Source organism: Bos taurus, chromosome 25 (genome assembly GCF_002263795.3).
Source record: "Bos taurus isolate L1 Dominette 01449 registration number 42190680 breed Hereford chromosome 25, ARS-UCD2.0, whole genome shotgun sequence".
Lineage (NCBI taxonomy): Eukaryota > Metazoa > Chordata > Mammalia > Artiodactyla > Bovidae > Bos > Bos taurus.
This window is the reverse complement of record NC_037352.1, coordinates 33,504,060-33,771,464: the sequence shown is the minus strand read 5'-3', so window position 1 is coordinate 33,771,464 and position 267,405 is coordinate 33,504,060. Positions and strand designations below refer to the sequence as shown.

At 50.1% G+C, this 267,405-nt stretch overlaps 11 protein-coding genes, 3 long non-coding RNA genes, 2 other non-coding genes and 1 pseudogene across 32 annotated transcripts; 9 read left to right on the top strand and 8 right to left on the bottom strand.

Annotated features, from left to right (window-relative positions):
* Positions 1–35,857: 35,857 nt before the first annotated feature.
* On the top strand, positions 35,858–38,187 carry FZD9 (frizzled class receptor 9). The gene is given in 2 exon segments (XM_002698189.6): positions 35,858–36,575; positions 36,577–38,187. Coding segments are annotated over 2 exon segments (1,770 nt in total). The 5' UTR covers positions 35,858–36,092; the 3' UTR covers positions 37,864–38,187.
* A 3,798-nt stretch (positions 38,188–41,985) lies between these two features.
* On the bottom strand, positions 41,986–97,853 carry BAZ1B (bromodomain adjacent to zinc finger domain 1B). Its single transcript, NM_001192183.3, has 19 exons — positions 97,747–97,853; positions 87,078–87,194; positions 84,578–84,722; positions 80,902–81,103; positions 77,582–77,703; positions 75,396–75,593; positions 65,654–67,355; positions 63,630–63,768; positions 63,006–63,139; positions 61,278–61,383; positions 60,459–60,557; positions 59,320–59,497; positions 57,275–57,457; positions 51,083–51,230; positions 49,901–50,048; positions 47,992–48,104; positions 45,611–45,756; positions 44,372–44,475; positions 41,986–44,117 (listed from the first exon to the last, which is right to left on the bottom strand). The coding sequence occupies exons 1-19, from the start codon at positions 97,851–97,853 to the stop codon at positions 43,760–43,762; spliced, it is 4,449 nt and encodes a 1,482-aa protein (NP_001179112.3). The 3' UTR covers positions 41,986–43,759.
* LOC132343870 (uncharacterized) lies at positions 51,226–62,158 on the top strand. Its single transcript, XR_009492872.1, has 2 exons — positions 51,226–51,336; positions 61,962–62,158. It is a non-coding gene; the product is annotated as an uncharacterized lncRNA (long non-coding RNA).
* Positions 70,032–72,547, top strand: LOC112444327 (large ribosomal subunit protein eL42-like; annotated as a pseudogene).
* Positions 97,854–102,093: 4,240 nt separating the features above from the next.
* On the bottom strand, positions 102,094–119,963 carry BCL7B (BAF chromatin remodeling complex subunit BCL7B). 4 transcript variants are annotated; one of them, XM_024985030.2, is made up of 7 exons: positions 119,735–119,963; positions 116,571–116,646; positions 106,925–107,020; positions 106,609–106,705; positions 104,260–104,430; positions 103,406–103,485; positions 102,094–103,160 (listed from the first exon to the last, which is right to left on the bottom strand). In XM_024985030.2, exons 1-7 carry the CDS (start codon positions 119,824–119,826, stop codon positions 103,068–103,070), a joined length of 705 nt encoding a protein of 234 aa, XP_024840798.1. In that variant the 5' UTR covers positions 119,827–119,963; the 3' UTR covers positions 102,094–103,067.
* A 4,275-nt stretch (positions 119,964–124,238) lies between these two features.
* Positions 124,239–131,876, bottom strand: TBL2 (transducin beta like 2). Of its 4 annotated transcripts, none has more exons than XM_059881267.1 (7): positions 131,242–131,687; positions 130,071–130,201; positions 129,628–129,850; positions 128,851–129,002; positions 128,405–128,531; positions 127,906–128,058; positions 124,239–127,669 (listed from the first exon to the last, which is right to left on the bottom strand). In XM_059881267.1, exons 3-7 carry the CDS (start codon positions 129,786–129,788, stop codon positions 127,207–127,209), a joined length of 1,056 nt encoding a protein of 351 aa, XP_059737250.1. In that variant the 5' UTR covers positions 129,789–129,850; positions 130,071–130,201; positions 131,242–131,687; the 3' UTR covers positions 124,239–127,206. The 4 variants fall into 4 exon arrangements, with proteins under 4 accessions (XP_059737250.1, XP_059737249.1, XP_059737251.1 ...); XM_059881266.1 differs by having other exon boundaries at positions 129,628–129,812; NM_001075535.2 differs by lacking the exon at positions 131,242–131,687 and adding an exon at positions 131,717–131,876 and having other exon boundaries at positions 126,603–127,669; positions 129,628–129,812.
* Positions 131,877–139,029: 7,153 nt separating this feature from the next.
* Positions 139,030–157,519, bottom strand: MLXIPL (MLX interacting protein like). Of its 3 annotated transcripts, none has more exons than XM_005225242.5 (17): positions 157,196–157,519; positions 153,354–153,460; positions 148,990–149,072; positions 148,734–148,823; positions 148,381–148,425; positions 147,620–147,821; positions 147,419–147,499; positions 144,416–144,585; positions 142,403–142,943; positions 142,133–142,200; positions 141,907–142,054; positions 141,629–141,741; positions 141,406–141,525; positions 141,123–141,250; positions 140,916–141,039; positions 140,095–140,224; positions 139,030–139,809 (listed from the first exon to the last, which is right to left on the bottom strand). In XM_005225242.5, the coding sequence occupies exons 1-17, from the start codon at positions 157,492–157,494 to the stop codon at positions 139,691–139,693; spliced, it is 2,568 nt and encodes an 855-aa protein (XP_005225299.2). In that variant the 5' UTR covers positions 157,495–157,519; the 3' UTR covers positions 139,030–139,690.
* Positions 157,520–157,567: 48 nt separating this feature from the next.
* On the top strand, positions 157,568–165,592 carry LOC101907369 (uncharacterized). Of its 2 annotated transcripts, XR_003032658.2 has the most exons (3): positions 157,568–157,904; positions 161,131–161,447; positions 165,070–165,592. It is a non-coding gene; the product is annotated as an uncharacterized lncRNA (long non-coding RNA). The 2 variants fall into 2 exon arrangements; XR_815513.4 differs by lacking the exon at positions 165,070–165,592 and having other exon boundaries at positions 157,607–157,904; positions 161,131–162,359.
* Positions 165,593–185,641: 20,049 nt separating this feature from the next.
* On the top strand, positions 185,642–189,896 carry VPS37D (VPS37D subunit of ESCRT-I). 2 transcript variants are annotated; one of them, NM_001205718.2, is made up of 4 exons: positions 185,893–186,147; positions 187,468–187,639; positions 188,117–188,199; positions 188,807–189,169. In NM_001205718.2, the coding sequence occupies exons 1-4, from the start codon at positions 186,010–186,012 to the stop codon at positions 189,167–189,169; spliced, it is 756 nt and encodes a 251-aa protein (NP_001192647.2). In that variant the 5' UTR covers positions 185,893–186,009. The 2 variants fall into 2 exon arrangements, with proteins under 2 accessions (XP_024840779.1, NP_001192647.2); XM_024985011.2 differs by lacking the exon at positions 188,117–188,199 and having other exon boundaries at positions 185,642–186,147; positions 188,807–189,896.
* A 4,830-nt stretch (positions 189,897–194,726) lies between these two features.
* DNAJC30 (DnaJ heat shock protein family (Hsp40) member C30) lies at positions 194,727–197,848 on the bottom strand. 3 transcript variants are annotated; one of them, XM_059881427.1, is made up of 2 exons: positions 196,648–197,848; positions 194,727–196,023 (listed from the first exon to the last, which is right to left on the bottom strand). In XM_059881427.1, the coding sequence occupies exon 1, from the start codon at positions 197,833–197,835 to the stop codon at positions 197,155–197,157; it is 681 nt and encodes a 226-aa protein (XP_059737410.1). In that variant the 5' UTR covers positions 197,836–197,848; the 3' UTR covers positions 194,727–196,023; positions 196,648–197,154.
* Positions 197,849–198,019: 171 nt separating this feature from the next.
* BUD23 (BUD23 rRNA methyltransferase and ribosome maturation factor) lies at positions 198,020–209,371 on the top strand. Its single transcript, NM_001034457.2, is given in 12 exon segments — positions 198,020–198,093; positions 198,194–198,231; positions 199,145–199,240; positions 199,326–199,408; positions 199,509–199,605; positions 202,108–202,204; positions 203,444–203,494; positions 204,210–204,295; positions 204,510–204,555; positions 204,726–204,784; positions 208,834–208,923; positions 209,072–209,371. Coding segments are annotated over 12 exon segments (846 nt in total). The 5' UTR covers positions 198,020–198,045; the 3' UTR covers positions 209,127–209,371.
* LOC112444390 (small Cajal body-specific RNA 20) lies at positions 207,973–208,101 on the top strand. The gene has a single exon (XR_003032717.1). It is a non-coding gene; the product is annotated as a small Cajal body-specific RNA 20 (non-coding RNA).
* A 1,060-nt stretch (positions 209,372–210,431) lies between the features above and the next one.
* On the bottom strand, positions 210,432–228,242 carry STX1A (syntaxin 1A). Of its 3 annotated transcripts, none has more exons than XM_005225244.4 (10): positions 228,127–228,242; positions 219,812–219,889; positions 219,344–219,443; positions 216,558–216,632; positions 215,743–215,816; positions 215,536–215,644; positions 215,373–215,446; positions 214,178–214,315; positions 212,295–212,405; positions 210,432–211,831 (listed from the first exon to the last, which is right to left on the bottom strand). In XM_005225244.4, exons 1-10 carry the CDS (start codon positions 228,154–228,156, stop codon positions 211,754–211,756), a joined length of 867 nt encoding a protein of 288 aa, XP_005225301.1. In that variant the 5' UTR covers positions 228,157–228,242; the 3' UTR covers positions 210,432–211,753.
* A 6,937-nt stretch (positions 228,243–235,179) lies between these two features.
* On the top strand, positions 235,180–235,259 carry TRNAQ-UUG (transfer RNA glutamine (anticodon UUG)). The gene is given in 2 exon segments: positions 235,180–235,216; positions 235,225–235,259. It is a non-coding gene; the product is annotated as a tRNA-Gln (tRNA).
* Positions 235,260–236,884: 1,625 nt separating this feature from the next.
* Positions 236,885–238,146, top strand: LOC101907276 (uncharacterized). The gene is made up of 4 exons (XR_240066.5): positions 236,885–237,101; positions 237,408–237,502; positions 237,735–237,855; positions 237,941–238,146. It is a non-coding gene; the product is annotated as an uncharacterized lncRNA (long non-coding RNA).
* ABHD11 (abhydrolase domain containing 11) lies at positions 238,107–240,543 on the bottom strand. 3 transcript variants are annotated; one of them, NM_001034372.1, is made up of 6 exons: positions 240,385–240,504; positions 240,075–240,210; positions 239,224–239,397; positions 238,906–239,076; positions 238,625–238,806; positions 238,107–238,396 (listed from the first exon to the last, which is right to left on the bottom strand). In NM_001034372.1, the coding sequence occupies exons 1-6, from the start codon at positions 240,498–240,500 to the stop codon at positions 238,264–238,266; spliced, it is 912 nt and encodes a 303-aa protein (NP_001029544.1). In that variant the 5' UTR covers positions 240,501–240,504; the 3' UTR covers positions 238,107–238,263. The 3 variants fall into 3 exon arrangements, with proteins under 3 accessions (NP_001029544.1, XP_059737218.1, XP_010817818.1); XM_059881235.1 differs by having other exon boundaries at positions 240,075–240,543; XM_010819516.4 differs by lacking the exon at positions 239,224–239,397 and having other exon boundaries at positions 240,385–240,543.
* Positions 240,544–262,282: 21,739 nt separating this feature from the next.
* On the bottom strand, positions 262,283–263,497 carry CLDN3 (claudin 3). Its single transcript, NM_205801.2, has one exon. The coding sequence runs from the start codon at positions 263,311–263,313 to the stop codon at positions 262,654–262,656; it is 660 nt and encodes a 219-aa protein (NP_991370.1). The 5' UTR covers positions 263,314–263,497; the 3' UTR covers positions 262,283–262,653.
* Between the last annotated feature and the right edge of the window lie 3,908 nt (positions 263,498–267,405).

The following is a 267,405-nucleotide window of genomic DNA, read 5'->3' as shown; positions in this document are numbered from 1 at the left end:
AACAAACCTCGGGGTCACCATGTTTGACTGTCCCCTCTTGCCCTCACTTCCCAAATCTCACCCATCATCACATCCTTTGCTTTCTGCCCCCTCAGTATTCTAAAGGCACATCTAGAGCCGCATAGAGCAGACTCCTGCCTTCAGCCTTGACTCCGTGCCTGAGGGAGCAGAGTGGGAATGCAGCCACCTACCCACAGCATCGGAAGCAGGAATGCCACATGGCGGATGCAGGCTGCAGGCTCAGAGGAGGGGGAAGGGAGGCGGGCGCACACTGAGCTGTGACAGATGGAGGTCAGCAGAGGAGGAGGGAAGACCACGCCCGAGTGTGGGGTTCAGGAGCAAGTCAGTCCTAGGTGAGGAAGGAGGGAGGGCGCAGGAGGGCAGAGGGAGGCTGGCCAGTGTGGCTGGGGGGCTGGCTGTGGTCAGACACAGCGAGGCTGTAATTCATCCTTATTATGCCCCTGTGACTCTGGATGCTGCACTCAGCTTCTTTACCCGACACCTGGGGTATGGTGAGGATCACCCCCGATCACGCTTGTGCAAATCCTCCATAAACAGTAAGGAGGCCAGACAGGCATAAGGCAGCCCAAGGCCAGAAAGGGAAGCAGTGAAGGTCACAAGGACCAGGTGCAAGGGCTCAGGCTTCACTGTTGAGGTGTGGTGAGGATATTAGGTGGGGCTCTCAATTCCAGCAGACAGAAGCCAAAAGAGAAGAGATTGGTTGTTGTCATGGGTGGCTCTGTCTGCAGCAGAGCTGGGCCCTGTGGGGACCCAGGAGGATGCCTGTCTCTCTGGGTTTTCCTGTTTCTCTCTCCCCATCCCCCACCCACTGCATCTCTCACCTCCACTTCCCTCTTGGCACTGGGGAGCCTGTGGCCACCACAGCCTCACTTCTCTCAGGCCCCAAGACCCAGAGCCTCCCTGCTGGCTTTCACAGCAAAGCTTTGACTTCGGTCAGATGGGTCACTGGGCATCCAAGAACCAATCAGGCAGGTGGGTGGCGTTCTTTGATTGGCCAACAGCAGCCTGCCCTCCTCCTGTGTTGGGGTGGGAGCCAAGTGGTGGGGTGGGTTTGGGAGGGAAGGTTCACAGGAGCCAGGCTGTAGGCCAACATAACCTCTCCCCCTGCAGGGTGTCTTGGGGCTTCTGAATAGAGTTGATTAATCCTCCTGTGAAGGTCCGGGAGGGATGAGGAGGGCAGACCTGGGCAGTGGCCAAGGGGGCCTGTCTCATAGAGGAAGGCCCAGGCACCCCGCAGTTCTCAAGCTGTTCTTGCCTCTCCACAGAGCCTCTGTCTTCAAGCTCACAGGAGTCCTGAGAAGTAGGGAGGGCTGACGTGGCTGTGACCGAGGTCAGGGTGAGCAGCTTTCCCAGCATCCAGGGGAGTAACGGTCCTGGACTCGCAAACCATTAGGCTGTCCTCCAGGGAGAGACCTGTGTGGGAAGCACACAGCAGCAGCCCTGGGGCCAGTAGCAGGCATGGACCCTCTCTCCGCACGCCAGAAAGAGATGGGATGGGAGAAGCTCACACTGGGTGAGGGGCTGCAGGAGCAACACGCAGAGTCTGCTCGGGCCCAAGAGGGGCGTCGAGGAAGGACCAGGTACCAGTCGTGGGAGGCTGGCGCAGGGATGATCCCAGCGGGCTTCACGGAGGCGGCTGCCTGGAGTCCACTGAGCGCCCAGGATGCGCTGGGGGCTGGGATGAAGACGCGCAGCCCGGGAACCAGAGGGGCGGCCCCAGCGAGGGCGGCGGGCCGTGGTGTGGACCAGAGCGCTCGGACGGGAATCCCCGGGCCCCACCTGGGGTCTCCGGGCGCGCAGGTGAGGTTCCGGCCAGCAAGCGCGCCGCCTGCCCGGCCCGGCCCGGCCTCCTCCGGCGCTCTCCCTGCGCGCGGCCCCGGGATCCCCGCCGCCGCCGGGCGATTTGGGCGCGTCAGCAGAGCGGAAACGGGGAGCGGCGCCAGCCCGGGGCGGCGGGGACGCGGCCTGGCAGCGGCCGGCGGCCCCGCAGGTTCTGTTCCGCCCGCGTTTGTGTTGGCAGCTGCCCGCGGCGCGCGGCCGGGCCGATGAAAGGGCCCTCTGTCTGCGCCCCAGCGGCCCCGCTCGCCTTTCATTCTTAATATAATCTTCACTTCATTTTTAACCGAGCAGAGGTTCTCTTGGAATTCTTCCCCTTCTTCCAAAAATACATGTGCGTGTGCCTGTGCATGTGCGTGTGTGTGTGTGTGTGTGTGTGTGTGTGTGTGAAGTTCCTTCACGGTGAAGGTCGGGATTGTCCCGGGGAAGGGAAGTGCGAAACCCGAGGCGGATTCAGAGCGAGACACAGAAATGCCTTTCTTCCCGAGCAGGGGCCTCTCGGGATCGCCGCCTCCGCTGGGGTGTCCCCCGTCCCGGCCCTGGGGTCTGGAGCGAGAGGATGCTGTTCCTTCTCCCACGACTGTCCACACCCCAGCCCGAAAGAAAATGGGCTGTTTGGAGGCAAGGACAGTGGGCAGGGGGTGGGGTGCTTCTCCAGGGGTCCCTGCCCAGAGCTGGCCGGAAATCACCGTGGTCAGGGGTAGCCAGCACGGACTATCCTCCCAGAAATGGGTTCAAAGGAGACAGGGCCCCAGGGTTCGGGGTTCTGGTTGGGCAGACTTTACTCTGCACTGAGGTCTGTGGAGAAACCGAACAATGACTGGAAAACTGTCTCTAGCCAGCCCTCCATTCACCTGGCTGGGCAGATGGGGATCATTCTAGATTTTTCCTAAGGGAACATTCTAGACTTCACCAAGGACTGCCATTTGGAGAGGCTCCCACTTGAAGCAGCACAGGGCCAGGGCTGTTGATGCATGTGTCCAGGTTCTGGGCATTAGGGATGGTCATCCATACAGAAGAGAGACTGAAGGCTTAGAGAAGCCAGGTGACTTACCCTAGGGCCAGGAGCGTGAGCCTGCAACGGCCAGAACTGTGGGAGCAGGTGGCAAGGATCCTGGGTTCGCCCTTCTGTGTCAGTGTTTTGAGGGCCAGGAAATTTTTATTCCAATTCTTAAAAAAAAATTAATTTGTGCTTATATTTGGACTTGTGATTTGAGCAGTATAGCAGATTATATAACCTGAAAACTAGCCTGCCTTAAACATCTAGGAAATCTCAAACAAAAACAGAAAAAAAAAAAAAAAACCCACCACCAGTATCCTTTTAAGTCCAAGAAATTAAGAACCAAAAGGAAATCTCCAAGAGCTAGAAATGAAGAGGGTGACAAAGGTAAATTGAGCAGAGCTACCCTAACGGAGGGATACAGGAGCAGGGAGGGCACAGGCAGAACGCGGGCGGGCGGGCGTTCAGAGAAGGTGATGCTGGGGGTCTCCCCAAAGTGGGCTTTGAAACAGAGACCTCAACTAAAGCTGGGCCTGCCTGGGGCTATGCCTGCAGTGAAACAATGTGCTGGGCCAAAAAGGAAAGGGAAAACAAGACCTTTAGGCACAAAAGGACCAGAGGAAGTTGGTCTGTGTCATCGTGGCTGGTAGAATATTTTTAAATCAGCCTCCTGAGAGTTTGTCACCAAAAGCCAGTGCTCTCGCACGTTTTAGATTCGGAGTGACTCGCCTGTTAGCCTAAAACTAAGAGACTAACTTAGGTTACATGTAACCAGTGTTTATGCATTGGCCCGAGGCTTAGTAACATCTGTGGGGTACTTAACAGAAACAAATACAAAACCTGCTCTAAAAGAGCAGGTCCTCAAATGAGGTCTGCAGGACTCTCACAGATAAAGCCCTGATGAAGATGAGTGCATAGTGCATAGGAGAAAACTCAACCCCAGTTACAAGTCTGGAGATGCAAAAACAGCAAGATTAAACATCCAAAACCAATCTGATAGACACTTTAAGCATATTTTGTTTGTTTTTTTGACCATGCCATGTGGCATGTGGGATCTTAGTTCCCTGACCAGGGATCAAACTGGTGCCTCCTGCAGTGGAAGCATGGAGTCTTAACCACTGGAGCTCCAGGGAAGTACAAAATAAACATGTTTAAAATGATAAAAGAGTAAAAAACATGAGCAAAAATTATACAAACATAGAAGTATAATATTACTTACTTCTTGTTTAGTTGCTCAGTTGTATCTGACTCTTTGCAACTCCATGGGCTGTAGCACACCAGGCTTCCTTGTCTTTCAGTATTTCCCAGAGTTTGCTCAAACTCATGTCCATTGAGTTGATAATGCCATCCAGCCATCTCATCCTCTGTCACCCCTTCTCCTCCTGCCCTCAATCTTTCCCAGCATCAGGGTCTTTTCCAGTGAGTTGGCTCTTCACATCAGGTGGCCAAAGTTTTGCAGCTTCAGTCCTTACAATGAATATTCAGGACTGATTTCCATTAGGATTGACTGGTTTGCTCTCCTTGCCATCCAAGGGACGCTCAAGAGTCTTCTCCAGCACCACAATTCGAAAGCATCCATTCTTCGGCGCCCAGCCTTCTTTATCACTTTCTTACTTTTATTATAAAATTCCGTTTTCCTCCACGTGGTCTTGCCGCTGCATCTCCCATCATCAACAAGTAGAGTCTTTTCCTCCACCCCTTTAATCTAGGCTTCCTTTGCAACTTCATTTGACCAATAAAATGTGGCAAAGTGATGTTGGTTCTGAGCTTTGACCCCAAGAGGCCTCGGGCACTTCCATTCACTCTTTTGAAAACCTTTGTGAATAAGCCCAGAGTAGTCTGCTGGAGGACGAGGGGCAATGTGAAGCAAAGAAGTGCAATCCTAACTGAAGCCATCCCAGACCAGCGAGTCCCTAGCTGACAACATATGCATGAGTGAGCTCGGCCAAGACCAGAAGAACCACCCAACTGAGCATGGCCCAAACTGGTGACACAAAGAATCATGAGCTAAATAAATGGTTGTTATTTTAAACTCATATATTTGGGGGTGATTTGTTATTTACACAACAGAAACTTACTGATACCGAGAGTGTAAGAGACATGAATAGAATGAAAGGCTCTGTCCCACATCTGAAAGGAGTTTCACAGTGGAGGAGAATAGGCAGATGGTGGAGAGGATGTACTCAAAGAGATAATGTCTACAAAATTCCGTTTGTGAAAAATATAAATCCTCAGTTTCAGAAAGCACTGGTTCCAGTAAGATGAATAAATTCAGAATTGCATACATCACTATGACACTGCCACACAATAAAGAAGATCTTAAAGACAATCAGAGAGAAAGACAGATTTCCTTCAAAGGAATGACAGGGACACTGCCAGGAGATGTGTTAATGGCAGCATTAGAAGTCTGAAGACTGTTTCAAAGAGTATCTTCAAACTACTGAGAGAAAATAAGAGTGTATCTAGAAATTCTCTAGCTAAATCATTATTGAAGAGCAAGGATAAAAATAAGATATTTTTTTACAGAGACCAAAAGAGTTTACTATTAACAAACTTTTTACAGACTGACTATATATCTATATAAAAATCTGTGTCCTATATATCCTGTGTAGCATATACATATCTCCTGTATACGGTGTATAACCCAGGATGAAATGGTAATAAGAAAGAAGCAATGATAAACAAAAACACAAATAAAACTTAGTGTGAGTAAATTTATTGATAACAGTAACCAATCTGAGGGTATAAAAAGATGTGATTGAAGTATTAAACACCATTTAGGTGACTAAATATTCAAACACTTGGAAATAAACCAGCTTGAATAATTTATGGGCCTGAAATGCCCACTTCATTCTGTGAGGCCAGTATTACCCTGATATCAAAGTCAAACAAAGGCATACAAAAAGGAAAACTGCAAACTAATATCCTTTATGAATGTAAATGAAAAAAATTCTCAGTAAAATGCAAGCAAACAATGTAGCATCATATAAAAAAGATTATACACCATGACCAAGTGGGATTTATCCTAGAAATACAAGAGGGGTTCAACAAACAAAAATCGGTCAAAATAACTCAAATGTATAAAAATATATGAACTAAATTGATAAAACTCTTATAAGAAAACAGGTAATTTTTTTGACAATGGTTTCTAAGAATGACACCAAAATCATGAGCAACAAAAGAAAAGAAAAATAGATGAATCGGACTTTATCAAAAGTAAAACCTTGTGCTGCAAAGGATACCATCAAAGTGAAAAGATAACCAACAGCATGGAGAAAACATTTACAAATCATATCTCTGATAAAGGATCCATATGCAGAATATATGAAGACCTCTAAGGAATACCCTGCCGGTGCAGTGATCAAGACTCTGCATTTTCACTGCCGTGGCCCCAGGTTCAATCCCTCACTGGGGAACTAAGAGCCCACGAGCCACATGGTGCAGCAAAAAAAAAAAAACAACAATGAATAAATCAACAACCCAGTTTAAAACAGGCAAAGGATCTAAATGGATATTTCTCCAAAGCAGACATACAGATGGCCAGTAAGCACATGAAAAGATGCTCAACATCATTAGTCGCTAGGGAAATGCAAACCAAAACCACAAAAACCGCTTCACACCCACCAGAATGGCTATGATTTTTTTAAAAAAGAAAAAAACAGTAAAAGGATACGGAGAAATTGGACCGTCATACATGACTGTATGGGAATGTAACACGGGGCAGCTTCTGTGGTTACAGTGACCTGTTACCTATGATCTAGAAATCCCACTTTTAAGTGTGTTACCAAGAGAACCGAAAACGTGTTCACACAAAAGTACATACATAAATATTCATAGCAACATTACTCATGATAGCCAAAACTCAGAGGCAAAACTGATGCCTGAAGAAATAGAAAGGCTCAATAGACCTAGAGTCATGAAATAAATTGAGCTGGTAGTTTCACATCTTCAGAAATAAAATGCTAGGTCTAGGTGGCTCTAGGCGATTTCTTACAGGTATTCAAGGAACGTAAAGTACAAGTCATGAACAAAATACTCTGGAGAAGAGAAGAAGATGGGGTGCTCAACTGACTCTTTTTACAAGGCTGTTATAGTATTGAACCCAACATCAAACAAAAACTGTAGGAAAAAAAGGAAATTATAAATCAGCCTGTCTTAATAACATAGATGCAAAAATCCTGAGCAACTTTAGCAAATTAAATCCAAGTAAAGACATTATGACCAAGTTGGAAATTATACCAGATATACAAAGGTTGTTCAGCATTCAGTTCAGTTCAATTCAGTTCAGTCGCTCAGTCGTGTCCGACTCTTTGCGACCCCATGAATCGCAGCACGCCAGGCCTCCCTGTCCATCACCAACTCCCGGAGTTCACCCAGACTCACGTCCATCGAGTCAGTGATGCCATCCAGCCATCTCATCCTCTGTTGTCCCCTTCTCCTCCTGCCCCCAATCCCTCTCAGCATCAGAGTCTTTTCCAATGAGTCTACTCTTCGCATGAGGTGGCCAAAGTACTGGAGTTTCAGCTTTAGCATCATTCCTTCCAAAGAAATCCCAGGGCTGATCTCCTTCAGAATGGACTGGTTGGATCTCCTTGCAGTCCAAGGGACTCTCAAGAGTCTTCTCCAACACCACAGTTCAAAAGCATCAATTCTTCAGCGTTCAGCCTTCTTGACAGTCCAACTCTCACATCCATACATGACCACTGGAAAAACCATGGCCTTGACTAGACGGACCTTTGTTGGCAAAGTAATGTCTCTGCTTTTCAATACGCTGTCTAGGTTGGTCATAACTTCCCTTCCAAGGAATAAGCGTCTTTTAATTTCATGGCTGCAGTCACCATCTGCAGTGATTTTGGAGCCCCAAAAAATAAAGTCTGACACTGTTTCCACTGTTTCCCCATCTATTTCCCATGAAGTGATGGGACCAGATGCCATTAGAAAGATCTATTAATATAATTCACCATGTAAGCAGATTATAGGAGAAAAACCAAATGAATGTGATAAATGCAGAGACAGCGACTGATAAAATAACACCCACTTATGTTTAAGAAACAAAACCAAAAAGAACCCTCTCAATAAACCACAAACACAAGAGCATTTCCTTAATCTGAATCCCTGTTTTTGGTGAAAATGTGGAATCAACCTAAGCATCCATAAATAAGTCAGTGAGTAAAGAAATTCAAGTATTTTCCCCGTGTGACAAAATTTTACATCACAGTTAACATGACAGAGTAGAGCTACATGTGCCAACATGGATAAATGTAAAATACACTACTGGTTTTTTTAAAAGTGTCTTTATCTTTTAAAGATACACATTGCAGTTTCTACAGATGAAATTGCACGATTTCTGTTTTGCTTTAAAATAATTGAGGGGAGTAACAGAAAGTGATAGGGGTTTTTATGAAGTACATGTAGCCATAACTGATCGTGTGGAAGCCAGGGTATTGTGTCCATGGGGGTTTTTCTATTTTCATGGGGGTTCTTTAGCATACATTTGCAAAAAAGTGTGAAAAGAAAGCAAGTTGGAAAAATGATATATTCAAAATTACAGTATTTATACAGTTTAAAAGCAAGCAAAACCATACTTTATAGTGATACATATTTATCTAGTTAGAAAGAAATTCATGGGAGTAACACAAAATTCAGGAGGAGAAGAGGGAAAATGAGATGGAGAGATTTATACAGAGAACTTCAACTGGTTTTGTTTTATTTCTGTAGCAAATAATACAAAATGTGCAGATTTAACAAAGCTGGATTGTATTAACTGTTGGTTATATAATTTTTTTCTGAATCCTTTTCTGAATGCCTAACACATTAGTTAAAAAAAAATTTGGCTATTTACAAAGAGCAACATGAATACTCAGATGTACTTTATTACTAATGTTTGCACAAAGCAAAACTTATTCCTAAAGGTTAAGTCAATAAATGATTGTTATTGTAATTAAATAAATTTGACACTGTAAAAAGTATACTAATAAAGTACCACTTCCATCTGTTCTGCGTATTGAGAAACTCACACAAACTTTAAAAAAATCTTAACTAAGGGGAGTTCCCTGGTGGTCCAGTTTTTAGGACTTGGCACTTTTCACTGGTGGGGCCCAGGTTCAATCCTTGGTGGGGGAACTAGTATCCTGCAAGCCATGCAAAAAAAGAAATCTTACTAGGGAGTATATCATAAAACAGCTGAGATATAATTGACAAAATATACAATTTAGAGTATTCAACTTGGTAATTTTTAGTATATTCATTGTATTTGTGTATGTCAAATATGTACAATCATCACAGTCAACTTTAAAACATTTTGAACACCACACAAAAACCCAAAACAACCTTTTAACCTTTAGCTGCTGCTGCTGCTAAGTCGCTTCAGTCGTGTCTGACTCTGTGTGACCCCATAGACAGCAGCCCACCAGGCTCCCGTCCCTGGGATTCTCCAGGCAAGAACACTTGAGTGGGTTGCCATTTCCTCCTCCAGTGCATGAAAGTGAAAAGTGAAAGTGAAGTCGCTCAGTCGTGTCCGACTCCTAGTGACCCCATGGACTGCAGCCTACCAGGCTCCTCGAGGCATCCATGGGATTTTCCAGGCAAGAGTACTGGAGTGGGTTGCCATTGCCTTTTCCTAACCTTTAGCTATCTCTCCGTTAACCCACATCTCTCCCAAACTTAAGTAAAAATTAATCTACTTTGTGTTTCCTATACATTTGTCTGTATTAGACATTTTATATAATGGTATCACACCTCATGCATCTTTTTTGTAACTGGCTTCTTTCACTGAGCATGTTTTCAAGATTCATCCATGCTGTAGCATGTATTAGTACTTCTTTCCTTTTTATGTGTGTGCAAGCACTCGGTCGTGTCTGATACTTGGCGACTCCATGGACTGTAACCCACCAGGCTCCTCTACTAGAGTGGATTGCCATTTCCTTCTCCAGTGGATCTTCCTGATCCAGGAACTGAACTGTCTCCTATGTCTTCTGCATCAGCAGGTGGGTTCTTTACCAGCTGAGCCATCGGGGAAGCCTTTTTATAGCTGAACGGTAATATCCTTATGTATGAATCGCTCATATTTTGTTCATCCATTCATCATTTGATCTGTTTCCATCTTTTGCTTACTATATAAGGCTGCTATAAACATTCATATACAGATATTTCTGTGGACATATTTTTTCATTTCTCTTGGTTCCATACCTAGAAATGGAATTGCTGGATCATACGGTAACTGAATGTTTTAACTGTTTGAAGAACTACCAGGTTGCTTTCCAAAGTGACTGTACCATTTTATATTCCCTCCAACAGTACCTGAGGGTTCTGATTCCTGTAGAGCCTCATTCAGACTTACCTGATTTTTTGGTTATAGCCATGCTGGTGGTGTGAAGCGGTACCTTGTTGTGTTTTGGGTTTGCATTTCCTGATGACTAATGATGTTGACCGTCTTTTCATGTGCTTCTTGCCATTTGTATATCTTTTGAGAAATGTCATTTCAGAGTCTTTGCCCATTTTAAGATTGGGCTATTTGTCTTTTTATTGTTGACTTGTAAGAGTTCTTTATAATTGTACATACAACTCCCTTTTCAGATATGTGCTTTGCAGAAACTCTCCCATTCTGTCATTTATTTGCTAGTGAAGCACAGACTTTTAAAAATTTTGATAAAGAACAATTTTCTTTGTTGTTGTTCATGCTTTAATTGTTATATCTAAGAAACTGTTGCCTAATCAAAGTCATGAGGGTATATCCCTATGTCTTCTTCAATTCTGAAAGAGGTGGGAATACCAGACCACCTGACCTGCCTCTTGAGAAACCTGTATGCAGATCAGGAAGCAACAGTTAGAACTGGACATGGAACAACAGACTGGTTCCAAATAGGAAAAGGAGTACGTCAAGGCTATATACTGTCACCCTGCTTATTTAACTTCTATGCAGAGTACATCATGAGAAATGCTGGGCTGGAAGAAGCACAAGCTAGAATCAAGATTGCCGGGAGAAATATCAATAACCTCAGATATGCAGATGACACCACCCTTATGGCAGAAACTGAAGAGGAACTGAAAAGCCTCTTGATGAAAATGAAAGAGGAGAGTGAAAAAGTTGGCTTAAAGCTCAACATTCAGAAAACTAAGGTCATGGCATCTGGTCCCATCACATCATGGCAAATAGATGGGGAAACAGTGGAAACAGTGTCAGACTTTATTTTTTGGGGGCTCCAAAATCACTGCAGATGGTGACTGCAGCCATGAAATTAAAAGACGCTTACTCCTTGGAAGGAAAGTTATGACCAACCTAGATAGCATATTGAAAAGCAGAGACATTACTTTGCCAACAAAGGTCCGTCTAGTCAAGGCTATGGTTTTTCCAGTGGTCATGTATGCATGTGAGAGTTGGACTGTGAAGAAAGCTGAGCACCAAAGAATTGATGCTTTTGAACTGTGGTGTTGGAGAAGACTCTTGAGAGTCCCTTGACAGCAAGGAGATCCAACCAGTCCATTCTAAAGGAGATCAATCCTGAATGTTCATTGGAGGGACTGATGGTAAAGCTGAAACTCCAATACTTTGGCTGCCTCATGCAAAGAGTTGACTCACTGGAAAAGATTCTGATGCTGGGAGGGATTGGGGGCAGGAGGAGAAGGGGACGACAGAGGATGAGATGGCTGGATGGCATCACCGATTCGATGGACATGAGTTTGAGTGAACTCCAGGAGTTGGTGATGGACAGGGAGGCCTGGCATGCTGCGATTCATGGGGTCGCAAAGAGTTGGACACGACTGAGCTACTGAACTGAACTGAACTGAAGAGATTTATCCTTTAGCTCTCATATTTTGACCCATTTTGAGTTAAGTTTTATATATGGTGTGAGGTAAGGCTCCCCCTTCAATCTTTTGCATGTGGCTCTCCAGTTGTCCCAATACAAGTTGTTCAAAGTCCATACTTTCCCTGTTGCATTGTCTTGGCGTTCTTGTTAACAGTTGACCATGGATACATGGGTTTGTTTCCAGACTCTCAATTATGTTTTGCTAACCTACATAATTATTCTTGATTACTTTGCTTTGTAGGAATTTTCATAATCAGGAAGGAAGGAAGTTCCCCAACTTTGTTCTTTTTGAAGATTATTTTGGCTATTCTGAGTCCCTTGTACTTCCATATAATTTTAGGATCAGCTTGTTCATTTCTGAAAAGGCAGTTAAAATTTTTATAAGGATTGCATTGCATTTTTACAGTATTTTAACAATATTGTCTTCCAATCTATGACTTAACACTGTTATTCTGAATATCTTCATTTGCTCTGTGGATATAAGTTTCTATTCTGAGTCATTTCCTCAGCCCAATACAGTTTTGCTCCCACCCATCTCCTATATGCTGTTATTGGCAAAAATATTGCATTTCTGTATAGCCCCAACAATGTATTATATACGTATTATTTTATATTATTGCTTTTTAAGTCAACTCAGAGGAGGCACGTTCCCTTACACTTCCATAGTTTCGTAATTGCCTTTACTCGTGTGCTTTTTCATGTGAGCTACTGCCACTTGTTTCGGTGTCACTTGCTTTCAGCCTTAAGAACTTCCTTTAGTACTGCTCATAAGGCCGTCTGCTAGCAACAAATTATCTCAATTTTTATTTATTATGAAATGTCTCTATTTTGCCTTGAATTTTGAAAGAAAGTTTTGCTGAGCGTTTTGAATGTTGTTCCAGCACCTTCTGACCCTCATCATTTCTGATGCGAGTCAGCTGTTGATCTTGTTGCCGGTCCCTTGAGTGAAGAGCTGTTTCATCTTGCAGTTTTCAAGATTTTCCTCTTGTATTTGGCTTTCAGCACTTACACTATCACGTGTCTGTTTGTGAATCTACTTATGTTTGTCCTACTTGGAGTTTGTTGAGATTTCCTGAATCTATAGATTAATGTTTTCAATATAGTTGTAAACATTTCAGCCATTATTTCTTTGAAAAAAATTTCCTGCTCCTTTTTCTCTCTCTTTTCCTTCTGACATTCCCGTTACACGTATGTTGGTGTATTTAATGATGCCCTACATTCCTCTGAGGTTCTGTTCACTTTTCTTCATTCTTTTTTACCTCTGTTCTTCAGACTGTGGAATCTCGATCATCCAAGTTTACTAATTCTTCTTACAGCACAAATCTACTGTGGTGCCTCTCTTCTGAATTTTTTCCTTCTAGTTTCTGTACTTTTCAGCTCCAGAATTTCCAGTTGGTTCTTTTTATAATTTCTGTCTCTTCATTGATATTCTTTATGTGATGGCTCATCATAGCTGCTTTACTTCTTTTATTGTGGTTTCTTTTAGTTCTTTGAACATATTTATAATGGCCACTTTGAAGTTTTGTCTGTCAAATTCAACATCTGGTCGTTCTCATAGGCAGTTTCTGTTACTTGTCTTTTTCCTGGCGTATGAATCATACTTTCCCATTTCTTTGTATGTCTCATATTTTTTGTTGGAAACTGGGCATTTTAGATAATATTGATATATTGTAGCAATTATGATCCCCCTCCCCTGGGTTTCATTCCTGTTATTTGCTTGTTTATTTCTTTAGCGACTGGACGGATTATTTAGCAAAGTCCATTCTACTCTCTGCCATTAATGTGGAGGCGCTGATATTGTTCCTCAGGGAGTGCAGCCTTGGGCGTGCCCACAGTCACCCTGGAATGACAGTGGTTTGGGCAGGGCTCTCCTTAACTCTCTCTTTCCCTGACCAAGCCCATCTGCTGAGCACCACTAATTGCCACTTAATTGCACCATTGTTTTCAACAGTGCCCTGTGGCATAAATTGGTCCTAGACCAATCCAATCAAATGTGGACTCCTTTGCAGGGATCCTTCCTGAGGTCAGGGTTTGAGATTTTGCTTTGAACCCAGAAAGGCTCCTTACAGTTCTCTGTCTCTCTGGTTCTCTCTGACAAACTAACTAGCCTACATCTCCAATGAATCTACCAATACCCTCCCAGTTGCCTTCCACCACCACCTCCACAGGTCGGGAAGCAAGAGTTAGAACTGGACATGGAACAACAGACTGGTTCCAAATAGGAAAAGGAGTCCATCAAGGCTGTATATTGTCACCCTGCTTATTTAACTTATATGCAGAGTACATCATGAGAAACGCTGGACTGGAGGAAGCACAAGCTGGAATCAAGATTGCCAGGAGAAATATCAATAACCTCAGATATGCAGATGACACCACCCTTATGGCAGAAGGTGAAGGAGAACTAAAGAGCCTCTTGATGAAAGTGAAAGAGGAGAGTGAAAAAGTTGGCTTAAAGCTCAACATTCAGAAAACTAAGATCATGGCATCTGGTCCTTTCACTTTATGGCAAATAGATGGGAAAACAATGGAAACAGTGACAGACTTTATTTTCTTGGACTCCAAAATCACTGCAGATGGTGATTGCAGCCATGAAATTAAAAGACACTTGCTCCTTGGAAGGAAAGTTATGACCAACCTAGATAGCATATTGAAAAGCAGAGACATTACTTTGCCAACAAAGGTCTGTCTAGTCCAAGCTATGGTCTTTCCAGTAGTCAAGAAAGCTGAGCACTGAAGAACTGATGCTTTTGAACTGTGGTGTTGGAGAAGACCCTTGAGAGTCCCTTGACAGCAAGGAGATCCAACCAGTCCATCTTAAAGGAAATCAGTCCTGAATGTTCATTGGAAGGACTGGTGTTGAAGCTGAAATTCAATACTTTGGCCACCTGATGCAAAGAACTGACTCATTTGAAAAGACCCTGATGCTGGGAAAGATTTAAGGCAGGAGGAGAAGGGGATGACAGAGGATCAGATGGTTGGATGGCATCACTGACTCAAAGGACATGAGTTTGAGTAAACTCCAGGTGTTGGTGATGGACAGGGAGGCCTGGCTGCCGTCCACTGGGTGGCAAAGAGTCAGCTACGACTGAATGACTGAACTGAACCACCTCCACTACTGTTGAAGGCACCTCTAGGCTCGAACTTCTCCACACTTTGTTGTAAATGAGGTCAGTTCCTTTGGGAAGACATTGGGAGCTCTCCATTCTGTAGCCTGCATCTTACCAGCAGAATCTCTTTGCCATAAACTCTGAAGCTGGGACTAGGGACAAGGGTGTGCTCCTCTCTGAATGACACCCATGCTTTAGGGGCTGAGTGCCCAGTGGAGGAGGGAAGGCAATAACCTCAGGCTTTCTGGGCTTGCCTTTCCCGGGTTGGAACCTCTGCCTAGCCAGGGCAAGGGGACTGGGGCCTAGTATTCTCAGTGGTGCCCTGCCCCTGGTAGAGTAGGGGCTGAGAAGAAGGGAGCTCCCATTTCTCAGCAACATTTGCCCAGAACAAAGCCTCAAAAACAAGTAACTGGGGACAGGCTGAGAAATGCTGATTTTTCAGCCTCTTCTGGGAAGATGACCTCTGACTTGGAGCTGAAGGGAAAGGACCTCTGTGTGCTATGTTGCATCAGCCTGGAGTAGAATTTCCATCCTGCTGAGCTGGGGGGTGGGGGTAGGGGGAGATCGTATTCAAATACCACAGACTCTGTTCTTAGCAAGTTTTAGTAGAGTTTCTTGAATAAATGTTTATTCATTTGTTATAGGCCTTTAGGGCCATTTCCAAAGGGTGCCTGAGTGTTGTGATAAGCAAAGGCCTCCTCCTACCAGCAGTGGATAGGTAGCATTAGGGAGACATATTCCTTTACTCTCTGAAGCCTCTGAGTTTTTGTTAGGGAGTTTTTGTTACTGCAGCAGACCTAGCTTAATGGTTTTCAAGTTTGGGCGTGCGTTAGACTCCCCCCAGAGGGCTTGTTAAAGTACAGAGTGCTGGGCCTCATGCCCCGAGTTTCTGATTCAGCATATCTGGGTTGGTGCCAGAGAATTCACATGTCTAGTAAGTTCCCAGGTAAAGGCGAGGCTGCCGGTTCAGGCACCACACTTTAAGAACTGCTGTTCCAGCTATCCTTCCTGATGAACAGGGATAAATAGTAGCACGATACAGCAGTATTTACCCCACTGCGGAGTTGTCAGGAGCATTGCGTTAACATCTGTGAAGCACTGAGAATAGTGTCTGGCTTCCAAACAGCCTTAGTCTTATGATTAATATGTCCCAAGGTTTTTCTCAATATAAGGATATTCTCAGGTGTTAAAATTTTAATACCGTTTGCCCTTTCACTGGAATAACCCAGATGACTAGATTTTCTAGCATTTTCAGCTGTCTCTTTTTATTGCTTCTTGGTCCACTTGTAGCTCAGGCCAATTGCTGAGGAAAGACGAAGTCATCCAGACAGGGTTGTTAACTAGGCCCCACCATCTTGTCTGCTTTTCCAAATTGGTGCGCCAGCCCCTGCCGATCCGAAGGCCACTCTGGTCCTCTCTGGGAACAAAGGTGCTCGGCTTTGTGGCCGCAGGGCCCCTCTGTTCCCAGAGGGCTGGACGAGGGAGGGCCAGTAGCACCCGGGACAAGACACCAAGCTAAACCAGGTCAGGAAGGAGGCGGGGTGCATGTTTCTGCTGCTTTTTCCAAGCCCTTTTCCAGCTGCATAAAGAATCCAGAGGGTATCCGTTGTCTAGGAGGCTGTGACCCAAGAGGAAAAGGCAAGGGCAGGTCCCGCTGAACTCACGAGAGGGAACGTGCTGGGGCTGCCACAGGACTAATGATGATACTTCCCACTTTGATGCCTAATGTCTTGTCATCCTCCCAGTGTTCCCGGGAGGACCCTGGGTCAGGCACCGACAGGGGCTGCAGCCAGCACTCGACGCCACGCGCTGTTAGTTCACTGAATCCTCCCCACAGCAGAGCAGGTACCATCACTGCCCTCGCTCTATAGATGAGGGAGCTGCGGCCCAGAGCGGTTAGTATTTTGTCCAAGGTCACACAGCTAGGTGAGGGTCAGAGCCAGAATCTGAACCTGGATGGTTCTAGAGTTTTCGCCCTTACCCCTGTCACTGTGGCACTGTGACATTCCCTGGGACATAAGTGCTGTTTGGACAGGATCTTGGCCTCCCATACCCCAGCTGTCCCCCAAGTCTGGAAGGGCGCCTTCCCCGTAAGCAGTACTCCATCAACACTTGTAGAATGAGTGAAAGAGTCCCCAGTTTGGAGCCGGTCCGCGGAGGCTGTTCAGTGGACATGTGCTCACCAAGTGTCTGCTGTACAAAGGAGGCTCAGAGAGGAGGAACTCCTCTGAGGTCTCTCCGGGCGTGGTGCGGCTGGAGCCACGGCCCTGGGCTAATGAGGTGGACTAAGTGCCTGCAGTCTCTGCCAGGGTGCCTCGGCACCCAGGGCATGGCCAAGTCCCACCAGGCAGAGGCCGCTGCCCAGGAAGATGGGCAGGGCTCCCAGGAGGCAGAGCCCAGTGAGGAGGAGGGGAGGGCACCCAGCCATGCCCCTGGTCTGGACCAGACCAGTCACCCATGTCTTGGACATCACAAGACAGAGATGCTGAAGGCAGCTCTGTGACAGTGCTGAGCTTGGACACAGGAACCTGGACCCCGGGTTGTGAGAGAGAGCCCAGTTCAGACCCCGGTGATGATCACCTGCGGGGAAAGTTGGCTGTGCGGACTGATGAACTATGCACACAGGCAGCTCTTCGCAGGCAGGTTCTTCCCGCCCTGGGCTCCTCCCAGACCCGAGCCTGGTCTCATCCCTGAGAAGGTGGCCTCTCGCTACCCCCAGCCCAGTGGAGTGGATTTCCCAGAGAGAGGTTGGGATGCTGGTTGGGTGCGATCATCCACCGAAGGGTCACTTCTGCTGACCCGGAGACAGCTGGAGAGCTGGCCTGCCAGCGCAGGAGTGGTGGAAGGAGGCCCGCCCCCGAGTCCTGCCTCTCACCCCCGGGGCGCCAGTCTAAAATGGTGGGGTGCATCAGAGCGGGGAGTCCTGGGCTTAGGGCAGGGGCAGTGGGCCTCAGAGCCACGGGGTCTGGTTTAAAAGGCAGCCCCCCTCCCCAGCCGAGAGTCCATGCCCGGGAATCTCCATCGTAAGGAGCACCACAAGGTGCTCTGATGCAGACTCCAGACTGCCCTTTGGGGCGCACTGGCTGGCGGGGCTCCCCGCAGCTGCAGGCCTGGTTCAGGGCCGAGCCCCTCCTTTCCGTTCCGTTCCATCAGCAGGCAGATAGTGGAAGCCCTTGTGCTGATCTCAGGTGCTGACTTGGGGTCTTCAGCCTAAGTCCCCTGCCACTGACCCTTATTCCTCCTCACCCTCTGCCGGGCTCTGACCCTGTCCCTGTCTTGACCTGGCCGAGGACGTGTGCCGTCCCCTCTGTGGCTGGCCTGAGCCAGCCCCAGAAGCAGCAGCCTTGGTCTGGTGGGCAGGGCTTTGGGGGGCCCACCGAGGAAACCTCCACCTGGGGCATCCCCTCCGTGGAGACGAGGGGCAGACGGCGAGCCTGGAGCCCAGCGGGGAGGAGGAGTGGAAACTTCGTCCCGATGACCAGAGGGTGGGGCCGGGGGCCGAGGGCTTGGCTGGGCCGGCGCTGTTCCATGCACAAGCATGTGCAGGATGCCACAGGGCTATTTTTATGCCTGTCAAGGAAACAGTGTGATTTATGGGAGGCCTGGCCCCCTTCAGGGCTGTGTTATAAATACACCTGGCCCCGAGCTCTTGTTCCGTTGGAGGGGACGCTCAGCCCCTGTCCTCTCTCCGGCCTCCCTCCCCGCCTCCCTGGGCCCTGTCCACACGTGGCCTTCCTGGGGACGTCCTTCCCCATGCAGCTGTCCCCTGTGGTGGCCCAGCTCTTCTTGGTCACCAGGGCCTCCATGTAAGCAGGTTTTTCAGATGCTTTTCAGGAGTGACAGTTATCTGCAAGCTCCTTTGATGAGGGGACGAGAAGGAGAGAGGCTTCAAACTTGGGGTTCACGCTGAAAGGTCTGGGTCTGGGTAACAGGAATGGGCAAGGGGCACAGGTAGGAGGGAGCTAGGCTCAAGAACTCTGCCTCTCTCCCAGCATGCAACCATTTGCCCAGTGTCCCCTCCTGGAATGCAGCGGGCCAGATGGAGCGGGGCCTCTCTGGCCCAGGACTGGTCCCTGCCCACCTCCTTCCTTCTGCTGGAGATAGGCAGACAGTGCCCTGACATGGTCCACTTGGTCTTGGGCAAGTCCCTCAACTTCTCTGACCTTCAAGTTTTCCTTCTTGAAGGAAATGGACACAAAGATGCCTGCCTGCTGGATTGATGCGTGTGAAATTCAGGCCAGCCGGGGCGGACAAGGGAGTGAATATTCAAGCAGGTGGCCCGCGTCTGGCGTCATGCCCTTCCTCTCAGGAGCCCTGGTCCCTCATCTGCAAGGGCACCAAAGAATCAAGTGATGAGAGAAAGCCCACCCCCACCCCCGTTCTGCCCAGGGGAAGCGGGGGTGGAGACAGGGCTGCTTCTCCACGAGCCTCTGGGCCTCAGTTCCTTCGCTCTTGACAAGCAGGACTCATTCAGTGCAGCATCCAGTCCAGACCAAACTTGGCCAGGCCTGGTCCCCTGGCAGAGGCTGAGAGCTATCAGGGGCTCAGAGTTCATCTAAAAGTACCGGTCAGACACTGCCCCAGTAACGCCGTGTAACAAACCACTCAAGTGTTTATTTCTTGTTTGTGTTTCTACCGGACATCTGGGCTTGGCTCTAAGCCCAGCTGGGTTCCAGATTCTCCATGGATCTCTCAACCTCCTAGGACCAGTGGGCTGGCCAGGGCATGTGCTTCCTATAGCTAAGGCAGGAAGCCCAGTGGGGCAAGCGCTTTCCAAACCTCCGCTTGTGTCTGCTTACGTCCCATTGGCCCAATCAAGTCCCATGGCCAAGCCTAACCTTGATGGGGTGGGGGTGCACCACCATCTCCCAGGGAGGAGAGTTGGAGGGGAGGGAGTAACTGTTGCTGACTGATAATCTAGGGAACTGACTTCCCACCCCTGCGCTGCATGGTTTTTGTGGATGTAATTTGGGGCAGGGAGAGAGAGAAGGCGCTGACTGAGCGCGACACCTCCCAACTCAGCTCCACCCAGAGCCGTGAGGATTCTTGCAGGTGGGCAGAGTGGCGGGGAGACGCTTATTCACGGGCTTCACCCTTGTGCGTTTCTGAGTCACATCTTTTGGTCAGCCTGGGGGAGACCAGGATTTATTATGGAGGCAAAGAAAAAGGGGACACAGGGGCACCTCTGACGTTCAAACAGACAATTCTGCCCTCTTGAAAACAGAGTGAACTTAACACCAATATCTTCTGCTGTAAGTGACCAGGGTCCAGGCTTGGCAAACAAGTTTTCCATAGAGATTATTATGAGGAAGAGGATCCCATCAAGAAGAAGGGGCGAAGTCTTCCTGGGAATCGTGGGAGAGGAAGTGTCTGGATTGGGCGTCCTGGTTTGGGGTCCCCCACCCTGGCTTCCGCCTGGAGGGCAGCTGTGAGGGATGAGTGGAAAGGGGCCCCCACGGGAACTCGGCTATGTTGGGGCAGACACAGGTGGCCAGCCTGGTCAGGCCGGGGACGCCCTGGATGCGGAGTTCTCCAGGTCCCTCCCTGGGTCCTGCGGGAGGAGCCCTGGGGTAACAGCCAGAGGGGTCAGCCTTGGGGACAGCTCACAGACACGGGCAGGCACCAGCATCAGCCCTGGGCAAGCAGGAGGCTGGACCCTTCACCGCCCGTCCCTTCCTGCATCCAGGTCACCCTCTGACAGAGAAGAGACGTGTGCAAAGTGCGGTTCTCAGAGAGGCGGGCTTTGTTCTAGTACACGCGATGCCTGCCCGCCGCACCCCAGCCTCCAGCCCCCTGCCCCACCTTCACGCTGCCCTGCAGAGTAACTGCGCTGGCATCATCATCCTCCCCCAGAAGACGTCTGAGAGCCCCCTCTCTGTCGTTTGACGCGTGCGCCCGTCCCCTTGCCCCTGGGGCTGAGGCCCCTCCAGGCAGGAGCCCCTCCCACCCCCAGCCCTGGCTGCAGCTGGCAGTACACTTCCTTCCCCCTGGTCACAGCCCTCCGAGGTGGCGCAGCTGGGACGGGAGCCCGGGGAACTGCCGCCCCCACCAAAGCCCTTTCCGCCGTCAGCTGCCGTCTCCCCTGCCTGGGAATCCCTGCCGGGGGTCCCTGGCTCCTGGGCTTCCTCTCTGGGGCAGCCCCTGGCTGAGGGTGGGGACTTGGGGGTGCAGAGCGGCCCAAACCCTCTCCTGAGTCCTGCTCCCCCAGGGGTCAGCAATGCTCAGGGGGTGCAGACCAGGCCTCCCCATCCCAGCCCTGCGGCCACAGACCAACTGGCTGTGGGGTTGGGGTGAGGGGGGCAAAACCCCCAACACCCCGCTTTCCACCCCAGGCCTCAACTTCTCCGTATTTGTTTATTTACCTTGGAAAGAGCCCCGCGGCCCAGGCAGGAAACGGGCCAATTCCAGGAGGCTGGGCTGGGCTGGGGAACAAGGAGCCACATTGTGCTCCGTGCCCGGCCGCTCCCCACCCTGGGCCTGCGAGGAGCCCAGAGAGGGGGACCAGCGTGGGGGCCCGGCAGGAAGGGGGCGTGGGGCCGAGGGGCTGCCAGTGCTCCGAGCCAGCCCGCCCATGAAAGGGCTTCTGTGCAGGGGTGGGACAGGGGCTGCTGGGTCCCCACCCCACCAGTGAGAGGATGAGGCGGGGATGCTGCTGGGGGGATGGCCCCTCAGTACCGCCTAGAGCCCACCAGGCCCCGACCTGCCAGCCCCGGGTGGAGGGAAGAGACCCAGGAGCTGCCTGGCCCTGGTGCCCCCAGCTTCTCATGGGCAGACGTCACTCCTCAGTTGAGGGACGGCCTGCCCTCGGCCTCCCCCTCCCCTGCCCAGCTCCTGCCAGGCAGCTGGCCCAAACTCAGGTCTCCCTGCCAGGCGGGAGCCAGAGGCTAGAGAGTCCTGTGGTCAGAGCCCGGCTGGGTCTGATGAGACCCAGGCTGGCAGGTGGCTTGATGTCGTCATGGGGGAAGGTGGGGGGCAGGGGGCTGACCCTTCCCCATCCCTAGGCTCTTCCCCATCAGCAGGCTGGTGTCCCTACAGGCCGATCTTCCATTCATTCATTCATTCAATACATGGCTCCCTTCCGCTCTCCTCCTGTTGCCCTAATTTGCAGAGACAGCCTACTCCAAGCACCCCCCCAGGCCCCCCCAACCCCCCATCCCAGGATGCTGGTGAGAAATGCAGATCTGATTATGTCACTCCCGCCTCAAGGTCTTCAGAGACTTCCTGCTCCTTCCTGGATAGAGGTTCACAGGCCCTTTGAGCTCAGCCTCACCTGCCCCTCAGGCCCGTGACCACCAGTGACCAGGCTAGTGGGAGGAACGGAGAAGTGAGGGGGTCAGAAGCGAGATGGATCTTTCCCACCTGGCACTGGGGGAGAGGGGCTCTGGGTGGGCCTGTCCTTCCAGCCGGAAGGGAGTCCGAGGGACCTCAGAACGGGGATGAAGACCTGAGACCAGAAACGCGCTCAGCTGTCACTTGGCCAGCGCCTCCACGTCCTTCCAGAACCGCCCCTCCCAGCTGAACTGCCAGCCCCCACCCCACCGAGGGCATCGCTGTCCCTCCCGCCCTGCTGCCCTCTCGGCCGACGCCACTCGTGTGTCTTCATCTGCAGGTGGGCAGGCTCGATGTTGTAGAGGTATCACTTCCCCCCAAAGTCATCTGTAAACTTCAGTGAGTTAATCTCTAAATCCAGTAGGATTTTTTCTGGGACTGAATGACAGAGTTCATCTAGAAGAGAAAATGAGGGAGGGGAGCCCAGACAGCCATCAAAATAAGAACAGAGACAGGGAACCTGCCCCCCTAGTAGAAAAGCAGACCGCACGTTTACAGCAGTGCGGTCGAGTGGTCCCTGCACGTTTATTTCCTGCTCTCGCCGCTAATGCTGTGGTGCCCTTACCTATGCCAGACATTGTCAGGAGCTGCTTTTCCTCCTTGACCCCTTGACCCTCGAATTAGTCACAGGGGACAGCTAAGGAAACTGGCTCCAGGCCAGCCTGGTCTGCCCCAGGCCCTGTTCTAAGCACTTTGCCTCCAGTATCTCATTTAATCCTCACATCAGCCCCCTGCCGTAAGTAGTGTTACTAATTCAGTCCAGCGATTCTATGTGTGTGTGTGTGTGTGTGTGTGTGTATATAAAATCGGACTGCATGCATGCTTAGTCATGTCCGACTCTCTGCAACCCCATGGACTGTAACCCATCAGGCTCCTCTGTCCATGGAATTTTCCAGGAAAGAATACTGGAGTGGGTTGCCATTTCCTACTCCAGGGGATCTTCCTGACCCAGGGATCAAACCCACTTCTCTTGTGTCTCCTTGAGTCAATCTGGCAGGCAGATTCTTTACCACTGTGCCGCCTGGGAAGCCATATATATATGATTTTTTCCTTTTGCTGTGCTGGGTCTTCGTTGCTGTGTGTGGGCTTTCTCTAGTTCTGGCAAGCGGTGGCTATTCTTTGTTGCGGCACTGGGGCTTCTCATTGCCGTGGCTTCTGTTGTGGAGCACAGGCTCTAGGCGCCTGCAGCACTTGGGCCCTAGAGCTCAGGCTCAGTAGTTGTGGCGCACAGGCTTATTTGCTCTGTGGCATGTGGGATCTTCCCAAACCAGGGATGAAACCTGTGTCCTCTGCATTGGCCGGCAGATTCTTGATCACTGTACCACCAAGGAAACCTGCGACGATATATTACTGCTATAGAGAAGATGGCCCACTGAGCTTCCAATGGGAGCAAGACCCATCAAGTGAAAAAACGGTATAGAATGACACCTGCATCTTTTAAAGGAAACACAGGAAAACTCCTAACCCATGTACACATGTGATTAGGGATGTACGAGCACAGAAAATTGTCTGGAAGGAAAGGAAATGAGACCCACGTCGTTAACCTCCGCAAAAGGGAGAAGGATGGTGTCTCTCTGTTCACTGAACCAGGGGAGGCAAGGCGCGAGCTAGGAAGAAGCTGGAAGATGTGAGGAGCCATAGGAACTACAGACATTCTTTATTCACAACAGCAAGGCAGATATGCTTTACTCTCCAGGGCCTGAGGCAGCAGCAAGGAAGACAACGTTAGGGCTTCTCGGGTGGTGCTTACATGGGACAGTCAAGTAAGCACACCACGATGGGCGTGCACAGTGCCACAAACGCTCAGCTGTAGGACGTGCGAGGAGTGGGGTGAGAGAGCCTGACCCCCGCCACCTGGCCGATTGCTCATTCCCTGCAGATGGGACTTTCCCTCTTCGCCTCATATATTTCATGGCCCTTTTCCTTCTTAAATAGTAAAATACGACACACAGAAAAGTACACAAGACGTCAGTGTTCACATTAAAACTTGTCATCAAATGAACACCTGGGTGACCCTACCCACTGAGGAACTAGAACGCTGTCAGCCCCTAGGAGCTGCCACCTGCCCTTCCCAAACCTGCCACCCCTGCCCCGACCCCACCTCCACACCCTGCCTGATGCTTACGATGGTCGCCTCTTTGCATTTTCTTAACACCTAACCATAACTATCAATCTTGTTTAATTTTGCCCATTTCCAAACTTTGTATAAACAAATCATGCTTTCTGTTTGGCTCAGCATCCTTCACTCAGGAGTATGATTGAAAGGCTTGCTGTGTTGGTGCCCGTCGCTGCATTTCATTGCTGTGTAGATTCTTTCTTGATGTACTCTAAAGAAAATTTATAATGAAACAACAACAGGATGATGTAAGAGAAAAAAGTGGAGAACAAGAAAGGGCTGTTGCAAATTAGAAATATGATAGTTAAAAGTGAAAAGGAGAAGGAGAAATAAATAGTAACACAAGCTAGAAAGATAAAGATGACGAAACTTCCCAGGAACCCACTAAAAAGATCAAGGGGTAGATGTTAGATGGAAAAGACGATTCGAGATGAGCCCAGGAGCTCCAGCATCTACCTCAGAGGCCTGTGCACTGGGCCCCGTGGGCACCACGCCGGCCTGCAGCATTTCTGGGGGCCCACCAAAAGACTCTCTCTTAAAACTGAGAAAAAGGTAAATCAATTTTACGTCAGAAAGTGTTTTTATAAATAATATATTCATCTTTGTACTAGCGTGGTCATAAAATACAATTTTTAAAAATTTACTTTTATTGGAGGAAGGGACCCGGGAAAGCACAAGTGCCTGAAGCCCGTGAAAATCACAATGCGGCCGCGACGACCGCCCGGCTTCAAGCGGCAGCCTGAGTCGGTAGCTCAGCCCGGGTCCTGGAGAGCAGAGTGGAGGAGCGTGCGTGCGGGGACGGGGTGAGGGCACGCCGGGGCGAGGGCCGGCCTGACGGAGCGTGCGTGCGGGGAGGGGTGAGAGCACGCCGGGGCGTGGGCCGGCCTGACTGCGGCACCGCTCGCCTGCAGAGCCCGGGGCAGCGCTGGGCAATCTACCCAACCCTCCCGGCAGTCCTGAGATGTGGGCATGGCCAGAGTGTTCCCTCAACTGCCGGGAAAAGTACAGCCCAGAGAGGTTGGGCAGAGTAGCTGAGGTGACAGCTGCTAGGCCGCGGCGTCCAGAAACTGTGTCATTGCCTCCCATGGCCTGCACACCTCCAAGATACACTCGAGGTGTACCCTGTGTGGGCGCCTGCAGAAATGGTAATAGCAGCAACAGAAAAAGACCTGTGGGCAGGGGGCTGGCAGAGGGGGGATTCTGTCCTTCACTGGAAAAAATCTCCCCCCTTGCCTCTCCCCACTGCACACCTAGGGAAAGCCTGGACTGGGGCAAAGGCCAGGAGAAGCCGAGATAGTTAGGGACCCATCTGCCCGTGTGAGCTCCTGCTGCATCCCTCAGCGGAGAGACCCGCGAGGTCTCAGACACACTGCCCGGGCCGGGGAGCAGCGGACCCATCTGGCGGGCTGACCTCAGAAAGAAGCAAGGCGGGCCACAGGCCCAGGGTCAGGAGGCCAGGGAAGCAGCTCCACCTGACAGCCTCCCAGGGCTCAGTCTCCTCCTCTGTAAAATGGGGGCAAACGAGGTCATGGGGGTGAAAGGGCCTCCCTCACCAGGCACAGGGACTGTGCAACGAAAGGAAGAGGAGGCCGACTGTGCCCTGGAGAGCTGGGCTGCATGAGGGGGACCCTGAGGGCAATATCCACACCTTTCCCTCCCCACATCCACCCTTCTTAGGGATGACAGGGTCTGGGGAGGGTTAAAGGTCACCCTCCGCATCCGACAGGTCTCACTGGGCTCTGCCCTCGCCCCTTGAGTGGCCTGGAGCCAGCGCCTGTGTCAGCTGCAGGTTTGGGGGGAGAGGAAAGGAAGGGAAGCATTCCAGAATATGCTAGGGACAGCTCCCCTGGAGCCTCCCCCAGCAGTGTCAGGGCAGGGTGATAAGCTGAGGCCACGGTCAGGGCTCAGGTATCCTGGAGGCAGGTGACCTCCCCTGGGAGGAACCACGGGGGCTCCCACCCAGCCAGCAGCCTCAGATAGGGTGGGGGTCCCAGACCCTCCAGGCATCCCCCCTCCACACACACACACATACACACACACACCTCTGGGAGCAGAGTGAGGCCCCCAGTTCCCAGGAGAGCCTAGGCTCCGTCTGGGGCCCCAGGCTGGGCTGGGCGCAGGGGTGGGGGGTGCCGGGCACAGGGGTGGGGCCGGCAGAAGCCAGGCTGGGCCTCTTTCCTCCCAGCTCGGCAGCTGAGGTTATTTTTTTCCCCTCGGCTGCTGCTGAATTTCTCTTCGAGTTGGATAAATAAGAAGCAGGATCCAAGGTCAACGAAACAGGAGCCCGAGCAGCCGCACAAAAGCAGCTTTCAGAAGTGGCAGGCCTGTCCCAGCCGCAGGGTGGCCACAGCGCCCCTTCAGGGCCGGGGGGCATGCAGGATGGGGCTCCCCGGAGGTGGGGGTGAGGCCCTGGCTCACAGACGCCACACTCCTTCCCAGCAGCTCCCCTGGAGCCCCGGCCTCACACGCCTGCCGCGTCTCCAGGACCCACACGCTTGTCCCTTCTTCTGTCCCAGTCCGCCCCCAGCAGAGCCCATGCGTGTCCTTTGCCCCTGACAACTCGCTGCGCAGGCCGTGTAAAGCCCTCCCTCCCTTAAACCTTCCTCCCAAGGCCGGAGGGTCAATCCTGGCTTTCCGGCCCCTCGGCTGTGGGCCCCAGGAGGCTGCTTTGTTTTCTCTCCGAAGCTTTTGCAAAGGCTGTTCCCTCTGTCTGGAACACCCCCGTCTCCTGCCAGCCTCCCCCCCGGGCTACGTGATGCCCACCCTGGCTTCTCTGCAGCCACAGACACCAGCTGACCCCAGAGTGATGACCACTCATCACCTGACCGTGAGCACACAGAGGGCAGGTTCACCTCGGGTGCCCAGAGCCCAGCCCAGTCTGTGCTGTGAGAGCACAAAGGAGGTGCCCAATTAACGTTTCCTGTTCCAGATTCCCATAGCGTCACACTAGCCTTCCACTTACAGAAACTAAATGCAGACTAATCTGTAGTGACAGCAGTTTGTGGCCACCTGGAGAGGTGAGGGAGGGGACAAAAAACTTTCAGAGGGGAAGAATGTGATTTTTTTTTAATCCAGTGCTGTCACTTGCCTGAAGCGAGTTTCTTCCACCCTTTCTAAGCCTGTTTCCTCATCTGACATTTAGGATAGTAACCACTTCATGAGGTGTTATGAGGATTAAATTGAGATGTAAATGAATAATAAATGGTAGTTTTCTTAAGCTCATGTCATACTATACTGGCCATATATTAATACATATACAAGTTATTAACATTTTATTAGGGACTTCCCTGTAGCTCAGATGATAAAGAATCTACCTGCAATGCAAGAGACCTGGGTTTAATCCCTGGTTGGGAAGATCCCTTGGAGAAGGAAATAGCAACCCACTCCAGTATTCTTGCCTGGAGAGTCCCATGGATAGAGGAGCCTGGTGGGCTACAATCGAGGGGGTGGCAAAGAGACAGACGTGACTGAGCAACTAACACATACACACACAACGTTTCATTAATAATGTACAACTTCACAGTAGGAGAGTTGCATTTTAACTAGAAGATATTGATTATCTGGATCAATTGTGATGATTTCCCAAGGATATCCTTATGTCAAAACTCATCAAATTGGGAAAAAAAAACACCTCATCCAGTTGTGCACTTTAAATACATGCAAGCTAATTGCACACGTTAAATGTGTGCAAGCTAATAAAGAGTGTTAGTCGCCAGTCATGTCCAACTCTCTACGGCCCCATGGACTGTAGCCCACCAGGCTCCTCCTGTCCATGGAATTCTCCAAGCAAATATACTGAGTGGGTTACCATTTCCTTCTCCAGGGATCTTCCCGACCCAGGATTGAACCTGGGTCTCCTGCAGTGTAGGCAGATTCTTTACCATCTGAGCCACCAGGAAAAGTGCACCTCAGTAATGTTGTAAAACAATTCAAAGACCCATTGAGCCATCAAGTTCTCAGACTCTACGCTGTGCAAATAAAAGCACAGGTACACTCAGGTCAGGGGGTTGTTTTCTGTAAAGGGCCAAATAATAAATGTTTTGGGCTTTGGGGCCATTAGGTCTCTTATCATAACTCCTCAGTTCTGCAGGTATAACTGGAAATCAACTATAGAGTCTACATAAACCAATGAGCATGGCTGTATTCCAATAAAACTTTATTTATAAAAACAAACAGCAGTCCAGATTTAGACTATGGGCCACAGTTTGCAGATCCTGACTCTAGATACATCTACCCATGTTGAGATCATAACAGCAACAACCTAATTATCTATTCATGGGGGACTGGCTGAATCCTTCATAATAAACCCCCACTGTGGAAATCAAAATAACTATTAAAAATGATGGGGTGGATCTTGTGTGTTGACCTGGGAAGACATTCATGAGAAATTATTTTTCAAGTATTTTATTGCAAAAAATGTAAAAATATACAGAAAATTTAAACAAAGTTCATAGTGACCACCTGAATGCCCACCATGAGATTCTACCATTATTTTACTACACTTACCTTTTATCGTCTCCCCCATGTCTCCATGATAGATTCTTAGGTGAGAAAAATAAGACGTAAAATGTACAATATTAATTCATTTTCAATAAAAGAAAAGATCAGAAAAAGACTGCACTATGTATATTTATGTTTGTAAAGTCTAGAAAAAACTATTAGAAGAGATGCCTGACCTTTTTTTTTAATTGAAATATAGTTGATTTACAATGTTGTGTTAGTTTCAGGTGTGAAACACAGTGATTCAATTACACAGATAACTATATATCTATAGTTATAGCTAGTTATATAGCTATAGTATAGCTAGTGGAGGTGATGGAATTCCAGTTGAGCTATTTCAAATCCTAAAAGATGATGCTGTGAAAGTGCTGCACTCAATATGCCAGCAAATTTGGAAAACTTAGCAGTGGCCACAGGACTAGAACAGGTCAGTTTTCATTCCAATCTCAAAGAAAGGCAATGCCAAAGAATGCTCAAACTACCACACAATTGCACTCATCTCACATGCTAGTAAAGTAATGCTCAAAATTCTCCAACCCAGGTTTCAACAATAAATGAACCATGAACTTTCAGATGTTCAAGCTGGTTTTAGAAAAGGCAGAGGAACCAGAGATCAAATTGCCAACATCCGCTGGATCATTGAAAATGCAAGAGAGTTCCAAAAAAACATTTATTTCTGCTTTATTGACTATGCCAAAGCCTTTGACTGTGTGGATCACAGTAAACTGTGGAAAATTCTGAAAGAGATGGGAATACCAGACCACCTGACCTGCCTCTTGAGAAATCTGTATGCAGGTCAGGAAGCAACAGTTAGAACTGGACATGGAACAACAAACTGGTTCCAAATAGGAAAAGGAGTACGTCAAGGCTGTACATTGTCACCCTGCTTATTTAACTTATATGCAGAATACATCATGAGAAACGCTGCGCTGGATGAACCACAAGCTGGAATCAAGATTGCCGAGAGAAATATCAATAACATCCGATATGCAAATGACACCACCCTTATGGCAGAAGGTGAAGAACTAAAGAGCCTGTTGATGAAAGTAAAAGAGGAAAGTGAAGAATTTGGCTTAAAGCTCAACATTTAGAAAACTAAGATCATGGCATCCGGTCCCATCACTTCATGGCAAATAGATGGGGAAACAGTGGCAGAGTTTATTTTTGGGGGCTCCAAAATCACTGCAGATGGTGACTGCAGCCATGAAATTTTTAAAAGACACTTACTCCTTGGAAGGAAAGTTATGACCAACCTAGACAGCATATTAAAAAGTAGAGACATTACTTTGCCAAAAGGTCTGTCTAGTCAAGGCTATGGTTTTTCCAATAGTCATGTACAGATGTGAGAGTTGGACTATAAAGAAAGCTGAGCGCCAAAGAATTGATGCTTTTGAACTGTGGTGTTGGAGATGACTCTTGAGAGTCCCTTGGACTGTAAGGAGATCCAACCAGTCCATCCTAAAGGAGATCAGTCCTGAATATTTATTGGAAGGACTGGTGTTGAAGCTGAAACTCCAATACTCTGGCCACCTGATGCGAAGAGCTGACTCATTTGAAAAGACCCTGGTGCTGGGAAAGATTGAAGGCAGGAGAAGGGGACGAGAGAGAATGATATGGTTGGATGGCATCACTGACTCAATGGACATGAGTTTGCATAAACTCCAGGAGCTGGTGATGGACAGGGAGGCCTGGCATGCTGCAGTCCATGCGGTCGCAAAGAATTGGACATGACTGAGTGACTGAACTATATAGATATAGATATTCTTTTTCAGATTCTTTTCTATTATAGGTTTTTATAAAATACTGAATATAGTTCCCTGTGCTATATAGTAGGTCCTTGTTATTTATCTATTTTATACATAGTAGTATGTCTTTGTTAATCCCCAGACCTAATTTATCCCACCCTCTCCCTTTTCCCCTTTGGTAATCATAAGTTTGTTTTCTATGTCTGTGAGTCTACTTCTGTTTTGTAAATAAGTTCATTTGTATAATTTTTCCTCCATTCCACATATAAGTAATATCAGATATTTGTCTTCCTCTATCTGACTTACTTCACCTAGTATGATAATCTCTAGGTCCATCCCTGTTGTGGCAAATGGCAATATTTCATCCTTTTTATGACTGAGTAATATTCCATCATGTATATAATATTCCATCATGAATATAATATTTCATTGTGTATATAAAGAATATATATCTCCATTCCTCTGTGGATGGACATTTAATTTGCTTCCATGTCTTGCTATATTATAGGTAGTGCTACTATGAACATTGGGGTGCGTGTATCTTTTCAAATTAGAGTTTTCATCTTTTCCATATACACGCTCAGAAGTGGGATTACTGGGCCGTATGGTTATTGTTAGTTTTTTAAGGGACTCCGTGCTGTTCTCTAAAGCCGCTGCACCGATTTACAGTCCCAACAGCGCAGTAGGCTTTCCTTCTCTCTACACTCTCTCTAGCGTTTATTATTTATGGACTTTTTGATGATGGTCATTTTTAAAAATTAATTAATTAGTCTATTGATTTTTGGCTGCACTGGGTCTTTGTTGCAGCGCACAGGCCTCTCCTCGTGGCGGCTTCTCTGGTCGCCGAGCACAGGCTCTAGGGCGAGGGCACAGTAGTTGTGTTGCACGGGCTGCATGTGGAATCTTCTCAGACTAGAGATCCAACCCGTGTCCCCTGCATTAGGAGGCTGATTCTTAACCAGCGGACCACCAGGGAAGTCCCTGACGGCCATTCTGACCAGCATGAGGTGATACCTCCTTGCAGTTTGATTTGTGTTTCTCTCATAATTCAGGATGTTGAACATCTTTTCATATGCCTGTTCGCCATCTGTATGTCTTCTTTGGAGAAACGTTTATTTAGATCTGCCCATTTTTTGGTTGATCTGTTGCTTTTTAAAATAATTTTACCTATTTATTTTTGGCTGTACTTTGTTGCTGTGCGGGCTTTTCTCTAGGTACAGAGAGAGGGGGCTGTTCTCTACCTGAGGTACCCAGGCTTCTCACTGCGGCGGCTTCTCTTGCTGCGGAGCACGGACCTGCGGGCATCCGGGCTTCGGCAGCTGCAGCACATGGTTCAGGCTTCTCACTGCGACGGCTTCTCTTGCTGCGGAGCATGGACACGTGGGCATCTGGGCTTCGGCAGCTGCAGCACACGGTTCAGCAGTTGCTGTTCCCGGGCTCTAGAGCACAGTCTCAGTAGTTATGGCGCACGGGCTTAGTCGCTCTGCAGCACGTGGGATCTTCCTGGACCAGACATCAAACTTGTGTCTCCTGCACTGGCAGGTGGATTCTTTACCTCTCAGCTACCAGGGAAGCCCTCTGTTTGTTTCTTTTGGAAATTCAGCAAGAGGTACTTCAACCCCTGATACTGATTACCTGAAGGCAAGGGTTCAGGGGAATTAGTTATGGAAATTTTTTAAATGCTTCTTTAGTGAGAATGGAACAGTCTAATCCAGCCCTTGACCTCCCAATAAAGGGACCCTGAGTCGGATCCAGGGCTGGAGCTTGCCCTGGCCTGGGTGAGTGTGTGCACACACAGTTAACTTGCGCCCAGACCCACATGCTCTGCACACACACGCTGGCGCCCACTGCTGTCTGCCCGGGCCATGGTGCCCCCCGCCCGCCGCGAGCAGGCTTGTCAGTGTTGCACCCGCTGGGCCCCTCATCACTGTCAGCAGCCCCTCTAGGGGTGTCCTGGGCACTGGAGGAGGTGCGGGATGGCCCTCCTCCTGGTTCCTGCTTCCTCACACAGACAACTCTGTCCCCCAAGGCCCTATCCTTCCCCAACTTCAAGCCCCACTTGCATGCAGCCTCTTCCAGAAGGATCTCCGGTCACCTCCTCCTCATGACATCCTTTTGATTCAACAAACATTTACGGGCGCCTCCTCTAGGCTAGGCACCAAGACACCCAGGAGCAGGGCCCAGCCCCCTGACCTCCAGAAACTCTCAGGTTTGTGGGGAGACAGGCATGGCTATGGTGGAGGCAGGCACCAGGGCCGTAGGGCAGGAGGAGGCATATCAGAGTCAAGCTGGGGAAGGGCCAGGGTGTGCCCAGTGGAGGTGAGTGATGGCTATGATCAGGGAAGGGTGGTAGCAAGGGCCTCCGGGAGCGTGGGAAGACTAGAGGGGTGGGGGTGGGGGACACAGGTCAGGAGGGTGTTCCCTCCCACTTGGGCAGGGCAGCTCACTGGCGCATAGCCAAGGGCCCCCAGGAAGGGAGTGTTCTCCCGCAGGAGGAGGAGTGAGGAGGGGTCTGTTCCCACCTCACCGACTCTGGCCCCTCTGCCCAGGGAGCGGGTGTGGGGGTGGGCACTGATGGCAATCACCCTCCTCCTGGTCCCCTCCAGTCCTCTCATAGTCTCCTTTTCAGTGAGTGCTTGGTGTATTGTTCCGCCTTTGTAAAGAGGGGGATCGGGTGACAAAGCAGGGTGGGTGGGCAGGCGGCCCAAGAGGCCTCTTCTCTCCAAGGCAGCATCTGCATGGGGGAGGGGCTTTTCCACAGCCCCCCACCTCTGACTTCCCAGGAGCAGCTGTTGTCATGGTGACAAGCCTGGCATCCCATGGCTCCTGGGGCGTCCTCCCCACTATGGCTGCCAGAGGAAGGGCCCCCGGCCTCTTCTTCACCCTGGCTGGGGGCAGAGGCACACAAAAAAACCTGGATCCCAGACCAGTCGTAGCAGGGGGAAGCCTCCAGCCTTCTCCGCCTCTCAACCCGGCTGCCCGCAGCGGGGCAGCTCCAAAACCCCAGCTTCCTACAGACCCTGTGAGGTGGGGGCTTAGCCCATGCACCACTCTCATCCGTGCATCTGTGCCTCCTTGGGGCAAGACACAGAGAGAAATAAAATGTCCCTAGGGTCCTTGAGCAGCTGCTGGCATTGGGGCAGAGTGGGGGATGAACGGAAGGCTAACAGCATGTGAGTGTACAAGTGGCAACGGTGAGTGGGCCAGGACTCTGGGCCCACAGAACAGAGCCTCCAGCCCTGTCCCCGAGAGCTGGGGTCCGCCCCTAGGAAGCTGGTGTGCCCAACAGCAGAAAAGGGCCTTTGGGCCAGGGAGATTGAAGGTATGGCGTGGCACAGGTTCCAAGGAGTTAGGCATGGCAGGAAGGGAAGAGGTTGGTGGGGGCTATACCTGGAAGGGCTCTTGCTGCCCATCCCCAGGGGCATGGCCTTCACCCTGGGCCATGGGAAGCTGTCACTGGCATTTTGGGAACCTCCTTGACCAGAGCATCAAAATCAGGTCCTTGTTTCAAAGTTACCTATTTCTGTGCTGCCTCTTTGGGACGATCAGGAGCTTGCCACTTCAGCTGTCACAGCCCAGGTGGGCTGAGGACGTGTCTCATGCTGAGAACAGGGCTGGCTGCATCTCCACAGAGTCCCAACCTCTCGGGTCCTCCTCCTCCCTTCCCTGCTCCAGCGCTGCTCCAGGGGAGGTGAGCACCAATTACAACCACTGCCCCGGCTCCATGCTGCACACCGCCCCCGCTATGTACCAGGCTATCAAGCAGGGCCAGTCGGGCAGGTGCCCTTGCGCTGGTGGCAACAGGCAGCCTTATGCAGTGGAAGAGCCTGAATGCCAACCCTGACCCTTGTGAACTGTGTATTCCCAGGCAAATGTCTTGAGTTTTCTGAACCTCAATTTCTCATCTGTAAAATGGGCACAGAATTCCTTGCCTGGCTGTTGTGAGAGTTTAAAAGTTCACTGTGTAAAGCCCCTGGCCCGGGGCCCACCTGGCTCACTTTAGGTCTTCGACCAGTTTCCTAGGCCCCCTGCAGCGCAGGTCTCTCCCTCAGCCCTTCATCCACTGAGCACCCCTGAGCAGCTGCTGGGGCTGGACCAATGCCAAGAGCTCACGTGGAATCTGAGTCTTCCAGGTACATCTAGGCCAAGCGGGTGAGGGCAGATGGGGTGGGCTGGGGAGGAGGGAGGCAGTTTCTAAGGGAACTCCAGACCAGAACAGGGCCCCTTGGGTGGCCTCCTGGATGGCACTTGGGTTTCACCCACAAAGCTACCTGGGAACCGTGGTGGAACCCTGTCTGGGCAGAGGTGGGAGGGCAGAGGGCCTTTGAGGCCCCAGGAAGCCCCCGGCAATCCCAGCCTCTCAGAAACACCTTCCCGACCTGAGTGGGGATGAGGGGTGTTATGTGGGCAGCTCAGGGGTCACAGTCTCAGACCCCACTCACTGGCTGTCACCTGTTACCAGCAGGCTGAGCCTAGGACTGCCTTGATGGTTCCATCTGTGCAAAGGGAAGAACTGGCCTCTCTCCTCCCCCTATTCAGGTCCCGCCATGGAAGCAGGCTGAGCAATAGTCTGGTGGCATCCTGACAGCTGTCAGGTTTAGGTGAGGCGGGTGTGAGCTGAACTGAAATGTTCCTCGGCTGTCACTGTACTGGCCCCTACTCTGCAGGCGCAGGAGGGAGCAGGGGGCTCAGGGGAGGGGGATGGCGGAAAGCCGCAGGCTTCCTGGGCAGAGAGGAGTTCTTAGGGGAGACCCTGTACCAAGGGAGTGCAGAGGAGGGGAGGGGGCAGAAGGAGACTGGGTTTTCAAGCAGTCCCGAGGTGTCAAGGGGGCAGGTGGATTGCGAAGAGACCATGAGTTCAAGTGCGCAGTGTGACGGGTAAGCAGCCCGCGCGAGCCACAGGTGAATTCATTTTGACGGGATTATCTGCCTGTTTTACAGAAACGAAAACAGGCTCAGAGCGAAGGGCCCAGAGCCACATGCTACTAGTGAAGAGGCGGAGAGGCTGCGCTCGAACTGCCCCAGAGTCCACGGTCGAGGCGTCCCAGGAGTAGAAGCCTTAGAAATGGTCCCGCCTGGGGAAAAACGTAGGTGACGCGGTACGGGGTGGACAGGGAAATCCTCCGGCTGACTGTGCTGTCCCGGAGAGAAGTTGGGCAGCAACTCCTCAGAAAGGGTAGAACAGACTGTGAGCGGGCAGACGAGGTCACTACTCGTACACCCCGCCCCGCCAGACTGCGCCCGGGTTGGTCCTGTCGTACAGCGCAGCTGCGAGGCGCGGCGCCTTTAAAGCCCGGTCGGGGGGCGTGTCGGGCGCGCAAAGGCCCCGCCCTTGGGCGTGTCCAGCAGGCGCCCCGCCCCAAGGCTTGTACCCGCGGCCCCGGGAGGCGGCGCCTGCTCCGGCTCGGCGGCGGTTCGAGTAGCGGCGGCGGCGGCGGCGGCTTGGCGTCTCCTTTCCCTCGGGCGACTTCTCCGCGCGCTGCCCAGGGCGCCCGGCCGCGCAGGGACACACGCGGCCGGCTCCGCTATGGCCCGCACCCGGCGACGTGGCGGGCGGGCACGGGGGCGCCGGACGGCGCGGCCCGAGTGAGGCGGGGCCGCCCTCCCCGCCCTCGGCCGGGACCGCCCGGGATGGCCGTGCCGCCGCTCCGCCGGGCGCTGCTGCTGTGGCAGCTGCTGGCTGCGGGCGGCGCGGCGCTGGAGATCGGCCGCTTCGACCCGGAGCGCGGGCGCGGGCCGGCGCCGTGCCAGGTGGTGGAGATCCCCATGTGCCGCGGCATCGGCTACAACCTGACCCGTATGCCCAACCTGCTGGGCCACACGTCGCAGGGCGAGGCGGCCGCCGAGCTGGCCGAGTTCGCGCCGCTCGTGCAGTACGGCTGTCACAGCCACCTGCGCTTCTTCCTGTGCTCGCTCTACGCGCCCATGTGCACCGACCAGGTCTCGACGCCCATCCCCGCCTGCCGGCCCATGTGCGAGCAGGCGCGCCTCCGCTGCGCGCCCATCATGGAGCAGTTCAACTTCGGCTGGCCGGACTCGCTGGACTGCGCCCGGCTGCCCACGCGCAACGACCCGCACGCGCTCTGCATGGAGGCGCCCGGAAAACGCCACGGCTGGCCCCACCGAGCCCCACAAGGGCCTGGGCATGCTGCCCGTGGCGCCGCGGCCCGCGCGGCCCGCCGAGGACGCCCTCCAGGGCGCCGGCGGCACCTGCGAGAACCCAGAGAAGTTCCAGTACGTAGAGAAGAGCCGCTCGTGCGCGCCGCGCTGCGGGCCAGGCGTCGAGGTGTTCTGGTCGCGGCGCGACAAGGACTTCGCGCTCGTCTGGATGGCCGTGTGGTCGGCGCTGTGCTTCTTCTCCACCGCCTTCACCGTGCTCACCTTCCTGCTGGAGCCGCACCGCTTCCAGTACCCGGAGCGTCCCATCATCTTCCTCTCCATGTGCTACAACGTCTACTCGCTGGCCTTCCTCATCCGGGCCGTGGCCGGGGCCCAGAGCGTGGCCTGCGACCAGGAGGCGGGTGCGCTCTACGTGATCCAGGAGGGCCTGGAGAACACGGGCTGCACCCTCGTCTTCCTGCTGCTCTACTACTTCGGTATGGCCAGCTCGCTCTGGTGGGTGGTGCTGACCCTCACCTGGTTCCTGGCCGCCGGCAAGAAATGGGGCCACGAGGCCATCGAGGCCCACGGCAGCTACTTCCACATGGCAGCCTGGGGCCTGCCAGCCCTCAAGACCATTGTTATCCTGACGCTGCGCAAGGTGGCGGGGGATGAGCTGACCGGGCTCTGTTATGTGGCCAATATGGACGCGGCGGCGCTCACCGGTTTCGTGCTGGTGCCCCTCTCCTGCTACCTGGTGCTGGGCACGAGTTTCCTCCTGACTGGCTTCGTGGCCCTCTTCCACATCCGCAAGATCATGAAGACCGGGGGCACCAACACGGAGAAGCTGGAGAAGCTCATGGTCAAGATTGGGGTCTTCTCCATCCTTTACACCGTGCCTGCCACCTGCGTCATTGTGTGCTACGTCTACGAACGCCTCAACATGGACTTCTGGCGCTTGCGGGCCACGGAACAGGCCTGCTCCGCGGCCACCACGCCCGGCGGCCGGAGGGACTGCTCGCTGCAAGGGGGCTCGGTGCCCACCGTGGCTGTTTTTATGCTCAAAATCTTCATGTCGTTGGTGGTGGGCATCACCAGCGGCGTCTGGGTGTGGAGCTCCAAGACTTTCCAGACCTGGCAGAGCCTGTGCCACCGCAAGATGGCAGCTGGCCGGGCCCGGGCAAAGGCCTGCCGGGCCCCTGGGGGCTATGGCCGGGGCACCCACGGCCACTATAAGGCCCCCACTGTGGTCTTGCACATGACTAAGACAGATCCTTCTCTGGAGAACCCTACACACCTCTAGGGACACAGGCCTGCGTGGGGCGGCTGTGGCCCCCTCCTCGGCACTCCCTCCGGAGGAGACAGCTGACTAGCAGCTGCCCAGCTGTCAAGGTCAGGCAAGTGAGTGCGAGGGGCCGAGGAGCAGGGCGGGGACCCACTGAGGCTACTCCCCTGTCGCATAGTGCAAGGGGGTGGGCCTGGCTGCGTCCCCACCGGGACCTGAGGGAGCACGTGGAGAGCAGGAGGGGCAGAAGGGGGTGTGGTCCAGCAGAGTTTATTTAATGATGTAATTTATTGTTGAGTTTCTCTGGAAGCTGTGACTGGAATAAACCCCCGTGTGGCAGCGCTTCGTCTTCTGTGGACTGGAAAGGGGACGGTAGGACGGTGAGGGCTCTGGGGGAGCCTTCCCCTGCGAGCAGAGCTGGGAGTGGGTAGTCTGGCTTTCCGTCAATCAGGAGAACATCCTGCCGGGGAAACAGCTGTGTTTTGCAGGAGCCCCAGATTCTGTGGGTGGGTGTGTTCTCTCGGCTCCTTTCAGTGGCCTGCTTGCCTGTCTGAGCCCTGGGTTCCTGCTTCCCAGAGTGAGACTGGGATGTCTGCTGGGAGAAGTCAGGGAATCCCCTGGGATGACATGCCCCACTCTGGCCCCAGTGAGTCTGGCCTGTTTGGGAGCTGTGGGTAACACTGCTCTCCTCAATTTGCGTAAAAAAATGAGGGCGTCAGCCTTTCTCGAAGGCTCCCTCGGAGGCTTAGTGTCTGCTCCCACTGGGTGGCTGGCCCCTCCTGTTCTTCCTTGCGCCTGAGGGTCGGGGCCCAAGACAGTCCTCACTGCTGTTGATGTGGCCACTCACTCCTTGGGGCCCCAGTCAGGGCATCCCCTAACCCCCGTCCTTCTGGGTGGAGATGGGGCTGGAGTGTTACACGGGCATCTTGGGAGCAGGCACGGGCAGACAGCCCTGGAGGAGGGTGGGGATTGGGTCCCCAGCTCCTAAAGGGCTGTGGAGAGACTGGAGGTGCTGAGCACAGCAGTGACAAAGGGGGCAGGTGCGTGTGCATGGCTCCCTCCACAAGCAGCTCCCACGACCGCAAAAGGAGAGAGGAAAAGGTGCTGTGCTGACCTACATGCTGGGGTGGCCCTGGGGCTGCCGGGACCTGCGCCACCTCCTAGTGTGGCCATCCCGGAAACCCTGGCACTATCTTAGGCTGGGCTGTGGCCGCTGTGACTCCAGCCAGGGGAGAGCCTTGGTTCCTGTCCCTGGTTCAGCCGCACTGACAGGAGGCCCCGGGGTCCAGCCTGCTGCCAGCCAAGGGGAGCCCAAGGCCAACTGCTTCATACAGTAGGACTGAGCCCCCAAACCCAGGGCCTCTCTGGCCAGAGCCCTTCCTGCCCCAACCACCAATCACAGGAACAAACGGACATCCAGTGGAGATCAAACAGATGGTGTCAGCTCCCTCAAGAGATGATGGAGAGAGGGTGGTACCTCCCCGCAAGAACAGCACTGACCCCCCGAAGGGGATTTGCAACCCTTACACTACGCTTCATGCAGGTGGAATCCTTCCCGCCCCCCTCAGTCCTTCCATTCTCATAGAGCACAGACAGCTAAGTCCTCATGTCCTCATGCCTGCTTTGACCAGCAAAGTCAAGTGACCCAAATGTTGCACCTTTTCCGGGGAAGGTCCATGACTGAGAAACAGAAGGAGCTTATTGCAGGTGAGGGGGCCCAAGCTGGGAGCGAGAGGGGCCGTGGCTGCACTGGGCTGGGCTCACAGGCCTGCAGTCGGGCGGGGGCAGCAGAAGCCACAGGAGGATTCTGAAATGGGAGGAGAAAGGCAAGTGATGTGTATGGGCCAAGGGTGGATGGCAGGGCGAGCATCAGGAGTGGCGCCGGATCACCCAATCCCTTGCCAGTCAGGGCACAAGGCGGGTGGAGGGCACTTGGCTGTGTCCTGCTCAGTGGAAACAAGACTGACTTCCAGGACAACTGGGACCGGAAGGGGAGGCAGTGTAACCAGAACGGACCCCAAGGGAGCTTTGCTTTGAGGCTAAGATGATTCACAGAGGCCAGGACCCAGGAAGGAGAGGAGGGCAGGCCTTGGCAGCTAGGGCTTCTCAGCCTGGGAGCTTGGGATGACACTAATGAAAACTCCCAGACCCTGAAGGACAGATACAAAGGAAACATTTGACTCAAGACCTTTTACAGAAGCCCTCCATCTCATCCTCCCCTGTCCATTTTCAGACAAGGGCAGTGCCTGAAGGCCTTGGCTGGCTCAGGAGCACACAGCCAGGGAGACTGGCCTCCAGAGGTGCTGTGACCTCACACCACGGATTCCACTGGGGCGTTGGGTGAGATGGACACGGTGGGTGTTACAATCTAGGGCAAATTCATCCAGAGGAACCTGCCCCGTGGGGGGACCTCTCCCCATTCCCAAAAAGAGACTCTAGAGCCCGAGAGAAGTTCCTCAGAAGCCGTCACCCTCCAGCCTGCACACTGCGTGTCCCTGCCACTTCCCTCAGGGGCCTGGCAGCCCCACACAGGGCCCCTCAGAGCAGCATATCTGTGCGTGTGTCCACACCAGCCGAGCCTGAGCTTGTTCGTGACGGAACTTGTGAGCTCAGATCGCAGTCAGCAGAAGTTCCTGGGAAACAACGCCAAGTTCCCTAGAGTCAGCAGGGGGAATCTTGACTGAGGTCAGACTGAGCGGTCCTGGGGGTCAGCAGCTGCCCTCACTCCCTGCTCAGCGCCCCGGGAGGAGGATGCTCCCAACAGTCCTGGTGTGAAAAGGCCTGGGCATCCTGGGCAGGGGGAGCAATGAGGAGTGACCTCCTCCTGCCCGGTTTGAGCGTCTGCCTCAGGATCCTGCTGAGGGGACCCTGGCTCTCAGGGAAGTGGGGGCCTGCTTCCCTAGTGAAGCACTGCCTGGAGTAGCTGCACTGGAATCCAGTCACCACCTGACTGCTCCCTGCCCCGGGGACAGGGTGTGAGGAGAAAGACAAGCAGGCAGGACAAGGGAGAGGTCTCCCTTGATCGCCAGTGTAATGGTCAGACCGGTCTTCAGGAACAAAGTTGTCTTGTCTCCATTTGCAGTAGTCAAGCCAAATCAGGCGTCTCCCCCAAGGTCATAGCCTGCTAGGGACGGATGGGCTGGGCTGGTGGACTAGGATCAGGACACAGACCCCAGATGAGGTGACGGGGCCCCAGAGGCGCTGTCCTCGTGTGGCCTAAGAAACCACCCCAGAAACAGGACTTCACAGATGCGGGTGAGCTGGGGCTGCAGGGACCACTCAGAGGTAGCACAGCTCCTCCAGAGCCTGAGGGCTGCTCAAATCCAGCCTGACCTGGGGGCAAACCACTTCCTCCCTGTGGAACTGAGACTCCCACAGCACTCAGGCCTGGCTCACTGCCCACGTTCACCATGGCCACAGAGGCAGGCAGTGGCAGAGCCCACACCCAGCGCTTAGGTCTCTCCTCAGATCTCGTCCTGTTTTTACCTTCTGCGATCCCTGGTGCAGCTGGTCAGGAACTGGTGGTCTCGCTGCTCTGTCACTGGGATCACGCCGTGGCCTTCAAACCCTGGGATTCCACGGGCAGGTTGCCAGCAGTGACCTACTCGAATCAATCAGTCTGACCAAAGACAGACTCCCAGCATAAAATATAAATGAAGGCATGAGTAAAACAAGACTGGCTACACAGTAAAACTGCTGAAGCTGAGTAGGTCGGAATTTGTCATAGTTCCGCTGTGCATGTTTCAAGTTTTCCTTGAAAACTACTGTAAAATACCCAAAGCTTCCCCAAAATTAAGTCCTGAAGGACCACAAATTCCCACAGTGAAGCCTTAAAAAATTAGTTTCTTCTAATTCCTAGAAGTTTCCAATAGAATTGGGTAGGGTGGGGTGTGGGTTTGAGATGGAGACAAAGCCAGGAGAGGCTTGAAGGCCATGGCTTCGATTACCCAGGGCACCAGAACGCTGTCCTGGAAGCAAAGAAATCCAGTAGATGGATCTGACCTGTGGTTAAAAGACCGTAAGCCAGAGGCCCTCTCCTGAAGAACAGCCTCCAAGAGCCCAAGGGAAAGCGCGCTCGGGACGTACTGCTGTCCACTAAGACCTCCAAGAGCACAAAGAAAAATTCACCAGAGTTGTCACTTCTTTATAAACACAAGTACATAATGTTTATTTGAAAGTCCAATTTATTACAAGTTTACCCTTTAATAGGGCCCTTCCTCCTTAAAGACAGTTTAAAAAACAACAAGTAACTGAGGTGTCACTGAAGTGGGAACACAGAATTCTCACTGTTAACAGAAACAGACTGGCTCTAGGGCAGGAGGCAGGGACGCAGGGACGGTGTCGGCGCGGGGCTGTGATGCTGGAACGCCAGCGCTGGCTCCAAGCCCAGGGGAGCCCAGCCGGCAGCCCCCGGGCAAACCCCGAGGCGGCCGGGGCACGGGGCCCACACCCTGACATTTCACTTTAACAGGCTTTAGTTCTGCGAGCTGCAGTCCCCTTGGTGGACTTCTTTTCCCTTCATTTGAATCGGTCCGGAAGCGCTTAGATGCTCACGTTTTCCAAATTCAAAGTTGACAGAAAAGAAAATTAAACCCTGTTCTGCGTTTTTTATCAAAATCTGCCATAAAAGGGAAAGAAGACACAAAGGTTGGCCTAAACGTGACTAGTGCTAGACTTGCTGCGCGAAGGGCCACAGAGCCCCCCCCCCGCCCCCGACACTGAGCGCTGCGACTTGGGTTCTTGGGGTCCGAGTCTGAGGCCAGAGGAGCGCGGCAGGGGCGCTGCACACGGAGGTGGCCGAAGCGGCCGCCAGGGCGGCAGAGGGACCGCCCACGAGCAGGTGGTCCCCACCGCCGGCCCCGCCAAGCCCCAGCCCACCTGCTCTAGAGAGAGGACGGGCTGAGGGAAGCGACCGGCAAAGGAAAGCAAACACGTTATCATAGAAATCGTACTGTACATGTGCCAAAGCGAGATGACAGAGATCTTTTTACAAGATGTTCTTTATACAATATCACTGCTGAAACAAGCAACCTTTAATAACTAGAAAAGTCAATTTAAAAAAAATTAAACATTTAAATTCTTCCTGCTTTTTCTTCTGCTCCCCTAAGAGCTTGTCTGGTGTGTGGGTGGGCTGGGCTCCAACACCCCTCTGCCAGACCCATCAAAGGAAAGGTTATACGCATGGTTACAAGCAGGGCTCCAGGCTCTGAGTGAAGTGCCTTAGGTTTTGTTTGAGGGGGCCAGGGGCGGGGAGAGAGCTGTCACAAAGAAGGGGAGGGGTACTCAGGAATGGCTGTAGGACATGTCCCTTTACTCTGCCAAGATCAACTCAACAGACCACAACTGTCTCCTGATGCTGGTGAACACAGAACTCTGTGGCACTCACTGATACTGCCACCTGAGAGGCAGGGCGGGCAGGCTTAAAGAAACAGGACTGTGTATAAATATAGATTTAAAAAACCGACACTACCTCCCCAGCTGGCCTGATTACCCTTCATCCTTCTACGTAATGTAGTAACCCCTCCCCTGGAGACCAGAGGGCTTGGCACTGCTGTGGTGGCCAAAGTGGGAGGGACCTTAGCAAAGAAGAAAGAAAAGGAATTGGGTTCACGAGAAAAACCTTGGACTCCTCCTGGAAACCCTCACGAAGGGGGATTAAGGCCACCTCTCCCCACAGGATTTCTGGGCGAAGACCACCGACCCAGCAAGAGGCTCTCCAAAGTGCGCTGCTTGATTAAGGCCCATGGAGAGTTCTGGAGATGCGTGTGAGCTCGGGTGACAGGCATTCCCGGGCTCCCCCTGACCTCCTCCCGTCCACGTTTTCTCCAGCTTCCTCTCTCGCCTCCCTCCCCCCTCCCTCGCTCTCTCCCTCAAGTCCCCCCGACCTCAGCTCCCTTACCAGGGCCCTGCCTCTCTACTTCTTCTGTCTTCGTCCCCTGGACTGTCCAACGGGCTCTGGCTCACTGTCCCCCTCATCTTCAGCAAGCCGGTCGGGAAACTTCTTGCGTTTCCTACGAACATACGGGTGGCCAGGAAGGTGTTTATGCAACAGAGCCACCAGACACTGTTCCGTCTTCACCATGCAGCTCAGCACGTGGCTGCCCCGGCAGTTGTAAAGCTCAGCATTGGTAAACACTTGCTTCAAGTCAGCAAGAAACTCCTGCACAGAGCGGTAGCCCCCACAGGAACATTTGCTCTGCATTGTCTGGAAGTCCATGGGGTGGGTGATGATGTCATAGTAGTCCTCAGCCTCATCTCTGGTCACGGGCTCCCTGGGAGAAGAACCAAATGGAGAGGTCAGCGCAGCCTTGAACCAGACAGAAACCTGGTTATCAAACCACGGACATCATCAAACGTCTCACCAGAATGCCGAGCCCAGCCCACCAGCAGGCAGGCAGAGCGGGGGTGTTCACTTGTGCTCAGAGTGGACTCTGCCAGTCTGGAAGGTCACTTCCCCGCCTGCCACTAAGATATGTCCCAGGGGCTCAGCTGCAAGGCTGGCCCACTCCCCTGAGCCCAAGCGCACCTGAAGGGCCAGCTGAAGCGGTATTTCACTATCTTGTGGAGGATCTCTTCACACTTCTGCAGTTCCAGGCTTTGCCTCCGGGAGCTCCGTTTGGTCTGAAGTACCTGGAGCCAAAGAAAGAAGACACTTTATTGCAGGTCTGAGAGCAGAGTAGACAGGACAGAAGACACTTTAAAAAGTGTTTTTATATCTGCTTAAAAAAGCAAAGAGCAAAGTTTAGTTGTCTTCTTGGAACAGAGAAGATGGTCAAGATCATCTGACTCCATCCAGAGAGCGCTCTAAGCGGTGGGCATCAGCCCACCCGCCGCCTCCCTGGTGGACAGTGATCAAAACAGAGAACAGGCAGCAGTGGCCGGGTCCCAGCAGCCCTGACGGGGCCAGTTAGAGAGGGTCACTGTCCCCAGGAAGCTAGCCGTCTGACAGCAGGTGGACCTGGGATTACGGTCACGCCGTGGATGAGTTTATACAAGCAACTGCAGAATGCCAGGTGGGTTATGGGGACCACCTGAAGTCAATTTTGTGGGGGTGGGGGTGTCTGAGGGAAGAAAAGTAAGAGTTCTCGTCCTGGCTCTCCTGAGAAGCCGCTAAGAGGCTACAAAGAAAGGGGTAGGCTGCCCCTCCACGTGGCAGGAATAGGTGTGCGCACTCAGCCAGAAGCACAGTTGAAGGGATCAGGGCCGGGCCTACAGGAAGGGCACCCAGGGTGCCCGCTGAGCGTCCTGATGGCTTGCTTTAATGCCCCCAGCCCACCTCCAACTCCAATTTGATCTGTCAAGCTTTTTGTTCTTTAAAACTCAAGTGAAATCCAAAGCAAGACTGCTAAGATCACACTGGCTGGGGAGCAGAGGGGAGGGTGCGTCCCTCCCGTGACAACTGTCGGCAAAAGCCCCGAGTGAGCGAGGCTCCGACATTGCTGACATTCCCACCACAGAGACCCAGCCCCGCTGAGCCCCGGGAGACACATGGATACTATTTTAAAGTCCTTAACGAGTCGCAGGCTGCCCGTTAACTAGAGGAGATGTTTGCAGGCTGCAGTAGCGGAATGCCGGGCATAGCTGCTCCCGGGGGCCTGCTGCCCCGTCTGCCTACAAGCCCATCCATCTGCCTTATCAGTCTCCAAAGTGGGGGGCGGGGGAGGGAGCAAAGGGGCGGCTCCACCTGTTGCCTGGTGAATTCCTGATGCTGGAGTGGGGGTTACGAACCTGAGATGCTAGAGCGCGGAGGAAGAATGATTCTTACCAGCTCATCCACCTCCATGTCATCTGCAGGTGGAGCTTTCGGCCGAGCCCTCCTGGCAGGATGCGGCTTCTTGCCTGGCCGTCGGCCGGGCCGTGCTGTAGGGGGGATGACACCCTGCTTGCCCCGGACAGTTTTGCGCGGTCTCACTGAAATTAAACACATGCATTCAGAGAAGAACTGAAGATGAAGGGAGCATGCCCACGGAAAGGGTGATGTTCTGGATGAGCAGAGCGGTGACACCCTCACGTTGGCGGGGGGTGGGGCTCATGCCATCCGTTTCCTGTTCTCTGACCTCACAGGGCACATCAAGGGCAGCGGCAGCAGATGACGAATGGATGGATATCTTTCATTAACTGCCCAAGACCTTTGAAGAGTCTCTTTAGAAAGCCAGTTCCTTCGGTACATGCACCCTCTATCCCCACCCCATCCACAGGGAATGAGGGCTGGAAGGAGTCAACTGTAAACTGACTCACTCGGGAGACAAGGCCATTTGCTGATGGGTCTGCCTGGAATTTCTTCAGCCCAAGCTCAGCCTGAGAACGCATGTATTTACATGAGAGATGGAATCTGAGTGTGGAACAGATCCTGTTTCCTAATTCCCAGAGTTATCCTATACTCACCACCACAGTCTGCTCAGTGAAAAGCTGATACTTATGTGAAGTCTTCCTCAATGAATCCAACTTAAGGCTTTGGTTTCTAAAAAGCACAGACAGTAGTAGGCCAGGCCACTTCCACCAGAGCCCCGCCCAGGACCCCCCGAGAGAGAAGAGCAACTACAAAGGCACAGGACTGCCCACTTCTCAGTTTACAACAGGCGCTCACCGTCAGAGCGGCCAGCGCCTCTCAACACGTCCCCGAGAAACAAAGCCCCGTCAGCGTTAGCTCGAGGCTGCTCATCTAAGCAAACACTTCCCTGGAAAATGGGGAGGGGCCCTGGACCAGAATTAAGGGCACACAGAGGCGGCGTTTGATGTTCTACTTCTAGACCAAGAGGACGCTTCACCAATCATCTTAGGTTTTCTAAGTTCTGAGACTAGGTGAGGGAGAGAGGAAGAAGCTAATGCCAAGGATGAAACACAGGATGCACGGAAGAGCCAGCAGCCCAGGGCCTTGAACTGCACTAGGGAACCACATCTTTGTGCCCTAAAAGGCAGAGCAGACAAGAGGCTCTGAACCACCAAAAACTTCCTGGATCCTTTCAGTAGATGAGGTCCTAGAAACCTGGAGAGGGAACAAGTCCTTGGAAAAAGCAGTAACTTCAAAGTGGAAGGAAACCATTACTTGGAAAATAAACAAAATCAGTACATGGTTACATCCAGAATCCATTTACAGACAAGGAAGTATCCAGATCAGGACCTGGGCAGTCCTCGGCCATCTCTGTGTAACGCAGGCTCAGAGACCCCTAGTCTCCTTCCCTCAGATACCTGAAAAGTCATGCCTTGTGAACAAGAGGAGCCCTAGAGGAACGAGAGGAACACAGGTGTCCCAAACCAACCCTCTGCAGTGTTGGGGAGATGGAGATCAGGGGCACAAGCCCAGAGCCCTCGGGTTTCGGCAGCACCGATACAGTAAGGACCGGGCCTGGCACGCAAGCCTTCTCTCCCAGCGCCAAGTATGATCATGGAGGAGCTTTTTCCTCCTTCAAAAGCTCATCAGAATCTTGTAGCTGTATTAACCTACAAAGAAAGGTATATTTTGCAGGAAAGGCTGCCTGTTAAAAGGCTAGACTATAGGACTTAATGGTTTAACGAATAAAAATGACCAACTCTCAAAGCCTCATGAAAAATGAACATGAGAGAATGAGTCAACAAGGTGAGGGTAAGTGACGAGACCTTTTCCCTGCTGACATCTAGTGAGAAACAGATCTGAACCTCCTAATAACTATGCCCAAACCATGGGGGGACGTCTCCTCTTTTCAGACTAGCAACTCTGCAGCCCTGCACACTACTGGGAGGAGAAAATCACTGTCACCAGAGGACAAATGCCTTCTCTCAAAGGAACACCGCACCAGAGGCCAGAGAAGGCAAGGGACAGCAGCGGCCTGGACTCCCATTGCCGCAGCCCCGCAGGAGGGGCTCAGAGCCAGCAGACCTGTCACAAACACACCTGGGCCCAGAATGCCAAGAAATCATGGACCAAGTGGCTTGGCCACAGTCTGATGTTCTGAGACCAAGCCACCCAACCTCCTACTAGGCAGGCAGTTAACTGGCATCTTGAAAACCCATTTGAGCTACGGCAGCAGAGCCAGCCCACTGCCACAACACGGAAAATAGCATGCTGGTGGTGTTGGTCATCTCTCGCCAACCCAGGTCAGCTGAGAAGACAATGAGGTTAACTAAGAAAGGAAACCAGATACTCACGTCAGGAAACCAGATACTCACGTCGCAAACCAGCCACCTCATAATCCTCTTCCTCCTCCTCCTCCTCTTCTTCTTCCTCCTCATTGCTCTCGTCATCTTCGCTATCCTCAGAGGCAGACTCTTCAGTGTAATTCCTGTGGGAGAAAATACTTGTAGAGACCATGGATCCAGGCCAAAGGGGTCCAAAGACAGGTAAAGTCCCACATAAATCATGGCAACCTTCCCCCTCTTCACAGACGAGACAGATTTCATAAGGGGAGGGAACCTGAATTGAGGCCAGGACACGAAGCAGAATGAAAACCTAAGCTTTAACCGTGTGTCTCCTCTGCCAGGCCCCAAACATGGTGGCTGAAACATGAATGGCAACAAAAAACCAAGACCCAAATGCAACCCCACCCCTGGACACACAAAACCGTTCCTTCTGTCTCACAAAAACAGCCAGATAATGTAACATTTCAGGTATAAAAGCTGTCCCCAGTGCTGGGACGGACTGAAAGGATAAACAGCCCAGACAGGTGTTACTCCACCTGGATGCCCCCTTCCAGGAGCTGCAACAGCTTGCAGATGACCGAAACATCAAAGCACTGGTAATCCCAGCTCAGAACAGCTGGTCCAAAGCCCCACCGACTCCAAGCGGCGGCCTCCCCTCTCTAAGTGTAGCTGGAATGGAGTGAGAAATAACCGAGTAATGCTGTTAGGCAGGGCTGGGATCAAACAGCTCTGTCCTTTCAAAGAGACACCAAGCCAGAGTGCCTACATGCTGCTCTTTTACAACTTCAAATTTCAACGTGCAAAACAACGGTATTAACTTTGGCAAGTGTCAGGCGTCTCCTTATGAGGCCCTGTGGCCGGCCTCACTTGGTGAGGGTGAAGGGCACAGCTCCACCTCTCCTCTCAGGGCAGGAACAATCCCAAGGAAGACAGCGAGCTGGGGAGAAACTGACAAAAAAGGCGAGATGCACCAGTATTCCACTTTATAGACATCAGAAGCCAAGCTGTTACACAGAGGAGAAATAATCCTAAGGATGTAATAAGCATGCTTCCAGAAAGCAGTGCAACTTTAGGTAGGCGGAAGGCAGTTTAGCCAGGCAGGAGTTCTGGGGCCAGGGAATAGGCCCTCTGGGAAGAAAACACCAGAGGCAAGGATGCCCAATAAACAGCCTGTAACAAGCACACAAGAAGGGAACAAGAGTTCATAAAATCGTAAGCTAGTGCTGTGTAAGAACAGTCTCAAAAGTTAGTCCAGGGACTTCATTCTAGAGGCAGTGGGAAGACCACGGTGTTTCAAGAGGATAGTGATGTAAGCAAATCTCTGTCCTTTGTAAACCATTCTGGTATCACCACAAAGCTGGAAAGAGAAGAGGGAGGAAGATATGAGGTCGAGTTGAGAAGCCACTGGAGGAAGCCGGATGAGCGATGCAGGAGGGCCTTATGACAGCAGGAGGCTGACTTGCAGACATCTAGACACTGAATGGATAACATTTGGCAATACAGAGACAGGGGAGGGGAAGATGTCCAAGCTGACACCCAAATTCTAACCACGCCAAGGAAGGAAGAGAGTAGGTACAGGTAAGGAAAGTAATAAGTTTCATGACTTTTAGCAGCAGGTGGCTGCAGAAGTCATCAGAAATTAAGAAGTGGGCAAAGTGGAAATAAAAGACAGAGGGAGTTATGTTATTTGAAAAGAAGGGATGACCAAGAAAATATAAAACATGGCTGGTAATGAAAACTAGAAATGTCCACAATGAGAAAATTAAATCAGAGCCCTTTGAGCACCACTCCCCGACCCACTGCAGTTCCTTAAATAAGGGGGTCGGCACACAAAAGATGAACTTAAAGCTCCCCAGCTCATTCGGTTTAAATAACTGAAGCTCAAGCACAACAGCTACTTATCAATTTATTTGTTTTTAAAAGAAGAAGAAATTCTCACCTGCCACGGGAGTTGCGCCTGGCAGTAGCAGGCTGGCAAGCTGGGCACTGCCACTCACCATCTGGTACTTCATAGAGGGCCGGCCTCAGACAGAACAGGTGGAAGGCTTTATTACACTCGTCACATAAGATCAGCTTGTCATCCTCACCTGCAAGGAGATAACATGTACAGCACATCGGGAGCACGGCCACAGTCAGTGACTTGTTAAGAAGGAGCTGCCAGCCTCAGTCAACCCGACAGAAGACAAAACGTTCCAGTGCAGTGCGACCCCGTTTTAAAGAGCACAGTCATCTTCTGAAAGCAAATGCAGTATTAACTAGACCACAGGTGATTTAGGGTTTGGGGCTTCTAACTTACATCCCCAAATCGACTCAGGGCTAGAATAGATGGTTAACATTCACTAGGGGGCAGCAGAAACTCAAGCACCAGCAGGAGATTTCACTGCCCCCTCTCCCACTGAAAAATGAACCCCCAACAAAGTACACCTTTCTGCCCTCCTTCCTCTGCCCCGACCAGACAAATGCGTCCCGATTCATATCTATTATGGTTTGGTTCCCTTACATTTGAAAATACACCAAACCAATTTAAATGATCGTTTCCCCCTCCAACCTTCAGTTTTTAGAGCAACTAAATGATTTTAGAGAGGTCTTTTCATCCTTGGAAAGTATATCCTAACCTGTCACACCACAACTTTAGACACTGAGAAGTCAATCACTGAGGGGCTTTTAGAACATAACGGGGCTCCTAAAAGCTCCAGCATTAAACAGTCCCACATGCTTCGCTCTGCAGGATTCCAAAATATAAAGTCCAAACTTCCTTCTTCATAGCGTCCAAATACTGCCCTCTACTGGCAGCACCACAGAAGAGTAAAATTCAGATTTTAAATTTGGGTTAAACTAATTTTGCTCCTTAGAGAAAACTTAAAGCTTGGCAAGATCAACTGTTCTTATTTTATACTCAAAACTGAGGCACAAAGGGGCTGCTCTGATTTGTGGGCATTCGACTTTAAAGACCAGCATTTTATGGACTCTCAGAAGGTGAAATCTGTCTCCCCACATCTAAAAGCTGTGTGCACAGAACTCTCTAGGGAGAAAAGAACTTGGAAATGGAAGCCCAAGTGCCTAATACACTCAGATAAGCCACTCTGACTTAAATATACCTTTCTTTCTGATTTAAATATACCTTTCTTTCGACAAACTTTGCATCGAGCATTTTCAGCTGACATATCCCATTTGATACAGGCATCAAGCATCCCAAGTAGAACATGCATTCTGGAAAAAGTCTGAGCCTCGCGGATAGCTGTCTTCCATTTTTCCAGAGCAGATGCGACCTAAACAGAGACCAAAGCAGGCCAGCATTACTACAGTGACCGCAAAGGCACAGGATATGGGCCTTTCACAGCACACTGACAGAGCACACGCTGAGAGAGGGATCAGGTAAAGATACGGGAGAATCCCGAGTGTACTCACCTTCTAGGGCCCCTCCGGTCTAACCCATTTCTCTTACAGAAGAAACCAAGGCCTTAAAGGGTGCAAAAAAGTTCCAAAGGGCACACAAAGAATTTGGTGGCGGGGGGCGGGTGACTAGAGACGAGTCTCTTCTAGTGAAATCCACTTAAAAGACTCAGTGTCATTTAAAAGCAGAAACACTGTGTAAATAACGCTAGTACGCAGCAATGTCATGGAGCTAACAAAACTGTGGTCAACAAGAGTATCACTTTCTGCACCAGTATGTGCCCCGATCCCAGATACAGGGCCTAGAAATACCAGTGATATGAGTCGTTCTACAGTCCTTAAAAGTATGAAGCACAGATATGTGACATTTCTCTTGACTTGATCACCAACTTCTAACTGAAGTGACAACTGTAAAGCGCTGGAGGTTGGTCTGATTTCATTCTGGGCAGTTACTCAGCATAACCCACTGTCTCCTGACATCATCAAAAAATGGAAATTAATGTAGTATTAGCAAAAGAGTTGTGATGGAGAAAAATACAATTAAGAACTTTCAACCCTCTCAATAAAACACACATTCTGAGGTGGAACAAAAACACCATTTTAGAATAACTCATGTATTTGTACTGCTGTTTTATTAATTGAAAGGCGATTTTTTGCAGACACTTTCAAAGCACTTAGAAAGCCTAAATGATTAAATGGCATGATAGACGGCATCATTCTCAACAGTCAGACAACACAAGAACTGGACAAGGTGACGCTCAGGCAGTCCACCAGGAGCCGAGAGCCTTGTGGAGTTCATTCTGCTGTCAGTCATGACTGAACTGAAGTCAGACATGCTGGCTACTTTCACAGCCTGGCTAGCTCCAGCTGACTGACACCACCCCTGCTGGGTTTTACTGCCCTGTCCTAAGCAAAAAGGCCTATTTCAAGTAATAGTCTCCCTCCTGTAAGAAAGCTGCCGAGGGAAAACAACAGTTGAGCTCCACACTGCCCTGGTGTGCAGGAGGAGGGAGGGGAACAAAGGCTGTCTTCTTCTCACAGAAACCAGGAGCCTTGGGTGTAAGTTTATGAACAACAACGGTAAGTAACACAAACACACCACAAACATCTATTTAAGAGGCTGCTCAAGTTCTAGTGAAAACTGACTCATTCCTTACTCCAACTTGCAGTGCAGATATTTCAACATCTGCCTCTGAAATACAATTTCCTTCCTTCCCTTTTCAGAGTGCCTCAGCAGGATGTAAGATACACAATCACGGCTGCCTCGCTGGTCTTCAACCCTAATGTAATGAGAGCTGACGTGTGGTACCAGAGAGTCTCCTACTGTAGTGAAACTGAAATCTTCTTCATTCGATGGAATATACATTTAAGAATTTTAGGTTCAGTTCCTAAGAGTGTTATTAAGAACAGCCAGGGAACAGCTAAAATGGGCTTTGGTGTCCTCTAGTGGTCAGATGGACACAAGTTATCAACATTTAAAAAACATTTCCTATAAATTATAAAATCTGAGCACCTAGCACATGTGGCCTCATTAAAACAAACACACCAAAACACTGGAAGAGACCTTGAGAATAAGCTTATTTAAACCTCATTTTAAAAACGGACTGCTACTGCTAAGTCACTTCAGTCGTGTCCGACTCTGTGCGACCCCATAGACAGCAGCCCATCAGGTTCCCCCATCCCTGGGATTCTCCAGGCAAGAACACTGGAGTGGGTTGCCATTTCCTTCTCCAATGCATGAAAGTGAAAAGTGAAAGTGAAGTCGCTCAGTCGTGTCCGACTCTTCGCAACCCCATGGACTGCAGCCTACCAGGCTCCTCCGCCCATGGGATTTTCCAGGCAAGAGTACTGGAGTGGGGTGCCATTGCCTTCTCCGAAAATAGACTAGAGATATATATTAATAAGTTCTCCCTATTAAACGTATAGTCAATGGCTCTTCACATATCTACAGAGGTTTACAACTATCAACATAATCTTAATTTTAGAACATTTTTACCACCCAAGAAAGACTTGCCATTTCCTATCGCTACCCTAACCCACAATTCCCTACCCTATCCCACCACTTCCTCAGCCCGAGGCAACCACAATCTTCCTCTGCTTTATAGATTTAACTATTCTGACGTTTCACACAGCATGTGGCCTTTTGTGACTGGCTTCTTTAATTGAGCATGTTTTCTAGCTTCATCCATATCCCAGCATGTAACAGTACTTCATTCCACTTAAACTGCGGAGTAATACATCCATGTTGTTTATCCATTCATCAGCTGGCAAACACTTGGATTGCTTCCGCTTTTTGATTATTCTGAGTAAGACTGCTATGAATGTTTGTGCACATCTGTATGAATGTTCATTGTTTATTTTTCGTGAAAAGAAAGTTTGCCCAAGATCTCAGCAATCTGGGCCAGGTCTCCTGATCCCCCATCCGGCGCTGCTGGCATTTAAACATTAGGTCCTGTTTTATGCACTGTGTTATTCATCCAGACCAGCCTTGTCTTGAGTTTAGTTCAGTTCAGCCGCTCAGTCATATCTGACTCTTTGCGACCCCAGGGACTGCAGCATGCCAGGCTTCCATGTCCATCACCAACTCCTGGAGCTTGCTCAAACTCATGTCCAACGAGTCAGTGATGCCATCCAACCATCTCATCCTCTCTTGTCCCCTTTGCCTCCTGCCTTCAATCTTTCCTAGCATCAGGGTCTTTTCCAATGACTCAGTTCTTTGCTTCAGGAGGCCAAATTATTGGAGTTTCAGCTTCAGCATCAGTCCTTCCAATGAACATTCAGGACTGATCTCCTTTAGGACTGACTGGTTGGATCTCCTTGCAGTCCAAGGGACTCTCAAGAGTCTTCTCCAACACCACAGTTTAAAAGCATCAATTCTTTGGCGCTCAGTTTTCTTTACAGTCCAACTCTCACATCCATTCATGACTACTGGAAAGTGCATAGCTTTGACCTAGATGGACCTTTGCTGGCATCAAAGGCCTTGTCTTCAACCAGCCTCTAATTTCAAAAACAAAAACAACTGGCACTCAACATTTTAAAGAACATCTTAGTCTCCTCCCACTGCACAAAATTCCAGTCTAGAACATTAAATAAAAACAAAAACCACATTATCCAAGACTTAAAAACAGATCAACAGCAGCTAGATAAAGGTTTTACAGTCAACACAGCGCCATCATGTCAATGCTCTGTCTTGCAGTATTGCTGGGAAGCCAGACACATTATTCTGATGAAAAAGTCAAATTCTCCAACATATTTAAGCCAAGTTGGGCCCTAGTTAGAAACAGCAGAAGTGTATATAACAAAATTAAGGGGAAGCCAGCTTATGGGCAAGCCACCATTAATTCCCTTTACCTAACACTAAAAAGACAACATCATAGTTTGACAAGAATATAATGAGGCGTCAGACCATATTCTTCCATAAAAGAATGTTCATAATGGAAAAACAGATAACCAGCTTGTCAAGACAAACGCATCCAAAGTAAACAGAGAGCCTAACAGAACCCAGGATTTCGCCCAACTATAAAACATCTTTCCCACTGAACGCCAGAAAATGAAATAAACATTAAATAACTGAAATAATTGACTACCACATGAAGGGATTTAAGAGATAATCTACTTTCACAAAAAAGGAAACTGAAGCACAGATTAGAAACTGACATTAGCTCAATGCAGCAGCCTAGTGCCAGCTGAAAAACCCTGGCCCGTGCTAAGTGGAAACCTTCAAAGCAAAGGACAGTGGAAAATTTCAGAGCTGTGGCAAGGCTGACCTTCGGTGGGGAACTGCAGGGCATAATGCCATTTTAATGGAGAACATTGTTGAACTACTTAGTCGGCAACCTAATTGATTTTCCAAGAAACTCCTCCATGTTTTCCATTTGTGTGCTATGTGTCTGGGCCCCAAGGTTAAAAAAAGTGCTCATATTTTCCTCCCCAACCAAGCTAAGAATCGTCTCATATGACAAACTGAAAAGATGTTACTTCACTATGGGGTTGAATACTAAAAAGGAACTTAATGAGAACGCTATATAGCTACTAGTTCCCAATGAGAAGAAAATAAATAATATGAGTAAAGGAATGGCAAGGAAAGATCACATCAAGGAGGAGACTGTTCTGAATAGAACTGGGTTAAAAACGAAACCCATGAAGCATTCAGCAAGGCTGAAAGTATGCCTAATGAGAAGAGATTCAGCAAAGGAGAGTATGAGCTGTCTGATGTCTTATTTCACCTAGAGGTTACCTGGATGCTGTATTCCTGTAAGACAATGACATGTGTGTGAAAGCTGAGTCTGTGTCATGAATTAAGTTTAAAGTTTATCTAACTTAGTTCACTTTATCTAATCTTAGTTCTCTGCTCACCTCTCACCTAAAATGTTTCTTGTATCGTATATCACTCTCAGTCTTAGGAAGAAACTTGGGGGCAACATGACAACTGTGTACAACTCCCAGAGGAGCTTCAGAGAGTAAACTCCTTCCATGTCAACTCAGAGGACGAAACAAGGACCAGTGGTCAGTGATGAGCAGCAACTCCAGCTCAGACTAACACTGCGCCCACCCCTCTCCACAGCCTGATTAATTTCTACTTGTTCTTTAAAATCCAGCTAACAGGTTCTCTCCTCTGGCAAGTGTTAAGTGGCCCTTGGATCCCTCACAGGCGAGCCATGGACTGGTCTTCCTCCATATTCGTCACACTACTCTAAGCATCTCTCATACAGGTCTTGAGGGCAAGGACTTCTGGCTTCTACTTATCACCAAAACCCCCAGACTATTCAAAGTGACCAGCAGAGGCAAGCCAGTCCCAGCCATTATGCAGTGGAATACTTTCCCTTGTTTGCACTTTTCTCCCTCCCCTCCTCTCTCCTTGCCACTTGCTTCAAGCTTGGTCAAAGAAGACAACCTTCCCTGACAGAGGAGGGCCTTTCTTTGCCCAACGTGCACAAGTAGTTGTGTTCCCTGAACAGAACCTCCAGACAAGCTCTACAGGCCCACAGCAGCATTAATCACAATAGTCAAAAGGTGGCAGTGACTCAAGTGTTTGTTGATGGACCGATAAGCACAATGCGGTCTATACATACAATGAAATATTACTCAGTCTTACAAAAGAAGGAAATTCTGGCACATGCTACAACGCAGATTAACTTTGAAGAAGTTAAACCAGTCACAAAAGGACAAATGTTGTATGATTCCACTTACATGAGATACCTAGAATACTCAAATCCATAAACACAAAAAGAAAACGATAGCTGCCAGGGACTTGGGGAAGGATGAAGTGGGCAGCTTAGTGTGCAATGGGCAGTTTCAGTTTGGGAAGATAAAAAAAATTCTGGGGACAGATGGTGGTAATAGTTGCAGAACAATGTGAACGTACTTAATGACACAGATTACACGTAAAAATGGCAAAGTTGTTCATTATGTATATTTTACAATTAAAAAAACATTAAAAACCACCACCTTTCAAAAAAGGGCTTCCCAAATGGCTCGGTGGTAAAGAGTCCACTTGCCAATGCAGGAGACACAGAAGATATGAATTTGATCTCTGGGTCAGGAAGGTCCCCTGGAGGAGGAAACTGCTTGGGAAATCCCACGGACAGAGGAGCCTGGAAGGCTGCAGGCAATGAGGTCGCAAAGAGTCAGACATGACTGAACACACACCCAAACCCCTTTTAAAAACGGAATTTGCTTTGGTAAAGGTAAAAGGTGTGTGTGTTGGGGGTTTGGGGGTGTCTAACACAGTATCCAGCACTGTAGGCAGGGCTGTGCTCCACAGACCAGTTTGAAAACAACATTTGGAGAAAGGGATAAAGATCAGACACTGGCTCAGGGAACAGTGTTTATGCAGCTACAAGGCACAGGGTTAGATAATTTTAACAGCAGATTACATACTTCTACAGTCATAAAATGACATCTTCATTAGCTAAAATACCTTTGCTTCCTCTGCCATTTTTTTCTCTTCATCCACCTCTTCAGTCTTGGCTGAATCTTCGCTTTGGAGTTTTCTTCTCTTCTGCTTGGGAGCCATGAAGCCTTGGAGAAACTTCTTTATGACACTGGCTTGAAGGGCAATCACACATTCACCAAAATCCTTCAGTTTCTCTAGTGAAATCACCTACAGAAAACGATTTCAAGACTAGACTGAGTGAAAGGCCAAGAGAAAGATGAAAGCAGACTATCCTCAATTAAATTCAAATCAACCTAAACTGAAACTGGTCACGTAACATTAATTTAACTGGGTGCCTCAGTTAAATGGAAGGCTTATACATTTGAAAGTAGCCAGACTACTTGGATATCCCTGATGAAGGGACCCATGAGATGCTGAAACTTGCTCTACTTAAGGAAGTTACTGAGCTCATTCATTCACTCAGCAACCGAGTGCCTACTAAGTACAAATGAGTCTCAAGGCAAAGAAGAACAGAAGGAAAGTAAAAATTTACCAACCCACTAGCTTACAAACTCTAAGCCATTAATACGTTTTAGATGACGATCTCATCGAAGCCTCACATTGATTTTATGAATGGAGAAATATAAGCTAGATCACTTTGATCCAAATTATGCTCTACCTTCTCAGTCACACGACACATGCCGATTTAAAAGTACCCTTTTATAACTACGAAGAGAATCAAAATTTGGTCCATTGGAGAAGGGACTGGCAAACCACTCCAGTCTTCTTGCCTTGAGAACCCCATGAACAGTATGAAAAGAGAAGAATGATGATAATCCAATGCTAGCAAGGTATGGGTCTGGGTTTGGCACAAAGTAGGCAACTGATAAATACTTGCTAAATAAAAAAGCAATTACAATATTTGAAACTGGCAGAATCCTTTTGGTTGAATAATTCCTATTAAAAACCAAAACAAATTTGAACAATAAATATGTTTCAATCCTATTCCCAGGGAATGTACCAAGAACTCATAACAGAGCTAATGAAAAAAAAAGTTATATATATAAGATGATATTATGATTTGCTGATTCAAATAGCAAAGAAAAAAACAGAAGCCTGACAATAAAAGATTTACCATATCAACTCCATGGCTTATTATGTACACCAAAGTGATACAAAGACTAGAAGAAATGGAAAGTTCCTATAAAGGAGGGAAAACTGGGGGGGCGGGGGGATCCCCAACTGCTCATAAAAATCATATAACTATTAACACATATAATGCATATTTAAAAATTTGAAAAGACTCACCAATATTGATGTTTGGAATTATGTGGATTTCATTATTTAAAATTAACACAAAATTAGCCTCTCAGGCTCCTCTGTCCACGAAATTCTCCAGGCAAGAATACTGGAGTGGGTAGCCATGCCCTTCTCCTTCTCCAGGAGATCTTCCCAATCCAGGGATGGAACCTGGGTCTCCTGCATTCCAGGCAGATTCTTTACCATCTGAGCCACCAGGGAAGCCCCATAGTAATAACTGATGGACAGTGTTTTCCAATCTTTTCTCCAGCTTTGATACCTAAACTTATCTAATGTGGGACACAGTGTCTCTTGAACTGGGTCACCTGTAACACTTTAGGGTCCTTCTGAGCAGTAAGTATACCTTCACTGAAATTACCTATTTAGCAGCATGAGTGTTGCCCAACACAAGATTTACTCCACTGAGGTGATGAGGTTAGAGAATGGACAAAAGCGGGATACACAAACGTTTCCTACCCTAAAGCACAGGCATCACGTGGGAATGGACAGGTTAAACAATGTTATGACTATGACTTCAGGACTAGTCTTCTTTCAACTTAACAGAAAAGCTCTTTTTTAACAAAGGTTCTGAGCCAACTATTAGATTTTTCTGGAAACCAGCAAATGATGAAAAGGGAAAAAATACTATATGTACACAGAGAACTTAGGATTCCACATGTGTCTTTCAAAATAAACATATGATCCCCAGGGTCATCTAGGGAAGCCAAGAAGAGTATCAGGGAACAATTCCAAATTAACAGACTTCAAGGGTATTTTCCTGATGGTCTTACCCGAGCTTCGAATTCTGAGGTTTCTTCCACATAACCAAGTCCTCCCTTCTGTAACCTTGTTGCAACTTCAATGAGATCACTCCGAAGAAAGTTTAAAAGCTCCTGGTTGCCATCACAGGATTTTAGACCTAAATTTGGCTTCCGGGCCAGATGAATAGAATGAATAATGTCCTGGTACCTAGAAAAGTTGAGAGAAAGGGGAGGAGGAATAAAGGAACTTAAAAAATGATCTACAGATTCCAATGACTTGAATGACATGTTTTATTTCTACAAGACTGATTTAGATCTTTTTAGCTCTGCTTTTTAACAATCTGTTTCTTACACAAATCTCAAATTTATTTTTCTTGACTCTTTAGAAACACACTGATTGTATTCTGCACATGGTAATTCCAGTATCTTGTGTGTTTCTTTACCTCTCATTTATGATACCTTATTTGTGTGGATTTTTTTAAACTTTTTTTTTTTTTACCATGAGTTTCTTAGAATTGTATCTGTGGAAATTCTTTGAGGCCTGGTTTGAAGCTGTGCTCCTCCAGAGAGAATGTTCATTTGTACACTCAATTCCCCCCACCCGTCATCCCCTGGCAACTACTAATCTATTTTCTGACTATAAATTTGCCTACTGTGCATGTCTCACATAAGTGAAATCACACACTACATGCCCTTCTATGTCTGGCTTCTTTGACTAAGCATGATGTTCATCTATGTGGCAGCATATTTCAGCACTTTGCTCCTTTTAATGGTTGAATTTATGCATACACCACATTTTGTTTATTCATCCATCAGTTGATAAAATTGAGGTTGTTTTCATTTTATGGCTATTTTGGATACTGGCAGAATACTTCTGAATACCGACCGATGCGGAACGGTGTTTACAAGGCTACCTAACTCCAGTGAAGCTCTCGGCCTGGTATGTGGCACGTTAGTGAAAAACCCTGCTACCCTGTATCCACATGCTTTAATAGCCTAATTTTCCAAATAATTATGAGGTGTCAAGAAAATACCAAACAACATAAGAGGGTTACAGGCTTTTAAAATTTTACTTAAGCTTTTATGGCTAAACAACGACCCCCCCACCAAAGTATGTATAATATCTAATGCAGAAAAGAAGATGTGAAGAGCAAGATGAAAACCCTTACCTCTTCTCTAGTCTTTCTTTAAGCTGACTTTCTCTTATTCCCTGAGGGTGAAGGCAATTTAGCAACTCATCCAGTTCCTTCTGACTATCACATAAAAACCTGCAGGGGCCAAAAAAAAGCTTGTTAACTCTGTGTGTGTGGGGGGGGGAGGGGGGAGGGTGGAATCAAACACTATGGTGGTGGGAGTGGGAAAGCAGAATTCCAACCTTGCTCAGAAGTAGAAAAATTTACTGTTGCCATAAGACCTAATGTTAACTTTATCCCAGGACACTGGAGCCAATGTTTCTGCTAAAATGTAATGAGACAAGCGTACAAATTCACGAAGTTCACTCTTGTCCCTACCCCTTTAAAGAGTAAACTTATATCCAAAACCAAAGGTGAGCACAACCAAAGCAGCTGATGCGATCACAAAGTAGAAGGGACCCTCTCCAAAACCTAGTTCCCAGCTTAAAGCAGAACAGGCACACACGAAGATTAATGGCTGTATTTATAATTATTTACTCTTTAATAGAGATGAAAATCCTGCTCTATTCCCAAGCAGACTAAAAGGCATTTTCAATGCTATATAAGATCTGTCCTATAATATAGTTACATTACAACAGAAAAATAAATTCTAAACCTTAAAGCAAACAAATATATTCTTATAAAAAAAAAAAATCAAGTCTGCTTTTAAAGCAATGAGCTTACATATCCAAGAAATCAGAGTCACACAAAACGCTCTCAATAGTGAATAACTAACTCACTGCTGTCACTGTATCAAATATTTCCTTAACACTGAAAACGAAGAAGAAAGAGCAGCCAGATGAATGCTCACATTACCATAGATTCTGTCCTTGTTTGGGTACAGTGGTCTCGACGGCAATCTCTGCTGCTGGGCCGTGGTGCATGTTCGTGCTTACATTTTTGCCTAGGTTTGCTTTCTTACCTAAAAAAAATGTACACGTTAGGCTGAACACAGCAAGTAACTCCACTCCTAGTTTTAAATCTAAGCGGTACACAGACACTGCCTATTGAATATATCCACATGTACAACAGATGCTAATTTCTCTTAAACATCTTACAGACAGCACAGTATCTGAGATAGTTGCTCTCTAGACAGCTGAACAGTTGTACAGGTCAAGGTTTAAGAGTATCACAAGTTAGAAGGGAGAGAGACGACTAAATATCTCAGAGCACATACATAATCTGCTCCTGGTACATGACGCTGTTTGGCACAAAGGTATCTGTGGTGAAGTAGACACAATTGAAATATATCAACTACTACTAGTTTAGCCCTGGAAGTGGCTGCAAATGTCAAACAGGATGAACTTTTTTGTAATCCAGCTTCTGTATCCGAATATATGACATTACTAGACAGACCTAAAGCCAGTACTTGAGGCTTTACCTAATCCTACAATTGGTTCTCCTACAATTGGTTCTCCCCGCTGCTCCCCTTCTCCCACTTTAACCTGCACATCTTCCCTGCAACATTAACACGTAACCTTGTTGTGTCTTTTCCATCAGGGAGTTCTGAAGAAACCCTGCCATGCTGGAACTAGACAACAGGAAGGAACAACATCCACCAGGATGCTCTAGAAGTGAAGAAATACGGATGACAACCTCCTCTCGGGAGAAACTGTAACTGTGGGACTGAATTTCTAAAAATAGCCATTAATTTTCTGAGACACATAATAAAACCACAGTCCTTCATCCCCCTGGAATCACTCTCAAGTCTGAAGATTCTCACTTCACAGTTGCTGCTCTCACCTGGATATTTACAAAGTCTGCCCAAACTAGATTTTTCTACTAAGAGCCACATTTGGACACACAACGTAATTCAACATGAAAAATGCCTTGAATTCGAAGTTTAGGGATATACATTAATTTCATTATTTAACAATTTTGTGAGTTTAAAATCTGGATTATGAGTTTCTCTAAAATGAAAGAAAACACTTTTTAAGGAGCAATTTTCATTAGGTTATTATAAAGTACAACTGGAAAGAAGCTTATGGATCATCTAATGCAATGGTTCTCAACAGAAAGCCAGGCTGCCTCTTAGGGGACATCTGGCAGTATCTTGTGGCATGTGGTTGTCACTAACAGCATCCCATGGGCAGAAGTCAGGGATGCGGCTAAACAACCTACAACGCATAAGACAACCTCCTGCTACCAAGAATTATCTGGCCCCAAACGTTAGCAACAGTGACGCTGAGAAAATCTGATCTAACCATCTGGTATTTTTAAATTAAAAAAATTTTTTCTTTTAATTTATTTCTTAGGGAAAAAAAAAGAATTACCTTAATTCCAGCCTTTGACGTACCTACAAAGAGACTCCCAAGGAACAAAGTTTGAAAACTACTTGTATAAATATAATACCCAAATATCCTAATACTCAAGTTTTACAAAGCTGGTAATCAAGTTTTCTTCCTTTTTCTAGGCATTTCACATCTTCCCACCTCACTCAAATAATTCTACCTAAGAAGATGATAAAAGAAATTTACCAAGTGAAAAAAAGTGACAAAGGAAAGACGGTCTTGAGCAGGATAAATAACTAATAGATATACATACTCCGGGGACAGTAGTCCTCATCAGGAGAGTCTGCGTGGTCTTTCCGGTGATGGCTGAATCGGTAGTCAATGCTGTCATGGACCCAGCCTTTCTCAATGAACAAACCTGGAACTTCATCTGAGAAGAGCCAGTATCTATAAATCACAACCAAATGTTAATATAATAATAAAACACCGTGAGCACAGGATAACTTCCTTGTTGAACAAGATGATTACAGAATGTCATTGAACACTGAGCAGATACAAACTCTAAAGCACAGCATACGAAAATTTGAGGAATTTGAGATTCACTTCCTATCTATAATTTTTATAACTACTAATATTTCTCTGCTTTAGGTTCCACACAATGTACACAGTTAAAATATCTTACTATTTTTAAAGGATTATTAGGATTACATTTCTCCTACCACAATTTAAGCTTCCTATCTGTTGAGTCTTCAAGGATAAGGTCATGTCTTATCTAGATTCATAACCCTAGCAGTTGGCCCAGTAATATACAAATAAATGAGCGATGAGCAAATCTGTGTCCAATATCCACAAAAGGGGAAGCCTGTCTAATCTCAATACTAACTAGCAACACTATAACAGCCCTAAGAGATGATAAAAATTGAATCGAATAACTTACCTGTTATGGTTTCGATCTGTGCCAATTGGAGTCCTCCGCATGACTAGCTTTGCCTTGGCGATCCCTTCCTGGAACGCCTTCTCGGCAGCTGCTTTGTGCTTTCGTATTCGTTCTTCTTCAGCTTCGCGCTCTAGTTTCACTGTTGAAGGTAAAAAGAAGCAATGATTAAATTTTTTTTCTAGCGAATCTTACAAATTTAAACAAGGAGTGAAAAGTGCCTGGTATAAAGCAGATATTCATCAAACCTTCATTTCCTTCTCTTTATTCTGACCTGTTGTTAAGAAATAACATGTAAGGCAGCAATTTCTATCTGGTCCTTCTATGGTCTTTGAATTTTGGTGACGTCTCAGCCATCAACTCAGTGCAAAATCTGTTTTCTCCAAAACTTAATGTCTTATTAATTTTATAATAAATTCATTTTACTTTATTGACAACTTTAAATGTAACCTTAAAACAGTCCTCAAGTGGAATTAATTGAAACATTTTCTGACAAGACTAGCCACAGGATCCTCAAAATGATCAGGATGAATAAGACCAGAATAGTTTTTTCAAAACACAAAACAGCACAGTATATCAGTGCTGAGGAATTTAGAAAAAAAGAACTGAGAAAGCAAGAGCAGGGAAGCATTGGCAGATAATAGCAATTACTGCCTACTTAATACAATTTATCAAGTTATTCATCAAGTTAACACTGTCAATGATGAAAAAATTTTTTAATCCATTTACTTGTGGTCATTCCTAAGTTTATTCTATCTAGATAGAAATCTCCCTCAACAAAGAAAGAAGCCCAGGAATTTTGCCTTTTAAGTTTTTCCACAACTGTCACAAACTTTGATACTATAAATAAGGTATTGCTATTTACAATGCCAGAAACCTTACTGCTCTACTGACTGTAACACCTACAATGTAGCAAGAAACTGGAAAATGCATCAGTCTAGAGATGTTACTTTAAAAAATTAAGACAAATTTCATCTATTTAAAACCAATACAGGGAAATTCCTAGGAGGTGCAGCAGTTAGGACTTGGCCCTTTCACTGCCGTGGGCCCTAGGTATATACACCCATGAAAAATGAAAACATATGTTCCCACAAAAACTTGTACAGCAATGCCTATAGCCAGAAGAGTAAAACGAAACAAATGTCCATCAACTGATAAACGGAGAAACAAAATGTGGCATATCCGAATAGTGGAACAATATTTAACCATAAAAAGGAATTAAGCGTTGAAACACGCTACAACCTGAACCTTGAAACCACAGTTAAGTGAAAGAAGCCAGTCACAAGAGACCACATATCAACTCCACTGGTATGATGTAACAGAGCAGGCAAATACAGAGACACAGCCATGCGAGCGGACTGCTTAGGACTGGGCGGGATGGGATCACGGGAACTAAAGGGCATGAGGTATTTTTTTGAGGTGATGAAAGTCTTCTAAAATTGACTGTGATAAAGACTACACATATCTGTGAATATATTAAAACAATGAACTGTACAATAAACACGGATGAGATGTATAGTGTGTGAATTATTTTTTAATAAAGCTGTTTTTTTTTTAAGTTCAGACTTAACGGTGCTAGGAAGCCCCCGGGTTTTATTTCCTTACATCTTAATAAAGGAAAGATTAATATCTGAGGTGCCGACCAAACTGAGGGCTTCAAATACCTTGTCATTCAATTGGTAGAGCAATCTTGAGCATATGAGGATAAGCAACTTGCTCAAAGAACCATATAGCTAAGTCAGAGGTGGGGTGTAAACCCAGGATGGCCCATTCCCAAGTCGTACGTTGTTTCCAGCACGTCTCCTTGTGGATCTGGTCCTTCACTAGAGCCGGAAAAGATGCCACCATCACACCAATCCAAGTCAAGCTGTGCCTGTCAACCAGAATGCCTGGTTGAACACTCCAGCAAGACTCTTACTCACGGAGGAGGATCTGGGTTATCACACACAAAAATAACTGAACAGTTGTGACACATGAAGACACTACCATGACACCTTAGTGACTTCCGTCTTTCCACAAGATTTTACCTTTCATTTCTCTCTCCTGAATCTCCCGCTCCTTCTTAGCCTGAATGGCAAGCAGTCGTCTGCTCTTCACAGCACTAATCATGTCTTCAGCTTCCGTATCTACTTGGGGCTCAAACTTGACGACTTCTTTTTTCCTGTCAGCCTTGCCCAGCCCATTCTCCTCTTTTCCATTTTCTTTGTTCCGGGCTTCCATTTCTTTCCGCTTCTGCTTCTCTGCTCTCTTCTTATCATTCTCTTCCTTCAGCACAGCGAGCCTCTCCTTCCATAGCTCTGCAGACATCTGCTGCCTGGTCTCCATGTGGTCCTGCACGGAATACGTCATGAGAATCCGGTGGCAGAGGGCTGTCAAGATCTGCAGTTTCTCTTCTGATGTGAGTTCAAAAAATTCAGAGGTCTCCAGCTTTTCTAGGAACTCATCTTGGACCTCATTGTCCTCGAATGACGCAGAGTCTTTATTGTCGTCCGCGTCTGAGCCCTCGCTCTCTTCCTGAACGTCAGATTTGCGCAAGCAGAGCCGAACCAGCTCTGACACAGAATGCAGGGTCAGAGGGATTTCCGACAGCTTCATTCCCAACTCACCATAGTCTTCTGCTATTTCGTCTTGTAACAAGGTCTGCAGGAGGATGACCAACACTCTATTCAAGTATAAAAAGCCACCCTTCTCTGCGCTCAAGGCTTCCATGAGGGACACGGCAGTGATGGGATACTGGGCATCTGGTAGGAGTAACCCGGAGTAACAGCTCAAGAACTCCACCACCATGGCCACGTCTCCAAAGAGTGTGTTGGGCAGCCCCTCGGGGGTATCTACCAATTTAAATGTTGGAAGGGTTTTGCCAGTTAACTCTTGGTCCTCGTACCGCTTCTGTTTCTCTAGTCTCTCGAGCATTTCTTTCTCCCTCCGCTCCTTGGCTTTCTCCTTCAACTTCTCTTTCAGCTCCTCTCGTTTCTTTTTCAGATATTCTTTGCGCTGCTCCTCAGACATAGAAGCCCACCTCTTTTTGTGCTCTAGAAGCTCGAAGCGTTTTTGAACAATACTCCGCAGTTCTTCCGGGAGACGCGCTCTGTCTTCGCTGGAGAGGAGACGAGCTGTCTTGGAGATCACGCACGACAGAGCACTCTTCTTGTCCTCCCTGTCTTTGTTTTCTTTGTAGTACGCAATGAGGTGCAGGGCGGCGGGAGGCAGGTGTTTATGAGGCTTGCTAGAGGACCTGGGGGTGCCCCCGGAATTCCGCGGGGCTCGAGTCACCTTCTGAGTGCCTTTGGCCATGTCCAACAAAGTCATCTGCTTCATTTTGGTTTTAGGGGTCTTCAGGCCCTTCTTGGGAGATTTCGAATTCCCTGTGGATTTCTGTCCGTTCAAGATGCCTTTGCCTCTGCCCTTGGCTTTCAAAGGTTTGTCACTATGCTTCCCAGACTTCTTGCCAGGTGGGCCTTTCTTAGGAATGTGAAAGTTAGCATGTAGCTTGTTGGGCGACATCATCTTCATCACTTCCTCCAGATGCTCCTCTGGAGATTTGGAATTCTTTGAGTTCTTCACTTTGAGTGGCGAGCCGTTCAAGGATTTCTTCAGGTGTACGTGACACCATAACTTAGGATTTAGTGGTGAACTGAGAGAAGAGTTGTCTGTCTTGGATTTCTTTGAGGGCTTCCTGTCTGGAGATCCAGTATTCTTCCTCTTAGTAGATGGGTTGAGAGTCATATACTAGAATTTAAGAACAGAAGCAAAATTAATTGTAAAACCTATTTTAAAGAAATACTATTTAAGCATACTAAAGGCCCTCTTCCCATCCACTCAGGTAAAGCTATACATTCATTCTCTTAATGGACACTCCATCCCTGAGAAAACAAAGCCATCAATGTTAGCTAATATTTTATTTAGCCTTCTCCACACAAAATTCTCCACACCGAGACTTAAGAATCTATACTCCAGGATGTCCCTGGAGGTCCAGTGGTTAAGACTCCATGCTTCCACGGCAGGGACACAGGTGGGATCCCTGGTCAGGGAACTAAGATCCCACATGCCATGCCGCATGGCCAAAAAAAAAACCCTATAATATTAGGCATTTCTGGTATGAGACTACTTTCTTACATACAGATTTTGAGCCTTTCAATACTTTAAAGAAATCTGTGAACTCTTTTCCTGGAAACATAGAAAAATTATGTACACAATTTCAGAGTCCATGGGACCTAGATTAAGGACATCTGATCTGGATAATGGCAACATCTGAGAAATTTTAATATTTACTGCTCGAGACAGATTTGGATTTTTATCCTTTAAACTTCTGTTACAACTGGTGGTATTCTGTGCTTAGGATGAGAGAAAGTATACCATTTAAGTATTTTTGTTTAAATTCAGAAGCATATTTCCTTATTAAGAGTATCAGTAAGTATATTAACAACAAAACACTGTTCATAAATAGGAATCCCTCCCGATCCCTGGCTTTCGGGCTCCCCACACCTCAAGAACCCACTCCCATGAATACATTATTAACTACAAGTCTGATAAATTTTCAACCTCATACAATTCTCTCCTTGATTATCCTCTCACATCTTTCAAATTCACTCCCTTTAGCACCCAACGCCACAATCCTTCAATCCCAGCAGAACCATTAATTCATTAATCCATTAATTCTATAACATTTTTACCAATCTCACTTCTTCATCCTTTACCTAGATTAAATTCCAGTCAGCCATTCCAATCAACCCTGCATAAATCTACAGTTCCCTTGCTCTATCGTATCTAGTTGGTCCTAGCCTGCATATGTTGAGCTTAAACGTAACTAGAATAAAAGACACAAGGACAGTGTGTGGACCTACTTTAGATCTCCAACTCATTCCAATCGTAGAGAATGACTTAACAGGTTAGAACCCAGTCAACCTGTCATGATACCACTGTTTCTACTTAAGTGTTTATTAAAACAAAAACACTGTTGATTTTGATGCTTTGAAAGGATATAATTACAAAGAGAAAAGCCTGGCAGTTAAAATAAACTACATGAAATAATAACCAAGCAATGAAAAAGTACCATCAATTCAAAAAAATTTTACTGTTTTAAGTGATTAGGAGAAAGACTAGATAACCCCTAGAATCCTTGATTTCTATTACCAAAAGCAGTTAAGCACACAGAAGGCACTGAGACACAGAAGAGTGTAACTTCAAGTTTCTGCCTTTAACAGACTAACTTGTAAAGAACCAGGCTGGAGGCAGGGGAGCAGACAGACTCGGGGGAGATGAGACCACAGGCAAGGAAGCCACTGGAGCCCATCAAGTATGAAATCAGGACCCTTGAAAAGCCAACAGCGAAACGGCTATGGTGAAGCAAGTCTCAGTGATCATACAGAACACTTATGCTCTTGTTAGAAGTAAACAAAACAGGTACAGTAAAATTTAATAAGCTGTACTATAATGCCAAATAAGATTTAAACATCAAGGATTTACGATCATCAGAGAAACAAACTCACAGACCCTAAGTCACAGAAGAGGTAGAGATACAGTCTGTAATGAACGAGTGGGCTATACTTAAGCAATCCTTCTGGCTAAGTTCTCTAACTTTAAAGGCCAATCTGCCCTTTAAGAACTATAAGCAATTACAGGTTACCATCCCCCAGCAGGCTGTTTTCATTCCTTGACCAAAACTAGATGTTCTGTTCCCCAATTATCCTCAGTATGGGCTGATAAAAAGGTTTCATAGTTTATAGAATATATACATTATCTGTGACTCAGGGCACATTTTCCCCAGAGGCAAGAATTTCCCACTTCTAGTTCCCCATAACTCTTATTTCAAAATGTTAAAAACAATAAGCAAAGGTAACATGTAAGTTGTGGGCGGAATAGCAACAAAACTTCAAAAAAAAACAATATTTCAGAGACCACCCTACAAATCACAGACTAAGGCCCAAAATTACCCTGGCAGGGATTAAAGATAAATACGTGCTTTCCAAAAGCACATATCCTACTTCAGCTAGACTTGGAAAATCTTTAGAGTATAGACATAACAAACTGATGCTTTGTCTAATGTGCAGGATAACAGATTATCTCTAAAGTCATTCCAAAAATTTATCACTAAAAAGGAGATGAGTACGAGACTTCATTTTTACTGTTTTTAATAGATATCTTTTAATAGGATCTATGATAATTGGGCCACTTTTTAATTTACTGCTTACATGCTTATTCAAAAAGCCACTCAAGCATAAATTTCTTCTACTTAGAAGCACTGTATTCCGCAGAAATGATTATGCAAGAAAGAGCTGGGAGGATGGCTTAGCCATGAGATGGTCCAGCAGCCCATTTTTATTTATAAGGTGTGTTTCTTTGCCAAGCCACACCATGTGTGTGTGTGTGTGTGTGTGTATATATATATATGTTGTTTTTTTTTTTCTTAAAAACGAAAGAAATTAACTCACCCAACCCCCTCCCAAAAGGCCGGCTCCCCGCGTGAGCAGTCCTTCAGTAACTGGATCATCTCAGCATAGGGCATGCTGGGCAGCCACAGCCAGTGGGAGCCGGCATGGCTGGGCTCAGGGGGAATCTGAAAAAGTATAAAACCACGTATGTGCTAAGGGTCTACCCTGTCCCCCATTCAGCAAAAGTAATCTACTAGAACAGTGCAAAGAGAGGGAGAAAAGAATGGGCACCTGGATTGGCAGTATTATAGCTTTTCTGGCAAAGGCCCTTCTTAACTGATAAACAGGAAAAAATTATTTATGTCTCAGGAACATAAGAGGCTATACAATTCCATAATTGTGTCTATAATTCCACACTTGTTCCCTGTCACCTGGAACAAACCACCACCATAAATAAGGAAATCTAATAAGATAAAAATGAATAAACATATTTATAGCAGCTCATTCAGATTCTAAATTTAACTTAATAGTTAGCAGTAAGAACCCTGAATTAGAACACTTTGGCAATCTACATTCTGATTCTTATTTCACTCTTCTCATTTGCCCAAGGAACCTGTTCGGAGCTTCAAGATAACATTCACAGAGTGGGTTCCTCTTGATTTCCAGATGCTTTTACTGGCAAACGTGTGAAATGTGTTACTATAAAATAGTTTTAAGTGCTCTGAAAATCACTTTATTTTTTTAAAGTACTTCAGCTCTAGTCTCTAATTCATAACCAAACTTTATACACCAAAATTTATTCAAAGAAAAATTTTAGGACTATAAACACTTGAAATTTCAGTTATTAGAGATAAGAAATATCTTCTAAAACGTACAATAATTAAGTTTCACTAGTAATGAGACAAAATTACACCACATGCCTTCTGATATGATTCACTGAGAAGAATACAACAACAATTCTGTGGTATTTCTAAGCATGAGGATATAAACTCAAACTGAGGAGCATTATGCAAAATAATTGACTTGAATTCTTTAGAATGTCAAGGTTTTTAAAAGACAAAGGAACTGAGATTAGGGAAGACTACAGAGACAGTTAGCAAAATCGGAGTTAAAGCTGTGGCTCACTTCTTCCCACACTGACAGCACTCTCGCAGACATGGTGACCATTCCTAAAACCAGTTGGACTTTCTGTGGTCAGTGCCAGAAGCACCAGCCCACAAAGAGACACAGTCCAAGAAGCGCAAGGAGTCTCTCTATTCTCCAGGGAAAGAAGAGTTACAACAGGAAGCAGAGTGGCTATGGTGGACAGACTAAGCCGGTTTTCCAGAGAAAGGCTAAAACCGTAAAGAAGATTTTGCAGAGGCTTGAATGCACTGAGCCCAACTGCAGATCTAAGAGAATGCTGGCTATTAAGATACATGCATGTTGAGCTGGGAGGACGTAAGAAGAGAAAGATCCAAAGTGATTCAGTTCTAAGCTTCTTATTTTGTTTTATTATGAAGATAATAAAATCTTGAGATTATGGCCATTTAAAAGAAAAAACTCTAGATCAGATAACAGTATTGCTTTGATGCTAATTTCTTGATTTTGGTAATTGTACTATAGTTATTAATAGAAAATATACTTGTCTTTAAGGAAACACATATCCAAGTATTTTGCAAAATGGCGTCCCATCTTATAACCTACTACAAACGGCTCAGAAAAAAATGTGTGTGAAGACAAAAAAAAAAATGTGGTAAATATTAACATTCAAGGAATCTACTTGAGGAATACACAGAAATTCTTTGTAGTATATGTCAGTTTTTCTTCATGAAATTATTTCAAAATAAAATACTTTGTAAATGTATTAAGAATCATATTAAACCAGGCTTCCCTGTCCATCACCAACTCCCGGAATTCACTCATACACACGTCCATCGAATTGGTGATGCCATCCAGCCATCTCATCCTCTGTCTCCCTTCTCCTCCTGCCCCCAATCCCTCCCAGCATCAGAGTCTTTTCCAATGAGTCAACTCTTCGCATGAGGTGGCCAAAGTACTGGAGTTTCAGCTTCAGCATCATTCCTTCCAAAGAACACCCAGGGCTGATCTCCTTCAGAATGGACTGGTTGGATCTCCTTGCAGTCCAAGGGACTCTCAAGAGTCTTCTCCAACACCACAGTTCAAAAGCATCAATTCTTCAGCGCTCAGCTTTCTTCACAGTCCAACTCTCACATCCATACATGACCACTGGAAAAACCACAGCCTTGACTAGACGGACCTTTGTTGGCAAAGTAATGTCTCTGCTTTTCAATATGCTATCTAGGTTGGTCATAACTTTCCTTCCAAGGAGTAAGTGTCTTTTAATTTCATGGCTGCAGTCACCATTTGCAGTGATTTTGGAGCCCAAAAAAATAAAGTCTGACACTGTTTCCACTGTTTCCCCATCTATTTCCCATGAAGTGATGGGACCGGATGCCATGGTCTTCGTTTTCTGAATGTTGAGCTTTAAGCCAACTTTTTCACTCTCCTCTTTCACTTTCATCAAGAGGCTTTTTAGTTCCTCTTCACTTTCTGCTATAAGGGTGGTGTCATCTGCATATCTGAGGTTATTGACATTTCTCCCGGCAATCTTGATTCCAGCTTGTGCTTCTTCCAGCCCAGCGTTTCTCATGATGTACTCTGCATTGAAGTTAAACAAGCAGGGTAACAATATACAGCCTTGACGTACTCCTTTTCCTATTTGGAACCAGTCTGTTGTTCCACGTCCAGTTCTAACTGTTGCTTCCTGACCTGCATACAAACTTCTCAAGAGGCAAGTCAGGTGGTCTCATATTCCCATCTCTTTCAGAATTTTCCACAGTTAATTGTGATCCACACAGTCAAAGGCTTTGGCATAGTCAACAAAGCAGAAATAGATGTTTTTCTGGAACTCTCTTGCTTTTTCCATGATCCAGCGGATGTTGGCAATTTGATCTCTGGTTCTTCTGCCTTTTCTAAACCAGCTTGAACATCAGGAAGTTCACGGTTCACATATTGCTGAAGCCTGGCTTGGAGAATTTTGAGCATTACTTTACTAGCGTGCGAGATGAGTGCAATTGTGCGGTAGTTTGAGCATTCTTTGGCATTGCCTTTCTTTGGGATTGGAATGAAAACTGACCTTTTGCAGTCCTGTGGCCACTGCTGAGTGTTCCAAATTTGCTGGCATATTGAGTGCAGCACTTTCACAGCTTCATCTTTCAGGATTTGAAATAGCTCAACTGGAATTCCATCACCTCCACTAGCTTTGTTCGTAGTGATGCTTTCTAAGGCCCACTTGACTGCACATTCCAGGATGTCTGGCTCTAGGTGAGTGATCACACCATCGTGATTATCTTGGTCGTGAAGACCTTTTTTGTACAGTTCTAAGGTTTACAAGACCACAAACACACGCCTATCACCATATCAGGCTCTGCTCAGATAACACTAAAAAATTCTACTTTTCTAAATAATTTTTCTCTCTCCCACTTAAGCTCTCCCCGCCAGTCCTTTCCTAACACTATTACGCACAACTTGCTTCCTCTCTCCAGACCTCATCTCTCTCTCCAGTAGTTGTATTCAGCAGCCTCCCAAAACACTAAATTCTACTAAACCAAAGAGAAAAAAATTTTTAACCTATTGCTTTTGGTTCTGATTTTAATGTGTTACTGAAGCAAGCACAAACCCATTGCCTTTGGGACAGGCAGATCACAAGTGATCAACTTTAATTCTCCATGAATTATTTTAAATTTCCTTTGTATCAGGAAAGAATCCAAAGTACTCTTTCATGGTCTACTTATCTGTGCCTTAAGTATATTCTGTCTTGGCTGTGATGCCAAAAAGTTTTTTAAGACAGCTGATTTTATAAAAAGGAAAAAGAAACATACATAAACTCAAAAAAGAAGGATCAGTGAAATATCAAATAATATTGGGGAATAAGAAATTACTCTTTAGAGATGCAAAATACATAATAAGATAAGTATACGCTCTTAATTTGTAGACTGGTTATCTTACATGACTCCCCATTTCTCTAAGTAGAATCACTGTCTTCTTACGGCAGTTGTCTTAACAAGCTTGTACTCCCTAGTCTCCATCTGAATTACAGCCAAATTTCATTAAGTTAATATTTTAAGCCCTCATTAGAAAATTTCAGAATAGCCAGTTTCTTCAGAAATTGCTTTTCAACAGATAAATTCCTGGAATTCTAAGTCTCTGGCTCCTACAATAAGTGTGGATCAGTTTTTTTGTTCTAATAAAACCCAGAGACCTTTTATGTTATTCATATTATTTGAATCACTAAGCTAAAATACATAAAATACAACTGTAAAATTTTAAAAGGAAAATATTTAAGGACTTAAAAGATTCAAGAATCTTAAAACTCATTTACAGATGATTTTATATAGAATTCTTTATCTTTGCTTGATCATGCTGGCCTAGAATAAGAAAACATGGTAATGCTAAACCATGGTTGGAGGTCTTTTCCAAGGTTTGAAAAAATATATATATTTCTCAATATACTTTTGCTAGCGATATCAACATAAGATGATTGACATAATTTAGTTCATGACTCACTTGTAAGATATCCTTAGTTTTTCATAATTGTAAGGAAGATATAAAAAGAGAAATCCTGAATTCTGACTTAGTTTTAATGCACCAGCAGCCCTCTCCTGATCACTTTCTGGCCCAGAGATCAAGATGAAATATCAGTATGTAAATAAGTAATTTTTATCAACAAAAAGGAAATAAATACCCTCAAAACCCACATTTAAAAAATATTACTGAAGAAACCCTGAGATGGAAAAGGCAATAAGAAATCCAAGGCCAATGTCTTAGCTTCTGTTGTTTACTTTCTGCTGGTTCTAATTAGACTAGTCTCAGTTTTCCCATCTGGAAAGTAAGATTAATACAGATATACCATATAACTTCATCAGAATATTGTGAAAACCCAGTGAGATAAATAAAGGGAAAAAAAAAACCAGAGGGGAATGTTAGATTTTCTACTAATTCTTTTCAAAGATGTTAGTATATTTGACCTTATCTGACAATACAAATATCAGCTTTCATTTTTAGCAATCAATTTTCAAAATATTTTCAACACCATACCTCATTCCAAGAAAGATCTGAGACAAAAAAGCACATGCATGTAATGTTTCTTTGTTTTAATTATGCAATCACAGTAAAAATAAGTCACATTAGAAGAGGAGATATTCAATGCAACCTCTCTCCTACCAACCCCATTATCACCACCTATATGAAACAGATACATGTGAAAAAATTTTGAATTCATTATTTAAAATTAGAGTTTAAAATCTACTGTAAATCTAATCCTATTGGAGCCATCAGAAAAAATAAATTCATTTAATAGTGTCCTATCCTTCTGTCCAAAATTAAGGTGCCTTACCTTGTATGGATCAAGCAGAAAGTCACTGAATTTGCTAGGCAGGGAGTATTTCTTCACTAATTCATCTTCTACCACCCAAGGCGCATTTTCACCAGTACCAGCCCGTAACGCATTGTGCCGTATAAAGTATCGAAGTATCTCCTTATTTGGTGGGCGTTCTGTACGAATCAAGCTGTCTGCTGGCACATTACTGATGATCTAGATTAACAAAGAAAAATAACTCATTACTGGGGTCAAAAGCAATTTACCAATGAGAACAAAGATCTATACTTTCTCCAGAGAACTCCTAATTCCACCTATACAATAGGGTTATCACCTTTTTCAGAGACAGAAGGTTAATATATCTCAATTTGTCAACATGTATCAAAGTCTGAAAAATGCGTCTATCCATTGCCCACAGTTCCTCTTATTAAGAACTTAGAAATAAATGGAGAGTCATCATCAACTGCTTACAAAAGGCAGGGGGTGGGGAGGAAGGGAAAATACATAAAGGTATATCCATAAAGGACTCATGTTTCAAATTAAAATATCCACATAGACACTATGCAGACAACGGGGCAAAGAGTTTCTCAACCAGGACAGTTATAGAATCATCCAGGGTGCTATTACAATGCAAATGCTTGGGCCTCATCCCAAAGCTACTGAATCAGAAGAATTTGTGGTGGTGAAGTCTGGAAATCTGCATTTTTAATAAACTCCCTTGGTGACTATCATACGTACTTAACAACCTGAGAATACTGTTTTGGAAGAAAATTTAATGATACTCATACAGTAAATGAAAAAAGCAAGTTACAAAATATTATATACAGAATAGTCCCATTTTTGAGAGTCATTTAAAGACTAACCACCCATTAACCACATCTATATTCACCAATGATCATCTCTAAGTATGGGATCAGAGATATCTTTTTTCTTATTTGTATTTTCTATTTTTCTATAAAACCATATTTCACAGTAAACCATACTTACTACATGTAAACCAAACTATTTACAATCATTAATCAGAAAACAAACGTTAATTAGGGAAGTGATTGAGACTTGCTAGCAATGTTTTAACAACCCACCTTGCTGAATGGGACATAAAACATTTAGTAAAATAAATTGTATTTAACACCCAATTTTAAAATATAAAGAAATCCTGATAATGCAATTAAGTCTTCAGATCACTATCTATAAAACAAACGATTCAAAATGAAATAAGACTTGTCAACTTTTTGACGTGGGGAAAAGAAACAACACTCTAAAAGAGGCTTTCTCAGGCCTCAGCTCCTTCTTCTATTAAAAAAACCAGTGTACAGCTGCCTTCCACACCTAGCTGCCCCAAAACTTTCTAATAAGATTTTATATGTACAGAAATACCAGTACCTGAAAGCCACATGCCATGTTTCATGAAATCTAAGATGTTATTAATGAAAGAAAGACACATTATGCACCACAAAGAAAAAAATTATTGCCAACTGATATTAAGATACATCCTGATTCCAAAAGATACAAACGGCTATATATAAAATAGGTAAAGTCCTAATGTATAGCACAGGAAATTGTATTAAGTATCTTTTAATAAACTACAATGAAAAAGAATATACATATATATATATGTAACTGAATCACTCTGCTGTACACCAGAAACTAACACAACACTGTAAATCAACTATACTTCCATTAAAAAAAAAAGGATACATCCTGAATCTGGGCATGTAAAAATATGGAAATTGAACATCTCAGCATCAGTACTACATAGTACTAAGTTACTTAAACGGTATTTACCATTTTAGATGATTAGCTCCACAGATTCCTTGTAAAAGCACTGGTTAGAGTTAACTCAGTTTTTGAGCTTATTTTATTACAAATAGCTCTACTTTTAATTGGGAAGAGCTATTTCCTCAGGAAGTCCAAAACCACTGGAAACAGATTATTATTTTTTTCAGACAACTGACTTTGAAGCTCAAACGCAAATTACTCTTACACTCTAATAATTCCTATTAGAAAGGAAAAAGCATGTGCTCTCCTAGGAAAGAAAATTCAATTTAACTTAAAGTCATAATTACGAAGACCAGAAAACCACTCAGAATTTGTTGTAGAAACAAATTCATTCACACAGCACATCTATGAGCAAACTAGCTCTTGGGCCCTTCCTCACACAGCATTCATTCTGTGTAAGAGGCTCAATACAAAGCGCCACTAACCTTGTCCTCATCCTGCAGCTTCACATCGTACTTGTGGGGCAGAAACTTTGGAGGAGCCCATTTCCTCTCTCCTTTTTTTAATGAAGTAGGAAGTTTTCGTGGAGATCTGCGTGCTCTGTCATCTAGTCAAATAAACAGAAAATTAGTGGAAAAAAAAAGTAATTCTTTTAATTCTGCCCATTCATTCATTAACAATAACTTTACCAAACACGTACTCTGCAACCAGGCACCGAGTGATGGGACCCAAACATAAACTGTAAAGCCTTTACCTCAAGTAGCTAAAGTCTATGGGAGAAGTCAGTAATAACTACAAGGAGGAAAATACTATAATAGAGGTTGGTATAGGAAATTACTACAGGGAGAAAAATACTCAAAAAGAGAGAAGTATGAATTTAGCCTGGAAGATAGGCAGAGAAGACCTAGAAAGAACATGACCTGTTCAGAGACTACAAATAATGAGATACGAGTGAATATGATCTACATTATAATTTTTTTTAAACAAATCAGATTACAGGACTTCCCTGGTGGTCCAGTGGTTAAGATTCCAGGGGGCACAGGTTCAATCCCTGGTCAGGAAGCTAAGATCCCACATGCCACCTAGTATGGCCAAAAAAAAAGAAATTAGCCTAAAGAGGTAAGTAGAGGTTTATAAATTATAATGAACCTTGCACAACACTTAAATAGATTGGAATTTGTCTTACGGGCATAGGGAAACAAAGGATTTTTGATCTAACTAACCAGATGTACATTTTGGAAAGAGAACTAATGTGAAAAATTAAGAAGAGGAAAAAGACACTTTCAGCAGTCAGAAAATGAATAAAATGGGAAGGTGAGACTGAAGACAGGAAATCAGAAGATATAATCGTAAACATCTGAATTTATGTATCAGGAATGGTGAAGCGATCAGCTGAGACGACAGACCTGGAAACCAACTAGATGTGGGAGATGCTAAAGGCTTCCCAGTGTTCTGCCTTAGAAACCAAGCAGATGTGTTGAAAAATGAAAAGGAGACAGAACAAAATCATATGACAACAAACAAAATCTAAAGGACAGCAGTGGGGAGAGGAAGCAAACAGAAAAATAGTGGGAGAAAAAGGAGACCCTGATATTAAATAAACTAAAAATGAGAGTGACCAGCAGTGTAAAATATGAAAGTAAATAAAGCACACTAAGAAGCAAGCAGTGGATCTGGCCGTCAGGGGTCACCTAAAACCCGACTAGGGACAGTTTCAGGAGTAAAGAAGCACGAGTTAACATGTGAGGACAAACTCATGGTCCAAAAGCGGCGACAACACTCGCAAGAACTTTGGCTTGAGTGAGTCAGTCAGAAAGAGAACAGGGTCCAGGAAAAGGACGTTTTGCTTTTGGGAAATGGGACTTCATTTATAAGTTGAGAATAACCATTCAAGAGCACTGCAGTGCAGAATAATAAAGTTAACCCAATCCTGAGAAAGCAGGAAGGAATGGAATTCAGAGCAGGTATTGTGACCAAGAGGAAGGACAGTTCTTTTCTGATAGAGGAACACAGAAATTCATAACAGTGAGGTTAAGAATACAAAGCTGAAAAGTTCCTGCCTAATACATTTCCCCCCATAAAGTAGAAGGAAGACTACCTTGTAAGAAAACATTTTGAATACTGGAATTTGTCTATCATATTTCTGTGGAAATGCAAAACATTCAGAGTACATTGTAACATTCTTTGGCCCGCCTACTTAGGCCACCTGATGTGAAGAACTGACTCATCTGAAAAGACCCTGATGCTGCGAAAGATTGAGGGCAGGAGGAGAAGGGGACGACAGGATGAGATGGCTGGATGGCATCACCGACTCAATGGACATGAGTTTGGGTAAACTCCGGGAGTTGGCGATGGACAGGGAGGCCTGGCATGCTGCAGTCCATGGGGTCGCAAAGAGTTAGACACGACCAAGCGACTGAACTGAACTGAGCCCGCCTACCATTCTTTCCAAAGACTAGCAATAACATTATATCCCAAAACTGAAACCTAAACTAAGGCATGTAACATCCTAAAAAAGAAGCCAAAGTCTAAAACTAGGGGTTCCTAAGTACACAATGCTTAAGGAATAAAGCTAACAGCTGTAACACATTAGTGGTATTCTGATGATCTGATTCTGTGATCTTTTATTTTTGGCCTAGCTTGGAGGGATCTCAGTTCCCCCGATCAGGGATCAAACCACTGCCTCCTGTGGTGGAAGCACAGAGTCCTAACCATTGGACCATCAGGGAAGTCCCTTTCAATGATCTGATTCTAGTAGTGTTAGAGGACGTATCATCAGTCAACACTTAACCAAAACACTTTTCAACCTCAAGTCTTGGGTATGTAAGTAAAACTTCAGTATCAAAAAGAAGGAAAAGAGAAACTGAAAAACACTGATATCAGCATTAATAATACAGAGTGAAAAAATTGAAGCATCAACAACTGAGGTGGACGCATTACAACAGTCTCAGAAGTTTCCTTGGGACAAGAAAAGGACATCCCTTTAAAACCATCTGCACACGCCCAAAACATAAGGAGACACAAAACAGAATGGAAGCATACAGCATATGCTCTAATAAAATGCTCTAATTCAAACTTCATAAGTTACATAATGAGGTAAAATGTGATCCTCTGACAGTCAAGAGGAAGAAGCTCAACATACTCAAACCCTGTCAGTACTCATATCTTCAGAGATAGAAGAAATCTATTCCAGTTAAATTCCTAACTGACACAGATTTTTTTAAAAGGGGGGAGGAAAACCTCAGAGGATAAATAATTTTCCCAATGTGTAATGTCTCAATTCTTCAACTTTCAAAACATTATGTTAGGTCTCCAGGTCCCTACTTTTAGACACCATAGTGCTTCAGAATTCTGGCAGTTCCCATCTGAGAAGGAATGTGAGTTACAGATAACAGACAAAAGGAAGTACCTCAAAACCATTGCACTGGCTTGCAATGTGAAGAAGAAACAGGGATTAGAATTTATCCCTCCTACTCAGATCACCCCACTTCCAAGCCTATACAGATAATTCCAACTTAAAGAGAAAAAGAAGGCAACCTTCTTCCCATCTTGAGTAGCTTGATATGTGCACACAGATTTCTAAGCAACTAGAGGAAATGACTTCCAAATCCCTTAATTGTGAAAGGAGATTTAAATCCTGAGTGACAGTATAGGTATGTTTTCCAAAGCATAAACAAACAAAAGCACGTCTATCTAACAACAAAATTCAATTACAAACTGAGTTGCTAGAGAACTCAAAAAAGATTTGTGCATAATAAAATAAAGAGTAGCATAGCTCAATGAGGAAAGACAGTATCATACATACTAATACTCTCTCTCCTTCCTTCTTCTTCTTTCCCAACTGCCTCCTTCTTCTGATGGTCCTGAGCGATTTGGCTAGAATTCTCTTTGTCGCTTGAGGGAGAGTCACAGGAGCCATCAGATTTCTTCTCAGTGGCTTCTTCATCTACTTTCTCCAAAGGATGAATCTTAACAATCCTCACTTTGAGCATTTTTTCCTTCCCAACCTATAAGAAAAGATAGGAGAGAGTCAAAGATAATAATTAAGAACTATAAACCTAAAGGTAATGGTGATACGCATTCCACATCACCTGACCAAAAAAGTACACAAAAACTCTAAAGGAGCCAAGTACAGTGATTTTTTTTCCAACCTTATTTCCCAGACCTCTAGTTTGAAATAGGACATCTTAAAAAAATAAAATGATCACCATCTAGTTCATAATTCATGTACCAACGTATTAAGGCCAAACCGTAACTACTATACAAACCTGATATGTGTAAAGTTCAAGAATTTCCATTTTCTAAAAAAATAAATTACATACGGATATCCAATTATTCCAGAACCATTTACTGAAGACTATCTTTTCTTCACTTTAATTACCTTTCCACCTCTATCAAAACTCAGCAGACTGTATGTGTGTGTGCCCACGCATGCATGCGTGTGCATATGTGTCTATTTCTGGATGCTGTTCTGTCCCACTGATATATCTGCCTATAATTATACCAAATTATACCATCTTAATAAGGTTCAAAACCAGAGAGCATCAGGATTCTACTTTTGCTGTTCTTTTTCAAAGTTGTTCTGGCTAGATTCTTTGCATTACAATCACTCTGAAATTTTTTATCCAATCTGACAATCTCTATCTTTTAATTGAAGCTTTAAAATATTTATCTCTGGAGAAGGAAATGGCCACCCACTTCAGTATTCCTGCCTGGAAAATCCCACGGATGGAGGAGCCTGGTGGTCTACAGCCCACTGGGTTGCAAAGAGTTGGACACGACTCAGCAACTTTCACCTTAGAACATTTATGTTACATACAATTATAGATATGGTTGGAGAAGGCAATGGCAACCCACTCCAGTACTCTTGCCTGGAAAATCCCATGGACGGAGGAACCTGGTAGGCTGCAGTCCATGGGGTCGCGAAGAGTCGGACATGACTGAGCGACTTCACTTTCACTTTTCACTTTCATGCATTGGAGAAGGAAATGGCAACCCACTCCAGTGTTCTTGCCTGGAAAATCCCAGGGACAGCAGAGCCTGGTGGGCTGCTGTCTATGGGTTCGCACAGAGTCGGACACAACTGAAGCGATTTAGCAGCAGTAGCAGCAGCATAGATATGGTTACATATTTTCTATTTAGTTTCATCAAAACTAAAAATGTCTGCTCTTCTAAAGACACTGTTAAGTAAATCAAAATACAAGTCCTAGATTGGAACAAAAAAAGCATATATATAGAAAAGGATTTGTATCCAGAAAATACAAATAAGTCTCACAACTTAAAAACAAGAAAATAATCCAATTTAAATTAAATTTTAATTTTAAAATGGAGGAAGATTTGAACAGACATTTCACCAAAGGAAACACAAATAAAAGGTAGCAACAAGCAGAAAAGGTGCTCAACATTATCAGTTATTAAAAGAGAAAATACTCAAGAATAAAAACCCTAGTCAAAGGGCATATTGTATTCAATAATGCCAAAGCAGTTACCGAAATAGTTAGCAATGGATGAGCAGCTCCACAGTCTTGTCAAAACTTGGCATTATTTTAACTTTTCTTTATTCACTAATCAGATGTGTATAAAATGATCTCACTGTGGTTTCCATTTGACTTTCTGGATTCCTGATGAATATAAACGTCTTCTCATACGTTCACAGACACACCTCTCTCCCTCTTCTGGAACTCCTCCTCCTCCACCTTGCAGTATTTTCCTTTCACCACTCCAAGTCCATCTCAGTCTTCTCGACCTTGCTCTGTGCTTAAACAGGCTGATCTTAATGAACTATATCAAAGGGCTCCTTTCTCCCTAGGTTTTGAGGTTCAACCCATGGGGAGCATAAGCAGAAAATCACAGGGTGAAAGAAAGCTGACACCAGGGTGACACTGGCATCTCCTGACTATCAGCCTCAGCAGGCTGACTGCTTCTCGCTATACCAAAGCACTTTTCTACAATTACATCATTCTCTCCTAGTTCCAGTAACCTTCCCTTCCCCTCATTTACTTGGAGTTTAGAAGCAGTAAAGCCTCTCCACTATTGACTGCCATGAGGTACTTAACCTTTCCTTGTTGGTTTTCCTTGACTTAGATCAGACTGTGATCTGAAGTTTCTTTTTCAAACTCAATTCAATTACACCATTTGAATAATACCATCTGTTTCCTGCCAGAACACTGAATGATATAAAGTGTGTGATTAAAACCCAATGATGATTCCACAGACATTACAAATATAAAAAGTAGCTGGGAGATACAGGGAGTCAAAGTAAACTGAGGAAAGAACAAGAACTTTGGAACCAGACAAGGACTTACTGGCTACTGCTGGGTTAACCTAAGCCATCACCCTCCTCCTTTTCTCCCTCCTTCTGAGGCTTCAAAAAAAGGGAGAAAAAAAAAAGGGAGTATTCACTTTCTTAGCCCCCTTGTGGCTGAAGATGGTTATGTAAGCCATGGTATAGTCAATAACATGTAAAGATAAAAGGGAATGGGGAAGAATATGCTTCTGATAAAGATTTTCTTACTATGCTTAGACAAGCATTTGCTTGCTCTGAGTAGTCACAATTTTACAATCAAGAGGCAACGAAAATAAGGACAAAACCAAACACACCAAGAACAGAACAGAAAGGCACAAGGACAGCCTCTACACCAAACTTGGAATTGCCCGCTTCTAAGACTTATTATGTGAGATAATCAACTGTCTTCACTGGTTAAGCTGATGCTGCCCAAAACGGCTGTCCCCCAGGTGTTCATATCATCACATCCTGGAGGTGTTAGAACTGCCAACTCTCAGGTCCTACCCTAGATCCTCCATGTAAAGTCTCAGGGGACAGGGCCCAAGAATGCATATTCATAAACCCTCAAAGTAATTTTATTTAGGCTAAACTTTGAGAAGTCCTGGCCACTGTCAGTCAGCTATTTCATTACATACTAGTACACTGTATCAACCTGAACAAGCTATTTAAACATCTAAGCCTGTTTACCGCCTCAGCCTTTCTGTGCAGATTCTATAAGATATTATATAAAGCAACCAGCCCAGTATCCAGTACATACAGAACTTCAACAAATGAATCTTATTTTAAACTTTCAAAGGACTATGTAGGGATTGCTTTAGTGTTATGTAAATAGTTTACCTATGACTTTAGTAAACCCTTTAGTAATAGTAATAGTCACCCTACCTATTTACTTCAGTGATAGTTATCCTCTAGTAATGGGCTGGAAAATTAAACAAACTTATACAGAAAGAAGTCAACTCAACCACTGTTGTAGGGAAATGGAAATCTTTTGCCTTAGATTCCATAGATTTGGACTAAAAATAGCTGAGTCTTTTACATAGTTCTAAAACTTAGTGATTAAAATACTTAAATGTTTAAAAATATATTTGATACTATTACGTAAAGGGGACTTCAATATTACTCACAAAGAAATAATGTTGTCATCTGGTTAGTGAATCAAATCACATTAAAAAAATAAGTAAAAACAGGCGCTCACCTCAAAGTCACACTCTTCTCCCACTGCGTATTTGGTCATGATCTCCAACCAAGCAGTATCCACTAGCTTCTCTAAGGAGGCTGTGTTATGGTGAACCATTTCCAGGACAAGTTTCTCATACCAGGCAGGGAACTCCTCCTTCAAACTAAACAAACAAGTCATCAGTTTCCAAGAAAATGCGGAAAAGACTATCCAGAGAGTTATTCGGGTCAACTGAAAAAGTCCTTTAGCACATACAGGCAAGGCACTGGAAAATACAAAGATTATTCATAGAAGTAAATATAAACACCTCACCCTGTCCTCTGCAGCCAGGCACAGACTATCCTTCAAGTGTCACCTTCTTCACTAAATCTCGTGGAGTTTTCCCCAGCAACTCTAAGTTAGTCTTGCTAACCTCTGAATTCCCACTGTACTTTATTTCTTTGTGTGAAGGAGAGCAATTTATTTTCATCAATTCTCTGATCTGTTCCTAACAGCTGTCCACCTGATTGTCTTTGGGTTATCCAGGTACATCATCATATTACAAGCAACAATAACTGATCTCCCCCTTACTACTCTTTATTTTCTTTATTTGCTATAGGTTAATGGTTATCATCTGTCATTCGAAGAGAACTTTTATACACCCAAAAACACATCCAGAAGGTAGCATTATCTTTATTTTGTAAACAGCAAATTGTACATGTTTTTACAGTACAAACGATTGTGCCTAGGCACTGTGATGAATTTTAGCATAAATCAAACATGACACCTGCCCTCTAGTTTACAGGCTACTATAGGTGTCAGCAACAGCCTATGAGCCAACTCCACCCTGCTACCAGTACTTTTTTTGGTAAATAAAATTTTATTGGCACCTAGTCACTCCCATTCATTTATGGTATTATCAATAGCTCTTTTCACTGTACAACATCAAAGTTGAATAGTTGAGACAGAGACCATATGGCCCACAAACCCTAAAATATATTAACTGGCACTTTACAGAAAAGGCAGGCCAACCCGGAGTCTAGTACACTAAAAAGGTATAAACATAAATAACGCTAATTCAAAACGGAACAACGTCAGTGACCCAAGCAAAGAAACAGGCACCAGGTTAACAGACTTGACTAATTATTAATCAGTGATGGAGCCACTACTAGAGCCCAGGTCTCAAGTGAAGATAGTGCTCTGTTACACAGGCACAAGAGCAGAATGGTATTCATTACTAAACTGTATGCTCTCTGTTTATATACTATTAAGGGAAGTCAATGAGAAGTCCACAGAAAACGTTTTTACTCTGAATTTCCAAAAGGGTATTGTTTCTCTATAATAACTATAAATAGTTGTCTCACTGTATCTCACTGTTCGCTGAACCCGTGGTAGGCAAGGTGTGATGAGGGAAGCTGGAAGAAAACTTACGGAACCATAGGAACCACAGACATGTTTATTTTCTCCGGGTTGGCACAGCAGCCGTGAGGCAGCCGTTCTGACCTAGTGGATGTGGCCATAATGAAGCTGCAAGGGCTTTTCACGTGGAGCTTATATACGTTTACAGAACAAAGTGGCCTGTGCCCAAGCAGGGACCCATCGTGATGCGCATGCGCAGTGCTGTAAGTATTACTCTCAGCTGTTACAGAACCATGTATTTACAAACCGTGGGGTGAGAGCGAGAGAGCCTGACTACCACCACCTTGGCTACTTTGCGCTTTCTCTACACAGAGCATAATCTTTAAAAATTATGAATCAGGGACTTCCCTGGTGGTCCAGTGGCTAAGACTCTGAGCTCCCAGTGCAGGGGGCCCAGGTTCGATCCCTGGTCAGGGAGCTAGATCCCACATGCTACAACTAAGACCCAGAGCAGCCAAATAATAAAATTAAAAAAATAAAAAATTATGAATCCCCATACTGTACACCTGAAACATATAAAACTGCATATCAACTATATTTCATTTTCAAAAAAAAAGTAGTGTTTTATCATCCCTAGTTCCTACTTATTTTTGCAAGCATCTGTTGTCTAAATTCTGAGTATTTTCTTTGAAAGGATACCCAAATACACCCTTTGAACACACACAGAATTTTTTAAGATACCTCATTTAACCATCCCACTCAGGTAAACTATCTTCAAACTGTGTATTTATTTTCAATAGCTGCTATAAATACTGTCTTAAATTTCAAATGACCACAAAATACAGAAAATCCTTTGCTAATTCGCTGCCTCTGTATTACTTCTAGATTATATCAGCTTCCTTTGCTTAGAACCACATTCCCAGAGTATTTATAAGGGAAAAGTATACAGCAAGAATATTCAAAAGCCTGGTACATACCTAAGTTAAGTGTACGCACAACTGTATATCCCACATACTGTGTTACTCACAAAATGACAAGAGGCAAGACACCAGTACATCAATACAATGCATTCCAATTTACGCCCCATAAACTTAAATACAAATACGGTTTTGTGGTTAACAGTCCCCTTTTCCTCATCATGTGAAGACAGCGTTAGAAGGGCAGTGCTTCTCCTACTTACAGTTCAGCAACCTCCTGCTCCTCCTCCCAGGCCTCCTTGTGCGTGAGCTGACTGCTCCCGGTACTCTTACACGTCCAGATGCGCTCACTGTATCTTTCCAAGCGGGCTTCATACTCTCTGTGAGCAGTGGCTCAGGAAAACGATACTCAAGCAACAGACAGACTAATCCACAAACTACTTATCATACATGGAAAAAACCACAGTATCCTCTCTGTAATGCATAGCATAAACTGAAGTCAAGAGTTTTCAGCTGGCAAATCCAAGCAAGATGATTAACACTATTCACCCAAATTTCACTTCACAAGACTCCCACAGAACTAAGAATTATAAGAAAAGAATTAAGGCAAAATAAAACCCAAGAGATAAGGAATAAGAATCTAAGGTATGTGAAATTCACAACTCAAATGAAAGAATCAGTTCCACAGTAAGATAAAATGGCTACACCAGTTTCCCAGGCAGTTGGGAATAATAACCCTGTACACACGGTCATGATCCATTTACTAATAATCTTCCAGTCTACCTTGGAAACACTTCTTGATTCTCTTGGGTTTAAAAAATAAATACCATAAAATCCTAAAAATAATTCTGGCATAGTAGCACCCCACTCCAGTACTCTTGCCTGGAGAATCCCACGGATGGAGGAGCCTGGTGGGCTGCCATCTATGGGGTCGCACAGAGTCGGACACAACTGAAGAGACTTAGCAGCAGCAGCAGTATGTATCCAGAGTTATGTTATCTCCAGTAACACCACGTTCACAAGTCATTTACCAGTACTTAGTCCATCTTTGTGAGGGAGAGGGAGGAAGAGATCATCCAACTAGTGCCTGTACATGGGAACCTTCCACACCACCCCAACTGGAGTTCATTATCAGCCAGCCACATTCCAATTCAAATGACAGGCAACTAATTTACTTTTATGCACAGGAGAAGATGCTATGCAGGAAAACTGACACCACAACTAGAGAATTAACTGCCAATCTCTGTACTTTCCAAGTGACAGTTTCTATAATGGTTGAAATAAAAAGTATTTAAACAGCTCCTCTTGTAATATTACTGAACAACTAAACAAATAATTCATTTTTAATATAAAGGAGATTCTTGGTCTTCTAGGGCTATTATGAGTTAAAAGAAAAATGACAGGGATAAATCCACAAATAATCCAAAACTGTAGTTTTAGTCAATAAATAAGTACCTTCTCTCACTGTATCATTCTCTGGATCTGCCAAAAACAAAACGTCTCTTTTTCCTCAGGGGGGTGATGATAATATTTAAATGATTAAACTATTAAAACAGAGTACCAGTGAAAACCAGGAGTCAGACTTCCATAGAGCCCTATGCAAATCCAATCACTGAAAATTTATAAAATCCTATGGTGAAAATGGACTAGCATGGCTTCCATAGGGACAGTAAATCACCAACAAAATGGGTTTGTTTTCTGTTTCTCTATTTGCACCTGGGGAGGGGAGGTAAAATAAAAACAATCAGTAAGTGGATTTATTTAAACATTCAAAAAGCTTAATAACATTCTAATACATCATTCGTCTACACTGAAGAAATGTACTGCACCATCAGAGAGAATATGAGATTAACAAATATATCCTAAAGAGAAAGCATTACGTTTTTATTAGTTACTTTCAATAGTTGGAATAACGTGCCAAGTCCATTCTCCTCAGACTAAAACCCATATGGCCAATAGGACTGCTACCACCCAGATGCCTCAGTGATTCCTCAAATCCAACTTTTTCTAAACTCTCACTACCCCTCCACTCCTGCTCAAACGTGCTCTTTAACAGATACTCCCAATCTCACTGAATGGTCCAAGTCAGAACTCAGGGACTCATCCTAACCTCTTGAGCCCCCTTACTGTAACCACTTACATACTTTTCAGTTCAGTTCTTTCTCTCCCATAACAGAGCCATTCTCCAAATCCAGCTTCTGATCCTCATTTCTCAAGCAGTCATAATATTTTAAAACATTTAACTGGCCTCACTGGTAATCTTCTTCTCAGGTCCTTTGTGCTTCTCACGCTCACATCCTTTTTCTCCCCAGTCTCATTTGCTTTTAAACCCATTTCTTCTGATTTAAAAATCTCACTTGCCCTCAGGCCCCTTGAAATGCAAACATGTTACAACGGGAAAAATACTCTGACCCCCCCACAGAACTGAAAACCTCTTATCAAGATTTTATTGGGTTTTATTTTCTAAGATTTTTATTTTCAGAAGGAAAAAAAAAAGGAAACTAGTTTCAAACAATATATATTCAAATAGCAAATACTGATTGATTATGGTTTTTCAAATACAGTAATGACAGTCCCTTCTACCCTGATACAAGTCTTTCCCACCCGCCTTTGAAAATCTTTATCAGTACAGCATTCTCCTTCTGGGTGGCCTCATCCACTCCCATTAACTTCAATTACTATCTACAAATGCTAATAACTTCTATCAGCAGCTCAGTCCCCTCTCTCTGAACTCCAGGCCCATATATAGATATATACTAGCAACACATACATCTCCATTTGGAGAGCCTCAGCAATTCAACGTAAGAATGTCCAAACTAAACACTTCATGACTCCACAGTCAAAATAAACAACTGATTCTCTTCTAGGTGAAACCCCACATCTCAGACTGTGACTCAAACCCAATTACATTGCAGATGGGACTTGAACCCAGTTTCCCTGCTGAAGTCGCACACCTGGTCTCAAGACTTAATGAAGCTCAGGTTCTTTAGTATCAGCACAGAAGGAATTCAGCAAGAAGCAAAGCTATAGGCAAGAAGTAGATTTATTAACACAGAACACTTGTGAAGGATGCAAGCAGTCAGGCTCTGCCCTAAGACCTAAATGGGAAAGCAGGTTTCTTTAGGGAGACACACACTCCACAGAGTGGGGCCATCTCAGAAGCTGAGAGGCCCTGAAATACGGGATGGTTAGTTTTTAATGGTTTGGGTAAATTCATAGGCAGTAGTAGGAAGATTATTCCAATTATTTTGGGGAGAGATCAGAGAGAGAGAGATCAGTCACTCAGTTGTGTCCGACTCTTTGCAACCCCACGAAACGCAGCACGCCAGGCCTCCCTGTCCATCACCAACTCCTGGAGTTCACTCAGACTCAAGTCCATCGAGTCAGTGACGCCATCCAGCCATCTCATCCTCTGTCATCCCCTTCTCCTCCTGCCCCCAATCCCTCCCAGCATCAGAGTCTTTTCCAATGAGTCAACTCTTCGCATGAGGTGGCCAAAGTACTGGAGTTTCAGCTTTAGCATCATTCCTTCCAAAGAAATCCCAAGGCTGATCTCCTTTAGAATGGACTGGTTGGATCTCCTTGCAGTCCAAGGGACTCTCAAGAGTCTTCTCCAACACCACAGTTCAAAAGCATCAATTCTTCGGCGCTCAGCCTTCTTCACAGTCCAACTCTCACATCCACACATGACCACAGGAAAAACCATAGCCTTGACTAGATGGACCTTTGTTGGCAAAGTAATGTCTCTGCTTTTGAATATGCTATCTAGGTTGGTCTTAACTTTCCTTCCAAGGAGTAAGTGTCTTTTAATTTCATGGCTGCAGTCACCATCTGCAGTGATTTTGGAGCCCAGAAAAATAAAGTCTGACACTGTTTCCACTATTATATATTAATTATATATTCCACTATTATATATTAATATATTCCCCATCTATTTCGCATGAAGTGATGGGACCGGATGCCATGATCTTCGTTTTCTGAATATTGAGCTTTAAGCCAACTTTTTCACTCTCCACTTTCACCTTTATCAAGAGGCTTCTTAGTTCCTCTTTACTTTCTGCCATAAGGGTGGTGTCATCTGCATATCTGAGGTTATTGACATTTCTCCTGGCAATCTGGATTCCAGCTTGTGCTTCTTCCAGCCCAGCGTTTCTCATGATGTACTCTGCATTGAAGTTAAATAAACAGGGTGACAATATACAGCCTTGACGAACTCCTTTTCCTATTTGGAACCAGTCTGTTGTTCCCGTCCAGTTCTAACTGTTGCTTCCTGACCTGCATACAGATTTCTCAAGAGGCAGGTCAGGTGGTCTGATATTCCCATCTCTTTCAGAATTTTCCACAGTTTATTGTGATCCACACAGTCAAAGGCTTTGGCATAGTCAACAAAGCAGAAATAGATGTTTTTCTGGAACTCTCTTGCTTTTTCCATGATCCAGCGGATATTGGCAATTTGATCTCTGGTTCCTCTGCCTTTTCTAAAACCAGCTTGAACATCAGGAAGTTCACGGTTCACATATTGCTGAAGCCTGGCTTGGAGAATTTTGAGCATTACTTTACTAGCGTGCGAGATGAGTGCAATTGTGCGGTAGTTTGAGCATTCTTTGGCATTGCCTTTCTTTGGGATTGGAATGAAAACTGACCTTTTCCAGTCCTGTGGCCACTGCTGAGTTTTCCAAATTTGCTGGCATATTGCGTACAGCACTTTCACAGTTAGTCCATTCTATTTTGGGGAAGGGGCAGGCATTTCCAAGAACTGGGCCACCACCCACTTTCTGGCCTTTTATGGCTCAGCCTCCAAAAGGTCTTGGTGCCTGTGGGAGTCATTTACCATATGCTAAAGTATTACAAAGAGTATATATAATGAGATTCAAGGTTACTGGAAGTCCAGGCTTCTGCCACCTTGGGCCTATTTGGTTCTAACCACTTTATGTCCTCAGGGGATATGTCTTTTAAGGGTTGGCCAGGGCCACCCTCTTCCTTCCAGTCTCATAGGGTCCTCTATGTCACAGTCAAAGCTAGGGTTATTCCAGTAGTCATGTATGGATGTGAGAGTTGGACTATAAAGAAAGCTGAGCGCCAAAGAATTGATGTTTTTGAACTGTGGTGTTGGAGAAGACTCTTCAGAGTCTTGGACTGCAAGGAGAGCAAACCAGTCCATTCTAAAGGAAATCAGTCCTGAATATTCATTGGAAGGACTGATGCTGAAGCAAAACTCCAATACTTTGGCCACCTGATGCGAAGAACTGACTCAATGGAAAAGACCCTGATGCTAGGAAAGACTGAAGGCAGGAGGAGAAGGGGACGAGGGAGGATGAGATGGTTGGATGACATCACCGACTCGATGGACATGAGTTTGAGCAACCTCCAGCAGTTGGTGATGGACAGGGAAGCCTGTGCTGCAGTCCACGGGGTCGCAAAGAGAGAGACACGACTGAGTGATTGAACTGAACTGATGTCACAGGACACCACTAACCAAATGATAACCAAAACATAACCTGACTCCTCCTCAATCAATCACCAAATCCTGACAAATCTACTTATTTCAGAAATTCACAAACTGTACTTCTCTCCACTTCAAGGGCTAGTGAATTTATTCAGACAGCTGTTGTCTATCTAGTGCTGAGATGACTTAATCACCGGTCTAGTTGCCACTGGTCTCGAGGCTACAGACCCATTCTTAACCATTCTCAACGCTGCACCCACAGTAATCTTCCTAATCTAAAAGCCTGCTTCTTTGCTTTTCAAATTCTTTTAACAGCCTCCACTAAATTTAAGGCAAAGTCCAAATTCCTGTCTACCGCACAGCCCCATTTGTGTACCTCATCACTGCCTCTCGCTCCTACTTTCTCACTCCAGCCATATGAAGCTGATTTCTATTTCTCAAAAGCGGGAATTCCCTGGTGTCCAGCGGTCAGGACTCAGTGAGTTTCATGCCATTTGCCCAGGTTCCACAAGTGCAACGGCACAAAAAAATAAAAGGTTTTAACATTTTTTTAGTAATTATTTTTTTTTCAAAATCAAGAACCATCAAACTCACAAGCTCTTCAAAAGATGTAGACCTCTTCTTCATCTAACTGTTTTTTTGTTTGTTTTTTTTTTTGCTGCGCCATCCGTCCTGTGTAGGATCTTAGTTCCCTGACCAGGGATTGAACCCATGTCCCCTTAAGTGGAAGCACAGAATCTCAACCACTGGATCTCCAGGGAAGTCCCCATCTAACTCCTAGCCATCCTTTAGATCTCAACTTAAAAATAACTTTCCCCAGGAAACATTTCCTTAACCCTAAAATGTGGCAGACAGTACTATTCTTTCCAAATATCCACTCCAATCCATAAGAGGATTTTATCAATACATCTCCACCCACTACCACGTGGCTTGAAAGGCCTCCTGGGAAGAGGAAAGTACATCACCCCGCCATCACCACCTTGGGTCTGACCACATGACTTGCTTTGACAAATAGATGGAACAGAGGCCACCTCCAGGAAGAAGCTTAAAAACCCATCAGTTTCCTGTTGTTTTTTCTGCCACCAGAAAAAGATGCTGCAGATAAGGGACCGCTCCTTCAGCCTGAATCTTGGAAAATAAGAAAAACGTCTCTTTCCTTTTTTTCACCCATTTTCCTTTTTTTCAAATGTGGCCACTAGAAAAAATTTAATTACATGTGGCTCACATCACATTGGGGCTTCCCCTGTAGGTCAGTTGGTAAAGAACGTGCCTATAATGCAGGAGACCCAGGTTCAATTCCCGGGTCAGGGATCCCCTGGAGAAGGAAATGGCAACCCACACCAGTATTCTTGCCTGGAGAATCCTGTGGACAGAGGAGTCTGGCCGGCTACAGTCCATGGGGTCAGAAGAGTCAGACACGACTTAGCGACCAAACACCACCACCACCACATCACACTGGACAGCTGCCAAGTCGCTTCAGTTGTGTCTGACTCTGTGTGATACCATAGACTGCAGCCCACCAGGCTCCACCGTCCCTGGATTCTCCAGGCAAGAACACTGGAGTCGGCTGCCATTGCCTTCTCCCCATAGAACAGCAGTACAATCCTAATGCTTATTATTTAGGAATGAAGTTCCTCTGACAACACAATTTTTAATTGACTAGTTATTCAAATTAGATTAATTTTAAAAGTTTAAAACTGAAATTTCTACAACAACCCCTATCATGAGGTACTTTTAAGTTTATATAATTCTTTTCTAGTTATTCATTTGACTTATGTTTTGTTTTTTTTTTTTTAAAAAAGGAGGGGAAAAAAAAAAAGCCTATCAGAAGGATATTGAGTCAGCTGCCTCTGAATCCTATTTCAGATTTTAGGTTACCAAAATAAGTCACTCACTCTCAAATAACCCCTCAGGGCAAATGCCAATTGAAGTTTTTATGTTCCAGCCACTGCTGTACTTATAATTGCAGACAAAATGTCAAAGCAATTCTCCAAAGGTTGTGTACGCTATAAATGATAAGATATTTTCAAATCCTAGACTAACTCATTATGTATCTCTCTTTTCAAGAGTTTAAGAGGTACCTCCTTACCACCATATGCTGCTTCTTTGTTCTCTTTAGCCTTTTAAGTATGGTTTCTTTCAACAAAGTACTTGATAGCCTGAAAGGAAGCGGCCCAGAAAAGTATGGAGGTTAAATAAGTATAACTATAACCCTAGGAGTTCTAAGTGAGAAGACAAAGCAGCAACACAAGGTTCGCTTTTTAGCCTGTTTTCTCTCTTTGGACCAGCCTGTCATTAAGTTAAAAATAACTCTAATCTGGTAATAACTTGTTAAAGAAATTAAATTATGAAAATCAACATACGAGTTCAGTATTCCAACTGTCCAATAAAATCCTGTCTTGCAACTACTATTTAACCCCAGCTCTTAAAATGCTTGTCATGTTTTTCTTGGCAAATTAAGTTATTCTTACCTAGAGCCAGAATAACTGTATATTCTAACAGCTTCTCCTAATTATACCATCTAAAATTTCTCATACTGATGCTACTAAGGTTATGAATTAGTTTCTAGGCTTTAGAAACTAGAGTAGTCAAAGCAATACAAAAAAAAATAATAATAATAATAATCTACAGCAGGCTGCCTCCAGGTTCAGTTCCTCCCTAAAATCCATCTTGACTTAAATATAGTCAATGCAGACTTCTACTGTCAAACAATCAGATCAAGAAGCGATTCTGATAAAGTTAACTTTTCCAGGTAAGATCTAGGCGCTTGCCTGTAGTAGTACTCTCCTGGGAAGCAATGTGCCATAGATTTAAAGGTACAGTACAATAATCATCAATATACAACCCAGTCATTAAATGTGTGTGCATCATTCACAATTATCCCTGTAAGTTTAATGAAGACATACAACAATGCCTTCAAGAACACAATGCTCACAGCTTTAAGTCAATAAAATACCATACAAATTTGCTACAGAACATACATGCAATCCAAAGGGAGGAATTAGGAGAAAATTAAAGTATGAAATCCTATTAAAAACATAATTGTAACTATAAACTTAAAACTGAAAAAACCAACACTTCAAATGCAGCAGTTACCCAACCACATCCTCATTCTCCTCTATGAAATCACTAATAGCCTAATAAAAAAATATGCCAACCAGCCAACCACACAGTACAATAGTTTAAAAACCATCCTCAAAGTACTTCCACTCGTAGACATTCCCAAGGGAGCAAGTTCTCCCCAATAGGTTAACACAATTTATGAACTCCTTTGTTAAAAGAGTTCTAAAAACTGGTAGGGGAGATTTTAAAGATGAAGAATTTTTATTAAATACACAACATTTTAAAAGTTACACGTATCAACGTATCAGTGTTCAACTGTCATCATTAAAAGAAACACTTCATATATACCATTATATTTCAACAATTTCAGTAAATGATACGAAGAAACCTAGGCTGCCAGTTCTAAGTTAGCTATCTACAGCCATTTTTTTTCTTAAACAGAGCTCAGGTCCTATTAGACTCAGAATGTGTCTCCTCCCTATTGCAGTTTCTTATACTTCACTAGAACCAGACGTGAAAATCAACATCCAGTAATATTCGTGTGAATAACCATCAACTGCTCAAAAGACATGTGAAAAGGATATAGTATATTTCCACAAGTAGTTTTTTACTTCACTGATGTTTTGGAATGTTATTTAAAAAAAAAAAAAATTCCGGCACTTTTAGAATAATGCTGTGTTTGGGAGAGCTGGAGCACTTCTCCAAAACAATCCTCCCAAAGCCCTAATAGGACAAGAAAAACCAGATTACCACTTCAACCTCTCCCTTAAACACACTGTAACTTATACCACAGGCTTCCCCGGTGGCTCAGTGGTAAAGAGCACACTCACCAATGCAGAAGACACCAAGAGACGGGAGTTCGAACCCTGGGTGGGGAAGATCCCCTAACGAAGGAAATGGCAAACCATGCCAGTATTCTGGCTCGGGAAATCCCATGGACAGAGGAGTCAGGCGGGCTACAGTCCTTGGGGTCGCAAAGAGTCGGACACGACTGAGCCACTGAGGGCACACACACACACACACACACACATCTTGTGCTACCAGCTGGAACAAACAGTGGATTAACATTATTAAAAGCGAAGGAATAGCATTCCATGTTCCTTTTGTGATCTACTTTCAGGCATGAGGTACCAAGAGCACTGGATTCTCCTCCTGACTCTTACCATTTACAAGCGTGTGATCTCAACTATCTGGGCCTACCAGGCATACCCAGGCAGGGGAACCCCACCATCTCCAGGATCTAGTTCCGCTCTGAGGTACTCTGGTTGCATTTCTTCGAGAGTCTTCCTACAGCACGGACTCATTTTCCAAGTCCCTTCCTGCACCTAATATCCTCAAACTGCACTGAAAACAATCCCATAAAGCACTACATTAAAGGGAGGATCAAAGACAAATATAATCAAATGATATGGCTCACACTCGCACTTCCTTCTACACGGAAGCAAACAGACACTGCTGAGAAATCAAGTCCTTTCAAAGGGAAAGCGGTGATAAAGCTAACAGAAGCCTTCACTCTTTAAGCTTTCTGTACACTAAAGGATGCTAGATTCAAAAACCTTTTTTACGGTTAAGATTCAAAAAGGATGCATCTGGCATCCATAAAAAAAAGAGTGGTACAAGTTTAAAGAGAGTTGACAATAAGCTTGACAGCAAGAAACCTTAAGCAATGATTAGGATGCCTCTCATTTAAAACATGAGCCTCGTGTTCCTACAATACAACATTAAAACTGCAAGCGTGTCTTTGAAAAACGCTGTTTAAAGATAAATACCGATATTGTACACCGTCAGAATTCCAAATCTGTGCAAGTCCGGGGATAGAAGGCATCGGCTCCTCCAAGATAACTTTTTTACTGTCTTTCCTCTAAGTCTGGAAATTCATTCTTGATTTTGATCCCGTCAGTTCATCAGCCTCCAGTCCACTCGGAAGGAGCAAAACACAAATGTCCCCGCAGAGATTGGGGCAGGGGGAGAACCCAATCGCTCCTTCTACAACCCGGATCACGAGGCCGCCCAAGTACGATTTCCAAAACTTAAGTGGAAGGTTTAATTTTAAAAGAAAAAAGCAGCAGCAAAGGAAACCCCATTCATCCCCGGTACTTAGGGCCTAACGCCAACCCCCGCTGGGAGTGGGATGGAGGGTCGCTCCTCCATAACGAGGCCCGGGGACAAAGTGCGGAGCCGGGGGAAGGATGGAGGGCGCAAGGCTCGGAGGCGGCCCGAGCCCGGCCGGCCGGCCGGCCCGCCCGCGCACCCCCCCACCCCCACCCCCCACTCCAGGATCGGCGGGCCCGGGGCTCCGGCTCCGGGTGCAGGCCCGCCGGCGCCGCGCTGACTGACAGCTGCCACCAGCGCGGGGCTACGCGGCCCACCTCGCCCCACCCCATCCCGCGGGCGGCCTGGCCGGCGCTGCTGGAAAAGGATACTCCCGGGTGCGGAAGGCCTCCTGAGTGTGCGCGATCGTGAAGAGCGGCTCTTCGCCGGGAAGCGGCTTCACCAGGGGGAAGGGCTTGCGGCCCAGGAGCGGCGCCATCGCGGCGAAGGCAGCGGGGAAGGCGGCGGCTCCTCAGTGGACCCGCGGCGCAACACTAGGCCGAGCGGCCCGGAGCGAGCGCCTGGCTCCCGGGGGTGGGGTGGGGGAGGGGAGGGGTGAGAGGGCGGCGCGAACTCGGTTCCCTCACTGCTGGCGCCGCCGCGCTAGAGCCATGGAACGGGACCCACGGGCACAGAACTCCCTCACACACTTCCGCGCCGTCCCGAAGCCTCCGGCCAACCTTCTCTACGGGTCCCCGCGTTCGGCAGTCACGACTCGTCCTCAGCTGCACCGGAGGAAATTATTGAAAAATGGCGGGAGATTCCCCTCCACCCCCCGCCCGGCCAGCGCGCACACTAACTTGCTCCCCTGTGGCGCCGGTGGCGAATGCTCCAATAGGCGGAGAACTGGTCAGCACCCAAAATCTATTGGCTCAGAGGAGCTGCCGCTCTGCGGTTGGGTCCCGCCCCCTTCCCGGGCCGCCTAGTTGGGTTGCAGCTCACTAGAGGGCAGTATGAAGAGGTGAAAGGTCACGTTATGTAAGCGCCAGTGACAGACGCGCGGGCCTTCGGCGGCGGAGTTGAAAGTGGGGAAAAACGGGGAACCGAAAGGCCGGGAATTCAGAGAGGTCAGGCCAGAAAAGCCCTCTAACATGTACTGACTCTGCGCCATCTGTCACCGAAGGCGACACCGACATCCGGGCACCACTGTCCGTGTGGTGCGCCGGAGGGGGGAGGGGGAGCGCGCGGCCAGGGGCTTTGTCTTTCCACTCGGGCTCCGCCCCCTTCTTAAAGGCACCGCGTTCGGCCACGCCCGGAGATGCGCGGGTGGGGCTCACGGAAGAACGGGTTGGCGGGAAGTAACCCGGAGACTTTATCGGCATCGGTTCTGTTGAGATTACTTGCGGTTCAGGTTGGGTCCCCGTAAAGTTAACTTCTAGACGAGAGTGGGGTATTTAGTATAATGCTTGCTTCTAGGAGTTTGCTGGAAAGGATAATATAGAAGCTTTGTTGGAAAAATATATTAAAGGACATGTCTATTAAAGATAAATTCATTCACTCATATAGTCTTTTGGGGCAACAGGGGAAGAAAATAAGACAGATACTACTGCTCTGAAAAAAATAAGAGATAATCACCGTTCTATGTGATGAATGCTTTCATAGGGTGCAGTAGGAAAACAAATAACCGTGCCTGGAGAGTGAGAACGTTTGAGCTACTCTAAGTAGACCACAGTCACTCAAAATTTGTTTGCCCATCAAGTACAGTCAGAAACACACTTTTTAATCATTCATGCCTATTAAATTGTTTGTTGTTCAATCGCTAAGTTGTATCAGACTCTTTGTGACCCCCTGGATTGCAGCACACCAGGCTCCCCTGTCCTTCACTATCTTCCAGAGTTTGCTCAGATTCATGTCTATTGAGTCGGTGATGCTACCTAATCATCTCATCCTCTGTCACCCCCTTCTCCTCCTGCCCTTAATCTTTCCCAGCATTAGGGTCTTTTCCAGTGAGTTAGCTCTTCCCATCAGAGGGCCAAAGTATTGGAGCTTCAGCATCAGTCCTTCCAATGAATATTCAAATCTGGTTTGATCTTGAAGTCCAAGGGACTCTCAAGAATCTTCTTGTTTACTACCTTGGTTCAAAAATCTGCAGTGGCCCAAGAACATGTCTTTCCAGCCTAGACAGGAATAAACTGCTAGGTGTCCCTGAATGGCAACAGGCCAATGCCAGACCTTTTTCTCTTTTCTTCTCACCTTAAAGTGAGAAGGATCATTGCCAGTAAAAGGTAAATTCTCATTTTTCTACTGAAAAATGCACAACCTAAAAGTTGTGAATTATGTTTTATTTGGCAGACAAAACCAAGGACTTAAGCCCGGGCAACAGTATCTCAGACAGTCTGAGAGACTGCTCGTAAGAGGTAAGGGAGGAGCCAGGATACATAGGAGTTTTTGCAACCAAAGCCAGGTAGTCAGAACACGGAAAGATTACTGGGATTTTTGTTTGTTTTTTTAAAATATTTATTTGGCTGTGCTAGGTCTTAGATGCCACATGCAGGCTCTTTAGTTGTGGCCTGCAAATTCTTAGTTGAAACATATGGAACCTAGTTCCCTGATCAGGGATCAAACCCAGGCCCCCTGCTTTGGGAGCGAAGAGTCTTAGCCACTGGACCACCAGGGAAGTCAAGAAAGATTACTGTTAATTAAAAGAAAACCAAGTATCTCAAGTTGAGGAATTTAGTGCTTTCCTATGGATGGGAAGATGCAAAAGTTCCAGCTCATTGAAATCTTTCCTTTGATATGCACCTCCACTATCTGGGGTCAGTATCCAGTGCTTTTTCATCCTGAGTTTCTGGGGAGGGGTGTTGAGAGTGGACCTAGATGGCAGGCATCCTGTTTCTATCCTAAGTTCCCTTCCTTCAGCCGCTGTAAGGTGATGGCTTGATGCCTGCAACATCTTTGTTTACTGATGTGGCAGGCAACATTTTCCCCCCCATTGATCTAAGTCAGATGTCAGGTCTTTGAAGCCCCTTCAGGCCATCTAGCAGTGAAGAGAGCTTATCTCCCTTCAGTAGCCATTTCTTCTAAGAGGATTAGGAGAAACCTCAGAGGCCATGGCATTTGAGCTGATTGTGAAGAGAAGTTGCAGCTCACTAGGCAGAAAAGAGGGATGGACATCCTAGGCAGGAGCAGCAGAGCAGACGTGGTAAATTCAGGGCCTAAACACAGGGATCTCCAGCCAGATAGTATCAAGAGAGAATGGCAAAGGCAAGTTCTCGTTCTGCCACAGCATGTGAGGGTTGAATGGGAGTGACCACGTGGAAGGGAATGGCAGGAGCGGTGATGGGGCAAATGGTCAGCAAGGTCGGTGAAGACAAGTGGCTGGACTTCAGAGGCACAGACAAGGTGACTAACGGGATGGATGCTTGCAGGACTAGACACCTAATGGCAGACTACACGCAGAGTGAAAACTCCAAAAACATTGGGGGGAAAAAAACGGGGGGCCATTTTTGGTATTTCCAAAACGCACCCAGTTGCACATCAGAATGGGCACCAAAGTCATTCCAGTGCTTGTGGCTGCTGTGGACCGAACCCAGCCCTGGTGTTGGTAAAGCAGAGATGTAGTGGGAGACTCAGGGATGGGCTCGGGCTCAGCCCCAAGAACTGGAGGTACCCTGGAGAGCCATCAAGAACAGCTGGAAATCCTGCCGGAAGTGGAAACTAGAGGTGGGGCTTTAAGAATAGAGAATGTCAGCTGTAGCTACACGAAAAGGAGAGCTGAGAAGTGGCTCTCCAAATAAAGAACAGTGCTTACCTTGCAGAGATGGGAGTTATGGGTGGTGGTTTTTTTTTTCTTTCATTATGTTTTCATGTATTTTTGCAGTATGTTTTTCTATAGTGATATTTTCATTTTAAAACAGAAAATAATAAGCTTTAATGTGACTGTTGCTTGGCAGTTGTCCTCCATTTCTGACTCCAGTTTAACACTCATCTTTCACTGATACAGACCTAAACCCTTATTAGACAGTTTCAGCTTCTGTCACTTTTTTTCATTGTGTGATGCAACTTAAGAGGATATAGTTCCCTGACCTGGGATCAAACCTAAGTCCCCTGTAGCGGAAGTCTGGAATCCTAACAACTGGATGGCAAGGGAAGTCCCTACAGTTTCAGCTTCTGGCTGGTCTTTTCCGGCCTGTCCTGTTGGTTCCTAAACCTCGGAACTTCCCAAATCCACTGTCTTTTATTATTTCCCTTCCCTCCATCACCTTGGGGGAGGGGCAAGTGGGAAGTGAGGGCTTAATGGGTACGGGTTTCTGCTTGAGGCAATGAAAACATTTGGAGCTGTATAGTGGTAATGCTTGTGCATTGCTGTGAATGCACTTGGTGCCACTGAACTGTTCTTTAAAATGGTTAAAATGGTAAATTTTATGGTTGTGTATTTTACCATAATAAAAAATTAAAAGAAAAACTTAAAGAGTCAGCCACCTAAGGACCTGGAGCTGTGGGAAACACATCCCATGTACATAGGGTTGTATTCTGTGTACACCGGGGCAGAAGTATAACTCCAAGGACATGACAACCTCAAACAGAGTCTCCAAATCATTTTCACTGAAGTCACTCTGTGGGAGTCAAGACAACTGGCAGGGCCCAGCCCACAGTGACTTCACAAGCACTCAGCCACCATCACCACCAGCCCCTGCCCCCACAACCCTCAAGAATGACACACTCAGCTGCCAACAAGACATATTTCAAATAGTTTAATTTTAAAAATATCCTATTCAGTGCTAAAATATGTCTTCACTCACCGTTGTCCATTTCCATTTTCTTAAACTTTTTTGAAACAAAAAATAAAATCACAAGGTTCGATGAAACATGCAGATTTCGAAGAAAAGGGAACTTTCTAGAAAGTCTGGGCTGAAGGAGTACTGTGGGGATGAGTACTGTCAGAACCTCAAATTCTCGCTGGGGCAGAGTCTGCGGCAGGAGAGCTGGGGACCATGGCAGGAGGCAGGGGGATACTGGAATGAAATGTCCAGGTGGAAACAGCTGCGAGTATGTGCGTGTTTGTGTGTGTTGGGGGAAAAGGGTGGCTACAGTGGGGGGACAAAGGACTGTCAGCAGCCAGAGAGCCCACGAGAGGCAGGACGGCCTCAGGAATGGGTCCAAGTGCCAGGATAGCATGAAGTCTAGGTGGGACTTTTCTGCCGTCGTATGGAGTTAAGCCCTTCCCTTCCCTCCAGAGTCCACTCAGGCATTCTCCAACAGCAGCCTACAGGGTCCCTAGCCCTATGGGCAAGTCCATGAATCTACAGTCTCCGTTCAAGTTCAAGTAAGCCCTCGGCACGCTCTTCTCTGGAGGGTGCCTTCCCCCTCTCTTTCCTCTTGCAGAAGCACCAGCAGCTCAGTCCAGAGGCTGTGGAGTAGAGACTGCTACTGGAGGTGACAGATGATCCTGAAGCGGCTGAGGCGCCAGCCTCCTTGGGGTGCAAAGAGGACAGGAGTGCTCCTCTTCTCAGGACCAGGCAGACACAGGTGCCAGGGACAGGAAGATGATGCTACGACCCCAGGTCCCGCGTCCGCCTTCCAGCCCAGAAGGCTCTGAGGTGCAGGCTCTGGACCCTGGTGCTCGCCCTTACCCCAGCAACACAGCACAGCCAGAACCAGAATGCAATAAATAGAGGCATGGGGCTTGGAGGTGAAGGGCGCCAGGGTGGTGCTAGCTTTCCGACGCTGTCTGCGGCACTGCAGGCTGGTCCATACAGAAGCGTTTCAGGGGAGGGGCACTTGAGTCTTCCTCTTCCTCAGCAATCTAGACGCAGCCAGAGCATGGAATGACAAGGCATCCCTCTGAAGCAGACCTCCCCTTCCACCCTAATCACAACCCCGACTGTCTCACAGGTCACAGGACCTCTTCTCTACCTCCTAACCTTCTAACCAGCATCCCTCGCTGCCTCCCAACCCCCACTACATCCCTCCCATGCTAGAGAGCCAGTGAACATCAACAGAGCCCTGATATTTTCCTTAGAAACTATGAAAACCAAAGCACCTCCTTACCTGTGTCTCTAGAGGAACTGGTTCTTCCTTCGTGAGGGTCGGAGGTTCATCAGCAACTTCTGAGGCAGGCAGGGAGGGCTCTGAAAAAGCAAGTTCAGTGTAACGCAGGGCCTGCTGGGACAGGAGACCCCCCCAGGTTGGGGGAGTGTTCCTGAGAGGCGCCTTGGTGAAGGGGTATCCACTGGTTATAGAATCAACATACGTTCTAAGAAGAAATTTGCAGAATCCAGTACAAAGGGCACTAACTCCGAAGTTAGAAGGAATGAAACAAATCAGGCAGTTCCACCAGCTGTGGGATCGTGGCCAAGCAACTGAACTTTTTAAGACAACTTCCTCATGGATAAACGAAGACAACAGTTGCTATTCCATGAGGTTTTTGAAAGGAGAATCATGTTTGCTGTTTTAGTCACTAAGTTGTGTCCAAATCTTTTGTGACCCCATGGACTGTAGCCCACCAGGCTCCTCTATGGGATTTCCCAGCAAGAATACTGGAGTGGGTTGCCATTTCCTTCTCTAGGGGATCTTCCCAACCTAGGGATCGAACCCGGATCTCTTGCACTGCAGGCAGATTCTTTATTGCTGAGCCACCAGGGAAACCCAAGACTCATACCAGGCCTCAAATATGAAAAGTGCCTTCCTTGAGGAGAGCCTGGCACTCAATCGTGTTGCTGTTTCTTTCCATCATTCTGTGAAAGGGGGAAATACAACCATTTCCCAAAAGAGCCTCAAACAACGGACAAACAGCTTGAAGCTGCCAGCTCTGAGGCACCGTCTCTAACCAGTGACTCTTAAGAAGATCAAAAGCAAGAGCATGGCCCCTCCAAGACACACATCCTGGGCCAGGGAAGACTCACCTTCAAGGATCTCTTGGCCCAGCGTGGGGGGCTGGGAGTCGTCTGTGCGGAAGTCAGAGGTGTGCGCAGGGCTCAGGGACTCGCTCTGCTGGGGGCTGGGGCTCGAGTTGGTGCTGCTGTCCACCTTGAGCTGATAGACATCAGACACAGAACTCTGGTTGCTGTTTTCATCTGAAAATCAAACATGACAAAGGCAATGGCTGAGGCCGGTCACGCTCGAGGGGGACTCAGTACAGAGCCAAGGGCCTGGGGTCTCTGCAGACAGCGTGGACACAGCTGGGCACATACCGATCACAGCTGCAAGCAGCCCCTGAACCAAGGGCAGACATTCCCAGGGCTTCTGCACATCGCAAATTACCAACAGAATCTAAACTGACCAATTTAAGTACATGTTATTTTATGACATATATTCTAAGCACCACCGGATGAAGCCAGAATCTTTAAGTTTATGCAACATTTATATGTCAGGGAGGTTAATATACGCATATGAGTCCCTTCTTTAGTATCCACTAATTATAGCTGGGACCTGGTATTTTCTCACAATCCAGTGAATGGAGGGACGTGGCTCTGCCTCTGAACCTTTCTCACAAGAGGTGTAGAAAATGACAGTCTGTCTGCCATTCTCAACTATCTGAAGGAGGGTGACAGGGTCTGGAGGTGGTCAGCTCAGGCCTTACACCTGCCCAGGCTCTGCCTCACTGCCTCATGGACCACTGGATCCCACCTGGGAAGCGCTGTTGAAGGCTTAAAGTCACCACCTAACTTAAAAACTGACTCAACAATTCCTTCCTCTCCCCCACCTCCAGCAGCCAGTCACCAAATCGGACCTGTCCTACTGCTCTGATGCCACGTGTGTCCACTCGTTCCTCCCCACTGCCTCAGCTCAGGCCTGGCCTCTGGCAACAGCCATCCAGCTGCCCTCCCTTGGGTCTCAGCCTCCCCGCCGCAGACCTCACACCACTGCCAGGGTGAACTTTCTAAACCCTTCTGTGGTTCCTGCTGCCCACTAGAGGGCCCTATCACATCCTAAACACTGCTCTCGAATCTCCAGGCTCATTGCCTGCCGTTCTCCCTACGTATCCTTGGCTCCAGCCAGGTCGGACCCAAACCTAAGAGCAGCTACCAGCACCGTGTCTGGTATGACGTGCTCCTTCCCATCTTCCTGAAAAGCCCCGATGCCTGCCAACCAGCAGCTCAGGCATCCTCTCCTCTGCAGAGCCCTGGGTCCCAGGCTCCCTTGGGTGGGCACGACCACCCCCTCTCAGGCTCCCGCCACTTGCTGTGCACACCTGCGTTTACTATGTTACACAGTGGTCTCCCTCCGTTACACCCGGTGCAGGCAGGCTCTGTGGCTCACGGGTCCTTGAGTCTCCAGCACAGTACACAGGACCTGGCACCCGGCAGGAGCGCACTAAAGGTTCAGGGCATGAAAAGGGTGAGACGGTGGCCAAGCTGAAGAAGTGGAGCCTCCCATGTCTCCCAGAGCTTTATGCTGTGGAGACAGCTCACGCAGCTGGAGGACTGTCCCCCTGTAGTCTCTTCTGTACCATGCCAACCGTGGGGTAGGGGCGGTTAGGGCAGAGGGAAGGAGGGGATACCTGGCTGTTCCCAGTCTAGCTCCAAAGAGAAAACTGTAAGCCTTTTCTAGTCTTCATCCTGCAATGACCACTATCTTCTACACTAAAATGGAAGTAGCATTTTATTACACAAAATAATAGAGTTCTGTCACTTCTCAGCTTAGGTAGATACTTTTCTCCTCCAAGTATCAGTTGCCTTAAATCGGGACGATGGTAACTGCCTGGTTTATAACCCAGGCTGATGCAAATGTAAAAAGGAGACACTGCAGTGATAGTGTTCCTAAGCAGGATCTGCCACACAGGTAGAAAAGGTCGCGCTCTCAGTGCAGTGCTGACTCAGGCCGGACGTCTACCGAAGACTGGCTCAGGAGGCGGAGCTTGGCCTAACTGTAGACAGACAGACAGACGCCCCAGCCTGGGAGTGGAAGGGGGAGGCGCCCCTCTGAAGCGCTCTCATCAAATGCACAGTCTAAAGAACAGAGCTTCTGATCCAGAAAACCAGGACCTACCACCGGTCCTCACTTACGAGTGACTAACTTTAGACGTGGCGCCTCGCCTCCCTGAGCCTCAGGTTCCTTAACTGGAAAGTGAGGAGACTCGTCTGTCCTGCAGGGTTACTGTGAAGTCGAAATGCAAAGACTTCTGTCAGGTGCCCAGCAAGACACCAGCAAAACCGTGGGCACTGAAATGACACACAGGCTAGTCTTCGGATGACTGATGGGTCATCTAAATATTCATTTTCCTGCAAGAAAGACATGCGGATGCAACTCACCCTGGAATTCAAGAAGGAGAGAGGAATTGGCTGAGGCATCAGAGGGAAAGCCATTAGGTTCCCGGGCTGCGGAACTGTTCGATTTTGACTTTTCTTTCTAGAAAAGGAAAAAAAGAGGAATATGACAGAGCCAAGCAGAAGACTCACAGAAAGAGAGAAAGAAGGTGCTGAGACACCACAGAGGTCTGGATTAGGAACATGAGGAACAACGGGGGTTTTAAGACCCAAGGAATAACAGGATCTGGACAAGGTGTCCCCGGGCCTCAGTGGCTCTATCAGTAAAATGGACCCTTCCAGCGCTAATCTCATGACTCACAAGAAAAAGGCAGCTATATACATCTGCTTCCACTGGAGTTCTCTGTGGGACCCTCCTGCTTTCTGCCCTGATCAGAATGCTTTGCTCGATCCTTCCCTACATGGGTGAGAATTACAAAATACTCATTTGAGCAAAGATCCGTTTCAGGAGCACAGCTAGGGGTAAAAAGTGAAAGAAGAAAGGCCCTTTGACTGGACAAAGGAAGGAGTCACTTTATATGTGATGTGAGCAGGGACAGGACAAGGGGCTCCTCCAAGCTCTACTCCTGACCAACCCACCCCATCCACTTGGAGTGACCTCCCATGTCCACCTCTGCCTTCAGGCGGGATGCAAGTCACATGGGTGGGGGAACCACAGTGGAAGGTAAGCACTAGCTTGCAACACACCAGCCCACAGGAAAAGCAATCACCAACCCAAGCATTTGCAAATGAGAGCATCCTCACAGCTGGAATTTCAAATCTGGACAATCCCAAACTTACTAATCCATACTTCACATACTTGCCACTTTATCGTACACGCATTGTACTAGTAACACAGCTTAGTCTTTGTGAATACTCTCAATCGTAACTCGACAATAAGTCAACTGTACATATATATGTATGTAGTCCTTCCCTTCTGTTTTATATGCAGACATAATTTTAGCGCAATTACACTTTACCATTTAACTACAGAGGCTACCTAAACATGATTTTTACTGGCTGCATAATATTCCCGGTATCATACTCACTCAATCACTACTCAACTAGTGGACATTTAGCTTTACCTTATTTAGGACTGTGTTTGTTTAGTACTAGTAGAAATAAATCTACAAAGCTTAACTTTTATTTTTCCTGGATTATTGGCGAAATTCACACCAAAAAAAAAAAATTCTTCTAGATCAGAAAGTATAAACATATTGCTCTTAAAATACCCTGTGCCTCCCTACTCTCTACTAGAAGGCTGGCAATACATTTGGAGTATGAGCGTCACAGCACCCATGCCAACTTTTGGTCTTACTGTTATTTTTCCCTGATCTCTCCTTAGTTCAACGACTCTGTGCTCAGATTCTGTGCTCACGTAAAATATGCATTCACTGTAAGAAATTCTGAAAATACAGGAAAAGAGATGAAAATCACCTGCACAACCAGAGATGCCCGAACATAATTGTATCGAAATGGACCATGATTCAATCTTATAACTTGCTCCCCACCCCAACTCATCATATTAAAAACATTTTTCTATGCCACTGAGTAGTCTTTCAGACCATCTTTTAAAAGGGTAACAAAGCTGTACAATATACAGGTGCACAATAACTTAATTCTTTACAGCTAAGATCTTCATTTTGCTTGCAATTTTTAAATACCACGAACAATACTGGAATACTCAACACTGCAGATGTACCTTGTACACATCACGATTACGTCCTGAGGATAAATGTCTAGAGGTAAAACTTCTAGATCAAAGGCGTAAATATTCTGAAGGCTCCCACACACACACACTCTCAGCTTTACTGAGGTATAACTGACAAATAAAACTGTACAATATTTAAAGTATATCCTGGGGTAATTTGATATGTGTATATATTGTGAAAGGATTCCCAACATCTGGTTAATTAAGCTTTTTAAGTATACATATATGATCAACCTGTAGAAAGTTTGTCCCAGTTAATTCTCCCATCAGCAGTGTCCCACTCCCTTACATCCTTCACGTATTCTTCTCTACCAATTTGATCATTTTCGATTTTTCCTAACCTAACAGGTCTATGCTAGTACCTTTGAAGCTGGCACACTACCACAAACCAGTGGAAGGTAGATAAACCAATGACCTCAGGGTCCAGCTCAGAAACCAATACAAACACTGTGAGAAGTCCTTCGGAGAGACAAAGGGAGCTAGGTCCTGGACAAGCAGAACCTGAAATAGCAAAGGGGGATGTCCCCCAGGTCCAGTGGTTAAGATTCTGCACTTCCTATGCAGGAGGGGCAAATCTGATCCCTGGTTGAGGAAGTGAGATCCCATATGGCACAAGTGGAAAAAAAAAGAAATAGGAAAGGGCCAGGGGCTTCCGTTTGAGCAATGGGGAAGGGGGCGTCGGCACAAGAGATCGAGCAGCCTGACCTGTGGCCTGTATGGTATTGGCATCACCAGAGCCAAGGGTAGATGAAAAACAAAGGGTGGCCCCAGAGCCCCTGTAACTTTCACCCACCGGCTTCCATGGACTTGGCAAGGATGGCTGCTCGCAGATAAAGGCAGCATGTGGAGACTGGTACTAGAGAGCTCCCTGGGAGACAGCGGAAGATGAGAGAGGGGCAAAGGGAAAGGCTGAACCCTGAGGCTAATCCCATCCCCTCAGCTATTTAGAGAAGAAAGCATGGAGCTTAGGCTCACGTTCTCCCCTCGGTTACATGCTTCTAGCCAACACAGCTCAAAGTCGAAAGGAAAAGATGAGTGCACAGAGAAAACTAACCAGACACTGGAGGAAAACAGACCCATGAAAGAATTAACAGAGCAAGCTATGCCAGGGAAAGTGCACTAACAGGACAGAAGAACTTAAATAGAATATGGCAACTCTCCTCAGAAAGACAAGGATGACACGGGAAAGTCGTTCTGAACCACTGCCAAGGATATTTGGTATGAGCAATGAAATTGTTCAAAGTAAAAATTAGGTGAATGAGTTTATAAGCAGAAATAGATAAGAGCTGAAGAAAAGATTAGTGAGCAAAAACTAGATGAAGAAGTCAGAATATACAAAGAAAGGATAAAGAGATGAAACAAACTAAAAGTTAAGAAATAAAGCTAGATGTCAACATTACAGGATATTCCATTTAGGGAGTCCCCCGGTGGCCCAGTGGTTAGTCTTTCAGGGGCCCAGTGCTTTGACCAGGGTTCAGTCCCTGGCCAGGGAACTGAGATCCCACAAGCCACACGGTGTGGCCAAAAAAAGATGAAATTCCATTCAAAACAAAGGACAGGGTAGGGACGAAAGGGTGGGGGGAAGGGGGCGATGGAGACCAGAGGCTCAGAGGAAAAATACAGAATTTTATAAGCTTTATACATTGATATGGAAAATTAGTGTAAGTCTTATTAGGTTGGAAGTTGCCAATAAAAAGATTAAAAATAGAACGCAGAACTTCCAGATCAGCAGAAGAAAATCTGTCTAGTCATCATGAGGTGAAGTGGAAAAAAAGAAAAGCAAAGTGTATTATGACTGAAATCCTTGTCCATAAAAATAGAATTTTTAGGTGGTCACACTTTCCCAGCCTTTCTGGTGCCTAGACATGCCACAGTTATTATGAACACTTAGTATATACATCTTAAGGAGACTTCTGGAAAACTCCTTAAATTCATGAAAACACTATATGCCAACCCTTCCACTCTCTTACTGCCCTGAACTTGAATATGCTGAATGATGACTAGAGCTCGAACTTGGAATATAAGGTCAAACACGAACAGAGGAATGGGGAATTATTTAATGGGTACAGAGTTTTTTACCTCTGCAAGACGAAGAGTTTCAGAAATGGGTTATACAAGGTGAATGCACTCAACACTGCTGAACTGTCCACGCTGCAGAGGTTAAGACGGTAAACTTCACGACATGTAATCTTACCCCAGGAGAAACAACGTAAAATGAGTAAGGCCACTACTCCCTTAGAAGTAAACTAAAAAGAAAAGGAGAGAGGGTGCCAGAAACCTGGGTCCCTGGGGACTCTTAGAACAAAATTACCACACCAGTCCGGGACTGCATACTTCTGTTTCTCTAAGAACAAAATAACGGCTTTAAACCACTGCTATTTTGAGTTTTCCCTCACGCACAGCTAAACCTAATCCTAATATGCCCAATAAGCAGAAAAATGTAAAACGGGGAAAAACAGTATTACAAGACATACCAGGCAAATACAAATCAAAAGAAGATGGGATATAAAGTGTAGTATCAGATAAAACAGAATGTGAGGTGAGAAAGGGACAAAGAAGGATATTACATACTGGTAAAAAGAGGAACAGGTCAAGATGACGTAAGAATCATAGACATACATGGATCAAAAATAGCGCTTCAAAGTACAAAGGATAACTGACTCATAGACCATGAAAGATACGAAGAGCTGACTCATTTGAAAAGACCCTGATGCTGGGAGAAATTGAGGGCAGCAAAAGGGGACGACAGATGAGATGGTTGGACGGCATCACCGACTCAATGGACATGGGTTTGGGTGGACTCTGCGAGTTGGTGATGTACAGGGAGGCCTGGCATGCTGTGGTTCACAGGGTCGCAGAGTCGGACATGACTGAGCAACTGAACTGCACTGAGACCATGAAGAAGCAAACAAACCAACAATTTCACACACTCTTTTCAGAAACATACAGAGCAAACCATACAAAGATGAGCAAAGATACAGAAGATTTGGATAACATAACAAATCCTTCAATTGTTTAATTTCATATCGAGAGTATATATCTGTTTTAATTATAAGTGAACTGTCCACAATTCAATTACAGATCAGATCACAAAAAAAGTCCCAGTAATGCCAAAGAACAAATACCCTACCAATTCCATACAATCAGAGCACCAATTTTAAAAGGACAGCTTTCAAAAACCTCACACATCTGAAAACTAAATATCATTCTATTAAATAACCTTTGAGTTAAAGAGGAAACCAAAGAGAAACCTATGAAAATCTTACAGCTAAATGACACCATCATGATATCCTGACACTCATGTATGTCCAAATCTGTGGGAGATAACTACAGAAGTGAAATGGACTGCAAAAAAAAAAAGCAAAGAAAAACAAGAAAAAGAGTGCTAAGTGTTCAACCCAAGAAGTGGAAAAAACAGAATAAAACAAAAAAAAGAAAATAACAAGGGCAAAAATTAATCAAATAGAAAAAAAAGCAAAATGAAAGATGAACAAAAATTACACGATGATTCTTTTAATAAAGGTTTTAGGACCATGTTACATGGGAAAAACAAACAACAAATGTGAAAAAGACAAAATAACTACCAAGAGGCTTTAAAGTACAAAAGGACATTATAAATGACTACACAGCAGCACAACTGAAAACCGATCAGTGCTCGGCAGCAGGGCACTGCTGGCCTTCTGGACAGGCTGACTAATTCTTCACTGCATAGGACTGACTCGTGTGTTGCCAAAAGCTTAGCATGGCTGGCCAACCAAACAGTGCCTTGCCTCATTTCTAAACACTCCTGGGGAAGTGGGTAAGGGTGAAGACTCAGCACTGTCCCCCATTAAAGAAACAATCCCCTACTTGAAATGGAAACATTTTTTGCAAAGACACAAAACAGCAAAATAAGTACAGAAAAAAGGAAAACCTAAATACATCAATCACCACGAGAGCCACTGTAATGATAATCAACACCTCTCCCGCCACCAAAGACCCAGAAAGTACTAAGGTAGGGCCTTCATTTTATGCAAGTTGTTCTAGAAATCAAAAGAGGGGAAACTAACCTAATTTGTTTCAGGATGCTGGTGTAAACAAGGTAAAGATAGCATAAGAAAAGAAAATTACAGACCAATTTACAAACCAGATGCAAATACCTCAATTATTTGTGAACTGAATGTAATATTATGAGAAAAAAAAGAAGAAAGGCATGTCCAAGTAGAATTTGTCTTAAGAATGCAATGGTTCAAACATCAGAAATTCATCATTTTAATAGATTAAAGGACGAAAGTCCCATGAACACTTAAGTAAACACAGGAAAAGCAGCTGGATTAAGTCCAAATTATCTATTCATAATTTTTAATAAGCCTCAGAAAACTAAAAAGAGGAGGGAATTTTTCATTCTGGTAAAGACTATCTTTCCAAAAACCTACAAGAGAGAAAACTCACCCTACATGAAGACCACACTAAAAGCATAGTAAATAAATCTAGCATACAAACATAACAACAAAAAAATGGAAAGCTCAAAAACAAAAGCATGTGAATACAGCACACAGGGATGACGTCACATACCAGTGGAGAAGGACAGATTATGGAGTGACCAGTATTAGGGGCAGTGGCTCATCACATGAAGGAAAATTAAAATTAGATTCTTATCTTCACCATTTAAAAAAAAAAAAAAAAAACCTACACGGATTAAAGGTCTAAAAATGAAAGTTAAAATTAAAAAGCTAGCAGAAGATGCAGAAATCCTCTATAACCAGGAAATGGAGAATAATTTTGAAACATCACCCTGGAAGTAAAAATCAGAAGGAAAAAGTTAACTTGACAGAAAAAAATTAAAGGCTATTACTGACAAAGTTATCATATGCGACATGTTAGACAAAGACAACTGCCATGTACAAAACTAATACGAGTTTCCTGTATCTATAACATGAAAGAATCAATGCAAATCAGAAAAGTAAAGACAGGAAGTCCAATATAAGAATAAGGAAAATTTAAGAAATCAGAGGGGAATTCCCTGGTGGTCCAGTGGTTAGTAGGACTCCAGGCTTTCACTGCTGAGGGCCTGAGTTTAATCCCTGGTTGGGGAACTAAGATCCCACAAAGCCACACAGCCATAAAAAAAAGAAAGAAAGAAGAAATCAGAGAAGAGGAAATCTAAATGTATAAAAAGGAAATCTGAAGAGATAAAATTATCAATCTCCCTAGTGTTCAGAGAAATATAGAGTAAACAAAGAGATACTACTTTACATCCACCAGACTAACAGGATTTAGGAATTAGGTGCTCAGTTCAGTTCAGTCGCTCAGTTGTGTCCGACTCTTTGCGACCACATGAATCGCAGCATGCCAGGCTTCCCCGTCCATCACCAACTCCCAGAGTTCACTCAAACTCCCGTCCATCGAGTCGGTGATGCCATCCAGCCATCTCATCCTCTGTCGTCCCCTTCTCCTCTTGTCCCCAATCCCTCCCAGCATCAGAGTCTTTTCCAATGAGTCAACTCTTCGAATGAGGTGGCCAAAGTACTGGAGTTTCAGCTTCAGCATCATTCCTTCCAAAGAACACCCAGGACTGATCTCCTTTAGAATGGACTGGTTGGATCTCCTTGTAGTCCAAGGGACTCTCAAGAGTCTTCTCCAACACCACAGTTCAAAAGCATCAGTTCTTTGGCGCTCAGCTTTCTTCACAGTCCAACTCTCACATCCATACATGACCACTGGAAAAATCATAGCCTTGACTAGATGGACTTTTGTTGGCAAAGTAATGTCTCTGCTTTTGGATATGCTATCTAGGTTGGTCATAACTTTCCTTCCAAGGAGTAAGCGTCTTTTAATTTCATGGCTGCAATCACCATCTGCAGTGATTTTGGAACCCAAAAATTTAGGTGTTAGATGATACCAAATGTTGGTGAGGATGTGGGAAACAGGAGGTAACTATCCAGGGCAGCCATTCAGGAGAGAGACCTGGCCACATCGAGTAAAAACAATCAGGTATGGGACTTCCCTGGTGCTCCTGTGGCTTAGAATCCACACTCCTAATGCAGGGGGCCCTGGTTTCAATCCCTGATCCACGAACTAGATCCTGCATGCTGCAATTAAGACCCAGCACAACCAAATAACTAACTAAATAAATATTTTTAAAAATCAATCATATATGGACAGCCAACAACAGAGCAATCTCACTCCTGGGCATCTAATCCAGAGAAAACCTCTCACAAGTCCTCAAGGAGAATGGATGAAGGCTGTTCACCACAGTCAACCAGGCTACCCAAGAAAGCTGGCAGCAAAACACACAGACCCGTATCTATACTTGAAACGCAACAAAGGTGGTTCTACAGAGCAAGAAGAAACGAACAGTCTCTTCAAGTGGGAGCACAAATGCATACCCACATGGAAAAATATGAAATTGGGCCCTGACTTCAAAATACACAAAAATCAACTCCAGGTATATTATAAATGGGAACAGAATAACAAGCTTGTACATTATATGGGAAAATATCTTTGTAACCTCAAAAAAGGAAAAGATTTAAGACATTTAAAAGCACTATCCAGAAAAGTACTTTATCTACATTAAAATTAAAAAAAACTTCTGCTAATCAAGCCTGCATAAACAGAGGGTGAAGACAAGCCATGGAATGGAACAAGGTACAGACAGTATTCAATCAATAAAGAATATGTGTCCACAACACAGAGAATCCCTACAAGTTGCAAGAAAGAGACCATAACCAAACAGACTTAAACTGGCACTGCCTAAAAGAGGAAATCCCCAAGGATGCTGAAAAAGTTCTCCATCTCATCAGTAATTACATCCTTAATCACCATATCAAAACCAAAATGAGCTATCTTAATACATCAAGTCCAACAATACCAACTGTTGATGAGGGTTAGGAGCCGTGAGAACTCTGGTATGTCTGCTGGGAATATACAATGGCACAATCACTTTGGCATTCCTGGTATACGTCAAAATACACATATCCTAAGACTTGGCAATTCTACTCCTAGGAATATATTCTAGGAAAACTCGCACACATGTTGACCCGTATACAAAATAAGAATGTTCACAGGAGCTTTGTTCCTGTTATCCCAAACTGGAGACAATCCAAATATCCATCTACAGGAAAATGGATATTAATAAATTATGGTACAGTACTCTAACAGAACTCCATACATCAAGGAAAAGGAACAAACAGCTCCAAAGACAACATGGATGACTCTACAAACATAACACTAGGCAAAAAAGTCAGACCCACAAAAACAGATACTTTGTGATGCTGTTTATATCAAGAAATGTGTAAACACACATGACTAAAGAAGTAGTAAGAAAAGCAAAAGGAGACTGATCTCCCCTGGAGGGGAGAAACAGGGATGATGGCAAGTTTCAGAGGCTGCTGGGGGAGTTAACAACATCTATCTTTTGACATGTGGTTTTTACAAGGGTATTAGCTTCATATTTTTTTCCCTGCATAGTACATTATGTTTTAGATACCTTTGTATGCATTTTATAGTTCAGATCTTTTAAAAACAATTAGAATAAAAAGAGGGGGAGAAATCTGGGAGTTTATCACTCAGGGAATGTATTGATAGATAAATGTGGTTATTGCACATAAGAGAATATAATGCAAGAGTAAAGATAATAATTTTATTTACAATTACAGAAACATGTTTGAGTTTTCACACAAAAAGACAAAAGAGGTTTACAGCACAATGCTATATATAGATGCAAAGTTTTGAAAATACAAATATGAAACAAAGCTGTGTATTTTTCAAGAATATACAGATGTACAAATAAAATCATGGAAGGGGAATTAGAAAGGCATATATACATACAAAACACATCTAATATGCTACAGTGGGCAGCAAGAGTCCATAAACTTTTTCTTATGAGGCCAATAATAAATATCTTGGGCTCTGCAGGCCATTAGATGTTATGGCCTACTCAATGCTACCATTACAAGTCAAAAGCCACCACAAATAAGGAAACCAGCGGGCACAGGCGTGTTCAAATTAAACTATATGGACACCCAGGGAACAGGCCTGGGGTGTAGTTGGTCAAGCCCTGGAAAAGAGGAATGGGTTAAGAAAAGGGAATAACGGGGAGAAGGGGGAATCTAATAAAATGAGAGGCTTTGCATGGACCAATGACAGACGGGTCCCTGAAGTATTTTCAACTCAATTCTGGGGAAATATATCCCATAACAGCTAAGAGGCAATCAAAGAAAGAAAGAAAGAAAGAAGACGTTACCTTTTTGTTGTTTTGATTTTCTTCCACACTTACCTCCTTGCTGTCTGTCACAGGAACCCACTTAAATATCCTAAGGGACGTGTCACCCACAGTAACCCACTTCTTCTCCCTAAAACAAAGACACTTCTCAGAACCGATAAAATAAAACAGATTTTCTGATCAGAACTTGTGCTTTTCTACTTCTCACCAGATCATGTGGTCAACCTTAAATGCTTCATAAACTGTCAAATCCTACTTTACTTTTCAAGGCAAAATCACCCTTTCCAGAAACACTTCACTATCGAATTCCTTTAGCCCCGAACCTTCCACCTGTCACCTCTGCTCACATGGTGTACCAAAACCATTTTTTTCCTCACAGACTACAGTAGTATGGAGTATGAGCACATTTTCAAACTCAGGTATCCATCTTGCATAACTTCTTCATCTCCCCAAAATTAATTCAATCCCACTGATTTTATAAAGTCCTATTATAAAATAGGATATATAAGGATAAAGGATATATAAGATAGTGTCCCTATCTTGGGAACTCATAGCAATGAAAGATAAGTAAAGAAATCATTGTAGTATGTGAAGGCGGCAAGAAAGAAGGCTGAAAGACCAGGATATTCCATGGAAGGCAAAACTCCGTGAAACTCTGGGTGCATCAGTTGCTCAGTGTGTCCGACTCTTTGTGACCCCCATGGACTGTAGCCCACTAGGCTCCTCCACCCATGGGATTCTCCAAGCAAGAATACTGGAATGGGTTGCCATTTCCTTCTCCAGGGGAATCTTCCCAACCCAGGGATCAAACCTCTGTCTCCCACATTGCAGGCAGACTCTTTTACCATCTGAGCCACCAGGGAAACTGGGTTGAAACACAATTCCAATAACCAAGGAACAGGACACGATGCTTTCAGCTAACAGAACTGAGCCTTACACTGGCTTTTGGAAGAGGTGAAGGCCAAGCGCCATGGAAAGATGGCTTTAAGATTTCATTTTACAGAAGAGGGTACTTTTGAGATAGGCCTTAAAAAAAATGAGTAGCTGTTCTCCCCTCCCCACACATACCTGGGGAGGGGAAGGCAAGTAACATTCTTGAATAAGGGTGCAGATTACGGATGGCCAGAGTTGGGGAGCCTGAAGTGTGACTTCTGAATGTTTCAAGTCCCAATGTGAGAACAGAAAAGCCAAAGAGTAACTGCTGTTATTGATGATGCTATTCAGCAAATGACATCACAAAAATGTAGAGACTGTGATGTAACAGAAAGAAGAATGAACTAAAGACTTAGAAACTGGAATTAATTCCTGGACAAGCCACTCATTTATTCCTCATTTATTCAACAAGTATTGAATCTACAAGACCCTCTGCTAGGTCCTGAGCACACAGGGAACAAGACACACAGTCCTGACTCTCCTGAGCCTGAATTCCAACTGTAAACAGACACCACACAACTCATTTCAGTTAGAAACCTGATTATTAGATTTAACCACATCAAACTGCCATTTCTGCAGATAAAAAAGGCAAATATAGAGGTCTTATGGTTCAACCTAATGCCACTGTGGAAAGCTCCAAATAGGACAGGACCTGATTTAGACTGGGGCTCTTGAAAGGTTTCAGTGAGGAAGCAACTGCAGAGCAGAGCCAGGCACTAACTAGGCAAGTGGAAGGAGTGGGTAAAGGAAGGTTGCTGGGCGGAAGGAAAGGTAGTGTGGCTCCAACTGAAAGATGGCCAGCATCTTGCGAAAGAGGGCAGTTTGAGCCAGTCTAGTGAGGTATGAAGGATCATTTTTGGTCTTTATCCTAAGGACAAAAAGAGATCAATGAAGCATTATTTCCTAAGCAAAAGAGTGCTAAAAAATTCACACTTGAGAAAAATACAAAGTAACGAATGGATCAAGGAACTAGGCCAGTCCTGAAGCAGGCAGGCAGATCACAGGGAGCCGGGTACAGAGTTCTAGGTGAGACAGAGTTCCAGGTGACAGAAGATGCTTAACTGCCCTTGGCTGCAGGTGAGGAGAGAGATGGACAGAAGAGGAAGGGATGCCCAGTCCTAGGTTTCACAAAACCTAAAGCATTAGATTCGGAGGAGGAAGATCATTAACTATTTAACTAGTATTTGTGAGTCCTTAGAGATGAGGAACTTGGTCCTGTAGCAAAATGGACAAATAAACATGCAAATAAATAAAGTTCAAGGTAATGATGACCCTGTTTTCCAGGTGGCTCAGTGGTAAAGAACCCACCAGCCAAAGCAGGAGACACGGGTTCGATCCCTGGGTTGAGAAGATACCCTGGATAAGGAAATGGCAACCCACTCCAGTATTCTTGCCTGGAAAAACCCACGGACAGAGCAGCCTGGCGGGCTATATGGGGTCGCAAAGAATAGGACATTACTTAGCGACTAAAGAGTAACAACAATGACTCTAAAGGGAGCGGAGGGTGAAGGGCAGGAGGTCTTGGAGAAGGCTTCCTGGAGGGAGCTAACACCTACCCGGCTTTAAAGTTATTAGTAAAGTAAAAGTTATCGGTAGCAATCAGCTAGAGAAAAGTACTCAAGAAGTTGGCGCAAACACTGCAACTCCTGGTACAAAACAGGCGGTCAACCTGCGCCTGCAATGAACATGACAGGAGCCGTTTCCAAACAAGGGGGAGATCCTGACTCTTCTAACAGCTCCCAGGTCACCAAGAGAAAATGCCTATCCAGCTCGCGCGCGTGAGCCCATATTAGGAGAAAGACAGGAATTTTTATTCTAATGACTCCCTAGCCCCGTGGCAGGTGGCTTGCCTTAAAGTTCTCATCTAACCCAGACGCCTTAATACGCAGAGTGCTCAGTCTGGCCAACGGGAACCCCTCAGAGATTGTTGGTTAGTATACAGGACAGTTCAGAACGCAAAAGGTTCCTCAGGCATGCCCGCGCGGACCCGCAGCTAAACAAACCCCTCAGACCCGGCGTCGCCGGAAGCCGGCAGATCCCCGCCCGCGCCGCGCTGCCGGGGGAGCAGGTGGGCGGGCCCGCGGGCCGGGAAGCCCTCTGATTGGTCGTGGCCGGCGCGCCCTCTGACCTCACGCCGACGCGAGCGGCTCCCTCCTCCCGCCTTCTCCGCTCCCCCCTCCCCCAAGCGCCTGCCGGTCGGCTCCCACCCCGCCCGCCACTTCGCCGCTGCTCTGGACCTGGGCCGGCGGCCTCCCCCACCAGCACCCTTGGGCCTGGCCCCTCACCATTTCCGCACTTTCTCGATGGCTGCCATCACCTTCTTGATGTCATCCTTGGCCCGGCTGCGGGTCTCGGCCCGGACCGACCGGCCCGACATGGCGGCGGCGGGAACGGCGGGGGCCGGGGCACTGCTCCCAAGACACCGAGAATCGCGCGCCTCACGCGCCGCCGCCCGCCCGGCGCAGCAGCGTCACCGCAGCCGTCGCCCCCTCCGTGCGCGCGTGCGCGAGTAGTGCGCGCACCCGCCCTCCCTTTGGGGCTCGAGGCATCAGCGCGCCTGCGCGCTCCGCCCCAGGTGCCCCACCCTGGGCGTCCCACCCAACAGGCCCCACCCTGGGAATCTCAGAGTCCACTGGGCTCCCAAGCGGGCCAGGGTCTGCGGGCCAGCTGGCAGCACGTGTTATGTGCAGGGTGAGGTGCGAGGCGCTGCCAGTGGGGTCTCTGGCTCTTTCCCAGGACAACATCTTAATTTTCTGGCCAGGCTGCAACCATAATCTATATTTTATGGACTGACACCAATGTTACCGAGGTTCTACACTATCCTGTACTGCTATCCTGTTTGGGGCCCTCGCTCCCCAGATCCACCAATGTGCTCCAACTATAGAGAATTTCACACCTTCAGTATGCCTTCCAACGTTTGCGCACCTCTGTTCTCACCTGGAATTCTCTTATCTCTTCTTGATGACCACTTACTCTTCCAACATTTAGTTAGAATTCCAACAAGACTTCCCCCTGAGATCCTGAGGTGCCACTTTGTCCATACTTGACACTCTACATCAATGTCTCATTTGATTCAGCAATCGTTGATTAAATGATGCCTGCACTGTGCAAGTTGGCATGCAAAGTGCTGAGGACAAAATTGGGTTTTGCTTTCAGAGAGCTTCCAGTTGAGCAGACCATGCAGACCAGAAAACAAGCATTTCAAATGCCATTTTATAAATGCTAGGTTAAAGGGAAGTACTGTACAAGGTGCTATGACAACCCTGATCTAGATGAAGAGTGTCCAGAGGCATCTGGGAAAAAAATGACCTTGAAGTTTAATTTTGAGAATACGGTAGATGCAATTGCTCTAAGTCCTCACTGTGTCCACAGACGCTGTAGATGCTCAATAGATGTTTGGGTGAATATTCAGTCTTCATTGCAGCTCCCTGTCTTCCCCTGTCATCCCAGGCATTCATGCTTTTGGTATGCAGAGAGGGCCCTGAAGCAACCACTTCAAGAAACAGAAAGGAAGCAGCTGACAGTTTGCAGTGCTTGGTAGTGGCCACTTCTTTCACCTCTAGAGAAACTTCCTTCTGTGTACCCAGAGAACTGTCTCACTAACCCCGAACTTGACATAATGTCTATGACTGTTCCCCCTCTGTCATCCACCAATATCATGGCTCAATAAGCACATATCATCTTGCTGATGAGGAGCCCAGGAATAGTGTCTGCCCATCTGAGGAATGAAAGAGCTGAACTAGTATGTGGAGGGAAGGATGGGTCTGCTAATAGTGGGATCAAAGGTGGCACGTTTCTCAAAGCCATTGATTAAAAAAATCGAACCAAAGAGCTATCTTGAGTATCTGCTACATGCCCTACAGCGGTGGACACTGTGGGTGACGCAAGGATGAGAAAAACACACTCCCTGCCTTTTAGGTGAGGATAAGGAAAGCAACAGGAAAAGAAAACTCAAGGCAGAGCATGCTAAGTGTTGTGACAGAGGCCAGCTCTCTAGAATTCTCTGGTTCTCTTCTTAGGGCCCCCTGGTCTAGGCACACAGCCCGGGAAGTTCTCTCTCACCCTGTCCAAGTCCTGGCCAGCTCCCCCTCTGAGGTTTCTTGTCTATAGCTTCTCTGCTCCACAACCCACTGCTCCTCCCAGCAGCATTGGCCTCCTGCGCCCCTCTCTCCTCCAGCCCATCCTGTCAGTCACCACCTTCCTCGGGCCTTCCCCACTGTGAAGACCCAGCGATTCTCCTGATTCCCGCTCACATTTGTCCACCTAGCCCTACATTCCCCACCTACCTCCCATCGAAGCTCTGTGTAAGAGAGTGGTCAAAATGAGCAACTGCCAACTATTCCCCGAAGCCTGCACAAATGCCCTCTGTTGACATACTTCTCTTTAAAAAAGTCTCCCCTTAGGACTTCCCTGGCAGTCCAGTGGTTAAGACTGAGTTTCCAATGCAAGGGATGTGGGTCCGATCACTGGTTGGGGAACTAAGATCCCTCATGCCATGTAGAGTGGCCATTAAAAAAAGAAAGAAAAATTCTGATACATACCTGGCTGAATGTTCAGGAACTCACAATAAAATACTGTTTTTCATTTCTGATGTGTTAAGAAGAGTTTAGCTTAGTGAACTTGAAACTGCAGGGAAAAGATGAAGTGTGGTCAACAGAATGATTAACAGTGTCAGATGTGGGCAAGACGACTCCTCCAGAGGGACCCATCCTGGCCCTGCTCTGCCATGCCCCTTCCCACGAGGCACAGTTGCAAGACCAGGGAGATGTGACCACCTGGTGCAAACGGCTGCCATCCCATCCACCAGACCCTGGACTCCTTGTCCAAACAGATGCAAGCCTGATTCAAGGGCTTGTACGAGCCTTTCCCCTGGGTCCATCCTCACAGAGGTGGCACTGCCACGGCGCACAACCTGAGGCCTGAGTGGTTGTTGGCCAAGGGGCGGGTGTTTGTCTCGCAGGGATATGATGGCATATGAGGTGTGGGCTGGGGTGTCCCTCGAAATGTGGAAAAGAACCCGGTGGGAAAAGGAGAGCAGACTTGATCATGGGACGGCCACCTCTGCCAACACACCGCGGCACAGACCTGAGTCTGAGAGTTCTAAATTTGAGCGTGGCCTTTCAGGATGCTGCATCAAGGTAGGAGGGCAGCACATACTGGAGCTCACCTTACTTTATACAGGTAGTAACACTTGGACAGCATGTGGCTCTCCATCTGTATTCTTGTCTCTGGCTGTACACACATTGGTTAAAGGAATGTATTTTATTGTGTGAATGTATTTATTGTGAGTTCCTGCTAAAGCGCTTCAGTCGTGTCCGACTCTGTGCGACCCCATAGACGGCAGCCCACCAGGCTCCCCCGTCCCTGGGATCCTCCAGGCAAGAACACTGGAGTGGGTTGCCATTTCCTTCTCCAATGCATGAAAGTGAAAAGCGAAAGTGAAGTTGCTCAGTCGTGTCCGACTCTTCGAGACCCCATGGACTGCAGCCTACCAGGCTCCTCCAATCCATGGGATCTTCCAGGCAAGAGTACTGGAGTGGGGTACCATCGCCTTCTCTGTGTGAGTTCCTAGATAGGCCTAAACGCAAAGATCTGGGCAAGCCTTTTATTGGTTATGTGTGTTGGGCAATTAGACTCCCTAATAATGCTGATGTCAAGGCTCTCTCCGTTGCAAGAGTATCCCAATTCAAATTGACAATCATACACAGGACTTTCTTGGCTCTTAGTAACTTGGTGTCCAGTGGTGGCAACCTCAGGTGTGTCTGGATCCAGCAGCTGAAACAAGCATCCTCAGCCTGCAGTCTCTTTGGCTGCTTTCCTGTTGGCTTCATTCTTGGGCAGGACTACACAGTTAACAACTTTACATTCTACTTACTAAGCAATTCTAGCAGAAAACTAAACATATTTTCACTTTTTTCTAAAGTCCAGCAAAGTCCAGGAGTTTGCTGATTGGTTATATGCCTACCATTCTTGCCTGGAGAATTTCATGGAGAGGAGCCTGGCGTGCTGCAGTCCATGGGGTCGCAAAGAGTTGGACATGACTGAGCGACTAACACTTGCACCTTTCATGGAGGGTCAAGGCCTATCCTCTAAAAATTGTAAAGATTCGGGGAGGTGGTGGTTCACCAGATAAACATTAAGATAGGGTTGTTTCCTGAGGCAGAAACAATAGTGAGATGGTAGGGATTGAAGGCTCAGCACTCAATGTGGGCCACTATTAACGTGAACAAGAAAATGCAAACACACTCAGACTGTGTCTGCTGAACAGAGAGCAGCTGGAGAGCACACTCATTTTCCTACTGCCCTGAACTCTGGGATCAGAATTGGAAGCTTGAAGAAAGCAAGCTTCACACAGTCACAGTCTCACAAGGCGTCCCCAGGTTTGTGTTTATGAATCATGCTTTCAGTGTCTACGGCTAATTCTGCAGTGCCAACCTGTGTCATCAGTGGGTCTCAGTCTCAAGAGCTGTGTGCTGAAACCAAGTCACGCTCACCTGGAAGACTCCTATTTCTGGAGTTTTGTAGAGAACATGAATCCCAAATCACTAAGTTTCTAGACACATGGCCAATTGGGGGCACTGCTGGGTCTATAGCATACCATCACTGATAACTCAACACAACAGTGTGTGCTTCCTACTTACCTGCTGTAATCTCCAATTATAAAACATCTTTTAAAGACAAGTCTTATTACCTTAATTGAAATTGATGAAGACTATCAACAGACCTTCAGATGTGCACTTTTGCGCTTTAAGTATTTTTATTTTTAATGACTGATAAAAATAATCTGGATACCATTTTTTTAAATTTCCCCAAATTTTTATTCTGAAAACTTTCAAACCCACATAAATTGAAATAGTAATATTAAAGTATTAACACTGCCTTCACACACAAGGATTTTTTATCAAAAAAACATAGTGGCCTCTGGGCTACATGAATATCCAGGTAACTTTCGCCATGCTGACAGGGAAGCAGCCTCATCTTTACTGAGAGGAGCTGTTTTCTGTCCCCAGGACATCTCTGTAATGACTCTTCTATAGTGTTTTCATTCATTTTATTAGAAATTCATAGCCCTGGCAAGGCATGAAGGGCCAGATTTATTTCCATTTTACAGATGAGGAAACAAACTCAGAGAGGTGAAGTGATGTGTCTGTTCAACAAGTGCCCCGGCTGAAACTGGAACCAAAGACTTCTGACTTCAGTAACTCAACATCCTGCGATCACTGCCCCTCCTGGATATGCAATCAGAGCAAAGCCAGAGCCAAGCAGGAATGCAAAGTGTCTTAGTCTCATTCTTCTGACAACCAGAAAGCGAAGCTTCACCAGGACCCAGGTGCACAGTATTATCAGTCAGAAGTCTATTCTTAGGAACGTCAAACCACAGTGCAGAGAGGGTACTGACATTTCTGTTAGCTGCCTGGTTCGAATTCAACACTTATTGAGCGCTTACTCTATTCCAGGCAGTGTGTGTGGGACATGGAGCAAATCTGACAAGGATTCCTGTCACATTCCAGTGGCTTAATGAGCAACCCAAAAGCTGCCAATGAGAGACTGCTGGGCTGCATCCTGCCATTAGTGTTTTGTTTGGTTCCTACAGTGCTTAACATTTTTCTTTTGAAAATAAATTGCCAACTTCTGGCTTCTCTGAAATGGGCAACTTCTACTGGATTCCAGAATATTAAGTCACAGCCACACCTGCCCCTGACCCAGGACAAAGGTCCTCTAGAGATGACTTCAGTTCCCACCTTTTCCTACTGTCTTTCACCCAGACAACTGTGGCCCAACTCACCTACTTCTATTACCCACCTGACACCCCTGAAGCCAACAAATATCCAAACAAAATAATTTCAGATAGCATTAAGTAATGCAAACTAAAATATAATGAGCTAATGTGATATGGCTGGTGGAAAGGGCTACTTCAGATTGAGTGGTCAGGGAGGGTCTCTAAAGTGTAACTGAAACTGAGAACTGAATTATGACAAGCATGGCAAGTCTGCCAAGAGAAGGGAAAAAAATGCTTCTAAGCAGAGGGAAGAACAGAGGCACAAGTCCCCTTTGAAGCTGGAAATAACTTGGCTTGGTTGGAGGAGTGGCACGGCTGGGAGAGTGGTAACAAGATCACAGGAGGAAGAACCCAGATTACACAGGGCCTTGTATGCCACAGTGAGAATTTTGGATTTCATTCCGAGTGTGAGGAGGAGTCTTGGGAGGGTTTCTAACTTGGGAATGATGTGATCTGCTTTACATTTTTCAGAGATCACTCTGCTATGTACAAGAGTGACTTAACGAGGCAAGCCAGGAAGCAGGAAGGCCAATGAGGAAGCTACATTATAGTGGCCCTGTAGGTAACAGTGGCTAGGACCAGGATGGTATCAGAAGAGATGGAGAGGAGTAACAGATTCAGGATTTACTGCCATGTAACCCAAAGAATTTTCTGGTGGAGTGGATGGTAATCGTGTAGTAGGGCAGAGGGGGCGTAGAAAAGGGAGTAACTGAGGAAAACTCCAATGCTGTGATTTGTTCACATGTTTATATGAGTTGGGGGTGATTAGGGGAGGTCCAAGTTTTAGGGAGAGGGAAGAATTTATTTTGGATAAATTTTGCTGAGGCTCAAGTCTGCCTAGATTCCTCATTTCCCTTACCTCTCCCATCCAAGCAGTCCTCAAAATCCAAAAATGTGAACTTCTAAATACCCAATCTATTCAATCTATCCCTTCAACGCCATTGCCTCTGTCCTGATTCAGTCCTCTCTCTTGCCTTGACTTTTACCACAGCCTTCTCCAGCTGTGAATAAACTAACAAAAATCACTTCACAGACTTGTGTACCTTTCGTCCACCAGCCATCTTCAATGGCAGAAATCATGTCTTATTCATATTTATCTCCAGTGTCCGTGCTGCACTGGGCACAGAATAGGCCAGCAAATGTTGGATGACCTGAAAAGAGGTTCTCCTCAAACAGGATATAACCTCCTGGAAGAGAAGAGCCCTACCTTGGGATTCTGTGATTCCTCCACCCAACTTAAAGCAGAAGCAGATACGAAATGTACCATCAATCAAATCCCAGAAGCTTAGCTTTCCCAAGAGATTCAAACTGCCCTGTTTGAGTCCCAGTTTTACTCAGTAGTTAATAAATGATATTCGACAACAGATAACAGATTATGACTCTTTTCCATTTTTCTTTCAAATCTAGGAAGGTCAAAAGATAATTATTCTCCATTTGACAAGTAAGAAAACTGAGGCACAGAATGAAATCCCGTAATTCTGGATGAAGTTAGGCGCTTTGCCTGGGTTAAGATCAGCCTTTCCCTGAGCCACTCCCCAGTTCTGGAATAGGAAGGAATCTCAGTCTCCCACCCCTGCAAGACTGCTGTTTAGCACTCAGGTCTTCCCTGGGTTTTGCCTCCTTTGGATAGCAGGGTGTGTTGTCCCAAGGTCAAAGACCATGTGCTCCCTCTCTTCTAATTACCACTCTCCTCCGTGCCTAGTGAAGAGAGACTCCACCCCTTGGGCCCAGGAAAAAGAAAAGCACCTTGGTCATTAGCCTGGGAGGTTGTTAAGTGGGCCAGGAATCATCACCAGCAAGGAGAGAGAGAGATCTGAGTAGGCCAGAATAGTTTCAGTGGGGAAAAGGAGAGAGAAGCTGCCATTAGGAAAATCAGGACACTCCTTTCAAAAGGCTTCCACTGGGGGAGAACCAGGGAAACGGCAGCAGTGGAGACGAGAGCAGGTCAGATCCTTCCTACTGTCCCTCCTCCCACAGTTATTTCTTCAAGGCCCCCAGGTTCTTCAGGGCCTCCTGGGCCTGCGTCAGCTGCTGCTGAAGCCTCTGGCGGGTGCTTTCGTTGGAGGCTCGCTTCAGGAGGGCCTGCATTTCCTCCACCACTGCCCGGTAGCCAGGCGTGTTGTGGAAGAGCCGCACTGCTCGGTCCCCACAGGATGCCAGAAGCCGGCCAGTGATGTCAAAGGACAAGTCACTGATACACTCCCCGTGGACCTGCTCGAAGCTCTCCTCCTTCTCACCCCGCCGGGTGTTGTAGAGATGAATACTGCTGCCGCTGGCCAAGGCCAAGACCTGGGCGTCAGGGGAGAGCGCCAGGCGGCACGGCACGGTGCTCGCTTCTTCAAAGCGGCCTGTCCTCAGCAAGTAGGGGTCCTGCTGCTTCTTGTATTCCACGTCTGTGTCCCACAGTTTCCACGTGCCGTCCTTGGAGACAGAGGCCATCCTGCAGCATGGAAAGTCAGGGCTCTAGCCTCACACACCCTGGAGGGGAGGGCGCTGGGACGCCACTTGGGACGCTAGCTGGGAAGCCAACTCCACTGCTATGTCTACTTTCTGCTGAGGGCCAGAAATCCCCCCACTGCACAGCTGCTGCACAGAATGGCCGGAGGCTCCTGGTTGCCAAGAGGGGCTGGGAGTCTTGGTAAGAAACTGGTAAGAACTCAGAGAGGATTCACTCACCTCCGGGAGTCATTGGAGAAAGCAAAGAAGTGCACGGCTGCAGAGTGGCCCTTCAGTTCAAAGGCTCGCACAACCTCCTGGAAGTCCCCTTTCTTCCCAAAGCAGACTTCCCAAACTTTTACATCTGGGGTGAAGCCACACGAGGCTACAAACCTGCCAGACAACCCAGGCTGCTTTAAAACTTAATTTTAAGGGCAGCTTTTTCTGCAGATCCACTAAACTCCTGAGAGAGTTCATAATCGTGTATCTAATAACACTGTCTTTTAAAAGTGCTTTTATACATGACCTCAGTTCATCCTCACAGCTATAAGATACACAGTACCCCTGCCCCAACCTTTTATATGCTTTAAATAAGTAGAAACTAAGGCCTTGAATCTAGATATCCTGATTCCACACGCCTGCTCCTTCTGCTACTTGAAGCTGGCTCTCTACTCTCTCCACCCTAGCCCCCAGCTCCAATCTCAGCCCACATCCAATGCCAGAGTGCCCTCTTCCTTACCTGCTACAAGGGGATATAGCAGCATATGTATTGCTCATGTGGTTGGTGTTGATGGTGGACAGCACCCGGCCTTTCAGATTCCAAATGAGGACGGTCGTGTCACTGGAAGCAGTCATGATGAACTTCCCTGGAGGTGAGGGGGCGTAACACGAGCTGAGGTCAATGACCTGATCAACTGACTTACGAAGGCCTCTGCTGCCCTTCACATCATGCTCCCCTCCCGCACCAAGGGTCGCCACAGATAAGGATATGACTGAAGACTGGCGATTACCTGCCTCTCCTAGGGACTTGCTGTGGCTCCCAGGAACTCCAGGGGAGCCCAAACAAGGTCCCTTTTGTCACACCAGAACTGAGCATACCTCTCAGGCTGCATTCACTTATTCAGTGAATATAACAGTCCATTCCCTCTTGCCTGGGCCAAGCTCCATCCTCTGAATGCCTCTCACCTGTGTCAGCGATGCCAATGTTGACAATGGGTGCCTTGTGCTTTTTAGGAAAGTCCTCCGGGGTGGCCGTGAAAGTATAGCCTCCATCGTCTCGTTTCATCATCTTGAAGACACGGAGGGTGTCTCCATTAGCGAGCCAGACGATGAATGCTCTAGAAACAGGGAGCAGACAAGTCTCTCACTCCTTCAGACACAGAGACCTGTGTGTGTGAGGCCCTACGCTAGGCAGGCTTTAAGGAGAATCAAGATCTCCCTTCAGGACCTATAGTCCAGCCTCATAACCCTTAATTCAGAATCTCTTAAAACTCCTTAGAAGGTTAGGACTCTCATAGTTCTGGCTCCTTTAGCTTCTCTCTAGGGTTTAGAAAACCATGAGAGCTTCCAAGACTAATCTGGAAATCAGTCAGGCTTTGGTACTTCCCAAATAGGAACAGATTTTCCCTACTCTACTTCCTTGTAGCTGCTGCTGCTGCTAACTGTGACATCAGTCGTGTCCGACTCTTCGTGACCCCATGGACTGTAGCCTACCAGGCTCCTCCGTCCATGGGATTTCCCAGGCAAGAGTACTGGAGTGGGTTGCCATTGCTACTTCCTTGTTAGGTAGCTGCATAACCCTCCAGGGAGCCTCAGACAGTGTTCAAGCTGTCTGGATGTTCCCTTCTGCCACCACAAGGAAGACCCTGGGTCCCCCCCTCAGTATCCCAAACCAGGTGTGGGAAAGACCTAGGCCTGGGTCAGGGCTTCTGCAGGCACACCTGGGGCTCCATCCTGTCCCACCTGCAGTCAGGGCTGAAGCGCACCAGGATGGCATGGTCCAGTTCCACGTTGGCTCTCATGCTGCGGTGCTCCCGCTGCAGGAAGTCCTTTGTGCTCCAGATGCGGACGGTACGGTCGTCTGCACAGGTAGCCAGGTACTTGCCATTGCTGCTGAAGTCCATGCAAGTTATGTTCCCACTGTGGCTCTAGGGCAAGGGCAGCAGCAGGTATGAACAGGAACCCCCTGGGCAAATGCGGAAACCCGTGCAACCATGACTCAGGGACCCTGTTGCTTAGATCAACAGCAAACTCCTGATGGGACGTCAGGAGGAGATGGGACAGGGCGTCTCCCCTGATCTGGGTCAGAGGCAGGGGAGTCTGTAACATGCACAGAATCCTACAAAGGAGAAGTCTGCGGGGCCATGAGTCTTCATATATACATGCTGTGCTGGGTACCCGTGTACCTTCAGTGCTGCAGCCAGAAGGCGGTGGGTGAAGTTGTGTTGCTGAGGCTTCTCCTTGCGAATCCGCTGTTGCAGTTTCTGCTTCTTGGATTTCAAGGACTTGTCAGGTGGACATCCGTTTGCCTTTTGGCCTATAAGGAAGGGCCAGGTCAACCATCCATTTACTCGCTCAGCCATCACTCAGTGACCACCGATGAATGGCCAGGCATTGAGTGGAGATGACCTTGTCCTCGAGAAGAGAGAGGAATACAGGGGAAAAAACCAGAAGCTTTGGAATCAGAGCTGGGTATGGACTATGTCTCTATCACTGAGTGATCCTGGGGAGGCTGCTTGCTATTAGCATATGTAACATAATCATACAGCACCCCACTGCACATTAGAGAAGGCACCCTCTCTGGGCAGGCGCAGCTCAGTGGGTTCACAGAAAGGCCAGTGGGGAGCAGATTCTTAACCAGACCTCTGTAAGTGAGGGATAATGTGCACTACAGAAGCTGCTGGCGCTGGTCTCAGGTTAAGTTACTTAATTGCTCTGGGCCTTGGCTTTTCTAAAAGAAAAGTTGAGAACTGGGTGAGATGATATATACAAAATGACAAGCACAGTACCCAGAACAAGCACGAAAAAAGGCTCAGAGGGAATCCCAGAGAGAACCGGGCAATGAGAGGTAGTCACCATGTGCTGAGCACGTCCCCTGTGCTGAAAAGGGTGCCAGTCATTTTTGTATAAAATAGCTAATTTAATTGAGAATCAGGACAGGTGCAAAGTGGGCATGTGTCAGATCACTACAGATGCTCCTCAATTCCTACAGGAAGAAAACTCCGGAGGCCACAGTTACAAAGGCAGATCTGCCCTCTGCTTGCCTCTCCAGCCTTGTCTAACAAGCCCACTTCTCTCCTCTCACATTACAGTCAAACCAAACACTGTTTCAGGACTCCTTGGCTTCCTGCACGTTGCTATTGCCAGGAGTATTCTCCTTCTCTTGGTCGTCCTGGCAAATCCTTACACATGGATCCTTGAAGACCCCTTCTTCAGGGTTCTTTACTTGACCCCCGCCCACCACCGACAAAAGCGGGGCTGACCACTCCCACCCGTGGGAGTACTACTACAGAGCTAGTACTAGTATTCTGATACTGATCTTTCTATGAAACCCACGACACTGTATTTTTCACTTACATTTTCGGATGTTCTTTTACCCGACATTGGACTCCCCAAAGGAAAAGACCCCAAAGCCTACAGGAGGTAGTAGGTATTCAATAAATGCTGTATGTCGGTAGACCAGAGCGTTCACAAATGGATGTCTCTGTCCCTTCCTCCTCGTTTTCATAAAATAACGAACAAGGAGCGCGCGGAAGAGTTTCCGAGTGGCCTCTCAGCTGTGCTCCGAGGGAAGGCGGCTTGGTCTCGGCCACGCAGAGAGCGCACTGCCGCGCGGGACCCAGGTTCTAATAGATCGTCCCAAAGGGGCGCGATGGGCCGGGCAAGGCGGCCCCTACTCTCGGGAAGGGAAACTTATGTCATAAGAGGAGAAACTGAGGCGGGGAGGGCAGGTCACTGACACCCCCACAAGCCCGAACGGTGCGTCGGACCCCCGAGAAGGCCGGGGAGCGAGGTCTCGCGGGTCGCCCCTACCCGTCCCCGCCACACTCACCGGCGGACCGGCCGCTCGTCTCCTCCTCCGCGCGCAGCCACCCCCGCGCTACCGCAGCCGTCGCCACGAGGGCCAGCAGCCCGAGCAACAGCGACAGCCCCATCAGCTCCGGCATCTGCGGGAGCTCCATGTCCGCAGGACCACTGCCACCTCAGCCTCTGGCCTGGCGGACGCCTGCACGTCTCCGCGGGGCCGCGCACGCACGCGGGGCGGGGCCCGGCCGCTGGCGCGTCCCGAGGGGCGTGGCCTGGTCGTTGGTGCGTCTCCAGGGGCGGGGCCATGATCATTGGGCCCCCGGAAGGGCGGGGCCTGGCCGTTGAGGCTGTGTGGTCGCGGAAGCGTTTCGGGGCGAGTAATGTAGTGCATGTAGTCCAGGCTCAGGCCTTCCCTTGACTACTTTACTGATAATCGTTAGTAAAGGCATTATTCCAGCCGTCATCACACTGGATCCTTTCAAGGAGGCAAGGGTCCAAATTTTACTCCCGTTCAACAGGTGGGAAAGTCTTAGCATTGGGAAATTCAGATGAATATTTATTGTTAATGAAGAAGGGAAAGGGTAGTTCTGGAATTAGTGGGTGGCACAGCCTCAGCAAAGACGTGAGCAGGAGGATGCTGTGCGGAGGCAGGGTATGAGTAAAATAAAACGCCGGTAAGGGAATTCCCTGGCAGGCCAGTGGTTAAGACTTCACATTTCCATCGCAGGGGTCATGGGTTGGATCCCTGGTCTGGTAACTAAGATCTGGCAAACCAGGCGGTGCAGGCAATAAAAAAAAAAGTAGCAGGTGAAATTGGAAGCTTCCCAGGTGGCTCAGTGGTAAAGAATCTGCCTACCAATGCAGGAGATGCAGGTTTGATCCCTGGGTCGGTAAGATCCCCTGGAGAAGGAAATGGCAATCCACTTCAGTATTCTTGCCTGGGAAATCCCATGGACAGAGGAGTCTGGTGGGCTACAGTCTGTGGGGTCGCAAAAGAGTCGGACACAACTCGGCAATTAAACAACAAGATTGGAAAGGTGTTTGAGGGCCTTGAGTGCTAGTTCATCCCAGTAAACGGTAGCCTCTGCTAGTCATTTCAGGGTGAAATAGATCAAAATTGGTATCTTGGAGATTCTATGGGTGGACTAGTGTGTGCCAAGACCAAACAAAGATAGAAGGAAAGCCAAGAGGTGGTTGCAAGAGTCCAAGACGGAGGTGATAAGAGCCTGGACTCGGGGGTGGCCGAGTCCACCTTCCTTCAGGAAGGAAGGAAGCTGAAAAGATTTTAATTTGGCTGTTCCATGTCTTATTTGCAGCGTGGGGGATCTTTAATTGCACCATGTGGGATCTAATTCCCTGACCAGGGATCGAACCCAGGCCCCCTTCATTAGGAGTGTGGAATCTTAGCCACTGGACCACCAGGGAAGTTCCTGGAAATATTTTTAACAACACACTTTCAATTTTGAAGTATAGATTCAAAAGGAGTTGGAAAAAAAAAAACAAAACAGGAAAGTCCATGTACTCTTCCCCCAGTTTCCCCCAATGGCAACATAACTATAGTGCAATATCAAAAACCAGGAAGTTGGCAGAATTTAGTCACACACACACACAAAAAGATATTCTGAAAGACTAATGATAGGCCAGACCCACTTAGCTGTAGAGGGAATGTTCCCAGAAACAAACGTGCTCCATGGGCCTCCCAGCCCCGCAACCCAAAACAAGTGGAAGTACCAGAGTCAGGGCTGCCAGATTCAAACGTTTCCCTGGCCACCAGGGAGCCTCTCCTGGCAGTGTGGGCCCTCAGGCTCTAGAAGGACCCTCCGAGCACAGAGGCTGCTGCAGAGACTAGAGGACAGACAGACTCACCCACAACCTCGGGTGAGGAAACAGATCCACTCAGAGAGCAAATGAAGTGGCCTCATTTCCTTCCCTTTTGTCCTTGGTGAGGGGAGAAGGGGAGACTGGCATTGACTCAGCTATGGGCAGTGGGGTGGGGAGGGCCAGAAGGGGGTTGTCCAGAGCATTCTGGGGCCTTTCCTCCTTAATTTGCTGTTTAGAACCGAAGGCCCAGTCCTGAACCACTTTCTCCACCACCTAGAGACAACTCGGTTCTTTTAAGAATTTCATTCACCAAGCATTTTGCCGATGACATTTGTTGATCCGGGAGCTTGCATTTCTTTGAATCTTCTCACATTCCCATCCCACAGATTAGGGGACTGATGCTCTAAGAGATGCTCACTAAGTGATTTTTCCAGAGGTGACAAAGATGAAGAGTGAACCTGGGGACACATGCAGGTCTATGACACTAATATATCGGTGTGGGGGACAAGGAGAAGCAGGAATAGGGCTCTGGTTCAGCTGAGAGTACAGGATTCTTTGACATCATGAACTCAGTTGATCCTTTAAGACAGATGATGCTATGAAATAATTTTAACCAGACCCCCCAAAAAACCCTAGGCTCTGGTCAAGTAACTTACCCCACATCAACAAGGAAGCCAGGAATCAAACCCAGAGTCCAACTAGGGTCTGCTACACTCCGAGATCCTTATCCATCTGACCTTGCCATGGGGCTGTGGTAACGGCCTTGTTTTTACCCCCAAGTGTCCTACAGCCCAACTGGAATCCAAAACCAACCCTCAGAAGGACAACTGGTGACACAAAGCGGAACGGGGGAAAACTGGGCAGATCAGGGAGGGGGAGATGGGTTCAGAAGGGCAGTGAAATTCAGCTGTACCTTTAAGGGTGGGCATTTAGAACAGGTGAAACAGGATAAAACAGAATTCTAGGAGGGAAAGTAAGGCATGAGCAAAGGTACAGCTGGAGGGGTAGCGGAGTCAGTCACAGGGCACCTTGAACATCTGCTAGAAACCTGGTCTCATCAGAGGCGAGCAAGAGCCAGAGAAGCAATGGAAGCCCAACTTCATTTTGCAATTGAAGATCCACCTGGCCTTGCTTGGTGCCTCCCTCCCTACCCCTGGCCTCTCTGTCAGGTAAAACGATACACTTCCTCATCGTAGTAAGTAGCAGTCCTCATCATTTAAGTAGCGGTTCTCAATGTGTGGGCCCTGGACCAGCATCATTAGAAAATGCAGATTCTTAGACTTCACCCCCCATCTGCTAACTCAGACACTCCAGAGGTGGGGGCCCAGCAAGCTGTTTATTTTTTAATACTTATTTTTGTTTTTTATTTAGCTGTGCTGGATCTTAGTCACCATATATGGGATCTTTTTTGCTGTGGCATGTGGGATCTAGTTCCCCGACCAGGAATCAAACCCAGAACCAAACCCCCTGCATTGGGACTGTGGAGTCTTTGCCACTGGATCACAAGTCAAGGCTCAGAAATCTGTATTTTAACAACTTGTTAGGTGATTCTGATGCCCACTGAAGTGTAAGAACCAACGATTTAAATTAACTTGAACCCCAGATGTAGGTTATTTGCAGCTCACAGACTCTATTACAGTGATTCTTAACCTTGAACATATACTGGAATCACTTAAAAAAAAAATGCTTATGTCTCCTTCCCACAGCCAGGTATTCTGATATAATTGGCCTGGACTAGACCTGCTCAAGAAGGTTTTGAAAAGGCCCAACTTATTAAGATGTACATTTAAGCTGGCGTTCTAGCTGCAAGGGATACCAGAGACTAATGCAGGAGTCTACGTGTAAAAGTAATGTTTGTCAGACCAGGGCCGTGGCCATGGCCACGAGATACTTACAAGATCAACTAGTGACGAGGGAAGGGGGCAGGGTACAACCATTAAAAAGATGACATAGCCACTGAGGATACAACAAAAACTGGTTAGAACCAACTAGACTCAAGATGGCAGAAGATTTAACCAACTTCCAGCGGACCTGGAGCCTCACAATACAGCTCACTCATTGAGATAGGTTAGCATATGCTACATGACAGACTCACCCAAGCCATGAAGTGGGCGGGGTAGTCCAATTCCTGGAAGTCTCCACCCCTTCCCCCAAAACAGCTGGAGTAACCCTCCCACTCGTTGGCTTGTGGAATTATGCAGCCCATAAAAAACTAACCACCCCAGATTTGGGGGAGCTCTCATTTTCCCACTTACCCCCGCCCTGAGGCCGCTCTCACCTTCTGAGACAGACCAGGCAGACTGCATGCTGCCTAGGGAATGTGTGCGTGCGTGCGTGCGTGCTCAGTCGCTGAGTCGTGTCCAACCCTATCCCGTGGACTGTAGCCCACCAGGCTTCTCTGTCCATGGGATTTTTCAGGGAAGAATACTGGAGTGGGTTGCCATCTTCTACTCCAGATGGAATGTGTACCTCTCTCAGTAAACCTACTTTCACTTTACCGGGGCCGCTCTTGAATTCTTTCCCGCGCAAAGCCAAGGACACTCACTTGGGGGTCTGACCCAGAGGCTCACCCAAGCCTGGGACATGACCGTCTCCTTGTGCCCCATTTTCCTGCAGCAAACTGGCCAGACCTTGGTAACACACCAGAGGGCAGTGGGGACTGGGGAAGAGCTGAAGACAACTGTTTTCCGAGGGCACAAGTGTCTGGATAGTGGTGCCCTTCCTGGGCTTGGGGAGCATGGAAAGGTTCAGGTTAGAGGGTGAAGACTGTGAACTGTAGTCTTGGGAATGCTGAGCTGTTTTGGCTCCTTCAAGGTTAACGGAGCTGTGGTACATTCAGGGAGGGGGAGGTTAGGGTGTGGCTCTGAGAGAGGGCAGCACAGATTCAGGAGAGGAAGCCCTCAGCTGAGAGGCTGGAGGCAATGGCAGGGCCTGGAGCTTCCCATAGCGTGAGAAGGGAAGTGGGCTGAGGAAGGGACCGGGGGTGAAGCTGGGGGAAAAGGCTCCCACAGCAGGATCTGGAAGTCACTGCCAGCGGGGAGGAAGGAGAGCCTGGATTTGCAGGAAAAGAGTGATTCAAAAAGGAGGTCCAGGGGACTTCCCTGCTGGTCCAGGGGTTAAGAGTCTATGCTGCCAATGCAGGAGGCCCAAGTTCAATCCTTGGTCAGGGAACTAGATCTCACATGCCGCAACTAAAGATTCCACGTGTGGCAACTAAGACCCAGCGTAGCCAAATAAATTAAAAAAAAATTTTTTTTTTTTAAAGAAAGAGGTCCAAAGGCCCCGGGAGCACTGCAAAGTGGTTGTTGGATTTGGCAGTGAGGGAGCCAAGTGACCTTGGAAAGAGCAGAGTCAGGGCAGGGGTGAGGCTGGGGTGGAAGTGGGGAGGGAGGAGGAGCCCAAAGGCAGGGGCTGGAGGCAAGTGGGAGGGGAGGAGGGGGAGAAGGCAGGTGTAGACTCTCTTAAGGGAAGGTGGCATCTAGAGGGGGACACAGGGTCAAGGGGATGTCCTCTGGGGACCTTTCTGGCAGGATGAGTGAGTGAAAGCAGCAGAGCAGAAACTCCCAGGAATTGACCTTTCTGAGAGCCTATAAGCCTCTGTCTGCAGCAGCAAATAGCACCTAAAGGCTGGGTACCTCTGTCACCTGCTGTGATAGTGCTGTGCTTAGTCACTCAGTCATGTCCAGCTCTGTGACCCATGGACTGTAACCAACCAGGCTCCCGTGCCCATGGGATCTCCAAGCCAGAATACTGGAGTGGGTAGCCTTCTCCAGGGGATCTTCCCAACCCAGGGATCAAACCCAGGTCTCCCACATTGCAGTTGGATTCTTTATGGTCTAAGCCACCAGGGAAGCCCAAGAATACTGGAGTGGGTAGCCTTTCCCTTCTCCAGGGCATCTTCCTGACACAGGAATTGAACCGGGGTCTCCTGCATTGCAGGTGGATTCTTTACCAACTGAGCTAGCAGGGAAGCTCTACCTGCACAGTAAAAAGTGGCTAAAAGTAAGACAGCCTGGGTGAGCAGCTCGCGAACCATGAGAACTTGGGCTAGCTAATTTCTCTACGCCTCAAATTTTCGGTTGTAAAGTGGGGACCATAGTAGATAGTAATCATTATGACAACTCTTCCATCAGATTTACGCCAGGGACTGTGGTAAGTATGTATATTTACTCTGCAGTCCTCACTGCAGGCATACTGAGGTAGGTGAGATGAGAATTAAATGAGCGCATATACATAAAGCGCTTAGAATCATGCTTGGAACTCGATGAATGGTGTAGCTAGCCCTGTTATTGTTATTATTATTCTACATAAATGTCAAAGCCCCCAGAAAACTGTCTCCTGTTTCTAGCCAGCAAACATCTCTGGATGGCCTGAGGACATGCGAGGATTCAGGCTTGAATGATAGTTCTCAGCAGAGAGCGGTACAGCTGTGAACATACTCCTCAGAGCCAAGGCCACTGTCTGATCCATGGTGGGCCCTCAGGAAATTTTTTTTTTTTTTTTAATTTACTGGGCTGCAATGAGTCTTAGTTGTGGCATGCAGGATCTTTTAGTTCTGGCATGTGGGATCCAGCTCCCTGACCAGGGATTGAACCTGGGGCCCCTGCACTGGGAGCATCCAGTCTTAGCCACTGGACCACTAGGCAAGTACCAAAATACTTGTTAAATGGGTCAATGAAAGGAAACTCCCTGGTAGTCCAGGGGTTAGGACTCCATGCTTTCACTGCAGGGGGCGTGGCTTCAATCCCTGGTCGGGGGACTAAAAGACGGCTCAAGGTACGTGGTGTGGCTAAAAAAAAAGGATCAATGAAAGGCTTGAAGTATTGGGGCCATTTACCCCAACTGCCCATCTGCAGCATCAGTTCCTGCTAAGACATCCAGACCCGGCGACCACCCACCCTCTGCTTGCATTATCTCACATGGTGGGGTGGTCACGACCCCCCAAGGCACCTTTCTCCTTCTGGACGGTTCCGACGGACGGCCCTGTCGCTTCCACCCCGTGGTCCCGGCCCTGCCCTCCTCATGCGTGGCAGGTGCCGAGCCTCTCTGAACCTGCCCGGGACCACAGAGGGAGGATCTCCAGGCTAAGTGCTGAGTCACTCAGTCGTGTCTGACTCCGTGACCCTGTGGACTGTAGCCCGCCAGGCTCCTCTGTCCATGGGATTTCCCTGGCAAGAATACTGGAGTGGGTTGCTGTGCCCTCCTCCAGGGGAATCTTCCCGACCCAGGGATCGAACCCGAGTTTCTTAAGCCGCCTGCCTTGGCAGGAGGGTTCTTTACCACTAGTGCCACCTGGGAAGCGTCTCCCTGCTGCCACCCTTTACTCCCTGCAGCCTATTCTCAACTCTCCACCAGAGGGATCCCATTAAGGTCCCTCTGATCTTGTCCCACCCTTCAGTCAAAGCCCTCCAGGGGCTTCCAGCTCAGAGGACAAGCTAAGGTCCCCTCGTGGCCAGCGAGGCCCTCTACAAGGCCACAACCATTCTCTCTCCATCCCAGAACGAGACACACTGACAGTCCCTGACACTTTCTGTTTTTATTGATCAAGAATTCTTTACAAAATACACATACACACACGTACACACACACAAACACACACACACACAAACACACACACACACCAGATACCTGCCCTGGTTTGGTCACCCCCCTGCCCACTCTCTCCTGGGATCAGACTTTCCTGGCTTCATCCGGGGACATCACCCTGTGGCCTCTTCCCCTACCAGCGGAGGAGCACAGAGAAGGAACTTCCTTTGTTTCCCTGATTAGAAACACAGGCTGGGGCCCCACCTGTGGGGGAGCAGGTGGGAGTGACAAGGAAGCATCGCCCCCTTCCCTCTTTCAAACTCCATGAGTTGCCAGGTTAGTCTCCCAAGCACCACAGCTGCCAAGGCTTTGAGATCCTCTTCCATTCGAAGCTTCCCCATCCCCATGTTGCAGACTGAAAACTGGAGGTCCAAAGAGGGAGGAAGAGCCCCTCTTACCCGCCCCTGCAACCCCCCACCCCCACCACCCACGCCCAGATCACAGCATTAGTTGCTATAGTAGAACAGGGACTGGAACACGGTTCTTCCCAGCTTCCGGGAGATGAGAAGGAACCCTGCTTGACAGCCAGGACTCGGGGCAGGACGGAAAGTAGCCCCAGGGTAGCTGAGTGAGCAGCAGGGTCTGTCCAGCACTATAAAGATTTGCCAAGGGTGCCCTCTGTGACTGCCCGTGTGGCTTGCTCGGGTATACAGTCTGGATCCGTCAGGATGCTGGTGGATGTACTCAGCTGACGTAGGGAGTTCAGAACAGCTGGGAAAAGAGAGAGAGAGGGAGAGACACTTTCGGGGGTCAGGGGTCAATCTACACTTGGATGCTAAAGACAAAAGGATCAGGGGAGGAACTAGTTAGCAAGACTGTCAGTCAGCCCCTCCTAGGAGCTCTGTCTGCGGGTGTCCTAGTGGTCCACCCCGGAGCGTGGTGGGGGATGGACAAAAGTCTAGGCTATACTGAGGGCAGGCTGGACTGCGGTCTGAGCAGGGTGGGCCCCCCGCCCCCTGCTCTGAGGCTTGGACACTCTGCCGGGCAGGCACATACTTGGTCGGAGAGCAGGCAGGGAGCAATACTGGTCCAGCCATGCCAGGGAGGTCTGGCGGAGGCTCTGCAGGCTTGCTGTAGACACCATCCCGTTGAAGGACTCAAACAGGGGCCGGATGAGAATGCTGAACTGGAGCCAGGTCAAGGAGCAGGCCTGGCCTCTGGCTGGTACCCTCACCCACTTCACAGGAGCCCTGATCTCCAACCACTGTCCAGCCTTGAACCCCAAGGACCCCTACTGAAGCCGCCCTCCCGTCTGCCGAGGTCCTCCCGCAGCTCTCTGCTCCCTCCGCCAGCTCCCCCATGGCCTTCCCTGGGCTAGCCCCCATCCATGGGCTTCCTGCTCTGGCTCAGTCAAGGGCTTGACCAGGTCAGGGAGTGAGAGATTTGAAGTCTTCCTGAGGGTCCACCCCAGTCATCTAACTCAGAGTCTGGGCCTTCCCTGGTGGCTCAGATGGTAAAGAATGTGTCTGCCATACAGGAGACCTGGGTTCAAGCCCTGGGTGGGGAAGATCTCCTGGAGAAGGGAATGGCTACCCTCTTCAGTACTGGGTTCTCCCAAACTGCCCCTAGGACCTTCTGAGGGCAGGGCTGTGGTCCTCTCACCCAGTGGCTCCTCTTCAGTTTCCCTCCACTCCCAGCCCATCACCAGGCAATGCTGCTGGCCAAGGTGCCAGGGGGCTGGCAGGAGAGGGTAGAACTGGAGCCTCTTCCTCCAGGAGCAGCCCCGAGACCCTGCCTGGCCTGGGGAGCAGGTACTGCATCAGGTACAGCTTGATCTGGCTGCAGCACACACCGGACTGCTGGCCCAGTAAGGATACTACCCAGAACTTCCAGTTGTGCAGCGTGCGGGTCCGGACATAGTCATCGAACATGTCTCGCATTTGGTCGAACCGCTGGTGTGTGATGGGCACCCCGGTAGCAGGCAGCTGCTGCTGGCACAGGCTGGGGGCACGGGGTGGGTCAGGGCGGGGAGTCAGGCAGCAGGCCCCCTGCTGGCCCTGCACACCCTCCCTGCCCCCACCTACTTAATGGCAGCATTGAGCTCCTCGATCTGGTCCCGGAGCTGCTGGGCCTCCTCCTGCTTGGCCGCGCGCTCCTGCTGCAGCATGGCAATGTACTCGGCCGTCTTCTGCAGCGTGGTGGCCTTGCTCATCTACGGCGGCACCAACCAGGGTGGCCTTGGGTACTGGGGCCCCGGGGTGAGGCACTGGGCGGGGCGGAGGCCAGTGGGTGTGTGGAGGGCCTGGGGGTTTGGCCTTGGGTGGGTGGGTGGGGGTCCGCGTGCGGCTGGGGGGCCTGGGCACTCACCTTGAGGTTGGGCTGGGTGCTGAGTGTGCTCACCAGCCCGTGCAGCGTGTCAAAGCCCAGCTTGATGTTGAAACGCCTCTTCTGCTCCGCAGAGATGTGTGTGATGCGCCGGTTTTCTGTCTGGCGGTTGGGGGAGAGGCAAGAGAGCCGGCGTGAGCCTGGGAGGGAGCACGGGAGGGCCTGGGGTAGAGCAAACAGACCTTAGGGAAAGAACGGGTGCCACCTTGCTGTCTGGACGGCCCCGGCTCAGCATGGGTTGTGGGGGAGAGATACAGATGCTCAGGGCCCCCGGGCCCGGCAGCGAGGTCAGCTCCGCAGACAGCCGCCGCTCACCACCTGTGCCGGGGACAGATGGACTCACAGACAGACCCACACAGGGCAGAGAGTCCTGTGGCCCTGTCCCTCTTATCCTGGCCCCAGATGTCGTCCCCTACATCCCCCTTCCCCTCCTTCCATCCCGCAGACCGCCCCCCCCCACCAGCTCCTTCAACCCCTCTTTACCGCTGGGCGCTGGGGGCGAGAGCCGCTCCACTTTGGGGACAATCAGGGGCCTGGGAGGGGCCGGGGTGGCCGAGCCCGGAGGCAGTCGGGGTGGTGTGGGGGCCGGGGTCGGGGGAAAGAAGGTGCAGGGGAACTCGGGGAGAGTCTCCTGCTGAGGTGGAGAAGGGCAGAGAGTCGGGGTGAAGGCCTGGGGTGCAGTCCCACCTCCCAGTGCCCGCTGTCTTACCGGTGACCCTGGGGGCCGGAGGAGAGCGCTGGACACAAGCGGTGGCTCCAGGGCTTGCTCAGGCTTGGCTGTGCACAGACAGCATGCTGGGGGCCCCATCCATCATCTCCCAGGCCCCACCCCTCCCTTCCTAATAGCCCACACCCCTTTCGGGTTCAGGGTTAAGGACCCAGGACCTCCGGCTGAGCCAGCCCCTCACCCCCCACCCTCTAATCCCACAGGCTCTCGGTGTCTGCACTGGGTCCCCATCTCGCCGGTGGCCCCACTCACCGGCTGTCAGCAGCTGCGTGAGGCAGGGGTTGTTGCTCCCGGCAGTGGCAGTGGGGCTGGCAGTGGCAGGGGCCACGGCGGGGGCGCCGGGCTTCCGCCCTCTGGGGGTCGGGGCAGGGGGCTTGCCTCTGGGCCGCGTGCCTTGGGGTACCAGGAAGTGAGGCCCAAATGGGGTCTCCGAATAGCCGGAGGGTAGCAGGTCTATGGGGAAGGGGGCGGGGCCTGGGCCAGGCTGCGGGGTGGGTGGGAAGGCCGTGGGAGCAGACAGCCCGGACACTCCCGGGGCAGGAGGGATGGCAGGGAAAGCGAACCTGGGCGAGAAGAGGGGCTCTTCTTGCAGCAGAGCAGGCGGCGGGGCCATGGGAGGGAAGGGGGGCGGGGGACAGGGTTCCAAGCCCAGCCCCTTCGCAGGGCTAGGGTACTGGAGGAGGGGTGGGGGTGCAGGAGTGGGTGGGAGCTTGGGCTTGGGGTCTTCAGGAAGGAGGAAATCAGAGTTCAGGTAGGTGCTGGAGTCCAGGGAGCCAGGGCAGCTGCTCCGAGCCTGGTTGGGGGACAAAGAGCAGGGGAGAGAGCTGGCCTTTTGGGGGGCCTCCCAGGAAGCCTCCTGCCTGGCTGAGCTCTGGATTGGGCACTGTGGGAGTTGAATAGTCCTTGGCCTCAGACACACACATCAGGGACATTACAATCTAATGAGGGGAAAGAGTAGGGCGCATTTATACACAAATTTAAGCACGAGAAAGAGCATCAATCTTTCTGCCTGCTCATTCATGCACTAAATTATTTATCAGTCCATCCACCAACCCATCCATCCATCCACCTATTTATTCTCTCATCTATGAGCTAGCTTGTCCACCTATATTTCCACCAGCCCTCCAGGTACTAACCCATTCACCAATCCATACAACCACCTATACTTCCCGCCATCTATCCACCAGCTACATATCCATCCACCAGCCCATTTATTGATCCACCATGTACCACGTGGTTGTCGCTCAGTCGTGTCCAACTCTTTGCAACCCCCTGGACGGTAAACCCACCAGGCTCCTCTGTCCACGGGATTCTCCAGGAAAGAATACTAGAGTGGGTGGCCATTCCCTCCTCCAGGGGATCTTCCCTTCCCAGGGAATGAAGCTGGGTCTCCTGCATTGCAGGTGGATTCTTTACCATCTGAACCGCCAGAGAAGCCCTTTATTGATCCACAAAACTACTTATTCATTTACGAATCCATCCACCAGCACATCCACCCAACCAACCACTCACCTAGCTATATATACACCAACTGTACAAGCATCTACCCCCATCTACAACCCAGCGATCTATTCTCCAACACACCCACCCATTCACAGACTCATCCATTCACCGACTTGTTCAATCACTGGGCAACCATCTTTGCCTGCTGTGCATGTGCTTATGAACGGTGCTCAGGACGGGAAGACGCAATGTAGCCGTGTGAGGATGTGGTGAGTGAAGCAGAGCGCTTCCAGCAAGGAGCCCACCATCTAGTCCAGTAGACAGACCTCCAAACAACAAACCAGGACAGTGCCGGGAAAGTCTGATGATGGAGGAAAAAGGCAGCTACCCTAGCATTGGGGGGAGGGGGGGCGGGGGGCAGCACCGGATTTGGGCCTGGAGGTCCTGAGCCAAACTGACAAGAGTCACAGCTTCCTAAAGGCATGTGCCCAGCTTCCGTCTCCATGAGTTCACGCTTCTCCTCATATCCGGCGTACCGTCTACTGGTCTCTTCTGCTCAAACCTGACTCATTCACAAAGCCCAGGACTGCCCCCTCTTCCAGGAAGCCCTCCAACAAGCAGCCCAGCCCCATGCTCCTCTGTCCTCAGCCTCCCCCCCTTAACCATCTTGTCAGCCCTGCTTCACGAGGGTCTTTCCTCCCCAGCTGAACCATGCCTCCATTCTCTCTTGATGGACCAAGAACATACCCAGGAAGTACCCTGAAGGCCTCCTGGGCATGGGCAGGTGAGCTGGGCAGGGTGGGGTGAGGCGGGTGAGCTCACCTGCAGGCGGTTATGCCCTGAGAGGTGGGTCATGCCCGAGCAGGCAGGGGGCACCTCCGAGCCCAGGATCCCACTGCCGAGGACGGGGTCAGCCATGGGCCCGAAGCCGTGGGGCTCTGGGAAGTTTGACGGTGTAGGCGTCTGTGGGGGGCGGTAGTTGGTGAAGAAATCTGGAATTCAGACGCACAGGGTGGCAGCCGTCAGGGCTAAGGCCGTGGCTGGAAGCAGCGGGCTGGCCCTGTCCCCGGGCTGGGTTGGCGGTGGGGTGGGGGCCGGCAAGAGAAGGGGGCCTTCCAGGGGAGATTGTGAAACTGGGAGAGTTTCTGTCTCACTCAGGGGAAGCAGCGGCGGAGGCTTGAGTGGGATGGGCCTGAGTGGGAGACAGCTGGGGAAGGGCGTGGGGGTGTCAGCAGGACCCCAGGAAGCAGCCCTCCCACCGAGCCCCCAAACTGGTCCCCAAACTGAGGACCCATTCCACACCCCCAGACCTGGGAGCCCCAGGCCTTGTCTGCGCCTGCTGGGGACACAGAAAGTGTATTGGGGGAAGAGGGGGTGATTACAGAGTGCCAGGGAGAGAGAGGGCGAGGTCCCAAGGGGAGGAGGTCTACGATGAGGAAGGGCATCATCAGAGTGTCAGGAGGTCACGGAGTGAGTTGGGGGAGAGAGAGGTCAGAAGGGCAGTGGGTCTGGGACAAGTTGGGTCTGTTGGAAGATCAGTGGGTAGGGCTCCAAGGGTGGAGGCCAGGAGTCGGGGGTGAGAGGCCTACAGGGGTCTGAGCAGGGTCAGAGGGTGGGCTCAGAGCGGGGGCAGGGGTGAGGGGGCGCCAGAAGGCCTGAAAGAGCTGGCGGGGTGGGGGAGAGGCAGATTGTTGGAGGTGGGGGTTGTGTAAGCCCCAGGCTATTCTGGTTTTGGGAAGCAGCTGTCCGCGGCCTAACCACATCCCGGGCCTGGTCGCCGCCTGCCCACCCGCTCCCTTCCGGGCACCTTTCTCTGACCCTGAGCAGCCTTCTGTCTGCACCAGCTCCCAAGGCCTCCTGGTCTGGTCAGAGGCGACCCCACTGGCCCCAGCCACCCCGGCCAAGACAGCCGGTCAGGCTTTCTCCCAGGGGCCCCTTGAAGGAAACCCAGGAGTGGGATAAGCCGGCATCAAGCTGCGAGCCCAATGGGGTCTTATTTGTGCGTCTTACTGGACGGTGGGGCCCAGGTGTTGCTGGGCGGCTGGTTCCGCCTGTGTCCGTCTCACGTAGCGTCTGCCTGTCTGCCTCCTGCCATTGGTTGCTCTGTCTGAGCCTGTGTGTACCTGCCCTGGTGTGACTTGGCGTGTACATGTCTGCCCCATGCTCGTGTCTGTGTTTGGCTGCGTGTCTTTCTCAGCCACGAGATCAGGATTCTCCAGCCTCCCTTCAGCAGAAAGACTAGGAGGTGGAGGGTGAACGCCCACAGACCCCGCACCCCCAGGCCCACGGGGACCACGGGGATGCTCAGGGTCTCAGAGCAGCTCCCCCTCACAGCTGCCACCCACTCCCCAGAATCAGGCAGGGCTTACAGACCAGCAAGCTTAGCCCGGCCCGAGTCACCAGGGTCCCCTGGCCATAGCCGGTCCCCACCCTACCTAGGTTGGCAGAAGTCACTTCCTAGCCCCAAGCCACCCAGGGAGCCCTCCCTGGCCTGTTCCCCTCCACTGACCTGCCATCCCCCGGCTGAGCGCCACCCCCCACACCCCCCACCAAGCCCCTTCCCTCCAGAGAGTTATGGCTCCCTTCCTGGGTTTCCTCTCAAGTGAGGAGCTCTTGGGGGTCAGAGCGGCAGCTCTGAAGGCCCTGGTGCTCCGGACGCTCCCTGTATGACCCAGGCCCCCTATGGCAGGTCACCCCAGCTAGACCCCACTCCCGCAGCCACCCTGCACTTCCTAATCCGACGCTCAGATTTTTGCCCAGAGCCCCAGGGTGGGGGCCGCTGGGCTCCTACCTGTGGCAGGAGTCTGTGGGCCCCGATGGGGCCACTGCCCTCCCAGGCGGGTCTGCTCCCAGGGCACTGCCATCAACACGGCTGCAGTCCCTGCAGTGCCCCCCACCCCGCCCCCAGGCAGGGGTGGGGGTGGTTCCTCATTCCCTTGTCCCCGCCCCATGGGCCTCCACCTCTCAACTGACAGGCCGAGGACCCCGCCAGTCAGGAAAGAGTGGAGCGGTCACCAAAGCCAAGCCTTTATGCCAGGAACCCCTTTTGTGTCCCCAAGGCCTCGGCTGAAACAGGTTGGGCCCCAGAGTCCCCTAAGCGTGTGACCATCGGGAGCAGTCTCCAAGGCTGAAAGCTGAGTGAAGAAAACAAAGTGGGAAGAAAGCTGCCGTGAAGACCAAGAGACATTTGTCCACGTGTGCTGTACAGGCGGGATGTCTCTGGAGGGACACGAGACACCAGTGCCCGGTGGCCCTGGGGCTCAGGAGAGGGAGGTAGGGCAAAGGGCTACTTTAAAGAATGCTTTATAAGATAAGATTCCTGGGATTAAAAAAAAAAAATTACATAGGAGGAGAGAAGTGGGTGAGCTCTAGATGAAAGAATGGCCAAGAGTTGATAAATGTTGATGTTGGTGAGGGTTCCATGGGGATTCTCTCTCCCTACCTGTGTGGATGCTTGAAATGTTCTTTAATAAATAGTTCTTAAAAATGAGTTATATAAATACGAATAAACAGGCTCAAACAAAGGAGAGGGATCAAAGCCCTTCTCTCCCTTGAGAGAGTCCATGCTTTCCTGTGAACTCCCCAGAGCTTGTGGCTTCAATGGACCTGATCCCCTGTCCCCCGCCAGGTACCCTGATCTCACAGGAGGCTACTCTGGCTGTATCCCAAGGCCCAGACAAAGGGAGACCAGGAAGATCCCTCAGAAATCACCCAGATCATCTACCCTTTCAGAGGGGCCTGGGACCAGCCTGAAGTCTCAGTCATACTGGGGCCTTCCTACCACTGATCTGTGGCCGCCCACCCAGGGGGCGGGGCCTGGCCCACCTGAGATCTCCATGAAGTCATCCAGGCTGGGCTGCAGCGGCGTCAGGTCTGGCTGGATCATGTCAGCATTGCCCACGTAGGCTGGAAGGGGGCAGGGATGATGTCAGGAGCATTGGGCAGGGTGGAGGTACCCATGCCTGGCCATCTGCCCCTGGCTGCCTGGATCCCTTCAGGCCTCCCTTCCCTGGTGCAGGCCCTCACCATCCTCGGGGGGCAGCTGCAGGGGTGTGGGGGTGGGCTGCGTCATGGTGAAGAGTGTGTCAGAGATGTCAGACAGAAAGCAATTGAGATCCAGAAGCTGGCGCCCGCTGGGCTCCTCCTCTGGGCCCCCCAGCAGCACGGGTACCACGCTGGTGAAGAGCTGCTCGCACCATCGCTCCGGTGGCTGCCACCCCACTTCCGCCTGGGGAGACAGAGCCGTCAGCAGCCCCAGGAGACCCCACCACCACCACCCCATTCCTTACAGGCCTGGAGACCCAGGGCTCTCCTACTGCCCCTGGGTCTTCCAGGTTGCCCCCTGCCTGAGGGGAGGGGGTGATCAGCCATCTAGACAGGCTGCTCTACTCTCCTCTCCTCTCTCTGGTGGACTCAAATTTGCTGCCTGAAAGGCTAGGGTCACCGCACTGGCCTCTGACAACTCTCCCCAGGAGATAGACTGAGATGGGCTTGCCAAAAAGCTAAGGGTCCCCTCCTTCCTCCTGCATTTTCCCCTACCTGGGACCCCGGTTCTTACAGCCCTCTGTTCTCCCATGCCTCCCCACCACTTTGCTTAGTCAACCAGAAGTCTTGGGGTCTTCCCACTACTGCACTCCAAGGCTGCCCTCCCATGGGAAGAAGAGGTCGATTCACCAACCACAGGACAGCAGCGACGCCACTCCCCTGCCCTCCCTCCCGCATCCCACTGCCACTGCCTAGCCCACCCAAGGGCAACCGTCCATCCTCTGGGTCCAGGGAGCACCCACCTGCTTTGGGGCAAGGAGATCCCCTTCCCGACTGGACTTACGGAGCTGCGGGAACACACAGAGGGGGACACTGAACCCTCTGCCCCCATCCATCCCTCCCGGCCAAGGCCTCCCCTACTCTCGGGCTCCCCCTCAGATACACCAGATCCCTCGCGGCCCCTCAGGAGCTCTTTGGCGTTAAGGAGGCTGCGAGGAGGTCCTGTGGCCACGCGGTGGCACTGTCGGCCTGGGTCTTAGTGGAGGGCCGGTGGGAGGTGGGTGGTGCAGGGTGTGTGGGAGGAGGGCGTTCCCCCAGGGCTCTTGCAAGCGACGCGGTGGCAAGGGAAAGGGTCTTCCCCGCCGCGCCCACTGACCCGCTTCTTGTAGTAGATGCGCCACTTGTGGTACTCGCGCATCACCACCTCGATGCGCCGCTTCCAGTAATTTCCCTCCAAGACGACGGCCTGGGGAGGGCCGAGAAGGGGCCTCAGTGCGGGGGTAGCACTGACCCCACCCTCACCCCAGTCTCCCTCTGGCCCAGTCCCCTCCCGCTCAGCACAAGGAGTGATGGGCAGGAGGGGGCCCGGTTCGGCAGGGCGGCAGGTGATTGGTCCAGTTGGTCTCGGCTACCTGCGGTTTCCGGTGCTCATCAGCCTCAGGCCCCTGCAGGGGGGTCACGAAGCCACACACGGGGCTCTTCCTCCGCTCCACATCTGAGAGAAGGGGGCCAGGTCAGGGGTGCCCAGCTCCCTCATCTGCCACACTATGAAATCCTGCCAGGCCTTCCATGCTCAGATTAAGTGCCACCTCCTCCAGGAAGGCTTCCAGGCTGCTCTGGCCCTCCCAGATCTCCCTTTTCTATGAGACCCTGTGACACAAACTTCCCACGCGCCATCTGCTCCTTTGAGAGCTTAGGAGGTGTGCAGGCAATGCTTGCTGAGTGGGAACTGTGGGGCCACAGGGAATGAATTGTCCAGAGAAGGTCTTGGTCAGGCTGGCTGGCTAAAGGTCCAGAGCCTTGGTCCCTGCCTCAAGGTGCCCATTCCCATCTCAGAGAACCATCCCTGCTCCACTTTAGGCCATCTGCCTGAGCCCTTTCTCCGCCTCCTCCTCTCCCATCCCTGTCTCCAGCCTTGATCTCTCCCCAAGCTCCTATTTGGCCAATAAACAAGTGCCAGGCTCTCCTTTACCTCTCAAACCTTCCCTTTGGCTTTCCTCCCAAACTCTGGAAGAGCTGTCACTCGCCACCTCCACTTCCACGTCTCCCAGTGGCATGGGCACTCCTATACCCCAGCATCTCTTCCCACACTCACCCCGCTGACCCTGCTCCTGAACTCAAGGCTCTGGCCCTCCCCAGCCCCATGCTCCTTGACCTTGGCTTCAGGGCAACCCCCTCCTCCTCCCCAGGCCCCAGGAGACTTCCCTCTGTTCTCCTGTCTCCCTGACCACTTTTCACTGGCCCTGCTGCCAGCCCCACCCCAACCTCTGACATCCTGCTCCTTTGCAGCTTCAGACTCATCTTCCAGCTGCCTGGGGGAACCTCCACTAGACTGTCTCAAAACATCCCTCTCAGATGTTTGGGGACTTCCCTGCCAAGCCAGAGCCTCCTCTGGACTGCCCACCTGGCCTCCCAGTGACCCAACCTCCCATCACCTCCCAGCGTCCCCATCTAATCCATGGACTGACCCTCTCAGCCTCAAGGATGTGTGACATTGCTTCCACCATCCCCTCCCCTCCATATGCTCTCTGTCACCCCCTGGTCTGGTGTCATTTCTCACCTAGGCCTCCCTGACTCCAGCCTCACCCTCTCCAGTTCACCCTCCTCTGTGGCCAGGTCAGTTCTTCCTACCTCACTGGCAGTACAGGCCTAAAAGCCTCCATGGTTCCCTGAACCTCCTAGATAAAGTCCACGCCCCCTAGCCTGACTCCCAAGCCCCTGTGACTGGCCCCGCTGCTTCTCCTGCCTTTCTATCTCCTTCACAGGCCCCGCCTGGAAGCCAGACACCCACCCCACCCCCTGCCCCAGCAGCCCTGTGGTTTTATTCTATGCAGAATGCCTTTCCCTTCCCTCCTTTGCTTCATCTACCCACATCTATGCCCCCATCAGGATAGCTCAGGACACTCTCTCTTCTGGGAAGCCTTTCTTCATCTGAAACAACCCCTCGGTCCCACCTGCCTCACTCTCCGCCCTGCCTCGGCCATCTCTCTGCATGCTGGCCTCTCTGCTGGGAGTGAAAGCAGGGGCAGTGCCCTTTAGCCCCAAATCCTTGCATCTGGCACAGAACTTGGCAAACAGCAGGCCTTTAGAACCCTGGAACCCGCCCCCCCCGACCCCACCCCATGATGAAGTGACTTTTCCTGGCAATCTTAACAAAGAGGACTTCTGGGGTGTCCGTGGGGCCCATCCTGCTTCAACCCACAGCCAGCTTCCTCTGACACAGAGGAGGGGGTGCCACCTGACCAGGGAATTTCTTGGGAACTTCAGCATCATTTACAAAGTTCTGTCCTAAAGGACATTCTCCAAGACTATCCCTGTGGGAGTGGGGATGGGAGTTGTCCCAGTTGCTAAGCTCGGCTTGAACAGAAAGCAAAGGGAGGGCCCTTGGTTGTGTGAACTCCCGGGGATGAGAGCAAGGAGGATCTCAGGGTCTCTGCTCCTGGCTTCATCGTTGAGGATATGAGCCAGGAAAGATCGGGCTTGTCCAGGGTCCACAGAGAGTCAGCGCTGAGCAGGCCTGGTCAGGCTCTGCCCTCCCCAACCCGGTGACCCTGTGCTCTGGATGGAAGGGCAGGGATCGTGTGACTTCCTAGGGCTGGGGCATGCTTTACCTAACAATGGTAAATTCATCGGTTCGTGCGGCCTCCTAGCCCCTTGCACCTGTGCTGGGACAAGGGACCCATGGAGGAATCAGGGATGAACCTCCCAGCTTATGGGGAGAGACAAGGAAAGCACACACATCACAAGAGCTAAAGCAGGGTGGCAGGTCTGCCCAGGAGAGGCCCTGGGAGCTCAGAGGTAATACGACGATTTATGGAAAAAGGATTTTGTGGAAAAAGAAGGGAGCTCAGAGGCCCAGAGCCTGCCCAAAGGAGGCAGGTGTGAAGGGGAGGAGCCAGGCAGCCTCCCAGCAAACCCACTCCTCCACGTTTCCTGAAGCCCACTTTCAAACCTTCCGGGCTCAGGAAGGAGGAGTCCTGATACTGGGTTTCAGGCCTGCTGTGTGCTGTGGTTATTATCACAATAATAGTAATCAATCCCAGCATTCACCTGAAGGGAGCCCTTGTGTGTGTCAGGCCCTGTGATCATCTGTCTTGCTGAAAACCCACAGCAAGCCCGAGCAAGAGGGTGTATTATGATTCCCACTGTACAGATGAGCAAGCTCCAGCTGGGGGAGGCGAGGGCCTTGCCCAAGGTCCCAGAGCTAGGACGTGCGAGAACTTGACTCAACTGCCCTGACTCGGAACTCGGGGTCCTTCCATCAGCTTGTGCCATAGTCTGGGTGAGGACCCCTGCCTGGCGTCAGAAATTCCTTCTGCAGAGAGAGAAGGGTTTGCATCCCATCCTGCTTTGGAGGGAAAGCCTAGAGGGGACAACCTCAGGATGGCATGGGGTGGTGAGGGAAGTTAGAGACTCCTTCTCCCCCTAGCCCACCAGCTTCCTGGTTTGGGCAGGGCCTGTCCTGAACATTCTCACTGGAAGCCAGTCAGCTGGGAGCAGTGGAAGGGGCATTGGGCTGAGCTGGAGAGCCCTGAACTCACAGCCAGTCATAGCTCTGCTCCTTTTATGCTCCGTCACCCCGAACACGTCAGTATTCATGCCTGGAGAATCCCCATGGACAGAGGAGCCTGGCGGGCTACAGTCCATGGGGTGGCAAAGAGTCGGACACGACTGAGCAACTAAGCACCTACACCCTGAACAAGTCACTCGCCTTCTGGGCCTCACCTGCTCATCCATAAAATGGGGGTAATAATAACCTGTCTCCCAAGGTTGCTTGGAAGCCTTAAGTAAGATGATTTATGAACCTGCCAGGCACATAAGGCAAATAGAAACCAAAAAACAAAACAAAACAACAAAAAAAACCACTCCTTTTCTCTGCTTGAATGGAACCCAGTGGGGCCAGTACAGAGAATACATGGGTGAGCCCTTGTGGGCTGTGTGTTCCCAGCTCAGCACAGCCTTCGATCCTGCAGGAGGACCTTACTGAGCTGGACAAGGTCCAGCACGGGATTGACCGGCCTCTCAGCCTCTGCTGCCCTGCCATCGGGGATGGGTGGATTTTGCATCCCCAAATGAATGACCATGACTTCCTCAAGGGTACATCAGGTTCAACCATCATTTATTAAGCTCCAGCTTTGTGCCAGGCCTGTTCATACCTGTGACCCCCATGCCAGCCATGAAAGTTAGGACTCTTGGCCTCCTTTTATAGATGAGGAAATGGGTTCAGAGAGGTCAGACAACTTGCCTGCAGTCACACAGCCAGCAAGGGCCAGAGATTGGGTGGGAAACCAGCCCTGGGTGACTCTGAAACCAGAGTCCCTTCCACTCGACCACGTGGCCTCTCTGGGCTCCCTCCCCTCAAATCTCGATGGCAGAGCGGGCACCTAAGGACCTCACGGGATAGCTGGTGGAGACCCACCAGGATCTGAGTTTCCCCTTTGCGATTGGCCCAGATAGTGCTGAACGCTTCTTTCTACCCTGGCATTTGAGGTGCCTGACTACACTAATGGGGTGCAGAATGGGCTTTCAACTGTTCCCCCATCTCAGCCCACTTTAGGACTTCTAAGGGGTGACTCCTGCTGTGCCCAGCTTCACAGTGGGGAGCACCCTTCGGGACAGACATGTCCCCCGTGACCCTCTGAGTTTAGAAGCTGTCGAGGGGTACTTATGCTGGGGACCCCAGTCTCCCCCGAGGTGCTCTGCTGGAGCCGGTGTTGAGGGTGCCCAGGGCAGCCCCCGCGTCAGCCCTCCTGCCGGGCCCGTGGTGCCCACTCACACTGGATGTACCAGGCCCTCCAGATGGCGTTGTTGAGGCGGATCTTGTCCCGGCACAGCAGCTTGAGGCCTTTGAAATTCTTCCACTTGGGAGAAACCAGCTTGCCACTGTCAGAGGGAGAGGGCTGGGTCAGGGTGCAGGTGTGGAAAGTTGAAGGGGGTGGTGGGCTCCACTCTCTTCCTGGGCCCTGGGGCACTCATCTATGGTGGGCCATGTGAGGGACCACCCCCAAATCCTGCCCCTCACTCTTACCTGCCTGAAATGACTACCTTTAAAATATTATCCCAGGCCCCACTCCAGGCCTCTGTGTTCCTCTGGCGAGACCTGCTGAGACCTGTTTCTGAGCTCAGTCCTCGGAATGACAACGTCTGTCCATTTCTTACTGAAGAAAACTGAGGGTCAGGAAGTAAAGGGGACGTGCCCAAGGACACGTGGTGGAATCTCACTCAGGCCCTGTGTTTTTTTTCTCCATCCATCTCACTGGCCCCCTGAGCCCCCGGGGGGTGGGTAGGGTTTGTCTGAGTACAGAGGGAACGGGTTCACCACAGGCGACCTCCAGGCAGCCAGCCACTGCCTTTTCGCTGCCTGTCTGGTGTCTGCCCAGCCCAAAACCCCCGCATGGCAACCTGGACTGAGCTGGAAGGTACTGTTTCCCAGAGTATGCGCAACATGACCGCCACCAGGGCCCAAAGGAAGGCAGCTAGGATGGTGGAGTGATGGGCAGGGGCTGAGACCCTGACCCTGACCCAGGTAGTCAATCAAATCCACAGGATGGACTGGGCTCCACCAGGTGAGGGGCTTGACTCTCAGGGTCCTGATGGTCGCAGGCCAAGTCTGCCACCCCCAAGGAGCAGGCCTAGGAGGTCAAGATGTTCAGGGTCTTAGGACCCCTGCTGGTCCCTCCCTCTTCCCTTTTCCCTCCTTCCTCATGGTTCACCAGCTAGGGTAATATATGAGTCCCCTCTGGCCCACCTTCTCTTGCTCACATGGAAGGCTGAGGCCCCAAGGCTTAGTCTTCCAGAAGACCGGGCCTGCCCTCTCTGGGGGCCTCTCTGGCAGGCTGGCTCCTACAGCCCCTTGAGTACCTGAGTCACTGGGTCCCCTCTGCTCTCTGGTCTCCCAGCTCCTGTGTTTGCTTTGGGGTGGGGTGGGGGGACCGCTACCCCAGGGCACAACAGGCCTCATTACCCAAATAGGGTACATGGCCCAAGCACCCAGCCTTCTGACTGCCCACCCCCATCCCTCCTAAGTTAGGTAAACACCATCTGTCCAGTAGGGAGACAGACAGAGGGGGCACTCTGATACCTCCCGGGCCAGCTTCTTTTGTGGCACCTGGGGGGGTATTCCTGAGTTTGTGGCCCCAGCCTGTATCCCAGCAACCTCCCAGCCCACTCTGATCACCCAGTGCCCGCCCCCATCCCCCACCTGCCTCCCTCCCTCTGCCACTTCCCCACTGGGGTTGTAGTGTCTGTGGCCAGGCAGGGCTCGGGGAGGTGAGACAGTGACATCCAAGCCCAGGAGGAAAGGATTTGGCTGGGAGGGGAGGAGAGGGGCCCAGCCTGGAGCAAAGAGCCTGTGGCCAGAGTTCAAAGGATTTTTTATGACCAATAGAAATTCTGGGAATTTAGGGAATGAGAAGACGAAAATGCAGAACTCCACCCCTCACCCCACGTGTGTACCTTGCAGAAATTCCTTTAGAGTTTTCCCTGATAACGTCCTGTTTGTTCTCACTCATCCCTGAGGCCATTCTTTCCTTAGCCAGCCAGCTCTGACCATGAACAGGTATTTTCTCAGAACTTTCAGAACTTGCCTCCCTGAGACTGCCACCCACAGAACCGTGCAACACGGGGCTCCTGCCCATGAGAGCGAGCCTCTCTCTGCCCACACGGCCCTGCTGAGGGTGAGAGCTGACCAGACGTCCTCAGGCTGTCCCTCGGGGTCAAACTGACCAGTTCCACCCAGCACCCCTGGCCCCCCTGCCTTGCTGTCCCTCCCCATCTATTTTCTCTCTTGGGACACCCCAGCTTCATCACTGCTCTCCCCTCCAAGGAACCCCTATAATTAGAAGTCTTTACGGGCTAAAAACACTGTCCGTGTCTGACTCTCAGTTTTTCCCTCTGCCAAATGGGAGAATTCAAGAGTCCTCTGGTACTGAGCCACTCCCATCCCTACTCCTTAGGCCCCCACTCAGGGCCAGCCACAGAGATGGAATATTCTTGGTGTTTAGGGAGAAAGCCCAAATCTCCCTACCCCAGCTTCCCCTAACTGGGGTCACAACAGTGTCATCAGCCTCCTAGTGGGGGTGGTTCTGGGAGTGGACTCTGTCCCCTGCCTGGCCTTCTCCCCTGAATCTCCCCTTTGGGTCACCCATGGTCTGTGATGGGGGGGGGGTCGGGGGGTGGGCCTGAGCCAGCCCAGGCAGAGCAGTGTGTGGTATAAAGCAAGAAGCATAAGTTGGGAATGGGTGGGAAAAGGGGACCCTGGAGGACCCTGGGAGCAGGTGCTCCCCCTGGCTGGACCCCACATCCGGTGTCCCGTGACCTTAGATGCCCTGTCCCCTGAAGTCCCGTGATGTCCGAGGAGGGGAGGGAGGAATGGGATGGGAATTTGAACTTTCCACACAGGTCTTGCTCTCTGGGCGATCATATTGCAACATGACCTGGGCCCGAGGCCAGAGCGTGTGGGCCAAGGTTACAAAGCGTCCAGCCAATGGGGTCCAGGCTGGGAGCCGCAGCAGGGGGTGGGCAACACTCCCCCGTAATCCCCACCCCTGCTCCCCGGCTCCCAGTCAGTGCCGTCTCTAGCCAGCAGTTCTCAGAAGAGGAGGAGGCGCCGTAGAGGAAGAGGAATATTTGCACAGAGAAAAGATCAAGGCCGGCCGATCCCCCTTTCTCTCCTACGGGTTTTCGGTTGATAATTTATCCTGGTCCCTCCGCTCCGGGGAACTTTGCTCCGGGGCACCGAGCCAGGACCCTGGTTCGCGCCCTCCCTTGGGACACAGGCGTGGAACTGGGGCCGGGCGCGGCCGGCGTGCTCTGCGACGCGCCGAGCAGGGGTCCTAGGCAATATTAGGCGCAGAACCTCGCGCGGCGACTAGGGGAGGCGATCCCAGACACCCCCCTCCCAGACCCCGGTTCCCCGGGACCAGCCCTGCGCAGCCTGTATCACCCCCTGCCGGACCCCGCTGGGAAACTGCGAGGGAGCGCCTCCTGGGTCCTCCCCAGGCACTCTCTTCCCGCCACCCTCGACCCAGGAGGTTAAGAACAGGTTAATTGTCCCGCAATCGAGGGGTGCAGGGTGGACGTGAGACTGGGTTTCAATCGACGTTGGCTGTGAACTGGGACAACCAAGGCGCGAGGAGTATCGCGCGGGTGCAAGAAGAGTCGGCCAGGGCAGGGGCTTCTGTATTGGGAGCAGAAGGCTGCAGGTGGTCGGGTGGAGTGACCCCCGGGGTGAACGGTGGCATGTTAGGACCGCCTAGGGTCCTGGGAGTGCGAGGGATGCCCTGTTGGCATTCTTTGGGGGCGGAGGGGTCAGGACTAGGAGAGAGGGGCCGGAGCGGGGCCTCCGGAGGTCGAGGCGGAGGGCAGGAGGTCCCTGCCCTACGGAGGGAGTCTTGGTGGAGAGAAATGGGAACCCGGGAGGGATGCAAGTCGGGGGGCCAAGTGGAAAGGGCGGGATCAGAGACACTCCGGGGTGGAGGAGAAGAAGGGATCCAGGATGTGGCCCGAGTCTCTGAGAACAGCCGGACCAAGGCTTGGGGCCGAGTGGGTTGGCCGGGAGCCCCAGAGCGAGGTCCCGCCGTGGAGGGCCGAGGCTGTCGGCTCCGGAGCCGCCCTCACCTGTAGGCCAGGCTCATGCACTCGAACAGGCGGGTGAGTGTGGGGTCGATGCTGCGCGGCCCGAAGTCGGCGTGCCCCAGGGACCCTTCCTGGTCGCGCCGCCGGGTCAGTGAGTCGCTGTGCGGCGACGACACCATGAAGTGACCGCTGTGGATGACCTGCGAGCGAAGCAGCCCACCCGCGCTGCGCCGGGTATTCGGGTCCTCCGAGTCTGTGTCTGAGTCCGAATCCGGGCTGGGGACGACCCGCGGGCCTTGCAAGCCCGCGACCAGACCCGCCAGCGCCCCGGCCATGGTCATCGCCGCCGCCGCCTAGCCTGGGCTCGGGTCAGCAGCAGGCGCAACCCGTGTGGCCAGACCGGCTCATTAGCATATGCCCGCCCGCCGCTTGTTAGCATAGCCCCGCCCTCCAGCCGCGATAGGTCGCTGGAGGGGGCGGGGCCTCGGGCCGCGCGGGAGCAGACGGGGCGGGCTTATATTAACAGTCAATACGCCAGGTGTGAGGACGCCGGGTCAGAGCTCCCGCAGGTCTAGAGTTTGGTCAGGAGGGGGTCTCTTATCTCCTCTCCCGTCCTTCCTTATGTTATGACCACCTGGAGTCCTGGTGGAACCGCCCCTACGTCACCAAAAGGGCTCTCAAGAAGAGTCGTTCACGCCTGAGCCAGAAAGTCGTCGGTGCCAGGGATCCCTGCTCCCCGGTTCGCCCTCCCGTGAGTCCTCTCATCTAACTCACCCCCTGCCCTCTCTGACCTCCCGGCTCATATTCACTCCCTCTCCGTGCTTCACACAGCTGAAAGCACCAAGTGTTGCGTGGCCTGACCCACAGGAAAGTCCGGATACCTCCAGTTATCATTGTAACCATCACTGCACCTGCCCAGAGGTCCTGAGTGGTTTACCCGAGTGTGAATCCTGCCTGGACACGCGGGGTCCGTACCAGTGGTGAAGGGGAAAGGAGAGCCGTGGTCACCCTCCGCTGAACACCCCCTAGGCAGCCCATCGGTCTGGGCCCCCTCCTCTCACAGACCCTGTGGTCCAGCTTGTGTTCTCGTTTCTAAAGGCCCTGTTCTCACCCAGAAGAGACAAACTAGGCCGTTTGGTCTGAGGCATTTCACACCTGTCACCTCACTGGCGCCTCTAACAACCTTCAGGGTGGGTTCTTACCCCACATCAGAGGGGCCACCAGAATCCACAGGCAAGGAAACACCCAGGGCCGTCTCTGCTGGCAGTGGTGGCGAGGCAGTCGGTGAGGGCTGGAGGCAAATGTTAACCTCCCTTGACTTTGCGGAGGGTGTGGTCTATGTTAAGTCACAGGCAGACCAAGGGAGGATGTGGTCAGTTGGGGGCTGAAGGCTTGGACAAGGCTCCCCACACACTTTCTTCCAGCCCATGGCAGGGTCACACAGCTCCCTGAGCAAATGGCAGTGCCCTGAGGGCCACTGGGACCGCTTCAGGTGCTGAAATGGTTACCCAGGCTGGTCACAGGCCAGCCCTTCCACCCACCACGTCCCCTGGACAGGTTCCCTCTGTCCCTGCCAGTCACCACATGTTCCCAGGAGCCCCAGCGACCCTGCACCACTTCCTCCCTGCTGCTCTCTGCAGGAAGTGGATTCTCCCTACCCACCTCTCCCAAATTCTGGGGAGGTGGGTCCTCACGTGCCCACCTCAGCCTGCCCTCCTCTGGAGAGAGGGCCATCTCTAAATGGTCCTTTTGGAATCCTTGGCTCAGTGAATTATCCTTCATGTGCCTGTCTGACTTCTCCTCTGGCCTCTGGGCCCTGAGGCGAAACTGTGTCCTGGAGTATCTGAACCCCCACACTGGGCACCCAGGGACTTGGGGGACACACTGTGGGGCTAGGGGTGGGAAGCAGGGCCTCCTCTCCCTTGGAGCCTCCTCGCTTCAGGTGGTGATTTAGTCGCTCAGTCATGTCCAACTCTTTGTGACGCTATGGACTGTAGCCCACCAGGCTCCTCTGTCCATGGGATTCTCCAGGCAAGAATACCGGAGTGGGTTGCCATTTCCTTCTCCAGGGGATCTTCCCGACCCAGGGATCAAACCTGGGTCTCCTGTATTGCAGGCAGATTCTTTACTGACTGAGCTAAAACAGACATCTGAATTGATCCTTCTCTGCCACTAATTCCATGAATGACCCTGGGCAAGTCTGTGTCTTACGGAGAATCTGTCTGTAAAATGTGCTCAGTGTATTGCTCATTCACTTCAATCGTGTCCGACTCCTTGTGACCCCATTGACTATAGCCTGCCAGGCTCCTCAGTCCATGGGATTCTCCAGGCAAGAATACTGGAGTGAGTTGCCATGCATGAAACTCACTAGGGGATCTAGAGAGGAGGGGATCTTCCCAACCCAGAGATCGAACCTGGGTCTCCTGTGTCTTCTGCATTGCAGGATAGCAGGGACTTAGAACCAAGAGTGTTTCAAGTTCCAGGACCCTAAGACAGGGGATCCCCTGGAGAAGGGAAAGGCTACCCACTCCAGTATTCTGGCCCAGAGAATCCATGGACTGTGTAGTCCATGGGGTTGCAGAGCTGGATACGACTGAGTGACTTTCACTTTCTTTACTCATTGAGCCACCTGGAATGGGGAAGTTGAATTCAGTGATGTCTTAGGGTCCTGCAACTTGAACCACTCTTGGTTCTAAGTCCCTGCTATCACCATTCCAGCTCACACTCCCATGCTCCTCCAACCTCCTGTCCCAGGAGAAAATCTAAGAGTAGTGTTCTGTGGCTCAAAAGACTTTCCCCTGGGGGCTTCCCTGGTGGGCCAGTAGTTAAGACTCCATGCTGCCACTGCAGTTCAATCCCTGGTCGGGGAACTAAGATCCTCCATGCTACACAGCATAGCCCAGAAAAGAAGCTTTCTTCTGAGCTAGTTCTCACTAAGGTGGGTTATCTCCTTTACTTCATGCCTCTCTCTTTGCCTAGACATTAGTTGGCTCTCCACAGGCACCTGTACCCCATCTCTGTCTTCCTGAGGCCTGAACACCGAAAATATAATCTCTCTGCACATAATTCAAAACAAAACAACACTGCAGGAAATAAAAGGAAGTCCACAATAAATGAGACCCTACTTGATAGCATGGAGAGCTATATTCATTATCTTGTAATAACCTGTATCAGAAAGGAATCTGAAAAAGAATATATGTGCGTATGTATATGTATATTTTATTGTTGTTTAGTTGCTAAGTCCTGTCCGACTCTTTTGCAACCCCATGGACTGTAGCCCACCAGGCTTCTCTCCATGGGATCTCCCATGCAGAATACTGGAATGGGTTGCCATTTCCTTCTCCAGGGGATCTTCCCGACCCAGGGATCGAACCCAAACCTCTTGCACTGGCAGGGAGATTCTTTACTTCTAAGCCACCTCGGAAGCCCGTGTGTGTGTGTGTGTGTAACTCAATCACTTTGCTGTACACCTAACAATCTAATACAAACTGTAAATCAATTATGCTTCAAGTAAAAAACCAAAAACCAACTTGACTCCCAAAATACAAAACAGTTACCCAAATGAATTTTGGGAAAAAAAATTTAAAAATTCATTTATTTGAATTTAAAAAATGTAGTCCACAAATTCTGACTTCTCCCATGATGACATCTTCAATTTTAAAAAATGTGTGTATCAATTACTAAAACTTAAAAAGTGTTCTAATGCCTTAACCTTGCTGCGGCCTTGGATATATGCCTCATTCACCTTGTCTAGTCTCCTCCAACCTATCTGTTGACTGTTTAAAAGGAGTTTTCTTTTTGGCTGTGTCACGTGGCCTGTGGGATCTTAGTTCCAGACCAGGGACTGAACCCGCACCCTCGGCAGTGAAAGCTCAGAGTACTAACCACTGGACTGCCAGGGGAGTCCCTGTGTCCAACACTTTTGAAACATCATCTCCAACCTACTGAAGTTAGGTGTCACTATGTTCATTTTACAGTTGAAGAGACAGGCTTGGAGACGGGAAGCAGTCGCTCAAGGTCCCCAGCGGAGAAAAGACAGAGCCAGATCTGACTTGAGAAGTCCAGGTTCCTTCACCTGTGAGGCTGCCACCCAAAGCTCACCCATCCCAGAAGTGCCACTCCGGCGTCTTCCCCAAGTTACCACAACTCTTGTTCAGCTGCAACTGCAGTTTCATTCGGCCCTGGGTTCACATGCATGTGCCTCTCTTTCCCACTAGATGGCAGCGTCTCTGAAAGCAAGACTCATCTCACTCTCCACGGACCATATTCTTCTCCAGTGCAAATGTGGAAATGGGTATTTGCTGAATGAATGAGTTTATATCTATCTAGACTAAATGTGCTCTCCCTATCTATCCATCCATCCATCCATCCACATCCACACACATAGATAATATTTATTAAGTGCACATTATGAGCCTGTCCAGCCTGGCGTGCTGCGATTCATGGGGTCGCAAAGAGTTGGACACGACTGAGTGACTGAACTGAACTGAACTGAACTGATGAGCCTGTCCCAGCACTAAGTAGTTCGCTTAGTTAAAAAACATAAAAAGGCAAAGATCTGGCACTTTTATTTATTTATTTTTAGCCACACCTCGAGGTGGGATCGTAGTTCCCTGACCAGGGATCAAACCCATACCACCCGCATCGGAAGTATGGAATCTTAACCACTGGACCAACAGGGAGGTCCCTGGCACTTTTAATATCTATAGGGTAGGAAAATGGAAAATGACTACTTCAGGTACAGGGTTTAGCTCTAGGTGTTGAAAATATTCCAGAATTAGACAGTGGTGATATTTGCACAACTTTATAAATATACTAAGAGCCAGTGAAAAAGGGTACATGCGTGAGTGCTAAGTCTCTTCAGTTGTGTCCGACTCTTAGTGACCCCATGGACCGTAGCCTGCCAGGCTCCTCTGGCAATGGATACTCTAGGCAAGAACACTGGAGTGGGTTGCCATGCCCTCCTCCAGGAGGAGGTCTTCCTGACTCAAGGATTGAACCCGAGTCTCATGTCTCCTGCGTTGGCACTAGCTGATCACTGCATGGCCTGCATCACTAGCTGACTCCTGCACTGGTCACTGCATGGCCACGAGCACACCTGGGAAGCCCCGATGAGTGTATTATATTTCAGGAAAAAAAATTAGGTACTTTAATATATTTAATTTATATTTAAATATATTTAATATATTATTTAACTGACTGGTAATCTGCTCCACTGTGTGTGTGTGTGAGTGTGTTCGTATTTTCATTGCCATTTTACAGAAGGGGAAACTCAGGCTCTGGAAAGGGAAGTGATTCAGAGGTTGTTACGAGAATTAACCATAAATAGCTAATGTTTATGGAGCCTAAACTGCTTGGTCTAGGGTATCTTTCTAACAGTCCCATGACTTTCAACTCATTTTGTAGACAAGAAAAACAGGCTTTGCTGAAGGTCACGAGTAAAAAGAATGGGATTCAATCCCAGGCAATCTGATGGGGGAAGCCTGACTCCCAAATACCCAATTTCTCAAATGAAAAGGACTAACAGGGACTTCCCTGGTGGTCTACGCTCCCAATGCAGGGGGCCCAGGTCTGGTCCCTGGTCAGGGATCCCACGTGCGGTAACTAAGAGTTTGCATGCTGCAGCTGAAAGATCTCACATGCTGAAATGAGGATCGAAGATCCCACGTGCTGCAACTAAGACCCGGTGCAGACAAATAAATAAATAATTTTTAAAAAGACAAGCAATTGTTGGTGAGGATGCAGTGTGTGCAGAACCTCCTCCTCTGCCACCACCGCTGTGACTTGGCACAATCATTCTGGAAAACTATTAGTCAGTATCCACCAGAGCTGAACATCCGTGTACCTTATGACCCAGCAGTTCCACAGATATGTGCACATATGTGCACCAGAAGACATGTACAAGACTATTCAGAACAGCATTAGCCTTATTAGCTTGGTACTGGAAACAATGCAAATGTTTATCAACGGGCGAATGCATAAATATATCTCAGCGCAGACACATGACAGAGTCTTAACACAGCAAAGAGATGAACACTCTACTACCAAATGCAACCATATGGATGAATCTCACTGACAACATGCTGAGCAAAAGCAGCCTGACGTGGAAGTGTGGATGCTGTAAGGCTTCGTTTATATAAAGCTCCAAAACAGGCTGGTCTTCCCAGGTGGCACTAGTGGTAAAGAACCCGCCTGCCAATGCAGGAGACGTAAGAGATGCAGGTTCCCTGGGTCAGAAAGATCTCCTGGAGGAGGACATGGCAACCCACTCCAGTATTCTTGCCTGGAGAATCCCCGAGGGGCCTGGCAGGCTACAGTCCATAGGGTCGCAGAGTCAGACACAACTGACTCAGCAGACTTAGCATGCACTTACCAAAAGAGGCTAATCCCTGGTGTTAGGCTGTGGTTTAGCCTTGGGGTCACTAGAGGGGATCAAGAAGGGGCCACTAACATTTTGTCTCTTTATCTGGGCTCAGGAAACGTGCGTGTTCATTGTGAGTATTCACTGAACTGGACACTTATGAACAGTTTTTATATGGATGTTGAACTTACAAGTTTTTGAAAAGAGAGACTAAGGGACTTACCTGGAGGTCTAGTAGTTAAGACTCTGTGCTCCCAATACAGGGGGCCCGGATTTGATCCCTGGTCAGGGAACTAGATCCTGCATGATGCAACTAGGATCCTGGCGTGGCCACAAAAATTTTAAACAGACAGAGAGAGCTTAAGTTTGCATGTGCAGCCTCATGGAAGCCTGCCTGGCCTGGGAATGGACTGGGCATCTAGGTAGTGGCAGGAGGAGGAATCACTGAGTGAGTTGAGGGAATAGAGGATGGAGAGGTAGGTGAGAGAAAGAGGAGTCTTAGCTGGGTCTCTAACCGGTGGCAAGTTGGAAAGTCATTTCCCCTATCTGGGTCTCAGTTTCTGTATCTGAAAAATGGGTGAGCAAGTCACGAAGGGAAAATTGATAAATATGATAAATATTCCATCAAAGTGAGGAAGTTGGACTGAATGATTTTTCATATCAGAAGCACTCAATTGTTCTATCAAAAAATATGAGTCTCAGACTTCCCTGGTGGTCCCGTGGTTAAGAACCTGCCTTCAGGAGATGCAGGTTCAATCCTTGGCCAGGGAACTAAGATACTACATGGGGCAACTAAGTCTGTGTGCTGCAACTAAGACCCAACGCAGTCAAACAAATAAATCTTAAAAAAAAAATATATATATATATATATGAGTCTCATCGTAGGAGGAATGAAAAAAGTCACTTCCCTTGGCAAAAATACACTTCTTGCTTACAGAATTTCTGCTTCTGTATTTACAGTTAGTGATATTACAAGTAAGGTCATATTATTATACTTTAAAAAAATTTTATTTGGCTGTGCCAGGTCTTAGTTGCAGCATGTGGGATCTAGTTCCCCGCCCAGGTATAGAACCCCTGTGTTGGGAGCACAGAGTCTTAGCTACTGGATGGCCAGGCAAGGCCCACTAGTACAGCTGGATGGTAGAGAGGAGAGGAACGCAGCCCCTAGTAGGGCAGGGAGCGGGTGGCTGGTGTGCAGGGCCAGCTGGGGGAGAGCGGGGAGGAAAACAGCGGCCTGTGGCAGGATCGGAGGGAAGGGGTTATCCGCCTAGAAATTTTCTTTTTCTTTTTGGCTGCACCTTGAAGCTTGTGGGATCTTAGTTCCCCAACCAGGGACTGAACCCAGGTCCTCGGCAGTGGGAGCTTGGAGTCCTAATCACTGGCTGGCCAGGGAATTCCCTGCCCAGAAACTTCTTTATCCAGCACTGTGGCTGCTTCCTTGGCAGCCAGAGAACACTGTTCCAGGCCAGGAGGAGGCAGGAATGCCATGGGCCAGATTACAAGCTTTTCCCCTCTTCTGCTGGCAGACCAATAACATGGGATTCTATTTTTGCAGGACTATTTGGCAAAATCTACTACATCAAAAATGTTGGTACTCTTTGACCCAACAAGTTCAACTGTAGGAATCTGTCCTATGAAATATCTCCATAAGTGTGCAAAGATGTACAAAGACGTTCCGGGCAGCACTGCTTATAATACTGAGAAACCAGAGAATGGATGAATAAATTCTGATAAATCTCTACCATGAAATACTATGTAGCTGTTAACAACCTCATGTGTAAAACAGGGATAATAATAGGATCCGTCTCTCATAGTTTTCATGAGGATTTAGTGAATTAATACCTGTAAAATGCTTCCATAGTAATGCTAGCTGTAGAAATAAGGAAAGATGCAATGTTGATTAAAAAAGAAATGAGAAATGTGATCCCATTTGAGTAAATTAACAACAGTAAACACACATTAAAAAAGAAGAAAAGTCTGGACATACAAGTATCATATGATGACACTGGTGGTCTTTAGTGGAGGGTAGGGTAATGGAGACATTTATTTTGTAAATCTCAATAAATTTTTAAGTAATACCTGTGTATTGCTTTTGAAACCAGCGGGGGGGCGGAATCCTCCAAAACAGTAAAGGAAACAAGAGGAGATAGTGGAGTAGAAGACGGCATGAGAGGGACCTCCTTGGTGAACCAGTGGCTAAGACTCTGGGCTTCCAGTACAAGGGGCCTGGGTTTGATCCTTGGTCAGGGAACTAGATGCCACAACTAAAATCCTGCATGCTGTCAAATAAATACTAAAATATAAAATATATATGGCATGAGAAACCCCCTCCCCTCTTCTTGAGGACCCGGAAGTCCAGAGATCAAAGCCACCCAAACAGGCTCCCTGGGGAATTAAGGGCCCGGGTTTGATCCCTGATTGGGGAATTAGGATCCCACAAGCTTCGAGGCATGACCCTTCAAAAAAAGAAAAGGCTCACTGTTTTGGCTGATCAGAAACTGTGGGGTGCAGCTTCCCACACAGCTTGTCTGACACTTTATTCTCATTCTGGACCCCATGGGGACATCTCTTTAGGGCACAAGGACGGGAGGTTGGCTCATGGGGGAGGCTGGGCCATCTTACACAAGCCGTTTGCCCTCTCTGGGCCTCAGCTGCCCTCCTTGCAACATGAGCAGAAGCAGCCCAGCCTCTTGGTATGTTGTGAACAGCTAGGGGAGCAGAATGTGCCACTGGCATCAGAGCAGAGTGAGGGAGGGGGGCCAGCCCGGAGCTGCTGCTTCACCAAGAAGAGCCGCTACGCCAAGAGTCTGTAAAAATGCCGACGGCTGCCATTTGTCAGTGGGCAGTTTGTACTCACAACACTGCTGACACCAAATGCGCGATGTCTTCTCCAGTTCTCCAATACCAGCTGGGTGTCCTCCAATTCAATTCAGCTCTGACATTGTCTACCCGGAGTTAGTGTCAGATCCCACAAGTTAAGGGCTCGGTCCCGCAAGCCTGCCTTCGCTTCAGACACGGAAGTACTGACCGACTGGCTATAAACAGGGGGATCCTTGACCCCTGACTGAGGTTCCATCATTTGTTAGAAAGGCTCACAGGACTCAGGAAAGCTCTTATATTTTGCAGTTCTTCGTAAAGGAGAGAACTCAGGAGACGTGAATGGAAGAGACGCATAGGGCAAAGTATGGGGGCAGGGGGTATGCGGAGCTTCTATGCCCCCGCCTGGTGCACCACTCCCTGCAGTACCCCAACCCAGAAGCTCTCTGAACTCCTTCATTTAGAGATTTTTATGGAGGTTTCATTTCATAAGCACGATTGATTAAATTGCATAACCCTGGGGACTTGCTGGCACTCCAGTGGCTAAGACTCCAAGCTCCCAATGCAGGAACCCTGGGTTTGACCCCTGGTCGGGGAACTAGATCCCCACAGGAACTAGACTAAAGATCCTGTGTGCCACAACTAAGACTTGGGTGCAGCCAAATAAATAAGTAGAAATGAAAATAAAAACAAATCATTAGCTCTTGATGGTTGAACTCAATCTCCAGCCCCTGTCCCCCCAACACAACCCTGGAGCTGAAATTCCAACTCTCTAACCATGCCTTGATCTTCCTACTGACCAGCTCAAAACTGTCTAGGGGCCACTAGTCATCTATTAGCATACAAAAGACTCTGAAGTTTCCAGGGGTTTTAGGTGCTGTGTGCTAGAAACTCGGAGACAAAAACCAGGTATATCTGTTTCCCAGTGGACCACAACCAGGCCTCCCAGTGGCTTGCCAGGCTCTGAACACTGGGTCTCCTGTCTAAGCAACACTCAGCCACGTGTCACCTGGGGCTGATGGCCCCCAGTTTATGGAGCACGCCTGGCTTGGAGTTGTTTGTTTACATGTGTTAGAGAGAGTAGGACGGTTGTTCCAGGTCGTACAGTTAATGAGCAGTGTCACCTGGATTTGAACCCGGTGTGTCCGATGCCAGAGTCCCAGTGTGTCTTTCCACTGGGCTGCTTGGAGGCACTGAGGGCTGATCTGACCTCCTGAAAACATCAAGTAGCAGAAGACGCACATACCAGGGTGGAAGGGGCAGCCGGCACACAGTAGGCGCTTTGTGAATACTTGCTGAGTCAACAAAGGATTGGCAAGTCCTTCTCCCCACACTCTCCAGGGTTCAGGGTGTCATCAGCTGCAGAAGACTCATATCCATGATCTAGAAGATTGTAGGTCAGCGAGGGCCACAGACCTCGTGTTACTCAGAGGGAGAGTGGGGATTGGTTGGGCTCAGGGGCTGTCTCAGACCACTGGCATGGTGCGTCAGTGACCATGCCAGGCCTCTTCCCCGCCAGCTCTGGAACCTTCATGCTGCATCACTGGAGTCTCGCAAGAGCAGGCTGGGAGAAGTAGAATGGGGACAATTCCACAGAGGAGGAAAGAGAGAGTTGGAAAGCAGGTGTGCAAACTCCTTCTTTGTACATTTCTGGCCACCTGTGTGTACCAAGTTGAAGTCTTGGTGTGGCCCAGGGTCAGTCCCTGGAGAGTAGAAAGGGGGGTACCTTGGAGGGGTGGAATCACCATCAAGGCCGAGACCTTCCTGGCCCCTCAGATCCTTGCCTGGCTGGGAAACATTAGGGCCAGAGGATGCCCAGCCCGTCTGGGGCTCCCTGGCCCAGAGCTGTGGACGGTGGTGCCCAAGCTGCGCCTGATCTGTGACTTTGGGCCCCGCTCTGAGTGCGATCCCTGTATAAGGAGCGAGTGCTTTGAGCACTGGTTTCTCATCTTTAAAATGGGTGTGGCAGGACGTCCCTGGTGGGCCAGTGGTTAGGACTCTGGGCTTCCAATGCAAGGGATGGAGATTCAACCCCTGGTCAGGGAATTGAGATCTCATGTGCCGTGTAGCCAGGTTGATAAAATAAAAATAAAATGGGTGTGTGATATGATGTTATATTTAACCTTAGGGGGTTGTTGTGAGGATCAAATGAAGTGAGTGACAGCCAGTGGTCGGCACTGATAAGTGTGGTTTCCTTCTTCGTTCCCTCTCTGCCTCTCCCACCCCTGCCCTTTCTTTTTTCCTTCCTTCCTAGCCAACACCTCTGGGCATGGTGTTAAAGAACTAGGTGCTCCAGGACACAGAGAACAACCTCCACCAGGGGACCTGGGGATGGAAAAAGCCTTGTCAGACCAGCTGTGGACGGGTGACAGACAGCTCAGCCCTGCCCAGAATCCCCGGGCCCCTCCAGTGCTGGGGAGCTCTGGGAGTCACACCAGCTGTGGCCCCTCACCAGCTCCATCAGGGCTTCAGGCCCCTGGACTGACATAGAAAGGGTGTCCCAGGGAGGCACATTTTTCACCCAGAGTCTTACAGCCAATGGGGTCCCTCAGCAGCTGACCATTACCTGCCCACCAACCTGCCAGCTGACCACCAGGGCCAGCCAAGGGGATGCATCGCCTACTTATTGGTGCCAGGCCCTGCCGGAGGAATGCCCTGTTCCTTCCTGCTGGGGTCGGCCAGGGTCCCCTATGCAAGGTCAGCTCGTGTGCATACGAAGTCGCTTCAGTCGTGTCTGATTCTTTGCGACCCCATGGACTGTAGCCCACCAGGGTCCTCTGTCCTTGGGATTCTCCAGGCAAGAATACTGGAGTGGATTGCCATGCCCTCTTCCAGGAGATCTTCCTGACCCAGGGATCAAACCCACAGTCTTCTTCATCTCCTGCATTGGCAGGTGGGTTCTTTACCACTAGCACCACCTAGGAAGCCCTAAGGTCAGCTCAGAAAGGAGAGACAATAGGAGTTGCCTCCTGTCCCTGTATCTCAGGAGGAGGAAAGACAGATGGGGAAATGGATGCGGTGGGCACAGGCCATGAGGACACCTACGAGCACCCATGAACACACCCCTTCTAGTGTGCTGCGTTTTGAATACAGAACACACACACACTCACGTTGCCCAGCAGTCCGGGTAAGAATGCTTAGACCCAGGTTATAGATGAGCAGAGAGGACAGGGTCACCTGGAGAAAAGTCAGAGGCAGCAGGGGGAATAGAAGCTTTGGAATTAGGCTGCCTGAGTTTGAATCCCAGCCCTGCCTGACTTTAAGCCAGTGCCTTGACTTTTCTGAGCCTCTGTTTCCTCATCGGTAAAGTGGATAGAATACCCTTTCCATCTCAGGTTATTAGAAAGAAAGAAACAGCGACAGAAAAGCCCCACACAGTGCCCAGCACACAGTAGGTGCATGCCTGTCACACAGTAGGTGTACAAGAAATTTTGGTTCCTGCCCCGACTCCCAGCTCCCTTGAGTCTCCTTCCTCTGCTTCACATCCGAGCCCAAATCTCTTCCTCAGCCCTGATCAAGGAGTGAGAATTGACCTAAAGATGGCTTCTGCCAGCCTGACAGCTCCAAAACCTGTTTTTGCCCATCACAGGGCCAGCAGCAGGGTCAAGGGCAGCCTCAGAAGGAGGACCCTGGGAGGGGAGTCTGAGTGTTTTCGCAAGTGAGGTCATGGAGCCTCCAAAAAGCCGCCCCTCCCACTTCCATTTGCCGGTGCTTATTACCATCCACCTCAGTTTACAAAAGTCACGTGCACCCGTATCAGACAGTTTCATTCACAGCATTCCAGGACCCCAGGTGGGGCCCTGACCCCAGCTCCCAGCAGCCCTCTCACCTAGGCCCAGGTTGAGTCCTGATCCCCGCCCGAGCCCTGAGCCCAGGTCTCAGATAGACTGTGTCCTTACAAGGGTAATACATTGGTCACCTGATACAAAGAACTGACTCATTGGGAAAGACCCTGACGCTGGGAAAGATTGAAGGCAGGAGGAGAAGGAGACGGTGGAGATGGTTGGATGGCATCACCGACTCAATGGACACGAGTTTGAGCAAGCTCCGGGAGTTGGTGATGGACAGGGAGGCCTGGCGTGCTGAAGTTCAGGGGGTCGCAAAGAGTCGGACACAACTGAGTGGCTGAACTGACTTAGGGGATAAGGGGGGGTGTGGAGGGGCACAGTCAGAAGAGTCACCCTCACAAAAGAGGGAACTCCTGGCTGCCACATCTCAGAGCTCCTCAGTGGGATTCTCCCTCTCCTCCAGGAGCCGTCCCTGCCCTGAGGCTGAGGCGCTAAGCCTCCCTAGGGTGGGCCTGAGCCCACTGCTCAGGTTCCCAGACCTGAGAGTCCCAGCCCCCTCTTCTGAGGATCTGAGCAGGTGTTGAGAGGATCTGGGTAAGATAGAGGCAGGGGCTAGATCCTTGGCCCCGTCTGCCACCTGATTCAGCTGAGCCTCCAACATCATCCCCCTTGGCAAGGACCAGACCCACCTGGCTTGGAGGGGGCTGCCCGGTCCTCTGAAGCGGCCCCAATTTATTCTGTCCCTGTTTCTATACCATTGGCCCAGGAACAAGCCTCCCTAAGTCCCAAGAGGGAGAGCCAGGCCCAGAAAAAGGAGGTAACGTGCCCAAGGTCACACAGCCAGCCACAGACAAGAGACCAGGCCTGACTCTGGCTTCCTGACCCTGCAGGTGGACTCAGCAGACCTGGAATGGGGGCAGGGTGGCTGGGGAGCCGGTGGGAAGCTCCTTCTCACGTCGGTAGGAGCCAGCATGGGTGCCTTGCACCACTTGCCTGGCTCCTGCCTGTTGGCTAGAAGCCCGGTGGCTGGGAATCCACACGGCTTCTCCCTGTCCAGCCAGGAGAAGTCTGGGTCCTTGTCCCTGACCCACCGGCCCACCTGGAACCAGCTTCTCTACAGGCACCCACACCTGCCCAGGGCAGGGGGCGACAATAGGGAGGAAGGTCCTTCCTCTTGCTTCCTGGCCCACACTCAGCTCCCTGGAGAGTCCCCTGGGCACCTGACCTCTCCCCTCATCCTCACCCCTGGCCGGAGATTCAGTCCCACCCAGCTGGTGGGACTGAGACAGCGGGGAGCCTGGGAAGCACGATGAATTCTTCTCCGATTCTTGATCTCGAGCCTTCTCTAGGGTATGAAATTGCCTCCTTCTCGAGGCAGCTGAACTTCAGGGAGGCAGGCAGGTTCGCGAGACTATTAACCCCTAATGCTCGGCAGAGCCATAGGAGCGCCCCTCCCTCTTTGACAGGTGGGGAGACTAAGGTCCGCGTGAGCGAGGCTCCGACTCCCCTAGGGCTAAGCACCTGTCCCCCCCTGCCCCTCCATACCCCTTACTTGGATTCCGCGCTATCTGCGGACGGGGTGGCGCCCAGCCAGGGCCACCGGGTCTCCCAGGGCGGCGTCGGGGGCGCACGCGGGATGCTCGGGGCCGCGGCCGCTGCCTCTCGGTGTCTTCTCTACGCCGGCGGCAGAGGGCTCTGTGCACTGCGCTGCGTCCCCGGCCGGGCTTTTAGCAGTGGGTGTGGACTCTGGCACTGCCGGGGCCCCCGCCCTCCCCGCCTGCTTGGGATGTCCTTTGCCCCTTGATCCGGTGCCTCCTTCTCTCCTTAGCACGTGGGTGGCAGCCGCTCACCCAGCTGGCGGGCCGTGGGGCAGCTGTGGCCCGGGCTATGGGCTCAGGCGCCTGCCACTCCCCGTCTGCGACCCGCTCGTGCCTGATCACCTTTAACCACCCCCACCCCACCCCACACACCCCCTCCCCCGGCTCCGCGGGGGCTTGGTGCCCGGCGCCCAAATCTAGGGCTGGGTTGGAGAGAGGAGGAGCCACAGGTGTGGAGCCAGGCCCAGGTGGGCAAAGGCAGCGCCTGGGAGGCCGCAGTTACACTCTGAGCCCCAGCCCCTCTTAGCTCTCTTGAGTTCCCATCAGGCTATCTGAGCACCATTCATTCCCCTGGAAGCCAGCTCCATGCGGTGCTGGGTTCCGACCACCTCCGTCTCTGATTTCCCTTCACCCTTAGGATCCCCACTCCCATTCCTTCAGAGCAGCCCTCCCCTTCTCACACCCCTACCCCTTACTTCCCTAATCTCCTCCACAGCCTCTACCTCCTTAAGCTCCGGTTCCTCCTGGAACCTCTTTCTGACATCTTTTCCCGCTGGGTCCCTGTGTCTTTCTATGACCCTGCCCTCTCCCGGAACCACTCCCCACCTTCTATGCTCATCCTTGAGGCTCTGTCCTCCTCCCTGAACCCCACCACTTTCCTGAATCCCCTTCCCTCATCCCCCCTTGCCTCCTAGGGCCCACTGATCTCCCCTTGTGTGACCTCCCTTTCTGGGTCCCTACATTCCTCCTGATTCTTAGCATTCATTCCACAAACACCCTGGACACTCACAGGGTAGCAGCCCAGAGAGACGACAGGGACAGGCCAAAAAGTATTCATAAATAAGAAATATTTTTTAAGTTCGAGTATGTCTCATGCACTATTTAGGGTATGTGTGTGCTTGCATGCTAAGTCACTTCAGTCGTGTCTGACTCTGTGTGACTCTATGGACTGTAGCCCGCCAGTCTCCTCTGTCTATGGGATTCTCCAGGCAAGAACTGGAGTGGGTTGCCACGCTCTCCCCCAGGGGATCCTTCCCCTCCCAGGGATTGAACCCGCGTCTCTTATGTCTACTTGCATTGGTGGGCAGATTCTTTACCACTAGCGCCACCTGGGAAGCCCTCTTTCAAAGCTAGTGGAGGTGATGGAATTCCAGTTGAGCTATTTCAAATCCTGAAAGATGATGCTGTGAAAGTGCTGCACTCAATATGCCAGCAAAGTTGGAACACTCAGCAGTGGCCACAGGACTGGAAAAGGTCAGTTTTCATTCCAATCCCAAAGAAAGGCAATGCCAAAGAATGCTCAAACTACCGCACAATTGCACTCATCTCACATGCTAGTAAAGTGATGCTCAAAATTCTCCAAGCCAGGCTTCAGCAATATGTGAACTGTGAACTTCCTGATGTTCAAGCTGGTTTTAGAAAAGGCAGAGGAACCAGAGATCAAATTGCCAACATCTCTGGATCATGGAAAAAGCAAGAGACTTCCAGAAAAACATCTATTTCTGCTTTATTGACTATGCCAAAGCCTTTGACTGTGTGGATCACAATAAAGTGTGGAAAATTCTGAAAGAGATGGGAATACCAGACCACCTGACCTGCCTCTTGAGAAATCTGTATGCAGGTCAGGAAGCAACAGTTAGAACTGGACATGGAACAACAGACTGGTTCCAAATAGGAAAAGGAGTACGTCAAGGCTGTATATTGTCACCCTGCTTATTTAACTTCTATGCAGAGTACATCATGAGAAACGCTGGGCTGGAAGAAACACAAACTGGAATCAAGATTGCCAGGAGAAATGTCAATAACCTCAGATATGCAGATGACACCACCCTTATGGCAGAAAGTGAAGAGGAACTAAAAAGCCTCTTGATGAAAGTGAAAGTGGAGAGTGAAAGAGTTGGCTTAAAGCTCAACATTCAGAAAACGAAGATCATGGCATCCGGTCCCATCACTTCATGGGAAATAGATGGGGAAACAGTGGAAACAGTGTCAGACTTTATTTTTTTGGGCTCCAAAATCACTGCAAATGGTGACTGCAGCCATGAAATTAAAAGACGCTTACTCCTTGGAAGGAAAGTTATGACCAACCTAGATAGCATATTGAAAAGCAGAGACATTACTTTGCCAACAAAGGTCCGTCTAGTCAAGGCTATGGTTTTTCCAGTGGTCATGTATGGATGTGAGAGTTGGACTGTGAAGAAGGCTGAGCGCCGAAGAATTGATGCTTTTGAACTGTGGTGTTGGAGAAGACTCTTGAGAGTCCCTTGGACTGCAAGGAGATCCAACCAGTCCATTGTGAAGGAGATCAGCCCTGGGATTTCTTTGGAGGGAATGATGCTAAAGCTGAAACTCCAGTACTTTGGCCACCTCATGCGAAGAGTTGACTCATTGGAAAAGACTCTGATGCTGGGAGGGATTGGGGGCAGGAGGAAGAGGGGACGACAGAGGATGAGATGGCTGGATGACATCACTGACTCGATGGATGTGAGTCTGGGTAAACTCTGGGAGTTGGTGATGGACAGAGAGGCCTGGCGTGCTGTGATTCACGGGGTCGCAAAGAGTCAGACACGACTGAGCGACTGAACTGAACTGAACTGTCTAACAAGAGGGAGCATGGATGAGTCTTTAATGACTCTGGCACAGGTCAGGCTGGGATCGGGGCTGGGATAGAGTGGGCTGGGAAGGAAGGATGGATTCTGCCTGTGCAGGAGGAGGTATGTGCTGAGCCAAAAGGATGGGTCTGTTCTTCAATAGCTTTAGGATAAGGCATTGAGAGGAAGGCATTCTGGGTGGTGGGACATCTAGGGCAAAAGCAGGAGAGGTGCAGAGATGCAATGTGAGACTGAGGAATGGTCAAGAGTCTGGCATGACTGGAAGAGGATCTAGAGGTTGAGTATGAGATGGGCAAAAGGAAAAAGGAAAAAAGAGGAACACAGGCATTAGACAAAGTAATGTAGTCTCCATCTGGGAGAGGATAGGGAGCTGTAAGTTTCCATCAAAGGCAAGACTGGTCAGATTTGCTAGAACTAGAGGGAGGCAGTGGAGGGCCAGAAAGGGGTGGGGAGCTCAGCCCAGGAGTGGTCAGTCCGCCTGAGCTGGGCGAGGACCACACAACCGTCTTGGGGAGGTGGGTGGAGGATTTACCCAGCAGAAGGGACTGACTGTCACTTGACCAAAGTTCTTGGGCCTCATTCAAGATTCTAGATTCAGCCCCAGAACAGATTCTTTGTTAACAAAACGATACACTTGTAAATGTCAGGAGAACTGGCTAAAGAGGGGATTTCCCTGGTGGTCCAGTGGTTAAGAATCCACCTTGCAATGTGGGGACTGGGTTCAATCTCTGGTTGGGGAACTAAGATCCCACACGCACACGGGGATAAAAAAGGTGACGGAGGAGTGATAATCCCAAATTCAGGGGTGTGAGCAAGCAAGGTAGGAACACCCAAATGTAAGGTTTTGGTGAGGTTCCAGTTCTGGGGTTGAGTGGTAGATTCACTGGTGCTCATTATAGATGAATAAATCCACAAATAAATGAAATAAATGCAGGCCAAGTAGACACCAAAGAAAAGAGTGTATCAAAAAATAAGAATTACTATTAATCTATTTCTGTGTACCTGCCTGGGTGTTCTTTGGAAGGAATTATGCTAAAGCTGAAACTCCAGTACTTTGGCCACCTCATGCGAAGAGTTGACTCATTGGAAAAGACTCTGATGCTGGGAGGGATTGGGGGCAGGAGGAGAAGGGGACGACAGAGGATGAGATGGCTGGATGGCATCACTGACTCGATGGACGTGAGTTTGAGTGAACTCCGGGAGTTGGTGATGGACAGGAAGGCCTGGCGTGCTGCGATTCATGGGGTCGCAAAGAGTCAGACACGACTGAGCGACTGAACTGAACTGAACTGTCTAACAAGAGGGAGCATGGATGAGTCTTTAATGACTCTGGCACAGGTCAGGCTGGGATCGGGGCTGGGATAGAGTGGGCTGGGAAGGAAGGATGGATTCTGCCTGTGCAGGAGGAGGTATGTGCTGAGCCAAAAGGATGGGTCTGTTCTTCAATAGCTTTAGGATAAGGCATTGAGAGGAAGGCATTCTGGGTGGTGGGACATCTAGGGCAAAAGCAGGAGAGGTGCAGAGATGCAATGTGAGACTGAGGAATGGTCAAGAGTCTGGCATGACTGGAAGAGGATCTAGAGGTTGAGTATGAGATGGGCAAAAGGAAAAAGGAAAAAAGAGGAACACAGGCATTAGACAAAGTAATGTAGTCTCCATCTGGGAGAGGATAGGGAGCTGTAAGTTTCCATCAAAGGCAAGACTGGTCAGATTTGCTAGAACTAGAGGGAGGCAGTGGAGGGCCAGAAAGGGGTGGGGAGCTCAGCCCAGGAGTGGTCAGTCCGCCTGAGCTGGGCGAGGACCACACAACCGTCTTGGGGAGGTGGGTGGAGGATTTACCCAGCAGAAGGGACTGACTGTCACTTGACCAAAGTTCTTGGGCCTCATTCAAGATTCTAGATTCAGCCCCAGAACAGATTCTTTGTTAACAAAACGATACACTTGTAAATGTCAGGAGAACTGGCTAAAGAGGGGATTTCCCTGGTGGTCCAGTGGTTAAGAATCCACCTTGCAATGTGGGGACTGGGTTCAATCTCTGGTTGGGGAACTAAGATCCCACACGCACACGGGGATAAAAAAGGTGACGGAGGAGTGATAATCCCAAATTCAGGGGTGTGAGCAAGCAAGGTAGGAACACCCAAATGTAAGGTTTTGGTGAGGTTCCAGTTCTGGGGTTGAGTGGTAGATTCACTGGTGCTCATTATAGATGAATAAATCCACAAATAAATGAAATAAATGCAGGCCAAGTAGACACCAAAGAAAAGAGTGTATCAAAAAATAAGAATTACTATTAATCTATTTCTGTGTACCTGCCTGGGTGTTCTTTGGAAGGAATTATGCTAAAGCTGAAACTCCAGTACTTTGGCCACCTCATGCGAAGAGTTGACTCATTGGAAAAGACTCTGATGCTGGGAGGGATTGGGGGCAGGAGGAGAAGGGGACGACAGAGGATGAGATGGCTGGATGGCATCACTGACTCGATGGACGTGAGTTTGAGTGAACTCCGGGAGTTGGTGATGGACAGGGAGGCCTGGCATGCTGCGATTCATGGGGTCGCAAAGAGTCAGACATGACTGAGCGACTGAACTGAACTGAACTGAGGTCCGGATTTTATTTTATTGCCTTTTCTTTTTTTAATATAAATTTATTTTAATTGGAGGCTAATTAAATTAGCCAATACTGTATTGGTTTTGCCATACATTGACATGAATCCACCACAGGTGTACATGTGTTCCCCATCCTGAACCCCCCTCCCAACTCCCTCCCCATCCCATCCCTCTGGGTCATCCCAGTGCACCAGCCCCGAGCACCCTGTATCATGCATCGAACCTGGACTGGTGATTTGTTTCACATATGATAATATACATGTTTCAATGCCATTCTCCCAAATCATCCCACCCTTGCCCTCCCCCACAGAGTCCAAAAGACTGTTCTATACATCTGTGTCTCTTTTGCTGTCTCGCATACAGGGTTGTCGTTACCATCTTTCTAAATTCCATATATATGCGTTAGTATACTGTATTGGTGTTTTTCTTTCTGGCTTACTTCACTCTGTATAATAGGCTCCAGTTTCATCCACCTCATTAGAACTGATTCAAATGTATTCTTTTTAATAGCTGAGTAATACTCCATTGTGTATATGTACCACAGCTTTCTTATCCATTCATCTGCTGATGGGCATCTAGGTTGCTTCCATGTCCTGGCTATTATAAACAGTGCTGCGATGAACATTGGGGTACATGTGTCTCTTTCAATTCTGGTTTCCTCGGTGTGTATGCCCAGCAGTGGGATTGCTGGGTCATATGGCAGTTCTATTTCCAGTTTTTTAAGGAATCTCCACACTGTTCTCCATAGTGGCTGTACTAGTTTGCATTCCCACCAACAGTGTAAGAGGGTTCCCTTTTCTCCACACCCTCTCCAGCATTTATTGCTTGTATACTTTTGGATAGCAGCCATTCTGACTGGCATGAAATGGTGTGAGGTCTGGATTTTAAAAGAGGATGTGTATGTATCTGTTCTAGAATAACTGGATGTCCACATGCAAAAGTATGAAGGCAGACCCCTAACTCCCACCATATACAAAGATTAGTTCAAAATGGACCAATGACCTAAATGGAAGAGCTAAAAACTATAAAACCTTAGAAGAAAACATAATGGTGAATTTTTATGATCTAGAGTTATAAAATGATTTCTTAGATATGATGCCAAAGCACAAAGCAGCGGAAGAAAAAAATAAATAGGACTTCATCAAACTTTTTGTAAAAACTTGTGTGCATCAAAGGGCCCCATCAAGAAAGTGAAAAGACAACCTACAGAATGGGAAAAATTATAAACCATATCCCTGATAAAGGACTAGTGTCCAGAATATATAAAGAACTCTTACAAACTCAATAATAAAGAGACAAATATGGGCAAAGGATCAGAGTAGACATTTCTGTAAAGCAGATATTAAAAACAACAAATCGCATAAGAAAAGATGGTGAACATCATGAGTCATCAGAGAAATGCAAATCAAAATCATGAGACAACACTTCATACCCACTAGGAGAATTATAATTTAAAGAAAGATAGACAATAACAAGTGTTGGTGAAGGAACTGGAACCTTCTTTAAAATGATTAAAATGGTAAATTTTGTGTCATGCACGTACCACCAAAAAGTCAAAAGGAATTGAGCTCAGCTGGTAAAGAATCCGACTGCAATGTAGGAGACTCCAGTTCAATTCCTGGGTCAGGAAGATCCCCTGGAGAAGGGAAAGGCTACCCACTCCAGTATTCTGGCCTGGAGAATTCCAGGGACTGTATAGTCCATGGGATCGCAGAGTTGGACACGACTGAGCGACTTTCACTTTCACTTTTTTCTCAAGAATGAATCTTAAAAACATTCTGTTTTTAAAGAAGTTGGCCACGAAAGACCACATATTAAAGAATTCCGTTAATGTGAAATGTCCAGAGCAGGCAAGTAGGTTAGTTGTCTGGGGCTGGTGGTGGGAGTGGGGGTTTGGAGGAACTGGGGAATCACTGTTAATGAGTAGAGAGTTTTGGTTTGTTTTTGTTGTTTCACCTTGTGGGATCTGAATTCCCTGCCCAGAGATCGAACCCATACCCCCTGCAGTGGAAGCATGGAGTCATAACCTTTGAACCACCAGGGAATTCCAGGTACAGTTTCTTTTAGGGGTGATGAAAATGTTCTAAAATTGTGCCAATGGATTCACAATTTTGTGAATATACCAAAACCCATAGAATTGTACAATTTAAGTTGTTGACTTGTGTGGTATGTATCTCAATAAAGCTGCTTTTTTTTTTTTTTTTTAAGGGGGTAATGATTGAATCCTTGGAGAATAATGAATTTAAAGACTGAACCAGGGAGCAGAACCCCAAGAATAAAGTGTCCCCTTTCTTCCGGCAGCCCCTGGGAATCCCTGGCAGAGAGTAGGTGCTCCATAAGTTAAATTGAAGGAATTGTTTCTAGAAAGAGGAACCCATTGCAGCTGCTGTTTCTGGAGCACGACCAAGTGGCAGGCATTGTGTTAGATACATAGCAAGTCACTGAATCCTTCAACCATCCACTTCAGAGATGGTATCATTGAGACTCTGGGAATTAAGGAATTTGCTCTTGGTCACATAGGAAGCAGCAGAGCTCAGAAAGGGACCCAGGCTGACTTCAAGCTGTCTGACTTCAAAGCTAAGGTCTAAAAATATACCCTTAAAATTATTGGGTGAGCATGTGTGCTCAGTCATTTAGGCATATCCGACTCTTTGCGACCCCATGGACTATATAGCCCACCAGGCTCCACTGTCCATGGGATTTTCCAGGCAAGAGTACTGGAGTGGGTTGCTATTCCCTCTCCAGGGGATCTGACCCAGGGATCAAACCTGTGTCTCCTGCATCTCCTGCATTGGCAGGTGAATTCTTTTACCTCTGAACCACCAATTTTGTATAAAAATTTTCAGTTCAGTTCATTCAGTTCAGTCGCCCAGTCGTGTCCGACTCTTTGCAACCCCATGAATCGCAGCACGCCAGGCCTTCCTGTCCATCACCAACTCCCAGAGTTCACCCAGACTCACGTCCATCGAGTCAGTGATGCCATCCAGCCATCTCATCCTCTGTCGTCCCCTTCTCCTCCTGCCCCCAATCCCTCCCAGCATCAGAGTCTTTTCCAATGAGTCAACTCTTCGCATGAGGTGGCCAAAGTACTGGAGTTTCAGCTTTAGCATCATTCCCTCCAAAGAAATCCCAGGGCTGATCTCCTTCAGAATGGACTGGTTGGATCTCCTTGCAGTCCAAGGGACTCTCAAGAGTCTTCTCCAACACCACAGTTCAAAAGCATCAATTCTTCGGCGCTCAGCCTTCTTCACAGTCCAACTCTCACATCCATACATGACCACTGGAAAAACCATAGCCTTGACTAGACGGACCTTTGTTGGCAAAGTAATGTCTCTGCTTTTCAATATGCTATCTAGGTTGGTCATAACTTTCCTTCCAAGGAGTAAGCGTCTTTTAATTTCATGGCTGCAGTCACCATTTGCAGTGATTTTGGAGCCCAAAAAAATAAAGTCTGACACTGTTTCCACTGTTTCCCCATCTATTTCCCATGAAGTGATGGGACCGGATGCCATGATCTTCGTTTTCTGAATGTTGAGCTTTAAGCCAACTCTTTCACTCTCCACTTTCACTTTCATCAAGAGGCTTTTTAGTTCCTCTTCACTTTCTGCCATAAGGGTGGTGTCATCTGCATATCTGAGGTTATTGACATTTCTCCTGGCAATCTTGATTCCAGCTTGTGTTTCTTCCAGCCCAGCGTTTCTCATGATGTACTCTGCATAGAAGTTAAATAAGCAGGGTGACAATATACAGCCTTGACGTACTCCTTTTCCTATTTGGAACCAGTCTGTTGTTCCATGTCCAGTTCTAACTGTTGCTTCCTGACCTGCATACAGATTTCTCAAGAGGCAGGTCAGGTGGTCTGGTATTCCCATCTCTTTCAGAATTTTCCACACTTTATTGTGATCCACACAGTCAAAGGCTTTGGCATAGTCAATAAAGCAGAAATAGATGTTTTTCTGGAAGTCTCTTGCTTTTTCCATGATCCAGCGGATGTTGGCAATTTGATCTCTGGTTCCTCTGCCTTTTCTAAAACCAGCTTGAACATCAGGAAGTTCACAGTTCACATATTGCTGAAGCCTGGCTTGGAGAATTTTGAGCATTACTTTACTAGCGTGTGAGATGAGTGCAAGTGTGCGGTCATTTGAGCATTCTTTGGCATTGCCTTTCTTTGGGACTGGAATGAAAACTGACCTTTTCCAGTCCTGTGGCCACTGCTGCGTTTTACAGATTTGCTGCCATATTGAGCGCAGCACTTATCCCAAAGTATTCACCTGTGTGTACCTACACTCAGTCTAAGAAACCGAACTATCTCTTTAATTCTAATTAAAAAAAAAATCTTTTGGGATCTTAGTTCCCTACCAGGGGTTGAACCCATACCGCCTGCATTGGCAGAATGGAGTCTTAACCACTGGACTGCCAGGGAAATCCCTGAACTATCTCTTAATGCCATTGAAGTCCCCTCTGTTGCCTTCTCAATTCCATCCTCTGCCAGACTGCCACACTGCTGAATTTGGTTATTTATTGTTCCCGTACTTTGTACATATCTCCAAGCAATATGAAGTATGGCTCTGCATGTTTCTAAATTTTACATAAACATTATTATACTGAGTGTACTCTTCTGAGACTGCTGCCTTTATTTGAGGTATTGTTTGTGAGATTTAGCCAGATTGACATGTGTAGCTGCAACGTGCCCATTTCTGTGTGTAGTATGAAGTCTTCTGTTGCCCTGGACATTTGGGCTGTTTCTAGTTTCTTGTTATTACAAGTAGAGTCACTGCAAACATTCCTGTTCTTGTCTTCCAGTCCAAGGCAGTGAATGTTCCAAGAAGTCTGTATTAGCTGCTTATTGCTACTATAACAAATTGCCAAACAACACAGATAATTTATTTATTCATTATTTGTTTGGCTGCCCTGGGTCTTAGCTGCAGAATGTGCGATCTCGAATCTTCGTCTCGGCATGCAGGAAGTAAGTTGCGGCATGTGAACTCTTAGTTGTGGCATGTGGGATCTAGTTCCTTGACCAGGGCTTGAACCCGAGTCCCCTGCATTGGGAGCACAGAGTCCCAGCCGCTGGACCCAACAACACAGACAGAATCTCTTACAGTTCTGGATGTCAGGAGTCTGTGATAGATGTCCCTGGACTGAAGTTAGGATACTGGCAGGGGCGCACCCCCTCTAGCATGTCTCGGGGAGAACCCACTTCCTTGCGTTTTCCAGTTTCTAGAGGCTGCTTGATTGTGGCTTCTTTCTCCGTCTTCAAAGCCAGCAACGTACTGCCTTCAAGTTTCTCACTGACTCCAGCACTCCAATTTTATTGTTGTGTCTTCTCTGATTCTGACCCTCCTGCCTCTCCCTTCTAAGAACCCCTGTGACTACAATGGGCGCACCTGGGTGATCCAGCATACTCTCTGCATCACAAGATCGTTGATTTAATCACAGCTGCAAAGTTCTTTTCACCATGGAAGGTGACATATCCACAGGTCTCAGGGATGAGTACGTGGCCAACTTTGGGGTCTATTACTCTGTCCACTGCACATTGAATGTTCTTTACGAGTTTGTCAAATTGCTCTCCAGTGAACTGATTCTCTCTCCCACTAGCAGCATGTAAGCATTCCTGTCACTCCCCAACCTCACCAACACTTGATATTACCTGACTTTTTAATTTTTGCCAACTTGACACTTGTGAAATGTCTGGATTCTGACTGCTATATGCTCAGGAAAGAGATGGTGGTCGATGGTGTTGAATGTGAGAAAGAAGGGCTCTGGAACTCAGAAGCGGTCTGTGACCTTGGCTAGAGCAGGGTCCTTGAAGTGGTGGTGGGGTGAAGTCAGAGTCAGTCAAGGAATAAGGGGAGGTATAAGGAAATGGGGGCTTCCCAGGTGGCTCAGTGGTAAAGAATCCACCTGCCAATGCAGGAGGCATGGCTTCGGTCCCTAGATGGGAAAGATCCCCTGGAGTAGGAAGTAGCAACCCACTCCAGTATTCTTGCCTGGAGAATTCCGTGGACAGAGGAGCTTGGCGGGATACAATTCATGGGGTTGCAAAGGGTTGGACACAGCTGAGCGCACACACATGCTGATGAGGAAACGAATGCACGGAGTGCAGGGTGTAGATGGCATGTTGGTTGGCTTGGACTGTCACAACAAAACACCACACACTGGGTGGCTTAAACAAAAGATGCCTATCTCATAATTCTGGAGGCTGGGAAGCCCGAGATTAAGGTGCCAGCAGATTTGGCTTCTGGTAAGGGTTCTTTTCCTGATTCGCGGATGGTGGCCTTCTAACTGTGACCCCATATGGTGGAGAGAGAAAAAACTTTGGTCTCTTTTCCTCTTCTTAGAAGGACACTAATCCCATCATGGGAACCCACTTTCATGACCTCATCTACTTACCTCCCAAAACCCCACCTCCAAATATCATCACATTGGAGGCTAGGATTTCAAAATACCAACTGGGGGGCGGGGTACTCAGTTCATACAGAGGGAAATGGCAACCCACTCCAGTATTCTTGCCTGGGAAATCCCATGGACAGAGGAGCCTGGCAGACTACAGTCCATGGGGTCGCACAGAGCTGGACATGACTGAGCACACACTCAGTTCATAACCGGGTACTTTTTAAAATACTGGGTGGGGGTGAAAGGGACGTATCAGTCTAAAGGCAGAAATTAAACATGAAAGAGACAGAGAAAGAGAGACATATGAACTTCCTTGGTGATCCAGTGGCTTAGACTTCACACTCCCAATGCAGGGGGCCTGGGCTTCGATCCCTGGCCAGGAAACTTGGACCCCACATGCCATGACTAAGAGTTCGCATACCGCAACTGAAAGATTGCACATCCTGCGTGCCACATCTAAGACCAGCGAAGCTTAATAAATATTTTGTAAACATATTAACTAAAAAAAGAATCCGTTCTGCTATGCAGGGTACACAGGTCGGATCCCGGGTCCAGGGCGCCCCAACTACTGAGCCTTCATGCAACAACTAGAGTCTTTGCACTGCAATGAAAGACTGTTCATGTGGCAACAAAGATTCTGCCTGTTGCAACTAAGACCTGATGCAGCCAACTAAATAAGTAAATAAATAATTTTTTTTAAAAGAGAGAGAGAGACATAACTAACCACAGTAGGGGGGAAGGCTCTCAGAGGAGGCAAGGTGAAGGTGAGACCCATAGCAAGGGTACTTCGTTAACTTTGGAATGAGGGGAGGTTTCTCTTCCTGGAGGCGAGAGCGAAGGAAAGGCATTGGGGTGGGTGTAGAATAAAGAGGGGTTGGTGACGAAGAGGGACAAGCTGAGGGAAGAGCTCCCATCAGATCTCACCAAGGCCTCTTAGAGTGAAGAAAGATTGGAGGAGGGGGGCCAAAGGTGGGCCAGACAGGAGGGAATGTCTAGGAGGCCCCTGGAAGAACGGCGGAAATAGTGGGTCTGGAGGAGACACAGAAGAACCAAGGAGCTCATAAACTGGGACCTGTGGCAGGGCTCTTGATAATATCCAGGATCCTGATGGAGGGACAGCAGGGACTGTGGGGCACACAACGCCGCCTGGGGAGGTAAAGAGGGTTTCCTGGAGGTGGTGATGTTCCAACTGAGTCTGGAGAAGGAAAACCAAATTTCAGTTACCATAAAAATGTGGAGGAAGAGGACTTCCCTGGTGGTCCAGTGGCTAAGACTCTGCACTCCCAATGCAGGGGGTTTAGGCTCAATCCCTGGTTGGGGAACTAGCTCCCACATGACGCAACAAAAAAAGATCCCACATGTGGCAAGTAAGAACCAACACAGCCAAATAAATAAAAATAAATGTTTTGAAAAATGTGGGCAAAGCGTTGCCTTCACAATGCATCAGCAAGCCTGTCCTGCCCCATTCCATCTGTCTGTCTCTTTCTCAGACATCTCCAGCACACCCTCCGTCCTCTAGCTGGATTGAGGACCTGCATATACAGGAAGAACTGAGATTGTCTGTCTTTCACCTAGAACGTGATTTTGGGTAGGTGACATCATCTCTGAGAATCTGTATCCTCATCTCTGAAATAACAGTAATTCATATCAGGTATTCATTTAACTACAGGTAAGAGACTCTACAGGCTTCCCTGGCGGCTCAGTGGTCAAGAATCCACCTGCCAAAGCAAGAGGCGAGGGTTTGATCCCTGGGTTGGGAAGATCCCTTGGAGAAGGGAATGGCAACCCACTCCAGTATTCTTGCCTGAGAAATCCCATGGACAGAAGAGCCTGGCGGGCTACAGTCCATGGCTTCGCCAATGAGTCCGACATGACTTAGCGACTAAACCAAGGAACTCAACATTCACTGCCTCTTTTCCTCACTTTGTGTATCATCGCCCCATTTTGTAGAAGGGAAAACTGAGGCTGGGGGAGGTGAATGACTTATCCAAGTCATCAGCAGGTCAGGAGCTTCTGGAGCCTGGCCAAATTCAGAAAATCGTTCGAATTCAAGGGGTAAATGTGAAACAGCCTTGCAACCTGTAAACGCCTGGGGTAGGAGAGTCCGTGCCTGGAGGCGTGGTGACTGAAGGCCGAGAGAAGGGGAGCGGAGAGAGGCGGCCCTAGAGATCCAGACGGCGGAAGGATGATGGGTTGCCAGGATATCCGCGGGTGCGGGAGGCGCGCCGCCACCGGGGTGGGAAGGGGTGCGGCCCGCCCCCTCCGCGCCCCACCCCCAGCCTCCACGCCGCGGCCCCTTTAAGAGCGGGCGGGGCGCCCTCTGGCGGCGGAGCGCCGCGCGCCGCCGGAGATCGAGCCCGAGCCGGATCCCGGAGCCGGAGCCGGAGCGGAGCGGAGCCGGGGCGGAGCGGGCCGAGCGGGCCGAGCCAGCAGCCGAGCTGGGGGCGCGGGCGGGCGGCATGTACCGGGCCCGGGCGGCGCGGGCGGGGCCGGAGCCCGGCAGCCCGGGGCGCTTTGGGATCCTCAGCACCGGGCAGCTCCGGGACCTGCTTCAGGATGAGCCCAAGCTGGACCGGATCGTGCGGCTCAGCAGGAAGGTAGCACGGGGGGCGCGGGCGGGGGGCGCGGGGGACGGGCCGCGGCCTGTCGGACCTGCCGACCGACCGAAGGGCCGCGCTGGCCGGGCCGCGGGGCCGCCGGAGCCTGGCACGTACGAGTGGGCCCGGCGGAGCCGCCCCCGGGGGAGGGGGCGCCCGGAGCTGGCCTGGGGCGGGTGGGGCGCGCCGGAGACCCAGGGAGGCGCCCGTGCACCCCAGGGATGGCCGCGAGGCGTGTCCTACGGCGGATGCTCCAGGGAGGTGTGTTCCGGGGGGCGGCTGTGTTGTGGGGGGCCCTGGCTCGCACACCCACGTTCTGTAGGGCCAGAAAGGGGAGGCGCCTTCCATAGGGAGAACTAGGGGCCTGTTTGACACCTGGGGGCACCGTTGGGAGGGTGTCCGTATGCCGGGGGTGGAAGAAGGGGCTTTGTGTTTTCCGTTGGGGAGGGGTACTGAAAGCTGAGGTGTGTGTTCCATAGGCCACCATGAGAGAAAGTTGTATATTTCACAGGAGATAGGCCCGGGCTGGTTGTCTGTGGGGGGCGGAAAGGGAAAGTGTACATTGGAGGGAGGCAGGCGGGAGGGCCATGTGCATCCTATAGGGGACAGATGGAGGGTAGTGCGTTCTCCAGGGGCAGGGAGGGGAGGCTTGGCCCGCCTAGTAACAGAAGGAAAAAGCCTTCTCCAGGGCCAGGAAAGAAAGGGGTCTGCTTTCTGCAAGAGAAGGAGAGCTGGGAGCAGGTGCTAGGGGATCAGGGAGGAAAAGGGGGTGTGTATTCCTTGGGGTGTGGGGATTCCACTGGAGGGCAGACGAGGAGTGCGAGGAGGGGTGTGTGTGTGTGAGGGGGTGCCAGACAGGGACAGGGTGAACACCTCACTCTGGAGAGTCAGAGCAGGGGATGGGGAGTGTTTTCGGAGCAAACACCTGAAGAGGAAGCAGACAAAGGCCTGGAATGAGAGGGAAGCTGCCCATGCATGGAAAATGGGACAGAGGAGGGAGGGGGGCTCCTCGGGGACCTGAGCAGACATATTAATTGAAAAATTAAAGATTAACTAACATTTGTAGAGACCTTCGTAGTTTTCCTCACTTCAGTCTCCCAACAACCCTATAAGGGAGACGTTTTTAAGCTCACTTTGTGTACTAGGAAACCGAGGCAAAGTGGGGTCTGGGCTCTCCCAGCGCCTCCACCTGTTGGCTCGCCATCCTGAGGTTGGGGCGCCTTTGGCTTGGCCTGTGGGCACTGCCGCCTGGGTGGGGGGGCGGTCGGCGGCTGTGGGGAGAGTCCCTGAATGGGCCTCTGGGCTCTTCCCCGCCGGCAGTTCCAAGGCCTGCAGCTGGAGCGCGAGGCGTGCCTGGCTTCCAACTACGCGCTAGCCAAGGAGAATCTGGCGTTGCGTCCCCGCCTGGAGATGGGCCGCACTGCCCTGGCCATCAAGTACCAGGAGCTCCGGGAGGTGGCTGAGAGCTGTGCAGACAAGCTGCAGCGACTGGGTGAGGGACGGCGGGGAGAACTGCCCGGGGTGGGGGTGGGGGGTGCCTGGGAATTGCCAGGCTCTGAAGGTTGGGAACTTGGGCACACCTCTTCTTCGGGCAAGCTTGCAGGGGTGCTACTCCTGGGAAATTCCCAAGTTGGGAAAGTGAGCAGTTGGTGAGTATAGCTGGGTTGGAGAGACCAGAATGGGTCCCTGGGAGAAGAGGGGACCCGCTGCCCAAGGGCCTGGGGTGCTCTAGGAGACAGCCTCTGCTTCCTCTTTCGCACCAGGACGGGGTGCGGGGGGCACACAAACTGATGCTGTGGGGCGTTGTCCAGGTGAGGAAACTGAGGCCCCAGAGAGGGGAGGGGAAGCGTAGAGGCACACACAGGTCAGGGAGAGAGTCAGCAGTGGGCCCTGGGGCTCCGGCCTGTCTGTCCAGGGTGACAGGCCCTGAGGGCAGGGGCTATTCACTGCGTCCCTCTGCGGCCCTCAGAGGAGAGCATGCACCGCTGGAGCCCCCACTGCGCGCTGGGCTGGCTGCAGGCTGAGCTGGAAGAAGCTGAGCAGGAGGCTGAGGTGAGAGGAGGGGGCAGCTGGGCCTGGGGACCCGGAGGGGGAACCCAACCTATCATTGTCCCCTCCCCTTGATTCTTACATTGCAGGCGTGAGAGCCCCTCTTCCAGGAAGCCTGCCCTGAGTGCCTGGCCCCCAGGAGGGCCTGCTGAATTGCTGTCCGCCCTGGACACAAGGCCCACCGTCCCCACCTGTGACTTTCCCCCGGCTTCCTGTGACCATCTCCGGCAGCTTAGGCTGGGGCTACAGAGGAGCCGGGGCAGTCAGTCGTCCCAGAACAGTGGGAGGGAGCACAGTGCTCAGGGTGTGGAGGGGTGGAGGTGGAGGGCCCTGGCCTGGAGGAGATGGACTCCCGTCCCCTTCACATGTGTCCCCATCCCTGGACCCCCTCGTCCCTGCCCCGGCAGGTCTGGTGATCGTGATCAAGGCTTGAGAGGAGAGGACTTGGTCCACAGTCACTCAGCAAGGGGCAGGCGAGGCTGGAACTCAGTGCCCCATCCCAGACCGGGGCGGTGGGGTCCATTGGAAGGGATTCAGGATGGGGGAGAGAGGACCAGCCCTGAGTCTTCGGTCATGGTCCTCCTAAACTGTCCCATCCCTCCTGTCCCAGGAGCAGATGGAGCAGCTGCTGCTGGGAGAGCAGAGCCTGGAGGCTTTCCTGCCCGCCTTCCAACGAGGCCGGGCCCTGGCCCACCTGAGGCGCACCCAGGCGGAGAAGCTGCAGGAGCTGCTGCGGCGCCGGGAGCGGTCTGGCCAGCCAGCCCCTACGGCTGCCGCGGAGCCCCCCAAATCCTTCCCCGCTGCCGCAGTCCTGCCCACCGGGGCCGCCCGGGGGCCGCCGGCAGTGCCCCGGAGCCTGCCCCCCTTGGACTCCCGCCCAGTGCCCCCACTGAAGGGCTCCCCCGGGTGCCCCCTGGGCCCAGCCCCTCTGCTGAGCCCTCGGCCCTCGCAGCCAGAGCCCCCCCACCGGTAGGATCCAGGGTATGGCCCCCCCATGGGGGGCCCAGACAAACTTGATGCGTGGCTCCTCCTCCTCCCCCACTGCCTGGGTGGGGGGAGGGGCAGGCCCCTCCCCCTGGCCCTAGGCAGGCCCTGGCCCTGGAGGCTGAGCTGGGGAGGAGGGTCCACTGGGAGATGCCCAGAGAGAGGGCTGGGGGTGGGGTGGGCAGGGTCTGATGCCTCTGGCGCTGAGGAACCTCTGCCTTTTTTTTCTCCCCGGCTGGGGCCTCCTGGGTGATGGGCCAGCCCCAGTGCAAGAACTTGACTCGAAGGGGCCTGGGAAGTTGCCCGCCTCCTTCAAGGGGCCCTGCCTAGGGGGCCCTAGCGCCCCTGCCCCTCCGCTGGGCTCGCACAATGCCACGGCTGACCGGAGTGTTTTCCATCATGTCCTGAGCCTACCTTTCCCCCAGTGCTGGGGTCCACCACCTAGGAGCCAGGGGGTCAGGCCCAGGGGCAGGGACACCATGGCCATGGGGCTACCACTACCTGCCCCGCTCAGGCTCCAGACCATGGGGCGAGGTAGGCCAGGGGCTTCTGACCTGCAGGGGTGACAGTGGGCCATCCCCTGGAAAGACCATTCTGTATTTTTCTGTCCCGTCTCCTTAGAATGGAACCTTTTTGAGGGCAGGTCCTTGTCTTTGTATGTTCTGTCCCCAGCCCCGCCTCCCAGGGGCCGTCAATAAATGTGATGATGAAGATGACCATGCTGCCCGACTCCTCTCTGACCCCTCACCCGGCCTCTCAGCTACTGCAGCCTCATCTCAGGTCCTGAGCTGCCTACTCTTGAGAGGCCCTCCTTTCCTCTCTGCGCATGCAAAGCCCAGCTGTCCTTCGGGTCCAGCACTGTTTCCGCCTCTTTCATGAAACCTTCTCTGGTTGCCAACCCCAGAGAGTCTTTTCCTAGCTCTGCACTTCCCAGCCCTGCTGGACAGAAGCGCACGCTGCGTCCCAGTTCTCAAGGGCCGCACCGCTGTGCACCCTCCTCTCCTCGGCGCCCTGTAGGCCCCATCAGGATGGCCCTGCTCCTTCTCTGGCCTGTCAAATGACCGCGCCCACTGGGTGATGGAGGGGCTCCCCGAAGGCTGAGGCTGTCTGTCTTCAGCTTGGCTGATGACGGTGGGACAAGACGACGGGAGAGTAGGAGCATGTCTTGGATCCGCTTAGGTCAAGTTTGATGAGACGAAGTTTGGCAGGGAGTCAAGGAAGATCCTCTCAGTGAGAGGAGTCAGAGTGCTGTAGAAGCTACTGTGACCTCGGTCCACGTTAGTAGGGAAGTAACCATCTAGACCGAGGCGAGTGCTGGGTTGGCACTACTTCTTACTGAAGTTTTAAACTCTAAGGGAACCCCACAGCAGCAGCACCTTTGATACAGTAAGTGTTAGTTGCACAGTTGTGCCTGACCTTTGCAACCCCATGGACTGTAGCCCGATAGGCATCTCTGTCCATGGGATTCTCCAGGCAAGAATACTGGAGTGGGTTGCCATGCCCTCCTCCAGGGAATCTTCCCGACTCAGGATTGAACCCAGGTCTCCTGCCTTACAGGCAGATTCTTTACCCCTGAGCCACCTGGGAAGCCCGCCTTTGGAGTAACAATAAAGAGAAAAAAAGGACTGGGACTGAGTCCCCTGCAGAACAGTTGAGGGATCTGTTTGGCATACAGGTAGGTGATGGCTGCCCTTTGAGTCTAAAGGGCTGCTTCACATAGAGCCAGAGGTCAGAGTCAAGACCAGTGGGTGGAGACCACAGGGAGCCAGATTTTGGCTCAGGATGAGGCTCTAGAGCCATGGCTGCTACTAGAGGTAGGTGGTCCCCGTTCCTAAAGCTGTCTGAGCAGCACCTGAGTGACTGCTTGATGGGATCTTGTTTTTTAATAATTTTGTTTTTGGGTTTTTTTTTCCCTTGGCTACACGGTGCAGCTCCTGGAATCTTAGTTCCCTGACCATGGATTGAAACCAGGTGCCCAGCAGTGGAAGTGTACAGTCCTAACCACTGGACTGCCAGGGAATTCCTCTGATGGGATCTTTAGAAACGTAGGCAACAGTTAAGAGGGACTGGCCCATTTGAGCTTCTGACAGCCCGTCAAGTCCAGTCAGATCCCTCCCAGCGGGGGCAAAGCACTGCCAGTGCCCGCTCAAGAGGCTCCACCCCACGGCGGCCTCGGCGCTCCTGCTCCTCCCTGCTAGCACTTGAGCTGCTGGAGGTGAGGGACGCCAAGATGACACCTAGTGCCTGCCTGAGACAGCAGACAGAAGACTGAGCAGCCTTGGAAGAACTTCTGCATTCTCAGCAGGGCCTGGTGCAAGCTGGGCCCCTCTCACCCTGGCCTCCCATTCCTGGTCCCTGCTTCCAGGGTGTTTTTCCAGGTTTGTAACCACAGGAAGAAGGGCTAAGGATGGGGATGCCGGAGCCTACCTCCACTACTGTGAGCTGGGCAGAGGCTAATGTCCACAGTCTGGTTCAGCCTCCCCTCCCCGAGGCAGGTCAGAGGAAGAAATGACCAGGCAAGGGCGGGACCAGAAAGGAAGAGCATTACCATGGGACCCAGGTGGGGGCCCTCAAAAGGGCTTCCACACCCCTCCCCTTCCCCAAAGAGCTCAGTTTTAGAGGGCACAGGGAGTGACGCCCCTCAGGATTCAGCTCCAGCATGAAAAAGACCAAAGACCTGAGGGAGGTGGGTACAGATGCCGCCAGAGTGCCTGGCCCTAGTTCTGGGCCACAGGAAAGGCTTAGAGTTGGATGGTTAATAAGCTTTATTAGCCTCTCTGCTTGAAGGAAAATGGAATGTTCTGGAAAGTTCCAAGCAGTCTGGGCTCTCCTGCCAGATCACTTCTGTAACTGTCTAGGTTCTGGGGTACCAGGGAATGTTCTTGGCTATCATCCTCTGTGAGAGAGAATAAACTTGAGGGGCTACATCAAGGGGCCCATGAGAAAAGTTCTATTACAGACCACTGGTGCGTTTACAAACCAAACCCCCCAAATCGCCCCAGTAACAAAACTCCCACCCCTTTTTAATAAACACGTGTTCCTGCCCCTCAGAAGTCTGTTATGTGCATCTCCTTGCTTGGAAATCACTAGCTTCTGTGTCCTTTCTTAAGTCTCCTGCTTCATCTTCCAAATATGAAACACTACACGTAACTTCGTGTCTGTGTGCGCGCGAATCAAGGCTCACTGAGCTAAGCAGGCCTGAACCACAGTGAGCTCAAATCTCTACCCCTGAATCGTGTGGTCACTGCAAAGCCATGGCTAAGAAACTGCCCTTGACCTCCAAGGCTAGAGAGAATCCAGTGGTTTCAGAGAGACCAAGTAGGACTAGCTGAGGGTTTATCCCAATTTATACAAGGATTTTACATGAAAGACCAAGTGCAGGAATGGCATTATTGTACCAAGGGACCTCTGGCTTTGTCTGGGACCCTGCCCCTGCCACAGGCCTCTCAAGAGATTCTTCCTGTTCCACAGAAAGTAAGATTTACACTCTGCCTCCCAAAGTGTGAGCTCTTACAACGACACAGGAGGTTATCTGGGGATCTGCGACCTCAAACGCCTGGAGGGGCCAGGAAGGTCACAGTGCCCAGCAGCACCATTTCCACAAAGCACACCCGCCCCTATTTTCCTGGAAATGTGAGACCCCTTTTGTCTGTCTATTTTCCCTCTTTATAGACATGGGATACAGAGAGAGATTTCTTTACTAACAGCGAAATGGTTTCAAGTGTGTGCATTATGGCTTCTGACACATCCCTTTGCTGGTCAGAGTGCAGCAGCCTGGGGAGGAAGGACTTTGTCTACAAGGCAGACCTGACAGCTCTTCCCACGCGGTCATGTGGGTATGGGAGGAAGCTTAATGGTGGCATTTTCTCATTTTTTGGAGTGAAGTCAGAAAGCTAGATTTTTATGCAGTCTCCCAAGTTCTTAATGTTTGCTAAAGTTAAGACACCGTGCTAGCCACAGCCAAACACTACGTGCAGGTTGGCTGTGGCCTGTGAACCACGAATCTGGGTCAGTCCTTGGTTCTCCTAAAACAGGCCTTCTTTGGTCTAGCGGCAGCCCCTCCCAGGACCAAGGGTGTGAATGCTGAAGGGACAAAGGCCGAACGGGAGGGCTGACCTCCCTCAATAGTAGCGCCCAGGCCCCAGGTTGAGACAGCCTTAAGAGACACTGGTAAGATGGCTAGATCCATTGATACTATAATCTTACGACAGACGGGGAAGCGGCGCCTCTGGGGGATGAGAGCACTGAGCACCCCCGCATACACAAGTTTATGAGGCCCAGACTCAGGTCTTGCTATCATCCTAAAACCAACAGACGGATCCTCAGCTGCTTTGCTCAAACCCCATGGCCACCAGGGCTCCAGAGGCTGGCTGAGAGCCAGGCCGCTGAAGGCAGGTGAGGCGGGCCTTCTACAGTCCTGCTCAGAGGCAGGTGATAATGTGACCACATTCATCACAGGGCAGAGGAACGGACGGGGCAAAGGCCATGAGAGAGTGCTGAACTCAGAGAACTGAAGTAACCCTGCCACTTACCGGCTTCCTTTCTCAGCCTCTCTTCATGGGACCTGATGACCTTCCAGGAAGCCCAAAGGCCCGAGACAAGACCCCTCCTCCTCGCCATTTTCCCAAAAGTGGGTGTGGTGGCCACTCACTTGGGCTCCACCCTTGGTGTCTCAGCTTCAGGCTGTGGCTATAAGGGATGGAGATATACACATGGTCAGTGATGACCATCGGGCAACTCGCTGGCCTAAGATAGGCTATTCTTCTTTATCTTGGCTGAACCATTACAGAAGGTAAGGTGCACCCAGAGAAAGAAATGCCAGAACTTCAGAAGGAAGCAAGAAATCTTACTCCTTTAGCACTGTGAAGTGTAAAGGATCTTTTCACCCAGCAATTAAAAAAAAAAAGGACAATGGAGGGGAAAAGTTTGGCTCAGGAGGAATAAAGTCCTGATTAAGCCCAAAGGCAGTATCACAACTGCCTAGACATACACACCTTTGATTCCTGTCTTCTCATTCAAGTCCCTCCATTCAGGATCTGTGCATGCTTCTCACTGGGCCTGGTACTGAACTACACCCCCACCCACCCCAATGAGCGCAGCCTGGAGCAAGCTGGACCCCTCTTGTCCCAGTCTCTCTTCCTCAGTCCAAACTTCTACTTTTTAGCTTGTGACCAAAAGGAAAAAAGGGACTAAAGCTGACCATGTCTCAGGAACACGGGAGCAGCCCCTGAAAGGCAGGGGCTAATGTCCATGGCCCGGTTCAGCCTCTCCTCCCAAGGGCAGATAAGAAACTGAGAATGGACAGATGCGGGTGGTGGTGGGGAGAGAAATGATGTAACAGGAACCAGTGTGGGAGGGTACTTCAGAAAGCCTCCCACACACCTCCTTGCCCACGATGAGCCCAGACTGTTTGAGGGATGGTAGGGAGTGGTGTCTCTGAGTTCAGCTCTGGCCTAAAAAAACCCCAACAGGCAAGACAGCACTAGAGAGAATAAAGGGGGGCGGAGTGGGGCGCCTAGTTCTAGGCCTAAGAAGAGGCTTAGAGGTGGATGGTTAATAAATTTTATTGACTGCCCTGTTTGGAGTTGCATGGAATGTTCCAGAGGTTTCACAGAGTCTGGACCCATCACCCCAAACCTTCTGGAATTTTCTATTCACCTCCATGTTCTGGGGCCCCTAGGGAATATTTTTGGCTGTGATCTTCACCGAGAGAAAACAAACTTGAGAGGTATATGTCACAGCCAATGAGAAAGGCCCTGGATATCACAGACCATTAATGCTTTTACAAACAAAACCCCAAAGAACCCTAACCCCATTTGATGGAAATTTGGATGAAATCTTGCCTCACAGACTGTTCAATGGCACCCCACTCCAGTACTCTTGCCTGGAAAATCCCATGGATGGAGGAGCCTGGTAGGTTGCAGTCCATGGGGTCTCGAAGAGTCAGACACGACTGAGCGACTTCACTTTCACTTTTCACTTCCATGCACTGGAGAAGGAAATGGCAACCCACTCCAGTGTTCTTGCCAGGGACGGGGAAGCCTGGTGGGCTGCCGTCTATGGGGTCGCACAGAGTCGGACATGACTGAAGCAACTTAGCAGCAGCAGCAGCAGCACAGACTGTTCAGTCCCAACTCTGGCTGAGAATTACCAGTCTCTGTACCTTTCACTAAGCTTCACTTCCTGTTGTCTGTGCTTTGAAAGAACAGACTTTCCCCACCTGTTTTCCAAATATGAAACATAATAACATTAAACGTTCTTTTTAAAAGTACACATGCCCCTCCCTTCAAACCAAGGCTTGCTGAGCCCAGCAGGTCTGAACCAGAGTGAGCTTAAAGCCTTACCACTGAGTTACATGGGTCACTGCAAAGCCATGCTGAAGAACTTGCGCCCAACCTCCAAGGCTAGAGAAAAGACCCAAGTTGAACCACCTATGGGTTTATACCCAAATTACACAAGAATTGCACACACAAGACTGAGTGCAGGAATTGGTGTTAATATAGCAAAGCACCTCTGGCCTCGTTTAGAAGCTAGACTTAGGTCCTGACTCTTGTAGTAGGTCTTCTGCACAAGTTTTCCTATCCCATGGCTTTCTGCTCAACAGCGCATACATACTTGAGTTCCTACTGCCTCACAGCTAATCCACACCCCGTGTGCAGAGATTCAGGGTTAAGAGGGCTGGATTACAACAGCTCTAGCAAGTGATCACCCACTTGTTTAGCACCAGTCAGGAACAGAGGAGGGGAAAAAACGGGGGGAGGGGACTTCTCTGGGGATGCAGTGGTTGAGACAGGAACATAGGTTCGATCCATGGTTGGGGAACTAAGATCCCACATGCCTGAGCTGTGCAGCCATAAAAAGAAAAAAAGGCCTCAGTTAGCTCTGAATAAGGAAGTGCATTTCTACATGTCCCTCCTCTCCCTCAATAATCTTGTTTACTCAAACTCCCCCAGTTCCCACAGCCTCAAGTAGCCATGTTTCAAGGACTTGGCTTGTGGGGACTGTGATAAGCGCTACCAGCAGAATGGGAGGCTGGGCCACTCTCACGCAACTCTTACCTCCGCTTTTGTTGCTCTGTTTCTAGGAGGAGAGGAACTGCACAGTTAGCAATGAGGCTGGCTGGTCAAGGAATGACCAGGTGCCAGGCACAGTGTCCCAAGGATAAATCTGGCTCTACCGACATCAATATTTTAATCACTACTAGAAGTAGTGATTTAAGCCTACTAGAACATGGATAATCAAGTATGACAGATCTCGAAAGAGCAAACAATTTGCTCCCCTGCCATCATGCCCACAGATGAATTTTCTGCAAGGTCATATATTCGACAAGTATGGGCACAGGAAGACTCATGACCTCGCTTTCTTTCCCACTCCCAGAGGCCACCAACAGAAGGCCAAGTGGGATCTGACTACCCAAGAATGGCCAAGTTCCCACGGATTACATCTTTATCCTACATCAGGTCTCACCTGTGGCTTGGGGAACTCACAGAAAGGCAAGTTTCGTAAGACCCCAGATTTTTTCGTTTGGACAGCCACGATTGGTCACATTGCACGTTTCAAGGTTACACAGGAGCCCCACGCTACACGCACGGGGCAGGAGCAGACGAGTCTTGCTTGAGCTTTACAAGAAAGCCAGAGCAAATGTTCCAGAAGTTGACAACATCTGGAAGCAGGCACCCCAGGGCCTCCAGAAAACCCCTCACTCTCAGGCTTTCAGGACTCTTCATTAGGGGCCTGTTTTCTCGAGCATCGAAAAGCCTCCTTTTCTGGAGCGGGGCGGGGGTAGGGACGTGCAGGTCAATGGCTAAGTTGGACAGGTGGGCAACAGAAGGGGGAGAGCAGTTCCTTCGGGCCCCAGCAGAGGTAGACAATGGGAGGCAAGGGGTTCAAGAAGACACGCAGGGCCATTTTCTTGGGGGTGGGGTGGGGCGGGGGGGTGTTGGCTGGGGGCTGCTCCCCTGCCCTCCACTCCGATTAAATACGAGAGCTCACGATGAGGAAGACGGTGAGCAGAACGAGGACGAAAGCCAAGTCTCGGGTCTCGTCCCAGCCTAAGCCCTTCTTGGCCCGGTCCTCCTGCATCTTGCGGAAGGCCTCCCGGCGCGCCCTCAGGCGCCGTTCGCGTTCCAGCTGCTCACCGTAGTGCGCCTGGTAGAAGGCGTCAAAGTCGAACATGGTGCGCTTGGCTCCCGGAGAGGCCGGACCGCGGCCGTGGGCCCGAGGGCCGGGCGGAGGGGTACGAGGCGTCTCGGGGTCGGCGGCGGGAGTCTTGGAAGGCCTGACACCCGGACCGCGCAGGTCCTCGTCGCTCAGCAGGCCGCGGTCATACTTGCGACGCAAGGTGGTACTGCCCAGCACCACGTAAGCCTGGGAGATGCGCGTGAAGCGCTCGGCAGCCTCAGCGCTCCCCGAGTTGCGGTCCGGGTGGTAGAGGAAGCTCTGCCGGTAGTAAGCTGCCTTGATTTGCGCCTGCGTGGCCGTGGAGGGGACGCCGAGCAGATCATAGAGCGCCGTGCGCGAGTACGGGCCGTCGCTCCGGGTATAAGTCCTCGCTTCTGGGCCCAGGCCCGATCTCGGGTTTTGGGGAACCCCCCGGGGCTGCCACAATCTCCACAGTAACAGTTGCGACCACTTCAGATCGCGCCGGGCTGCCATCTTGAGTGAATCTGGCGGGCAGTGCAAGATAAACTGGCCAATGGGAGACGTGCGTTTTTCGCAGCCGGTCGGCCCTGTAGCCAATCGAGTAAAAGAGAAGGCGGGGAGAGGGCGGGTGGAGCATGCGTGTTACGGGGCGGGCGCCCGGCCGATGACATAAAAACCGGGCTCCGGAGCCACTCGCACGAGTTCTGCTGTTGAGGCGTGGTGATGGCTTTTCGCGGGCGGAGACCTGAGCTCCGCGGGCCCCCGGAGCTGGTGAGAGCTGTGACCACCCCCGCCCCTCTCTTTTCTCCTAGGGCGTCCGTGTCTTGATATCTTACCCGACTCCCCCCCAACCTTTTTCTCGTTCTTGCAGTATTACGACAAGAATGAAGCCCGGAAATACGTGCGCAAGTAAGGGAAGCCTGGATGTTGCTGGGTATCGGGGGTCGGGAACCGGCAAGTTGCCCTGAATGCGGAGGTGCTTGGAAAGCACGCAGAATTTGGGGGTGGCGGAAGGAAGACACTTGAATTGATCCATTGTTGACACCGTCAAAGTCAACTCTTCAGTAAACCAAATTCTCTGGGTCTCGGTAATCTTAGTATTAGGAAGGGAGTGATCATACCTGCTTTGTTTAAGGTGACAGCTTATTTCAAGCATGTGAAGAATTAGGTAGGACGGAGTGGTGATGTGTAAACTATCAGTGCTGTCTGTAGGGGGGAGAAATAATACCCGTAGAATGTTTACTGTATGTCTCTAAAGAAAATGAAATATTTATTAATTTTTTTATGTTACATATTAAAATGATATTTTGAGCATATTGGATTAAGTAAAGTATAATATTGAGTATACTGGGTTAGGTTAAGGACTACTACAGTTAACTCTATGTATTTAGTTTTCTTTTTAAATAGGGACTCAAGAATGTCCTGAGTGGCTTGTGTTGTATTTCTCATGGAGAGCACTGTTATAATTTTTACTGTGCATTGTTGACCCTTCTACATGGGAGTAGCTACAGTGGATAATTCTTCTAGAAAACATGTTTTTAAGTAAGAGGATGTCAGAGCTTGGTAGAGTTGAAAATACCAAATGATGCGTTATGAAGTAAATGATTTGTTCCCTTCATAGTAGCTCTGCAGCTGGTACAGTTTAATCTGTGTCACAGTAGAATAACACGTACTACATGGTCTTTGGGGGTTACTTTTAAATAGTCATAGTGCAGTTTATTGGCTGGGAAAGAGTACCTCAGGATGATTGTTTCCTTTGACTTTTCTTGGTCTGGGTGAGGTTTTAGCCCAGAACCCCTTTACCACGTTCTTGTGTTTTTAGCTCACGGATGATTGACGTCCAAATCAAGATGACTGGACGGGCACTGGAGCTTCTTTGTGTGCCCGAGGACAAGCCCTGTTACGTGTTGGATATTGGGTGAGATCCTGGGGCCCAGTTCAGACAGTCCAGGTGAGGGGATGTCCTTGGTCCTCACACTGTTGAGTCTCTGATTGTCTTCCAGCTGCGGTACTGGCCTGAGCGGTGATTATCTCTCAGATGAGGGGCACTACTGGGTGGGCATTGACATCAGCCCTGCCATGCTGGGTAAGTATGCCCTGTTTAGCACTGGGGTGGACACCCTTCCATGAGTTTGGAGTGGTGATGCAGATTGTCCTGATTCCTAACCCACTCTTTTCCAATGTAGATGAGGCCTTGGACCGTGAGACGCAGGGAGATGTGATTCTGGGGGACATGGGTCAGGGCATTCCCTTCAAAGCGGGCACCTTTGATGCTTGTATCAGGTAAGGGTCTTCATTTCCTGCTTTTAGTCCTGCAGGTCAGTGCTTCCCAAAGCAGAGTTGTACAGAATACATAAATATACACATTCCCCAGGATTCTCAGGTCTGTTAGATCGGAGCAAGGCCCCCCAGATGAGTCTTCTTTGTGTTACAAAACTACTCCTATGCTTAACTTGTCCTGCTGGGTTTAGGTACCATGGTGTATAGATTTCTCTGCTTTGTGTGTGAGGGCTTCTAAGATGGCTCTGGGAGCCATCTTGTGGGCCCCAGCAGCCATCTTGTGGGCCCCAGCCTCCATCTTGTTGACTTCTTTTCAAGGAGTTTTATAGTGGAGAGTGGCCCTCAGGCTCCAGTCTTTTCAGTGGCTTGGGAGTCTTTTCTGAGGAGTCAGGGTCAGGCTTTGAGTGTGTGGTACATAGTACTTTGATAACATATTTTAGAACATTGGGCCCACAAGATGACTGCTGGGACCCACAAGATAGTTCCCAGAGGCTCAGAAGCCCCCACCCTGCTACACGCACAAAGCAGAAAAATCTATATACCCTGGTGCCTGAACCTGGCAGGACAAGTTAATCATAGGAGTAGTTTTGTAACACAAAAGAGAGGACTTTGGGGGTCTTGTTCTAATTACTGTTAGAAACATGAAGTTGTTCTTTGTCTTCTGTGGTAAGCTCTGTGGAGTATTTGGTTTAGTGTTTTGTTGCTGGGGTGGAAGTAGGGGCTAGGAGAGGATGTCAAAGCTGAATCATTATCTGGGAGGTGAAGACCTTCCTATGATAATAGATTGAGCTGTAGGGCTACACAGTAAGAACCTGGATGAGGAGTACAAATCTACATTCAAATGTTTTTTTAGGGTAAGTGATTAACATATATGTGGAAACAAGATTGGAGGAGAAAAAACGTTTCAAAGATAGCAACCGTGTTTTAGTAATGATCAGGTGAGATGTTCTAAGCTGCAGAGAGTCAAAGACCAGCAATATGATCTTGGGTGTTTCAGCAGTAAGCAGTCATTTTTAGTTTGTTTTTAAAAGGAGAAGGTGGTTTGGCCAGCATTTTTGTCTCAACATTTGTTACATGTAAGAAATTGTACTACATGCTATGGAGTTTATGGAAATAAAATTCCGTGTTTTTAAGACTCTCCATAGTTTTTTTGGTGCTATAAGGTGTGGACCAGGGGATTTCCCTGGTAGTCCAATGGTTTAGACTCTGCACTTGCTCTGCAGGGGTTGCAGGTTCGATCCATGGTCGGGGAACTAAGATCCCACGTGATGTGCGTTGTGGCTGAAAAATGAAAGATGTATACCAAGTTATTAAACATGAGCCCCAGGGTGAGGTGTACACTAGGAAGTCTGGGGACCCACCACAGTTATGAAGAGAAATAAGAGCACAGGAAAACTTTGAGCAGGAGGGGCCGGGGCTGGGCCTTGAAGGCTGGAAGGGATTTGGAGAGCCAAGGGAGAGGGTTTCAGAGTGAAGAAGCAGTGTGAACACAGGCATAGGAGTGAGTGGGAAAAAGGCATCTCATTGATGTAGCGATGAATGAGAAATTCCCTGGAAGCTGAGATATGTGGGTTTGGTTCCTAGAAAGCTTTTTACTCCATCCTAAGAAGTTGGGTCTTTATTCAGTAGTTGTTGATGGAGCACTGGTGAGTGATGAGACTTGGTCTGTGTTATAGGAACATTACTTAAGGGAGAAGATGCAAGAGAAAAGTTCGGTTGTTGAAGCAATCGAAGTGATAATAAATGCTGACCCAGGAGAGTGGTGGAAGGACGTAAAAGCTGGGAGAGGCAGTTGGGCACACCACCTGGGTTTGGGGTTCTGTCTTATGTGTGTGCTCAGCAGTGAGGAGGGGAATACTGGAAAAGAGGGCATATTCGTTGCTTGAAGTTTTACTTCTTTAAATATTTATTTGCTGCGTTGGGTCTTAGTTGCGGCATGCAGGATATTTACCTGTGACTCGCAGGCTTAGTTGCCCTGTGGCATATGGAACCTTAGTTCCTGGAACAGGGATTGAACCCACTTCCCCTGCACTGGCGGGCAGATTCTTAACCACTGCACCTCCAGGGAAATCCCTGCTTGAAGTTTTAAATCTGGGGATCGTGGAGACCCCTAGCAGGTAGAGTTGAAGGAAATGATTTAGGAGGAGAGTGAATGGCTTTGTGGAAGCCGGAAGCATATTTCTTTTGAATGGAGGAAGGGTATGAAGGGGTAGGTGGCAGGGAGAGCCTTGACCTGCTGAGTGATGCTGAACCAAACTTGAGATGCGTGAGAAAGTTTGAGGATGTGTTTCCTTGGACTGGCAGCAAGGAAACCTTTCATGCTCACCTTCTGGAGGCCCTGTTTGGTCCAGTGTTGTAAGATAATGATCCGAGGTGCTTGTGCCAACAGAGTTGTGGGCAGGAGGGTTTCATCTGGAGACTGAGGAATGTGGCATTGGTCACAAAGAGGCAGGGGTGGGCCGTGCATGTCGCTCCCTTTCCTGACGTGGTCTCTTCCTCTTGCAGCATTTCTGCAGTGCAGTGGCTCTGTAATGCTAACAAGAAGTCTGATATTCCTGCCAAGCGCCTGTACTGCTTCTTCTCTTCTCTTTACTCTGTTCTGGTGAGTTACGAGATCTCCCTGTCCCTCCCTCGTCCTGCAGATAGCGTGATGAGGCAGAGGCACCCCATGGGAAGGACACAGAATGGCAGGACCTTACTGTGGCTAATGCTGTCCCAGTGGACAGCCTTAAAAGAAGCGGGTGGGGTGGGGACCCGACACGCCAGTGAAATGCAAAGACACTGATGACCGAATCTGAGACTGATCACAACTGCTGTGTCTATGCTGCTGAATTTTAATCCTACGTTGGCTTGGGGGCCTGGACTCCCCAGATCAAGGACAGGGATGGCATATCAAGGGCACACACAACACTTTCCAGAGCTCACATCCTCCAGCTCCCACCTTCCTTCCCCCTCCCACCAGTGCTCAGAGAGGAGAGCAGGGTGGCTATTTACTAGTGAGAGAACCTCTTATTAGCTTTATCTTATTTTTAGAAATGATGGCATTGATTTCCATTGTTTACTAGGATTAGATTAGAGTGAGATTCTAAGTCCTAAAAATCTGTTGGTTCTTTTTTTTTTTGGATCCAAGTGTTTGCTTTCTTTTATCAAAAATTTGGCTGTGCTGGGTCTCAGTTGCGGCACGCAGGATCTTTGGGCTTAGTTGCAGCATGTGGGATTTATTAATAGTTCCCAGACCAGGGATGGAAGCTGGGCCCCCTGCATTGGGAGCACAGAGGCTTAGTCACCAGACCACTGGGGAGGTCCCAGATCCAGGTGTTTCTTGGTGCCCTTAAGTCACCTTCCTTCACCCCTGACTCTTCTAGAGTGGGTTTGGGCAGATAGCTTACTAGTCTTGTGCATTATGTAGTCTTTTCTCTGCTCAGGCTCTGGGGTTAATCCTGAAGTTCTGAGGGCCTCGGTGTTTACTTTTCCCTCTGCTGAAATGTTCTCCTCTCAGACATTTCCATAGCCACCTCCATCCTATAGTCAGGCCTCTGCTCCAGTGTCCCTTAGAGAGAGGCCTGCCTTGAAAACTGAAAGTAAGCTGGATAGTTTCTGTCACTTACCATCCCTTGTTCTAAGTTGTTTATCTTTTTGGCACTTAATCTGCTGTGGATTAGCTGCCTGAGCTGCAGACATTGGGGACTGTCTCTTTTGTTCATGGCTCTTTCCCACCCCCAAGAACAGTATCCCTTGCACACAGTGGGAACTCAACAAGTATTTTGTGAAGAAGAAAAGGGGAAGCATCTGGGTCTGGACCCCACGGATTATTTGAGAGACCACCACGTTTCTGTTGCAGGTTCGTGGAGGCCGAGCTGTCCTGCAGTTGTACCCTGAGAATTCAGAGCAGGTAAGCCCCTTGGCTAGTCGGGGTGCATGCAGGTAGGGGGAGCCCAGAACAGGTCAACTGTCCTGCTTCTCACTCTCCTGTCCTTCTGCTGTTGGGAAGTGACAGGACAACCACCTTAGGCTGCTCGGTGGGAAGGGAGGAGCTGAGAGTGGTCCTCCTCGCCGGCCATTTTATGGCCTAAGTCCTAAGGAGGGAGGGGTACCTGGGGCAGGTGGGGGATAGGGTGTTTGTCTCCTCTTGACAGACCCTCTGGTATTACTGATGTCCATAACTGAAGAAATAATGGGGGTCGGGGAGGGGATGTTAACAGTTGTATGCTGTGGAGTGTGATGCACGAGCAGAGGCGGGTCAGAGGTACCAACTCCGATGGACAAATATCGAGCTGTCCCTGAATGAGTCTGGCTCTCAGCTGGTGATCATTCATTGCCGGAGATTTAAGTGGGGAGGTGGGTCCCTGGGGTAGAAAGTGAGAAAAACGGGGCGGGGGGTGGTGGTTGGTGGTTCTGTGATCCCCAAGGGAGGTGTCTGCCATGGCTGGCTCCAGCCTGCACCTTCCCTGCATGGTTTTTGGGGACTCAGAATTGGGAACAGTCAATAAAGACCTTCAGTTCTCCCAGGCGAGGTCCGTCCTGGGACCAGATGAGGGCCCGGGGGATGAGCAGAGAGCCGCTGTTAGCCGGCTGCCCTGCCTGACTCCCTGCCGTTCTCTCCCCAGTTGGAGCTGATCACCACCCAGGCCACCAGGGCCGGCTTCACTGGTGGTGTGGTGGTGGACTACCCCAACAGTGCCAAAGCCAAGAAGTGAGTGCCGGGGGTCAGGGTGCGCCCGTGCAGCAGGAGAGAGGGTGGCGGGCTGGCCCTCACAGGCCAGTGACGAGTGGACCAGAGCAGTGCTGGCTTGGGTCACTGGGGCCCGGGTGTGTCTGCATCTATTTGTGGCGGGGTAGGGTAAGGGTTTCACTTGTCCCTTAAGGCTTTCCGAGCCCAGCCCTCACTCTTCGTTTTCTCATTTCAGGTTCTACCTGTGTTTGTTTTCTGGACCTTCAACCTCTCTACCAGAGGTGAGGGCCCTTGAGTTTGTAGGCCCATCTGTCTGGGGTTCCCTTCCTGTGGGGTTAGGCCGTGGACCTGCTGGAAGGACTCACAGGCCTGGGTGCCAGGCCTTCGGGGTGGAGCGGGTGGGGAGGTTGAGAGATCTCCACGTCACCAGAAAGCACCTTGGTCTCTGCAGGGCCTGAGCGAAGATACCGAGGAGGAGAAGCCTGCCGAGTCCACGTTCACGGCTGATAGGTGAGAGGCGCCAACTCGGGGCAGGTGGTCGCCGTCCCCAGGTTCAGGCAGCAAGACTCTTCCATGTCTCTGCTTTCGCCAAGTCTCTCAGGGTCTGATGTGGCAGTGACAGCAAGGTGGAGAAGGGACTGGGGAACCCTTTGGGATGGCGTTTGCACCTGCCTCTGGCTGAGAGAGTAGAGCCCTGCTGGACGTCCATGGGCAGCAGGTGGCCCCCTCCTTCCCAGGCTGCCTCTGTCCCCTGGATCCCAGGCCCCCTCCCTGTGGCTCCTGCAGCTCCCTGTCCCCCTGCATCCTCATCTTCACCCTCTCGAGTCATGGCTCTCAGCACGTGGCAGTGCTGCGTAGTTTATCCCGACTTTAAAAAAGATCCTCCCTTATTCCCGTGACGGCTCCTGACTGCCACTGCATATCCACCCCTGCTTATTGGCTCCCACTGCGGCAGAACTCCTCGCACTGGCCCTCTGCCTTTCTCAGTCCTCTCCTGGCTCAGGCTTGTCTCATCGCAAATTGCTCTTGCCACCACAAGCCTGTCTTAGCAAACCCATGAGCCTTTTTTCCTTCTCCATCTTCATTGTAACTTGCTTGGTAAGTAGGAGCTAAGGCAGCCAATTGCTCCCTTAACGCTTTCTTCACTTGGCTTCCTACCTACCTCCCTGGCTGGTCCTTCTCCGTTCACTGTGCAGCTCCGCCTGGACCCCCTTTCTCTCCGTGCTGCTGCCTTAAACACCAGCTCCAGGTTGAGAACATCCACGTGTATAGCACTGGTCTCAATCCCACCTCTGATTTCCAAACCACCTGCCCTCCTGAATGTCCAGACCTGGACTTCCCACAGGCCTCCAGAGCAAAACAGAGCCCTTGGTTTCACCCCCAAACTTCCTTCCTCCGTCCTGCCTGTTGTCTACCCTTCCTGCCTGCCTTACATCTCACATCCAGTCAGTCCACCCCTTTCCCCCATACCTATATGGTCTCCATCCCCACTGCCCCGGTTTCTGAAAGCTGCGTCCCTGGTCTCCCCTGGCCGTGCAGCCAGACAGATCCTTCTCTTTTGCTTTTTAAAAGTGTACATCATATCTTGCGATTTTCCTGTTCAGTATCTTCAGTTGAGTTCTTAGTTTTACTTCCGTAACACTGTTCACAGCTCTGAATCAGAAATACTTGATTACATGGCATTATTTCTACCCCCAACTACAGTGAAAACTTGGTGGGGACTTGTATACCTGACACCAGAAGAATGTGTTGTTAGCGAAAGGTGTTTAGTATTTGTTGAAGGAGAAATGATTATGAAGAGTAAAGAAGGAGGTTATTTCTTCATTCTGATTAGAGTGAAAGGTCTTCAGACTTTAAGACATCAAAGAGGAAAAATAGGCGGAGTAAGGATGAGTTAGAAAGGCCCAGAGATGCTGAAAAATCATGAGTCCAGTCCTCGTATCTGCCACGCACTGATGCCTCCTGACCCCTTGGCCCTTCAGGCTCATCTCCCTTAGTTTCCTCAGCCCATTCCCCATGGGGACTTGGGGGCGCTCTCCTTGCTGTTTCTCCTCCAAGGTACCCAGCACTTGCTCCCAGCAAGCGGTCCCATCTCCTGCTTCACAGGGAAATTCAAGTGGTTTAACTCCCTCCGTCCACCTTAGGCTCCCTCTTGTCCTCACAGCGGTGTCTACAGACAACATGTCCTAGCTGTAAACTTAGGTAAGTTGTGGGACCTTCAGCAGCCGTTTCTCATCTCTCATTTAAAAATCTGGCGAGGGGGACTGTGCCCCCGGCTCAGGCAGCATGTTGAGGAGTTGAGGGCATGTCTGTGCAGGACTTGGCGCGGTGCCTGGCTCAGACCCTGTCTCCCTACAGACTCTTCCCCTTGAAATCCTCCGATTTGGGAAGGGTGGGGAGGAGGCTGTGGGCTGATGGGGCTTTGCTTCAGGTGCTGTCACTTTGGTCTGATCACATTTGAGCCTCTTAGAAATATTGTTTTGGCCAAAAAGTTCATTGAGGTTTTTCCATAACATCTTGCAGAAGTGAAAATTTTGGCCAATCCAATACACAGATAAATTAAGAAAAGGTATTCTAAACCTTTGCCAACTCATTTCTAATTTCCTCCCCCAACCCCATCAACTTTGCTTGACCGATGTATTCCTCACCCCTCGCCACCCGGCCTCCACCCTGCCACTCATCACCTGCGCGCTCCGTAGGTGCCGTCCCCTCTGGCCTTTGCCTGTGGACACCACTTACCTCTTCCTGTGGTCTGCACCGCTCGCCGTCCTTGCTGCTCCTGTGGCTCTCCTGATGACTCTTTCCCATCGACCCTCCTGCAGCTCACATCTTGCCCCCATTTGCTATGCTACCCCGGAGCTTGTCCTTCCTTACGAACTCCTGGGGTTCAGTCCTGCATCTTTAGCTGCTTCCTGCTTTGCATCTAATACACTGGACTCCTGCCCCCTCACTCTGAGCCTGTTAACTTTCTTCTGTGAACTGTTGTCTCTACACCCTGAAGTCTAGAGTATGTCATTCCTTTGGTCTAAGGCCTTGCTGCTTCCTGGAGAGAGGGCACGCTCCTTGCTGGTGTTCACAGCTCCATGAACTGGTTCAGACAAGTGGGAATCTGAGTTGTTGTTTTCTTTTAATCTGACTTTTATTACTGGGTTAGAACAGATGAGACGTAGCAGCAGGAAGATTGTGTCACGCAGTCTGGCTTGGAGTAGACTTCCAAGGATGACTCGATCCTCAGCAGACTCTCAGATTCTCCCTGGGACCCTCCCCTTCTTATACCCATCGCTCTAGGCACCAAGACTCTTCTGCTCCCTAACCTTCCCGCTCAGTCAACTCAGAGCCTTGCTTTCATGTATTGCTTCCTGTCTGGACTCTGCCCCATCTCCTGCATGAAGAAATACTCACAGCGGCTTAAGCTCGGTGGCATACTCGTTGCCCACCTCACTCCCTCAGCTGCTCCTAGCCTCTCTGCGCTCGGCCAGGTGTGGGTGGTCGCTGCCCCTGCCCAGCCGTGGACTCTTCACGGGCAGGGCTGGTTCGTACCCGCTGTAGAACACCCACGGGCTGGGCCCACCCAGGTACCTCGAGACGGTTGCTCACATGGCAGACAGCCTCCGTGGCGTGTCATCGCTGAAAACAGTTTCATTCCGGCTGCCAGGTGGGGAATGTGCCTTGAGGACTCGGCCTCTGCCCTTTCTCAGGGCCTCTCTCCCGTAGAGCTGAAGAGAAGAGTTCTCCTCAGCCGGGACTGGAGCCCAAGATGAACTCTTGAGGGTTGTTTTCGGGGCTGCTGTGAGCTGGGCAGCCGTGTTTTCCTACCTCGGACATTCACAGTTGCTGGAAGCCCCAGCTTGCTTTGGCTAGGCTGTGTTTTTGGAATGTCTTTGTCTGGCTGTGCTGGGTCCTGCTGGGTCTCCCTTGCTGCAGCAGCAGGGCCTACTCTCTAGTAGTGGTGCAAAGGCCTCTCATTGTGGTGGTTTCTCTTGTTGCGGAGGGCGGGCTCAGTAGTTGTGGCACCATGGCATGTGGGATCTTCCCAGACCAGGGATCGAACTTGTGTGGACGGCCAGGCCGATTTTTAACAATTGGATCACCAGGGAAGCCCTGGGGTCTTTTTTTTAAAGTTAGTTTTATTTTTGGCCATGCTGCACAGCATGTGGAATCTTAGTTCCCTGGCCATGGGGATCGAACCCACGTCCCCTGCAGGGGAAGTGAGGATTCTTAACCCCTGGACCGCCAGGAGAGTCCCTCCTTGGATAGGCTCTTATGAGCTGATCCTGGCCCCAAAGTAATTTGGCCCCTGCCTGCCCCGCAGGCAATTGTATGTAGGCCTAACACACGGTTCCCAATCTTGAGGATACTTGCAAATGAGGGGGACCCTCACCTCCTGCTGAATAGCTGCTCTGGCCCCAGCAGGTGTCACCAGGAAGGGGCTGTCCAGAATGGGGACCACAGAGGCCGCCTGCCTGGCAGGGGGACTTGCCACATTTCTCTGCCCGGCTACACCTGGGTGCCAGCTTAGGCTGCTCTGTCCCCTTCCTGACAGCTGTGTCCCCCCACAGGATCCCGTACAGGATAGCAAGACGGGGTGTGGTGAGGAAGAGCCGAGAATGGGTCCTGGAGAAGAAGGCACGCCGCCGCCGGCAGGGCAAGTGAGTGCTGGAGGGGTTGGGTTGTGGGCTGAAGGGGGGCTTGGCCACCCAGGGCCTGGGACTGTCTTGCCTCCAGGGTCCCAGGGGTTCATAGTTCACTTTCCTGAGCCTGTTTTGTCCTTCCCTCCCCTGTTCTCTCTTGGCACAGGGAGGTCTGCCCTGACACCCAGTACACCGGCCGCAAGCGCAAGCCTCGCTTCTGAGCAGGTGACTGCGTCCACGGGGACCCCCCGGGCAGAAGCTGTGCAATCCAGCACAGATGCTTGCCTCTGCAGAGTTCTCTCTATTGAAGTGCCTACTTCAGCTGCTGACAAAACGCGTTTTTCTTAGAAGAAGTTTTAGAAAAAGTTCGAAAAAGTTTTAATGTTCTAAAAGCATTTTCTTCACTTAAAAAAAAAAAATTTTAAGAGCTTCTTTGTTCTGAAAGCAATAAACCACTTTCTGTGGAGCCCTGGCTCTGGCATTTTTCCCTCCCTGACAAATTTCAGAAGTTCTTCTGTTGTGGGTGGGGCTTTATTCCCAGGTGTGAGTTAGGTTTAAAGAACTTAAACGTGTGAAAGCTTTATTCTAACCTACAAGGAACAAGGTAGACTCCTTTAACTTCAGTTCAGTTGCTCAGTCGTGTCTAACTTCTTTGTGACCCTATGAATCGCAGCACGCCAGGCCTCCCTGTCCATCACCAACTCCCGGAGTTCACCCAAACTCAGGTCCATCGAGTTGGTGATGCCATCCAGCCATCTCATCCTCTGTCGTCCCCTTCTCCTCCTGCCCCCAATCCCTCTCAGCATCAGAGTTTTTTCCAATAAGTCAACTCTTCACATGAGGTGGCCAAAGTACTGGAGTTTCAGCTTTAGCATCGTTCCTTCCACAAAGAACACCCAGGGCTGATCTCCTTCAGAATGGACTGGTTGGATCTCCTTGCAGTCCAAGGGACTCTCAAGAGTCTTCTCCAATACCACAGTTCAAAAGCATCAATCCTTTAAGAGTGCTTATATGTTAACTTTGGTAAGACTGTATTTTGTTTTACATCAGGCAAAGTTGGGAAGCAAGGGCAGGGTGACGTGTATCCGTGGTACCCTGGGCCTGAGGCCACTGCCCAGTCATGGTTTCCCAGTGGCCTGGGCTGACCTTTGACCCTGAGCTGCTGCCTCAGGTGTTGACGGGCCAGCACTGGGCTTTTGCAGGTCTGTCTGCTCTCCAGTCACTGGTGGTCAGAGGTTCTGCCATGGGGTTGGCTGGGGACTGTCTAGTGGACTGGAGGGGATGCAGTGGTGGTTTGTGATTCCTGGTAAAGTGTGAAGAGGGGGTCCGTCTGGGCCCACGGTACAGAACAGGCAACAAGCTGGAGCTGGGAGGTTCAAGCTGCTGGGGGGCCGGCGAGAAGGCCTGGAGGTTGCAGGCGGAGGGAGGCGGCTGGGATCCTTGGCCTCCTGAGCCCCGTGGTGCCACTCAAGTTCACCCCCAAGATCTAAGGCCGTGACACTAAGAAAGCTGGAGCAGAGGCGTGGTACAGATACAAATGTTTATTCTACATAAAAACTTCACAAAATGGGCAGCTGGTTGTACCAAGACCTTTGGTGAGGGGTGGGGGTGGGGTGGGGAGTCGCTGTTCAAGAAGGCAACACGGACAGTGGTCACAGTCACTGGGCAGGAGCGAAGCGGAGGGCGGGTGGGGCACAGGCCTGGCCCCGGCCCTCGCTGCATGCGCACGCATGCACACTCCTTGACTGTCGACGAGGAAGAGGGCTTCTGGGCAGGGAGCACGTTTCAGACTTGAGAAGTCCCGGGCCGGTGGGGAGGAGGGAGGTGCCCCCTCCCTGGCTGAATACTGCATCTGAGACATCCAACACCCACGTGGTGGGGATGGGGGGCAGGCAGCAAGGGTGGGACAAGATTGCAGGCCTGAAGTGACACTGACTTCTCGAGCACAGGAGAGCCGGGACCACTGTCCCACACATGCAACACACAATGGCTTGAGGACCCAACCCGGGGAGAGCTGATGGCCCGGGCATGGGCTTCGCCAGTGCAGAGGCCCGACTAGGGCCTGCCCTGCTGCCCTAGCTCCAAGGGCAGGAGACCAGGCCCCCGGTCAGCCTCTTCCAGAATGTTCCCTGGGGTCAGCTATAGCCCTCTGGGGGCTGGAGGAACTAGGGAAGGAGGGAGGCTGAGGCAGCCGAAGACCTGTTGGGACTCTGCCCCCAGGTGGGGGAGGAAGCCGGGTCTTGACTCGGCCAGAAGCCACCCGGCCACGGCCCCTGGCAGTGATCGGCTGTTAGAGGCTTAGAGCTGGGCTGTCTCTTAGGGCCACCCCTCCCCTAAACCAAAAAGCAGCACCATGTGGCCAGCTGGTCCCCAGCCCTCAGAAGGGGGTGCCCATTCAGGGGGACAGCTGGAGAGCACACAGGACGGGGCAGGTAGGCTGGTCAAGAAGAGGCAAGGTTGGGGTCCAGAGAGAGCCTTGATCCAGAAGGGGGCAGACCCTGGGATGGAGTGGAACTACTGAAGGTTGGGGGACAGGAGCATGGCTAACTACCCTGGGGCAGCCCTCCTCGATCAGAAGGGCCTGGGCCTGAGTCTGTCCCTCGCTGGCCCGTCCCCACCCGGCTGGCTCTTTCCCAGCCTGGCTCCCCTCTGCCTCTTCGGTACAGACGCACACTGTCACAAGATCATGCACACGACGGCTCAGGGCGGGGTGGGAGTGGGGGTCCCTGTGGCAGAGAAAGGAGCAGTCTGGGGCGGCGGGGAGAGGGCTCCGAGCCAGAGGCGGGGCAGCAGCCAGGGGTCTCCTGGGGGTGGACCGTCCAGAGCAGAGTGGCAGGCGGGGTGGTTTCTATCCGAAGATGCCCCCGAAGGTGGAGGCGATCACGATGCCCAGAACCACACAGCAGATGACGATCATGATCTTCTTCTGCATGGGGAGACACAGAGAAGCCTCAGAGAGCGTGCAAGAGGGTGCCGGGAGGGAGGCTGAGCCTCCTCTGAGCAGAGCTTTGAGGGGTGGGGGGCCGCTGGGGAGCGGGCTCTGGTCAGGGCTGAGGGTTGGAGAGTTTGGGGGACTGGATGAGAAAGAAAGTGATGGCCCGGAGTATGTCTGGGTGGGATTTTAATGGGGTGCTGAAGGTCTGGGACTCCAGTATTCTTGCCTGAGAAATCCCATGGACAGAGGAGCCTGGTGAGCTGCAAGTCCATGGGGTCACAGAGTTGGACATGACTTAGCAACTAGACAACAACAAGGCCTGGGAGAGCCAGGTGGAGGCTCTGGTCGGAGCTGAGGGCCGAGGGGAGGCAAACGGGGAGGGACTTGTGATGCCTGAGGGCGGGGGACTCTGGGTACGTGAGGATGTGGGCTCCGGCAGGACGGGACTACTCACCCGGCGAGCCTTGCTCTGGTACTTGACGGCCTTCTTGGTGTCAGACACGGCCCTCTCCACGTAGTCCACCGAATGTTCCACGTTGTACTCAATCCTGTCAATCATCTCCCCCTGCAGGGCCAGGGGCACCCCAGCTCCAGAGGGGCCCCCTCCAGGCGGCGAGGGGGCCCGAGGAGGGATTTTGGGAAGACAGCGCCTGGGGTTAGAGAAAAGGGGAAGGTGAGGAGGAGGGGGGTCCAGGCACCCCGAGCAGCTCCCCAAAATGCAGCCATCCAGGGGCGGGAACTGGCCATGCAGCCTCAGCCAAGGGGGAGGGGACCATGCAGAGGACACTTGTCTGGGGCTCTGACCCCAGGGCCAAACAGAGGACAGCGCCAGGCAGAGCAAGGCGGGGGCGCGAGTGGTGGTGGGCAGGAGTCTGGCCATGGTGAGCCCTCCCCAGGCATGATGGTTCCATCCAGTCCTGACAGCTTTTGATGCCCCCGCCCAGTCCCACAGCCCTCGTGGGCCTGGTAGTAGCCCTCAGAGGCCACTCGACCATGCAGCTGACCGCTCTCTCCAATTCCATGGCCCCCACTGGTGGCCACAGCACCTCTCACCCCAATGGAAGCAGCAGCTTCCTAAGGTCTCCCTGCTTCCCCACATGGACCACGTCCCTCCCACACTAAGATCCTCCAACTAGAAAGGACTCCAGGGCCCAGCACCGCCTGCCAGGACCCCCGTCCCACCCCTGTCTCCATCATTTCCAACTCTCCCTGGGCTCTAACTGCCCGGAACGCCTTTCTGCTTTTCGGGGAAGTCAGGCTTTTGCTGGTCCTGATCAGAACTGTGGTGTTTCTGGTCCCTCTACTTGGGCCAGCTCTTTGCTCTTCCCCTGGGGAGTCTTTGGAGTTCAAATGCCACCTCCTCAGAGAGGGCCTTCCCTGACCATCCCGTCCAGTGGTCACTGCAGTGACTGTCACTCCAAGCGTGGCCCAGGGACTAGTAGCATCGGGATCACCCTTGAACTTTAAAGACATACAAATGTATGAATCCCTACCCCCAAGTCAACCCTAAAGGAAATCAACCCTGAATATTCATTGGAAGGACTGATGCTGAAGTTGAAGCTCCAGAACTCTGGCCACCCCTTGCAAAGAGCTGACGCACTGGAGAAGACCCTGACGCTGGGAAAAATTGAAGGCAGGAGGAGAAAGGGGTGACAGAGGATGAGATAGTTGGATGGCATCACTGACTCAACGGACGTGAATTTGAGCAAACTCTGGGAGACGCTGAAGGACAGGGGAGCCTGGTGTGCTGCAGTCCACGGAATCACAAAGAGTTGGACATGACTGAGCAACTGAACAACAAACCCCCACCTGCGAATCTCTGGGAACAGGGGCCAGCACAGGGAAGTGTAGAACAAGGGCTGTGAGTGTGGCTCTTGATCACTTTCAAGGCTGAGAACCACTGCTGTCAGGCTGCCGCCCTCTAACACCCAGTGCGGGTAGAGACCACGCCACTCGTCATTCACTGATGCTGCCCTATTGCCCAACAGACATCCGCTCTGGGAAGCAGGCCCTCCGTGGTCTTGCTCGTTGCTATTCCTCTGACTCCTAGAAAAATGCCCTTCCACGTGCCCACGTGACAAACAGCTGGTGAATGAGACAGGACAAGGCCGAGTGAAGGTGGGCAGGGCCATGCAGGGCCTGGGGTCCTGGAGAGCCAAGCAGAGCCATGCAGAGAGGATCCTTCAGGTGGGCAGTTTCAACCGCACGCAGCGAGTTACCTGAAGACTGGGTCCCTCCCAGGCGGGGGCAGCGTGGCGGGCAGAAAGGGGAGGGTTAGTGCAGCCCTGGGTGCTGCTAGGGGTGGGGTGTGGTGGCGGGGGGGCCCCGGGCACCCACCTGGCTCTCCACGAGCATGGCCATGTCCATGAACATGTCGTGCAGCTCCCGGATGCTGTTCTCCAGCTTGATGATCTCGCTGTGGCGTGTCTCAATCTCACTCAGGGCCTGCTTCGAGATGCTGGAGTCCATGATGATCTAGGGGGTGCGAGCCGTGGGCTGGGACCCGGGGACCCATCGAAGGGGGAGGGGTGGGGGCCAGGGCAGCAAGAGGCCAAGGGCAGAGGCCACCGGGATGGGCAGTGGCCTGAGCAGAATGTTCTGGAAGCAGGGCCTGCTGGAGGCTTTGTCCTTAGCCACAGCCCTCCCCCCACTTTCTGTTAGGCTCCCACCATTGTTGTTTAGTCACTAAGTATGGTCTGAATCTTTTGCAACCCCATGGACTGTAGCCCACCAGGTTCCTCTGCCCATGGGATTTCCCAGGCAAGAATATTGGAGTGGGTTGCCATTTCCTCCTCCAGGGGGATCTTCTCGACCCAGGGATCGAACCCAAGTCTCCTGCACTGGCAGGCAGATTTTTTACCACTGAGCCACCATCGAAGCCCAGGCTCTTACCAGCTGTTACCAGATTTCTCTGAGACCTGATTTCCTACCAGTAGGTTCCTACCTGTAACGTGGGTTAATAACAGTCCCCACCTGCATCTGCACACCTTTAACAGCCGAGTGGTAGTTCTCACCACCGGTGCTGTAGGAGCCCAAAATGACTGCGCGAAGGACCCAAGCCTTGAATGGCCTTTTTCCTGAAACCTCTCCTCCTGTTCTTCCTCCCACCCTGAATGTAGCTGATCCCTCCTCCTAAAATCACATGTCCACACTGCATCCCTTACCTGTATGCCACCTCCTTCAGGAAGCTCCCCTGCTTGGCAGCACATGGAGCTTCACTTGAATATAGAGAGGCCGAGGGCACCGTGTCCTCCCAGGTGGGAAGGGTCCTCAGGATGGTGGAAGGAGCCCCCTAGCTGGTGGCAAGTGAGCACAGGGCACAAGAAGCCGGCCCGACTGGGAGGAAGCAGGAGACGGGTCTTACTTCCACCTTTGGCACTAAAGTGGGACCTCTGCTTGTCCCTTGCCCTCTCCGGGACTCAGCCTTCTCTTCTCTAAAACCTGCCTCACCCGGTGATGGTGTCCAAACACTGCCCAGACATAGCACTTCGCACACACACCCGGGACTCCGGTGGGAGGGGTCCACACTTACCCCGGAGGCAAAGATGGCGGGGTTCCCACTCTCCAGCATGTCCTCCAGCTCCTCGCTGGTCGTGGTCCGGCCGGCTGCGATCAGGGGTCAAACTGAGCCAGGCCCTTCCCCAGAGTGGTCAGCGGCAGTCTGGCCCCGCCCCGCCCCCGCCCCTTCAACTTACTGATCTCCAGCTGCCTCTGGATGCGGCCCTTGCAGCGCTCGCGGTAGTCAGACTGCGTGGCGTTGTACTCGGACATCACCTCCACGAACTTCCGGGACAGCGTGGAGTGCTGGGGTCCCGAGACGGGGGTATAGGTGTCAGGCCCAGCCCATCGGGGCCCCAGAGCCTCCGGCGCCCGGCTACTCGCCCCGAAGACCCCTCCCATACCTGTGTCTTACGGATCCTCAGGTCTGCGGAGGAGCGGTTCAGGCCTTCCTCCTGCTCGATGCTCTGCTCGATGCCTGGGGAACAGCCGGCTGCTGATAACCTGCCCCGTTCGCCGCTCCCTCGCGGCCCACACACCCGGGATCGGGTTCGGAACCTCCCCTGGAGGGACTCGTGTTGTCTGTTGAGTGGGGTCACACAGGAAGCAGAGGAAGGGGCCGCGCCACGCACTGATGCAGGAGGGGCCGGCAAAGGCTATTCCAGGCAAGATGTGTGGGTGTGTGCATGTACACTCACCTGTGAGGCCCCAGGCACACGCTAAGCTGTGTATCTGAAGTGTGTGAGTGTGAGCATCCACTATGTGCTAAGCCTGGTGGCGCAGGCCCACCCCGTCCTGATTATGAAGGTTGTACGGAACACCGGCTGGGGCATGCCACGGGGGCGGGGCAGGTGGCCACAACCACAGGGCACAGACATGACCCCGGCATTCCGCGGGGCATGTATACCTGTGCTCCCAGGAGTGCATGGGGCTCCTGCGTGGGGTCAGGCAGTACCAGCCACTCCTCTAACACTCTAGCCTAAGTGGGGGACAGTGTCCAGAGTGTCCCCGGCAACATCCTGAGGCCCAGCCCAGTGCCTGGCACAAACAGGTCTCGCCAGGTAGCTGCTGAGTGAATGGCACATGATGGTACCCTCACAAGGACAGCAAGGAAGACCCAGTGTACCCCTCTGAGTCAGTGAAACCCCCTGGGCAGTGTGGGGGAAGCAGGCCCGGAGTGCCCCCCACACCCCAGCCGAGGCCTGGAGCCCAGACTCACTCTTTAACTTGGAGCGGACTTTGTTTGCAGTCTTCTTTATGTCGGACATGAGTTCCTCCAGCTCCTCCTTTGTCTCTAGGGAGGTAGAAAGGGTGGGGTAGACACCCTGGGCTCCCCCGTGGAGGGCCGAGGAGGCGCTCCGGGCAGACCCTGGGTCTCCTTGTCCCCTGGCTAAGGCCCTGCCTGTTCTCCCATCCTGGGCTGGCCCACGCCAGCTGCAGCCTCACCCCTTCTTGCGCTGTCTTCCAAGGAGCCTCCCTTCCTCCTTGGCTGGCTTACCCCCCCCACCCCCTGTAGATAACAGATGGGTCTAAATTTAAGGCAGAAATAATTGTGGAGCAGCTGGCGATGCTGGAGTTGGCACTGGGGAACATTTAGCTGATACTTGCCGGAGTCGAGGGTGGGGGGAGCGGGCTCACCTAGCGCTACCTGGTGGCTCAGGAAGGGCTGACGGGCCAAGGGCCAAGGAGGCAGAAGGCAGACCCATCGAGCACCCTGGCCAGGGCAGACCTGTTCTACTCACAAAGCCCTGCTCCCCAGGTCTGAGCTCAGCGAAGGCCAACTGCTGAGGGCCAGGTAGGTGGGTGGCACCTGGCCTGGGTGGGAGCTGAGAGAAGTGCTGGAGAGAGGGGGCTCCTGGGGTACGGTTGGCTCTGGAGGTGGCATGCGGCTGGGCCTAAGAGAGGGTGGAGCTGGGGGAGGGCAGTGGCATAGTTTCTGGCCCTTGTTCCAGCCGGTACCATCTCCCTAAACCTGGCAGAGGCCATGGAAGTGCCCAGCTTGCCCTGCTCCTGGGGAGGGTCCACTGGCAAAGTGGGGCAAGAAGGCTCTTCCCGCTGGGGAGCTGGGTGGAGCTCAGCCTCAGGGTACCCCCGGACTCCACCCCGGAGAAACCCGGACTGAACGCCTGGATTCAACCTTTCACGCCCACCCTGTGCGTGCTTCTGGGGCTGGGGCTTCTCCCCTGGGGGGACTCAGGAGGGGCACTGACAGTGGCCAATTAAGTGTGGGCAGGGCACTTCCCAATTGGCATGTGAGTGAGGTGGAGTGGGGGGCTTCCAGGAGCGGGGGTGCATGAGCCTTATTCGCAGGAACAAAGGAAAACTCGGTTACCAGCTGCTCTGATGTCTCAGCCTCTTTTGCTCAGACCCAAAATAGCCCAGCCTGGATGGCAGTCCCTAGAGAAGGCAGAGCAAGCCTTGGCCCGGGAAAGCCCCCCACTTCCTGCCAACTTTCCTTGTGATGCCTTGGCGACCCTGCTCCGCCTCTGCCCCAGAACCCTTCTTGGGGAGCCCCTCCCCGCTTGGGAAGTGCCAGGTCCTGACTGCTCAGCTCACAGGTGGCAAATTCTGAAGTGGTCACTGCTGATATCCGATGAAGGCAACACAACACAGCTAAGGTTGGGGAGCAGGGCAACTCTGGCTCCCCATCCTCCCCCTCCCCCCGCCTGCTCCATCTTCCGGCAGGTGAGAGGCCAAATCCAGCTCTTTACAGTCTCACCCCACAGTCAGCCCTCCTCCTGAGCCTCACCAGGAGTGACCCACCAGGGACATGCGCTGACCCAGATACATGTGGGCATGCAGACAAACCATGTCACGTGACGCCGTCCCTGACACACCTCTAGGTGGGGCGGGAGGGGAGCCAGGACGACCTGAGGACCACACTGGAGGTATGCCCTGCTCTGGGGGGGTCCCTGTCTCCTCTCCAGCCCTTCCCGGTTCAGTCTCCCCGGCTCCCAGTTGACTCGTTCTGCCTTCCAAGGGCCTGGCGCTGGGCTTGGTTGGTGTGGCACTGGGCTCAGGTCCAAACATACTTTGGGGCCGTGGAGAGATTTATTCTGGGTGCTTGAGGATGCCTGTGGGCCTGGGGTTGAGAGGCCACAGATAGAGAGGCAGTGCTGGAACTGAGAACAGAATCAAGCCTTGGGTGCCTGGGTAGGGGGCTATGGGCCCTAGGCCCTTCCTCCTGAACACCTGGGCAGCAGCTGGACTCTGCCCCGTGCTCTGTCCTGGGGCCTTCCAAAGGAGCTGGAGAAGAGAGAGGGGAGGTGAGCGAGCTTCGAGAACAGGCAGGCGGCAAACACACCCAATCTGATGAGTCCAGGCGGCTGGCCTGAGCCCTGGCCCATCACTGCCTCCCTGGGCTGAAGGTGAACCCCTTCTAGGGGAGGGGATCCCAGGTCAGCATGCTGTCAGCCTGGCCTATTATTACTGTAGTAGTAATCAGTGCCTCACAGGTCAGGGGGACCTGCCCAGGGACAGAGTAAAACAGACACACACATGTTCCCTGTGCAGGGGGAGAGGTGACTTCCTGGAGCCCTGAGAATGCCCGGCTCCGAGGCACCAATGGCCGAGTGCCAGGGCCGCCAGCTTTTTCCGGAAACTCTGCCTGCTTGGCCGGCTTGCCCTCCCACAGCGCTGATGCCTCAGAGCAGCCATCTGCTCCCCAGGGGAGGCGACGGAAAGGGAGGGGCTGGGCTGGGACGCCTCCTATTGATCACAGGCAGCTCCTCCCTCCATCCCTCCCTCCCAGAATCCAGGGCTGTCCTAGAAAGCAGCCAAGTTACCTGGGGATGGCGGGGCCGCCCCTCCCACCAGGCATCCCACGGTGATTAAGGGCACTGAACCGCCCCTCAACCCAGGCCTGGGACAGCCTGTGTTTCCTGACCCTCCCCAACCTGGCCAGGCCCCTCAGACGGCCAGCAAGGCAGGGCGTTCCTTCCCTGGCTGCAGCGTCTTTCTGGAGGCCTGCGGACGGCCCCCAACCCCGCACACCCACACACTCACTCTCGTCAGGGTTGGGGGAGGCCAGGATGGCGCTGTGTTTCCGCTTCACCTCCTCCACATTCTCCGAGATCTTGTCAATGAAGCCGCGGATCTCTTCCACCTGTGGGCCGAGGTCAGGTGCTCTGGGGGCGGAAATCCAGGGAGGGGCCTTCTGGGGCCCAGAGAAGGGCCGGAGGAGGTCAGGGCCAGGCTGGGCAAGGTTCAGGTGTGTGTGTGTGGTGAGGGGGGTGGGTAGTGCTGATCCAAGGATTCTTCTAGATTGGGGTGGGGGTGGGAAGGAGTGGGCAATCCCCACTTTTGCTCCCCGCTGAGCCTGTCTATTTACCCTCAAAATGGGCTCACTACTTGGTGCCTGTGGGCTGCTGAGCTCAGGCGCGGGTATGTAAGCGCCCCAGGCCGGCTGAGAGGTGAGACATGGCCGCCCCAGGTCTGCCGGTGTTTGGGGAGAGGCGGGAGTGCGGCTCCCACCTGCTCGAAGAACTCATCCATGAAGCGGTCTCGGTCCACGGTGACAGTGACGTCGTCATCATCGTCACTGTCCTTGGCCTGCAGGGGGGTGGACACACAAGCGCCCCTGTGGTAGGACCACTGGGTCCCATGGGTCCTGGGACCCCAAGCTGCCCAGGATCCCCCTATAGCAGGGTCTTCGGTTGGAGCTCCGAGGCCCGGCCATCCTTGTCTGTCCCCTTGGCAGGGACAAGGCCTGGCTGTGCCCTCAGCTCCCAGCCTCAGTGAGACCTGCAACATCCCTGGGGTTGTTCAGTCGTGTCCGACTCTGTGACCCCATGAACTGCAGCCCACCAGGCTCCTCTGTCCATGGAATTCTGCAGGCAAGAATACTGGAGTGGGTTGCCATTCCCTTCTGCAAAGCATCTTCCTGACCCAGGGATCGAACTTGAGTCTCCCACATTGCAAGCAGATTCTTTTACCTACTGAGCCACCAGAGAAGCCCCTAGGCCTAGGCACCACCAACACCTCCCTGCTAAAAACTAGGATGGCTCAGATACAGGTCATGCCCACAGCACCCAAGCTGGTCTGATAGCTACTGCCCATGGAGAGCTCTGGGAACCTCCAGGCCTGCTCCCTCAGACTGCCTGGAGACCTCTCTTGTTAGTCTTTTTTTTTTTCTAAATATTTATTTACCTATTTGGTTGTGCCGGGTCTTAGTTTTGGCACATGGGACCTTCGATCTTCATTGCAACGTGAGGGATTTTTAGTTGTGGCATGTAGGATCTAGAACCCTGAGCAGGGATGGAACCCAGGTCCCCTGCATTGGGAGCACGGAGTCTTAGCCACTGGACTATCAGGAAGTCCCTCTCCCTGTTAGTTTTGGCATTGACATTGATCCTTTCTCCTTCCAGGCACAGAGTTGGGCCTGGCAGGCACCAGAGGCCAGTCATGTTGTTATTTGGCTCGGGGCCTGCCTTGGGTCTCAGCCGCAGGTGTCGGCTCGGCCCCTCCGCCCCAGGAGCCGCCACACAAAAGCCAGCCCATCACAGGGTTGGAGGTAATTACATCTCTGACTTCCCAGCATGCCGGCCACGCTCATTACTGTCCGTATCACACCTGGAGTTAGCCAGGGTTGGCTCGCTCTGCAGGCAAGGCCAAGGCCCCTCACAGCCAAGGCCAGGCTACTCAGGGTAGGACGGGCACCTGGGATTCTCGGGCTGGGTCCTGCCCCCTCATCCTCAGTGCCCCACGGGGAGGAGGCACTGGCCCTCGGCCTGATGCTCTCTTGTGAGGATGCGAGCAGGCAGAGGGGGAGGAGAGGGGGTGCTGGGGCCCCGCCACCTCCAAAGGGACTGGGTTCTGTGCCCAGACAGACACCGACGGGCTGAGGGACTTCCCGCGGGGTCTGTCTGCTCCTCTATGAAATGGGGACAGCGATGCTCTGCTGGGGGAGGGCGGGCCCACGAGTGATGGGGAACCGTAGCACGTTCTGCAAAGGACTGGGGCTCTTGGGGTCCCACCACCCCACCCAAGTGGGGCCAACCAAGAGAAGGGGCTGGTTGGGAGCTTTATGGAGGCGGCCCCTCTCATCAAGAGATCACACCTCCTCCCCCAGCAGCTAAAATAAGTCCTCGCTCCCACAAGTGCCTGTGGCTGCCACCAGGTGGTCCCCATCCCCCACCAAGCCCACCCTTAGCCACAGAGAATCTAGAAGCCGAGCTGGAGGAGGAGCACTCCCTAGGGAAACCAAGGCAGGCTGCGATGGGGGCACCCAGGGCCCCCTCCACAGCAGCTGGCCAGCTTGGGAGGTGTCCTTGGGAGCTCCTGCCATTCAGCATCCTGGCCTCTCTGTCCTTCCGGTACCCAGAGGATAGGGGTGAGCGGAAAGAGGTGGAAGGAGAATTTTCCAGCTCCATTCCCTCTGGGAGTAATGACCAGCTGGAGCCCAAGACAAGTCACCAGAAATGAGACTCATCTCTGAGTCACCAGAGACGAGAGTCACGGCCAGGGGCTCCAGGGCTGGTGCCCCCCACCCTCTGGGCCTCAGCTTGCCCACCTGCAAAATGGACTTGTCTTCTCCAGGCATCCAGCCAGGTCTGACCTGCTCCCTGCACGGCCTCCGTGCACAGAGGCTGGATTCGGGTAGTTTCTCCAACAGAAGGATAGCAGGGAGATGCCACATCCTCCTCCACGCTCTCCATCAATTAGGTGGCGCTAGCAGTAAGAGTCAGACACAACTGAGCGACTTCTCTTTCACTTTTCATTTTCATGCATTGGAGAAGGAAATGGCAACCCACTCCAGTGTTCTTGCCTGGAGAATCCCAGGGACAGAGGAACCCGCAGGCTACAGTCCATGGGGTCGCAGAGAGTCGGACACAACTGAGCACGCACACACGCACACATATACATTAGGGCCTGACCTCACAGCCTGCGTCAAACCAACCGTGGCTCTGAGCAAAACCGGGAGTGGATGCTCCCAGGGCATCCCTTCCAAGTGCTACAACTTCTTCCTCCTCAGGCTCTTTTCACTCTCACCCCTCCACCCACCTCCACTTTATCTCACTGCTCCAGTCTGAAATCTGATCCCAGCACACCCCACCTATAACCATCCACTCCTAGAATCTGCCCACTGTCCTCCCTGCGGTCCCCAGGCGGCTCCCGCTGCCTGCAGTGCTGATTCCATGAAACCGACATTCCCTTCTTCATTAGGTGCCACCTCTTTCGGAAGCCTTCCTCATCTCCCCAGGGATGGGATCTCGCTCCTCTCATTCCCCACACCCTATTCACATCCCTACTGGAGCCACTGCAACACACTCTCAAGCCCTGGGAGACCTGAAAAGCCACCTTGGCCACAGCTTCTAGTCTCAGCTTTCACACCTCCAGTGGTGGAGAGCTCACTAGCTCCCCCAGGCTCTTCTGTCTATCTGGGGCAGCCCCAACTGTTAGAAAGCCCTTCCCTTTCCTCCAAGCTGGCCCCAGGCCATAAAGAACCTGTTGGTGCCCTCTCCCTGGGCTGGCCCTGCCAGAAATCTGAGGGTAGCATCTGCATCCTCCCTGGTTTTTTTTTCTCAAGTTGACCAAGTTTCCTCTGCTTCAGATCCTTCCCAGAGGCCTTAAGTTGAAGCCCCTACCCCAGATCTGTTCCACTTAGTCTCTGTCTTCTCCAGCAGGACAAGATAGAAACTGAATCTGCTGCTGACTGTGGTCTGAGCAGGGCCAAAGATCCGACCCACCACCTCCCTCTTTCTACAAAGTCGACCTCTGTTAATGCAGCCAGAGATCACAGAAGCCAAGGAAGAAGCCCTTCCCCTCCCTGTTTACTTGGTTGGCTTTTGGGCTCAAATGAAGGATCTTCATTTGTTCTGACCCTTGTCCCAGTCTGTGAGAATCTGATGGTTTATGCCTTTGTTGCCCCCTCCTACTTTATCCCCATCTATGCCAAGGCCCTGATTGATTAGGGCCCCAGCTCCCTTGGGAACCGGCCAACCCTCTCAAAGTGGCAGTCACAGCTCCAGAAAGACGGCTGGACTAGAGTTGGGACTGGAGAGGCTGTGGTGCGGAGGCAGCAGCTGGAGTCGTGAGGCAGTTACAAGCTCCGAGGTACAACCGTCTTCCGGACAAACTCCCCCAGACATCACATGGGCACCTTGCCAACCACCTGGCCAGAACTAAGTTCCACTTCTTCCTCCTGAGCCCCCGTTCTTAAAGAGTCTCCGAAGCCAGAAACTGGGGGGCATCCACACTCTTCCTCCTCCTCTCATATCCAACCAACATCCAATTGGTCCTGGTGTTTGTTTTTTGATCCTGGTGTTTTTAATTCGTGGCTTCCCAGGTGGCTCAGTGATAAAGAATCTGCCTGCCAGTGCAGGAGATGTGGGTTTGATCCCTGGTTTGGGAAGATCTCCTGGAGGAGGAAATGGCAACCCATTCCAGCATTCTTGCTTGGAAGATCCCATGGACAGAGGAGCCTGGTGGGCTATAGTCCATGGGGTCACAAAGAGTCGGACATGACTGAGCATGCACGCACATTTTTAATTATCTTTCAGGGGTTCTCAACCTTGGTCCAGCAACAGAGCCCCTTGGGGGTAGGGTGTTTTTGTTTGTTTGTTTGTTTGTTTGTTTGTTTTTAAAAAAAACTTCCAGACCAAATGAGAATCTATGGGGGTGGCGCGGTGAAGTTGTTTTTTTTCCTTAAAGCCCCTCAGGATTGGGAACCATTGGCCTGGTCTCTGGCCAGCTGGCTATCTTGACTCTGGTCTCATCGCCTCCAGCCTGAGCAATCAGAAAAGGAAGTCAGGGTGGGTGTGAGCACTGCCCCCACCACAGGGACCTGTTGAGACAGGGGAGGGGACCCCACTAGAAGCCCCCGCTGCGCAGCCCTGATGGTCTCTCTAGGCAGAGGCACCAGGATTCCACGATCCCTTCCTGGAAATAAGAGTGTGATTCCTCCAAGAGGTGCGGAGGCCAGGCAGTCTCCAGGCCTGTCCCGGGAGATGGCGGCTGGCCAGCAGGCAGGGTTGATTCATTGCTGCTGGAGCAGGAGTTGCTGTTGTCTGTCTCGAGGGCTATTTTCTTTTCCCCCTTCTTTTTAATGACTAATCAAAGCCTATCTCACTAAAGCAGAGAGGCCCAGAGCTGAGTCAGGGGTGTGCCAGAGACTGAGATAGGTCTCTAGAAAGAAAGGACTCTCTCTGACCCCTTCCTCTTTTCCCCACCCTGCAACCACCCCCCCAACCGCCCCCCAGATCGCCTCTGCCAGTCTACCCCTTAGCAGGGCCCCAGCACAACTCAGGGAAGCAGCTTCAGGGTGTGGGGAGGGGCTGGGCTCTGCCTCCCTCCAGGTGCTGTGTGACCTGAGATAAACTCCTGGCCCTTTCTGGACCTCAGTTTTCCACTCTGTAGAATAGGAAGTTGCACTAGATAGTCCCTGGACACCATCTGCACCTCAGATGGACATGTGCCCAAATTCATTATTAATTTTTTTTTTTTTTTTAAGAAATCCCAAGAAGGTGATGGGAAGGAAGGAAGGGCCCCTAGCCTGGGTCTATTCTTACATCCCCCCTTTCTTCTGCTCTGCAGGGTGAAGCCGGCCGGCTCCATTATGCAGACAAATGAGCACGGAGAGGTTAAGGCACCCACCTGCCTGTTCTTGCTCCGAGACCCTCAGTCCCTTCAGAAGTCGGCAGAGGGGGCACTGGGCTTCACCACTCAGGCCTGCCTGCTGCCCCAGTGAGCGAGGGGGGACCCTGGGTGTCAGACCCAGGCATCGCCAGCCCCTCTGCTGTTTCTCATACGGGTCCCTTCTTTTGGCCCACCCTCCCTCCCTCCTCCCAGTCAAATCCAGCTCCTCCCCCCGGCGATCTCAGACCTCCTGTTCCAGGAAGGTTGCTGCTCTGACTGCCCCCCGCTCCCTCCTCTCTCTGGCTTCTGGCTCCTGCACAGGCCCCCGCTGTGTCACATGGCCCAGGAGGTACAGAAACAGAGTTCTGCGCCCAGGGAGGGGTATCAGCTCTGAGCAGTCCTTGGAAGGAAAACCGGGGAGGCCTTAGAACTGGGGGACGGAGGTGGCTGCTGGCCAGGCTGGGGCTGCCTGGGGACACCTGTCCCCAAAGTCCCCCTGGTTTTATACATTCTGGTCGCACACGTCCGCACCCGTCTCCTTGGGCTCCAGGTTGCCCTTTTGATCTCCGAGGGCTGTTGGACGCTTTCAGGCCCCCACACTGGCCCTGGATGACCCCTTCCTTCTCTCTCTGCAGGAGAGGATCAGCCCCCGTGAGAGATGAGGAGGGCTGGAGAAGGCTGGAGGGCTGGGCCCGGCCTGCAGCGCGGAGGAAACATGCCAGCTCCTTCCCCAAGTGTGACTTTTATAAATAAGCTCCCTTCTCTTGCCTTCCTTCTTCCAAATGTGGTGGCGTGGGGTGAGGAAGGAGGAGGAGGGGGGAGGGAGGGGGAGGGAGGGTGGGGATGGTGCAAGCAGCTGTCCCAAGCACCACCCTCTGTCCAGCCCAGCCAGCACTGGCCCTCTCGGTTCCTTGGGGATTCTGGTTCCTGGGGTTCAAGGTCTCCCTCAGATATAGAATTGGAGTCAGGAGACCCGTGACTGCTTGCCCTAAGAAGCTGGATTCTCAGTTTTCCTATACCTACTTCCTAGATGGGAATCTGTGCAGTCCAAAGGAAGACTTGTGGGAATGGCCGCCCCCCCCTAGACTAACGGTTGCACCCCACTCAGTGTGGGCTTCTGCCAGCTGATCCTCAAGGGTGCTAGCAGCCCCTAAGGGACAGGGCCACCCAGCCACGAGTACGGCAGCCTGCGTGGGCAGTGAATGCCTGGAGTGGGGGAACGTCTGGAGAGGAAGCCTCAGATTACTTTAGAGAAGCCAGGCCTCATCACCTAAGGACCAGTCTGGCTAGCGTGTGTGCGTGTGTATATGTGCTGGGCTCGGGGAGGGATTCACCAGAGCAAAGACCTAGCTTCAAGCTCCTACAGTCCAATGTCTCTTAGCCCTTAGGTCTCAGCCGCGTCTAAGTCTGACTGTTTTCAGGCCTAGGTAAAGCCCCTTCATCCCACCTGATCTGCCAGGCTAGCCACATCTCTCTCTCTCATGCCTCTGTCTTCCCTTCAGTGAAGGGGATGAAGGGGATGAAGGTGATGAGTCAGAAGACGTCAGATGTCAAGGGCTCTGTTCCCCCTGAGCACTGGTTCCCACAGACACTCTGGTCTGACCCACCAGGCACCCAAACACCAGGAAATGCACTACACGCCCTTCATCCCCAAGATAACAACGCTCCTTCTGATTCAACTGCGCGCAGGAAACTTGAGGGCAACCGCAAGCCTGGCAGGGGAAGTGTTTATAGACACCATATTCGACATGAGGGACCATCTTCTTCCTTTGAAACCTCCAGGGGTTTACCCTGAGGTGGGGGGTGCTGGGGGGGGGGTGCTGGGCACTCAGCCAGGAATAATACAGGTCTAATGGGAGAGTGGGGCTGGCAGCCACAGCAAGGGGGTGATGGAGGCAGGAGAGCACAAGTGCCAGCCCCAGGCTGCCCAGGAGACAAGACTGGTACGATGGGGGAGAGCCAGGCACAAGTGCAGGGAAGCTGTGTGCAGAGAGGACCAGCCATGGGATCACAAGCCCAAAGGATACTTGGGACTTTCCATATAAGGGGTCCAGGTCTCTGGCTCTAAGCTGGGTAGCAGGGGAAGGGTTCTAGGGAGACTCTGCCCCACCCCCCACCCCCGCAAGAGATCAGCAGGGTGGTCAGCCAGGGCCTCAGAGGAGCCTCAACCTGGTCTAGAGCCCTGATGTCCGGGTTCCCCGCAGGCAAGCTTCACTTCCTTCTGTGCACGGTCCCGGCCGCGTAGCCCCTCCCAAGATTGCCATTTTAAGGGCAGAGGTGCTAACACCCTGGTTAAGAGCAGAGGCCAGGGGAGAGGGGCTTTGATGATAAGGAGCAGGCAGCAGGGATCTCTGTCTGGGCTGGCAGAGGGCGGACTCTGACTCGAAACCTTTGCGCATCCTTCTGCTCCCCCCACTGGAACCACGCCCCAGAAGCCACACCCCAGTGGCCTCCGAAACACAGGTGGAAAAAAATAGGTTCAAGTCGGAATACGATCTGGAAAACCAGGAAGGGTCTGGAAACGCCGGCTCCCGGCTGCCCGGAAGCCAAGAAGAGGGAAAGACAGCGGGCCTGACCCCTCCCGGATCGGGGAGGGCAGCAGCTGCCGATCACCACCGGCTGGGGAGCCACAGGTGATGGGAGCTACAGGTGACGGAAGGTGATGGGGGCGGCGGCCGTCCCGCGAGACAGCGCCAGCCCGAGAAGCCCGGCCCCACCCGACCGGCCAGGTTCCGCAGCGCGCCCTGCAGCCGGGCTCTGGACAGGGGACCGCCCCCGGCCGTTCCCTTCCCACAGGTCCCGCCGTCGGTCTAAACCAGAGGGAGGGCAGGAGGGTCAGTGAGGAGGCACAGCGGGGAGACAAGGGTCGGGACCTGCTCCGCCGGGCGACGGGGAGGCCAAGCTTCGGTCCCGCCACCGATATTCCAGAATATCCCTCCGAAAACAAGGGGGGCGCCGAAAAGTTTATCTAGGACCCCAGGTTCCAGCCGCCAGCCCGCGGGCCATCGGAGCCGAGCTCACGCGAGCTCGTGACCCCAGTGGGTCCGAGGGGCGGGACCCGGGGCGGTCGGGGTCCCCGGCTTGGCACCGCTCGCTCCCGCCCTGGCCGGGGACGCAGGGGCGACCGCCCCAGGGGACGCTAGAGCCGCTCGGGAAGCGGACCCGGCGCTGGGCGCCGGCGGCCAGCGGCGCCGCGCAGGGGTCGGACTCACCGTGCGGAGCTCCTGAGTTCGGTCCTTCATGCTCCCGGGAGTGGCAGCGGCGCCGGCTGCAGCCCGGTGAGCCCCGCATGCGCGGCGGCCGCCCCGCGGCTGCGCAGCGCCAGCCCGGCCCCGCCCCGGCCCCCGGGACCCCGGCCCAGCCCCCAGCCCGGCCCCGCCCCGCGCCTGCTCCGCCCCGGTGGGTCCCAGCCGAGAGCCCAGCTCTGGGGCTCTTGATACCCGGGCTCCTACCCCATCCCGCTTAAGGTGCTCCGAAGGGGCTGAAGGGTCACAGACCCCGGGACCTCGTTCCCTTGCGTTCCCAACGTCCGTTCGACCCCGCCCGGAGGTCCCATCCCAATCCTCCCTCGACTCAACCGCTCAGCATCCCTCCTTCTGGACATAGACAGTGTTTTTGGATCTTCACCTCCAGAGCTCCTCACATCTCTGCTAGAGGCCAGACACCACCTCCCTCCTTAATTTTATTGCCTTGGGGTCTGCAGCATCACCCCACTCCACAAACCTCCAGAGTTCCAGCCTTTGTGCCTCCCACCCCTTCGGCCTTCCCCCCAGTATCTCATCCAGACTCAGGCTCAGGAGGATTTCCTCTTTCCCCAGGATTTCTCGGTTCACAGTCTGATGCTGAGTGACCACCTCCTTTAGTTTCTACTCTCAGCAAGATTGCAGGAACCCCTCCATTTGGGGGGAAGGAGATCTAGGTTATTGCCTCATCTCGTTCTCCTTCCCCTGTATTCCCAACCCTGCATCCCAGCCCCGAGCCTGAGAGCTTATTTCCTGTCTAGAAGCTGAGGGTAGCTAAGCAGGGGCCCAGCTCCACTGGACTAATGGGAAGATCTTCGCAGCGCTGGAGAGGGATGGTGGCTGGGGGTTAGTCAGTAGCAGATGCTCCTTTCCGGGTTCCTGCCAGCCTCTTGTTGAGCAACAGCCACTTGCACACCCCCAGCTGCCCCCTCCGTGCCCTGGCCCAGACGCTCTTGACCTGGAGCCAAGCATTCCCCCTTCCCCTCCCCGGGGGCTGCCAAAGGTGTTGCTCTGGAGTTGAGCCAGCCCCCTGCTGCACAGTGTGTCAGAGCCTGGCACTTCTCCCAGACTGTGGGCTCAGGTTAGCTGCCTGGCAGACGGGCTGGAGGCACTGTTCCAGCCATCCCTCCTTCCCTGGAAAGTCCGGCCCAAGGCTAGCTCAGATGTAGCCTGGCCTGAGAGACAGCCACACCCCTTCCACTTGTCCAGACCTCAATCTTGAGTAACCCACACAGCAAGTGCTGGTGGTGCCCTGTTTGACAGATGCAAGACCGGGACTCATCTACTAGGGGGCTTGCCCAGGGTTCCAGGGGACAGGTGGCAGGGAGAGTGCTGATTCCTGGTCCAGAGTGCTTTCCTGTGTGCAGGGTGACTCAGTGGGGTGAGTCATGGGTGCAGCCCCGGAGCTCGTTGTCTGGCCCTGTGGGGAAGAGGACAGGAAGGGGAGACACAGCTCCTGCCCTCAGAGAGTCCTGGTACCATGTCAAGCATCCCTTATTGAGATGCATATTAAATGGTAGCGTGAAAAATTAATAAAGAATGAATGTGTGCCCTTCACCTTAAACTACCTTTCTGATACAGGTCTTACGCTCATTCATTCATTCATCGAACATTAGCTGGGAATGCATGTTCTGGGGCCACTGTTCTGCTCTTAAGGTGCTCCTGGGTTGTGGGAGGGACATGATTTCAGTGTGTAAGGGATTCAGGGTGGCTTCCCAGAGACAGTGATGTTCAAGCTGGATGTTGAAGGAGTGGTGTGCAGCAGGCAGTGCTGCAGGCTTTCTGGACAGAAGGAGCATGCCCAGACACTGGGGGTGGGAGTGGGGAGCAACCAGATAACCTCAGGAACCTGCTGTGATGCTCAGGCACAGGAGTGGGAAGCAACCAGAGAACCTCAGGAACCTGCTGTGATGCTCAGGCACAGGGGTAAGCGTGGGTGGGAGATAACACCAGTGAGAGAGGCCTTGAATGTTAAACTTCATCATGCAGACAAGGTTGGAAGGCAATCAAAGGTCCAACTTTCACTCCCTTAATCAAAAAGTATTCATTGAGCATATACTGTGCTGTGCTAAGTTGCTTCAGTCGTGTCCAACTCTTTCCAACCCTATGGACTGAAGCCCGCTGGGCACCTCTGTCCGTGGGATTCTCCAGGCAAGTATACTGGAGTGGGTTGCCATGCCCTCCTCCAGGGGATCTTCTCTAGCCAAGGATCAAACCTGTGTCTTTTAACATCTCCTGCATTGACAGGTAGATTCTTTACCACTAGCGCCATCTGGGAAGCCCTGAGCGACTGACACTGTCACTGAGCATCTACTATGTACTGGTTATTCTAGATGTTGGACACGTGACAGACAAAAGTCCTTGTGCTCATGGGGTTCTGGGAGAGGAAAGAGATGATAAATAAACAACATATATAATGGTGATAATAAGTTATGGAGAAGATAAAGTAGGACAGAAGGGTTAGGGTGCTGGCTTTGAGGGAGGGAGCCACATCGATCTCTGGGGGAAGAGCATTCTGGCGAGGAAGCATCAGGTGCAATGGCCAGGAGCAGGAGTATGCCTGGCATATGAGAGAGACAGTAAGGAGGTGAGGATGCCTGGAACGTGGTAGGTGAGGAAGAGCTCCAAGGAGGTGGTATCAGAGTAGATGGAGGGGCCTTGAAAGGGACTGTGTCCCTTGACTTTGCCTCTGAGAGGGATGGGAGCCCCCAGAGGGTTTTGAGCAGAGGACCTGATCCATCTTGGACTTCAGCAGGATCGCTCTGATTGCTGGGTGGAGAATGGATGGAAGAGGACATAGGAGGAAGCAGGGATGTATTTAGGAAGTGATTGCTATTGTGTGTGTGGCTGGGACAAAGGTGATGGCAGTGGTGGTGATGAGAAGTGGTCACATCCTGGAAACATTTTTAAAAATTTATTTAGCTTTACTTATTGGCTGCATCTTGTGGCTTGTGGGACTTAAGATCCCTGACCAGGAATTGAAACCAGGCTATGGTAGTGAAAGGGTTGAGTCCTAACCACTGGACCTCCAGGGAATTCCCCTGGATACTTTTTTTTTTGCCTGCACCACGAAGCTTGTGGGATCTTAGTATTTATCCTGACTACAGCACTTATTGTACTGTTTGGATATAGTGTGTGTTAGGTGTCTGTCCCCTCGTTGGATGGGGACACCTAAAGGAAAGGAGGGGTTTCCCAGGGGGTGCTAGTGGTAAAGAACCTGCCTGCCAATGCAGGAGATATGAGACTCGGGTTTGATCCCTGGGTTGGAAAGATCCGCTGGAGGAGGGTATGGCAACCCACTCCAGGATTCTTGCCTGGAGAATCCCATGGACAGAGGAGCCTGGTCGGCTACAGTCCGTGGGGTCACAAAGAGTGGGACACGACTGTGCAATTCAGCAGCACAAGGGAAGGAACTGGGTCAGGCTCCTGTTGATTCCCCAGGAATGGCACAGAAAGTGTGTTTGCGGAGTAAGCGATAAACATTGGCACGTGTGGATGAGCTGTGTTCCTGTAAAGGAGCAGGGACAGGTTGGGCATCTGGAAGCCCTCTAAGCCCAGGCACAGTTTGGGGTTTCCATTTTACAGGCTGGGAGGGAGCAGGTGGCGGTCCTTGCCCACCAGATGGCTGATATTGGCAACTGCTGCCACCTGCTGGGCAAAGCCGGTGTTGCCTCGGCCATGCCCTTGCCTTGGAGCACCTGTGTGCCCAGGTTGGGATGAAGACAATCATCACCTGTCCTCCAGACTGGTGGGAGAGACACCCTGACCATAACAAGACAATGATGGGGAAGTCTAGGGGCTGTTGGGGTCAGGAGGAGGAATGGAGGCAGTTTATATAGGATTTGGGAGCAGAACTGTTCTTGGGGCCAACTTGTGGGGGCTGCAGAGCAGGAAGAGGCAGCTGACCCAGGCTCCATGGCTGGGGGAAGTGTGTGTGTGTGTGTGTGTGTGTGTGGTCAATGTTCTCCATTGTGGCTTTTCTGCTGCTTTCTGGCAGGATTTCTCCTTCTTTCTCCTCTCCTGGGTAGTCTGGCCCCGGCCCATTGTTGTACAAAGTGCTGGCCATTGTGTAAGCCTCACCCTTACTGTGACCCTATCAGGGACGCCCTCCTTAGTTTCAATTCACAGACGAGACGATGAGGCTCAGAGAGGTAAACGCACAGCAGGCATTGAGGGTTAGGTGACATGGTTTCTAAGCCACCTAGCCCTTGCAAACCCAAGCTGTTTTGACCACCAAGCCTGGCCCTGCCCAGCAGGCAGCTCTCCTTCTTCTTCCAAGCTCCAGACTCCCAGCCCACCGTCAACCTGTAACCATCTTCCAGTTCAGTCTTGAGGCTTGGGCTCAGCCATGCTGGGGGTGCAGTGGAGGAGGGAGACTCAGGGAGTAGGCAGCTGGGGAAGGAGTCTCACTGCTCAGCACGTGATACTGGAGGTAGGGTGGGTGATGGAATTGACAATATGCTTGAATACATTGCCCTCCTTTTCCCAACAAGATATTTTTAAAAAAGGAATTTGGCCCACTATTCTAATTAAAACATTTAGGGATGCAGATGAAACACGTAACTCCCTGGTTATGATATTTAGTGAAAACATTTCATATTTAAAGTTATTTTTTTTCAAATTGTAAGATTTTAAAGCACATATTTTTAAGAATAACTTTATTTCAAAGGCAATTCTTTTCCATGCTCACGGTTTGTGCAAGTTGATGTAAACCCTTCACTTGCATTTGTGCTGCTCATTGGCATCTGCCATGAGCCATACCCAGCCCCTCGTTTGACTTCCCCCATACAGTTTTCTCGAATGTATCATCTTCACTTGTGTGTGGAAATACAGACCTTTTGAATTCATAAATGATGCTGTTGCTGGAAAAATTATTATTCCAAGTCATGAGAATGGCTATTTTTCATCTAAGTGATAGGTTAATATTTGCAGTTTCCCTAGGGTCCATGGACAGAGGAGCCTGGTGGGCTGCAGTCCATGGGGTCTCGAAGAGTTGGACACAACTGAGCGACTTCACTTTCACTTTTCACTTTCATGCATTGGAGAAGGAAATGGCAACCCACTCCAGTGTTCTTGCCTGGAGAATCCCAGGGACAGAGGAGCCTAGTGGGCTGCTGTCTATGGGGTCGCACTGAGTCGGACACGACTGAAGTGACTTAGCAGCAGCAGCAGGGTAGCACAGAATTACATAAACTAGCAGTCTCCTAGTCTTTTCTTATTCTCCTTCTCTTTCTTCACAGAACTTCTTACCATCTGGTGTACTTTTTTGTTTATCATCTGTCTCCCTTCACTAGAACGTGAGCTCGGGAGGCCAGGGAACTTTGTCTGTCTTCCTGCTTTCCATCACCGGGAAACAGCCTGAAGCAATAGTAGGTGCTCAGTAAATACCTGTGGAATGAATGAATATAAGGCTCTTAGAGGGCCTTCCCTGGTGGTCCAGTGGTTAGGTCTTGTGTTCCAGTGCAGTGGGCGTGGGTTTTATCCCTGGTTAGGGAACTAAGATCCCACATATAGTGAAGCACCACCTCCCCCCCCCGACCCCGGAAAAAAAATCTCTTAGAAATGTCTGATAGCCCAATGGCAGCCAGGGCCATGTATGCAGATAGGATTGGGGTGGGGTGAGAAGGCAGCTCTGCTGGACCCAACCCCTTGAAAGGAGGGCATTTAAGTCAGGGGCAGCCTGTTGTCTCAGGGGATTACCTATATATAGGATTAGCTACATACATTGAACAAATTACAAGAATGTATTGAAGACAACTGGGGAAAAGGGAGTAAAAATCTGGAAAGGGGGAAAGCTATGATGAACCCAGTGCCACTGGACTGGAACGTAATGTCTGAATGACCACTATCTTTCAATACCTGGAAGTTGTATTTGTTTGGGTTTTCGGAGAACCAAAACCAATATGATAAATATAGAGAAAGAAATTTTATTATGAGGAATTGACTCATGCCATTATGGAGGCTGAGAAGTCTCACAGTCTGCTGTCTGCAAGCTGGAGACTTGGAAAGCGGGGTGCTGGAGTTCCAGACTGAGAAAAAAGGCCTGAGAAGGGGCAGTGCCCTGGTGGTGCAAGTACCAGCCCAAGGGCAGGAGAAGACCAAGATCTCAGCTCAACAGGCTGGAAGAGAGAATTTAGCCTTTCCTCTGGCTTTTTGTTCTATTCAGGCCCTCAATGGGTTGGATGATTCCTGTCCATCTTGGGGAGGGCCACCGTTTTATTCAGGCCACCAAGTCAAATGCTAATCTCTTCTGGAAACACCCTCACTGACACACCCGGAAGTAATGTTTAACCAGATAACTGGGCATCCAGTGACTCAGTCCTAAGTTGACACACAAAATTAACTCTCACACAGATGAAGGAACAGAGGTATAAATGTGCATGTTTATGTGTGTATGGAGAATGTGAGTCTACTGAGTGGGCCTGGCAGGAGACGTTACCTTAACTGCATTGAGCACAACTAACACCCACATCTTGGTTTCTAAATACTATTCACCACCAAAAAGAAATAGGTATTCTTGCCAAAATGGATAATTCTAGGGCTGGGGGCAGGGAAAAATAAGGTGAACCTGGAATATCTTCTTGAGCCAGAAAGAATGGAAGATTCCAAAGAAGGATGTGACACATTAAAATGAAGAGGTCAGTAAGGGGTACCCACTGACCAGTTCTGGACAATATGAGCATCAAAATAAATGATAAGAATGTGTTATAGCCTACTGAATATATTAGAATATCACAAGTCCACCTGACATAAGTAAAATGAATAAATGGGGTGAAGTAAAAGTTCTTCTTTATATTAATAATAGAAGGCCAACTAATAAATGCGGAAGAAATTATTAAACTGGAAAACTCCATTTGCAAGCCATTGTATTAATTCAGACAAGATACATCAATGGATGCTGAAACCTATGATCATAAAATACCTCATTTTCTCAATACTAATTATGATCAAATGATCAATATTACCAGCACCACCAGTCATGGTTCCAAATGATACTGGATGTAAGAACACAGCATCGGGAATTCCCTGGTGGTCCAGTGGTTAGGACTTGGCACTTTGGCGCTTTCACTGCCATGGCTTGGGTTCAATCCCCGTTCAGGGAACTAAGATCCCACAGGCTCCGCGGTGCAGCAAAACAAAAAAACCCACAGCATCTTTTTTTTGTGATATTTCTGCCCAAAATGTGTAACAGTTGTTTAAATGTGCGGGAGGAACGAAGAAACCCATATCAAAGAACAGGCCAGTCTACAAAATAACTTCCCTGTAATCTTCAAACATGCCAAGGTCAAAATTCAAAGAAAGGTTGCAAAGTTGTTCTAGATTGAGGGAGAGAGATGTGACAACTGGGAGCAAGGGTTTTACACTAGGTTTTTTTTTTTTTTTTTTTTTTTTACCCTAAAAGGAATTTTTTTTTGGGGGGGGGGGCATTACAGTTTGAAATTGTTTCAAAGAAAAAAGTTAAAATAAACGTCATGAATTTTAGCCTGGCATGAATGTTAGCCCTTCTGGCTGACTCCGGCTGGCCTTCAGGACTCATTTTCAGACAAGCTCCTGTGGAATCCCCATGACTGGATGTGAGGGCCCTCTGTGCTCCCCCTGTCCCTGGGCTCTCTAACACCCTTCTCTGATAATACCCAGAGTTCCGAGAGCAGGGGTCCTGTCTGGATCATGACAGAGTAGCCTCCTCCGGAAATACACTGAATGCAAACTTCCACAAAAGGGGTGTTTAGGGGTACAGCTCAGTTCTACCTCTTCACTGGGGTTCAGTCAAAGAAACTGGGATGTCTGGCTGTTGGAGGTGCACCTGGCTGAGTGGGACCCACGGACCATCAGGAGTCATGTCTGCAGGGAGCTTCCTAGTGGGGATCTTGGAAGAAGGATATACTGTTTAGAGCAGGACCGAGGGTCTAATGTCCAAGGTGGACATGTGCTGCAGAGGTCTCTCAAAGGGGAAGCCCTTTTATATCTTTGATGTCACCTGGGCACTCAGCGGTTGCAGCTAGGAAGGTGTGGGATACTGAGATTCCGAGACCTCCCCATCCCCACCCACGCTCCAGGATCAGAATGTGGGGAGTATTCGGGGGATAATGAGCAATAATGTAGGAATACTGGAGGATATTTCTAGGGAGGATGGATGTTCAAGATGTTAGAATTTTTTTTTTTTGCTATGCAACTTGTGGGATTTTAGTTCTCTGACAAGAGATTGAAACTAAGCCCCTGGCAGTGAGAGCATGGAGCCCTAACCACTAGACTGCCTGGGAATCCCCAAATGGGAACTGTTTTTGCTAAGATGTTAGGAGAAGTTTGCCTAGTTAGACCTATTTCCCTTCTGGTTCTGGTTATATGGATGATGCCGTTCATTCAGGGTTCCAGGATGCCAGCTCTGCAGGATAGGGGGGTGGGGCACCAGTCTCAGCACTGGAGCCAGCTGGGCTCTGTCCCTCCTTTCTCATCTGGCTTCCCAGGTGGCTCAGTGGTGAAGAATCTGCCTGTCAATGAAGGAGCTGCAGGAGACGTGGGTTTGATCCCCGGATCAGGAAGATCCCCTGGAGGAGGAAATGGCAACCCACTCCATTATTCTTCCCTGGAGAATCCCATGGACAGAGGAGCCTGGGTGCTGCAGTCCACAGGGTCACAGAGTCTGACAGGACTTAAGTCACTGAGCACAGGCTCTCACGCTCCTTTCTCATTTCCTGATATGAGTGGAGCGCCCCCTTGAGGTGCAGGGCACGAATGACTGGGCAAGGAAGGGGCTGAGAAAACTGGGTCTGGCCAGAGGGTTCCAGGAGGGGAGACAAGGGCACGGCCAGCCGGCCGGGGGTGGGGCCTGACAGGGAGTGCCCAGACAGGAAGCAAGGGCAAAGGGCCATATCCTCCGCCTGCCCCACCCCGCTGACAAGAGTCCCAGTCGCCAGGCCACCCTCTCAGTCTGGGGCCCTCGAGGGGTAAGTTGTCCTTCGGAAGCCACTTCGCCCCTTTCGTGGGGATCGGATAAGAATGCCTTTCCTCCCTGGGGGTCCAAACACCCAGCCCCTCTGCTCCCTGTTAGGTGGAAAGAGGGGGGCCACACCTACTATCCCCTCAGCAGGAAGCAGAGACTAGGGCACTGGCAGGCAGGTGCAAAGTGTCTCAGACCCTTCCCCTCCTGACATCGGCATCAGGATCAAGGTCAGGGCGGAAGGGCCACGTGGGGCACCTCATCCAGGCAAGACCCAGAAACCCCTGTTCCCTCCTCTGTCGCCCGACTGCAGAGCCAGGAATCCCAAGCAGCTGGAGCACTGGGGGACACCCAGACAGAGCCTTCGCTGGACCAGGTCCTCCGGGAGCGAGATGACGCTATCGCCAAGTGAGAGGCAGCTGCTTGCGGGGGTTGGGAGGGCGGTGGATGGCTCCCCATCGAGGCTCTGTCCTGCCAGGAGGGGAAGCGGGGAAGTCGGGCATTCCTGGGAGGAAAGCTGCATAGATACTTGTACGAATACTGTCCCAAGGCAGGGGGCTGTGGCCACACTGGTCCACCCCCAGGGCCCAGAATCATGTCTGCAGGGCCTGAGCCTCAGGCTGCTCTCTGCCCCCATCAGGAAGCGGGCCGTGGAGGCTGAGCTGGACACCTGCAGAGCCAAGCTGCGTGCTGTGGAGGCCCAACTGCTGGAAGTTCTGGAGGAGAAGCTGAGACTGAGGCAGGAGGTGGAGGCCTGGGAGGTAAGGTGGGTGTGCCGGCCGGGCCTGGGAGGCAGGGCCAGACAAGCACAGGCCTGGCCCCTGACCCTGCTCTCCTGGCCCCCAGGAGGACATGCAATGGCTGGTGAGGCAGCAGGTTGAGAGTCAGCTGCAGAGAGAGTCCCGGGGCGCTCCGGGAGCCCCCGCGGACCCTGGAACTGCCAGGACCCCCTGGATCCGATTCCCCCTGAGTCGGTGGGGACGCTGGCGGTGAGAAAGCTCAGCCCAAGACCTTGGGAGGAGTGTCTTTATTCATTAAAGTTTGAGGTCTGACCCCTTCTGAATCCTCATGCCCTTGGAGTGCCCACCTGAGTGCTTCTGTACAGAAACAAGGAGCAGGATACAGAGCCTTGACGCCTGGGGTTTCACGTCCCCTCTGGCCAGCAACCCTTAGGCCAGGAAGCTTTGGACTGCCGCCATGAAGTCCTGTGGGCGGTCGCTATGGACCCAGTGGCCAGCGTTCGGCACAGTCTGCATCTGGGCCCGAGGAAACAGCCGCCTAATCTCAGGGTAGTGGCTGGGACTGAACACCAGAGAGAAGGCAGCCGAGAAGGGATGACAGGAGGAAAGTGGAGAGAGAAGGAGGGACACAGAGGCCAAGCGGGGAAAGAGGGAGAACCACGTGAGTCTATGTGCCCAGTGGTGTTTCCGGTTTTCAGGCACCCCTTACCCACACCCCAGCCCTCCCCAAGGCAGGCTGAGGGGCTGGGTAAGTCGGGTATGCCCGTCCCTACCACCCAGCCTGGCTTACAGCAGGAATTGAGAGTTTCCACCCCGGAGGAAGAGGGTTGGCCCAGAGTAGGTTTCTTGTCGTGCGGGGAAGTCCAAGATCTTGTCCAAGTGCTGGGCCAAGGCGTCCAAGTTCAGCCTCCACACGAAGCGCCCGTCCACCTCCACCAGGTTGGTGAGCAGCAACTGCCGAATGCTCGCGCTCTGTGGGGGTCCCGCAGTTGCGGGGTGGGAGGTTCTGTGTGAGGCCTGGGGCTGCCACTCTTCCTCTGCCCACACCACGCAGGGGCTTGCGTGCATTACCTGGATAACAGAGCGGAGCCTTTCATCAGCCAGTTTTCGGGCGCCGGAAAGGGACGCCTCATTCGCCATGTCCACGGCCCTCATGGCTGCAATGTAGTTTGGAAAGTTCGAGCTGGATGTGGTCTCCACTTGGCTGATGTCCACGGCAATCAGGCGCTCCACCAGCTCTGGCTGCGGGAGAGAAGCAGACTGGGTACCTTAGGGCAGGTTCCTGGATCTGGAACTCGGCCATCCAAGGCTCGCTGGAGTTCCAGGCTGCCTGCTGAGCGCTCAGGGTCGACAACAGATAGGAGGAAGCCCTGGAGAGAGACGGCTCACCCTCTGAAGTGCCAGCAGCATGGCGGTCCTGCCTCCCATGCTGTGGCCAATGAGGACGCAGGGCACCAGGCCCAGGTGGGGTAGGAGGTCTTGCAGATCCTTGCTCATGGCCTCGTAGCTCATGTCTGGGCTGTGGGAGCTCTCACCATGGTTCCGAGCATCCACTGTCAGCACCTGGGGAAGCGGGAGGTGGGGAGCAGCGCTAGCATCCAGTCAGGGCAGAGCCAAAAGCCTGGCAGATCTGCAGGCTGAGGGAGGTGGAGAGCCCGGGGTGGGGGAGATCCAGAAGGGGGAAAGGGCCCGGATGGTGAGAAGACCCCCGTTCTCAGACCTTGGTGGCCCAGATGAAGAACCGGAGCCACTGTGCCAGAAGGCCCAAGGAGTGTGACCACATCTCCAGACATTTGGCCTAGCTGGCTGGCAGCTACAGAGAAAGCAGACAGCAAGAACTGGCAACAGCTGGAGCACAGCAGGGCGGGGCAGGAGGTGGAAAGCCCGTCATCCCCTGGTGAACAAGCAGGGTCTGGCCCCCTTAGCGGGCAGGATGTTGATGCCTAGGTATCTGAGAGCAGAGGCTAAGTCAGGGTGGATCACACAGACGGAGATCTATAATACGAATGAAGGACTGGGTGGGTGAAAGCACCAGGGAATGAATGGGGTTCGTCGTGGGCCTGGGTCTGCCCTGGGGCCTCCAACCTCAGAAGGTCAATCTCTTCTTTGATTTCTTATCAGAGAGACCCGCCGCTCCCAAGCGTTAGGGACAGAGAAGCTGGCCACACCTCGGCCTCCTCTAGGGCCCCGCCCACCCAGACCCCACCTCCCTCAGGGCCCCGCCGACTCCAGAAGCTCACCCTCCGGCCTGTCTGCTGAGCCAGGGTCTTGGCGACGAAGTTAAAGTTGGTTTTGCTGCCGAAGAGCCCATGCAGAAAGACAAGGGCGGGGCTAGCTGCCTCGCCGTCCAGAAGCTTGTAGGAAAGCCGCACCGGTCTGGCGGGAGGAACGAGGGTGGGAGAAGTGTCTGAGCCAGCAGGGGAAGCGAGTGGCCTGGGAGAGGGAGGGCCCAAGCGGAGGAAGCGGAGCCAACTGGGACAAACTCGGGGGGGCGGGGGGTCGCGGGGGGAGGAGCGAGGGACGGCCTCCCAGCGGACGCCCTTGACTGACCTCGGCTCGGTGCCGCCTTGACTGCTGCTGGGTGCGATAGGCAGTCTGGAGAAGCTCGAATTGGAGAGGCCGATCCCCCTATAGGGGGCCGTCCAAGCACGCGTCCAGCGGAGCATCTCCAGGATCTGCTACCCGGCGCGCACCTCGTGCTGTCCCCTTGGCTCCGCCTCGCTCAGGGCCTCGCCCAATTCCGGCCGGAGCTCCGGCTTCTCCCCGCCCCCTAGCGCGGAGCGCCCCGCCTTCGCTCACGTCTCCTTACGTAATCCCGGAAACATGTCTCTCTTCTAGGCTCCGCCCCTTTCGCCCGTACGTAACCCTGCGGGTGCCACGCCCACAGGCGAGAGCCCCGCCCCTGGCCACGCTCCGGGCGGAGCCACCCAACACCCTGACCCCGCCACGCTGAGCTCCCTCTCGGCTCCTCCCAAGTGGAGAACCTATGCCGGGAATCAGAGCTTTCGTTTTGGAGTCTGGTCTCGGTCGCTCAGGATGTAGTCACGGGGTTTGGGCTTGAACTCTGGTCGCGGGGCAGATCCTTGGCAATCCGCTGAAGTCCGGCCTGGCCCTGCTGCGGCCTGCTCCTCTGCCCTCTAGCGCCGGCTTGGGTAGATGCGGTATTTTCTGTGCGGCGGGCGGCGGCCGGAGTGGCTCCCCTCGCTGAGACGCCAGCTTGGAGGCGCCGTGCTCCACTGCCGCGGGCCCAGGCAGGCCGGAAGGAGCAGAACAACTCTCACTAATCTTGAAGTCGACTCTAGAAGGAGCTCGGAGAGACTCTGGAGGTCGTCTCCAACCTTCCCGCCTCCCCGCCCTTTACAGATGGGGAAACCGAGGCAAATAACTTTTACAAGCAGTAGAACCGGAATCTCTGGTCTTCGAGTCAAGGTGGGAGGCCAGTTGTTTGTACTAGAGAGGGCATTTGCTTAGTGCACTGAGCTGTATTGGGTTCAGCTGTGCTCACCACGCCCCCCATTTATCAGCAGAGAAATAATAAATAATCCTCCCACCCGCTCAGCACATCGTGCAGGGATGTCACCCCCTTTTTGGAACCCTGACGGGCTGCCATGTTCTCTTCCTTGTCTGGGCTAATGTGGCAGTGGCGACGTCTCAGGTCTCAGCTGGCTTCCGCAGCAGTAGAGCCTTCAGCAGTTACAAGAGTAGCTGCTCTTTCTAAGGCATTCTTCTGCTCAGAAACCATCAGGGGAGGGACTTCCTTGGTGGGCCAGTGGCTAAGACTGTGCTCCCAATGCAGAGGCCTGGGTTTGACACCTGGTTAGGGAACATGCTGCAACAAAGATTCTGCATGGGCTTCCCTGGTGGCTCAGTGGTGGAGAATCTCTGCCTGCGATGCAATAGATGCCAGTCTTATCCCTGGTCTGGGAAGATCCCACATTTTACGGAGTAACTGGTCCCCTGCGCTGTAACTATTGAGCCTGTGTCCTAGAGCCCAGGAGCTGCAACAAGAGAAGCCACCACAATGAGAAGCCCTTGAATTGCAACAAAGTGTAGCCCCCACTCGCTGCAACTAGAGAAAAGCCCGTGCAACAATGAAGACCCAGCACAGCCAAAAACAAGCAAATGAAATTATATATATATATATATGATCCTGCATGCTGAAACGAGGATTAAAGATCCTGCATGCTAAGACCAAAGACAGCCAAACAAATAAAATAGCTTATCTGTTTAAAAACAAACAAACATCAAGGGGAATTCCCTGGTGGTCCAGTGGTTAGGACTCTGCGTTCTCACTGGTGAGGGTCCTGAGTCAATTTCTGTTGGGGAACTAAGATCCTATAAGGCATGTGGTGCAGACCAACCAGGCACCCCTAAAGACTACACTACACACCTCCCTTCAGGTCCTTACCCTGAAGGAGGAAACAGACAGAACAGGCTCCATCTTGAAAGCAGGACTTCATCTTGGGCCGGGCTGTGGACTTTGAGCTCTACGCCCAGTATCTATGGAAATGACATACCAACTGGAAAACCAGGCACCCCGGATGGAAGAACCCCAGGGCTCATACCTAGACTCTCCATTGCCTAAAAGAATACCCTAATTATCTGTGTAACCAAATAGAATCATAAGTTCTATTATGCTTATTGGGGTATGACCACAGGCCTATTGATAATTGTCCACTGTTAACTACCCAGACTTAAGGCATATGAATCGTGGGTTAACTTTGTATCTTTCTCTTCCTTTGTTCAGACTAGTCTCAGGGAATTTGGGGACGTGGGTTTGGGCACGTACACTTAGGGTATATAAGGTTTTCACAAAAACTGGTTGGGGTCCTTGGCTAAGAGGAGACTCTGCCTTGGGCCCGCCGGTGTAATAAACTTCACTCCACTATCTGCATTGTCCTTCTGAGTGAGTTTGTTTCCTGGAACCCGTGGCTACAAAAACCCCTGCTACTTCCCACTGGGGAGCTGTGTTGTTCTTCAGTCACTCAGTCTTGTCTGACTCTGCGACCCTGTGGACTGCAGCACACCAGGCTTCTCTGTCCTTCACCATCTCCCGGAACTTGCTCAAACTCATGTCCATTGGGTTGGTGATGCTGTCCAACCATCTCGTCCTCTGTCATCCCCTTCTCCTGCTTTCAGTGCTGTACCACCATCCAAATAGCCAGTTGGCCATCCTCCACATCTTTTAAGGTCCAGGATAACTGCCACCTTTTTCTCAAACCTCTCCAGATTTACCCAGTTGAAACTAATCTCTTCCACCCCATGTTCTCAAAGCATTTGTCAAGAGTCCGACCTTCTATATGTCCACCATAGGCTGGATGTTCCTGGAAGCCCCTGGTCATGTTTTGTTCATCTGGTGCAAAGAGCAATAGTAATTTTACTTAATGATCATGGAGAGAGTCAGGCACCAGCTGAGGCTTAGGTGTCAGTTCAGCTGGTGGCTGGGTCACTCCTTCAAGGACATGGTACCTGGGCCAGCCAGGGTTACACTGGCTTCTCCCCTACCTCCTTAGGACAAGCCTGATGGAGTCAGTACAGTTACAAGCATCCTAATTACATGGCATCATCAATGCCTTGCCTAATAAAGTGGCCCCCATCTTGAGCCAGCTGGTGATAGGCCGGTGTTTTGTTCTAATCTGGGGAGGGCTCTGAGGTCATTGGGGACTCTAAACACACCAGGTGGTGTAATCTTTTGTTGCCAGCATAGTCATTAGGGGAGTGAGGAAAACATCTGAGCACTGGAGAGGGGGTTGGCCTAAGGTCTGGGAGGGGTCCTTGGAGGAGAATGGGCAGGATGTTTTTCTAGAATTGGTGGGTAAATGGGAAGGGGGTTGACGTCATGTTAGTGATTCAGAAGCGTAACATTTCAAAGGTGGTTTCAAGTGAGTCCCCACCCCACCCCAGCCTGCTGTCTAACTGGGTAACCTGAACCTGGCCCTCAGCCCTTGACCATCTGCCTCCGGCTGGAGCCCTGGGTCTAGGGGCAGAAGCAGTCTTGAGATGTTTCTGAGTTCTGGGCCCCAGCTGTATCACGTGGCTGGTTAGGGCCTGGCTGGCTGGCAAGCAGAAAAACCAGTTGGCTTGAGGTTTTCACTTGAACACTCCAGAAAAAGCTGTGGGGCCAGGAGAGGGGTTTTTGCTACCTCGGAGGGACTCTGCTGATGGGGTGTTGGGGAGGGGTCCACCTGAGGGCTGCCCACCCCTCCCTTCCAGCATGTCAGGAATGGGCCAGTGGACTCGCTGGCGGTTGGTGAGGGTCTCCCTCTTGGGGAAAGTGGCAAGCCCCTGATATACTGAGGCTGATGAAAGGGAAGAAGCGGCGTACAGAACGAGGATGCTCTATGTCTGCGATGGCTTTCCACTTCCGCATCTCTGTTCCAGTGGTCCAACCTCCCTGGGAAGGGGGAGGGTGTTAGCACCCTCATTTTCCTGCTGAGAGAATGGAGACGCGGGGGGTGAAGTGACCCAGCTGCAGTCACACAGTCCCCGCTTGGCCCAGCCCGAAGTCCTTCCCGGGTTGTGACTCCCAGTCAGTGCTCCGGGGATTTCGTCACCACCCGTCTGGCTGGGGACGGAGAGCCAGGGGGGTGGGGCCTGCAGCGGCAGGGACACTGAGGTGTTGAATGGGTTAAGACAGGGAGGCGGCGGGTGTCCCTTAACCGCACCTGGCCCAGTATCGGTCACGTGGCCGGGGTTTCACCTGCCCCGCTGAGCAGGGACAATCAAGCTGCTTGTTTTGCGATTGATCACCATGGTGACAGGAGTGTGCCTGGGGAGGTCACCAGGGCAAATTCCTGCCCCCCCCACAACTGCCCCATAGGGTAGGGGTGTCAGTCAGTCAGGCTGGGGTCGCTGAGGCTCCTGAGAGACCCCTTACGGTTTCCCCTGGGTCTGCCCCAGTGGGTGGCCCCGCTCACCCTGTGACACCCGTCTGGCCTCTTCCCACAACACTCCCCATTCTCAACCCAGCTTCTCTCTTCCTAGATTTTGAGCCCGGGGGTATTAAATTGCCAAGACTTTGTCTTGTTTAATCCACACAGGAGCAGTAGTAATCCCCTATGCCTCCGCCCCACCACACACACACTCAGGGAACACTTTGAGAACGTTTGCTCCTGCCTGCCTTCATTCAACAATCGACAGATATTCCTGGAGCCTCACGCCTTTATAGACACAGGCACCGTTCTAGAGATGGGGCAGCGGGGTGGGGGCTCGGGGGCGGGGGGCGGGGTTTCCTCAGTGGCTCAGGCAGTCAAAAAACATCTGCCTGCAATGCAGGAGAACAGGGTTTGATCCCTGGGCTGGGAAGATCCCCTGGAGAAGGGCATGGCAACCCATTCCAGTATTCTGGCCTGGAGAATTCCACGGACAGAGGAGCCTGGCGGGTTGCAGTCCGTGGGGTCACAAACAGCTGGACACGACTGAGCATCTAACACCTTTCTGAAGACAGCCAGTGAACTGAACAACAGACTAATGAGCCACACCACAGCGGATGTGTGTTAGTGAGAGCTTCCCTGGTGGCTCCGTGATAAAGAACCCACCTGCAATGCAGGAGACCCGGGTTCAATCCCAGGGTCGGGAAGATCCCCTGAAGAAGGAAATGGCAACCCACTCCAGCATTCCGGCCTGGGAAATCCTGTGGACAGAGGAGCCTGGCCGACTACATTCCATGGGATCGCAGAGTTGGACAGGACTGAGCGACTGACACCCACCCCTGGTTTGTTATTTCTTTTCTTTGGAGCAGATGGCGAGGAGACTCCTGGGGACCTGTGCAGAGGAAAGAGACTGCACGTTATCATCCTCCAGTCCTGCTGTCCAGAACACCTCTGGGGACACTTTCTGCCACCTCCAGGCCTGACCTGTGAGTCCTCCCCTCTAAGCTTCCCGCCGGCCCCCAGCTCCTCGTCTCCTGCTTTCACCTACTGGCTCCTTGCTCCAGAACCCCCGACAGGCCCTGCTCCAGAACCCCCGACAGGCCCTGCTAACTTTTGTCAACATTTTTCCTACCTCACGTGCACACTGTACTCCCAGTAACAGCCTCATCACACACACAGATTCTTAAAGTAGGTCGAGTGAGGACACCTCCTCTTTTGAGGGTGGAGGAGTCTGTGTTTTGAAATCAGCAGCCTACACTCCCCTACACTCCCCTTGAGAAACAACAGCCAGCATAACGCACATGAGCCTCCTCTGCCTGCATTTTGGAGCTTTCATTTCATTTTGGAGCCTTCTGTGCCAGGCACTGCAGATGCAGGGGAGAACTCCGATCCACTCACACACCTGACGGTGGGGAAGACATGAACGGATGTGTGATCACACGCCCAGTAAATATGCAAAGGAGAGGGAGCGCATCAAACCGAAGAATGTGACTGGCCCTGCAGAAGTAACGCTTGGATGGAGATAAGAAGGAGTGGGACTCAGTCAGGACTGCTCAAAGGACTCAGTAACTTCGGTGAGGAGGTTACAGTGGAGGAGGATGTTCCAGAAGTGGGGACTCCATGTGCAATGGCAAAGCCGTCCTGTTTCTCAAGATTGAATCAGGACTCATTCCTGATGCCTCCTTCCTTACCTCCCCCACCCCGAAGCAGTCCCTCACCTACTTCTGCTGATTTTTATCTCCCAGATATCTCTGAGATCCATTGGCTTCTGTCCATCTCCAGAGCCCCATCACTCCCCTCCATCACTGTCACCTTCTCACTGGACTTGTCCATTTCAGTCTCCATAGTCATTTCCCTACACAGTAGGAAGCTTGATCTCTCCAAACACATATTTCTGTGTTAATCCAGTTTTTTTCCCCCTATTTTTTTGTGCTCTGGGTTCTGTGTTCAATGCTCCTGGGGATACATATGGCAAATGTTCAGTTGCCCAGTGGTGTCTGACTCTTTGTGACCCCATGGACCACAGCACACCAGGCTTCTCTATCCTTCACCATCTCCTGGAATTTGCTCAAACTTATGTGCATTGAGTCAGTGATGCCATCCAACCATCTCATCCTCTGTTGCCCCCTTCTCCTGCTCCTTTCAATCTTTCCCAGCATCAGGGTCTCGGAATAATAGAAAAGCTGGTCTCTGTGTTTCAAAAGCTGAAGTCCAGAGGGGAAGAAGATGCCTCAGTAGTGTTAACTATCTTGGCCAAGAATGCCAAGGGGGGTCTGCCACTTACCTCTTAGCAGGGTCCCCAGAAAGAAGTGGCTCAGGGGTTTACTAGGCAGGCAAGACCATAGGCAGCTTGCAAAATCATTCTCAGCTCTGACCCCAAAGCAGACACAGTGCAAACCACAGGACCAAAAGGGTCAGGGGGACAAGATGGTGATGTTTTAGCAGGGATCACTGTTGCCTGAGGTCTGGATACTGTCCAGCCTGGCCGCCCTCCCAGCCTCCTCCCTCATCTACCCGCTTCTCCACATGTGTGTGCTTGCTAAGTAGCTTCAGTCATGGCCAACTGTTTGTGATCCCATGAACTATAGCCCACCAGGCTCCTCTATCCATGGGATTCTTCAGGCAAGAATACTGGAGTGGGTTGCCATGCCCTCCGCCAGGGGATCTTCCCAATCGAGGGATTGAAACTGCATCTCTTATGTCTGCTGCATTGGCAGGCAGGTTCTTTACCACTAGGGCCACCTGGGAAGCCCCCCGCCCCGCCGTCTGCCATACCCCCAGCAAATTTGACCCTGCTGAATATCCTGGAATTGTAGTCCAGCCTCAGAAAGATTGAAGTCCATCCTCTAACTGCCTCAGCAGAATGGAGCATCAAGGAAATAACATTATTGCACTGCTCAGTTTATGGACTGACTTTCATAATTGCCACAATGCCATATACACTGATTTCCTTTATGAATCAACAATCCAATAATTCATTCCACAAATATTTACCAAGCACCTGCAGTTACCAAATATGAATTTTAGAGCCAGGGATGTGGCAATTACGTGGCCCTCTTCCTCAAGGAACACAAAAAGGCAACCCCTGCTGCCAACCTATCTACTCTCAAGTGGCGAAGACAGGCCATCAACAAAGAAATAAGCAAATAAATTTGTAAGTACAAATTGTGTTAAGTTCAGTGGGCAGGGTGCTGTGTTCAGTAGTAACAGGGGTAGAGGATATTAAGTAGGGTGATAAGGAAAGTTCTCAGGTAAGATGAAGTTTGGAGGATAAGAAGGAGGCAGTCATACAAACATCAGGGAAAAGTATTTTAGGCAGTGGGAATAGTATGTGCAAAGGCCCTGAGGTACATAAGACTGTATCTTGTTAGAAGAACAGAGAAGAAGGCAGAGGAAGCTCAGGCAGAGAAAACAAGAGGAGAAAGGCATATAGGAGGTAGGCTAGGGTGGGTCCATGTACGGGTCCATTATTAAAGAGGAATGAGAGCCAGTAAGGGTTTAAGTTTCAGAGAAGGCAATGGCACCCCACTCCAGTACTCTTGCCTGGAAAATCCCATGGACCGAGGAGCCTGGTGGGCTGCAGTCCATGGGGTCACTAAGAGTCGGACACAACTGAGCAACTTAACTTTCACTTTCCACTTTCATGCATTGGAGAAGGAAATGGCAACCCACTCCAGTGTTCTTGCCTGGAGAATCCCAGGGACGGGGGAGCCTGGTGGGCTGCCGACTATGGGGTCACACAGAGTCGGACACGACTGAAGTGATGTAGCAAGGGTTTAAGTAGGCATCCCTGGTGGCTCAGTAGTAGTACCATTCCAGTATTATTGCTATGGACAGAGAAGCCTGGCAGGCTACAATCCATGGGGGGCACAAAAGAGTTGGACACAACTCAGCCACTAAACAACAACAAGGGTTTAAGCAGGGAGAGACATATTTTCCATTTTCTTTTATTTTACTTGTTTTTTAAGACTGTGCCCTGCAGTATGCGGGATCTTAGTTCTCCAGCCAAGGATGGAACCTGTGCCCCCTGCGTTAGGAGCACAAAGTCTTAACTACTGGGCTGCCAGAGACTCCCCTGGATGAAGAATTAGATGGGGAAAAAAAAAAAGAATTTAGATGGGTAGAGAGGAAGATGGTACAAAGGAAAAGGAAGAGATCAAGGACAACCCCGTTTCTGAGGGTAGTTGTGTCATTTATAGAGATGAGGAAGGCTGGAGAGGAATTTTTTTCTTTTCTTCCCTCTGTTGCTGCTGCTAAGTCGCTTCAGTCGTGTCCGACTCTGTGCGACCCCACAGATGGCAGCCCACCAGGCTTCCCCGTCCCTGGGATTCTCCAGGCAAGAACACTGGAGTGGGTTGCCATTTCCTTTTTCCCTCCAAAGCGTACCAATAGTAAGGGAGAATCCAGAGTTCCACTTGAGGTATGTTAAGTTTGCGAAGCCCGTGAGATACCATGATAGTTAATATTTACTGAGTTTAACATGCCAAGCACTGTTCCCACTGCTACATATTCATTGACTCATTTACCCCTCATAATGACAGTGAGAGGGTATGTGTATTATTTAGCCCCTCCTTTAACAGCTGAGAGAACTGAGCCGCAGAGGGGTTAATTAATCACCCATGGTCACACAGCTTGGAAACTGCAGGGCCAGGATCCAAACCAAAATGGTTGGGCCCAAGGGCCACACTGTTAACCACTGCCCTCCACTGTCGTCGAGGCATTCGGGACACAGGCGATGCAGGCAGTGGGGGGCTTGGAGGAGAGGTGTCGGGGCTGGAGGATGTTAAAGGCGAGGGAATGGGAGAGACACTCAAAGGGGATGATGGTGCACTGGAGGAAGAGAAGAGGACTGAAGACAGAGGATCCTGGGAAGACGACAGGAAGGGATAAGGACGGGATGTGTAGAGGGAGGAGGAAGGCGAGGCTGGTGTCACAAAGGCCAAGACAGGGGAGAGTTCAGAAGGGGAGAGCGAGCAATCAGCCGTGTCAAAAGTTGCTGAGAGCATTTAGAGTACACTCTGGATAGAAAAGTTAAGTGACCGTTGGCCGTGGCAACCTGGAGGCCTCTGGGACCTTGCCAGGAGCAGCTTGGAGTGGAGAAAAAAAGGGTGGGGGCAGGAGCAGACAGGAGTGGCCGAGGGGCAAGTGGGGAGGAAGCAAAAGCAGGGGTGAGATACCGCTTGACATGAACAGAGAAATGGGCGGCATCTCTTTGGAGACGTGAAGGCAAGGAGACTTTTATTTTTTAAGATGGGAGATATTCAATCATGTTTATATGTTGATGTGAAGGATATAGTAGAGAGCGGGTGGAGTTTGACAATGCAAGAGAAAGAAGGTATTTCAGAGGGAGATTTTTTTTTTCTGTCTACCTTTTAAAATTTTTATTTTTAAAATTGAAAAAATTTTAATTTATTTTTATTATTTATTTATTTAATTTACTTTGTAGGATCTAACTTTTAAAATTCTGGTAAATTTTATTTTGGCTGTGCTGCATGGCTTTCGAGATCTTAGTTCCCTGACCAGGGATCGAACCCAGGCCCATGGCAGTGAAAACCATTGGACCACCAGGGAATTCCCTGGCTCTACCTTTAAAAAAAAAAACACCTTTTTATAATGGAAAATTTTAAAGCATACCTGAAGGGAGATAGGATCACCATCACCCAGTTTCAACAATTGTGATGAATTCAACAATTCAACAACTCAAAGCCAATCTTGTTTCATTTGTCCCCATGTATCTCCTGTCTCATCTCCACATTATTTTGAAGTAAATATCACACATTATACTATTTCATCTGTAAATAGTTCTAATGTTTCTCTAAAAGCTAAGGACTTTTCTGTTTTTTAAACATAAACCACTGTATCATTTACATCAGGGATCCCCAACTGCTAGGCCATGATGGACCAGTATCAGCCTGCGGCCTCTTAGCCACCTGGCCATACAGCAGGAGGTAAACGGCTGGCCAGAAAGCGAAGTTTCATCTGTATTTACAGCTGAGCTCTCCTTCCTTAATGCGCTTGAATCATCCTGAAACCATCCCCTCACCTGTCCATGGAAAAATTGTCTTCCACGAAACTGGCCCCTGGTGCCCAAAAGGTTGGGGATGACTGATTTACATGCTTTGTGTTAGTCCCTCAGTCATGTCCAACTCTTTGTGACCCCATGGACTATAGCCTGCCAGCCTGCCCTGTCCGTGGAATTCTCCAGGCAAAAATACTGGAGTGGGTTGCCATTCCCTCTCCAGGAGATCTTCCAGGGATCGAACTCAGGTCTCCTGCATTGGAGATAGATTCTTTACTGTCTGAGCCATCAGGAACAGTGACTTATATACTTTAAAGAGTAATAATTTCTTAATGTTATCAATTATCCATTCAATGTTCACTTTTCTAATTGTCTCACAAATGCCATACTTTATTTTAACAGGTTGAATCTGGAATCAGTTGAGACCCACATCCGTGGTTGGTTGATAAGTCTTTTGTTCTTTTTTGATCTACTGGTCCCTACACCTCATTTTCTTTTTTTAAAGTTTTTTATTGATGAAGAATCCATTTGTCTGATAGAGTTCTCCGCATCTGAATTTTGCTGACTGTATTCTGTGTATGTATGTGTTCCTCTCTCTTTTGCATGTGCTGTAAATTTGTCTTCTGATCAAGAAATTGACAAGATTTAGAGTTCATTTAGGAGAAGGCAATGGCACCCCACTCCAGTACTCTTGCCTGGAAACTCCCATGGATGGAGGAGCCTGGTGGGCTGCAGTCCATGGAGTCGCTAAGAGTCAGACATGACTGAGCAACTTCACTTTCACTTTTCACTTTCATGCATTGGAGAAGGAAATGGCAATCCACTCCAGTGTTCTTGCCTGGAGAATCCCAGGGATGGGGGAGCCTGGTGGGCTGCCATCTATGGGGTCGCACAGAGTTGGACACGACTGAAGCGACTTAGCAGCAGCAGCAGCATAGTTCATTTATTTATGATTTTTATTTTTCTTCAAGACTATTTAACAAGAGATGTTGAACTTGCTTCTTCTTTTATGGCAGCCAAGTCATACTAGTTAGGACACCTTTGGCTGGAAACCCCAGGTCAAACCAGCTTAACCAATGAGAAAACCCACATCTCCCACAACCAGAGATCTAGAGGAACTTGAGAGCCCCAAAGAGGAGACAGTTACTGGATAGAAAATGTTTCCAGGGCTCCAAGTTCCTCCTCTCCAGATAGAGGTCCTCCTCATTGGTCTCAATCCTCAGGCTCGTTCTCTTTGGGGTTCAAGTTGGTGATAGAATTTGATGTCACCACCTGCCTGAAGAACATCTGGGGAAGGAGGGGAGTGACTTCTTTCTTAGGCAAGTGGAGGCTGCCTGCTGCCTGGCAACAGACCTTCCCTTCTGTCTGATAGGCTGCAACTGTCACATGCCCACTCTGAGCCAATAACCATGGAAGGAAGAGACCAACAGCCACCGGCTTAGGCTAATCAGGAGTTATCATTGAAGCTGGAGGTGGGGGTGTATTCCAGTTATCTAAAAATGTATAAGATGAATATCCTATATCCTTGGACACTGAGTATTTCTGAACAATGTTACTTAGAAGTGGAATTGCTAGATCTCAGACTTTTTATATTTATAAGGTCTTTATTTTTTATAGAAGTGGTCAAATTGCCCTCCAAAAAATCAGTTATTGTATCAATATATATATACTGCACCAACTAGGGAAAAGGAAAACAAGAGTCAGAGGAGTGCAGTGGTTAATAACTTGGGTTCTAGCAAATCAGATACCTGTGTTCAAAGCCCAGCACCTCTGTGTGATATCTGTGTGAAGTCTGGACAACTAGTGTAACTTCTCTGTGCCTCAGTTTTCCTATCTGTAAAATGGGGATGGTGCTAATAATGCCACTATTCAGACACTTGCTCTTAGACATTGTTAGTTATTATTCTATCATATGGGATATCATCAAAGTGCAGGTTACTGTCCCCAAATCCATTTTCTACTCTTGTCTGTGTTTCTGGGAGGTTCACCTTTGCAGGATGTATTAGCCTTGCCTTCTGGCTTCTGAAGGTGAGAAGAGAGAGAGGTGCTGGCCTATTCTTTTCCCCTGCTGCTCCCTGGTTTGCTGTGGTTCCAGCAGAGGGTGTGCCCTCCTACAGCCGTGGCTACTGTCTGGTAACCCTATTTCCCACAGCTCCATGTTTCAACCTGGCTCCTGTAACTCAGCTTCCTCCCATTGCTTCTTTAGGCTTACGGGTGATAAAGGGTCCCCACTATTGTTAGTTTCTTGATACCTCAATATTCTTTACTAAATTCCCTAGCTCTACCCATGCCTCTCTATACATAGTCCCTCCGTAAAGTCTCATTAAAACACAGCATGTGAGACTTTCCTGGTGGTCCAGTGGTTAAGAATCCACCTTGCAATGCAGAGGACTCAACTCCGATCCCTGGTCGAGGAACTAAGATTCCACATGCCACAGAGCAATGCAGCTGGCGCACGGCAACGACTGAGCCTTTGTGCTGCAACTATGAAGCCCACAGGCCTAGAGACCTTGCTCTGCAACGAGAAGCCACTGCAGTGAGAAGCTCACACACCACAACTAGAGAGTAGCCCTCCCTCGCTGCAGCCAGAGAAAGCCTGAGCATAGCGAGGAAGACCCAGTGCAGCCAGAAATAAATGCAAAATAAACAAAAATTAAAAACAAAAACATAACAGGGAAAAATTGATTTCACTTAGAGAATTTAGAGAAATAACACTAAATAGGGAAGTTGTGCATCCTTTCATACCTTTATTAGGATAAATAGTTACTTTTATAGTTGCTTCTTTTCCTTTGCAGATTATTCTTTTGGATTGCTATACTTTCTCTTATTGTTTTGCAGGAACGCTTTTTTACTCTAATGAAAAGTTTTTAAAATTAGAGGATAATTTCTTTACAATATCGTGATGGTTTTTGCCATGTATCAACATGAATCGATGTTAGGGATACGTATGTCCCCTCCCTCTTGAACCCCCCCAACTCCCTCCCCATCCCACCCTTCTAGGCTGTCACAGAGCACTGACTTTGGGAGGAACTCTTCATATTAGATATTTTAAGCATTTTTTTTCTGTTACATATGATGTAAACGTTTCTCCCTGTTTCTTGCTTATCATTGACATTTGTTGATTTTTCTCTGCTACATAATTTTTTATTGTGGGAAAAATACCACACAATGTAAAATATACCACCTTCAATTCAGTTCATTTCAGTTGCTCATCTTATCTGACTCTTTGCGACCACGTGGACTGCAGCATGCCAGGCTTCCCTTGTCCATCATCAACTCCCGGAGTTTGCTCAAACTCATGTCCATCGAGTCTGTGATGCCATCCAACCATCTCATCCACTATTGCCCCTTCTCCTTCTGCCCTCAAGCTTTCCCAGCATCAGGTCAGTTCTTTGCATCAGGTGGCCAAAGTATTGGAGTTTCAGCTTCAGCATCAGTCCTTCCAATAAACATTCAGGACTGACTTCCTTTAGGGTTAACTGGTTTGATCTCCTTGCAGTCCAAGGGACTCTCAGGGGTCTTCTCCAACACCACAGTTCAAAAGCATCAATATACCACCTTAATCATGGGGTATAGCTCAGTCATTTTAAATAAATCTATATTAGTGTGAAACATATATTCAGAACCTTTTCACCTGAAAATCTGAAACTATAATCATTAAAGGACAACACCCCTTTTCCTCCTCTTCCTGCCCTTGGGAGCTATCATTCTACTTTCAAATTTATCATTGAATTTGACTATTCTATGTATTTCATATAAGTGGAATCATACAGTATTTGTCTTTTCATGGCTGGATTATTTCAATGTAGCACATGTCCTCAAGGCTCATCCATATGATAGCATGTGTCAAAATTTTCCTCTTTGTTAAGGCTGAATAATATTTCATTTTACGTTTATACCACATTTTGCTTGTCCATTCATTCATAGGTGGACAATTGCATTCCATCTCTTGACTATTGTGAATAGTACAGTGAACATAGGTGTGCAAATATCTGTTCAAAACCCTGCTTTCAACTCTTTGGGGTATATACCCAGAAGTGGCATTATTGGGTCTTATGGTAGCTCGATTTAAAATTTCTTACTCCCACACTGTTTTCCCCAGTAGCTGTGCCATTTTCCATTCCCACCAACAGGTCATAGAAGTTCCAGTTTCTCCATATGCTTGCCAACAGTTGTTATTTTGTTGGCTTTTTTTTTTTCTTCAAGTTTTAGGAATTCTCTATATAATCTGGATATTAATCATATATCAGATATATGATTTGCAAATATATTGCAAATCCATCCTGTGGATTGCTTTTTCATTCTGTCCACAGTGCGTTTTGATGCATGAAATTTAAATTTTCATCAAGTCAAATTTGACTATTCTTTTCTTTTGCTGCCTGTGCCTTTGACGTCACATTCAAGAAACTGTCACCAAATCCAATGATGCAAAGTTTTGCCCCACATTCCTCAAAAAGTTTTATTGTTTTACCTTTTGTGTTTACGTCTTTGATCTAGCGTGAGTTAGTTTTTGTATATGGCGTTAGGCAAGGGTCCAACTTCATTCTTTCGCTTGTGGTGATCCAGGTGAAAAAATTGTTCTTTCCTTGTTGAGTGTTCTTGGCATCCTTATTGAAACTCATTTGAGATTTTTGTGCGTATGTGAGAGAGTTTATTTCTGAGTTCTCTCTTCTATTTCATTTGTCTCTATGTCTGTCTTTATGCTGCTACCACACTGATCTGATTACTCTAACTTTGTAATATTTTCAAATCCAGAAGTGCAGACCCTTCAACTTTGTTCTTCTTTTTGGCTATTCAGTTCCCTTGAGAGTCCATATGAATTTCAGGATGAACTTTTCTATTTCTGTAAAAAAAAAAAAAAATGGGATTTTTCATTGTATTGAAACTGTAGATCACTGGGTGACATGGATCTCTGAGCAATTATAAGTCTTTCAATGCATAAACATGGGATGTCTTTCCATCTATTTGTGCTTAATTTCTTTCAGTAGTTTTTTGTGTACAAGTCTTTCACCTCCTGGCTTAGGCTTTATTTCTAAGACTTTTATTCATTTTGATGCTATTGTAAGTGGCATTATTTTCTTAACTTCCTTTTCGGTTTATTTATTTTATATTTTTTATGCACTCAAATCTTATCATCTTTTCTTTCACTTTTGGGGTTTGTGTCTTGCTTAGGGAGGCTTTCCTCAGTTTGATATTATAAGAACACTCTGCATTGCCTTCTAGTTCATTCCTAGTTTGTTTCGTTGTGTTAAACCCTTAATCCATCCAGATTTTCAGTGAATTGCCAACTCCCTGGTGATGATTAGAACGTGGACAGAAGGCAAGGTGGAAGGATAGGGACTGCAAAACGTGTTGGGACGTCCCTGGAGGTCCAGTGGTTAAGACCTCGCACTTCCGTTGCAAGGGGCATGGGCTCGATTCCTGCACACTGCACACTGCACACTGAGACCCTGCACACTGCTGCACTGTGTTCGAGCCCTGCACCCCGCACAGCGAAAAGTTACTGTAGAGGCTGGAGGCGAGAGGGAGGGAGGAGGAGCAATAAAGGGGCAAAGGATTAAAAGGTACAAACTGCTAAGTGTGAAATAAGCTCCAAGGCTATGTCGTGCAACACGGGGAATATAGTCAATACTTCATAGTAATTACAAATGGAGTACAACCTTTAAAAATTGTGAATCACTATATTGTACACCTGTAACTTATGTAACATTACTGTGCATCAGCTGTACTTCAATAAAAGGAAAAAATGTGGGGGCTGGAACAACTCCAGGGGCTCCATTGTTGGGTCTGGGAAGGAGGCAGTGAAGGGCCTGGGATACAATACCAGCCAGAGAAATTTGGCTGGAATTGTCACTCCATGTCCCTATTCAATCTTTTCTCTTACTGACTTCCATACAAATTTTCAACTTCAGCCAGGTCGGCCTTTTGATCAACTCCTGACTTCTGGCCTGACTCTATGCCTTTGTCCAGTCTGTGATTCCTGCCTGGAAAACCTTTTCCTCTTAGCTCTGCCCATCTAAGGCAGATATGTTCAATTAAAGTGATAAAAGTATCTTTAACATGTAAAAGTGAAAGTTTTGCCGTTCCATATAAATATAATAAATATATCAAATGAAAAGCAGGCAAAGGCTATATCAAAGCAAGTCATAAAAAGAAATAGTCTATGTATCAGGCAGTCGATTCAGGTCTGCTTTGTAACCCAATTTGTATTTGTCAAGTTCCTACTTCATAAAGGAACTCTCCTTTATACTTTACGAAGAATGCAAGGATAAGCAAGACTATTTCCATGATCAATAAATTTTACAATCTAGAAAAGAGATAGGACAGTACACAGATTGACCATAATTGACAAGAGAGAAAAGAAGTCTTGAAAAAGGAGTCCAAGAAGAGAGAGATTACGCAGAGTTCAGTTAGAAAAATTAGTAAAGGGACTTTCCTGGTGGTCCAGTGGTTAAGAATCTGCCTGCCAATGCAGGCGGACGTGGGTCTGATCCCTGGTATGGGAAGATCCTACCTGCTGCCAGGCAACTAAGCCCACACACCGCAACTGCTGGGCCTGTGTGCCCTGGAGCCCAGGCTCTGAAACAAGAGAAGCCACCTCAGTCAGAAGCCCGCATACCGCAACTGGAGAGAAACTCCTGCTCGCTGCAACTAGAGAAAGCCTGCACTCAGCAACTATGACCCAGTGCAGCCAAAAATGAATAAATAAAAATTTGAAAAAGAGGGGATATATATAAACATAGATCTGTTCACTTTGCTGTACAGCAGAAACCAACATAGCACCCAATAAGATGTCAATAAATACACTCCAATATGCATGAATAAAAATTAATAAGAAGTAATAAAAATTGATAATAATTAATAAAATTACTGGACTGTGTTAGTCACTTACTCAGTCATGTCCAACTCTTTGCAACCCCATGAACTGTAGCCCGCCAGGATCCTCTGCTCATGAAATTCTCCAGGCAAGAATACTGGAGTGGATTGCCATTCCCTTCTCCAGAAGAACTTCCCAACCCAGGGACTGAACCCTAGTCTCCTGCCTTGCAGGCAGATTCTTTACCATTAGAGCTACAGGGAAGTCTCCTCCATCAATGCAGGTAAGTAGTTTTGATTAGAACATTGTCTAGATCTAACAAAAACTCCATTAATGTTAAAAAAAAAAAAATAACAGGGGAGGATTGAGAGTATCAAGAGGGATTCTAGAGATGGAAGATCCTCTTGAGACTGTTACAGAAAGATGGTGACAGCCTGGTTGGAGTCCCGGCAGTGCAACTAGGGAAGACGGAAGTAATAACAGACGTAATTGACAGGAGGCGGCAGGGCCTGCAGCCGAGCCCTGGGGGTCTCCTTGTGTAAGGCCTGCCTTGCAGAGTTCTTAAGGGGATCAAACAGAAGAGGGGCAACATCCGCCTCTTTTACAGAGGAGGGTGAGAGCTGGCCAGTGACTCGCCCAAGGTCCCTCAGCGGGCACCAGGGCCAATGCCCTCACTCTCTGTACCTGCTCTGCAGTGCATACTTGGCAAGGATGACCTTTCATGAAGCCCTGGCAGGGCAGGGAGAAGGAAGGTACTGTCTGTTCCTCCAGGCCTGCCACAGACCTTGAGGGAACCACAATAAATGCTGTGTTTGTTTGATAAAGCACTTGGCTTTTGGTCTCAGTAGGAGGAAGAGCTAGAACAGGTGTGGCGAGCCCAGGGCAGCCTGCAGCACAGGTGGAGGGTGGGGTGGGACAGAGCCCCAGGGCCTGGCAGGGGGCTCCAGGGGCCGTGGATTTTGAAGAAATCCAAGGACTTTCTCACGAACCAACCATCTCTCTCATGTTCCCAGACTCCTGCCTGGCAGAATACACCAAGATCTTTTTTTTTTTTTCCCTCACCAAAATCGTAAGGATACCGGCTCACACTAATTGAGGTCTTACTGCGTGCTTAGCTTTGTGGCAGGTGCTTTTCATGCACACAGACATGCCATCATTCCATAAATGGGTGCTGACTACACTGGGTGCTGCAGACAGAGGGAAATTTGGGACAGTGTCCCTGAGCTTGGGAGATGACCTTCTGTAGAGGACATTTCAGAAGAAACAGAACAACAATATAGTGTCGTATGTGCTGTGATGGGGTGAAACTAGACCGCATGGGAATCCAGAGGATGGCTGAGCTAATCCTCAACACAGCATACCCATTTTGCAGATGAGGAAGCTGAGGCTCAGAGAGTGAACTGCCCTACTTACCTGGTCAGTTTGGTTCTGACTTTTTTTCTTCTTTAAAAAAATTTTTTTTTAATTTTATTATTGGAATATAATTGCTTTATAATGTAGTGTTAGTTTCTGCTGTATGACAAAGTGGATCAGCTATATGTATACATATATCCCCTCCCTCTCAAGCCTCCCTCCCACTCCTCCCATCCCACCCTTCTATGTCTTGACTAATTTTCTGCTTCAGGAGATGATACGGATAAAAATGGGGATGGAAAAGACAAGTTAGAGGCGGGCCTCAACCCCTATGTTGAAACGATGGGGAAACTGAGACCCAGGAGGGAAGGGAGTTGCGCAGAAAAGGAGTGGATCCCAGGAAAAGGAGTGGATCCCACCTGACTCCCAGTCCAGTCACACCAGATGGCTTTCTCTTCTCTAGTGGTCTCAAGATTTCCTGGGACCTCCTCACGTGGGACCCTTCCCAACTTGTGGTTTGCATGCTGCACACTCTAACCTGTTTAGACTGGAAATTCCAGAAAGAATAAGAAGAGGTTGAGTTAGGACAGATCCAGAAGTCAGGCAAGGACGTGTGTGCGTGTTGGGGTGGGAAAGGTACCTCACTCCCCACCAGGGGAGCCCAGCCTTGGGGAGAGACTAGGGAGCCAGGGGAAGATCTGATGGGGTCCGTCTGCCTTCTCTGCCCAGCTCGGGGGTGCTGGGACGGACCATGGGGGGCTGGTTCGGCAGCTGGGAGCCCTTGGGTCCAGGCTTCCCTCTTGAAGCCAGTGGTAAGTGAATAACCTCACTCCTGCCTGCGGGGCCCTCTGGGATGGAGAGCCACCCGGTGCCCTTCGGTTCTGGCTCAGGGCAACCTGACTCCCTGGTGCCCCTGGCCAGAGACCTTGAGGGTTCAGATGTAAATCCCTTGGCTCCTTCTGCCTACACCCCCAAATCCCGTCCAGAGAGGCCCAGAGAGCATGTCTGCTCAGTTCCTCCTGCCCCTCTACTACTAAGCCTCCTTCCTGTCTGACCCTTTCCCCCACAAAGCCCCCTCCCCTTCACTGACCCTCTTCTCTGGGTCCCTTCCCTCTCATTGAGCTCCCTTCCCTCCCTTCCCCCCCAACCTAACCCCCTTCCCCAGAGGCCTCCCCATGAGCCCCTCCCCTCTTGCTAAGTCTATCCCTCTCTGAGCCCAGGTCCACTTCCTCCAGCTCTTCCTGGGATCCGTCTCCATCACCCGCTCCCCACCTTCATATTCACAGCCCTCTCCCTCTTTCCTTTCCCCAGGCCAGAGGAATGGTTCCCAAAGAGGCCTGGGTTGGAGAGAGAGTAATGCCAACCCCAAGCCTTTTCCAGGAATCTCCTAAGAATGAACACTCTAAAGCCAGGGTGCTCTTACTGTTTACAGTAACCTATTTCCTCTTCTTCTGGTAATAAAGCACAGTGACTTGTCAGTTGTTGCTTAATGAGAGGAGAATATTTTGGACCAATGTAAAGCATTCCGGGAGTTGGTGATGGACAGGGAGGCCTGGAGTGCTGTGGTTCATGGGGTCGCAAAGAGTTGGACAGGACTGAGCGACTGAACTGAACTGAACTGAAAGCCTTCTACTGAAAAATCTGCCTGCTCCTGGGGCCTTTTGCTTTCTGCTTTGCTGCAGGTCAAGAAGTTCAAGATACAATAACTTTGAAATAATTGCGAGCCTCCACAATCCCAAATACCTGTCCTGGGATAAATAACTGTCCTTGCTCTTTTGCAAGTTGCTCTCCTGGCCTGGAAGCCGCAAACCTCTAGGACGCATGGCCTACATGGTCTGTTTCTGCTTCTCATCTCCCACCCATCTGTCTGTTCACTGTGTCCGCTGTCAGGCCTCTTGCCAAGGCCACCAGTGACCAGCTCGGTGCTCTGAATTCTCAGGCTTCTTGCCTGACGACTTCCGCAGCCTCCGACACCATTGCCAATGCCCGCCTTCTTGAAACTCTTTTTTTTTCCTCTTTGGTTTCTAGACTGACCTCATCTACTTCCCTGGTTTCGGTTGCCATATGTATTCTAACAACAGCAGGTTTACCACTCCTGAGTTCCAGATCTCTATATATGCCCTGTCTCTTCCTGGACGTCTGTGCCTGGAGGTCCCACAGGCTGGCCAAACTCTGTTCACTCACAGATAAGCCCATCAACTGCCCCCAGCAACCTGGTCCTATTTTGGTAAATGGTACCACCATTCAATCACTGACCTAAGGCAAAAAATTTGGGTTAACCCAGCTATTTCCGCTGTCTCTCCCCACATACCCAAATGGTTCTCCAGCCTGGCTCTGGCTCATCCTGCCTCTTTCACAGCACTCCCTGCCACCCTCCCCATCAGGCCTGGTCCCCCATCCCCCCGTCCCTACTTTATTTCTGGGCTGCATCATCTCACGTGATGACAGCTGCACAGCCTCTAAGATGGTCTCCTGCCTTCATCCCTCTACCTGAGTGCCAGTTCCGCAGGCCAGCTGGAGAGGTTATTCTAGAGCATAAATCTGATCAGGTACCTCCCTTCCATGATTCCGGTAACAATCCAGTACAATCCAGGGTCTGTAATTCTGCACACAAGACTCCCCGTGACTTGGCCTCTCCAGGGTCCAGGGCCCCATCGCCACTTCCTCCCTCACCTTGCTATCTACCCAGCCAGGTGAAATCCCACTTTCCTGGCTCTGGACACTGGGCCCCTTTCCCACTGCCTGAACCTCCTACACCTTCTCTGAGACACAAGTGCTTCCAGCCTTGTTTACCTTAAGCATTAGAGTGTCACCAGAGAGTTCTGAGTATCCCTTCCCCCCACCTACCCTTTCCTTCCCTCAAGAGTTTCAGGGAAAAAAATGAGGCCCCTCTCTCTTCTCTCCTCCTGGGGACACAATTCTACCCAGTTTCCTTTGGCGGTGTGTTTTACCAGAACAATAGATCTTTTTGTTCTCCTTTCCCAAATATGAAAGCATAGCATTGAATGTGCTCTTTAACACGCCGCAGGGCGATTCAGGCATTGGGGAGCGCTTTGGAGGGCCGGTGTCTCAGGCCTAAGCCTGGAGAAGGGGGTCCCTGACATCTCCCCACCTCCTCCATGCCCGGAAGTGCACCTGCCCGCTCCTCCGGAGTGGGCCTTCCTTGTCTGAATCCCCAGTGAATAGGCCAAAGGACCAGATAGCTAGTGAGTACCCAGCTCAGTTTACAACTTATTGAAACTCTCTAAGCTTCATCCCGCAGCCGGAGCGCAGAATTCAGCCAGGGCAAATCCTTGGGGGTCGCACGCGGGGCGGGGGGTTGGGATGGGGAAGTTTTGGAAGTAGGTGGAGGCCTGTCCGCGCTCAGGACAAGGAGGCGCCAGCAACTGCAAAACGAAAGATTTTTATTGAAAAATATCGTGGCCCCTTTTCAAAGCTGCGGTTCCCTGCGCAAAGAGAACTTTGTGGCCACAGTCCGACCGGGCGGGCAAGTAGAGGTGGTCACCCCAGTTCCGCGCACCAGAGGGGCAAGGTTTCAAAGGTTCGTGCCGGCAGGCCCCTGGGCTCCACAATCCCGCTCCCCGGGCCGAGGAGGGCTAGCAGCTGGGGAAGGGGGCGCCGGGCGGGCCCCTCCCAGTCCAGTGAGGGAGCAGACTGGCATCTGGGGGGCGGGGGCTGGACTCCGATGCAAGGCTGCACGCAGGACTGGTGGGCGCGCCAGCTTGTGGGAGTGGTCGGGGCTTCCCGCGGTCGCCCCATCAGACGTAGTCCTTGCGGTCGTAGGCCGTGCCGGTGCTAGTGACGGGCCCGGTGGAGCGCGGCGCCGAGTAGACGATCTTGGTCCGCGCGTAGTTGTCGCGCGGCGGGCAGGAGCAGCAGAGCAGCGCGCCCCCCAGCAGCTGCAGCGCGGACGCCGCCCAGCCCACGTACAGGGCGGCGCCCATCTCGCGCTTCTGAGCCTCGGGCACCAAGGGGTTGTAAAAGTCCCGGATGATGGTGTTGGCCGACCAGGACACCGGCACGAGGGTCAGCAGGGCGGCCAGCAGGAAGAGCACGCCCGCCACGATGGTGATCTTGGCCTTGGCCGTGTCGTCCTGCACGCAGTTGGTGCACTGGGCGCCCACGAGCGCCACGAGGAGCCCGAAGACGGCCAGTAGGATGGCGATGACGATGAGGGCGCGGGCCGCCTGCAGGTCCTGCGGCAGCGCCAGCAGTGAGTCGTACACCTTGCACTGCATCTGGCCGGTGCTCTGCACCACGCAGTTCATCCACAGTCCCTCCCAGGTGATCTGCGCCGTGATGATGCTGCTGCCGATGAAGGCCGTCACGCGCCACATGGGCAGCGCGCAGCACACGATGGTGCACAGCCAGCCCAGCACGGCCAGCGAGGTGCCCGCGATCTCCAGGCCCATGGACATGGCTGCCGCGCCAAAGCCGGCTCTGCCGGGCGGCTCCACGTGCGGGACGACGAGGGTCCGGGGCCGCTGGGGCCTGGGCAGGAGCCGCGGTGCAGCCGATGGACTGACGCCCCGCTTGACGGACGGACGGACGGACGGACACAAGGGCGGCGCGCGCTAACGGCTCCGCTCTCCCGGCTGGCGCAGCGGCTGCGCCTGCACCTGCCCGTGGTTTTGTAGGCGGGCGGCTGCGACTGGGCTGGCCCCTAGGAAGGGGCCGGTTAGTCTTCGATCCCGGCCCAGCGCTCCGGCGGGGGCGGGAGGGGCGGAGCCGCGCTCTCCCAGGCCTGGGGACAGTGACGTGGCCCCTCTTCTCCTTTCACTAAAGCGCCCCGGGAGGAAGCACTTGGCCAGGAGTGGCTCAAGGCGCCAGGGTGCGGGCTGCCGAGAGGGCGGGGCCGAGATCTGCGCCCCAGCCCCTCGCTCCTGCCCACCCCACCCTCGCCCCAGAGCTCGGAAAGGAATTCTCCGGGGGATGGGGTGAAAAGGACAACCTGCTTGACACTCCACCACTCTACCCGCAGCAAGGAGGAGTGGGGAGGGGGGCGCTGCTAGCGGCCGGGGATCCGCGGGGAAGGGGCGGGCAGTGTGGGCGTGGCCAGCCCGCTGTGGGCGTGGCCCAGCTGTTTACCAGAGTGGGCGGCTGTCCCCGGAGCTGCTCACCTGCTCCTGGTACCCCTGGCCTCTGGGCAGCGCTCCTCCCTGCGCGCGCTCTCGGCCTGATCCAGGCCCCTGGGACTGCCAGTCCTGGTCGTCTGGACTCAGAAGCGGGGGACAGCCCGCAAAGGGGCCCTGAAGACACCCCTGAGCCAGTGCTGAACTCAGATTCTCTAGCCCCTCCTCAGTTCCCAGGTCTTCACCCTCACGGTGTCCCTGGATCTCTTTCGCTGAGCTGGCCTCGCCTCCTAGAAACACCGCACCCGCACCCTCCTCCCACAGAGCCTGGGTCCTAACCCCGGGGGAGTCAGTACCCACGTTATTGAAACGATGGTGAAAGACCTTTGATCCAAGCAAAGGTGGGAAGTCAGAGACATTATCTCTAAGGGCCTTGCTCCCACACCTGAGCTATCCCTCACCTTGCTCTCTGCCCTACAGAGGTGACCTGGGAGATTCTGTCCCTCACTTCCCCTCTCCTCAGGGCCCCCACCCTTGCCGTGTCCACTACAGGGATCATGTAGAGACCACATGGCCCATTCTTTCCACCTTTCAGCTTTTTGCTCCCAGCCAGGCCTTCCCCTGACCACACTATTTAAAATCACAGCCGGGAATTCCCTGGCTGTCCAGTGGTTAGGGCTCCATGCTTTCACGGCCATGGCCAGGGTTCAACCCCTGGTTAGCACAAGGTAAGGATCCCCCAAGCTAGGATCCCACAAGATTCCCCGAGGGCCATGTGGCCAAAAAAGAAATAGATAAAAATTTAAAATCACAGCTATTCACCCCACAATGTCCTGTCCCCATTTTTATACTTTACATTCCTTTTAGCATTTCACACTGCCTGTTATTTGCTTTCTGCTCTGGTATGTCAGCTCCATTGGGACATGCAGAATGCCCCCAACCGGGCAAGGGTTTCTGCTGGTTTTATTCACTGCCAATGTCTCCAGTGTCTGAAACCATGTTAGGTCCTGAAGACAAAGTTGATGTAGTGACTTTTAAAAAAAATTTTTACTTATTTGGCTGCGTGCACAGAATCTTCTTTTCAGCAGGGTAACTCTTAGCTGGGGCATGAGGACTCTAGTTCCACAACCAGGGATTGAACCCTGGGCCTCCTGCACTGGGAGTACAGAGTCTTAGTCACTGAACCACCAGGAAAGTCCCTGATCTAGTGACTTGAATGGAGGATAAGCATCACTTTCTTGCCTTCCTGCAACCTTGTCTGCCCCGGGGGTGCCCCCTCCTCCTGGCATGAATGCCTGGTAATGGGATATTACCCTGTTACCTGCCTTTGGAATCTAGTCGGAAACTTGGGCACTTTGAGGTGAGAGGAGGGACCTCATGGAATCGGCCCTAGGGGTTTTCCTGCTTTGTCGCATCTCTCAAATTATAGGCTTGCATCCTGTGTCCTCTCTGTGAATGTCCTAGCCCTGGGGTGAGGTAAACAGGGTCAAGGCCCATGGAAACCAGGGTCCTACTTCTTGCAGGAGCAAAGGTCTTGGGCTGGGCCAGCTGGGGCTGGGCTGGGCAGGGCTGGGAGTGCCTGGCCAGAGGGCCCAGCTGGTGCTGGGTGTGGGTTGCCCTGGAGGAAGTTCTTGAAGTCCAGTGAAGTGCTGGTTATTGGGCTGACTTTGAGGCAGAGGAGTGGCCATGGGGGCCTGAGACCAGATGCTTTTGTCTCGAGAGTGGGCTTCCTACTCTTTGTGCTGTGAGCTCTATCTCTTGCTACCTGCGAGGCCAAGGAAAGTCACACCCCCGCTCCTCACCTCAATTTCTTCTTCTGCAAAATGAGGAAACTGATGTCTACATGATCTACCTCACAGCGCTGTGATGAGTACAGAGGCAACGTGAGCATATTGCAAATTAAAAAACAACAAGGGCCGGACAAGCCAGTGTGCAGAGAAACTGTGTGAAGGTGTGGGGTTTAGATGGATGGACCTGAATTGGAGTCCGCCTCCACTCTCACCAGTCCTGTGACCTTGAGCAAGTCCTCTCCCACCTGGAGCCTCAGTTTCTTCATCTGTGAAGAGGGGTTTATTCTGAGTTGCTTGGGTTTGGGGTACAGGCAGGAAGAGGTGCCTTGTTCCTGAGTGAGGTGGACCTACTAGGTTGGGCTGGGAAGAGATGAGGCCAGAAGGACAGAAAGTTTCATGCCCAGGGGCCAAACTTCAGGAACTCTGCAAGTAAGACTTTGGCTCTGGGCAAATAGCTTCAATCAGCTTTTTGCTTAATATCGTCCATGGTCCTTACAACTCAGTAATAAAAAACAAATAGCCCAATTAAAAAAAAAATACAGTCAAAGGATCTGCATAGACATTCAGAATAAACAAGGAAGATATCCAAATAGCCAAGGTGCACGTGAAAAGTTGTCGGACACCAGTAGTCATCAGGGAAACACAAATCAAAACCACGAAGAGATACCACTTCACACCTACAAGGATGGCTAGAATCAAAAACACGATAACAAGTGTCACAGAGACTGTAGAGAAACTACAACTCTCCGACAAAGCTGATGGCATTGTTCAATGCTACAGCTGCTTTTGAGAACAGTCTGGCAATTCCTCAAAAGGCAGAGTCACCACTTGTTGTTTAGTCGCTAAGTCGTGTCCAACTTCTTTGCGACCCCATGGACCGTAATCCGCTAGGCTCCTCTGTCCGTGGGATTTCCCAGGCAAGAATACTGGACTGGGTTGCCATTTCCTTCTCCAGGGGATCTTCCCAACCAGGGATCGAACCTGCATCTCTTGCATTGGCAGGCAGATTCTTTACCACTGAGCCATCAGGGAAGCCCCCTGGCAGAGTTATACTGTATGACCCAGCAATTCCATGATTAGATATTTACCCTAATAATGAGAAATGGAAGATACAAAGAGAAATAAAGAACATATCAAGAAGAAATAAAGAGAAATGGAAACATGTGTTTACCAAAGAATTCACACACGGGATTCCCTGGTGGTCCAGTGGTTAAGAATCCGTCTGCCAGTGCAGGGGACATGGGTTTGATCCCTGGTCCAAGAAGATCCCACATGGTGCAGGACAGCTAAGCCTGGGTGCACCACGCTACTGAAACCTGGGTGACTAGAGCTTTGCAACAAGAGAAGCACCTGCAATGGGAGGCCTGTGCACCCCAACAAAGAGTAAGCCCACACCGCTCACCACAACTAGAGAAAGCCCACACACAGCAACGAAGACCCTGTGTAGCCAAAAATAAAATAAATAAATTATAAAAAGCAAAACCAAAAGGACTTGTGCACTAATGTTCAGAGCAACATTCCTAACAGCCTCAAAGTAGAAACGTCCTAAATGTCGGTTGGTGAATGAATAAACAAAAAGGAGTATGTCTATACAATGGGATATGATTCAGTCACAGAAAGGAATAAAATTCTGTTCTGTGGCACAATG

Bases quoted from the DNA above. Each gene is read 5' to 3' on its own strand.
- ABHD11 (XM_059881235.1), bottom strand. From the start codon at position 240,500: ATGCTCCGCTGGACGCGTGCTTGGACGGCCCCCTATAGGGGGATCGGC. The intron at 239,077-239,223 runs GTGAGCCGTCTC...TCTCTCCCGCAG, and splicing joins TGCTGCTGGCACTTCAGAGG to CCAGAGCTGGTGGAGCGCCT. The intron at 238,807-238,905 runs GTAATGCACGCA...GGACCCCCACAG, and splicing joins GGCTCCGCTCTGTTATCCAG to AGCGCGAGCATTCGGCAGTT.
- BAZ1B (NM_001192183.3), bottom strand. From the start codon at position 97,853: ATGGCGCCGCTCCTGGGCCGCAAGCCCTTCCCCCTGGTGAAGCCGCTT. The intron at 81,104-84,577 runs GTGAGCGCCTGT...CTTTTCTTATAG, and splicing joins GAGAAGAGTGTGACTTTGAG to GTTGGGAAGGAAAAAATGCT. The intron at 75,594-77,581 runs GTTAGTGGCGCT...TTGTTAATCTAG, and splicing joins AGCTGCAGGATGAGGACAAG to ATCATCAGTAATGTGCCAGC.
- DNAJC30 (XM_059881427.1), bottom strand. From the start codon at position 197,835: ATGGCAGCCCGGCGCGATCTGAAGTGGTCGCAACTGTTACTGTGGAGA.
- MLXIPL (XM_005225241.5), bottom strand. From the start codon at position 157,494: ATGACCATGGCCGGGGCGCTGGCGGGTCTGGTCGCGGGCTTGCAAGGC. The intron at 147,500-147,619 runs GTGAGGGCCTGC...GCCCCCTTCCAG, and splicing joins GCAGCTGCCCCCCGAGGATG to CCTACGTGGGCAATGCTGAC. The intron at 141,526-141,628 runs GTGGCACCCGTT...CCCAACCGCCAG, and splicing joins GGGGCCGTCCAGACAGCAAG to ACAGAAAACCGGCGCATCAC.
- CLDN3 (NM_205801.2), bottom strand. From the start codon at position 263,313: ATGTCCATGGGCCTGGAGATCGCGGGCACCTCGCTGGCCGTGCTGGGC.
- BCL7B (XM_024985030.2), bottom strand. From the start codon at position 119,826: ATGTCGGGCCGGTCGGTCCGGGCCGAGACCCGCAGCCGGGCCAAGGAT. The intron at 106,706-106,924 runs GTGAGTCATGAG...TTCCTTTTCTAG, and splicing joins TATATAGCTGCCTTTTTCTT to AAAGAAAAGTCAAAATCGAA. The intron at 103,486-104,259 runs GTGAGTCTTCCC...TTGCTTTTTCAG, and splicing joins GGGCCAAGAGATCCTTGAAG to AGCCCTCCCTGCCTGCCTCA.
- STX1A (XM_005225244.4), bottom strand. From the start codon at position 228,156: ATGAAGGACCGAACTCAGGAGCTCCGCACG. The intron at 219,890-228,126 runs GTGAGTCCGACC...ACCCCCCTGCAG, and splicing joins GAACTCAGGAGCTCCGCACG to GCCAAGGACAGTGACGATGA. The intron at 215,645-215,742 runs GTATGGGAGGGG...TCGGGACCCCAG, and splicing joins TGAGGATCCGTAAGACACAG to CACTCCACGCTGTCCCGGAA.
- TBL2 (NM_001075535.2), bottom strand. From the start codon at position 131,846: ATGGAGCTCCCGCAGATGCCGGAGCTGATGGGGCTGTCGCTGTTGCTC. The intron at 128,059-128,404 runs GTAAGGAAGAGG...GTTGTCTGGCAG, and splicing joins GCTATATCCCCTTGTAGCAG to GTTTGTAGCCTCGTGTGGCT. The intron at 127,670-127,905 runs GTGAGTGAATCC...TCCATGCTGCAG, and splicing joins TTCTCCAATGACTCCCGGAG to GATGGCCTCTGTCTCCAAGG.
- VPS37D (NM_001205718.2), top strand. From the start codon at position 186,010: ATGTACCGGGCCCGGGCGGCGCGGGCGGGGCCGGAGCCCGGCAGCCCG. The intron at 186,148-187,467 runs GTAGCACGGGGG...CCCCGCCGGCAG, and splicing joins TCGTGCGGCTCAGCAGGAAG to TTCCAAGGCCTGCAGCTGGA. The intron at 187,640-188,116 runs GTGAGGGACGGC...TGCGGCCCTCAG, and splicing joins AGACAAGCTGCAGCGACTGG to AGGAGAGCATGCACCGCTGG.